The 288,358-nt window shown below is 38.1% G+C and overlaps 1 protein-coding gene and 1 long non-coding RNA gene across 6 annotated transcripts; one reads left to right on the top strand and one right to left on the bottom strand.

Moving 5' to 3' along the window:
- Positions 1 to 126,223: 126,223 nt before the first annotated feature.
- On the bottom strand, positions 126,224 to 255,143 carry GRB14 (growth factor receptor bound protein 14). 5 transcript variants are annotated; one of them, NM_001011681.3, is made up of 14 exons: positions 254,777 to 255,143; positions 253,393 to 253,525; positions 175,276 to 175,432; positions 155,644 to 155,765; positions 153,633 to 153,707; positions 149,780 to 149,917; positions 144,531 to 144,641; positions 144,244 to 144,339; positions 138,029 to 138,109; positions 131,231 to 131,347; positions 131,067 to 131,139; positions 130,835 to 130,922; positions 128,514 to 128,607; positions 126,224 to 127,219 (listed from the first exon to the last, which is right to left on the bottom strand). In NM_001011681.3, exons 1-14 carry the CDS (start codon positions 254,965 to 254,967, stop codon positions 127,073 to 127,075), a joined length of 1,623 nt encoding a protein of 540 aa, NP_001011681.2. In that variant the 5' UTR covers positions 254,968 to 255,143; the 3' UTR covers positions 126,224 to 127,072. The 5 variants fall into 5 exon arrangements, with proteins under 5 accessions (NP_001011681.2, XP_024855272.1, XP_024855266.1 ...); XM_024999504.2 differs by lacking the exon at positions 144,244 to 144,339 and having other exon boundaries at positions 126,859 to 127,219; positions 254,777 to 255,112; XM_024999498.2 differs by lacking the exon at positions 153,633 to 153,707 and having other exon boundaries at positions 126,859 to 127,219; positions 254,777 to 255,112.
- Positions 255,144 to 267,182: 12,039 nt separating this feature from the next.
- On the top strand, positions 267,183 to 285,537 carry LOC104971229 (uncharacterized). Its single transcript, XR_003030708.2, has 3 exons — positions 267,183 to 269,061; positions 270,033 to 270,118; positions 285,050 to 285,537. It is a non-coding gene; the product is annotated as an uncharacterized lncRNA (long non-coding RNA).
- The last annotated feature ends 2,821 nt before the right edge of the window (positions 285,538 to 288,358 follow it).

The raw sequence follows: 288,358 nt of genomic DNA, 5'->3' as shown, positions 1-288,358 counted from the left end.
GGAAATGGCAACCCACTCCAGTGTTCTTGCCTGGAGAATCCCAGAAACAGAGGAGCCTGATGGGCTGCTGTCTATGGGGTCGAACAGAGTCGGACACAACTGAAGCGACTTACCAGCAGCATATAACAAATTTGGAAGTTTTTCTCCTTTTCTGTGATCTGAAACAATTTAAGTAGAACAGGGATTCACTTGTCTTTGAAGGTTTTGCAGATATACAAGCCTGATGTTTTTGTGTGGAGGGTTCATTGATAAACCATCTGTTTCTTTTATGGAAACCGTTTTTTTTAAACTTTCTATCTCTAATGTGTTCCATTTTAGTTAATTATATTTTCCTAGAAAATTAGTCATCTTACCAAGGTTGTCAAATTTGTATACATAGGATAGGACAACATTATCTCCCTTTTAAAATATAACTTTTGTTTTAATGATGCTTTATCATCATTTTTTGTAGTGTAAAATATGTAACATGAGATCTACCCTCTTTACAAATTTTTTAATGTAAAATAAACTAAACTATAGACACAATGTTATACAGATCTCTAGAACTTACTTAATCATCATGCATAACTGAAGCTTCATGCCCACTGAATAGTAAATCCCTATTTCTCCTTGCCCACAGTCCCTGGCAATTATCATTCAACTCTCTACCTCTAAATGTTTTACCAATTTATATATGTAAAACAAATAGCATATGCAATACCTGTTTTTCAGTGACTAGCTTATTTCACTCAGCATGATTTCCTCAAGACTGATTTCCTCAAGTTTTCACATATAGCAAAATTCATTTTTTAAGGCTGAATCATATTCCATTATACGTACATGCTACATTTTCTTTATGCATTCATCCATTGATGGATATTTAGGTTATTTCTTCATCTTGGCTATTATGAATAATGCTGCTATGAACATGGGAGTGCAAAGATCCCTTTGAGATTCTGACTACAATGCTTTTGGTTAAATACTCAGAAATCAAATTACTATCATATGGTCCTATTTTTCACTATATATTTTGAGGAATCTCTATACTATTTCCATAGTGGCTGGATGATTTTTACATCCTCACCAACAGTGGACAAAAATTCCAGCTTCTCCAGATTCTCACCAACACTTATTTCTTGTTTTTGTTTTGATAATGCCCATCCTAACAGTGTGAGATGATATATAATTTGGTTTTGATTTGCATATCCCTGAGGATTAGAGATGTTGAACATCTTTTCACATATATGTTGGCCACATACATGTTAAAAGAAATGCTTATTAAAATTGGGAGACTGGGATTGACATATAAACACTACTATATAATAGAAAAAAAAAAACAAAACTAATGAGAACCTACTGTATAGGACAGGGAAGTCTAGTCAATACTCTGTAATGACCTATGTAGGAAAAGAATCTTTAACAAGTAGATATATGTATATGCATAATATTAATTTTCAGTACTGCAAGAAATAACCCACCATTGTAAATCAACTATATCTCAATAAAAAAAATTTTTTTAAGCAGAATATAATTAAAAATAAATGCTTATTAGAGTCCTTTGCTGCTGCTGCTAAGTCACTTCAGTCGTGTCTGACTCTGTGTGACTCCATAGACGGCAGCCCACCAGGCTCCCCTGTCCCTGGGATTCTCCAGGCAAGAACACGAGTGGGTTGCCATTTCCTTCTCCAATGCATGCAAGTGAAAAGTGAAAGTAAAGTCGCTCAGTCGTGTTCGACTCTTAGCGACCCCATGGACTGCAGCCTACCAGGCTTCTCCATCCACGGGATTTTCCAGGCAAGTGTACTGGAGTGGGGTGCCATCACCTTCTCTGATTAGAGTCCTTTACCCATTTTTAAATAAGGGTATTTATTTATTTATTGCTATGACAGGTTTGCTACATATTTTACATATTTGGAGTCAACTTTCCTGACGGTGTAAAGTCTGTGTGGGAAAAAGCAAGAGAGTTTCAGAAAAACATCTATTTCTTCTCTATTGACTATGCCAAAGCCTTTGACTCTGTGGATCACAATAAACTGTGGAAAATTCTTCAAGAGATGGGAATACCAGACCATCTGACCTGCCTCTTGAAAAACCTATATGCAGGTCAGGAAGCAACAGTTAGAACTGGCCATGGAACAACAGACTGGTTCCAAATAGGAAAAGGAGTATGTCAAGGCTGTATATTATCACCCTGCTTATTTAACTTCTATGCAGAGTACATCATGAGAAACACTGAGCTGGAAGACGCACAAGCTGGAATCAAGATTGCAGGGAGAAATATCAATAACCTCAAATATGCAGATGACACCACCCTTATGTCAGAGTGAAGAGGAACTAAAGGGCCTCTTGATGAAAGTGAAAGAGGAGAGTGAAAAAGCTGGCTTAAAGCTCAAGATTCAGAAAACGAAGATCATGGCATCTGGTCCCATCACTTCATGGGAAATAGATGCGGAAACAGTGGAAACAATGTCAGACTTTATTTTTTTGGGCTCCAAGATCACTGCAGATGATGATTGCAGCCATGAAATTAAAAGACGCTTACTCCTTGGAAGGAAAGTTATGACCAACCTAGATAGCATATTCAAAAGCAGAGATATTACTTTGCCAACAAAGGTCCATCTAGTCAAGGCTATGGTTTTTCCAGTGGTCATGTATGGATGTGAGAGTTGGACTGTGAAGAAAGCTGAGCGCCAAAGAATTGATGCTTTTGAACTGTGATATTGGAGAAGACTCTTGAGAGTCCCTTGGGCTGCAAGAAGGTCCAACCAGTCCATCCTAAAGGAGATCAGTCCTGAGTGTTCATTGGAAGGAATGATGCTGAGGCTGAAACTCCAATACTCTGGCCACCTCATGTGAAGAGTTGACTCATTGGAAAAGACTCTGATGCTGGGAGGGATTGGGGGCGGGGGAGAAGGAGACAACAGAGGATGAAATGGCTTGATGGTATCACCAACTTGATGCATGTGAGTTTGGGTGATCTCCAGGAGTTGGTGATGGACAGGGAGGCCTGGCGTGCTGTGCTTCATGGGGTTGCAAAGAGTCGGACACGACTGAGCGACTGATCTGAACTGAACTATAAGTCTGTGTGTGGGCTTCCCTGGTGCTCAGTAGTAAAGAATCTGCCTGCCAATGCAGGAGATGTGGGTTTGATCCCTGGGTTCGGAAGATCCCCTGGAGAAGGAAATGGCAACCCACTCCAGTATTATTGCCTGGAAAATCCCACAGACAGTGCAACCTGGCAAGCTACAGTCCAGGTGGTTTCAAAAAAGTCAGACATGACTTAGTGACCAAGTAACAACAACAAAGTCTGTGCGTAGATTCAGTTCTTTGCATGTGGATGTCCCAATGTTGCAACACTATTTAATGAAAATATTATCTTTGCCCCATTATGTTGCCTTTGTTCCTTTGTCAAAGATCAATTAGATTCATCTATGTGCATCTATTCTGGGCTTTCTATTCCATCCCATTGATCTACTTTTTCATTCATTCACTGGTACTACACTGACTTAATTATCATAACTTTACAGTAGATCTTGGAAGTGTCAGTCCTCCAACTTTGCTCTTCTTCTGCAAAACTGTATCGGCTGTTCTCTAGTTTTGCCTCTTCACATGAACTTTAGAATAAGTTTGTCTACGTCAGCAAAATAATTTGCTGGGATTTCAATTGGAATTGCATTCAATTATAGACCAAGGTGGGAAGAACTCTTGAAAATACTAAGTCTAACTTTCCATGGGTATGAAATATTATCTCCAATTATTTAGTTTTTCTGTGATTTTATCCATCAGAGTCTTGTACATATTTGTTAGATTTATACCTAAGTACTTCATTTTGTGGGTGCTAATGGTATTGTGTTCTTAATTTCAAATTCCACTTGTGCATTGCTGGTATACAGCATATAGCTGGATTACTGTCTACAATACTTATTAATGTTTTCTAGTTGCTGTCCTTGTTCTCTGTTCCAATTTTTGTCTTCTACCTTTTTATGCCTTTTGTGATGATAATTTAGATTTTTATATTATTTCACTTTCTCTCTTTTCTTAACATGTCATATTTCTTTTTTTGTTTTTTATTTTTTTTACTGGTTTTCCTAGAGTTTACAATACATAAGTTCACTTTCAAATAACACCATAGGTAGTGTGAGTCCCTTATAATACCAAAATAACCCAAATCTCTTCCTCTTGTATCATTGCTGTCCTTCATTTCATTTTACACAAGTATACATAAGCACATATTAAGAATAAGACAAACGAAAGTTTGTATTATACCTTCACTTTTTCCTTCTTCATGCACTTCCTTACTTTACATAGATCCGTTTCTGATCTATGTTATTTTCCTTCTTTCTAAATTAGTTCTTTTTTTTTATTTTATTTATTTATTTTTTAAATTTTATTTTATTTTTAAAATTTACAATATTGTATTGGTTTTGCCATATATCAACATGAATCTGCCACAGGTATACATGTGTTCCCCATCTTGAAGCCTCCTCCCTCCTGCCTCCCCATACCATCCCTCAGGTCGTCCCAGTGCACCAGCCCCATGCATCCAGTATCATGCATCGAACCTGGATTGGCGACTCATTTCATATATGATATTATATATGTTTCAATGCCATTCTCCCAAATAATCCCACCCTCTCTCACAGAGTCCATAAGACTGTTCTATACATCAGTGTCTCTTTTGCTATCTCGTACACAGGGTTATTGTTACCATCTTTCTAAATTCTGTATATATGCATTAGTATACTGTATTGGTGTTTTTCTTTCTGGCTTACTTCACTCTGTACAATAGGCTCCAGTTTCATCCATCTCATTAGAACTGATTCAAATGTATTCTTTTTAATGGCTGAGTAATACTCCATTGTGTATATGTACCACAGCTTTCTTATCCATTCGTCTGCTGATGGACAACTAGGTTGCCTCCGTGTCCTGGCTATTATAAACAGTGCTGCGATGAACATTGGGGTACACGTGTCTCTTTCCCTTCTGGTTTCCTCAGTGTGTATGCCCAGCAGTGGGATTGCTGGATCATAAGGCAGCTGTGTTTCCAGTTTTTTTAAGGAATCTCCACACTGTTCTCCATAGTGGCTGTACTAGTTTGCATTCCCACCAACAGTGTAAGAGGGTTCCCTTTTCTCCACACCCTCTCCAGCATTTATTGCTTGTAGACTTTTGGATCGCAGCCATTCTGACTGGCGTGAAATGGTACCTCATAGTGGTTTTGATTTGCATTTCTCTGATAATGAGTGATGTTGAGCATCTTTTCATGTGTTTGTTAGCCATCTGTATGTCTTTTAACGTTTTTTGCAAGGCAGATCTACTAGCAACAGATTCTCTTAACTTCGTTTGTCTGTGAAAGTTTTTATTTCATCTTCAGTTTTGAAGGATAATTTTGCAAGTACAGAATTCTAGGTTAGTAGGGCATTTTCTCTCAACACTCTTAAATATTTCACTGCACTTTTCTTACTCGTATGGTTTCTGAGAAGAAAGAAGTTGTAATTCTTATCTTTGTTCTTACATAGTTAAGGTATTCTTTTCCTCTGGAGTTTTCCTTTGATTTTTCTGTAGTCAAAAATAATACGATTAGGTTTGGTTTGATTTTTTGTTTGTTTTTGTTTTGACATTTATCCTGCTTGGAGCTCTCTGAGCTTCCTGGACCTGAGGTCTGGTGTCAGATATTAATTTGGGGGAAAGTCTCAGTACTTATTGTCAAATATTTCATCTGTTCCTTTCACTCTTTCTTCTCCTTCTAATATTCCCACTATATGTATGTTATATAACTTTTGCAGAACTTAGACATTCTTTTTTTCAGCTGTTGTTCTTTCTTTTTGGTTTTTGAGGATTCTGTTGATATACTCTCTAGCTCAAAAATTCTTTCCTCAGCCATTTTCAATCTACTAATAAGCCCATCAAAGGCACTTTTCATTTTGTTAGTGTTTTTTTTTTTTTATCTCTAACATTTCTTTTTGGTGCTTACATGCTATCTACTTTATCCATTAGAGTCCTTAGCACATTGTTTTGTTCAGTCGCTAACTGGTGTCCAATTCTTTGTGACCCCGTGGACTACAGCACACCGGGCTTCCCTGTCCTTCACTATCTACCAGAGTTTTGTCAAACTCACGTCCATTGAGCTGGTGATGCTATCCAACCATTCATCCTCTGTTGCCTGCTTCTCCTCCTGCCCTTAATCTTTTAAATTCCAGGTAGGAAAATTCCAGCATACCTGCCATGTCTGGTTCTAACTAGTTCTGATGCTTGCTGTGTCTCTTTAAATTGAGGTTTGTAATTTTTTTTCTTCATAGCCAGATATGATTGATAAAAGGAAGTGGTATAAACAGACCTTTAGTGATGTAGTACTCTGTTATGGGAGGAGAACAATTCTCCAGTCCTAAGATTTGGTCTCAGTCTTTTAGTGAGCCTATGCCTCTGGATAGTGAACTTAAGTGTTGCTCAGTTCCTCTTCCCTCCCTGACTTTAGATGGTACAGGATGGCTAGAGGAGACTAGAGTTGGTTATTTCCCTTCTTCCAGGTCAGTAATGCTCTGCTAACACCCCCAGAGTTTAAACTCTGGTTCACTAGTTCCCCCAGAGGGCAGGTGTTGTTGAGAAGAGAGCACTCTGGTGTATTTTAAAATGGTTTCTTTTTCCTCCCCTTGCCTGAAGCATAAGGGGTTTTCCTCTGATACTTAGTGTAGGAACTTAGTCTAATGGAGGTAAATTTCAGTATAATGCCTTCCTCCACTGCTCTTCCAATGACTGGATCCTTCTGGAGTTTTTACATCTCAGAGTTCTCCACACTGACCCTCCATCAATTTAACAAGTATAGTTCAGGTTTTCCTATCCCAGCCCTGGTTTCTGTGGAAATTTTCACTCGAGAGTCTCTATTGTGGTAATCCATGACTCCCTGTTTTCACCTGTCTGTCTCTTCAATCTTGAGGACAGCAGTTATTCCTGTATCCTTCCCTTCTCTTACAGATCTGAAGAGTTATTGATATTTCAGTCTATTTGGTTTTTTATTTGTTGTGAGGACAGAGAGGCCATTTTCAAGCTTCTTATTGGCAAATAGGAAACCAGAACTCCTTTATTTTCATTTTTATTGGCCTAATTACTGGATTTCTCTAATCATTGTTTTGATGATTCCCAGAGAAACTGTTGTATACTGTTTCTATTACCATCATTTTTGGATGTTTGTGTTTCCCCTTTGACCAAGTATTATTTAACAATGAGCTTTGTAGACTTCTAAAACTTTCATCATTAAATGCCTATGACCATAGGCATTTGACCATAGAATGCTGCTCATATTGTCTTTCTTTCATTCAACCCAAATAGTTGTTGTTTAACTATTGGTGTACAGTTAGACTTAGGATACAATCATGATTATTGTGCACTTGGAAAATGGTGTTTTCTCAACTTTCAGGTCTTCAACTTTAACATTTATTCATAAAATTGAAGATATTAATTTTGTATTTCAAGTCTTCTGTAGGCCTATATATTTTTTACACTTAAATGGACTGTGAATGCAGTATATAAAAGCTGATGTTGTTACAGAGTCTCTCTTTGCATGTTCTGCAGGGGCTGTGCTACTTGGCATATATATATTCGTTATGCTTATATAACATTGTGAATTGTAGTTTTTAGTTCTATCAAAGTCCTTTCATGCATTGTTTAATACTTTGTCTTGAGCTCAAGCTTATCAAATACAAAGGATGTGATCCCTGTTTTGTTTTGGTTTCAATCTGCCTGGTGGTTCAGGCCAAAACATAGCCTTGGGCAAACACTCCCAAAGAGCTAAAGGAAAGGATGTTGTTGTTTAGTCACTAAGTCAACTCTTTTGAGACCCCATGGACGCAAAACCAGGGTCCTCTGTCCGTGGAATTTCCCAGGCAAGAATACTGGAGTGGGTATTTCCTTCTCCAGGGGATCTTCCCAACCCAGGGATGGAACCCCCATCTCCTGTGTTTCCTGTATTGGCAGGGAGATTCTTTACTACTGAGCTATCTGGGAAGCCCAGAAAGCAAGGGATGGAGCAGGTGAAATAAGGAAGGAAATAAAACAAACACAATCAAATTATATTGGCTTATCAAATTGGCTACAGTTACAGATAACCTGGTTCTCATAACCATTCATGTGGGGGATATAAGGGAGAAACCTGTCTATACTTGCCCACTCTCTCCTTTTCAAGGGTGATTTCACAAGTGTTAATTCCTCTACACTTCTGAGTAGTTCATGATTGCTGAGCAGGCTGTCTTAGATGTTTCTCGCCATGACATAATAGAATTCCTTGTGCCTGAAGTGAAGTAGATGGCATATGTTCAGAGTGAGGCATTATCAAGTTTACACAGATGCAAAGCTTATTTGAAACCAATAGCCCCATCTGCTTCTCGAGTTAGAAGAGGACCTAAAAGGATTATAAATGGTGCACAGAAGTACCCAATACACAAGGTAAAGCTTTACTAATATTATTTATTTTTAGTCTTTATGGGTCACTTTGTTTCAGGTATGTAACTTGCACATAACAGAGTTGGGTTTTACTTTGTAAGCCAATCAGAAAAACTTTTTTAATAAGTGACTAATCCCACTTAAATGAATTAATATAGTGGATACATTTAGTCTCAGCTCAATCAGTTAAACAGGAAAGTAGACTTATACAGGTACAATTAACTGCATTATGATATGTTCATTTTGGTTTTCATTGTGCTTTCCATTTTTCTTGCTTATTTTTGCATTGTTCGAAAAAGAAGATTTGCATTTTTTCTAGTGGTTACTTTTATACTAATACTTCTGTATAGTCATCTTAGTCTTCCTTCTCCTTACATAAACTTCTCTTTTTCAGTTTCTTAGCTTGAAATTAAAATTTTGGACCCCAAAATGATAATTACATGACATTTCATGGATTTTTCCTATTTGAGACTTTCTCCCTTCTCCTCTCATTTGCTTTTTATTTGCATTATTTCTACTTTGTCAGCACATACGAAAGTTACATACTATCTTTCATACATATACCTACCTAAATATTTTCAATCCTCATTATCAGTCTATTTGGCAAAAAGTCCCTGGCATTTGAAAACTGGATATAATTTGGTCCATATTAGATTCCTTGAGACAAGCTTGAGGGTATAATATTCCTTGCATTTTTACAGTGTTAAGCTGCTTTGTTTTAACCAAATTCTTAGAAGATATCTTGAATGGATGTAAAATCCTTGTCATTTTGTCTTTGAATTTTTTGAAAACACTATCCCACTGTTGTCTTCATTTATATGTTGCCATTGAGAATTCTGATGCCAAGTTATTTTTCTTTCTTTTGTAAATGGCTTGCTTTTTTGTTTTTTGTTTTCAATCTGAAAGCCTGAAAGAAATTTTTTTATCTTTAAAGTCCAGCATTTTTACTAGAATATATTTCAAAGTAAATTTTTGCCAGCACATGGAAGGCTTTTTCAATATATATAAAACCAAGCCTTTATTTATATCAGGGATGCTTTCTTAGATTGTCATTTTAAATATTAGTCCTGTTTCATTGTTTTGTTTTTGTTCTTCTTGGGCTCCAGTCATATCAACTTATTCTCTTTGATCTTTCTTCATCCTTGTTATTTTTATTCTCTTGGCTTTGTTCATTCTTATTGTCTGTATCTTTTACTATTGTTGAACACATCTACTTTAACTTGTGATTAATTTTTATTACTAATATGACTTTGTCTTTTTCTTCAACCAATTCTTTAGTTCAGTCACCTCTTATATTGCATCATTTTGATATATATCCATTTTGAATTGCATAGTTTTCTTTTATATTTGCAATTAGTCTAATTCATATTAAAGTCATTCCTTGTTTTCATTAGCTCTTTATCTTCAAATGTTTTTTGTTCTTTCATAACCAAGCTTCTAACTGATACATCCCTCTTCTACATGGCTGCCCTAGTTCTTAAATGTAGTATATTCCCATGATTGTAACCTCCTCTGGTCTCATATGCTTTCCAAGTCCCTTGTTTTAATCTAGTCCACCACTTAAGAGAATTCTTCACAGTATTTCTCCACTGAGAGTAGGACACTCTTCTACCAAAGTTAAACTGTACCAGGGTTGATGTGATCTGAATTTTTTCCCCAGTAGGATTCCTCCCCACTCTTTCCTCTTTTCTATCTTTGTTGATTTTTTATTTCTTTAAAAGTTTCAGAACTTACTTTTGTTTATTGTGAATGTCACTCAGTCTGTGCGAATTGTAGTTTGAAGTCATCTCTGTCTCCTAGTTATACTACCCATAAGTTATAGGCAATGTTATTTATTCTCTTGTTTATCTGAATGGATTTGGAGGCTTTATGGAAAGATATGATTTCAAGATGCAACCATTAAATTATAAGAATTATGACATACTAGGTAATATAATATAAATATTGAACAAGATTATGTTAATAAAATCCTTTATTGGGAAAAGAAATATTTGACAATTAATTAATCTATATTCAGACTATAAGAGGGGGTGAAAGATTTAATATTTGAGGGCATGAACCTAGAGCCTGAGCAATGTGGGCAGGGAGGCTACATGCGATGTGAGCAGGGGCAGGCCCAATGTGGCTGAGGCACTGCGAACACACGCCAGTGTTATTTGTTTGCAGCGACCCTCCCTCCCCACAGCGTGACTGAACAAGTGAGCCTAAAAAAAAAAAGTGTCCACCACCGCCCCCTTTGTTTCAGGGCGGAAACCAGACACTGAAGAGACCAGCAAACAGAAGAAGCTATAACAGAGGGAACCGCCTTGGAAGAGACAAGCAATAGATTAAAACCCTGTCGTTAGTACTGACTACATAGGAAGGAGTCTATAGATCTTGAGAAATATAAGCTGGACCAAGGAACTAGCCAAAAATGAACTGACCCCACAATACCCACAACAACACCAGAGAAAGTCCTAGATATATTTTTACTATTTTTATGATCATTCTTTCTTTTTTTTTATTTTTTTGAAAATTTTAAGTCCTCTATTACTGCTTAATTTTCACTTTTATAACCTACTATTACTTTGCAAAAAAAAAAAGACCCTATTTTTTTTAAAAGCAAACTTCATATATATATATTTTATAATTTTTGTGACCTTGTTTTTTCTTTCTCTTTTTCTCTTTCCTTTTTTTCTTCTTCTTTTCTTTAACATTGTATTTTTGAAATTCCAAACTCTACTCTAGATTTTTAATTTTAGCTTTTTGGTATTTGTTATACATTTTGTACCTATATATTTTTTTATAATTTTTGGACTTTTTTTCTTTCTTTCTTTCTTTCTTTCTCTTCTTTTCTTAACATTGTATTTCTGAAATTCCAAACTCTAGATTTTTAACTTTTGCTTTTTGGTATTTGTTATCAATTTTGTACCTATATTTTCTTTATCATTTTTGTGACTTTGTTTTTTTTTCTCTCTTTCTCTTTTCCTTCTTCTTTTCTTTAACATTGTATTTTTGAAATTCCAAACTCTACTCTAGATTTTTAATTTTTGCTTTTAGGTATTTGTTACCAATTTTGTACCTTTAAGAACCCAATCTTCAGTACCCATTTTTTTACTTGGGAGCGAGATTACTGGCTTAACTGCTCTCTCCCCCTTTGGATTCCTTTTTCTCCACCAGGTCACTTGTGTCTCCTCCCTAACCCTTCTCCACTCTACTCAACTCTGTGAATTTCTGTGTGTTCCAGACAGTGGAGAACACCTAGGGAACTGATTACTGGCTGGATCTGTCTCCCTCCTTTTCATTCCCCCCTTTTATCCTCCTGGCCACCTCTGTCTCCTTCCTCCCTCTTCTCTTCTCTGTATAACTCTGTGAACATCTCTGAGTGGTCCAGTTGTGGAGTGCACATAAGGAAGTGATTACTGGCTAGCCCGCTCTCTCCTCTATTGATTCTACCTCATCTCATTAGGGCCACCTCTAACTCCCTCCTCCCTCTTCTCTTCATGTAACACTGAACCTCTCTGGGTGACCCTCACGGTGGAGAAACTTTTCATCTTTAACCTAGATGTTTTATCAATGGTGCTGTATAGAAGGAGAAGTTTTGAGACTACTGTAAAAATAAGACCGATAACTGGAAGCAGGAGGCTTAAGTCCAAACCCTGACTCCAGGGAACTCCTGACTCCAAGGAACATTAACTGACAGGAGCTCATCAAATGCCTCCATACCTACACTGAAACCAAGCACCACACAAGGGCCAACAAGTTCCAGGGCAAGACATACCAAGCAAATTCTCCAGCAATACAGGAACACAGCCCTGAGCTCCAATAAACAGGCTGCCCAAAGTTACTACAAAACCATAGACATCTCATAGCTCATTACTGGACACTCCATTGCACTCCAGAGAGAAGAAATCCAGCCCCACCAACCAGAACACCGACACAAGCTTCCCTAACCAAGAAACTTTGACAAGCCACCTGTACAAACCCACACACAGCGAGGAAATGCCACAATAAAGAGAACTCCACAAACTGCCAGAATATAGAAAGGACACCCCAAAATCAGCAATTTAAACAAGATGAAGAGACAGAGGAATGCCCAGCAGATAAAGGAACAGGATAAATGCCCACCAAACCAAACAAAAGAGGAAGAGATAGGGAATCTACCTGATAAAGAATTCTGAATAATGATAGTGAAATTGATCCAAAATCTTGAAATCAAAATGGAATCACAGATAAATAGCCTGGAGACAAGGATTGAGAAGATGCAAGAAAGGTTTAACAAGGACCTAGAAGAAATAAAAAAGTCAATATACAATGAATAATGTAATAAATGAGATCAAAAACACTCTGGAGGCAACAAATAGTAGAATAACAGAGGCAGAAGATAGGATTAGTGAATTAGAAGATAGAATGATAGAAATAAATGAATCACAGAGGAAAAAAGAAAAACAAATTAAAAGAAATGAGGACAATCTCAGAGACCTCCAGGACAATATTAAACGCTACAACATTCGAATCATAGGAGTCCCAGAAGAAGAATACAAAAAGAAAGACCATGAGAAAATACTTAAGGAGATAATAGTTGAAAATGTCCCTAAAATGGGGAAGGAAATAATCACTCAAGTCCAAGAAACCCAGAGAGTCCCAAACAGGATAAACCCAAGGCGAAACACCCCAAGACACATATTAATCAAATTAACAATGATCAAACACAAAGAACAGATATTAAAAGCAGCAAGGGAAACACAACAAATAACACACAAGGGAATTCCCATAAGGATAACAGCTGATCTTTCAATAGAAACTCTTCAAGCCAGGAGGGAATGGCAAGACATACTTAAAGTGATGAGAGAAAATAACCTACAGCCCAGATTATTGTACCCAGCAAGGATCTCATTCAAATATGAAGGAGAAATCAAAAGCTTCAGAGACAAGCAAAAGCTGAGAGAATTCGCACCACCAAACCAGCTCTCCAACAAATGCTAAAGGATCTTCTCTAGACAGGAAACACAAAAAGGGTGTATAAATTCGAACCCAAAACAATAAAGTAAATGTCAATGGGATCATACTTAGCAATAATTACCTTAAATGTAAATGGGTTGAATGCCCCAACCAAAAGACAAAGACTGGCTGAATGGATACAAAAACAAGACACCTACATATGTTGTCTACGAGAGACCCACCTCAAAACAGGGGACACATACAGACTGAAAGTGAAGGGCTGGAAAAAGATTTTCCATGCAAATAGGGACCAAAAGAAAGCAGGAGTAGCAATAGTCATATCAGATAAAATAGACTTTAAAACAAAGGCTGTGAAAAGAGACAAAGAAGGTCACTACATAATGATCAAAGGATCAATCCAAGAAGAAGATATAACAATTATAAATATATATGCACCCAACATAGGAGCATCACAATATGTAAGACAAATGCTAACAAGTATGAAAAGAGAAATTAACAATAACACAATAATAGTGGGAGACTTTAATACCCCACTCACACCTATGGATAGATCAACTAAACAGAAAATTAACAAGGAAACACAAACTTTAAACAATATAATAGACCAGTTAGACTTAATTGATATCTATAGGACATTTCATCCCAAAACAATGAATTTCACCTTTTTCTCAAGTGCACACGGAACCTTCTCCAGGATAGATCACATCCTGGGCCATAAATCTAGCCTTGGTAAATTCATAAAAATTGAACTAATTCCAAGCATCTTTTCTGACCACAATGCAGTAAGATTAGATCTCAATTACAGGAGAAAAACTATTAAAAATTCCAACATATGGAGGCTGAACAACACGCTGCTGAATAACCAACAAATCACAGAAGAAATCAAAAAAGAAATCAAAATTTGCATAGAAACGAATGAAAATGAAAACACAAGAACCCAAAACCTGTGGAACACTGTAAAAGCAGTCCTAAGGGGAAAGTTCATAGCAATACAGGCATACCTCAAGAAACAAGAAAAAAGTCAAATAAATAACCTAACTCTACACCTAAAGCAACTAGAAAAGGAAGAAATGAAGAACCCCAGGGTTAGTAGAAGGAAAGAAATCTTAAAAATTAGGGCACAAATAAATGCAAAAGAAACAAAGGAGACCATAGCAAAAATCAACAAAGCCAAAAGCTGGTTCTTTGAAAGGATAAATAAAATTGACAAACCATTAGCCAGACTCATCAAGAAACAAAGGGAGAAAACTCAAATCAATAAAATTAGAAATGAAAATGGAGAGATCACAACAGACAACACAGAAATACAAAGGATCATAAGAGACTACTATCAACAATTATATGCCAATAAAATGGACAACATGGAAGAAATGGACAAATTCTTAGAAAAGTACAACTTTCCAAAACTGAACTAGGAAGAAATAGAAAATCTTAACAGACTCATCACAAGCACAGAAATTGAAACTGTAATCAAAAATCTTCCAGCAAACAAAAGCCCAGGTCCAGACGGCTTCACAGCTGAATTCTACCAAAAATTTAGAGAAGAGCTAACACCTATCCTACTCAAACTCTTCCAGAAAATTGCAGAGGAAGGTGAACTTCCAAACTCATTCTATGAGGCCACCATCACCCTAATACTAAAACCTGACAAAGATGCCACAAAAAAAGAAAACTACAGGCCAATATCACTGATTAACATAGATGCAAAAATCCTTAACAAAATTCTAGCAATCAGAATCCAACAACACATTAAAAAGATCATACACCATGACCAAGTGGGCTTTATCCCAGGGATGCAAGGATTCTTCAATATCCGCAAATCAATCAATGTAATACACCACATTAACAAATTGAAAAATAAAAACCATATGATAATCTCAATAGATGCAGTAAAAGCCTTTGACAAAATTCAACATCCATTTATGATAAAAACTCTCCAGAAAGCAGGAATAGAAGGATTGTACCTCAACATAATAAAAGCTATATATGACAAACCCACAGCAAACATTATCCTCAATGGTGAAAAATTGAAAGCATTCCCTCTAAAGTCAGGAACAAGACAAGGGTGCCCACTTTCACCACTACTATTCAACATAGTTTTGGAAGTTTTGGCCACAGCAATCAGAGCGGAAAAAGAAATAAAAGGAATCCAAATTGGAAAAGAAGAAGTAAAACTCTCACTATTTGCAGATGACATGATCCTCTACATAGAAAACCCTAAAGACTCCACCAGAAAATTACTAGAGCTAATCAATGAATATAGTAAAGTTGCAAGATATAAAATCAACATACAGAAATCCCTTGCATTCCTATACACTAATAATGAGAAAATAGAGAGAGAAATTAAGGAAACAATTCCATTCACCATTGCAATGAAAAGAATAAAATACTTAGGAATATATCTACCTAAAGAAACTAAAGACCTATATATAGAAAACTATAAAACACTGGTGAAAGAAATCAAAGAGGACACTAATAGATGGAGAAATATACCATGTTCATGGATCAGAAGAATCAATAGAGTGAAAATGAGTATACTACTCAAAGCAATTTATAGATTCAATGCAATCCCTATCAAGCTACCAATGGTATTCTTCACAGAGCTAGAACAAATAATTTCACAATTTGTATGGAAGTACAAAAAAACCTCAAACAGCCAAAGCAATCTTGAGAAAGAAGAATGGAACTGGAGGAATCAACCTGCCTGACTTCAGGCTCTACTACAAAGCCACAGTCATCAAGAGAGTATGGTACTGGCACAAAGACAGAAATATAGATCAACGGAACAAAAAAGAAAGCCCAGAGATAAATCCATGCACATATGGACACCTTATCTTTGACAAAGGAGGCAAGAATATACAATGGATTAAAGATAATCTCTTTAACAAGTGGTGCTGGGAAAACTGGTCAACCACTTGTAAAAGAATGAAACTAGAACAGTTTCTAACACCTTACACAAAAATAAACTCAAAATGGATTAAAGATCTAAACGTAAGACCAGAAACTATAAAACTCCTAGAGGAAACATAGGCAAAACACTCTCCGACATACATCACAGCAGGATCCTCTATGACCCACCTCCACTGGAAATAAAAGCAAAAATAAACAAATGGGACCTAATTAAACTTAAAAGTTTCTGCACCACAAAGGAAACTATCAGCAAGGTGAAAAGACAATCTTCAGAATGGGAGAAAATAATAGCAAATGAAGCAACTGACAAACAACTAATCTCAAAAATATACAAGCAACTCCTACAGCTCAATTCCAGAAAAATAAATGACCCAATCAAAAAATGGGCCAAAGAACTAAATAGACATTTCTCCAAAGAAGACATACAGATGGCTAACAAACACATGAAAAGATGCTCAACATCACTCATCATCAGAGAAATGCAAATCAAAACCACAATGAGGTACCATTTCACACCAGTCAGAATGGCTGCGATCCAAAAGTCTACAAGCAATAAATGCTGGAGAGGGTGTGGAGAAAAGGGAACCCTCTTACACTGTTGGTGGGAATGCAAACTAGTACAGCCACTATGGAGAACAGTGTGGAGATTCCTTAAAAAAACTGGAAATAGAACTGCCTTATGATCCAGCAATCCCACTGCTGGGCATACACACTGAGGAAACCAGAAGGGAAAGAGACATGTGTACCCCAATGTTCATCACAGCACTGTTTATAATAGCCAGGATATGGAAGCAACCTAGATGTCCATCAGTAGACGAATGGATAAGAAAGCTGTGGTACATATACACAATGGAGTATTACTCAGCCATTAAAAAGAATACATTTGAATCAGTTCTAATGAGGTAGATGAAACTGGAACCTATTATGCAGAGTGAAGTAAGCCAGAAAGAAAAACACCAATACAGTATACTGACACATATATATGGAATTTAGAAAGATGGTAACAATAACCCTGTATACGAGACAACAAAAGAGACACTGATATGACTCTGTGGGAGAGGGAGAGGGTGGGATTATTTGGGAGAATGGCATTGAAACATGTATAATATCATATATGAAACGAGTCGCCAGTCCAGGTTCGATGCACAATACTGAATGCTTGGGGCTGGTACACTGGGACGACCCAGAGGGATGGTATGGGGAGGGAGGAGGGAGGAGGGTTCAGGATGGGGAACACATGTATACCTGTGGTGGATTCATTTCGATATATGGCAAAACCAATACAATATTGTAAAGTTAAAAAATAAAATTAAATTAAATTAAAAAAAATGAAACAGTGCATCATGTTGCTATCATTTAATGGATTATGCAGTTTCTACTGATGGATTTGCACTGAGATATGGTATTAATTTCCCTGAATTCATATATTAAGAAAACAGTTTTCTTTGGCTCATATAAAGTAAACCACAAATTTATGGAAGCAATAGCTGCATAAACAGCAGATTCACCTATAAAAAATTTCTATGTACCACATAGAAAATTGATAATTAATAAATGTATTATCCATTTATTGACTATAAATTACATTTTAGATATCTAAATATAAAATACATAATGTCAAAATGTTATGTGTATATATATAATCTAAATATATAATAGCAATTTCAATGATAAGAAATCTAAATAAAAAATAAATCTAAGATTATATTGAACACAAGTAACACTTTTTTCTTTTCATTTTTTCTAAAATATTGACTAAACAGGACATAGTATTGACAGTTCTTAACGAGTGTCACTAATTTCTAGCCCGATGATTTGTCCCTGTTCCAGTCTCCAACTTTACAATACAATATACCTTAACTATACTCTGCTCTCTCATTTCCAAACCTTTGTACATGCTATTCCTCCTTCCTTAGAATGTAATTTCATTCTTATTTTCCTGATAAGCCTCATTCATTCACGTAATTTTTGTTTAAATTTTTTCTTATATGATGTATTCCATGTCTAATTTCCAAATTCCTAAGGTTTGTTTCCCTGAAATCTAACTGAAGTATTGTAAAATGTTATTGAATGTAATTGTCCACTCACAATATGTACTTTTCTGAGAATTGTTATTTATGCAAAATATTATATGTAAACATAATATATAAAGTACAGTTGATGTAGTTATGCAAAATATGACAATACCAGTACTAGAACCTGTTTAATAATACTCCATAATCTTTTTGTTACATCAAAAGGAAAAACAAAACTAATAGAGAAAAATTAATAATGATATGGTGTTCATGATACTGGGCTTCCCTGGGGCTCAGATGGTAAAGCATATGCCACAGTGCAGGACACCCGGTTTCAATCCCTGGGTCGAGATGATCCCCTGGAGAAGGGAATAGCCATGAGACTCTTAAAATTTTCACAAGTCTAAGTACAGTTGGAGGGAAGTCAAGCAGATGCCATCAGTGATTAACTATGAACTTAAAGGGCACCATGTTCTATAGTAATCAGTACTAATCATTAATGTATCAACTACTTGAAAATATTATATGTACAGTGGAATAGAATATATTCTTCAGTGCTCTGGGAGAGAATTATATTTATTCTTTGAGCCAAGTGTTATTCCCTCCTGCACCTCTCTTTCATTTTCTACAAAAAGCTATAGGAAGCAGTGTAAAGGTTGAGAGGGTTGATCCCAACTTAAGATAATTCTTTTTATGACAGATCATAGAATTAGCATTCTTTCAAAACTCCTCATTCAATATGTGTCTCGTGGTTAGAGATGAAACTGAAAGTCCCTCAGTCATGGCTGACTCTTTGTGACCCCATGGACTATACAGTCCACGGAATTCTCTAGGCCAGAATACTGGAGTGGGTAGCCTTTCCCTTCTCCAGGGGATCTTTACAACCCAGGGATCAAACCCAGGCCTCCCACATTGCAGGCAGATTCTTTACTAGCTGAGCCACAAGGAAAGCCCAAGGATACTGGACTGGGTAGCCTATCCCTTCTCCAGCGGATCTTCCCGACCTAGGAATTGAACCAGGGTCTCCCGCATTGCGGTCAGATTCTTTACCAACTGAGCTATGAGGGAAGCCCTATGTGTCTCATAGCCTCTTCTTTTGTATGCTTTGATTATCATCTCACACTTGATTCCTTTAATGAAGTGGTTCTGACCACATCCCAACAATTTTACATTCAGTTCAGTTTAGTTCAGTCGCTCAGTCGTGTCTGACTCTTTGCGACCCCATGAATCCCAACACGCCAGGCCTCCCTGTCCATCACCAACTCCCGGAGTTCACCCAAATTCATGTGCATCGAGTCGGTGATGCCATCTAGCCATCTCATCCTCTGTCGTCCCCTTCTCCTCATGCCCCCAAATCCCTCCCTGCATCAGGGTCTTTTCCAGTGAGTCAACTCTTCCCATGAGGTGGCCAAAGTATTGGAGTTTCAGCCTCAGCATCAGCCCTTCCAATGAACACCCAGGACTGGTCTCCTTTAGGATGGACTGGTTGGTACAGTAGATGTTATATAAACACACAGTAAAGTATGGTAGAAATCCATAGAGGATAATGGCCAAAGTTTACTAGAAATCTTCTACCAAGAGATTCATAGGCATAATCCTGAGTCTATCTATTGATTTAAATTCCAAATGTTAAGTCACTTTAGTCATGTCCAACTCTTTATGACCCCAAGGACTCTAGTCTGCCAGACTCCTCTGTCCATAGAATTATCCAGGCAACAATACTGGAGTGGGTTGTCCTGTTCTCCTCCAGGGGATCTTCCTGACCCAGGAATCAAACCCTCTTCTCTTGTACCTCCTGCACTGGCAGCTGGGTTCTTTACCACTAGCGCCATTTGAGGAAGCTCCAGACCAAAAAGGAAATCAATGATCAGGGAATCTAAGATCTTAGGACAAGAATGTAGCTCAGGAAAGTTTTCTGCTTTCAAATAATTATTAGTTTTTCCCATCTTATAAATGTGTTCACTGAACCTCTGGCACAACAAATAAAATGCCACAAGTCCCAATTATTATCAGTAGTAAAGAAGAAAAATGGTCCTTTGTCTCCTATGTCCTTTTATGATACTGTGACCCCTCAATCCCAGTGGTCATCTTATTTTTAGAATTACTTTTGCACAAATAATCTTTTAAAAATTATGTAGAGTAGCATTACCTCTGTCTTGTGAGTGATATGAGCAAAATTAAGATTGAGCAAATAAACATCATTTTATCAAAACATACTAAAGATATATAGGGCATAATAATGAAAAATATTAGATAAGAACTGGTTAAATAATAAGCAAAAATATTATGTAAAAATATGACTGTGACGCTTATCAAGGGAAACCTAAGAGTAGACAAAATTCAACAGTATAGGAAAAGAAGCAAATATTTGATGTAAAATATTATTAAGGTATACGGTAACTAACATCTCTAAAGTTACTGTAACTGAGGACTCAGTATTTAAACTCTAAAGCATTTTCACCCATAGTATAAATACCTAAAATATCAGGTTAGGAATTTCTTATTTTGAGGAAGTTAAGAAAATCTTTGAGAAAAGATAGGAAACTAAGAAGGAAGGCTAAAAGGTCTAAAGGCAGTTGGAAGACTAGTTGGTCAAGTTAAAACATGATGAGTATAAATGTAGTTAGAAAAGGATATTTTTACTTATAATGATTTAAAATTTGCAATAGGCAAAAGCCTTCTGTAATTAGCAATAATTCATCTATAAGTTCAATAAAGGAAGGATTGTTACTGCAATAACATTTGTTTTATTGTCTCAGGACTTAATGTTGAATGGCATTATGTTTAAAGAATAAAATATATTTAACTCACAGCTGAATTATACCAATAAATACTGTTGTTTTTGATTATGTTCTTAACATCAAAAACCATCAGCTAGAATTTTTAAGTATTATTTTTAAAAAGTTTTGAAGACTTTGAAATTTTATTTTAGCATCTTTGAATAACATATAATAAAAACATAGTTATATACAATTATATTGCAAGCATAAAATAATCTAAAGACAAGGAAACTCAGAGAGATAAGTCTATTTCATCCCCCATAATGCAACTGCTGCAAAAATAAAAATAATGAATTCTGTCTTGTGACTATTATGCTGCTGCTGCTGCTGCTGCTAAGTTGCTTCAGTCGTGTCCGACTCTGTGCGACCCCTGAGACGGCAGCCCACCAGGCTCTCCCCCATCCCTGGGATTCTCCAGGCAAGAACACTGGAGTGGGTTGCCATTTCCTGTGACTATTATAATCACTTTCAAATAAGTGATTCTTGTAATCAGAATTATTGTTAAAGAATTTATCAAAACAAATGACTCTCTGCTGAATACAGCCATGAAACTATGCACTGTGAAGTGTTTCTTTAATTATTGTTTCTTTTGGGAATACTTAAAAAAGAGAAGAAAAGAGAGTGCTTATAATTTTCATTCTTAATACAATAGGGGAAGCTCAAAATTCAAAGCATAATTAAGTCTACTGTTGACACTATGTGCAATATTGGAATTTCTTCCATTCAGTATGATGTCACCTAGTCAAGCACTACTGATACTTTGTAATAATCTGCAAGAAAATATTCAAGATCTACAGTAATATAAAAGTCCACTATAGAAGTAGGAGAAATGTGTACCAAAATTATATTTCTAAACATAATCCAAAGGGTGTTCAACTATTATAACATTAAATTTAAAGTGATGAGTGCATAAAATCCTGAAAGGATAGTGGTTATGTCATGATTTTTAAATATTTTCTTGAAGCAGTTCAGTATCATAGATATGTATATTTTGTACTTGAGGATGATAGCATTTCCCAGGCTTTGATTGCTACTGCCTCAATGAGATTCCTCCACCCACGTATAAACATTAAACCCTCTGATAGACGTTCCCTGCTCTAGACTTGAATCTACGTCTTCTTGACCTGTTAACACATCCTTTCTTCTCAGTGTTCTTAATTTTATAAGTATTCATTTCTCTTTATAGCACATTTGGCAAATTTGACCATGCTTCTTATTATATTGTACAGTTTTTGAACACAGCGATTGCACTCCATTTTTCTTATGGTAAAGTTCTCAACAAATAAATCCAAACCAAGGTCTGATTTTAGACCTGTGACAGAAGAATATAAAAAGTTATGAATTAATCACTCACTACTTTCTTAATGACTGATTCAGTCAAAATTGTTGCTACAAAGGATTTGAACTTGTTCCTTAGTTCTCCCATAACTGAATTCTAGCCAATGACTGAGCTCTTATCTGATATTTCCAGTTCCCACAAGGAAGAAGTTTCCTGTCTTTGAAGACCAGTTTTATTCTGGAGAAAATCTTATTTCAGACTTTGTTCAGGACTCTTCTTCCAGGTTTCTATTACCTTAGAATTACCAAGGGTAGCAGAGAAGGCAATGGCACCCCACTCCAGTACTCTTGCCTGGAAAATCCCATGGACGGAGGAGCCTGGTAGGCTGCAGTCCATGGGGTCGTGAAGAGTCGGACACCACTGAGCGACTTCACTTTCACTTTCCACTTTCATGCATTGGAGAAGGAAATGGCAACCCACTCCAGTGTTCTTGCCTGGAGAATCCCAGGGATGGGGGAGCCTGGTGGGCTGCCGTCTATGGGGTCGCACAGAGTCAGACACGACTGAAGCGACTTAGCAGCAGCAGCAGCAGTGCTGCTTGGATACTGTTTCTTTTTTATCTGAACCAAAAAGTGATACCAGCAACATATAACTAGATCTAGAGTTAGGCAAGAATTCATGAGACATAATGCCAGAGAGTTGGATATAATATCCTGGGCCTGGAAAATCAGAGTGAATATTGATACTGTATAAATAAACCACTCTGAATTAGTGTGTTTTAGAGTGATTTTTATTTGTAAATGCTAAGCTAAAGATTTTCACTATATTCAAGTGAAAGGTTAACTTTATTTAATAGGTAATCAGGTTTTTTGTTTGTTTGCTTGCCTGTTTGCTTTTTGGCCATTCTGTGAGGCATGTGGGATCTTAGTTCCCCGACCAGGGATCAAACCCACACCCCCTGAAGTGGAAGTGTGGAGTCTCAACCACTAGGCCAGCAAGGAAGTCTTGATAGGTGGTCTACCTACCTAAACTACCCTGAGATTTATGACTTAAAACTGTTGAGGAGTTACTATGATGAATATCAAACTATTAACAAGAGAAAACATGAGACATAAAGGACCTGATAATACTTAGTCTAAAAATGACCAACTAAAAAGACACAAGAATAGCTGCAATAGTGGGGAAGCATATTGTGCAAAGTAGGTAGTGATCAACTCTCTTCAGAATTCCCTGGGAACAGAGTAAGTAGAAATTGTCTTAAACTATATCATGCCAGTTCTACAATTAAGGAAAAGTAGCATATATTTGTATTATCCAATATCGAAGGCAGATCAAATAGAGTTAGAAACCATTTTAGAAGTGTCTAAATTAAGGACATAAATCATATTCCCCAAATATTTGAATACTTCTGAATATCTTGTCTCTGTTACACATTTTATAATTTTGAATGTCCACTGATACATAAAGCCTTATTTGATCTTCATAAAAACCTTGAGAAATAGAAATGCAAATGGATCTTCACTTACCCAGCCTAGCCCCAGTTTTAGGTTTCTACCAAGAAGATACAGCCACTTCATTTTTAGTATTTCCCAAAGTGCTCCAGTTTAAACCAAATTAGATGCATACCATAGGTGTAACATTTCTTCCCTAATTTTATAATTGAGAAAACCAAGACGTTCTGCTGGAATTATGCAACTGATAAATGATAGGACTGATAATTAATGGGAAGCCTGTGATTCTTCAATATTAAAGGCATCTTCTTCCAAAGAACAGAACTAGGTCATTTTCAGGATATATTTTAATTCTTAATAAGAGGGGTTTTCCCTAATAAAATGTCTATTAATTAGCAACTAAGTTTCAATTTTTCCAAACATGTGCTACAAGAAAAATTTACCCAAACCTTGAGAATCACCGTTTATTATAGTTGAAAATATAAGATGTGGCAGATTAGGAATAACTAAAAATTCTTTGAAATTACTTCCAAGGAGAAGGGACTCTATGATCACTGACCTGGAATCTGAGTGAGGTCTGTGACATTTTTGACTAATAGAATATAGTTAATATAAACCCAAGTCAGTATTTCATCCAGAGCTTTAAGAGATTCCATCTTGAACTACTTGGTTCTTAGAACACCTTCTTTGTCTGTGAGCCTTGACTTGGTTTGCAAACCATCCACCTCTTGAAACTGCTATGCCAAAGAAACCAGATATAGATGCTGTTCTCAAAAATCTCAGATGAATTTAGTCATTTGGCCACCCTTGGTTAGTCAGGCACCAGAAATGTGTGTGAAGTCATCCTGACCCTCTAGACTATCCCATTGAGTGGCTGAATACTACCAAGTCGTATCATTGAATATTGTATAGAATAGTAATATGAGCCAGCTGAGCCCTGCCCAAATTATTAAGTCACATAATCATGAGATATAATAACTCATTTCCTGCTTTAAGCTTCCAAGTTTTGAGGTGATTCGTTATGTAGCAATAGATAACAGGGGCAGAATTAAGTAGGTAAGATGTTATGATAACAAAAAATCATAAAAAAAAAGTAGTGTTGGCTGGGACAGGGTCATGGGCAGGAACTGGAAGGAACTACTGGTGAAACTTTAAATGGCCTTAGGAAGACTATTAGGGCTTCAAGGAAAAAGAGCAAAATGCTTTTGGAGGCCAGTGAAAAGGTCAGCTGTGTTATATACAGACAGAACACTTAGCAAAACTGTTGCCTGCAGCAATATGGAAAATAGAAAAGCAACCTAATGATCTCAGATATCTTGCTAAAGAGATTTGCTGGCAAAAGTTTTTCTAGCCATGCATAACAAAATGAAAGCTGAGGGAGACAAACTCAGAAAGAAATCTTTAAGCTTTCTAACACAGAGAACATACTAAAAGCTCAGGACAGTCTTTCAAGCCAAAACCAACCAACAAACAAAAAATACCAAATCAAAAACTGCAAAAAGAAATCGCGTCAGAAAAAAGATTTAATTCAGTTCCCTGTTTAGTAAAGCATAGTCTAAGAGTAAAATTGAAGTCAAGGGTGAAAGTATAAAACTATTTTTAAGATCTCACAGAGACTTAAGATGGTGTTTTGTAGACCCTTTCAGCTAGAAAAAAAGGCCTTTTAAGGAGAAAAGTGTTCTTAGGAAACTCTTACAGACTACCTCTTTTAAAATTTTGGGCTTCTAGAATCTTCAGGGCATTGACTCAAGCAGAGTGTCCAATATACAGAAGAGCTTATTTTGAAGCTATTTATGGCTGTAGTGTTGTCTGTTGAAATGCATAGTAAATTGATACACATAAAGTCTACAGAATTTTTGAAAGAATTATACAACTTAAACTGGAAAAGAGATATTACAGAATTAAAAAGGCATTGAGGCTCCTAATTTCCAGCAGACAAAAAGATGGCTGGGAAAGCTACTCAGCTGGAAACATAGGTTATTTCATATAGGAAGGAAGTGTGAATTTAATGTTGAAACCAACAGCTAAAAGGGAGAAGCCAATAGGCACAGAGAGTATTTCTATGGAGCAGTTTTATATATATATATATTTTAATGACAACACAGGGCTGACTGAATTTCAGAATTGCTATGGACCAGAGATTGCCATATGCCTTCTGTCTGAAGGAGTGCCTTTTTGAAAGGAGTGCCTATTGCCAGTATCTTGTGCCTAACTCATCATTGTGTGTTGGTTATGGGAAATACATAACTCATATCTTATACAAAGGTTAAGATGAAGAGAAACCATGCCCAAAGAACTGCATGTACAAATGATTTTGCAACTGCGTGGACTTGATTTTGAGCATGAGGTCTTGGAATCTGAAATAATATGGCAATAGGACAAGAATTTGTGGGATTTTGAGAGAGTTTATTTTCACTTTTTTTATAAAAACAATGAGTTTATACTTAACAGAAATATAAACAATTTGTGGTTCAGGGCAGACAATGGTGAATTTAAAATGACTGCATATTCTTTGAAATTCTTTTCATTAAGAGTTGGCCTATAATTTTTTTTTCCTAATTAAGTGACTTCTATTAGCACTTCAATTTATATAATTCAGCAGAAGTAACACTATCCCTACTTCAACTCAGTAAATGTCTTCAAATCAATAAAAAAAAAAAAAAACATTTAAAACAGCCTACTGGCCTACAACTAGCATCCAACTTAATGGGAAATGACTAAACATTTTCTAAGATCGGGAACAAATTAACAATGTATTAACACTTCTATTTAAAATTATATTGAAAATTTTAATTATTATATTAAGACAAGAAAAAAGAAACAAAAGGCATATACATTGAAAAGGAATTCAGAATAGTGATAGTGAAGATGGTCAAAAACCTTGAAAATAGAATGGAGAAAGTGCAAGAATCAATTAACAAAGACTTAGAAGAATTCAAGAATAAACATACAGAGACAAACACAATTACTGAAATTAAAAATACTCTAAAAGGAGTCAATAGCATAATTATCTGAAGCAGAAGAATGGATCAGTGAGTTGGAAGATCAAATGATGGAAATAACTGCTCAAGAGTAGAACAAAGTAAAAGAATGAAAAGAATGATGATAGCCTCATAGACCTCTGGGACAATATTAAATGCACCAACATTCAAATTATAGCAGTCCCAGGAGAAGAAGAAAAAAAGAAAGAGCATGAGAAAAATTTGAAGAAATTATAGTTGAAAATTTCCCCAAAATGGAAAAGGAAATAGTTATTTAAGTCCAAGAGGCACAAAGAGTCCTACACAGGATAAACCCAAAGAGAAACACACCAAGACACATACTAATCAAACTAGCAAAGATTAAACACAAAGAAAGTATATTAAAAGCAGCAAGGGAAAAGCAACAAGTAACATACAAGGGAAACCCCATATGTTTAATAGCTGATCTTTTAGCAAAAATGCTTCAGGTAAGAAGGGAATGGCAGTATATATTAAAGTACTGAAAGGGAAAAATCTACAACCAAGATTACCCAGAAAGGACCTCATTCAAAACTGATGGAGAAATCAAAAGCTTTCAGTTCAGTTCAGTTCAGTCACTCAGTCGTGTCTGACTCTTTGCAACCCCATGGACTGTAGCACACCAGGCCTCCCTGTCCATCACCAACTCCTGGAGTCCATCCAAACCCATGTCCATTGAGTCGGTGATGCCACCCAGCCATCTCATCCTCTGTCGTCCCCTTCTCCTCCTGTCTTCAATCTTTCCCAGCATCAGGGTCTTTTCAAATGAGTCAGCTCTTCACATCAAGTGGCCAAAGTATTGGAGTTTCAGCTTCAACATCAGTCCTTCCAATGAACACCCAGGACTGATCTCCTTTATGGTTGATTGGTTGGATCTCCTTGCAGTCCAAGGGACTCTCAAGAGTCTTCTCCAACACCACAGTTCAAAAGCATCAATTCTTCAGCACTCAGCTTTCTTCACAGTCCAACTCTCACATCCATACATGACCACTGGAAAAACCATAGCCTTGACTAGACGGACCTTTGTTGGCAAAGTAATGTCTCTGCTTTTGAATATGCTGTCTAGATTGGTCATAACTTTCCTTCCAAGGAGTAAGCATCTTTTAATTTCATGGCTGCAATCACCATCTACAGTGATTTTGGAGCCCAGACAAGCAAAAGTTAAGAGAATTCAGTACCACCAAACCAGCTCTACAACAAATGTTAAAAGGATTTATATAGTCAGGAAATACAAGAGAAGAAAAAGACCTTAAAAAACAAACCCCAAACAATTAAGAAAATGGCAATAGGAACATATATATCAATAATTACTTTAAATGTGAATGGATTAATTGTTCCAACCAAAAGACACAGACTGGCTTAATGGATACAAATCAAGACCCATATATATGCTGTCTACAAAAAACCCACTTTAGACCTAAAGACACATATAGAATGAAAGTGAGTGGATGGAAACATATATTCCACGCAAATGGAAAGCAGAAGAAAGCTGGAGTAGCAATCCTCATATCAGACAAAATAGACTTTAAAACAAAAAAATATTAAAAGAGATAAGGAAGAATACTACCTAATGACCGAGGGATCAATCCAAGAGGAAGACAACATAGCAATTGTAAATATCTATGCACCCAACATAGGAGCACCTCAATACATAAAACAAAAACTAACGGACATAAAAGGAGAAATTTACAATAATGCAATAATAATAGAATACTAACATCCCACTTACATCAATGGACAGATCATCAAATGAAAATTAATAAGGAAACACAAGTCTTAAATGACACATTAGATGAGATGAATCTCATTGATATCTTCAGGACATTCCATCCAAACGCAGAAGAATATACCTTCTTCTCAAATGCACATGGAATGTTCTCCAGAATAGACCACATCTTGCATCATAAATCAAACAAGTAAATTTAAGAAAATTGAAATCATTCCAAGCATCTTTTCTGACCACAATGCTGTGAGACTAGATATCAATTACAAGAAAAAACTGTAAAAAACACAAACACATGGAGATTAAATAATATGTTTCTAAATAATTAACAGGTTACTGAAGAAATCAAAAGGGAAATCAAATAATTCCTAGAAACAAATGACAATGAAAATATGACAGCTCAAAATCTATGGGATGTAGCAAAAGCAGTTCTAAGAGGAAGTTCATAGCAATACAATCATACCTCAAGAAACAAGAAAAACATCAAATAGACAACCTAAAACACCTAAAACAACTGGAAAAAGAACAAAAACCCCTCAAAATTAGCAGAAGGAAAGAAATCATAAAGATCAGAGCAGAAATAAATGAAAAAGAAATGAAAGAAACAATAGTAAAGATTCGGTTCAGTTCAGTTCAGTCATTCAGTCGTGTCCTACTCCTTGCAACCCCATTGACTGCAGCATGTCAGATTTCCCTGTCCATCCCCAACTCCCGCAGCCTACCCAAACTCATGTCCATTGCGTCAGTGATACAAACCAACCATCTCATCCTCTGTTGTCCCCTTCTCCTCCCACCTTCAATCTTTCCCAGCATCGGGGTCTTTTCAAATGAGTCAATTCTTCACATCAGGTGGCCAAAGTATTGGAGTCTCAGCTTCAACATTAGTCCTTCCAAGAACACCCAGCACCGGTCTCCTTTAGGATGGACTGGTTGGATCTCCTTGCAGTCCAAAAGACTCTCAAGAGTCTTCTCCAACACCACAGTTCAAAAGCATCAGTTCTTTGGTGCTCAGCTTTCTTTATAGTCTGACTCTTACATCCATACATGACTGCTGGAAAAACCATAGCTTGGACTAGATGGACCTTTGTTGGTAAAGTAAGGTCTCTGCTTTTTAATATGCTGCCTATGTTGGTCATAGCTTTTCTTTCAATTAGCAAGCATCTTTTAATTTTATGGCTGCAATCACCATCTGCAGTGATTTTGGAGCCCCCCAAAATAAAGTCTGTCACTGTTTCCATTGTTCCCCATCTATTTTCCATGAAGTGATGGCACTGGATGCCATGATCTTCTAGTCATGTAAATTGATACAGCCATTATAGAAGATGGTATGGAGATTTCTTTAAAAATTAGGCATAAAGCAACCATACGACCCAGCAATCCCACTCCCAGGTATATGCCCTGAGGAAACACAATTTTAAAAAGACCCATGTACCCCCAGTGTTCTTTGCAGCACTGTTTACAATAACTAGAACATGGAAGCAATCTAGATGTCCATTGACAGATGAATGAGTAAGTTGTGATACATATACACAATGGAATATTACTCAGCCATAAAAAGGAATGTGTTTGAGTCAGTTCTAATGAGGTGGATGAACCTAGAGCCTATTATACAGAGTGATGTTAAGTCAGAAAAAGAAAGACAAATATTGTATACTAAAGCATACATATGGAATCTGAAAAGATGGTACCAAAGAATTTATTTGCAGGGCAGCAATGGAGAAACAGACATAGAGAACAGACTCATGGACACAGGGAAAAGTGAGGGGAGGGTTACATGTATGAAAAGAGTAACATGGAAATTTACATTACCATATGTAAAATAGATATCCAATGGGAATTTGCTGTATATCTGAGGGAATTCAAACAGGGGCTCTGTATCAACCCAGAGGGGTAGATGGGGAGGAAGATGGGAGGGATGGTCAAGAGGGAGGGGACATATGTATACTTATAGCTGATTCTTGTTTAGGTTTGATACAAAACAACAAAATTCTATAAAGCAATTATCCTTCAATTAAAAATTAATAGATTTTAAAAAAAGAATTAAATTGATAGCATGACTTATGTAGAAAACCAAAAAAAAAAAAAAAAAACCCTGAAAATAATGATTGCAAGTTCATAGAATATAAGGGCAACACACAGATCAATTATATTCATATATACCAACAAGGAACAAGTGGAATTTGAAGTTATAAAACTATACCATTTACAATAGCCTAAAATAATGCAATGCTGCTGCTGCTAAGTTGCTTCAGTCGTGTCCGACTCTGTGCAACCCCATAGACGGCAGCCCACCAGGCGCCCCTGTCCTTGGGATTCTCCAGGCAAGAACACTGGAGTGGGTTGCCATTTCCTTCTCCAATGCATGAAAGTGAAAAGTGAAAGTAAAGTCGCTTAGTCGTGTCTGACTCTTAGCGACCCCATGGACTGCAGCCCACCAGGCTCCTCCGTCCATGGGATTTTCTAGGCAAGAGTAGGGTGCCATTGCCTTCTCCAAAATAATGCAATACTTAGATATAAATCAAAACACTATGTATAGGGTTTGTATGTTGAAAACAAAAAACATTGATGGAAGAAATGAAAGTTTTTCTTTTTTTAATGGAATGGTGTCCCATGTTTATATATTAGAAGACTCAATATTGTTAAGATGTCAATTATCCCTAACTTGATTTATAAGTTCAATGAAATCTCCATGTAAAGACCAGGAAGCTAAATTATTGATACCAAAGAACAGATTCTAAATTTGATATGGGAAGGCAAAAGACTTGGAATAGTCAATAAAATATTTCTTTAAAAAGCAATAACAGAAATTTATTTGAGGACATCATAAATATAAAGTAACTAATGCAGCATGGTATTGGCAAAAAATAGATATATAGAATAATATATCAGAATACAAGACCTAGAAATAGATCCTCACAAATATAGTTAATTCATTTTTCACAAAGTTTCAAAGGCAATTCAATGAAGAAATGGTAGACTTTTTAACAAATAGTGCTGAATTAATTAGACATTTATATGAAAATAAAATAAAGATTATTTTATAAAAAATATATAATTATACCTTTTACTAAATTAATTTATAACAGACTATAAAGTTAAGTATAATATGAAAAACTAACAATGCAACAACAACAATAAACTACTTGAAGAAAGCATAGCAGAAAATCTATGTGGCCTTGGGTTTGGTGATGAGTTCTTAGATATGACATTATAATTATGATCCATAAAATTAAAAAATGATAAATTAGACATTAAAATTAAGACTTCTGCTCTGAGAAAGACAATGTAGCATACAAGTCACAGACTGGGAGAAAATATCTGCAAAACACATATCTATAAGGGAATTATATCAAATTATTCAAAGAGCTCATAAAATTCAACAATAAAAGAAAAAGCAATGCAATTTAAAAATTAACAAGAGATATTAACTGATACTACACCAAAGATATACCGATGTCAATAAGCATATGCAAAGATGCTCAACATGATTCATCCTTAGGAAAATACAAAACCACTACATGCCTAATAGAATGGATACCAACCGCTGGTTAGGATGCAGACCAATAAGGACACTTATGAATTGCTGATAGAAATATAAAATGGCATGGCCAGATAGGAAGAGTCTTAGTATACAGTCCTGCCAAGGTACTCATAAGAAGAAAACTCTGATAAACTGTCACAGCTAAGAAAAACCTAAGGATACATGATTACTAAATACAGTGTGGTAACCTGAGTGATATCCTATAGAAAGGACAGAAGAAAGACACTAACAAAACTTAGGAAATCTGAATAAAGCATAAACATTATGTTTCAACAGTATCACATGAATTGTGATAAAATTCTATATTAGTATCATATATTAACAATAGAAGAAACTGAGTGTGGAATATATAGGCACTCTATCTTTTCATAATTTGTATAAATTTAAAACTGCTTTAAAATGAAGTTCATCTCAGAAAAGAGCAAGTTTGGAAAACTTCTAATACTCAGATTACTTATAATACTCAGATAAATGTATATATTATTATATACTTTTATAATACTATCAGTTCAGTTCAGTTCAGTTCAGTCGCTCAGTCATGTCCGACTCTTTGTGACCCCATGAATCACAGCACGCCAGGTCTCCCTGTCTATCACCAACTCCTGGAGTTCACTCAGACTCACATCCATCGAGTCAGTGATGCCATCCAGCCATCTCATCCTCTGTCGTCCCCTTCTCCTCCTGCCCCCAATCCCTCCCAGCATCAGAGTCTTTTCCAATGAGTCAACTCTTCGCATGAGGTGGCCAAAGAACTGGAGTTTCAGCTTTAGCATCATTCCTTCCAAAGAAATCCCAGGGTTGATCTCCTTCAGAATGGACTGGTTGGATCTCCTTGCAGTCCAAGGGACTCTCAAGAGTCTTCCCCAACACCACAGTTTAAAGGTATCAATTCTTCGGCACTCAGCTTTCTTCACAGTCCAACTCTCACATCCATACTTGACCACAGGAAAAACCATAGCCTTGACTAGGCGGACCTTTGTTGGCAAAGTAATGTCTCTGCTTTTGAATATGCTATCTAGGTTGGTCATAACTTTTCTTCCAAGGAGTAAGCATCTTTTAATTTCATGGCTGCAGTCACTATCTGCAGTGATTTAAGGTATATTAATAAAGGCAGCATGGTATTAGCATTAAGACAAATAAACAAAACAATGAAACAAAAAAGAGAGTTCACAAATATATTCTCACTAATATGATCAACTGATTTTCAAGAATGATGATAAGGAAATTCAGTGAAAAAAATAGTCTTTCAATAAACAGTGAGGAAAAAAAAAAAAAAACAGTGAGGGAAAAATTGGATATTCATATGCACAAAAATGAACCTTGAACACATTAGTCAAAGAAGAAATCAGGAGAAATTTAAAAATATTTTTAGTTCAATGAAAATGAAAACACAGCTAATCAAAATTAGTGTGATACAATAAAAACAATGTTTAAAGGGAACTTATAGCAGTGAATGCTTTGATTAGAAAAGAAGAAAAACTAATAATCTAAGCTTCCGCTTGAAGAAACTAGAAAAAAGAACAAGAAAGTAAATCCAAAGTAAGCAAAAGAGAAGATATAATAAAAATTAGAGCGGAAATCAATAAAATTGAAAATAGGAAATCAATAGAGGAAACCAATGAAATGAAAAGCTGGTTCTTTGAAAAGGCTAATGAGCTCAATAAGCACCTACCTAAGCTAAGAAAGAAAAGAAGGACACAATTATTAACATCAAAAATGAAAGAGGGTACATCACTGCAGATCTTATAGACACTGAATGGAATACTATGAATATCTCATTGTCCACAAACTTGATAACCAAGATAAAGTGGACCAATTCTTTGAAAGACACACCCTCCAAAATTCACACAAGAAGAAAAACATAATATGAATAAGACTATATATATAAAATACATTGAGTCAATAATTAAAAACTTTTAAAAGAGAAAGCATTGGACCCAGATGGGTTTACTGGTGAATTCTACAAACATTTAAGGAAAAAGTTACACCAAATCTGTACAGCTTCTTTCAGCAGGTAGACGCATAGGGACTACTTCATAACTAAGTCTATGAGGCCAGCATTACCCAGATACCTAAACTAGACAAAGACATTACAAGAAAATAAAACCATATCTCTAATGAGAATTGATGCAAAAAATCCTCAACAAGGTATTAGCAAAGTGAATCTAATAATGTACAAAAGATTACACTACAGCCAAGTGGGATTATTTTAGATATGCAAGACTGGTTCAACATTCAAAAATCAATTGGTATAATACATTACATTAATTAAGACTTCCCTCAAAGCTTAGTTGGTAAAGAATCTGCCTGTAATTCAGAAGATCCTGGTTCAATTCCTGCATCAGGAAGATCCCCTGGAGAAGGGATAGGCTACCCACGCCAGTGCTCCCGTGCTTGATCGTGTCCAGCTCTTTGCGACCCTATGGACTGTAGCCCACCAGGCCTCTCTGTCCATGGATTTCCCAGGCAAGAATATTAGAATGGGTTACCATTTCCTCCTCCAGGGAATCTTCCCAATCCAGGGCTCAAACCCGCATCTCCTGCATCTCATGCATTGTAGGCAGGTTCCTTACTGCTGAGCCATCAGGGAAGCCCCTTATACATACATACATACATACATATATATATACATATACACACACATAAAATATATATCTAAATACAAACTTTACAACTTTCACAAAAATTATTCAGAAATGGATCATGGACCTAAATATGAAACATAAAATTATAAAACTCCTAGAAGAAAAGATATGGGGGAAAATCTAGATAACTTTTGGTTTAGGCATCATTTTTTTAGCCACCATACTTGTATATAAGGTCGTGGTGGGGGGAGCACTTCCCTGGTGGCTCAGTGGTGAAGACTCCATCTGTGATGCAGGAATCCCAGGGTCGATTCATGGAATTCTCTAGGCCAGAATACTGGAGAGGGTAGCCTTTAACTTCTCCAGGGGATCGAACCCAGGTCTCATGCATTGCAGGCAGATTCTTTACCAGCAAAGCCACAAGAGAAGCCCAAAACTACTGTAGTGAGTAGCCTATCCCTTTTCCAAGGGATCTTCCTGACCCAGGGATCTTCTATCTGGAGAAGAAAATGGCAGCCCACTCCAGTATTCTTGCCTGGAGAATCCCGTGGATGGAAGAGCCTGGCAGGCTACAGTCCAGGGGATCACAAAGACAATTGAGTGACTTCACTTTCACTTTTCACTTTTTGGATAGGACACCAAAGGCACAATCCATTAAAGAAGGACATGATAAGCTGGATTTCATTAAAATTTTAAATTTCTGCTGTGAAAAGGACAATGTCAAACGAGTGAAGATACAAACCACAGACTCAGAGAAAATATTTGCAGAAGACACAACTGATAAAAATATGTTATGCTAAATATAAAAAGAACTTATAAAACTTAATGCTAAAAAACAAATAAACCCATTTGAAAATGGGCCAAAGACCTTAACAGATATTTCATCAAAGATATACAGATGGGAAGTAAGAATATGAAAATATGCTCCACATCGTATGTCTCAGGAAAATGCAAATTGAAACAACAATGAGATACCCTTACTCACATAGTAGAATGATTGAAACCCAGAACAATGACAACACCAAATGTTGGGAGGATGTAGAGCAACAGGAATTCTCATGCATTGCTAGCATGAATGCAAAATGATGCAGCCACTTTGGAAGATAATTTGGTAGCTTCTTACAAAACTGAACATATTCTCATCATATGATCCAGCAATCACATTTCTTAGTATTTACCCAAAGGAGTATAAATTTATGTTAACACAGAAACCTGTGCATAGATGTATTTGTTGTTGTTATTTAGTCACTAAGTCATGTCCAACTCTTTTGCCACCCCATGGACTATAATCTACCAGGCTTCTCTGTCCACCAGGATTTCCAAGGAAAAACTACTGGAGTGGGTTGCCTTGCCTTCCTCCAGGGGATCTTCCTGACCCAGGGATTAAACCCACGTCTCCTGCATTGGCAGGCAGATTCTTTACCACCAAGCCACCAGGGAAGCCCCCCACACAGTGATATATAGCAGCTTTATTCATAATTGCCAAAACTTGGAGGGAACCAAGATATCCTTCAGTAGGAAAATGAATACATACTGGTACATCAGGAAAATGGAATTTTATTCAGCTCTAAAAAGAAATGAGCTATCAAGCCACCAAAAAAAAAAAAAAGAGGAATCTTAAGTGCAAATTTCAAGGACAAAAGAGCCAATCTGAAATACTCAATGATTCTGACATTTTGGAAAAGGCAAAAGTATAGAGACAGTATAAAGATCAGCAGTTCCCAGTGTTTAGGGGGGAAGAATGGAAGAAAAGGCACAGGATTTTTAAGGTGAAAATACTCTGTATGATACTATAATGGTGGATACATGTCATTGTGTATTTTAAGGATTTGTCCAAAACCGTAATATATACAACACCAAAAGTAAATCCCAATGTAAACTATAGTCTTTGGAATAATGATATAGCAATGTAGATTCTCAATTGTAACAAATGCATTACTCTGGTGAGGGATGTTGATAATATGGGAGGCTATGCATGCATGGGGACAAGGTATATATGGGAAATCTCTGTACCTACTTCTCAATTTTGCTATCAACCTAAAATAGCTCTTAACAAGTAAAGTCTATTTCTTACAAAACCAAAAACTTAGGAAAAAAAAGAACCCCAACCCTTACTTTACATTTCACACAAGAATTAACTTGAAATCAATCATAGACCTAAATATACAAGATCAAATTATTTCAATTGTAAGATATAACACAGAAAAATGTTTTGCTTGGATATATGTTAAAATATAGATTGATATTGATCTCTCTTTGTAGAGAGAAACAGACTTAGAGAGACAGATCAAATTTGGCAAATTGTTAACAGTTGAAGAATCAAAGAGAAATATATGGATGTTCTTTTCACTTTTCCTAAAAGTTTTCTTTCAGTTTGGAAATTTTAAATTTAAGCTTGCAGGAGAACATAATAAAAGAGTCAAACTGAAACTGAAAAAGAAAAACACTGCATCATACTCTAGGACTGCTCCAAATGTCTCAAAATAATTAAATTTGACTCTATTAAGTATTTCAGCTTTAGAAACAAAAGGCTTTAAAATAGACAAAAGTAATAATCAATGACAAATACACAAGAGGTTAGAGACCAAGAACAAAAATTCATTGAATTTAGCAACATCAAGGACATCGGTGGTTTTGTTGAAAGTAGTTTCCATTGGGTATTGAGAGTGGAAACAAAATGTAAATAGAGAGGGTTGTAAATATGTATTAGAGAAATTAAAACAGCTTTGTAATAAACTGTTTTGTGAAGACAGTGGGAGTTTCTCCTTTTTTAATGAGGAGGAAATTGGCACAGAGGTAAAAAGGATTTTAGATTGTGGTGGGAAAATGATAGAATTTGCATATGTTAATTTCTACTGGGTTTGCCAAACAGTTCATTTGGGGTTTTCTGTAATATCTTATGAAAAACCCTAACGAACTTTTTGGCCAACCCAATACCTTTTAAAGTGAAGAAAGGACAAAGGTTTTAACCTGAAATTTAGTGTTGAGAAATGAGCTGGCTTAAAGAATTTGAAGGTTACTTTTACACATCATAATAGTGTTTCTGGGTTCTAGTGAAAGTCTGTTTAATAATATACTTATATTAATACAATATTCATACCCGTACATAAATTACTACTCATTAAGTAGTAGCACTGTCTTCTCTGTATTTATCCAAGAGAAATGACATTCAGTTCAGTTCATTTCAGTCACTCAGTCATGTCCGACTCTGCGACCCCATGAATTGCAGCACGCCAGGCCTCCCTATCCATCACCAACTCCCAGAGTTCACTCAAACTCATGTCCATTGAGTCGGTGATGCCATCCAGCCATCTCATCCTCTGTCGTCCCCTTCTCATCCTGCCCCCAATCCCTCCCAGCATCAAGGTCTTTTCCAATGAGTCAACTCTTCGCATGAGGTGGCCAAAGTACTGGAGTTTCAGCTTCAGCATCAGTCCTTCCAAAGAAATTCCAGGACTGATCTCCTTCAGGATGGACTGGTTGGATCTCCTTGCAGTCCAAGGGACTCTCAAGAGTCTTTTTCAACACCACAGTTCAAAAGCATCAATTCTTTGGCACTCAGCTTTCTTCACAGTCCAACTCTCACATCCATACATGACTACTGGAAAAACCATAGCCTTGACTAGACAGACTTTTGTTGGCAAAGTAATGTCTCTGCTTTTGAATATGCTATCTAGGTGGGTCATAAGTTTCCTTCCAAGGAGTAAGCGTCTTTTAATTTCATGGCCGCAGTCACCATCTGCAGTGATCTTGGAACACAAAAAAATAAAGTCTGACACTGTTTTCCCATCTATTTCCCATGAAGTGATGGGACCAGATGCCATGATCTTTGTTTTCTGAAGTGAGCTTTAAGCCAACTTTTCCACTCTCCACTTTCACTTTCATCAAGAGGCTTTTGAGTTCCTTTTCATTTTCTGCCATAAGGGTGGTGTCATCTGCATATCTGAGGTTATCGATATTTCTCCTGGCAATCTTGATTCTAGCTTCTGCTTCATCCAGCCCAGCATTTCTCATGATATACTCTGCATATAAGTTAAATAAGCAAGGTGACAATATACAGCCTTGAAGTACTCCTTTCCCAATTTGGAACCAGTCTGTTGTTCCATGGCCTGTTCTAACTGTTGCTTCCTGACCTGCATACAAATTTCTCAAGAGGCAGGTCAAGTGGTCTGGTATTCCCATCTCTTTCAGAATTTTCCACAGTTTATTGTGATCCACACAAAGTCTTTGCCATAGTCAATTAAGAGAAATATATGTTTTTCTGGAACTCTCTTGCTTTTTCCATGATCCAACAGATGTTGGCAATTTGATCTCTGGTTCCTCTGCCTTTTCTTAAACCAGATTTAACATCTGGAAGTTCACGGTTCACATATTGCTGAAGCCTGGCTTGGAGAATTTTAAGCATTACTTTACTACTAGCATGTGAGATGAGTGCAATTGTGTGGTAGTTTGAACATTCCTTGGCATTGCCTTTCTTTGGGATTGGAATGAAAACTGACCTTTTCCAGTCCTGTGGCCACTGCTGAGTTTTCCAAATTTGCTGGCATATTGAGTGCAGCACTTTCACAGCATCATCTTTCAGGATTTGAAATAGCTCAACTGGAATTCCATCACCTCCACTAGCTTTGTTAGTAGTGATGCTTTCTAAGGCCCACTTAACTTCACATTCCAGGATGTCTGGCTCTAGGTCAGTGATCACACCATCGTGATTATCTGGGTCATGAAGATCTTTTTTGTACAGTGCTTCTGTGTATTCTTGCCACCTCTTCTTAATATCTTCTGCTTCTGTTAGGTCCATACCATTTCTGTCCTTTATCGAGCCCATCTTTGCATGAAATGTTCCCTTGGTATCTCTAATTTTCTTGAAGAGATCTCTGGTCTTTCCCATTCAGTTGTTTTTCTCTATTTCTTTGCATTTATCACTGAGGAAGGCTTTCTTATCTCTTCTTGCTCTTCTTTGGAACTCTGCATTCAGGTGCTTATATCTTTCCTTTTCTCCTTTGCTTTTCATTTCTCTTCTTTTCACAGCTATATGTAAGGCCTCCCCAGACAGCCATTTTGCTTTTTTGCATTTCTTTTCCTGGGGAGTGTCTTGATCCCTGTCTCCTGTACAATGTCACGAACCTCATTCCATAGTTCATCAGGCACTCTATCAGATCTAGGCCCTTAAATCTATTTCTCACTTCCACTGTATAATCATAAGGGATTTGATTTAGGTCATACCTGAATGCTCTAGTGGTTTTCCCTACTTTCTTCAATTTAATTCTGAATTTGGCAATAAGGAGTTAATGGTCTGAGCCATAGTCAGCTCCTGGTCTTGTTTTTGCTGACAGTATAGAGCTTCTCCATCTTTGGCTGCAAAGAATATAATCAATCTGATTTCAGTGTTGACCATCTGGTGATGTCCATGTAGAGTCTTCTCTTGTGTTGTTGGAAGAGGGTGTTTGCTATGACCAGTGCATTTTCTTGGCAAAACTCTATTAGCCTTTGCCCTGCTTCATTCCGTATTCCAAGGCCAAATTTGCCTGTTACTCCAGGTGTTTCTTGACTTTCTACTTTTGCATTCCAGTCCCCTATATAGAAAAGGACATCTTTTTTGGGTGTTAGTTCTAAAAGGTCTTGTAGGTCTTCAGGGAACCGTTCAACTTCAGCTTCTTCAGCGTTACTGGTTGGGGCATAGACTTGGATTACTGTGATATTGAATGGTTTTCCTTGGAAATGAACAGAGATCATTCTGTCGTTTTTGAGATTGTATCCAAGTACCGCATTTTGAACTCTTTTGTTGACCATGATGGCTACTCCATTTCTTCTAAGGGATTCCTGCCCACAGTAGTAGATATAATGGTCATCTGAGTTAAATTCACCCATTCCAGTCCATCTTAGTTCGCTGATTCCTAGAATGTCAATGTTCACTCTTGCCATCTCCTGTTTGACCACTTTCAATTTGCCTTGATTCATGGACCTGACATTCCAGGTTCCTATGCAATATTGCTCGTTACAGCATCAGACCTTGCTTATCACCAGTCACATCCACAACTGGATATTGTTTTGCTTTGGCTCCATCCCTTCATTCTTTCTGGAGGTATTTCTCCACTGATCTCCAGTAGCATATTGGGCACCTACTGACCTGGGGAGTTCCTCTTTCAGTATCCTATATATCATTTGCCTTTTCATACTGTTCATGGGGTTCTCATGGCAAGAATACTGGAGTGGTTTTCCATTCCCTTCTCCAGTGGGCCACATTCTGTCAGACCTCTCCACCTTGACCTGCCCATCTTGTGTGGCCCCACAGGGCATGGCTTAATTTCATTGAGTTAGACCAGGCTGTGGTATGTGTGATTAGACTGACTAGTTTTCTGTGATTATGGTTTCAGTTTGTTTGCCCTCTGATGCCCTTTCACAAAACTTACCGTCTTACTTGGGTTTCTCTTACCTTTGACGACTGGTATCTCGTCACCGCCGCCCCTCCTGACCTTGTACGTGGAGTGACTCCTCTCAGCCCTCCTGCACCTGTTCAGCCACTGCTCCTTGGACATGGGGTTGTTCCTCATGTTCACTCAAAAAAACTATGTACTAATTATTATAGCAGCTTTATTTCTGATTATTAAAACTTGGGAAAAACTCAAATGTCCTTCAGCTAATCACTGAATGGGACATCCATACAATGGAATACTGCTGCTGCTGCTGCTGCTGCTGCCAAGTCACTTCAGTCGTGTCCAACTCTCTGCGACCCCGTAGCCGGCAGCCCACCAGGCTCCCCTGTCCCTGGGATTCTCCAGGCAAGAACACTGGAGTGTGTTGCCATTTCCTTCTCCAATATAGTGGAATACTAGTCAACTGAAAAAGGAAACAAACTACTGATACACATAGAAACATGGATGAACCTCAACTGCAATATGGTAAATGGAAAAAGGCAGATTCAAAAGAATGCATACTATCTGATTCCAAGTATGTAATATTCTGGAAAGGCAAAACTATAAGGTATAAAACAGACAAGTTGTGGCTTAGGGTGGGGGTGAAGGAGGAACAGATGAAGTGGTGTTTAAGGGTAATTCTTGGAGTGATAGAATTGTTCTATTATTGATCATAGTGGTAGCTACAGGCTGCAGGTTTGTCAAATGTCATAAATCTGTACAAAAGGGAGAATTTTACATTGTGTGTGTGCATGCTCAGTCGGTCATGTCTGACTCTTTGTGACCCCATGGACCATAGCCCACCAGACTCCTCTGTCCATGGGATTCTCCAGGCAAGAATACTGGAGTGGGTTGCCATTTCCTTCTCCAGGGGATCTTCCCAGCTCTAGGATCGAACCCAAGTTTCCTGCATTAGCAGGCAGATTCTTCAACACTGAGCCACTAGGGAAGTCCCCTACAGAAGTAGACATATGTTGTACACATAAATCTTATATACTGTTACAAAACCAATGTTACCTCAAAAAATTTTTTAAAAGCACCCCAAAGATGTCCGTAGGTATCATAGGAGTGGAGGTAAAAACCACAGTGAAGCAAGTAAGGGAGTTATACCAAGAGTTTCCTTACCTCTTTGGCAAAAATGAATGAAGTGATGGACACATGCTAAAGAGTGAAGTTTTAGAGGCATGAGGAATTTCAGCTTCCATGTACTTCACTAAATAAGTATTTATCATATGTCCTTTTTGTTAATTTTTTTCCTGTGATGGAAAACTAGTGCCTACAAGAAGGATGTCAGGATATGGAGCTCTTCTAATATTTAAAATACAGATTGGCAAGACCATCCTCATTGAGCCCGAATATGAGACCATTATACGTGCTGTACTAGTTTATGGAAACATTCTAATGGAACAGTAGGACGTCATTAAGACAGGAGACTTTGCTCATATTTAAACTTTTCCAATTTAAGTGTACCAGTTAAACAGATTTACAGATTACATTGTCCAGTCTTAATGAAATTTGCCCTCACAAAATGAACAAGAAATTCAAAAAAGTCTCTTGCAAAGGAGTCATCAAAGGCAGTTCTCTTATCACAGGTACAACTGAACAATTAGAAAATGGTAATGCTAAGATTCCTCTTCCCCTTTGGGCATATTTCCTATCAAACATTTATGAGTGAAAAGTCAATGACAATGATAAAATCATCAGATCTAATACAACCATGTCACTATTACTAAAATACTGCTAGTAGTAATATTAACCATTATTACTTAAGTGAGAAAAGTGTTTATCCTAAAAAAATAAAAATAAACAACATCGCATTCAACTTCATTCTGTTTCAGTTCCTATAACTAGCCAAGATTTATAATATATGTATCATATTTGTACTTGATTATATTTGAAGAACATAATTTATGCATAACCACATGTTGGGATACAAATCCACAGAAATATTTTACTGAAAGGTGCACACTATCAAAAGCATTTGAGGGTTTTCCTGGTGGCTCAGTTGTAAAGACAGAGAAGGCAATGGCAACCCTGGAAAATCCCATGGATGGAGGAGCCTCGTAGACTTCAGTCCATGGGGTTGCTAAGAGTCGAACATGACTGAGCGACTTTACTTTCACTTTTCACTTTCATGCATTGGAGAAGGAAATGGCAACCCACTCCAGTGTTCTTGCCTGGAGAATCCCAGGGACAGAGGAGCTTAGTGGGCTGCCATCTACGGGGTCACACAGAGTTGGACACGACTGAAGTGACTTAGCAGCAGCAGCAGTTGTAAAGAATCCACATGCCAATGCAGGAGACTTGCGTTCCATCCCTGGTCTGGAAAGATCCACATACTACAGGACAGCTAAGCCCGTGAGTCACAGCTACTAAACCATAACTCTAGAGCCTGAGAGCCACCACTACTGAGCCCACATGCTGCAACTGAAGCCCATATGCCTAGAACCTGTGCTCCACAACAAGAAAAATGAGAAGCACGATGAGAAGCCTGCATACCACAACTAAAGAAAGCCTGCATGCAGCAAGGAAAACCCAGCATAGCCATAAACAAATAAATACATCTTTTTTTTAAAAAAGTTTCCAAACACTTAAAGAAAAATTTGAAAGAATTGATGGAGAGGATATAAATCCTACAAGTAGATCTATGAGGCTAATATCAATAAACAGGAACTTTTTTTTTAATTTAAAAATCAAATGACTTTTATTCTTTAAAATGAATGCATCAAAAATATAAAATAATTCTTCTTCTTTTCTAGATCTTAGAATCTCACAATAAAATATAGAGCTCTGTTCTTTAATATTTCCCTCATTATAGATACCAAGTTAAAGCAGAATTTCTAGAATCAATGTATTTTGTGAACATTTGAAAAGAAATGTTGATATAATGAAAAGCATATAGTGATCATTAGAAAGCAAGATGACTTTTGTAAAAATAACTTGCACAACTGACTTGATTTGTCTTTTTTAATAATGTCACACTGACATTAAGGGAATGGGGTAATACTACTATCTTAACAAAGCAGTTAAAAAAATCAAGATGTGATTAATAATTTAGTAGAATTTAGCTGACACATACTGTAATACATAACCAGAATAATCTTTCCAGTTCACTTCCGGGCAGTACCACAAGTCTGAAGTCTTTTGATATCCTCAGAATGAGATCTACAGTCATTATTCCCATCACCTTTCACTGACCTTCCACTCTCTGATGCCCTCACTACTCTCGTGTGTGTGTTGCTCACTTATGTCCAGCTATTTGCAATCCCATGGACTGTGGCTCACCAGGCTCCTCTGCCCATGGAATTCTCCAGGCAGGAATACTGGAGTGGGTTGCCTTTCCCTTCTCTAAGGTCTCTTCCCAACCCAGGGATCAAACCTGCATCTCCTGCATTGCAGGGAGATTCTTTACCAGCTGAGCCACCAGGGAAGCCCCACTACTCTCCTCAGCGAGTTTAAATTCCATGATTCAGTCACTGCAACCATTCTCTGTAAAAGCTCTTAGCTCTTGTCTCTCCCTGGCTTTCCTGGATGAACGTACACCTTCTACATTTAAACCTACACATGAATGTAGATGACTACAACTAACTATTCACAGCCATGTTATCTAGACTCACTTGCTCCTCTTCTCCATTTAGGAAAATTTCAAATCTGCTATTTCAGGTGAAAAGTATACAGTATTCCATGACTTTCTATCATATTCTATATCCAATCCTTCAGCTAATCCTACCTTCAAAATTATCCAGAAGAGAACTGATTTTAACCACAGCCACTCCTACAATTATAATCCAAGCCACGAATACCTGCAGTAGCAATCTTCCCTTCCTCAAAACACAACAAAACAAACTAAAACAAAACAAAACAAACAAATAAACAAACAAACAAAAAAAAACCAAGCCTTTCTTTTCCCTTGGCCAGCTCTGGTCTATTTTCAATTCAGCAGCCAAAATAAGCTATTATAATGTAAAAGTCTCTTGTGTCGTTCCTCCACTCAAAATTCAGGGACTTTCCAAACTAAAGCTCAAAATTCCTGCAGTGACTATATAAAGTCAATTTTTCTTTCTGAACTCATCCTAATCTCTTCTTTGCTAATTTCACTTCAGCCACTTGGAAGAAGTGGGAGAAGAAGCCATCCCCTTCTCCAGGAGATCTTCCCAACCCATTGCAGGCAGATTCTTTACCATCTGAACCACCTGAGAAGCCCTCATAGGTATATATATGTCCAAACACAACAAATTGCAAACACTAAATATGTATGATTTTTTATATATCAAATATACTTCAATAAAACTCTTAAGAAAGCCAATTATAGAAATAAAGGAGGGACCTAATTTGGGCTCTCTCTTGCAGTTTCCCACATGTACTATGTAATCTGGACCTCAGTGCCTTTGTATGTGCTTTTGGTTCTACCTTCCATTTCCATCTCTATCACCCATCTCAGTGGCTCAATGAAGACTCATTTGTTATGAGTCTTTAAATCTATTAAAACCTCTTCTAGCTATCTCTGTAGTATGTTCATACTTCTATCATTGCCCCTATTACACCAAGTTGCAATTATTTGTTTTGAGTCTTTCTCCTAAAAAGCTATGAGTTTCTGGATATTAAGATTCATGTCAACAATCTGCTGTATTTGACACCCCCATGTCTATGTTATACAACTGATTTTCAAATGTAATTGAATCTATATTTTAAAAAAAATCTAGAAGGATCTAATTTTCCAAAAGCTTTAGTGTGAGCTAAAATTGTCATTGATATTCGTTATCCAGCTTATGGAAAGTAGATCTCAAATATTGTGCCAAAATAGCCACAGGAGAGTATGAGCCTCCCATTACCGGGGGAATTTGGGCAGAGCCTGGATAATCAAAGCTCAGGGAATCTTAAAAGATCCTTGAACTACATGGGAAATTAGACTAGAAGAACCCTCAAGATCTGAAAAAAAAAATGTATTCACTGATCAGAGAAAATCATTCTCTATTTTTTCTTTTCTTTTTTGCAATTTATGGCAGTTTTTGACTGTATTGTTCTATCTAATTTAGCACGATATGAGTAAAATTTAAGGATTAAATGCAAAGTCAACTATAAATCTGTAGTGAACACATTTGTCTACGTAATCTGAGTGACTTTATAGTCAAAATATATTTTTAATTTAAAGGTCTCAATCTATTTGTATACACTTTTTATATTAACAAGCTGAGCTTTGAAATAACAAAAACATTTAAATTCTAAACTGTTATTACTAGTGATATTTTTCCATTGGCTCTTAACCATTGTTTTATCTCCTCTCCCCCTCCTTTTATCAAATTTTAAATTAAATAACTGCTTTATTCGAATAGTTGTGTAATTTTTATTATTTTAAGATGTTTGGAATTTAGAAGCATATTTTAATACTGAATTTTATTTTTTATAAAATGTGTAATTATTATAGTGTTAATGTTTCAAGAGTAACAGCTTTATTTCAAAATACCTTAGTGATTATAAAAAATACAAAAATTTTGCTTCTACTGATACTGTTACTGTGCAACACATTTTACAAGTAATTACATTGTCTTATTTTATTGTAAAAAAACAATACCAAACCTAGAAAAAAAAAGAATTTTTTCATTCTATAATGAGTGTTCTAGTACAGAAGGTTTCAATGATTTGTAAAAGATTACATAGCAAGTTATGGCAAATTGAGAAGTAAAATTTTCTCCTGATTTTAGCCCAGAGTTCACTACATTTCAAACCTACATATCTAACTTCCAGGGTCTACTAATGGAGAGAAAATTTTTAAGAATTTCCTTTGACTTATTTAAGACATAAATTTGTTTTTGTTTTCCTAAACTAAGCAAAGAAAATATATTTAATATTTCTTGAAATTAAAAATTTTAATTTACTAGTTATCCCCAAAGCCAGAAGAAATCCTTAGGTAAATATAATATTTAGTATTTGAATTTCAGTAACCCACTAACATTTTTTTTCTTTCAAGTTTCTCTCACTTTGACCTTAATCTCTAGAATGCAATCTTAACATGTGAATTGCCATCTGGTAGGAGACCTTCTCTGTTCTTGATTTTAAAGACATATAATATAACTTAAAATCATCCAAATTAAAAACCCACATAGAGTTTATTGGCTAAATTTTTTTCTGCTCTTTGTTATGCAAAAGTTTGCCTTATTTCAATATAAAATAAGCCCAGTTATTCTCTGTGTCAGTCACTATTAGCAAGAAATTAATAAAAATATGCATGACTATAAGTTAAGAGCACAAGTCTTTTCTGAGGCATCAATTTTGAAGTTCAGGAACCTGTAAAAACTAAGAGAATGTTCCTTCAAAGTATTCTTATTATTTCAAATTCCTTTTTCTATGCTTATGATAAATTGATATATTTTCCTACTAAAATATTTGCATGACACTAATCAATAAAAGGCAATGCCAAAGAATGCTCAAACTACTGCACAATTGCACTCATCTCACACGCTAGTAAAGTAAGGCTCAAAATTCTCCAAGCCAGGCTTCAGCAATATGTGAACCATGAACTTCCAGATGTTCAAGCTGGTTTTAGAAAAAGCAGAGGAACCAGAGATCAAATGCCAACATCCACTGGATCATGGAAAAAGCAAGAGAGTTCCAGAAAAACATCTATTTCTGCTTTATTGACTATGCCAAAGCCTTTGACTGTGTGGATCACAATAAACTGTGGGAAATTCTTCAAGAGATGGGAATACCAGACCACCTGATCTTCCTCTTGAGAAATTTGTATGCAGGTCAGGAAGCAACAGTTAGAACTGGCCATGGAACAACAGACTGGTTCCAAATAGGAAAAGGAGTATATTTTTGACAATATACAGTCAAGGCTGTATATTGTCACCCTTTTTGTTAAACTAAATATGCAGAGTACATCATGAGAAACACTGGACTGGAAGAAGCCCAAGCTGGAATCAAGATTGCTGGGAGAAATATCAATAACCTCAGATATGCAGATGACACCAGCCTTATGGCAGAAAGTGAAGAGGAACTAAAAAGCCTCTTGAGGAAAGTGAAAATGTAGAGTGAAAAAGTTGGCTTAAAGCTCAAGATTCAGAAAACAAAGATCATGGCATCTGGTCTCATTACTTCATGGGAAATAGATGGGGAGAATGTGGAAACAGTGTCAGACTTTATTTTTCTGGGCTCCAAAATCACTGCAGATAGTGATTTCAGCCATGAAATTAAAAGACACTTACTCCTTGGAAGGAAAGTTATGACCAACCTACATAGCATATTCAAAAGCAGAGACATTACTTTCCCAACAAAGGTTCGTCTAGTCAAGGCTATGGTTTTTCCTGTGGTCAGGTATGGATGTGAGAGTTGGACTGTGAAGAAGGCTGAGCGCCGAAGAATTGATGCTTTTGAACTGTGGTGTTGGAGAAGACTCTTGAGAGTCCCTTGGACTGCAAGGAGATCCAACCAGTCCATTCTGAAGGAGATCAGCCCTGGGTGTTCTCTGGAAGGAATGATGCTAAAGCTGAAACTCCAGTACTTTGGCCACCTCATGCGAAGGGTTGACTCATTAGAAAAGACTCTGATGCTGGGAGGGATTGGGGGCAGGAGGAGAAGGTGACAACAGAGGATGAGATGGCTGGATGGCATCACTGACTCGATGGACGTGAGTCTGAGTGAACTCCGGGAATTGGTGATGGACAGGGAGGCCTGGCGTGCTGTGATTCATGGGGTCGCAAAGAGTCGGACACGACTGAGCATCTGATCTGATCTGAACAATAGATTTTTCATTAATTTCACAGTAGAAATAAAGTGAAAATGAGGATTTTGAAACTGAAGTCTGTATATATTTTAATTCAAGTAATCAAAATTTTCCAAGATATGCAAACAATTGAGGAAATCAATATAGGAAATTTGAAATAGCCTTAATGGTTTTGCAAGAATATTTAGAAGTGGACTAGAAAATTTATTCTGCTAGAATAGGTAGATAAATAGACAGCTAGACACACAAACACACGTATGTGTACACAATTCTCAACAGTAAAAACTGTGCACTGTTTAGAACATATACATGATTTCTCTGTTTTTCCTTTGTTAATACCCCCAAAAAAGGAAAACTCTAAAGAAGGCATATCATAGTTTCTAAGAAAACAAAAATGATAGATGATAAGATACTTAACCAATTGGTAGGCATCTTAGTACTTGCTATGTTAACCCTCAGCCTCTGAGAGATACAGAAATTCCATCAAAATGTGTGCTCACACTGGACAACTTTCCAATAAGAAATTCACCAGTTGCAGCCAGTGTCCAGCCAGCTTTTTAGGTGAATCAACCATCCATGGGACAAGTCAAGTTACTGCATATTACACAAATTGCCAGGACATTATCCCAACTGTTCAAAGGCTTCCTGACACTAAACCTGAAGCAGACATATCAAGAATAAATCTACCGCTAACCAGCATCTACATGGCTAGAGCTGCTTTAGTGATACAAATTAATGAACATTCTATAGCACCTCCCAAAGATCATTTCAAGGAAATCTTGCCCTTATCCATTCATCCCATGAATGTACAAAAATATATTTGGAATAACATCCAATCTCTTCAGTGAGCAAGTCATGCAAACAAGCCCAGTGCATACAGAAATAAGGGAAAGAAGGTAGATAAAGAAGGAAGGAACAATGGAAGAAAGGAGGAAGGAAATGACTGACGACAATCTTTTCAGCTTCTGGGTGCCTGTCTAGAAAGATCATACAACTGATCAGGATCCGCTTTAGCATTCCTAAACTGAAATACAATTAACAACAAAACAGAAAGCATAATTATCTAAGTAAGGTCTTCATACGGAAAATGCAACTTAAGAAAATTTTCTTCCTATAAGTTTACATATATATAAATATATATTCATCAAAATATCAATCTTAGAAAAACTAAACAATTCTCTCAAAACCTTCTGGAAAATTCAACATGCTTCCATATTTTAAAAATGTAATTAAGAGTTCAAAAGTTTTGGAGCTTCAAAACTTTTTCAAAATTTTCACCGAGTACAGAATGTGGGTGAACCATGTACAAGACTGTCCCTGACTTGAGTTTGTTCAATTTATGATTTTTCAACTTTAGCCATGGCGAGAAAGTGATACACATTCAGCAGAAACTGTAGTTCAGATTTTGAGTTGTGATCCTTTCCCGGGTTAGCCCTATGCGGTACAGTGCTTTCTTTTGATGCTGGGTGGGGTGGCGAGCAACAGCTCCCAGTCAGCAACTCCCACCATGAAGGTAAGCAACTGATACACTTACAAACATTCTGTACCCACACAGCATACAGTTTTTCACTTCCAGTATTACACTCAATAAATCACATGAGATTTTCAACACTATTATAAAATAGGCTTTGTGTTAGATGGTATTTGCCAAACTGTAGACTAATGTTAGTGCTTTCAGTACATTTAAGGTAGGCCAGGCTAAGCAATGATGTTTGGTAGGTTAGGTGTATTAAATTTTCAGCTTATTAATGGCAACCCACTCCAGTACTCTTGCCTGGAAAATCCCATGGATGGAGAAGCCTGGTAGGCTATTGTCCATAGGGTCACAAAGAGTCAGACATGACTGAGAGACTTCACTTTCACTTTTCAGCTTATTAATTTTTCAACTTATGATAGATTCATCATTTTAAGTCTAGGATGATATTAAGTCTAGGATGATGCATGTGCATGCTAAGTCACTTCAGTCATGTCTGACTTGTGACCCTATGGACTGTAGCTCTCCAGACTTCTCTGTCCGTGGGATTCTCCAGGCAAGAATATTGGAGTGGGTTGCCATTGTCTTCTCCAGGGGATCTTCCTCACCCAGGGATCAAACCCCCATCTCTTATGTCTCCTGCATTGCCAGGTGAGTTCTTACTGCTAGCGCCACCCTGGAAGTCCAGGATGATCTGTACTTAATACAAAGTATGCAGAAGTAAGTAAACAGCACTTTCAAATAATTCATAAAACATAATATGTGGATATGTCATACCTTTCAATTTCTCACGTAGCTACAAAAAAGGAATCTGGATTACTAAAGTGACACTTACATGTTGTCTGTGTCTCAATAATGATGCTGGAAGCTATGAAAGAAATGATGCATTCCTTGGATGTTTAAATCAACTGAAACAGTCTATTCTCATGATGCATTGTGGCGTGAGTGAGGATACATCCTCAAGCTCCACATACATTTTGCTAATTTCCCTAGGTTCATTACTTTCTGGGTTTTTCTGACACTTCTTTGCACTCTTGCTCCCTCTCCCTCTCACCCTCTCCCCCTTTCCCTCTCTTCTAATTAGGCCACTTCTTTCTTCCTATCATTCTTGCTCTAAATATACTTGCTAAGTCTATCGCTGCTGTTGCCTCTTCTCCAAGTTATCTTTTTTTAGGCACAATGCCAGTGCCATTTTTCTTATGATTTGTAAAAAGTCTTTCTTTCCTCTGTCCCTGCCCAGGCCTCCTACCCCCTGCCTAAGCTTTTCCTTTTTCCTCTATTATCTACAATGCTCTCTGTTATATTTCTAGCCCTTAAAGTTCACAGGGCTCATGAGAAAAGAAAACCACAGCTGTGGTGAAACAACAGAGGTTTATCCAAAAACTACCCTTGGTTATTTGAATCTAATTTACAGTGTTGCCTCCAAACAATAGCTTAATTGCAGGAATCTCAGAGGGGAAAAAAAAAAGCTGCAAAAATCAAGCAGAAGCCTTGGAAAAAGCATTTGTTATATGTCTATTCTCAAGACTCAGGCCCCTCCAATTTGCCTTATCCTTGCATCAATATGATAAAACAAAATCTATTTACATTTTTCTTTATTTACAGGAGAATTAAATCAAAAAAGCTTCAGTTCATCCAATTAATGAACTAAAGGTGCAATATTAATAAGATACAGAATACATGCCATGTTAATCTTTAAGAGATAAATATAAGATATATTTAATTTGAGTAGGATGTTTGCAGTCTTATTAAGAACACTGGGGAAGGCAATTGGGTAACTGATGTCTGAGTTCTTAGTGACATCCAGAGAATCTTATGGGCTAAAGGAATTCCCAGAGGAGAATTGTGGAATTTAACAGCCAGTTCGGGCTTCTATACTTGATTCACTTCTTTGCTTAGCTATGCAGTGAGTTTTAAAGCCTTTAATTTGAGCCGTGTTGTTATGTATCTTGTTTTTCTATAGCATCCTGTTTTGTTTACTTTTATGGCTAGTTTGGTTGCCTAAAATTATTGCCCTTCCTCTGTAGGCTCAAAATGTTAGGTGAATTTGCCTCAATAGTGATCAGCATTTTTATTTTCATTTCACAAGCAAATACTTTTATACATGCTTTGAATAAAGAATATATTTTAGGTATTAATAAGGAAGTGAATCATTATAAACATAACTGGATCCCTTGCCTTTTTTTTCTTTACACTCCACATGTATCTTCAATAGGTTTACTGAGCTGCTGACCTAACAGAGAAAAAAATCTTTCTGATTATAACTGGGAACATTAAAACAATCCTATATTTGCAAAATCAAAATGACCCAAGATGATAGCACTACAAATACCAAGTTAAGTTCCCTGTAAGCTACCGTCAGAAGTTAATAGTCCAGAGGCAATTAATAAGGGAGTTTACTTTTAAAGAAAAATTCTCTCCCAAAATCACACCTGAGTTAGTCTTTAGGGGAAGATAGGGATTGAAAAATATATGGATTCTACATAAATCATTAGGATATTAAAGGTGAACAGAATAGACAAAAAAAATAAAGAGAAGAAAAGCAAAAAAGTGAGAATGCTGTTTAATTAACACTGATATGTAGCCATGAATACCACATAGATAGAAACTTATACTCCAAGAATCTTTTAAAAAGAAATACTGCTGTGATAAGAGAAAAGGAAGCATTAGCACTGACCAGCTTTTGAGCAGTGATATTTTGGCTTATGAAGTTCTGTGAAAATTGCACTGTACCAGTAATATTTAATTGTAGCATAAAAATTAAACACCATTTACTTGATATAAAATAGGGATAGTATGTAAATTAAGTAAGTTTCAATTCATGTCTTCTTACTCACATCTGTTGGCAGTTTAAATAGTTTTAGTGTCATTAATTGTTAGAAAAGTGCAAGATTTGCTGTATGCTTGCCACTTAGGACCAAAGGCACAAAAGTCTAATTGAACTAAGTAATTAGTAATTTGTCATTTCCTATTGTCAGCAATTACTTTCCATTAGAAATCCTCACTGAAAATTCTAATTTGAAGTGAGGTTTGCATTTTATTGCTGTCCATCCAAATTAGTTTAAAATTGACAGCTACATTTTCATTTAAAATTTTAAAGATATTAAATATGCTTGAGAAAACTGAAGCACACTCAGCTCCGCATAAGCCTCTCTGTGTGTGCATGCATATGCGGACACACACACTTAGAAGAAAAGACAGCCAACACCCAAGAAGGCGCTTTTTATTTTTCCGAAAGGGAGTTGTTGTGCAAACATCACACCATGGTTGCTTCTGTGAAATTTCAGGTTTCTGATTGTTACATTTACACACAGACCCCTGCAGTGATGCTCTCACCTGCACACAGATGGACAAGGAAACAACACACTATTAGACTGCTTTCTAGGGTTCCGAGCTCCCTCTGGGATATGGCTGTTGGATGGTTTTTCATTTGTTCTTTCTTCATGCTCCACTAGCCAATCAACTATTTCCCTTCCCTACGTTCTGAGCATTGTATAAAGCTAAAAGGGAATATAGCCTCAAAAATAATACTGAGGAGTTGACTCATAATTAGCATGGGTCCATTGATGTATTTTAACTAAGGGCAACTGATGAGTCAGGCTCATCCTCAAACTTTGTAAAAGTTTAAGCACCACATATTTCCCAACTGATGGTTTTCCTCTTTTAAAACTTAAGACTGGTTTCCTTGAAATACAGCTGGATATCTTTAACAATTAGACCAGGCTTCCAATTGTTAACTTTAAAGATATGGATGCAAAGGTCACATATTTTTCTCTCTACCCCATGATTAAGATTCTGAAACTGTAAAACAAATCTTTAAAAGACTTGAGTTAATATACCTGTGCACAGAGACCCTGTGTCTTAGATGAAGCTAACAGAACTTGCTCTGGGAAAAGCATATCCACATAGTTATATCATGATAAAGAGGGTAATGTCCATAAAGAACATTTGATTTATTAACCTAGAGATAGAATTACATTAAAGGGAAAATGACAATGAAATTCCATAATTACATGTCTAATAATTCAGTAACTAATAAGGGTGGTGTTGAATGCATCTCTATATTAATTGAAGTGATATGGTTTACTAATTTTTCCTAAGTTATGCAAGTGCTAAAATTGACTTGTAACACTAGAAATTATAATGAATTTCTCTTATTTTTTAAGTGACAATCTAATCATTATTCTAAACTCATATACTTTTATACAACAAATTTTCTACTGTTACCCCTTTGGTAACTAACTAGATATATCATACATCTGTAACACTTAAGTGAACATTAATTAGTGCTAATTTACAATCAAATTCCAGTGGAGAAGCAAATTATGCTTTCTTGAACATCAAAAGTCTTTATTATGACCATTATGATGAAGAATGCCAGAATATCTTAATTATTTCTGCTTATAAATAAAGTTTCCCACAAACCTTCAAAATGCACAAGAATGCTCTGCTGCTGCTGCTAAGTCGCTTCAGTCGTGTCCGATTCTGTGAGACCCCAGAGATGGCAGCCCACCAGGCTCCCCTGTCCCTGGGATTCTCCAGCCAAGAACACTGAACTGGATTGCCATTTCCTTCTCAAATGCATGAAAGTGAAAAGTGAAAGTGAAGTCTCTCAGTCGTGTCTGACTCCTAGCGACCCCATGGACTGCAGCCTACCAGGCTCCTCCGTCCATGGGATTTTCCAGGCAAGAGTACTGGAGTGGGGTGCCATTGCCTTTTCCAAATAATAATGCTAGTCTTACTATAATTTAGTTTTAACTTATTAATAGTGCAGTTCATTTCATTGAATATCTTGCTCTCTTTACTATTTTATAATAGAAAAGAGATTGCCTGAAAACTTAGGAGCAAAGTTTTCCGTTGTGTATTGTTTAACAGCTATTGAAATAGATTTTAAAATTTTGACTATACTGCCACAGGATTTTGCTACATAAATCCAAGTTTGTCCATAATAAATTTATCAGTTTTAGATGAACCCAAAATAATTTAAACTGTAAAATATTTGCCTCCTTGTATGAATCACACAGTTCTAAAGCAAAATGCTTCCCAGAAGAAAAATAAGCAACAGATACCAACAAACTCCTATTCCACTCATTCTAAAATTGTGTATAACTGCCAATAAGGCATTGAAGAAAAGAGAGAAGTAAATTAAAAATTCAATAAACACTGGTCAATATGCTTGTAAATACCAAGTCTATAAAATGATCTTCTCTTTAAATGTATTTAAACCACAGGTATATGTTATATATTTTGGAATCCAGTTAAGTCTAGTTAAATTTGTTTCAAATGGAAATGTGCCAGAAATTTAAGACCACCAGAGAGGATAATAAAAAAGAAGGAAGGCAGGAAAGAATGAAGGAAAGAAAGAAATAGGGAGAGAGAGAGAGAAGGAAGGGATGGAGGGAGGGAGGAAAGAAAGGAGAAAATAGAGAAAAAAGGAAGAAAATAGCAGCTCAGACTGTCAAATTCTCACTGTCCCCTGGTTTAGCACCAGCTCACAATCAGTTGAATAAAGAAGTCATCTCTGTCTAAGATGTAAATAAATCACAAGCCTCAGTTACTTTACCACTAGCTGTTTGTCATTCAGGAAAATAATGGTTAATCAATGTCTAATCAATGAAGATGTGTAACATATTAGTTTGCAGTCCTTCATCATCCTATTTTCTTCAATTGCCTGGGGGTTTGTGTTTAGTACTTACAGAATCGATTACAATTGAGAGTGATCATTCAGCTCATGTTGAGAGCTGTCAGCTGTGCTTTCCACGAGGCAGCTCTACTCTTGTGTTTAATATGAGATGCTAATATTTAGCTGCATCTGACAAACTGGTTCCACCGCGAAACGTTTTTGAGAAGCGCTTAAGTAACTAATTGTATCACTACATGTCACTTGATGAAACTAAACTTTTCCTGACTTCACAATAATCATAAGCATTACTGGTTTGCTGTGGAAAATTAAAGGGAAATAGCTGCCTGCTTGAGTCTGAGCATGCCTTCAGGGAAGGTCTAAGAAAGGCAACTACAGTAACGCCTTTATAAATAACTACCAGGGGGGTGGGGGCAGGGGGAGGAGATAATTCTTCCGTTTTCATATAAAGCAACATTTTTGACATAAGATTTGTGTATTCTCTAGTGCCAGCCTCTTTTGAAAGCCCGCGGTTTCTCACAAACACCAGGAGAAAAGTTAGACCGGCAGCCTCTTGACACATTTCTTTTAAGAAACAATCTTTGGTGGCTATGCATGTTTAAAGTCCAGAGAAAATGTTAATTGCCTGACAAGCCTATTTTTCTTGCCATTTATAAAAATGTATTACCAGCCAAAATACACATCCTGAAGAAAACCTGGAAGAGTATTATTAAAGGTGGGAGAGGATAATCCTGATTTCAACAACAATAAATAATTGCCAAGTTATAGAGAGCTTTGCTTTCTTTACTGCCTTGTAACTTGTTTCGGAAGTTATGCTGATGACATTCACAGAACCCAATGTTAAAGACTAATAATAATATAGTATTTCATGAGAAACATTTTTGGATCTGGGTAGGACTGATTTTGAAAGCACAACTTCAGGTGTGTTAGGTTAGTATCAGCTCCAACAGCACCCTCTAGTGCCCACTGCCCTGAAACACCTCGTGGAAGGCGGAAAAGCCATTTGTATGCATGCAAGCTCATTGACACTTGCTTTATAAAAGTATAGTCATCATCACAAATGACCTAAATGTGTTCTTAAACTTAAAAATGTTTGAATATCATTCTGTGATCAAGCATACCCGAGAAATGTACAATGATCTAAGGTTTTTACAGGTAAAATAGTGCATTAGTGTTATTAGACTGTTGCTTCAGTGATATGTTGTCCAATTTTATAGTATTTCAGGATATGTTTTAATAGTTTAAATTGCTGGGATAGTTGAGAAAAACTTAACTAATGACCACACCTTAAAAAGAAAGGTGGTTTATGCTCAATACCGTAATGTACAATGAAATATTGAACTTACATTGTTCTCACTAACAGTGGGAATTTTGGTGAATCTGACTTGTCTGTAAAAACAACTAATTTTAAAGGTGAGCAATAAAGATCCAATCAAATGAGTAAGTAAGCATTTTTGTTTTCTCTTAGCTTCAACTCCCATTTCACCAATAAATCCCATTATAGTCATGAGTACTTTGGACCAGAATGGGCCTGGTAGAAAAATGAAAGAAATTCTGTAAAATACTGGTTTTACTTATTTTTTGAAATCGAATTTCATGGTCAGAAGGAACGCTACAGAGAAGACAAGTGTATTCAACTTTAGATAATGGATATATCTTTCTGGGTTGATGTGCGGAATGTGTAGCAGAGAAATCAGAAATCATGGATTTATTGTCATATGTTATGCTGGCATAAACTGTATCATATAAAGAAGTCACTTAGCTCACCTGACCTAAAAAACAAACACACAAATATCTCATCCTTTAAGTGAATCAAAACTGTGTATGTGAGTGCACACACGTGTGTGAGCGTGCGTGTGTGTGTGTGTGTCTTGGCAAGTCAGTGGTTAAGACTTGCCCTTCCAATGCAGACGGTGGTCAGGGAGCTAAGATCCCACATGCCTCAGGTCCAACAAACTAAAATATAAAACAGAGGAATATTATAACAAATTCAATAAATACTTGTTTTAAAATGGTTTACTTCAAAAAAATATTAAAAAAAAAAGAAAACCCATACACCCTTAATGTGTGTGTGTGTGTGTGTGTGTGCGCTTGTAGATATGACAAAGAGAGACTAAGGACAAAATTACTAGAAGTATGCAATCCCAGAAAGAGTCCCCACCACAAAAATGCTGTTTTATCAAACACACATGATGGTGTTTTTCTCCTTTACATCAAATTTCTTATTGAGAAACTGTTCATACATTTACATCCTGAGATATCTCAGCAAGCTTTACAAGGCTGTTTCTTATATATATTTTTGTGGCAACTGGAATATTCCAAAAGGGAAAAAACCTAACATTTCTGAAATGCCTAATATATATGTTAGTCTCCAGACTAGGCATAAACATATGTGTTATCCCACAGAGAATCACACCAAGCTCAGCAATAAACTTGGTCAACATTTTCTAGAAGTTATTCTTTTTCCTATCAGATGCATTACTTAAGGGCATGAGAAAACTTATTAGCTGGATGTCTTATAAGCTGGGCTCACATACCTGTGCAAATATTTGTAGTCTTCTTAAATTACATTTTGACCATCAGCAGTTCCTAAATCGACCACATACGCTTTAAAAGGCGAACCAACAAAGAAGTATGTAAAAGATCTTCATCTGGCTCTTTGCACAGCTACCAGGGGAGGTGAGCTAGCCCCATGAATGTCTGCACTTTGATATAAGAGCTGTGATAATGATGAAAAGTTAATGGATTTTTATCTATATCAACCTGATGATCATAGACCTTGTTATTTTTATTATTTTTTAAGAAGGGGATTGGTGCTGCATGAATATGAAGGCATATATTCACAGCATTTCTTAGATTTATAGGTACCGGGGCTACAAAGCCTTCTTTCCTTTCTAGGTAGATAAATTGAGTTCCATGCAGTTTACTATGTAGGGGTCTTTCAAATGAGACCACAAAATCTTAAATCCTACTCCCCTGCGTGGACATTAAAGATCCCATAGCACTTTTCATAAGAGTAGGGGCTTGTCACCATGCCACTAGGCAAATTCCTGCAACTTACCTTAAAGTCCAACAGCCAGCTTCTCTCCACAGGATACTAGTGTATTAGGTACCTTGGAAAAGTTCAGTATATTTATTCAATTTATTAAAAATGTTAACCTAATGGTTCTGAAAATTCCTTTTTTAGTGAAAAGGAACCAAAGGTCTCCTTAGGCAGAGTTACTATAATGTTTGTTGCATGAAATCAAACTTCCTTCCAAAATATTTGATTAGTCTCTTTTGAACATAAATGCCTACAGTATTAATTTTATTTAAAAAACAAAAACAACCAATATATAATAAAAAAATCTTATAATCCATGATCCATGCTTTCTGATACAGGTAATATAAAACAAATGATATAATCTACAAAACCATGACAAATGAAAGACTTGGAAAAGGTTATGGTTTGACAAGGTAACATTTTTGAAATCTGGACACCAATCAAATTGATGTAAGTATTGGTGATGCAACACTCTTTGACACTAAAGTCTTTACCACTGTCTAAAACATAGAGAAGAGCCCATTGTGATTGCTTAATGTCAGCTTTTGTTCATAAGCTCCTTCATAAAACTGAAACGAGGAAAATGATTTAAAGCAGTTCAATTTGTCTATTTACCTTAATCTTTAACTATTCCCATATGTCTGGCTACATGATGTATGACTCTTTGTAAACCAATTTTTCAAAGATATACACGACAGAAAAAAGTCAGGCTCCTAACCTTTTATGCGTTGAACTTTTATAGAGCTCTAGAAAACAAAATGCTTTTAGGTTTCAGAAAAGGAAAATAAAGGGCAAAAGGTTATTTTCTTTCTCTCTCCTCTTAGTAAATATTTGCATCAGTGAAAGTAGAGCAGACACTAATTTCTAGGTACATGAAGAATCATTTGGAAGGTCCTATCTGCAAACATTGATGATAAGGTCTTTGTTTTAAAAAGAGCTATTTAAAAAATGGTGATGCATAAATCAATATCATTAAGCTCTTACAAGTCCAGCAGTTGAGGTAGGAATATTGTGCTAGGTATAATACCATTCAGTGGGGTGAGCAGAAAATAAGAAATGCAGGTTAGAGATTCCTTAGAATAAAGAACCTGAATCATGACCGTAGAAGATTTAGTTTCACTCTTATGGAAATCAGTAATTGGAGAAATTAGTCAGTGTTGAAATAGAATGTTTTAATTATTTTAAAAAATCACAAGATTAGTAAACCAATTTTAATTAATTTATATGACTTTATAAAGATGGAAAATAAAGAAAAATTACAGTGTTTTTGCTCATTCATGTAACTGATATTTATTAAGTACCTACTGTATGCTTGGAACTGGATAAACAGTTGTGAACAGGACACATTCACATCCCTGCCCTCTTGGAACCTATCATTGTGTTTAGAACTAGAAAAAAACAGATTCAGGATCATTATTATCAAGTTATGGTTAGGAGTTAAGGTAAAAGTGAAGATTTTCTGGTACTTTAAGTTCTTAACCCTCCTGCAAATTTTGTACTATAGCCTGTGTAATTTTCAAGGGACATTATAATATCCCAGGTGATTTGTCCAAACTACAAAACCTAGTCTTTTCTCACAAAAAGGCACAAAACATTAGAATTCTTATGATAAATAGGGAAAGAGGGTTAGCATTTGTTACATGTCTAACCATGAGCCTAGCCCAATTCCAGGCACTTTGCATATTTTTTCACATTCACATCTTTCAAAGGCAGATTAAGATCAACTAAATCATTTTATAGACAAGAATAGCCTTTATCTTAAAAGTAGAAAAAAGTCAAATAGAAAAACCAATGAATCATTAAAATTAACTTATTTCAGTGTGTGGAATGATTAACTTTATAATACCACTGTTTCTCCATCAGTAATTGCATAAATAGTACCTTTCTTATGCAGATTTTGTACAGGGGTCTTAATGAACTATATCAATTGGTGAGCTATAAGATCTAATGCAAAAAGTAAATCTGGAAAAAATCAATCTTCAAATTGTGATAACCAAGCTTTGTTGAAATTTAATATATGAAATCTACATGACAAAAATCAGTATGCTGTCTAAAGTGTAATGAGGAATTTTATTTTCATCAACATCACAGGATGATTCTATGATTCATCTGTGCCATTTTGATGTGCCATTTGATCAAATAGCCATAAATGCAAAACTATGATTTTAGTACCAGCTTCCAAATTATATTGAATTTCCATCTCATGTACACAATTATTATCCTCCAGGTAAAATAATGAAGCATATGCTTATTAAACATATATGTATACACAGACACTGCCTTGTCGTGGCAATGGGGCTTGTGCAACTCAGTGAAGCTATGAGCAGGGCCATGAAAGATGGACAGGTCATAGTGGAGTGTTCTGAGCAAACGTGGCCCACTGAAGGAAGGAATGGCAAACCACTCCAATATTTTTGCTACAAGAACCCCATGAACAGTGTAAGAAGGCAAAAAGATATGACACTGAAAGATAAGACACGCCTCCCCCGCCCCCCCAGGTTGGAAGGTATCTAATATGCTACCGGGGAAGAGCAGAGGACAATTACTAAGAGCTCCAGAAAGAATGAAGAGGCTGGGCAAAGCCCAAACGACACCGAGTTGTGGATGTTTGGTGGGGAAAGTAAAGTCCAATGCTGTAAAGAACAATATTGCATAAGAACCTGGAATGTTAGGTGCATGAATCAAGGTAAATGGTCAAGCAGGAGCTGGCAAGAGAAAACATCAACATCTTAGGAATCATTGAATTAAAATTGACGAGAATGGGTGAATTTAATTCAGATGACCATGACATTACATTACATTACTACTGTGGGCAAGAATCCCGAAGAAGAAATGGAGTAGCCCTCATAGTCAACAAAAGAGTCTGAAATGTAGTACTTCGGTGCAATCTCAGAAAGGACAGACATTATATAACTATCAATATCACAAGGTATATATTCATATATGGCTATTGTTTGATAATTAGGAGGCTTTATGAGGATGGAATAGATGAGCATTTAACTATACTCTCACAAATAGAAATATCAGTACATAACTTGAAAATTTTGTTATTTTTAAAACTTTATAATATTATATTATTTTTAAAGAAAATAAAAATTTTAGAAGCATTTAACCTGAAATAAAAATGATTTTTCCGTTTAGCTCATTTGGACAAATACATTTCAAATCAACTATTCACAAAAACCAACTCATTTAAAATAGGTTTTTTGTTTTTTTTTAAGTTCCAGTTTTTTTTTTTTTCAATGGTTCTTTTTTAAAACTACAAGTATGCTTGAGAAACTGACTGTGGATCATGTATACAATGTAGGGTCAATGCTGTATTGAATTTCCAGACCATTTTCAGACTACCTTCTGGCAATGGAAGCATTTTGACCACTGACACTCCCTTTGGGTATATCTGACTATACTGGTACAATGCACCATTCCCCATTATTGAATCTACAACAAACTGCTGTAGGTTATTCATTGATTGAGTGTTTAAGTATATTCTTTAGGAGCAAATAGAGAACTAATCCGTAAGCAATCACATAAAATAAAATTCAGCAGAATTCCTGCTTTAAAGATGCTTTGAGCTTAGGCACTTAATTATGTGCATTCTTTGATTATATTGTGTTACATTCAATAAAGATATATAGGAACTCTGTTTCTTTGTATCTCTGTAGATTCTTCTCAGAGCTTCATTGTACCATGCATAGAAATTAAGAAAGCACCTTCCAAAGCAGTCATACCAAGTTGAAGCGTATCTGCTCCCTTTTTATACCAGTATTTTTTCCCCCTGGGTCAATCACATTATTCACCAGAATGTTTATTTAACCAACAAAGATGCTAGCAGTGATTCTATAGTTTTCTAATATGCATCACCTATATATCAGGTAGACTGTTTTCAGACTCCAGATATACATTTGTCTAGGCATAGGCACCTACATTCATCTTGCTGCTACTGCTAAGACTGTATTTTAACAACAGGCTTGAGGACTCCTTGCTCAGTGTTCTTAAACAATTCAGAAGCTGAGAGCGTGTGCAGTGGCATGTGTGAGAGAGCAGACAGCTCTGTGTCCATTCTCACGGCCCCTCTGTCAGTGCGTATTTAGGACAGCTTTCTAACATGAAATCAGCTCAGCTGCAGAGTCGACTTCAGGGGCTTCTGAGAGAGCGAGAAAGAAAGAAAATACTTCAACTCCTTAAAATGTAGTTGCTGTTTCTGTTCTCTGAAACCCTGAATGTGTTTTCTCATTTCTCAAGGAAACGACTTTTGGAGGATATATCTAATCATATCCAACTTATATTTCTTTTTGTTCAAATCAGCTTGGTAGCTGTTAATAATTTGACAAACATTTAGAAATGTTTAAAAATAGAGTAAGATATTCAAAGATATATATTTTCAGAAAAAAACTTTATAGAAATGTGTACACTTTTTAAAAAAGTGGATTTTTAAAAAGGTGGTGAGAAAATGAAGTGGAAATAATTTTTACAGCCATATAGATGCTGTCTTATTTTATTCTTTTGTAAAATATACTTCTGGTTTGTTAGGTTCTATGTGTTCTGTTCTGTCCTATAGCCAGCAAAGCTTTCATGGCAGCCACTATCTGCATAACAGAGGGAAGACATGTACCAAGTATTGATATCAGTAAATAAAAATAATCACAATTTCATCTAAATTCCTTTTCTAAAATGCAACAGCAGCACTGCTTTGATGCTGATGCTTTTATTTACTGAACTATATTTACTTAAACTCAGCAGAGAAGGCCTGTAGAAGAAATTATCACTTTGCTGCCTACCTAATATAAGAATTCAGTATAATCTCGAGTTTATTCCAGCTAATGCTGAATGTGAAACAGTTTATTTTAATAAAACATTTTAGTAACATTTCTTTCAAGTGGGAAATGACTAGAGACTGTAAAACAATTTTAAAATACAAGCAAGCAAACAACAAAAAAAGAAAATGTCAGTCTCTGTGGCCAATGTCACATTACCAGTCACTTCTCTGTTCAAGTTTATAGAGTTCTTCAAGTGTAACAATTACTGATCCAGGTCAGTTAATCAACGTGATTATGCTGTGGGGACCTGTATGTGTGAGAAGAATGTGGCCCGTTCGCAAAGGACTTTGCACCGTGAGACAAGGGTATAGAAATGGAACTCAGTTGCTTATAAAATAGAGACAAAATGCTGACAATATGAGAGATTTTAAAAGAGATTTCTCTTCTCCAGATGTATTTCCCCTAAATTATGACCGATTTCAAAAAGCTTTTTCTTTAGATGGGGAGGAAATGCAGAGCAAATATTTTTTACCATCTTCTTACAATATCATGCAAAGTTTTATTTTACTTTTTGTAAATTATACTTTGGTGGGTTAGGTTTGGTAATGATAATACTTCCCAACATGAGGTCAAGCTATTACATACATAATACATATATATATATATACACACACACATATATATACACACATATATATACATATATATAATATATATATATAGGTATCTATATATACAATACTTTTACCATATAGAATTTGTCAGCTACATGTTTTATAATCTTGAAAACGCATATCTATTACCAAGATACACACTCAGAGGCATTTGGGGAACTTTTCCATAATTTTTAATATAATCATTTTGATCCTTCCAGGAAAATGTCTTTTTTCAATTTAAGGAAGACTCTGCTAAAAGTTGACCAATGTATAAAAGCCCATTTCAAACAAATAAAAAATATATTCAAGCCACCAATGAATCCCAGCTAACATCATCCTACTAATAATTAACTATACTTATACACTTATCATGTTGAATTATTATCTTTTTCATATGGCTCAGAGGTTAAAGAGTTTGCCTCCAATGCGGGAGACCCGAATTCAATCCCTCGGTAGGGAAGGTCCCCTGGAGAAGGAAATGGTAACCCACTCCAGTATTCTTGCCTGGAGAATCCCATGGACGGAGAAGCCTGGTAGGCTACAGTCCATGGGGTCGCAAAGCGTCAGACACGACTCAGCAACTTCACTTTCACTTTCATAGTTCTTATTAAACTATGAAGTATTTAAAGACTGAACCATATTTCATTCAGAGCCTAATTCATGTAGCAAATTTACAGTCAGTATTTGTGGAAGAAGAGAATGGAAAGAACGAAAGAAAAGGAGAAAAGGAAAAATGGACAGGCTTGAACAAAAAAGCTAAATAAGACAACCCCAAAGAAAAGGAATGTATACAATATGTAACAATATTAAGTTTAGCAGCCTTTGCTATCAGACAAGGAAAAGCATTAATCTCTAAGTCATACAGATGTAAATATGGTTGCTGGACTTATTATTTATCTATGCTTGAGAACTTCAACATGTTTTTCTATTATGTAAGCTCACCTTACTTCATTACCATTCTCCAAGGACACATTTTGTGAAGATGAGTTTATGTTTTGTTTTGTTTTTTCAAATAAAGAGAACACATTCCATCCACCCACTGCTGTCTAGTTTCTGAACCACATTATCAAAACTAAGTTTCCTTCTGTGAAAGCCATACAAGAACACCCAAAGGTGTTCTTATGAACCACCAATAAACAGTCCCCTTAGGAACCTCCAGACAACAGCAGCAGCCATACCTGCGTTCAGAGCCCTGCTACCTAGGAAGACTCCACCGGCAAGTCTTAGACTAATCTCCAGTTGGAGGGGAAGTTGCAAACACGGTCAGTTTCTGGAACAGAGGCTACAGTGCTCATCCCGCGAACAATCTTCAAGGAAAGAATTGCTCTTGGTTGCTTCAGTAAATGCAGTCTTTCTTGTGCATTCATTTTTGACCTACAAAGAATGTCAGGATCTCCCTAAAGTACTATTGAAATTTTTAAAGTCTTAAATTTCATTGTCAGAAACTGAAAGTCTATGTACTGCTCTTTTCTGGTAATAAGCAGTGCATTTCCTTCTCACAAATAATATGGATTTCAATTCTACCAACCATAAGACAAGGTTATATTATAGTCTAAAGCAATCATCTTTCGTCTGGTATAGGGTCTGAATACATCCCTAAAATTGCATGATGTATCTGTCCTGAGTTTTAAAAGCTAATAGAAATGAATTCCAGTGTCCTACTAATTAGTCAATCACTATTATAGTAAAAAAGGGATGATGCTATAAAAATAAAAATATGTTGAAGTTTGGAAAACAATTTTGGAATAATCTTACTAACCCAAGGAATGGGGGAAAAAGATACATAACATGCTTAATGCTATAAAAGAAGAGTGGACTGGAGTTTAACTGTATGTCCGAGACGAGAACAAGGAGCTATTTAATTTCTTTTCAGTTGCTTGGTTATAGTAATTTTTTGACAGATTGGATAATTTGCAAAATGAAATAATTTATTAAATTCTACTCTTGATGAAGGCCAATTATATATGACTTGAGAACTGAGTGTATCTTTCCTTTTTCAGTATCAGGGCCTAATGCTTTGTAGACACTGTATATCTTGTTGAATTTGTTGAGTTTATTTGAACCGAACGGGCCTTTGCATTGCTTTTACTTAGTTCACTGATGCTGATGATGCAAGCTAAAAATAGTGAACAATATTTTGAGAATTTGTTTGTGAAAAGAGAGAGAGAAAGTGAGAGGAAAAAATTAGCTGGATAAGCTTTAAGCTTAAGTGAGAGAACCTCACTAAAAGATTTCATAAAGGCTTATTCAGTATTGACATACACATGTAGTTCCCCTCTCAGCTGGAATGACTCCAAAAGGGCTGTCATGGTTGGTTGAGTAAATAATACATGCTTTAAAAACAATTATAAATCTGTATTCACCTGATGGACTTTGTATTAATTCCAGTCAATTGGGCATATAATACTCGTTTAAAAAATAAGTACATATAATGCATTAAAAACTGTTTAAACGCCCATTTAACCGGAGGGGCCAAAACAGCTCTAAAATGGAGCATGTGATTAACACTAATGGAAGTTATGCATATGTAATACAAAGGCGGACCCCAAACCCTATTTAAAAGGGCCTTGGCAGGAGAATGACAGTTGGGAAACAGTAAGATCTAGGCTTCTATTGCTTTTGAAAGCTGGCTCTGCCCACCAAGCAGCCAATAACTCCCAGGGTGGTGAATCTTGGGGTTCATTGCACTAATATTAAGGTAAAAGAATGCTAAAAGGAATGGTCATAACAGCCTGAAAAGTAATGTAGCACTGTTATTGGGTTGCAAGTCTACTTAAACAGCTATTCACTGATGATGGCTTGTTCTAACTCACTTAAAGATCTTACCCAGGAAAAAAAAAAAAAAAAAAGATCTTACCCAGGACTGCTTCTTTATAATGTCAAACACAAGAAATTTTGTCATGAATGAGCATAATGTGGGAACAATCTCACCGTATTTTGACTCACACTGTTTTTTTATAAAAAGAGTGTAGGACATACGCAACAGTTGACAGAAAAACAGAAATGATTCTAGCTTATTTCTTATTTGATTGGGCTTTTAGAGAGTATTTACCAATTAGCCAGATAGATACGGAGATTTGAGAAACAATCAAAAGTTCCTCTGTTGTCTATTAGCCTTTTAAAAAAAAGTTCTAAAATTATCCACAAAGGTGCTTTGTAGTTGGTGAGTTAAGATGAGGGAAACGCCCTGCTGAAATACAAACAATACCCGGACATCATAAGCATTAATCCATGAGCACACCTCAGCCCGTAAATTAACTTCATAGATAAGTTACCCATTACCTACGGAAATAGAGTGGTTCTATAGGGCGGTAGGATACAGGAGGGAGAAGTGTGATGGGAGAAAATGTATAAGGTATCTTACATATGCTTACAAATGATCAATGAAAGCATGGAACTGTCTCAAAGAACCTTGGAAATGACACAATGTTCTCATCTGCTATTTTTCTGATCACTTTCAAAATGATATCATACTAGTAACTACTTTAATTCTACTCAAGTCTCAGCTTCTCTCCCACTTCCGATAGTTTGAATGTTGCTAGAATATGAGTATCTTGAACACAGGATTGTTTTTGTATATAAGATCTAGGTATACTAGATACTGGTTTTTGGCACACCAGTATCAAGAAGTGTGCCAAAAAGGAGGAAGACACTCAAGTGAATAGCTGTTGAATGAATGAATAAGTAAAAACAATGATGCTTGCAGAGGCACAGAATCAGAAATTAAGTTCAAAGTCAAATGATGAGCTGACTTCCTATTTAGCCGTCTCTTTCAAGGTGTAATGAAGATAATTTCAGCTATTGAATAGATGTTTTGACTAGATTAACACTTTGATATAGATCAAAGGACATTCAGAGTAGAAGATGTATGAAAGAGCTAACAGGAAGAGGAAAAAGAAGCAGACAGACAAAACCAAAACAACCTTGGGGATGCTTCGAGGGTCATTAACAGGAGCACACAAAAATGAAAATACATAAAGTAAAAATCCCTCAGAGATTCTTGAATCTAGTTGCAGTCTCGGCAAAGGGTGGCACGCTATGTTTACTGATCTTTATTCCCATGAGATAAATGCTGCCTTCCTTACTGTCAGGTATAGTCTCACAATAAATCCCTATGACCTGAGCCTGGCAAACTTAAGGTCCCAATCCTCTGGGAGTCACAAAATACTGGGCTCTATGCAAGAGGGCATAAAGGTCTCCTTCCAAACTCTGTGCCCACTTTATCGCCTAAGTACAGTGCAGCCCTAAAGAATCTCTACACTGCTGCCTCTCTCTATAGTTGTAGAAATCCAGTTCCAGGGATGTGAGTTGCCAGCAGGAAGGAAAACTGACTCCATTTTGTTTCCCATCCTCTATCCTTCCTACATAATGCACCGAATCTCTCCTTCACCAGTGAAAAAATAAATCTCCCAAAGGAAAGGAAGCAAACAAACGAAAAATACTAAGGAAGTAAATGGGGATGGGAAGTACAAAGATCTAAAATAAGAATAAAGTGAGGTCACTCAGTAGCGTCTGACTCTTTGCGACCCTGTGGACTGTAGCCTACCAGGCTCCTCCATCCATAGGATTTTCCAGGCAAGAGTATTGGAGTGGGTTGCCATTTCCTTCTCCAGGGGATCTTCCCAACCCAGGAACTGAACCCAAGTCTCCCGCATTGCAGGCAGATGCTTTACCATCTGAGCCCCTAGGGAAGTCCTATAATAAGAATAGCCTGCCAAAGAAGTCCTATTATTCAGTCTTCACCGTCTCCCAATGAAGTTATCCCACCTTTGATATGTGGAAACTGAGGCTAGCCTGAGAGAATAAATAATTTAACCAAGGATGTATTGGATACCTGTGATGCATTAGCACTAGAAGCCCAGGGCTCAACCAGAGGAAATGGCCCTTACCTCCATGGAACATACTTAGTAAAGGAGATAAAAAAGTAAATATGAAATAAAACACAGTGTGATGAGTGTTACAGTAACTAAGCACCTAAGACAGCTTCTAACACAGACCTGAGGAATTAAACATGGTGCTAGATACACTGAAATCTAAAAGATGAATTGGATTCAGCAAAGCAGAGGTAATGGAGACAGACAGTATAGAAAATACATTCAAAAGACCAGAGATAAGATGAACAAAATTGCAAAGGTGTAAAGTTTCAAAAAATGATGCTAAAGACATCAACAGAGACCAGCTCATGTAGGCCCTCGTAGGTCATAGAAAGGAATTCAGACATTATCGTAAGGACAATGGAGAACAGTTGAAGGGGGTTAACAAAGGTGAAATCTCATCAGATTTGTAGTTTTGAAATATTTCTCTTACTAATGTGAAATGTGGATTAGGGCAAAAAGAAAAGTATTTTGGTTGAATTGTGGATATATTAATATTTTTGGTCTAAAAAAGATTCCAATTTCATAGGGTTTGATCTACTGATTAGGCAGCTGCTGCCTGCACTAAAGCCATGATGGGAGAATGGAAATATATAGATGCTTTCTAAATCATCTGTAGCTATTTTTGAGCAGGCATAGATTTGAAGATTGATTGGATATAGCAAAGAGAAAGAAAAGAAGGCACAGAGAGGGACCCTCCTCAAAGTTTCCAAAAATAGCATCTGGGTAGATAGTGAGGGTACCCATCTAAACATGAAAACAAGTGAAAGAAAGAGAAAGAAAGAGACAGAGAAATGGACTGATTGAAGGACTTTACATATTCCCAGAACTCCATATTCCAAGAGTACAGGAAATGGTTTAAATAAAAATAAAAAATGAGCTTAAAGAAAGGATGATATTATGAATAGATCTATCAATTTTCTATATTTTAAAAATAAAATCCTTAAGCTAAATTGTCTACCCTATCTTTCTGTAAAATAGATATTGCTCTTAACCCATTAAAAAAAAATAGGCTCTTATTTTTGCATAGATTGATAATCTGACCTTCTCCAGGTTGCCAAAGCCTAAGAAATAGCTTCAAACTATAGATTAACCTTTATAGGGTGTACTTGACATGAATTTTTAAGAGATATAGTGTCTTCAAATAAATGATCCCAACACAAATTTAAGATTCAATCAGCATTAATGGTGGTATTAGAAATGATAACTTCAATTATAAGCATAATGCATTTTCCTTTGGGAAATTAATTTATGTAGAGTAGGTACTTGGAGTTTGCCCTGGTACAGCCATACTTCAAACCTACTTGTGACCAAGAAAAGGCATGTGTGCTAGTATGATCTTAGATAATAGCAAATAGCCAACGTTTTAAAACATTAATGTTATGTAACTCATTTTCCAAAAGTTCTTTTTTCATTCATCTAAGAAAAGAAGTGTGGGTTGAAATTACAACAAGGCAAGATATGAAATTAGTCAAGGAAATCTACAGTTTTGTCCTTGCGTAAGTGTGCTTGCCTGGAGAATCCCAGGGACGGGGGAGCCTGGTGGGCTGCCGTCTATGGGGTCGCACAGAGTCGGACACGACTGAAGCGACTTAGCAGCAGCAGCAGCAGCAGCAAATGTTATATTCAACCCATGATTTCAAAAGTATAATAGTAACTGTAAAGTATTGTGATGCATAAGAATAAAACAAGCAACTTAATCTCAGCATTTTTCTATCACTTCACTTTTTGACAGAAAAAGGTAGTTATTCAAGGAGATACATAACCTAAAACTATAAAGTAATTTCTAAAGATGTTGACAGCTACTTTTTAAAATGAGGATCAGGAGAGTTCTCTTGAAAATGAAAACAAAACTCTCTATAACATCAAAATTATCTAAATGAAACATTCAAAAGAAGAATTTTTTTCTCTAACTAATTTATTAAAAAAAAACTATTTCTAAAAAAAATTTTGCTGGGAACACTGACAGACTATAAAGAAACACATTTCTTAAAGTATACTATAAAATATATGGATTAGAATCCATATTCACTATCTATAAACAACTGTATTAATAAAATTAAAAATTTTTGTCAAATGTAAAGCCTCAGAGTGTTAATAAGTATAGGTAACATTTACTAACAGCTTTTTAGATGCCACACAAAACATATCAGATGTTTTAGGTACTTTGAGGTAAACACAGTTATTAGTTTCAGTTTACTAATGAATAAACGAAGTGTGGAGCAGCTCATCTGAGTTCTCCAGGCTCAGGAGTGGCAAAGCCAGATCTTTATCTCCAATCTGTGTGTCTTTTGAGCATGAGCTTGACCCCAGAATGCTCTATATATGGCCCCTTCAGCAAAGTAAAACGTGAGCTGATACATTTATATTTACTTTGGATCAGCGTGTCTTTTCATTGGCAATATTTAAATAATGAGAGAGGTGACACTAAGAGGTGGAAACTGGAGGCTTTGAGTGGGAGTATCCAGTTATCCTTCTGGGCCAGTCATTAAGTTTTTAACCAAGTGAGTCATTTATCTATGCAGTTTTTCCACCTGCAAAATGAGAATTAGATTAGATTGCTCTAGTATACCATTTTAAGTGGTATTTCTGATGTTGTAACTGGTTATTTTACAGATTCATCAGATAATTTTAAACATTTAAATAACAAGCCCTTCATAAAAACTCTCTTTAAGATAGTTCAATATAGCTTTCATTTATTCACACGACATATACATGTTACACATTGTAAAGAGCTTGGTGGGTACTTTGAAAAAAAAAATGTCAAACACATTCTATGCTTTCCATGTTATATCAATCTACTTGGAAAAATAAGAAATGCATGTAGCCAACACATAATTTCTAAGCAGTCAATGGCACCCCACTCCAGTACTCTTGCCTGGAAAATCCCATGGATGGAGGAGCCTGGAAGGCTGCAGTCCATGGGGTCACGAAGAGTTGGACACGACTGAGCAACTTCACTTTCACTTTTCACTTTTATGCATTGGAGAAGGAAATGGCAGCCCACTCCAGTGTTCTTGCCTGGAGAATCCCAGGGACGGGGGAGCCTAGTGGGCTGCCATCTATGGGGTTGCACAGAGTCGGACACGACTGAAGCGACTTAGCAGCAGCAGCATAGAGACCAGAGAAAATAATATAGTAAAAGCAATCACCTAAATAATGAAGAGTTATTGAATAAAAGCATAATCAATGCACATAGGTACAGTTAGAAAAGAGAGTTGAAAAGATGGGTTTTGACCCAGAACATCAAGGAAGTGATGAAGACAGACATCCAAAGGGAAAAGGTAGGGAAGCATGAGAATGTATTGTATTGTGCTGTGTTAGTCGCTCAGTTGTGTCCGACTCTTAGTGACCCCATGGACTGTAGCCCACCAGGCTCCTTTGTCCATGAAATTCTCCAGGCAAGAACACTGGAGTGGATTGCCATGTCATTCTGCATGGGATCTTCCCAACCCAGGGATCAAACCTGGGTCTCCCAAATTGCAGGCAAATTCTTTACCACCTGAGCCACCAGGGAAGCCCAAAATGTATATTTGGGCTAATAAAGTTGTAGACGAAATAAGAGTTGGGAACTTGAGACAGGGCAATTGACAGATAACCTCAAAGAGCATACAACACAGATTATATGAATAAACAACTTTATTTTGATTTGCTTCTTCAAGTTGCTTTTGCAATTCAGAAGACAAAATTTCTAATTCTAATGTACTGTTGCCCCAAACTGTCTAAAGTATGTATCAAATCAGCGTTATATAAGTTAGTCTATGCATTACAATATAAACAAATCAAATGAGAGAACCAAATCCAAATATTGCCAATGCAAGCTGAAAGGTGCATTTTTAGCCCAAAGTTTTCTTTTAGAAAAATACATACTTATATACTTTAGATTTTCTTCGACCCTGCTTTAATGTAGTCTTAATGACAATTGTATCTTTTGTTTTCATTTAATCTCATTTGTGTAACTTTGTAATGCTTTCTGCAAAATTCAGCAGTTCCATCTTGAGCTAGAGAAAGAAAACCTTGATGACTCCTAAAGAGTTTAAGATTAATGCAGGAAGAAATTACTTTGGTTAGTCATGCCTGTTCCTATTAACAACTTGAAGTTTGCTTGTGCTGCAAAGAGGTAGGAGCTTGACGTGAGCCAAGACTCAGTGGATCATGTTGAATGGCTTGTTTGAAATCACTGAATTCAAGTGGAAGCTAGAATTGCATTTTGAATGATTATGTGATTGTACATGATATCAAATACTAACCAAATAAGATGGGACATTAATGTGCATGATAAACAGAAATAAGTATCTTCTTTCCTCTCTAGATTTTATCAACAGAGCAACTGAATATTCTATAGTTTGAAAGCAACATAAACACATTTTTAATGGAAGCCCACATATAACTATCATGAATATCTTTCTAAATAAGAATATTGAGGGCAGCTACTCAACTCAAGATATATATTACATTGGGAAATTTGTAATTGTTCTCCCAGAATATGTTATGACACTGCAGTTTTAATCAAATAATCATGCAGTTACTGTTCTTCAAACTGTAAGCTGTGAGTGTATCTGCATAGTGTACATGAACTAAGAATATGAACACAGAAAAAAATGCCTGTTTTTAACCTGCTTTCCCTTGCTCAAAGTAAAAGACAACAGGGCAAGTTACAACTAAACTAAGTATTCACACATGGCCTGAGAGTGAATGCTTTCTCCTTATAACTAGTTTTATTTAATACTGATAAAAATATTGCTCACATTTTTATCAATGAATAAAAATATCTAATGGGATTTCCCCGTTGGCTCAGTGGTAAAGAATCCACCTGCCAATGCAGGAGACATGGGTTCAATCCCTGGGTCAGGAAGATCTCTTGGAGAAGGAAATGGCAACCCACTCTAGTATGCTTGCCTGGGAAATCCCATGGACAGAGGAGCCTGGTGGCCTATAGTCTGTGGGGTCACAAAAGAGGCAGACACAACTTAGCAACTAAACAACAATAGCAAAAATATCTAGTATATTGAACAATAATTACATGTCAGATACTATACAAGTGTTTTGCATGGAACCTCATTATTCTCACTAGTACACTATTGCAGTGTTCTCAGATGGGAACTTTGTGACCCTAATGGGACATTTTGCAATGTCTGGAATCATTTTTGGTTGTCATAACATAGAACAGAGGGATTGTACCATTGGTGTATAAGGGATAGAGGCCAGGGATCCTGCTAAATATCCTTCAATAAATGGCAGCTTCTGCAACAAAAAATTATCCAGTCCAACATGGCAATCATGCAGAGGTTAAAAAGCCTTGCCCTACTTTTATCTTCACTTAACAGATTAGAAAAAAAAATAGGCTGAAAGAGATTAAATAAATACAAGGTATTTTAAATAAATACTAATTAAACAAACACTGTTCAAGATAAGAGAGCTAATAAGCGGCTGAGGTAGACCTCAAACCCTGCATTTTGTGTGCTCCAGATCCCACAGTCTGTCTACCATGTCACATTCTTGCTGCACTACACCTCGTTGGAAAATAATTTGTCTCCCTGAACATGATCTCATAATGCAGCAAACCTAGTGCTTTGAATCAGAGATCCTAGGATTTGGTATAAGTAGGGCTGCTCTCTACCTGTTTGATCTTCAGGAGTCATCCAGTTAATATCAGTAATCTGGGGGCTTCCAGCTAGATCTTTCTTACATGTTTCCTCCAGCTGGCTATGACTCTAGCCCCAAGCTTTCTAGCAAGGTTACCTGATTGCCTCTGCATCCCTCCATGGGGTCTTAGAGTGGACCTCTCTTAGGCTTCAACCTTATTCTGTTCTCTGCTTCCCAGCCAGCACTGGAGGATTCCCTGGAGTTGCCCCCTGATGACTCTGCCACTTTCTCTGTGGAATACAATTCTGCCTTCAGCAATGCTACAGATGACCTTTTTGACCTCTAACTCAGTTCAGTTCAGTTGCTCAGTCATATCTGACTCTTGGGGAACCCATGGACTGCTGGACACAAGGCCTCCCTTTCCATCACCAACACCTGGAGCTTGCCCAAACTCATGTCCATTTAATCAGTGATACCATCCAACCATCTCATCCTCTGTCATCTACTTCTCCTCCCACCTTCAATCTTTCCCAGCATCAGGGTCTTTTCAAATGAGTCAGCTCTTTGCATCAGGTGGCCCAAGTATTGGAGCTTCACCTTCAGCATTGGTGCTTCCAGTGGATATTCAGAACTGATTTCCTTTAGGATGGACTGGTTGGATCTCCTTGCAGTTCAAGAGACTCTCAAGAGTCTTCTCCAACACCACAGTTCAAAAGTATCAATTCTTTGGTGCTCAGCTTTCTTTATAGTCCAACTCTCACATCCATACCTGACTACTGACTAGATGGACCTTTGTTGACAAAGTAATATCTCTGCTTTTTAATATGTTGTCTAGGTTAGTCATAACTTTTCTTCCAAGGAGCAAGCGTCTTTTAATTTCATAGCTACAGTCACCATCTGCAGTGATTTTGGAGCCCCCAAAAATAAATTCAGTCACTGTTTCCATTGTTTCCCCATCTATTTGCCATAAAGTGATGGGAGCAGATGCCACGATCTTAAGTTATCAGAATGCTGAGGGTTAAGCCAACTTTTTCACTCTCTTCTTTCACTTTTATTATTTCTTCTTTGCTTTCGGCCATAAGGATGGTGTCATCTGTGTATCTGAGGTTATTATTATTTCTCCTGGCAATCTTGATTTCAGCTTGTGCTTCATCCAGCCCGGCATTTTGCATTATGTACTCTGCATATAAGTTAAATAAGCAGGGTGACAATATACAGCCTTGACACACTCCTTTCCTGATTTGGAACCAGTCTGTTGTTTCATGTCCAGTTCTACCTGTTGCTTCTTGACCTACATACAGTTTTCTCAGGAGGCAGGTGAGGTGGTCTGGTATCCCCATCTCTTTTAGAATTTTCCACAGTTTGTTGTGATCCACACAAAGGCTTTGGCATAGTCAATAAAGCAGAAGCAGATGTTTTTCTGGAACTCTCACGTTTTCAATGATCCACCTCTAGGGAACAATCCAAATACCACTGGGGAGGTAAGGAGGATTTGGCATTGCCCTTTCCCTCCAGCTGTCTGTGGAGTATCACATATTCCTCAGGGAAACCACGAAGAGTTGATTCTCTTAAGCCAACTCTCTCACTCTCCTCTTTCACTTTCATCAAGAGGCTCTTTAGTTCTTCACTTTCTGCTATAAGGGTAATGTTATCTGCATATCTGAAGTTATTGATATTTCTCCCAGCAATCTTGATTCCAGCTTGTGCTTCATCCAGCCCAGCATTTCTCATGATATACTCTGATTATAAGTTAAATAAGCAGGGTGACAAGATACAGCCTTGATGTACTTCTTTCCCAATTTGGAACCAGTGTCTTGTTCCATGTCCAGTTCTAATTATTGCTTCTTGACTTGCATACAGATTTCTCAAGAGGCAGGTGAGGTGGCCTGGTGTTCCCATCTCTTTCAGAATTTTCCACAGTTTGTTGTGATCCGCACAGTCAAAGGCTTTGGCATAGTTCATTCATAATAATCCATGATTGGATAATAATCTGGGAAAGTAAATAAATGTTTGAAAGTTTAAAAAATATGCCATCCTCATATCCAGTTACACATAGTAATAGTAATCAGGTAGAACACAGAGTAGGCATCATAACTAGATATTGGAATTTACATGAGGACCCGAACTTCAACAGATAGTTTCTTCTTACCTTCCTAAGTCACCTCTTAGATGTGTTAACAAAGGCCAAAATTATCCAGTGTGGACTGTATTTCCTTGTTTGTGGAGGTCAACAAAGAGGACATGACCACAAGTTGATCCCAAAACTGGTCCCCAGCAATTGAAGCTCCTTACTCCCACCCTTAGCCTTGGAATGTACACTCTGCCCACCATTCCTGTACTCAGAGCTACTCTGAGGAGGACACAGCTTTGGGAAACTAAGGTGTTTCTGAGACCACCTGGACCAAGGGAGAGACTGAAGCCCATACAGACCTCTCTATAAATTCCTAGGATTCCAGCAGGTGGATGCAGAGACTACTCATCTCGCAGTCACTCAAGACAAACCTCAGATGTAAGTTTCCTAGCTTACTGAAACTGCTACCCACCAGTCTGGAGTGGTCATTCTTTTTCTTCAGTGTCCTGGGGTCAGTTTCCAATTTTACCTGAGAGTAAGGTTTATACTGAGAGTCAGCATTCTCTTATCGCCACCAGACCAACGTCTCCCTGGCAGTGGTGCTGACGATGATCCAAGTCCAAGTAGTAGAATGAGAGAGAGACAGAAACCCTCCAATATTCAGAAACTTAAAGTTTTCTATGAACAAATACAAAGGAACTACAGCTTAATTATCAGTACACTGAAACCTTACCCATTCCCAGCCCACCTGGCTTGGCAGGGTTTCTGCGTTAATCCTTCTGAGGGAAGCAAGAGACTGCTCCGTGGAAAGGCCAGTGTAATTCATAACACAGGCACATTTCCCACCAGGAAAACAATCAAGATGATAAGAACCTCATCTCTGGCTTTGTTGCTTATGGTACTCATGTTCTTTCAAACCCCCCCACCGTATGTATGGTGGGGGTAGTGCCCAGTGTAGAACCACTTGTTAGATTCAAAGTGATCTTCCCATTATCTGAAAGCTAATCAAATGCCTTAGAAGTAAAGCCCAGTACCTTTCTACTCTGTGAGCTATAGATACTGCAAAAATGGAATCAACTGTGCCTAGTGGAGACCTAGGGTAATTTGATTCTAAATAATTCACTGTTTCTGGTCATCTCATTATGGTGCTCCCACCCTTATCCAATCTTCTACCTAAAAGCATTCTCTGTCTCTCTCTCTGTCTCTCTCTGTCTCTCTCACCCCTTTTCTTTTATTCCATTTATTTCCAAATATTTAAGCAGATGAAAGCGAGCTGGCTGAACCTGGCTAGAGCAGGACAGCTGGAGCTGTCAGGGAGTTATCTTCCCTCGACACAGAAGTCAGCCAAATTGCCATAGTCAAGTAGCAATCATTTGTCTTTTCCCCCATCTCTTCAGAGCAGAAGCTGATGCTCAGGGTGGTTTTAGAATATGGACAGGGGTCTCCACAGCCAGGAAAAGACATCTTATGCCATCTCTTCCCCTCCCCCAAACTGTGCTCAGCAGTTATGGCTCCTCTAAGGCTGGCATGCCAGTCTCCAGAGGTGAAAGGAGCATGAATTTAGCCCACTGTGCTGCCTTGCCCACAGCATAGTATAATATTAATTAGTCACCTTCCTTATTATTCAGTCAAAATATGCCAGACTGAAATAAATTACATTCTTAGCACATATTTCACACCCCTGGATAAAGTCTTGCAAGGGTTTTCTTTTATTATTTATAAGATCATGTGCTGTCTTCCTGTGGAAAATGAGATGGTCTGCATGAGGAAAAAGGTAAAAGAAATGCAGAGAAATGAAACAATCAGATATTCCCTAATGATATTTAAAAATAGAAAATTTGCTACTGTTACATACAGCATGTTCCATCTTTTGAGATTTAATGGCTCTCTTGTGGTTTAATGGAGAATTACTTTCAGTAATTGATTATTAAAATTTAAAATTGCTAACCATCTTCATTATTAGATGAGCGAACATGTTATCCTTGTAATTAAAAAAGCCCGAGACTCACTTTCATCCTGTTGACAGAGCAGGCAGACTGTCTCTGCACTCAGACTTGATGGTTTCAGGCTTCTTGTTTGACAAAAATAACCAGACAGTCATTTGATGATGAAAATGCAGGACATCCACAGAGACTGAGCAGAAAATATAATGAACAAAAAATAAAATAATAAAAAGCCCTACAAGCTAATTAAAGTTTTCAGTCCCGACTCATTAAATGCTTGGCATCACTTCTGTGATATTTCGCCGTGCTGTGCTCAGGTAACACGGACGCTGTCACATTAGTCCAGCCTCCCTCCATGTGCCTTCGGAAAGCATCACAATCTGCACCAGCTCCTGCCCTCTCACATTTCACCTGGAGATGTTACAGTACAAATTGTGGGTTTGGCAACATATTCCACAAAGGGGTGCTGGAAAAATACAGTGTGATTTCCTGCTCTCTGGATGTGTTTACGATGTGTCCAGACTGGCATGGAGAGCATCAAGGTTCAAACGCTCTGCTGAGTCCAGACAGTAGTACCTCAAAATCCCTTGCCAACTCCCCCATTCGGAGAGAAAAGGGGTTACCAGTCATTTATCCACACACTAGGGGTGGGGAATTTGTCTTGATGGGAGCTTGCACTTCCTTAGATGTTTTCATCATATTAGAGCATTCCTTTTGGGAAGATAGTACTCAGTGGTTTTCAAAAGGAAATTTTATAACTGTCAATGAAAAGAGCCTTACCAGAGGAGAAATTTTTCACCACTCAAGTATTAGATAGATGTCAGCCTTTGGGAGAGGAAAATCCAGCAGACTTGAGAAGCACCAATTTTTGTTCGTGAAGGTATATTCTGAAAATCAAGGAAAGCCCCCTGAATATCAGCATTCCTACAGAGTCTCAATTGTTTAACTCATAAAATCCCCACTCAAACATCAATTTTTAAAAATGAATTAATCAATGACTTGCCAATATTCTCTTAAGATTCAGATCCCCAAGGATATCTTCTCTGCTTCCACCCAGACAGCCTCAATTATTCTTTAATGCAAATCACTACCCTCCCCTTTGTCTACACTCAGACTATGAGATCACTGGACCACATTTAGATGGTGCTGTGAAGCTATTCTCATTTACTTGTCCTTGTATTTATCCTCCCAATTAGATTATAGGATCTTCAAGAGTAAGAGAAATGTCTTTTATTTCTTTTGCTATTTTCAGTTACCTACATAGCCTCTTACCTGCTATCAAACTCAGCCAGACATCAGGTCCACCACCCATCTTATTTGCTTTCTGAGTCAGATGTGAAAGTTTGACAAGAAGCTGAGATATTTTGTACTAATTAAATATAACCTTGAATTTAGAACCTGTACAGACTAGCTCAGCCTTCTTCAACCATGCAACAATTGACTTAATACTCCCAAGGAGGCTAGTTGTATGCTAGATGCATATGAGATAAATAAATTCATTACCAGAAATGAACATTAGGTCTTAATATGCAGAACATCTTGAAAAAGTCTGATTTGGACTGTTTTTTCAGATGACCTTTAACAATCTCACAAAGTCATTTACAATTTTTAAAAAAAAATTATTTCCCTCTTCTATGGGCTTTCTGAATCTATTGATGTAACAACTTTCCTCCTGGAATATAAAGTTCTAACCAATTTATAAGGCTATCTCACATGTTATCTCTCATAATCATTCCTGTATACCCAAACACCAGGACACCTTACTTGTGTTACTGACACACATTTCCACCCTCTATCAGGTTAAATAGAAAATTATATGCATTTTGATAGCATAATTCACATTTGAATACCTTTCTACTTCTCTCCAGAGAAGGCAATGGCAACCCACTCCAGTACTCTTGCCTGGAAAATCCCATGGATGGAGGAGCCTGGTAGGCTGCAGTCCATGGGGTCGCTAAGAGTTGGACATGACTGAGCGACTTCACTTTCACTTTTCACTTTCATGCATTGGAGAAGGAAATGGCAACCCACTCCAATATTCTTGCCTGGAGAATCCCAGGATGGGGAAGCCTGGTGGGCTGCCGTCTCTGGGGTCGAGTAGAGTCAGACACGACTGAAGCGACTTAGCAGCAGCAGCAGCAGCTACCTCTCTCAGCACCTAGCGTCTAGCTTTAAATGCGTAAGAGTCTACAGTACATATTAACTGAAAGAATGAATGAATGGATGGATGAAATCAATAGAATGAGCTAGTCCTACATTTTTTTTTCCCTTTTCTCAATCTCCTTTCTTAAATTTAAATAGAAGGAACATTGCTATCCAACACAACTGTACTGATATAGTGTTTACAAAACATTTCTTTGTTGTATGGGGGTCAAAAACTTACACCCACAAGTTCCTGTTCTTCCCATCTCAGTTGATGAAAATTTCATAGTTTCATCATCTCAGGCCATAATATCTGAATCTTCTTGGACGTACCTCTTTTTCTCATACCCCTTGATCCTATCCACCAACAGATTTTTGTCAGCTCTCTGTCAAAATAGATCCAGACCATTTCTCACCACTTCCACTACTACCAGGGTACCATTATCCACTCCCTAAGATCACTCTAACTGGCTCCTAAGATCCCTCTCTGTTTACTGCCAGAAATACCCCATTACTATATCACTTGGTTGAAGTCATTCCTCTGCCCAAATCCTCTAGTACCTCCAATTTCCCCACAATGGCCTATATTTTCCTACAAGATCCACCTACCCCTTCTCGTCTTCCTCATCATCCTCTACTACCCCACCTGTCTCTTACTGTCCCCAGTTATTCTGGCCTTCTTGCACTTCTTCCAACCAGGCACTCACCTGCCTCAAGAGATGCCTTTGGGCCTTGGCACATGTTCTTCCCTCAGCTTGGATTGCTTTTCACCAACATAGATGGGAGGAGAGGTTCAAACATCACCTTTGCTGCTGCTGCTAAGTCACTTCAGTAGTGTCCGAGTCTGCGTGACCCCATAGATGGCCTCCTACCAGGCTCCTCTGTCCCTGGGATTCTCCAGGCAAGAACACTGGAGTGGGTTGCCATTGCCTTCTCCAATGCAATAAGGTGAAAAGTGAAAGTGAAGTCGCTCAGTCGTGCCCGACTCTTCACGACCCCATGGACTGCAGCCCACCAGGCTTCTCCGTCCATGGGATTTTCCAGGAAAGAGTACTGGAGTGGGGTGCCGTTGCCTTCTCCAAACATCACCTTTAGACCTTTATTAAGAACTTTAGAGATGTAGGAATATGTTTATTCTATAACTAATTTAATCCAGTTAATTTAGCAAGACAGTTTTAAAATGGAGAAAACATAAAAGTTGTACATGGCTTACAGAATACAACCACATCCAAGGAAAATCCAAACGTTGACATGGTTTGATGAATAATATGGGCACACAGTGTGGAACAGCTATGGCTTCCTAGTAGGAGGCTGCTGAAAATGAGTTTCTTGTTGTTGCATGCCTTTCACCTTCCACAAGTGGTGAGAATGCCTAAAAAAGAGTTCTCAGAAGGCTTTTGACAACTACCTGAAATGGTTTCTACCACTCCAAATTACCTTTGAACATTGATTTTATTGACTCCATTTTTCCTACCAGGAACAGGCTCTGGAGGGAAGGTTAGAAGGGAAAGGAAAAAATTTAAAGAAAGAAAAAACTTATTTACTACTGTCTTATAATCAGATAAATCAGACTGACAACAAAAATTCACTGAGCAGCAAAAGATTTCCCTCCAAGCTTTTGTTTTTGTTTGTGTTCTTATTTTATACTGGGTCTTCCCACACATTATAATGTCTTGGCAGCAATTCAACTGATAACAGCCTCTTGGCATTAAAACAATTTCTAGAAAACATTGCAGCTTTGTTATATTTTTACAACCTATCATGTTATGGGACCTGGACCAAGGCTAATTTTTTACATAATTTGTAGGGCATTCTCTTGAGGAAAAAGTAAGGTGACAGATTAGAAAATATTTTGAAGATGATAAATTGTAAACTGAAAAATATATGCCAATTTGAAAACTTTGTCAGGTTGAAAGACTTTGTAGTAGCATTTTTTTCCTGATTGACTTCATATATATTTTTTTAAGTTCTTTCAATGATCCGTTAAAATTTGATCTAGATGGAATATTGGTTGATCCACTCCTTCGTTTTAAGGATAAGGATACAAAGACTTAGTCATATTAAATGATTTGCTCAAGGCATAATTTGTTAGCAGAGAGTTGGGAATAACACACAAGCTCTTTGGCATTCACTGTTTTCTAAGCTTCACTGTGTTTGAGCCTTTTTCATTATTGTGCCACTTTGGTACTCACAGCGAAAATTGAACTACATTAGCCCTGCTGCCCAGGAAGTTGCAATCTAAAACTTGAGACCAAATGGATGACATGAAAATCATCATAGTTGTCATTATAATGACATATATTTTTCAGTTTACAATTTATCATCTTTGAAATATTTTCTATCACCTTAGTTTACCCTCAAAAGAATGCTCTACAAATTATGTAATAGAAAATATTGCATGAATATTTAATAGATAACTTTTACATACTCCAGTTTGCTCTCTGGGAGATGGTCAGGAAAGAAAAGTCACTGTGGTTTCTTACATGTGTGAACAGTATGATGCTCTTACTATATATGCTGGATGCCACTAAATTGATTTTATGATCAACCTATAACACGCATATATACACATATGTATATACATATATATTTGTGTACATATATACATGTGGGTATGTGTGTATACATGTATATTTTTTATAAATACACATATAATTTCTGTTCATTTTCCTAGCCACATTTGGAATCCACTAATGCTTTTTGCTATATTCCATGTGTCAGCACAGACAAAAGTCATCTCAGGGCTCTGGAAATGGCAGAGAGTGAATAATTAAGATCGGGCATCAAGACATTGACATGTCATTCACTGGTAACACAGAGGGACAGGATGCCAATAGTACTTTCTAAATATGCCACCAAGGGAGGGATTTTCTAGATCCTTAATAAAATTGGTCCCCATACATAATGGATACTACCAGTCAGTACCTTCTTTCTACTGCACAGCTTATGTCAAAATTATGAAGGAAAAAAAGAAGAAAAGGATACTGCCCATTTGCTTATGGAGTAGACAACTGTCTATTTTGTGAAATTTGAATGGAGTGAGGCAGGGCCTCTGGCCAAAAGTATATCCCTCAATACCTGTCAAACTGCCTGGAAATCCCACCATTATCGACTCAATCCTTTGTGTCTTGAATCTGTTTCAGGCCTTAAGCAAACCTATTAAAATGCATATACTCTCAAAAGTGACACAATCTTCTTGCAGATTAGACCCTTAATTAATGGGACCCAGGATAAACCAGGGATGAGGAGAATGATAGCAGAGTGTGTTTTTAAAATAATAGAACACAAATATACTTCCAGATATGGAAAATATGCCTGGGGCCATTATACATATCAGAATGTGGAGTGGGACTTTTCTATTTGGGCATTAGGATCCACAGTTGAACCTAACAGACCAAAAAAAAAAAAAGTTCTCAAATTATAAAGGGAATCACCAGCAACTGGGGCCAGGCAGCCTGATCCCAGGACTGCAGGAGTGTGGTATATTTAACAAACCACTGGAACCTGCTTTTGGAAAGGGGACCCTGAGCATATCTTTATGCTTAAATAAAAATTTAAGCCTCTTTATAATATTCTCTGGTGGGCACAAGGTCCTGATTTTTTTTTTTTTTTTAATGTCTGAGTCCTTGTCTGACTCATATCTACCTACAAATAGAGCTGGGTACACAGTGACGTTTACTGCTTACTGTGTGCCTCCTAAAACCCAAATGTCATGATAGGCTTGCCACCAAGGAGGACCTCATTTTAACTGATCTAATATCAGTAGTGCTTAGATTTCTAAAATCTGTGAGGTTGAACTTACATGGGATACACTAGATGATAGACAATTAGATCATTTTGCGTGAGATGAAGACGATATGGTAAAAAAGTACTATTAGAACTCCTTGCTGAGGGACTGGCAGCAGTGTGATCATAAGAACATCCCTGACACCAGCCACTCCACACTGCACCGCGTGCCTGGAGCCTGCTGTGCACATCCGGACAAGCGAAGAATGAGTGTCCCTACGTTTATTGCGTCTGTCCATTTGACCGCTGGTAAATGGAGAGAAATAAAGTCATCCAGAGCCTCTGTAGGAAACTCTACTCGTGACTGACAAAAACCTTGACTGAGTTTGAGAATACCTCACAAGAGAAAGAAGGAGAGAGTAAAGAAAACCTAAAATGCAATGGAACCTAATCTGTATTCTAACAAAACCCGCTCAGCCAGAACAAACTATGACGCATCCTGGGAAACAGCAGCTCCGCTCTTTTGAAGAAAAGATATTCTACGACCCCCAAGGGGACAGTCCTGCCAGCCAGGGACAGATTCTACAAACCTAGATGGACAGAGTAGGGAAAGGCTCTATTCACTCACTGGAATTTTGTAGAGCTTCTGTAAGTGTCAATAAACACCCATCTAAGGGTTATATGATGTTCCAATATATTTTGGTGAAATAGTTGTAACCAGGAGAGTCTTAAAATAAAAACACTGGAGGGAAATGTGTGAGTCTGTCGAAGAAGGTGAGGCCATTCTGAAAGCCAGCATCTAACTGCAGAGGGAGGCTTGAATCCCCCGAAACCAATCCAATAATCTGTTTCACTGATACAATTATTAAATCATTGATTAGTGTGCTGAGTCGTCTTTATTACGGGTTAAATGTAGCCACCGCCAGCTGTTTCTGTGGTAAGTTCCTCTGCTAGAGAAAAGCTGGCATTGTGCCCAGATGGAGCCTGGGAGCGCCACAGCTTCAAAGTGTTTTTTCTTTCCTCCAGCGAGTGCTTCCCCCTGTCATTACATGGTTTCCCTGCGCTCTCATCATTCCAACAATAGAATCCATAAAACCAAACACAGAAACAAAGGGATAACTTATTGGCAACTAATGAAACACAGAAAAATTGTTCAAGCAGTGCAAATGCGAAAGGGCTTTGAACTTGTTTAAATAATCTGCCTTTATTCCATCGCCCCACGGTTAACACAGGCGTGAAGGCAAGTGTCTCAGCTTCGTAGAAACTACACATTCTTTGCCTTAAAGGTCTGCTCGCTTTTGCTCCACTTCTCAAACTTTTGGAATGCTGGTTTGCTTTCTGTCCGCTTGTCCAAATTCTTCTACCCATTTAGCAACACTGGCTTATCTCCCAGCTTTTTAAAGAAAACTTCCTTGGACATGCAAATTCTGCTAAAAAGCTTTCTTTTCATTCTTTAGTAATTGAGGTGTTTCTTACTCTTTTGGCCAGCAGGTGCCAGGGCAGAATGGGAAACTTCGAGAAGCCATGCTCCATCACAGTAGACAATAGACCAAGGCACTTCCCTCTGATCTTAGATACACACACACACACTTTCTCAATCAATCCTCCCGGTGGTTCCATCACTTAGTACTGGCAGGTGAAACCTGTTGGCTATGTGCTGAGGAATTAGGACAAGCCTTGGCATCAGACGAACCAGGATTCAAACCCCAGATAAAAATGTTTAGTAGATATGCAACCACGGCTTTTGTGTTTCTTTTCTTAATCCCGAGACTCGGTGTTTTAATCCAAAGAACAGAAATGATATGATCTTTTTTCACAGTGTGCGTTATGCCTGTGCATGCGAGCTAAGTTACTACGGTCATGTTCAAATCTTTGTGACCCCATGGACTGTAGCCTGCCAGGCTGCTCTGTTCATGGGATTCTCCAGGCAAGAATACTGGAGTGGGTTGCCATGCCCTCCTCCAGCGGATCTTCCTGACCAGAGATCAAACCTGCATCTCTTATGTTTCCTTCACTGCAGGGTGTGTTACCACCAGCACCACCTGGGAACCCCATGTTATGCCCAGTACTTGGCATAAGGTGCACCAAGAGCCTAAAGTATGAACATGTCCTCTCCTCCAGTCCCAATCTCCACCCCCCAAGACACTTAGTATCATGCACCACTAATCAGGTCTTCTGTCTCCAAGTAGACTCTAAGTTCCTGGAGGACAGGAACTATGCTAAGGCTAAAACTGTATGCATAGACTATATGCATAGACTCTAAACTTTGGGCCCTTTCCCCTAAACTAGTAGGTAGACTGGAAGAAACGTAGGTAAGTCTATAAATAGAAATAGGAGAATATCTACTAACAGTTTCAGGTAGTTGATTTTTAGCATTATGATCATTCTCTACTGATTCTATGATATGCAAACATGATAAAATAAAATCCTACCCATTTTTGGCCCAGATATATAACAACCTCAGTAATATTCTTGCAGATTCCTGTCTGAGAGTATTCTGATGCTTTATTTTAATGTCTGCACAGGGTCTGCTCAGGTTGGGGGATGAGCTCCCTGATTTGGTCTGGCACAACTCTGACAAATGGTAAGAAAAGAACACATCTACCTATTAGTTTCAGGCATGCTGCCAAATTGTGCTTAAGAACCATTTTGAAAAAGGAGTAGAATTAGCACAGATATTATACTATTCTTGAGAGAAGAACTCAGTTATCATAAATTTGAAATTGCACCTTTAACCAGAACTAGCAGGATTTGAGAGGCTTCCCTGGTGGTGCTAGTGGTAAAGAACCAGCCTGCGAATGCAGGAGACATGAGAGATGCAGGATTGATCCCTGGGTTGGGAAGATCACCTGGAGAAGAGCATGGCAACCCACTCCAGTATTCTTGCCTGGAGAATCCCAAGGACAGAGGAGCCTGGTGAGCTATGGTCTGTAGGGTCACAGAGAGTCGGACATGACTGAAGCGACTTAGCACACACACAGAAGGCTGTTAAGGCTTCCATGCCCTATCCCCACAACCTATCACTGAATAGGCTTACTACAGGTTATGGTACAGTAATGGGTTATTATACATGGTCTAAAGTATATTAGAGACCAATTTCTTTAACTCAAACATCTCCGTTTTTTCTTTCTTTTGAAATACAATTTGTGATGCAAACAAAATTCAAATTTTCCAAGTTAAAAGTCCCCTTTGTTCTTACAAAGAATGCGAAACCTCCAGCCATGGAGAAAAACATTAAGTAATCACAGATTCATAGAATTTTCAGTGCTGGAAGGGACCTTAGAGACCATCTAGTCCAACCCTCTCATTTTAACAGATGAGGAGACTGGTGTCAGTGGAGGATTATAGCCTCCAGGGTAACACAGAGTTCATTAACTCACCTTAGAAAGGATCTGTTTTTGTTGTTAGAATAAATGATTAAATGATTCCAATTTCATGCCATCTCCTTTATTCAGAAAGTTTATCATTCGCCTTCTTCTTTTGTACATGTAACCATGACAATTGCTGGGAATAATATAGCTATCAGTATAAAAATAGCCTCATTAGCATCAACAGGAAGCTCGCCAATCAGCTTGGACCTATTAAAGGGCTGATAACCACCTTCGGTGGCCTTACACTTAGCAACACACACTCTCCTGATTCCTCCCTTAGACTTAGAAGCTCTTTCCTCTTTTGAGACTATCTGTCACAGCTTGACAGCTGGGATTTACAAGGGGAATCCTACCTGAGAAAGCCCTGTTCTCAAGCAGGCTCAGTTGGATCTTGTCCTGTGATTTCTGGTCTGCCTCTGCTTTTGAGAATGTCTAAAGCAAAAGTGAACATTTTCCTTCTCTGTGTATTGCAGAGAATGGGTAAAAATGAGCTATAATCTAGGAATGGACACATTCATTAGCAGGAATCCTTTAGAAAGGGTTTGGTGTTTACTTTAGGTTCTTCATTTGATTCTTCCACTGCCACTTCCCACCCCATCTTGAGCGATTTGATGATTCATGCTAATTTCTATGGGTTTGTATGTAATATAAAACAATTTGTCAAGGTATTTTTATCACACAACCTTCCCCCACCACCACCAAAAGCACAAACAACATGAAAATTAAAATGAAACGAAACTGTTAAAGGATAGAGAGAGGACTTAGATCCATTTTAAATCACTGGCTAAATTCACCTTGGATAAATTTCACTAAAAGAGAAAGTTAAACTGAATTTTCTAGTTGAGCTACAGAGATGGATGAGGAGACTGATGGAATGGAGCTCAGCAAACTGCTTTGAGACTTAAAAGGTTACACAAAATAACACAGCCTTAAAAATAGACAAATGGAGCAAGATGGAGAGTCCAGAAGTAGATCCATACATATATGATCAACTGATTTTTGACAAAGGTACAAAGGCAATCAGGTACAAACAAAATAATTTTCTCAACAAAAGGTACAGTGACAATTGAATATTCATATCCAAAAAGATGAGTATTGATGTCTCAGCAAATGAGCATTTTTATTCAAAATGTATCATACACCTAAATGTAAAACCTAAATGGAAGTGAGAAATAGATTTAAGGGACTAGATCCGATAGACAGAGTGCCTGATGAGCTATGGACGGAGGTTCCTGACATTGTACAGGAGAGAAGGATAAAGACCATCCTCAAGAGAAAGAAATGCAAAAAAGCAAAATGGCTGCTGAGGAGGCCTTACAAATAGCTGTGAAAAGAAGAAAAGCAAAAAGCGAAGGAGAAAAGGAAAGATATACCCTCTTGAATGCAGAGTTTCAAAGAAGAGCAAAGAGAGATAAGAAAGACTTCCTCAGCGATCAATGCAAAGAAATAGAGGAAAACAATAATATAGGAAAGACTAGAGATCTCTTCAAGAATATTAGAGATACCAAGGGAACATTCATGCAAAGATGGGCTCAATAAAGAACAGAAATGGTATGGACCTAATAGAAGCAGAAAATATTAAGAAGAGGTGGCAAGAATACACAGAAGAACTGTACAAAAAGAGATCTTCACGACCCAGATAATCAGGATGGTGTGATCACTCACCTAGAGCCAGACATCCTGGAATGTGAAGTCAAGTGGGCCTTAGGAAGTATCACTACAAACAAAGCTAGTGGAGGTGATGGAATTCCAGTTGAGCTATTTCAAATCCTGAAAGATGATGCTGTGAAAGTGCTGCACTTAATATGCCAGCAAATTTAGAAAACTCAGCAGTGGCCACAGGACTGGGAAAGGTCAGTTTTCATTCCAATCTCAAAGAAAGGCAATGCCAAAGAATGCTCAAACTACCGCACAACTGCATTCAACTCACATGTTAGTAAAGTAATGCTCAAAATTCTCCAAGCCAGGCTTCAGCAATATGTGAACTGTGAAATTCCAGATGTTCAAGCTGGTTTTAGAAAAGGCAGAGGAACCAGAGATCAAATTGCCAACATCCGCTGGATCACTGAAAAAGCAAGAGAGTTCCAGAAAAACATCTATTTCTGCTTTATTGACTATGCCAAAGCCTTTGACTGTGTGGATCACAATAAACTGTGGAAAATTCTGAAAGAGATGGGCGTACCAGACCACCTGACCTGCCTCTTGAGAAATTTGTATGCAGGTCAGGAAGCAACAGTTAGAACTGGACATGGAACAACAGACTGGTTCCAAATAGGAAAAGGAGTACACCAAGGCTGTATATTGTCACCTTGCTTATTTAAATTATATGCAGAGTACATCATGAGAAACACTGGGCTGGATGAAGCACAAGCTGGAATCAAGATTGCTGGGAGAAATATCAATCACCTCAGATATGCAGATGATACCACCCTTATGGCAGAAAGTGAAGAAGAATTAAAGAGCCTCTTGATGAAAGTGAAAGAGGAGAGTGAGAAAGTTGGCTTAAAGCTCAACATTCAGAAAACAAAGATCATGGCATCTGGTCCCATCACTTCATGGGAAATAGATGGGGAAACAGTGGAAGCAGTGGCTGACTTTATTTTTCTGGGTCTCCAAAATCACTGCAGATGGTTATCACAGCCATGAAATTAAAAGATGCTTACTCCTTGGAAGGAAAGTTATGACCAACCTAGACAGCATATTAAAAAGCAGAGACATTACTTTGTCAACAAAGGTCCATCTAGTCAAGGCTATGGTTTTTCCAGTGGTCATGTGTGGATGTGAGTGTTGGACTATAAAGAAAGCTGAGGCGCAGAAGAATTGATGCTTTTGAACCGTGGTGTTGGAGAAGACTCTTGAGAGTCCCTTGGACTGCAAGGAGATCCAAACAGTTCATCCTAAAGGAGATCAGTCCTGGGTGTTCATTGGAAAGACTGATGTTGAAGCTGAAACTCTAATATTTTTGCCACCTGATCCGAAGAGCTGACTCATTTGAAAAGACTCTGATGTTGGGAGAGATTGAAGGCAGAATGAGAAGGGGATGACAGAGAATGAGATGGCTGGATGGCATCACCAACTCGATGGACATAAGTTTGAGTAAACTCCAGGAGTTGGTGATAGACCGGGAGGCCTGGCGTGCTGTTGGTTCATGGGGTCACAAAGAGTTGGACATGACTGAGTGACTGAATTGAACTGAAATCCATAAAACTTCTAGAAGGAAGAACTGAAAAATTTTGTAGCCTTGACTTAAGCAAAGATCCATGACTCATGTGTGATAAATTGATAAATGATAAACTTTATCAAAATTGATTGTCCCTTCAAAGACATCACAAATAGAATGAAAAGGCAGCCACAACAGGAAAAAATATTTGCAAATCACATTTCTGTTACAGGATTTGTATCTAAAATATATAAATAATTGTCAAAATCATTAATAACTCAATTTATGAGTGGAGCAAAATATTTAAATAGTCACTTCACCAAAGAGGATAAAGAGTGTCAAAAAGGCACCTGATGGTCATTAAGTAAATTAAAATCACAATGAGACGTCACTGTATCACTCTTTAAGTGACTAAAATTAAAAAGGCCAAGCTGACTTACTGTTGGTAAAGGAATGGAGCAGCTACAACTCTTACGCTGATAGAGTATGAAATGCTACAACCACTTTGGAAAACAGCATGACAAAAATTTAACGTACACTTACTCTATGATTTAGTCATTTCACTCTTACATATTTCTGCCAGAAAAAGGAAAGCATATGTCCATACAGAGACTTATATTTGATTTCATAGCAAATTTAGTTGTAACAATTGAAACCTGGAAATGATCCAAATGCTTATCAACATTTATTATTGAATGAATACGTAAATTGTGGTATAAATATAGAATAAAATACTACTTGGCAAAAAGAAGGAATAAATTATTAATAGACACAACAACATGAATGCTGTTTGGATAGAAACATGCCTTTGCTTACCTTGAAAATAAAATTCAAAATAATTATGCTAAATGAAAGAAGCCAGATCAAAACACCAAAAAAGAAAGAGCACATGCTATATGATTCCATTTATATAAAATTCTAGAAAATGCAAACTAATCTATAGTGAAAGATAACATATCACTGGCTGTCTGGGGATGGGAAGGGGCTTGGTGCTGGTGAGGATGGGAGGGTAAAAAGAGAGATTGCAGAAATGCACAATTAAACTTTGAAGAGTGATGGATATATTTATTATTTTGATTGTGCTGAAGGTTTCATGGGTGTAAATATAGGTCAAAGTATACTCAACTTCACAGTTTAAAATGAGGAGTAATAAATATACCATGGACTAATTTATTGATACGATTCTTTTTGATAATTATAGAATGCTTCTTTTGAGGACATGGGTCAAGGAAAAATAAAGTATGAGATAAACATGACAAAAGAATATTTAACCAAAGAATCATACAACATAGGGGCTTCCCGGGTGGCTCAGACGGTAAAAAATCTGCCTGCAGTGCAGGAGACCTGGGTTCAATCCCTTGTTCAAGAAGATCCCCTGGAGAAGGAAATGGCAACCCACTACAGTATTCTTGCCTGGACAGTTGGCGGGCCACAGTCCATGGGGTCGCAAAGAGTCAAACACATCTGAGCGACTAACACTTTCATACGACATTGCCAACTTAGATATCTGAGTGCCCTTATTTCAGCTTAATTTGGGGATCATTTTCTAGAGCAGCAATTTTCTAAAAGCAGCAATATTTCCACTTGTTTATTTTTTAAATTCATCCTCAGCACTTCAAACAGTACTCTCTACTGAGCACTTCCTCTGTGCCTAGCATCTTACCAAGCACTTGACTTGTATTTCCTCATTTAATTCTCCCAGTAGATATTATTGTTCCCACTTTACAGATGAGAAAACCAAATCTCCAGGAGTTTAATAGCATGCTCAACATTATACAACCCGTAAATGAACTCAGATTTACAAGCAAATCTGACTTTACAACCCCATGTTCTAAACTATTGCTTACTTATTCAGAAGATAGAAAAAAAAAAAAAAAATGCTGGGTGTGAAAACAACCCAGAGTCCCTTTGACTTAATCTATCCCCTTGAAGGGTTTCCCTGCTCAGGTATAAGATCTCCCTTCATGCAGTTCAACAAAATTCATCCTACTCCATAATCCTGAGCAGATTTTACTCTTCAGGATACAGGAAGACTAGGGAAAAGCCCTGAATGTCCCTGATAATACAAAGACCTGAAATCACAGATAAAGCTAAGTAAACACAAATAAGTAAGATGCAGAGATGAGACATAGAGCCCTAAAGGATGCAATATACATCTGTGTAATTTATTCGCTGTGCAGGTGCTTGGCACTGAAGGGGCAAGTGAAGCTTTGCACCCCAGCTTCATCCACCAAGACTGGGCTTGTGCCCTCACTCAGGGCATCACCGACTAAACAAATGGCACTTTAAAAGAAAAATTTTGCTCAAAGCTAACAGTGGTCTTGATGAACAGATTTCCTTTGTTTGTCTTTTGTTCTTTTACTATCTTCCAAACTCATGGCATTACATTATTGCTCTGGATTTTGCATTATTCATGTCAAATAATCTGCTAAATAATATGTTCTAGAAGGCACAATCTGAGCCAAGGTAACTCACATAAAAAAGAAAAAAAATAGCATAAATGATAAATGAAATAAAGATTTTTAAAGAAATTTTACGGTATTTAATTAATGTACCAGTTTTACTAAGTTGCTTTCAAGTGAAATGGCTCTTTACCAGTGCCTTTTGAAAAGGTTAGAAGTGAATTCCCTGAGCTACAATCATTAGCATATAGATGTCTCTAAGTGTTAATTTCTGTTTTCACTGAATGAATGTAATTTAAAATGAGGCCCTTTCAAATCAGTTAACTTCGGCCATTTGAGGAAGATAAGAAAAATGGACTCAAGCATGAACCCCCAGCAGAACCTGCTTCTTCAGGATAAGTACTATATGCCAGAGCCACGCACTACTTTGGGAAATTACAGGTCTGCTCAGAAAGAGAAAGAGGGTTTGAGGTGAGTAGGTTAAAAGGACCCCAAACATTTGCTTTGGATTTAGCTAATCATGAAAAGGAAATTGAAAATGAATGAAGAAATCAATTTTGAAAAATATGGCCATCATGTCCCTGCAGAAAATTTCAGTAATACTGTTGATGCAGTCCAACAGCACCAACTGGTTACTCCTGCACAGTGCTTGGCACATAGAGGGTACTCAACACACGTCTGCTGAACTGTATTATCATAAATGGAAACACATGTGTTGTAGTAATCTCAAAGATCATTAAGTCATTTATTTTACTCATGCTCCCTTTAAAACCCCTTCTTTTTACAGCAATGATCCTTTGAAAATATAAATCAGATTCTGTCAATCTTGTACTTACAGAACCTCAATGACTTCCCCTTGTTCTTTCTTAGAATCAAATTCTAACTCTTGTGCACAGCCCATACGATCTTACATGTTCTATCTTTGTGACCCTTCTCATTCTCCTCCCCACTAGGCTCAGCTATGCTGGCTTCCCTGTTCTTCACACATAGCCCTGTCCCACCTCAGGGGTCTTACTTCTGCCCCCCTCTGAATGGAAGGCTCTTCCGCTAAGCTCTCCTAGGAGCAGCTCCTGCTCATCCCTCAAGCCTCAGGTCAAACACCACATGTTTAGGGAGGCCTCTCCTTATCAGCCTACCTAAAATGACTAACCCCCGGTTCCCCCAGTGGTTCTGCATCTCATCACTCTCCTCTGTCATTATATTTTTCAAAATCTGACATTATGGTTCTTATTTAGCATCTGTGTTTCGCACACAAATGAAAGGGCATTGTGAGAGCAGGGGGTTAGTCTCTTATTCACAGCAATGTCCCTGGTGCCTAACACACCAGGCACAGTGACTGTTCCTGTGTAGGAGATCAAAGAATGTTTTCTGACTTAATAAGGGAATGACATAGAGATGAGTTTACCAGTCCCACTCAATTTTTGCAATGGTATATAGACTTAAAGATGCAGAAAGCCCGTTGCTTATACAGAACAGTTTAAATTAGAAAGACTATAGACTCACTGCCTTCAAAGTGTTGTTTTAAAAATCCAAGTATTACCTACATTCCCCATAGCACTTAGAACAGAGTAGCACAATTGCACTTAACACATGGTGCTGACCTGTCTGCCCCACTCACACTAGACTCATATATTCAGAGAACATGCCTATACCCTAAATTGTAACATGTGGCAGGATCAGATCACACCTAGCTCAACTTTGCATCCCTCAAAGTGCCATGCACATGACAAATACATTTTAGCCATTCTGCTGCTGCTGCTGCTAAGTCGCTTCAGTCGTGTCCGACTCTGTGCAACCCCATAGATGGCAGCCCACCAGGCTGCCCCATCCTTGGGATTCTCCAGGCAAGACACTGGAGTGGGTTGCCATTTCCTTCTCCAATGCATGAAAGTGAAAAGTGAAAGTGAAGTCGCTCAGTCCTGTCTGACCCTCAGCGACCCCATGGACTGCAGCCTACCAGGCTCCTCCGTCCATGGGATTTTCCAGGCAAGAGTACTGGAGTGGGGTGCCATTGCCTTCTCCGATTAGCCATTCTACTAGTCTCGAATTCGCTAGAATTCAGACATACTGCTACTTGGAGTCCCTCCTCAAAACTGACTTCAGGCACTCACCAGAGCAAAGAGAAAAAGGTGATCATCTAATAGATCTCCACGAGATGAGACTAGAACTAATTATTCACTCATTCTTCAGTCAGTAAATGCTACTGAACACCTACCCACACATTATAGTCTATATAGTAAGCTGTGTTGGCCATACAGTGATAAACAGGCAGATAAAGGTCCCTCTTGGAGCTTATAGTCTAATAGAGAAGAAAAACCATATACAAGTATAGCTTACATGCTAAGCTGCAGTCGTGTCTGACTTTTTGTGACCCTATGGACTATATCTCACCAGGCACCTCCTTCCATGGGATTCTCTAGGCAAGAATACTGGAATGGGTTGCCATGCCCTCCTCCAGAGGATCTTCCCAACCCAGGAATCAAACACACACCTCCTGCAACTCCTGCATTGCAGGTGGATTATTTACCACTGAGCGAACCAGGGAAGCCCACACAAGAATAGACAAACTAACAAAAACCCATAGTTCAAATTATCAATTGTTTTATGAAGATATGAATAGGGCAAATGATACAGAATAGGCTGTAGAAGGGAAAGGTAGTTAGGGAAGACCTCTCTAAGAGGACATTTAAAAGGATTCCTTAAAGAAGGGAGGGAACAGCCCTAATGTGGGAAAAGACTGGGTGCCCTCAGGAAATTTAAGAGGCCCCTGGGTCTGTAGGCATACACAGAGGAGGAGTGAATGACCTTGCAAAGGAAAGCACAGTCTGGATCACGGAGGACCTTGAAGGACATAGCATGACTTTCGAGTGCATCATAGTGCATGAAACAACAAAAAGCCATTGCAGAGGTCCAAACAGAGGCATGATAGGCTATATTCCCATTTTAAAGGGTTATTCTGGGGGATAAGTGGAGAAGGCAGTAGTGCCCTTTAACCGCAGGGGATATATTCCTAACCCCCCAGTGGATGCCTAAAAGCCTGGATAGTACCGAACATATATATACCAGTATACTGGTTTTTTTCTGTGTACATACATACCTATGACAAAGCTTATTTTGTAAACCAGGTGCAGTAAGAGATTAACAATAATAACTAATAAATAACATATAACAATTTTAACAAGAGACTAATGATAGTTGTGTGAATATGACCTCCCTCTCTCTTTCAAAATATCTTACTGTACCAATGTAGCGTCTTTTTCCATCTTAACTAAGCATTCATCACACACAGTGGCTGTAATTTCTGCAGTTTAAAGTGCAACAAGAAAACTAGCACAAATTTCTATTTCCTTCTTTACAATTTCACAGATGGAAGATTCATTCTTACTATAAGTCTCAGCAACCTCAGCATACAATGTTTTTCTTTCCCTATTAAGTCGAGAACTTGCCCATCTCACTTAAAGGAAGCACTTTACAACTTGTCTTTGGCATATCCAAATTGCCAGCGTCACTCCTCTTGTGTCTTGGGGCCATTATTAAGTAAAATAAGACTTATTTGCAACAAGCACTGTGACACTCCCACAGCCGCTCTGATAACCAGCTGAGTTATTTTTTCCAAAGCGATGATTCACATTTGGGGCGGGACCTAGAGGGATCATCACCAGATTTTGGCACAGGAGCTACTCAGAATGTGGCTCCCTTTAAAATTTGCCAATTGCTAATTTCTAGAATTTCTCATTTAATATTTTTGGATCAGGGTTGATCCTGGGTAACTGAAAAACACAGACAGCAAAACCACGGATAACAGGGGACTACTGTACATCAGTTGTGGAGATTTATAAGTGCCACTCCTTCGACAAGCTAACATCATACTTTAATCTGACAGAATCTTTTCCTGACTAATGGAACCTCACTCGATACACTCAGAAAACCCCACTGGAGGTGCCTCAGTTTTCTAGGTGCCTAATCACACCATGGAATTCATCACAACTTCAGAAGTACACTGGGACCCTGATGCCAAGAATGCTGGTGAGTACCTTGCGCTTTGACACTGGATCCATAATGGGTTTTCTCATTAATAGCTTCATTCTTTTAAGAAGAGAGTCGGACACGATTGAGCGCACACGCAAGCATTCCTTTTTGGCTTGCTTTCTCACAAGTTTGTTTATATAAGTTCCAATTTTATCACTAAAAGCCATATTTTTAAAGGCAAAACTTCAGAACTGACTCTTACCTCCCACCGCAGGGCTAAGCTGGCTCCCCCAAACCTTATTTGACAAAGGTGATGTGTGGGCACATCTCAACACATACAGACACACACACAGTCACACTAGGGGCGATGGATGAAGGGAACCAAAAGTTTTGTAGTTTTGTTTTCCTTTTTTCTAGGGCAAAAGTAGAATAATACCTTGAAGGTCATGTAACATCTCAGTGGCTCAGATCGCCCCTCTACAATAGCTCCTTCCCCCTGCTTCAAGGAGCTATTTAAAGGACTCAATTCTCTCCATGTCCAGCCTTCCTTCAGTTCAGAAAACATCAGTGCATTAAAAAAACATATCTATTTCCTGTGACCTAAATAATATCCCAGGTAGCCTGAGTTGATATATCAACTAAGGTGACAAATGCATTGCCAGGAGGACCCTAAGCTGAAGATAACATAGCTAAGGGAGGGATATTCTCTCTATATTGAAGAATAAGGTCCACAGTTCAAGAAACAAGGGTGTCACTAGTCAGTAAATTCAGAATACAATCTGGTTCATCTGTGTCCCTCATAGCCCAATTTATGCAACAAATCTGCATCAACGATTATGATAATAAACTTAGAGGATACAGGAAATAATTATTAACAATCTATGTTAAGCAATGATGTGCTGAATACACTTAATCTTTCTAGTATAATGTTATGATGAAGCAATTATTATTGTCCCCAATTTATAGATGATAAAACCTAGCTCCAGTAGATTAAGGAATTTGCCAAGTTTACATTTTAAGTGACAGACATGGGATCAAATCCAGGTCTGTCTAATCCCAGGTCTAAACTCTTAGTACTATAAAATGCTGTTCATTGTCTTCAAGAAGATCACATAGAGTTAGTGGCTCCATCGTGTCCAACTCTTTGTGATCTCATGGACTGTAGCCTGCCAGGCTTCTCTGTCCATGGAATTCTCCAGGCAAAGATACTGGAGTGGATTGCCATTCTCTTCTCCTGGGGATCATCCTGACCCAAGGATTGAACCCGGGTTTCCTGCATTGCAGACAGATTCTTTACCTTCTGAGCCACCAGGGAAGCCCCCACAGTGGGAGAGCAAAAGTAAAATTTACTTGTATGTACCTTGGAGGTTGCTATGTGTGGTGGTCCCTGTGGGAGCTCGGAAGAGCTATTTCCTGGACAGAAGAGTCTGAAGAGAAGGTAAAGTATGAGCTGAATCTGTGGTGCTGGTGTAACATAGATTATAATTTACTGTCTTGGAGGTATATTGCCTGAGCTTTAATCTGGTAAACTGACTTTGTGTTCTTGCTCAAGTTATTAATATTTAAGTTTTCAGTTTCTCGGTTTCCCCATCTATCAAATGGGGATGATAATTTATATGTTTCAATAGGTCAATATGGGGATTTAATGAGTCAAGTGATGTCATATGCTTGGAAATTTGGCTATAGTAAGCATGTCATATGGAGAAGGAAATGGCAACCCACTCCAGTATTCTTGCCTGGAGAATCCCATGGACGGAGGAGCCTGGTGGGCTACAGTCCACGAGGTCGCAAAGAGTCGGACATGACTGAGCAACTTCACTTTCACTTCACTTTCAAGCATGTCATAAATGTTACTAATTCCTATTTTTATCAAAGTAAAAGTGGGAGGTTATCAACATGTATTAGATGGTAGAGGAAATGGCATTCTAAAGTAAAAGAATATTTGCAAAAGCCTGCAGAGAGAGAGTATGACACAGTCAAACCATTTTTTTTTTCATTTTATTTTAAAAAATTTTTATGGGAATATAGTTTATTTACAATGTTTTGTTGGTTTTAGGTATACAGCAAAGTGAATCAGTTATACATATATCCACTCTTTTTTTTAGATTCTTTTTCCATTTGGTTCATTACAGGATATTGAGTAGAGCACCCTAGGCTATACAGTAGGTCCTTGTTAGTTATCTATTTTATATATAGTAGTATATTTATGTCAATCCCAATCTCCCAATTTATCCCTCTTACTCCCTGGTACCCATAAATTTGTTTTCTACATCTGTGACTCTACTTCTGTTTGGTAAATACAAATAAGTTCATTTGTATCCTCTTTACAGATTCCACATATAAGCTATATAATTCGGTAGGGTGGAGTTTAGGGCTTGCATGTGTACAGAAAGGAGGTCTCACTCATGACAGGAGAGGGAATTGTGCGCCATGGCACTAAAATGATCTTGCCTGTAATTTTTGAATTAAAGAATAACTGGTACTTGGGGTTCTCATGGGTAAACTGGAAGAATTTGACAAAATGATAATGTAACCCCTTGCAGTTCTAGTAATTACCTTAGTCTACAATTCTTAACAATCTCCATTATAAAATTCTTGTGGAATTTATTTCTTGAGTCTTTTTAATCTAGCTAGCCACCTGGCTTTCTTATTACAGAATCCTTAATTACTGATGTAAATTCTTGACTTACATTTAATGTCATCATGTTTAGTAATGACCATATCCCTGTAAATAGACAATCTTAAAATTATGGTAACTTTTATATTTTGGTCGTATTTTTGACAGTTAAGTTTTTCTCACCCAAATATTGTCAATCTTATCAAGGCATCTTTTTTAAACAAGTCTATGAAAAAATATATTCTTCAGATATAATAATAAAGAAAAACACTAGGGACATAAGGTACTGACAGTAGTTAACATCACATGGTAATGTTTATCTAACAAATATGTGCTGTGTGCCTGACTTTTCCCCTGGTACCAATACCAATTTGTTTTATTTAGTTTAGTTTAGTTTTTTTTTTTTTTTACTTACATTAGCACAAGTGCATTTAAATAGTAAATTTTCTCTGGGCCTAAAAATGTTAACATTCATAAAAACATATACATCTTGTTTTAATACCTTGTCAACACATTTAGTAAAGATGGATCCAGAGACCAGAATCCATTCAAAGTCCCACTGTTAGGGAAATCATTTGTTTCCAGCCAGTCCAATCGCTGCAAAAATAGGCATTGCTATTGTGCTGTAGATCACAGCATTGTTATTTATAAAGTACTGCTTTGGAACAGAGAAGTGCCATCCATCAGTATCCAATCAGCAATGAAGCTGGCAGAGGGAAGTGGGGTATACAAGAATGCATTGGCACAGACCATTTAAACTGGCAGATTCTAGAGCTTGAACTTGGCAGTGGTTTTTGAAACTAATTTATTTGTTATTTGCGGGAAATGTTTACCACATTGAAATACATTCGACAAGCTTCCAATTTCAGGACACTGAAGAATCAAATACTGCAACTAGCATTCTTGTGCAACTCCCTCCGTGTATCTTCTTGGCCCCATCCTCATACCTGATAAGATGTCATTTCATTCCCTGCCATGGTTATATTTTTTTGCTCATTTTCTATTTCTGTTTTTAAAATTGGATCCTCTCCAAATTCTTTCCTATTTTAAAAACCACCTGCTCTTCTTTCTAAAGTACTTCCAACACAGGTTCACATCTCTTGAGTTAGATTTGGAAGTGATGTATACATACTATTTGTGTCTTGGCATTAAAGTCTGGAGTACAGCATCAACTCTTCATTTGAACATGTTAGTATTATGTAGACAAAATAAAAAACTTCTTGGGCATTATAAATTCAATGCAATTCCAATCAAAAGCATAATAGGATTTTTCCTATGCCTTAACAAACTGATTCTTAAATCCATATAGAGAAATAAAGCTCTGAGGCTAGCCAAATATATTTGGGGGAAAAAAAATCACGGAACAGAGAGGTCTTTCTCCACCAGAAATAAATGTTTTTATATAAAGCCACGGTAATGAATACAATCTGTTTATAGAGTAGAAAAAGACATTTTAATCAATAGAAATGAATAGGAATCCCAGAAACAGAAGTATAAATATAGATGAACTTGGAAGTTGTAAACAGGGTATTAAAACACATCATCAAAGGACAAACTATTCCAAAATGAGAATTTGGACATTAGCTTCATATATTAAATAATAATAATAAAAATAAAATCAGACTGTTAGCCAAACAATATACAGAGACATAATTCCAAGGATATTAAAACTTACAAATAAAGAATAAAAATAGGAAATATTTGTGGACTTAGGATGGCAAAAAAATAAGAGTTATAAAGGAATAGATGGAGTAATTTGGATCAAAATTTAAATCTCTGTTCATAAGGGATATCAACAACAAAATATAAGGACAAGACACACACTGGAAGAAGACATCTGAAACACGTATCCCAGGAAACAGAATCAAAAAAATTATAGAACTCATATATGATAAAAACGCAATAATATAGTAAAATGTGGAAAGGATTTGAACGAATACCAGAAAAGTAAATTTCCATTGTCAGTTAACACAATCCTGTGGGAAGATATCCACACACATTAATATTTTCAAAATACTATTTCATACCAGACTGGCAAAAAAGTTATAACACCTAGTGTTGATGAGGATTAGGTAGCTTTGGCTCATTACAATAGGGGTATAAAGCATTAGGACCAATTATGAAAGCATTTTCAAAGTATCTTTTAATGTAGGAAAGGTACAAAATCTGAAATCTACCAATTCAATCCCTAGGTATATACTCTAACAAGAACATTAACAACACAAACAAAACTTTTATAAGAACACATAATTTAGAATTTTTTGTAGTTTTATTTGTAATGATGAAAACTTTGAAAAGAATCCCCCAAAATAACATGTACAGAAATTGATAGATTTTGGTGTAACTGTAAAAAGCAGCAAAAGTTAAATGCATACTCAGCTAGACAGAATAATAGAACAATAAGTAAATCAACACAAATAGATCTCAAAATTTAATGTTTATTTACTTTTCAAAAGCAAGTTATAGAACAATATGTATAGGATGATAGCATTATGTAATTTTTCAAACACACGAAAATAAAATGTATCTTGTTAATGGATAGTTACATAGTAGTGAAAGTATAAAAAATACACATAAAATTTGTGAATGTGATTACCTTAGGGGAGAACAAAGGGGAGGCTAAAATGTTTTATTTCTTAAAAAAATAGCATGAAGAAAATATGATCAAATGTTATTTATAATTCCAGGGGTTGGGGGAGTTGTTGTCTGCCATGGAAATTAAAGCTGCAGGGAAGGGGTATGAAATATTTCTACTTCTTACACACTCAAGGAATTATTGTCAGATCTCATTTCCCATAAGCTTTACCTTCCTGAACTTAAGTTATGGTTATTTTTCATGTTAATACTTGAATAAATTTCACTTTAAACAACTTAAAATATCTACCATTTCAGAAGCAGCTGACCCCTGAGCTTACACAGACATAAACTGGTATGGAAGATTCAGGTATCCAGGAAGCACTAGCATTTTTATCAGAACCTGGGCAGAAATAGGGGGGCTTCCCAGGTGGCACAGTGGTAAAGAATCTGCCTGCCAATGCAGGAGATGCAGAAGATGTGGGTTTGATCCCTGGGTTGCAAAGATCTCCTGGAGGAAGGCATGGCAACCCACTCCAATATTCTTGCCTGGAGAATCCTGACAGAGGAGCCTGGCAGGCAACAGTCCTCAGGGTCGCTAGAGAGTTGGACACATCGTCACAACTGAGCATGCACAGAAATAAGGAAAAGCCCTCCCTCCCTTTGAATTGTCCCTTACTACTCAGTCTTATGGAGAAGGCAATGGCAACCCACTCCAGTACTCTTCATGGACGAATGAGCCTGGTAGGCTGCAGTCCATGGGGTCGCTTAGAGTCACACACGACTGAGCCACTTCACTTTCACTTTTCACTTACATGCACTGGAGAAGGAAATGGCAACCCACTCCAGTGTTCTTGCCTGGAGAATCCCAGGGACGGCAGAGCCTGGTGGGCTGCCATCTATGGGGTCGCACAGAGTCAGACACAACTGAAGCGACTTAGCAGCAGCAGCAGCAGCAGCCCTCAGATTCAGATATTTGATTGTCATACAGAAACTAGGAGAAAATAGTTTTAGTCTATGGCTTTTAGCATAGAACTTCGCTGCAGTGGTTACAAGATCTTCTGAATCAGAAACACAGTACAGGCATTTTAAATAATTGTTTTTCAGAGAATTCAAGCCAGGTTTCTTTCATTTTGCTGAGGACTACAATTGGAAAATAGGTGCTGAGGTCTTCCATAATCTAATGTGTTTATGGGAAAACACAAAAATCAAAGAAAGGTCATTCATTCTCATTCTTTCACTTCTATTTATGAGATCTAGTAGAGTAAAATGAAAATCTGTTAAAGTCCCAGAAACACTTTGTGCAGATATTTAAAAAAAAAAAAACCTTTTAAGAGGATTATATATCTTCAATGATGTTAATGTTTGTGCAATTATGCCTAAAATTAATATCATTTGGACCAATTCATTTACTATACAATATCCTCTGCAATATATTTGATTCTCTTCCAGTTGTAGCTAACTTGTAATCACCTATGCTGGCAGGTCTCTATGTGAAGTTTCATACTAGGTATTTTTATATCCAAGACAATTTAATGTCAAAATGTATCCATGTTCTGTAACAAGGGATTCTAAACAAATCTAACAGAGCTTGTCAGCTTCCTTTATCTTTTGTAAAAACTATTGGTAATTGCAAAATAACATAATCTGTTCTGAAGCATAGTATTTAATTATTGGCTCATAATTTTATTAAATTCAATGCAGTAACTATAATGAGTTTGTGTTCAATTCTGCATTCAGAATTAAGATCTAGGGATTAAGTAATCTTCTTATATTCCTATTCATAACAAAAATCCAAAAGCATTATATCAATTTGATAAGATGTAAAACCTCAAGGAAATTGCTGTGGTCAGCTAGATCTGCAGTCTTAATTTTGATAACAGAGATAATATAATAATTTCTTTAGAATTTTTTTTTCTTACAGTTCTTTTAAACCTACTGCATTTCCTTGCAGGCATGTCTCTGACAGCAAGCCCAGAAGATTTTTTTTCCCCTTCGTTTTTCTCTTTTTGACAAAGAAAGAAAACAAAGTAAGGGAGTAATCCTTTTCCTAGAACAAGAACAGCAGAGCCTTTTAAAGGACTTTCATTATTTTATGTGGTAAATGTTCACAGCTCTCAAATTTATTGGCATAGCTGTCAACATGTATATTCAGTTTGATAATAATGTTACAGCCTAACGAGGCCTCTTGGAATTATTTATTATTAAATTTCATTACTTTCTGCAAATGTTCATGCTGATTAAGCCCACCCTTTCAGGCTCTACCACACTTAAACCAGTCACAGTGTGATGTGATGAGATGGTGAAATTCAAGCTAACATGCTTTCCACAGGACCTGTCTTGTCAAATCTTTAAATATAATTTAATGAAATGTCTGTTGACGTAACTATGGAAAGTGGAAAAACTCATTTATAAAATCAACCAACCATACCTGAAGAACATTTGCACTTTCTGACATGACAAGAATTACTTACACATTTTGGACTGCTTTTGTGTGGGAAGAATTGCTACATATGGCATTTGCCAAAGAGTCTGCCTATTATATTCTGTTGTAAACACGGCACATCTTTCCTGAGTAGTGTTACTCTCAAGGCACAGGCCTCCACAGAAATGCCTGGAGAAGTACCAAATGATATAGAAATGCAACATGCTCTTATCCTTTCAGATGTTGACAGTCAGAATAGACCTTGTCTAAATTCTTGATGATTTTATAGTGGAATAAAAGAATAGAAATATATTATATATTATCACTATTGCCATAAGAGAAAATCCATATTATCACTATTGCCATGAGAGTAATTTCATGTATAGCATAGAGAAGGCTTATGAATAGAATAGATAAATAGATAATCTATTTCCAAATGGAATATACAGGTGTCCTGGTTTTATGGAGTCAATTCGGTAGGAAAAAGAACTCATGGTAAGAGAAAGGCTATGGGCCCACTGAATCAAAATTATCACAGGCAAGCTGTGGAATAAGAATATCTCAGAACACGCCTTTGGCAGCCGAAATTAGGTTTAACTTGTCCATTTGGGGTGTTCTCATTATACTTCTGAGTTCTAGCACTGCACCAACCATATTTTTTATGCCACACAAATGCTTTTTATTGAATAAACACAAATTATTTTTTAAATTCTGACTCTCTGTAAAAAAAATATTGAAATATGATTGCTTTATAATGTTGTGTTCAGTTCAGTTCAGTTCAGTCACTCAGTCGTGTCCAACTCTTTGTGATCCCATGAATCACAGCACGCCAGGCTTCCCTGTCCATCACCAACTCCCAGAGTTCACTCAAACTCATGTCCATCGAGTCGGTGATGCCATCCAGCCATCTCATCCTCTGTCGGCCCCTTCTCCTCCTGCCCCCAATCCCTCCCAGCATCAGAGTCTTTTCCAATGGGTCAACTCTTTGCACGAGGTGGCCAAAGTACTGGAGTTTCAGCTTTAGCATCATTCCTTCCAAAGAAATCCCAGGGCTGATCTCCTTTAGAATGGACTGGCTGGATCTCCTTGCAGTTCAAGGGACTCTCAAGAGTCTTCTCCAATACCACAGTTCAAAAGCATCAATTCTTCAGTGCTCAGCTTTCTTCACAGTCCGACTCTTACATCCATACATGACCACAGGAAAAACCATAGCCTTGACTAGACAGACCTTTGTTGGCAAAGTAATGTCTCTGCTTTTGAATATGCTATCTAGGTGGGTCATAACTTTCCTTCCAAGGAGTAAGCATCTTTTAATTTCATGGCTGCAGTCACCATCTGCAGTGATTTTGGAGCCCCAAAAATAAAGTCTGACACTGTTTCCCCATATATTTCCTATGAAGTGATGGGACCAGATGCCATGATCTTAGTTTTCTGAATGTTGAGGTTTAAGCCAACTCTCTCTTCTTTCACTTTCAACAAGAGGCTCTTCAATTCCTCTTCACTTTCTGTCATAAGGGTGGTGTCATTTGTGTATCTGAGGTTATTGATATTTCTCCCAGCAATCTTGATTCCAGCTTGTGCTTCTTCCAGCCCAGCGTTTCTCATGATGTACTCTGTGTATAAGTTAAATAAGCAGGGTGACAATATACAGCCTTGACGTACTCCTCTCCCTATTTGGAACCAGTCTCTTGTCCATGTCCAGTTCTAACTGTTGCTTCCTGACCTGCATATAGGTTTCTCAATAGGCAGATCAGGTGGTCTGGTATTCCCATCTCTTGAAGAATTTCCCACAGTTTATTGTGATCCACACAGTCAAAGGCTTTGGCATAGTCAATAAAGCAGAAATAGATGTTTTTCTGGAACTCTCTTGCTTTTTCCATGATCCAGCAGATGTTGGCAATTTGATCTCTGGTTCCTCTGCCTTTTCTAAAACCAGCTTGAACATCTGGAAGTTCACAGTTCACGTATTGCTGAGGCCTGGCTTGGAGAATTTTGAGCATTACTTTACTAGCGTGTGAGATGAGTGCAAATGTTGTGTTAGTTTCTGCTATACAACCAAGTGAATCAATTATGTGTATACATATAACCCCTCCTTCTTGGACCTCCTTCCCACCCCGCTCTCCTAGCTCATTACAGAGCACCAAGATGATCTCCCACTAGCATCTTCCCACTAGTGTCTATTTTGCATATAATCCTGAATATGTCAATGCTACTCTCTCAATCTGTCCCACTCTCTCCTTCCCCACCGTGTCCACAAGTTTGTTCTCTATATCTGCATTTCTATTCCTGCCCTGCAAATAGGTTCATCAGTACTATTTTTCTAGATTCCATATGTGTGTGTTAATATATATTTGTTTTTCTCTTTCTGACTTACTTCTCTCTGTATGACAGACTCTAGGTTCATCCACATCACTGAAAATGATGCAATTTCATTCTTTTTTGTGCCCAAGGAATAGTATAACCATATTTTAAAAGTAATTATTTATTTTAATCGCAGGATCATTGCTTTACAATGTTGTGTTGGTTTCTGCCACACATCAACATGAATCAGCCATAGGTATATACACATTCCTGCCTTTCTGAACTTGCCTTCCACCTCCCACCCCATCCCAACCCTCTAGGTTGTCACAGAGCACCAGGCTGAGCTCCCTGCACTATATAGCAACTTCCCATTAGCTATCTATTAATATCTTACACATGGTAATGTATATATTTCAATGCTATTCACTCAATTCACTCTGCCCTTTCCTTCCCCCACTGTGTCCATAAGTCCGTTCTTTACGTCTGAGTCTCTATTCCTGCCCTGCAAATAGTTAATAAGTACCGTGTTCTAGATTGTATATTTATATGTTAATATACAATATTCATTTTTCTCTTTCTGACTTCACTCTATATAACAGGCTCTAGTTTCATCCACTTAACTAGAACTGACTCAAACTCATTCTTTTTTTTGGCTGAGTAATATTCCAGTATATATCAGTTCAGTTCAGTCACTCAGACATGTCCAACTCTTTGCCACCCCATGGACTGTAGCACGCCAGGCTTCCCTGTCCATCACCAAGTCCCAGAGCTTACTCACACTCATGTCCATCAAGTGGGTAATACCATCTAGCCATCTCATCCTGTTGCTGCTTTCTCCTATCCCCTTCAGTCTTTCCCAGCATCAGAGTCTTTTCAAATGAGTCAGTTCTTTGCATCAGGTGGCCAAAATACTGGAGTTTCAGCTTCAACATCAGTCATTCCAATGAATATTCAGGACTGATCTCCTTCAGGATGGACTGGTTGGATCTCCTTGCAGTCCAACGGACTCTCAAGAGTCTTTTCCAACACCACAATTTAAAAGCATCAATTCTTCAGTGCTCAGCTTTCTTTATAGTCCAACTCTCACATCCATACATGACTACTGGAAAAAACATTGCTCTGACTAGATGGAACTTTGTTGGGAAAGTAATGTCTGCTTTTTAATATGCTATTTCTAGTTGGTCATAGCTTTTTTTCCAAGGAGCAAGTGTCTTTTAATTTCATGGCTGCAGTCACCATCTGCATTGATTTTGAAGCTCAAAAAAATAGTCTGTCACTGTCTCCACTGTTTCCCCAACTATTTGCCATGAAGTGATGGCAATGGATGCCATGATCTTAGTTTTCTGAATGTTGAGTTTTAAGGCAACTTTTTCACTCTCCTCTTTCAAATTTCATCAAGAAACTCTTTAGTTCCCCTTCACTTTCTGCCATCAGGGTGGTGTCATCTGCATATCTGAGGTTATTAATTTTTCTCCCAGCAGTCTTGATTCCAGTTTGTACTTCATCCAGTCCAGCATTTCGCATGATGTACTCTGCACATAAGCTAAATAAGCAGTGTGACAATATATAGCCTTGACGTACTCCTTTCCTGATTTGGAACCAGTCTCTTGTTCCACGTCCAGTTCTAACTGTTGCTTCTTGACCTGCATACAGATTTCTCAGGAGGCAGGTCAGGTGGTCTGATATTCTGATCTGTTTAAGAATTTTCCACAGTTTATTGTGATCCACACAGTCAAAGGCTTTGGCATAGTCAATAAAGCAGAAGTAGATGTTTTTCTAGAACTCTCTTGCTTTTTCAATGATCCAGAGCATGTTGGCAATTTGATCTCTAGTTCCTCTGCCTTTTCTAAATCCAGCTTGAACATCTGAAATTTCATGGTTCATGTACTGTTGAAGCCTGGCTTGGAGAATTTTGAGCATTACTTTGCTAGCATGGGAGATGAGTGCAATTGTGCGGTCATTTGAATATTCTTTGGCATTGCCTTTCTTTGGGATTGGAATGAAAACTGACCTTTTCCAGGCCTGGGGCCACTGCTGAGTTTTCCAAATTTGCTGGCATATTTAGTGTAGCACGTTCACAGCATCATCTTTTAAGATTTGAAATATATACCACTATTTCTTTCATTCATTCATCTATCGGTAGACATCTAGGTTGCTTCCATGTCCTGGCTATTGTAAATAATGCTGCAGTGAACATTGGGGTACATGTGTGTTTTTCAGTTATCTATTATATAACCATATTTTTGTACTGGGCTTGTCCTGGTAATTTTTCATGAGTTCTTTGAGGACAGGAACCTGTTTTCTTTTTATGTTACATTTCTTTGGCACCGAGAACAGTATCTAAGATATAGGAGATGATTAAAAGTGCTAAGTAGATTAATTGAGAATACATGAAATAATCATAATCAAAAAACAACTTGGATATTTTTCTTATGTGCAGATGGGCTTAAAATTATTTTCCTATTTCTCCAAAGGAGAGGTACTGGTGAAGGTGAATGCAGGCAGAAGAAAATGACCAGTTTTTTTCTAAAATTCTGAAGAAGGATTATTTTATACCCTTTCTTTCTGATATGGTTTGGTTGGAAATGTGTCTGTTATTCAAATCAGCAAATATTTGAGTGCCTTCCTTTGAATGCTTCGGGAGCATCAAGAAAATAGACAGTAATATATGCAATGCTTTCCCTGCTCATGAGGACCATGTAGTCTGTTTCAAACACATGCTGATTTTACAAAGCCCCTTCAACATGTTCTCAGAAATGTAAAATTTTGAGAGAACTGCATGCTGTGTGAATCTAATGTTTTTCTCTTGGAAGAGTTCATCAAAAAGGTACATGTCAAGTTGTGCTTTGAAGTACAACAAGATGGTGAATAAGTGAAGAAGCCTTGGGTGATGAAAAAAAAAAAAAAGTCTACTTTTAGGGGAGTACATATTTGATGGCACGGGAACCTACCAAAAACAAATGAAGTAGTCAGCAAAAGTAGAACCCAGAGAGATTTGGGAGACAACAGGCTCACATCTACAACCATTTGGAAGGTAGGCATGAAAAGATTAGGATAAGGATGGACATTATAATAAGTAGGCTTAAAAGTTATTCATACAGTAGCAGTTATTTATCCTCTCAACCAAAATGTATTAAATAATTATGTTCACATAGAAAAAGGAGAAAGGAAATGATTTGTAAGTTAGCATTTATTGTTATTGTGTTCCGGGCCCTAGTCCTCATGTTTGACATATGTTATGTCTCAGTCTGTATGGTCATTCCTTTTGTATAAGGAATGTGAAGTGCAGAGAAGTTATTTGTGCTAAAATCACAGAGCTATTAAGTAGACTTGAACCCACTGTATTTCTGTAACAAAAGCGCTTTTCCCTCCCATCCCCTGTCTGCCATGTACATACTGCCTCCAGAATGTGCCTTCTAACCAAAACACACAGCGATGGATCTTTTACACAAAGGTCTTGTACTCTGGTTTTAAATAACGAAAGACATATATACATAGTTGGATAGCTAGATAGAGACAGAGATTTGACCATTAAATAGCGGTTGAAAAGCAGCACACATAAGCAATTGCAAAATAGATTAGTGTTATCAAAATCTTGGACAAACAAAAACCCTGACATATGAAGAAATAGAAAACAAATTATACCATCAACATCTTTAAATGCCCATACCTACCCCTACGAGTCCAGAACCTCAGTTTCTTAATCATTTAACCTATTTTAAATCATTTTACAATTGCTATTTTTATTCACCCATAATGTTTATCCACAGATATAATTGTATCGTGCTGAGATTGGGATAAAGTTAGACTACATAGTTAATGATAACCCAGTGAAAACCGGAGTTACAAAAGTAATCGTCAGAAAAATATCTCTATAATAAACCTAAACAAGTAGTGTCCAGGGTCCAACATGAGAAGAACTGGCCAATCCCAGAGTTAAATCCAGATGCATGAGATGGCCTTGAGGCTACTGTTTGTATTCACCATGATTTTTCCATTTGTAAATTAAGACTGAAAATCTCTTCTTCATTTTCCTGCCTTTGACAATAAGGAACTAACCTTACAAACGTTACTATTCTACAGTGACTCTGATTACATAGGCTCCAAAGAGTAAATAACTAGATTCAATCCTATGGAAAGGCATAGACAGAGCCCCATTCAAGGAGCCCTGGAGAGGTTGGCAGATCTTTTCTGTTCAGGAAGGAGCACTGTTCTTTGACATCATTGGCACTCACACTGCTAGCCCCTTCATCAAGCCATGGAACATATTCGGTTCAATACCTGGGCAAAACTTGAGCCTTAGGAAGCTTATCTAATGAAAGGAGTCCTTTGGAAAAAGATCTTAGGCCTTTGAGTTAGACACTCGTGATTTGAAAGCAAGCTACAATGCTTACTTTTCTGTTTTCCCTTCTCTGATATCAGAATAGCACAACTTCCTGTTGGGGCTTTTATCAATGATTAAATGAGGTAAACCATGCAAAGAGCCTGGATAGTGCCTGAAACTTAGCCCTTCAAAATAATAACTACTCCTGATATTGTTTGATTGGCCCTATAATACTGCTAACAAAACAGATACATAAAGAGTTTAAGTTTCTTTTCTGCTATCACACAATGGAAAGACCTGAACTGACACAAAATTTGTGTTCATAGCAGAGAAGAATCCATGACCTGGAGGAAAAAAGCATCTTAAAAACTTATTTGGAGGTCAGAGTTGCTAGGGAAATTTCATAATTTTATAATTAACTAAAAATAGCTTTATTTTAAGCCCAGCGATCTCAACAGCAGTTCCCATTTGATCTGGACATCTATGCTTCACTGCTTATACTTCACAACAAACCTTCAAATTAGAAAATTCACTGGAGTAATTCAGATTTTTAATTGGAAGAAAAAGTATACAATTTGCAAAATGTATTTAATTAGCCCTCAGACCACTCACTGATCCAACACATAATTTCCAAAACAGTTGTACAATTTAATACATCATCTTTGCTAAAAGGAAACCATATTATTAAAACAGCTAGATCTGACTTAAAGGGTAAACATGTCCTGATCAAATTATATTCTTACTTCTTGGCATTTAACCCAATTCCCTTTAATGTCTCACTTCTTTTTTAATGCTTCTAAGCTTGTTTTTCTATTAATTATACAAATCATTAGTATTAAAAGGCGATATAATTGTTTCAAGAAGTGGCTTCACAGACTATCTGCATATTTAATCAACTGCCTCTAAATTTTTAATCATTTGAGTCCAGGTTCTTGTCTTGAAGCTTAACATGATAACAAACCTACCAACTGGTACAACTAATTGGTACAGAATTAGTCAATAATTTATAAGGTAAGAAAAAAAAAATATTGGATGTTGCAAAGGTAAAAGACCGTCAGTCACAGTTATTTCTGAGAGGTACCAGCAAAAATAGCACTTGCTTCTCCAAATACGTGGTGTACTGGTGACACCCACTGGCAGTTCTTTGGCATTGTTCAGATTCTTTGCCTTTTTAGTGTAAGAGTTGTTTAAAAAAAAAAATCAGCAGATCTTACATATTTATGCCTTTCTTTAATGTTAAGGTGAGTTGGATTAACCTGTACACCCATTACACTGAGTGGGACATGTGTCCAATGAAGAGCTTGACATTCAATAATATATGTGAATTATTCTGTGTATTCTGAGTTAGAGAGATTCCAGTGATGCTCCTGGCCATTGTGAGTTTGAGAGAAGACAAACGAAGACACAGTGAGAAGAGAAACATCTTCACTTTTTATACAGTTGGTGAAAATCAATATTGTAGTGTTATGCTAACGGGGATGTGGTGAAATGCCTTGCTGCTGTCATTTTGAAAACAGTGAAGCATTTGGGAAAGACTGGCACTGGGTAGCAATGGTCAAGTGCACTAAGATTAGTAGCTCTCAAAATTTAGTAAACAGCAGAACTATGTGGATTGCTTATTACAGCTACAGATTTTGGGGCTTCATTGCAAAGCTCTATCAGAATCTCTGAGGAAAGTTTCTAATGTAATTGGCTCACAAACCACACTTTGAGGAATAAAATTTCTTATCCTCTGTGCTCCACACATGGAATTAGATACAGAATGTAGAACATACGGTTTTGGATGCCCAACTGGGGGCAACATGAGAGAGAAGTCCAATGTTACCAGTGGAACAACTTATTTAAATGACTTCTTTTGCATTATATCACTTCCAGTGATTTGATCATCCCCTGGAGGAGAAAATGGCAACCCACTCCAGTATTCTTCCTGAAAATGTTCATGGACAGAGGAGCCTGGTGGGCTACAGTCCACGGGGTCGTAAAGAGTTGGGCACGACTGAGACTGAGCACGCCCACACTTCCAGTAATTTGATCATCAGCTCATTCAGAAGTATTTAAAAAAATTTTTTTCAAATCTTCCAGGCAGTACGTATAAGACAGAAATAATTTATGATTGTTTATAAATGGAAATCAGATTCCGAGAAAGGAGTGAAATTAAATAGGTGAAGAGTAATGAGTGTAAAACACTCAAAGGCAATATGTCATTTATTCTCACTATACTTATCAATGTGTTAGCAGTATTGTGTTATTTGTAGGTGGTAAAATCACAAGTAAATTTTTTTTGCTACATATACCTGAGCTTTTTGCAATTAGAATGTGTTTATTTATTTTGTAAGTTTAGCTAAACATACCCACCCTACAGGCTCTGGGGAAACCACGGTTGTTCAGGGATCAATCAACCAGAAGCTTCATGGATGCCTTTAAGAATTGAATCACTGCATAAAGAGCTTGGGTATTTACTCAGAAACTATGATTTCATAATTTAAATTAATAATTGAGACTTGGAGTGAAGAACAAAGTTGAGAAGACCTGACAAGGTAGAGGACATAAAGGAAAGAGAGCACAAGGCCTAAGCTATTTTCTATGAGGAACCAAGTATAAGGTGCTACAGAGATCGGGTTATACAACAGTAAAGGCAGGAGGGACAGCAACTAGGATTTAGAGGGGGTGAAACTATCTTCAATTTTTTGGAGAGATTAAAGATTAAAAATTAACGACATAGATTGCAAGTCCAAGTGGGTTATTTCTTTTAGCTGTAATAAAATGTCACAGTGTTACAAAGTCCAGTAACAAAAAAGCAATGTCCCTTCAGAAAACATGCTCAAACCACCTTCAGGCTCCCAAGGACCTGTGTAGGATTCTTGTGTGTCTGGGATAATGTTGCTAGAAGAGAACTGGGGAGTTTGATGCTGTAGCCACTTTGTAATCTTTACTAGTCTCTCAGGATAAAAGCCAAAAGCTCCCCAGCCTCAGAAGATAAAAACAGGTCTCTTCTAATGAAAATTCTCTAGTTCCTTTGAGTTACAAAACCACAGCCTGGGGAGAGAGCCTAAATTTAGACTTTTCTTCTTTCCTTAAGGAACTGTCAAAGAGCTGCCAAGATGTGTGTTCATTGTCCATTGAGAATTAATGGGAAATAACTAATCCACCTGTTTTGGAGATAGAGTAACATGCTCACATTGAAACAGTAGCTTGGATGGACAAGACACCGAATAATCCAGATGCATATTTTACAAGAATGCTAGTTCACATTAAGAAATAACAGTTGTATTAGAAAAGTAGAGAGTATAAAATCACTTATATAAAAATTTCCCTGTGTTGATTAGTCTCTTTTTCTTGAAAATGAAGAGAGATTTATTTTTCTGAATATAAAAACTACCCATTCATCAAAAGCAATAAAGAAAAATTACAAAGTCAAATAGAAAGTCAGCCAAGAATATCACTAATTTTATATCATAGGGAGAGCTGCTGCTGCTAAGTCACTTCAGTCGTGTCCGACTCTGTGTGACCCCATAGACGGCAGCCCACCAGGCTCCCCCGTCCCTGGGATTCTCAAGGCAAGAACACTGGAGTGTGTTGCCATTTCCTTCTCCAATGTGTGAGAGTGAAAAGTGAAAGTGAAGTTGCTCAGTCGTGTCCGACTCTTATCGACCCCATGGACTGTAGCCCACCTGGCTCCTCCATCCATGGGATTTTCCAGGCAGGAGTACTGGAGTGGGGTGCCATTGCCTTCTCCACAACAAATCTCTACTGAGCCTTAATATCTGCCTTAGATATTTTGCTAAGTTCTGAGGTTACAGCCATGAACAAAGTTCTTTCTTGCCAGGAACTTACACTTATAAGCTTCCCTGGTGGCTCAGATGGTAAAGAACTTGCCTACAATGTGGGAGTCCCAGGTTCAGTCCCTGGGTTGGGAAGATCCCTTAGAGAAGGGAATGGCAACCCACTCTGTTATTCTTGCCTGGAGAATCCCATGGACAGAGGAACTCGGCAGGTTACAGTCCATGGGGTTGCAAAGAGTTGAACATGATTGAGCGACTAACACTTTCACTTTCACTTTAGACTTATAGAGAAAACAAAAATTAATGAGTAATTCAATAGAGTGTGACAAGCATTATAATAGAAAAATAGCAGGAACATATTATTGGCTAACCTACCTAATCTGTAATCAAGAACATTTTCCTGAAGAAATAATATATTACATAAGCCCTAAAGGGGGAAAAGTGTTACCTGGGTTGGAGAAAACAGTAATGTGTTCAAGATAAAGGGAACAGTACGTGCAAGGGCCAAAGCTAAAGAGAACATGTCAGAAAAGAGTCTATTCCAGGGCATTAGCTAGCTGGAAAATAGAACACAAGGGAAAGTGACTAAAGATAATGCTGGAAACACAAAGGTCAAATCATGAAAGCCTCATAGCCCTGTTAAAAAAGCTTTATCCAAAGCCAGTAGGAAGCCATTGAAGTTTTTAAGTAGAGGAGTGGTATGATCAAGTATTTTTGTGAGACCACTCTGAGTATAGAGTATGGAATAAACTTGAGAAGGGAGGGTAAGTATAGAGAAAGATCAGAAAAAGAAAGGCCAGCCAAGAGTCTGCTGTAGTAGTCTAGGAAAGCAAGTGGCCCAGATCTGTGTAATGGCAATGGAAGTGGGGAGAAATACACAGATATAATCAACATTTTACAGCATTTGGTATTTCTAGACTGTTGTTTGGGAAGTTGGTGGTAGCATGTTTACAAAGCTGTGAAGCTCTGGAGGAGATCAGGTCTGGAGGGAAGATAAAGAGATCCATGAAAATGTAGTTTGATGTAACTATAAGATATACAAATGGAGACGTTGAACAAGTGGCCAAATAATCAGATCTGAAGTTCAGAAAGGAGGCGCAAGCTTGAAAGCCACTTAGACTGTATGTGACCGAGAAGGCAATGGTAACCCACTCCAGTAGTCTTGCCTGGAAAATCCCGTGGATGGAGGAGCCTGGAAGGCTGCAGTCCACGGGGTCGCTGAGAGTTGGACACAACTGAGTGACTTCACTTTCACTTTTCACTTTCATGCATTGGAGAAGGAAATGGCAACCCACTCCAGTGTTCTTGCCTGGAGAATCCCAGGGACAGGGGAGCCTGGTGGGCTGCTGTCCATGGGGTCACACAGAGTCGGACACGACTGAAGCGACTTAGCAGCAGCAGACTGTATGTGAAGCCATGAGAATAAAGGGATGGAGTAAAATAAGGAGGGAGGGAAATTTATCTTATGGCCTAGCTAAGCAGAGCAAGATTTAGGGAATGAGCAAAAAGGGAAATGGATTTGTAAAAAAAAAGACCAAGAAGAGGTATCCAGGACTGGAAGAATAAACTTTTGTTGACATGGAAACCAAAAGAAAGGAATGATTCAAGAAAGAGAGACTGGTTAGAAGCACCGAAGTTGTTGAAAGAGCACGTGTGAAAGATCTGAAATGTTTCCTTTCATGTGTGGTCTCACAGTTTCAAGGAGGTGGGGGAATGTCAGCGATTGTGAGTCACAGCAAGTGAAGAAAAGGTGATGTGCAAGAAGGTACTTTATAAAGAAGGAGGCCAGGGAGAGAGTTAGAGCTGTTACTAAGGCAACCAAAGGGTGATGTTTTTTAATGACTACAAAAAGTGAAAATTACATCTTAGCTGAGGGCAGATAACCTTTTTGTTTTTTGCAAAACAAGCTGCATCTCCTTGGAAGGGCAATGACCAACTCAGAATTCCTGACATTAGGCTGACACTTGAATGTTCTGTTTCTTACCTCTGCTGAAGTTTTAGTTGCTTGTGTTCCACCTAAACCTTGACATGGAGTACAGTCTGATCCCTTGACTTTCTACCACAACACTCTTCTAAGTCACTAGTCTACGTGGGGATTTCATGTCAGGTTTGGGAAGATGAAGCGCTGTTGAACTGTAGAAGCACACGGCAAACATCCTAGGAAATACGTCCTCAATGTCCTTATTCTTAAGAATCTTTTACAGCCTGGTCTCCAGAATTTGCCAATAGCCATCTTTCACCTCGGCTTCCAGCCGCCCACTCTCGTTACACCACTTGATTCATTCTCTTGCTGCCTCCCCTGTCTACTTCCATGCCCAAGTTCTTATCTTCCCATGAAAAATGAAGTTCTCTGTACTTAATTTTTTCAGCATCAAGTTTCAGACTCATCTTCCTACATAAAGAGGTGCGAAAAAAAGATAATTATTTTTCTAAGAATTCCAATGGCATCTGTTAAAATTGTAACTTTGTCACCATCATAATTATTACAATCTTCCTAGTTTGGGGACTTCACGGGTAGCTCAAATGGTGAAGAATCTGCCTGTGGTGCAGGAGACCTGGATTCGATTCCTGGATCAGGAAGATTACTTGGAGAAGGACATGGTAATCCACTACAGTATTCTTGCCTAGAGAATTCCATGGACAGAGGAGCCTGGCAGGGTACAGTCCGGGGGTTCACAAAGAGTCAGACACGACTGAGTGACTAACACTAGTTTCTTTGGCCCTAAACCTACTAATTTCCAGCTCCTCCCTTTACCCCTTCATGTCTCTCATCCAATGTCTGGTGATAACACTGATGATTTCTTCCTCCCATAAAATCATTTTTCATGCCCATGACTGGACAGCAGGCTCTCCTGATTATTGCCCAGATTACTGCAATAGCTTCATGATGGGCTATCCTCCTTTGGTTCCCCTCTCCTCCTTAGTCATCTAATACAGAGTTACCCTTCTAATCCAGATATCATCAGAATACTTTTATCCTCTAATTATTATACTCATTGACTCAATAGATATGTCTGAGAATTTCTATTATGCAGAGCATAGATAAAAAGGCAAAGCTCATTTCTGATTTCAACAAGGTAAAGATGAAATGGGGTGGCACACTGAGGTACCTGGCTATGACTGTCCTGAACTAAAATGTAAACCATAAGCTTGGCTTTCCAGTTCTGTTAGCCATGACCTTTCCCTCTGTCACATGTCCTGTACACTTCAGTTACAATGAAGCTATCATTTGCTGGAAGACTCTTAAATTTAACCTGTGCCCTTTCCACACTGGCTGGCACTGCCACTCTCTGTTTGATGACACTCTCGGCTCTCTCTCCAAGGTTTGGCTTTATAAATGTAATCCCCACAGGCCTTCTAGGACCCATCTCAATCTTTCCATCATTCAGCAAGTGTAACCAATGTCTCTCTCCCATTGTATTTATAATCTTATTCATCTTGGCTTCTGGGACACCTTTGTATATCCAATACTGTAATATTGAATTTAGCAGGTCCTTCTGTCTTCTTCCACTCAGTCATGTATTAGCTCAATTCCTGTGTTGTCTAGGTGGAGGGAAGGGTGTCTCTGGATCAGGTTTTCAGTCTTCTACATTTCCCACGTTATCAGTGTTATTTGGGGGAATGGAGATGGAAAGTATGAGCATCTCAATTATCACTTTGTATTAATCAAGTGGAAGGAAGCATGGGAGTCTGCAGGATCTGGTGCAGGTAGGGACAGCTGTCCACATCGTCTCTTCGGGTAGCAGGGGGAGAGCACCCCAAGCTATACTGCAACTGTGGCTTCTTCCATAAAAGCAGTCTTACAGGAAGGACTGAAACCAGGGCTGAGGCACAACTATTGATGTATATTGCGCCATTCTTGGCAGGAAGGGCACACAAGTGATGGCATGGCAGATACCCAGTGGTGGAAAGGGCAATGTTCCAGGGGGGCAGAGTACCTGAATGTACAATCACTAACATGATTATCTAAAAATACATCAGTTAAGATTCCAGATAGTGTGCTAAGCACTTTACGTGAATTTCATTTCACCACCCAACTGAAGAAGTAGCGATGATGCTGATATTGATGATGGTAACCCCCTTCATAGGAAAGAAGAAACTATGACTTGGCCAAGGCTTCATAGCTACTATGCAAAGGCTGGCATCCAAATCTGCAAAGTATGACTTCAGAGCTACAATCTTAACTCAAGTTCCTAATGCCTGGGGTGTCATATGGAGTTGAATTAGGAAGCAGTAAATTTTTTATAATTACAAAGCAAACTAGTGTGGTAAAGGACTAGTCACCTGATACTCTAACTGTAGAAACAAATATTTATGCTGGTTAAAAATTCACTTGGATTCCTTTCTCAAGTTGGGAAAATCTCTGCAATGACGTTTTGGGTTAATATAGTTATGTGCTCAGTCCAAAGGCTAGGCTCTCTCTTGTTCACATCTATAATTTGTGGCCCGAGATATATGCAACTAGAGCCATTATAAGCAGTGCCCTGGTTATGAGCATTCCTAAGTGTTAAGTGGTAAAAGTGTGGGAGTCAGGGCTGGCAGGGAATGACATATCCCACAAGAGGCAGGTATGGTTTGGTTGAGGGTTCAAAAATGTTACTAGAAACCTGCATCTCAGGCAAACTACTCTGTGCCCCACTGGTGTGGTAACACTGACTAAGCATTACCCTTGTATTCCCTAGAGGATGTGACACAGAAAACTGGAGGCTTTATATGAGCAACAGTCAGTGCAGCCAGGAGGCACAGAAGGTCACACTACCTCATGTGTCCAACTGGGGTCCACCTACATATATAATCGCACAGTTACAGTTCTGTTATTACTTTCTTTTGAAATCCTATTTTATTTTATGCATTTAAAGATATTCTGTGAAGGGAGTTCATAAATTTCACCAGAACTGAGAGATGGATCCAAGGCACAGGAAAGTTTAAGAATGCCTGGAAATAGGGAAAAGAGCTCTTAAAATAGTGGAGCCAGCTTGAAACACCGATTTGTAACCATTACCAATGGTAATCTTTCAGAGAAATCATAATTCAGGTGGCAGTCTGATAGCAGTAATGTAACATAGCTACCACATGTAGAGTTAGCACTGTTGGAGATCAGAAGCCAGAGACCACATGGGGCTCTAACTAATTGATGCTCAGTTCAATAGCTCAGTTGTATCTGACTCTTTGCTACCCCCATGGACTGCAGTATGCAGGGTTTCCCTGTCCTTCACCCAACTCCCGGAACTTGTTCAAATTCAGGTCCAGCAGGTCGGTGATGCCATCCAACTTTCTCATACTCTGTTGGTCCATTCTCCCGACTTCAATCTTTCTCAGCATCAGGTCTTTTCCAAAGAGTCAGTTCTTCATATAAGGTGGCCAAATACTGCGGTTTCAGCTTCAGCATCAGTCCTTCCAGTGAAGAATCAAGACTGATTTCCTTTAGGATGGACTACTTGGATCTCCTTGCTGTCCAAGGGACTCTAAAGAGTCTTCTCCAGCACCACAATGCAAAAGCATTGATTCTTTGGTGCTCAGCTTTCTTTATAGTCCAATTCTCACATCCATACATGACTACTGGAAAAACCATAGCTTTGAGTAGATGGATCTTTGTTGGCAAAGTAATGTCTCTGCTTTTTAATATGCTGTGTAGGTTGGTCATATAGCTTTTCTTCCAAGGAGCAAGTGTCTTTTAACTTCATGGCTGCAGTCACCATCTGCAGTGATTTTGGAGCCCAAGAAAATATAGTCTTTCACTGTTTCCATTGTTTCCCCACCTATTTGCCATGAAGTGAAACTATGTCCTTTAATTATAGGGGACTGGAATGCAAAAGTAGGAAGTCAAGAAACACTTGGAGTAACAGGCAAATTTGGCCTGGGAGTATAGAATGAAGCCGGGCAAATACTAATAGAGTTTTGCCAAGAGAACACACTGGTCATAGCAAACACCCTCTTCCAACAACACAAGAGAAGACTTTACACATGGACATCACCAGATGGTCAACACCAAAATCAGATTGATTATATTATTTGCAGCCAAAGATAGAGAAGCTCTATACAGTCAGCAAAAACAAGATCAGAAGCTGACTGTGGCTCAGATTATGAACTCCTTATTGCCAAATTCAGACTTAAATTGAGGAAAGTGGGGAAAACCACTAGACCACTAGATTTGATTTAGGTATGACCTCAATCAAATCCCTTATGATTATACAGTGGAAGTGAGAAATAGATTCAAGGGACTAGATCTGATAGACAGAGTGCCTGATGAACTATGGACAGAGGTTTGTGACATTGTACAGGAGACAGGGATCAAGACCAGTCCCAAGAAAGAGAAATGCAAAAAAGCAAAATGGTTGTCTGAGGAGGCCTTACAAATAGCTGTGAAAAGAAGAGAAGCGAAAAGCAAAGGAGAAAAGGAAAGATACATCCTCTTGAATGCAGAGTTCCAAAGAATAGCAAGGAGAGATAAGAAAGCCTTCCTCAGTGATCAATGCAAAGAAATAGAGGAAAACAATAGAATGGAAAAGACTAGAGATCTCTTCAAGAAAATTAGAGATATCAAGGGAATATTTTCTGCAAAGATGGGCTCAATAAAGGAGAGAAATGGTATGGACCTAACAGAAGCAGAAAATATTAAGAGGCGGCAAGAATACACAGACCTGTACAAAAAAGATCTTTATGACCCAGACAACCATGATGATGTGATCACTCACCTAGAGCCAGACATCCTGGAATGTGAAGTCAAGTGGGCCTTAGGAAGCATCACTACGAACAAAACTCATGGAGGTGATGGAATTCCAGTTGAGTTATTTCAAACCCTGAAAGATGATGCAGTGAATGTGCTGCAACTCAATATGCCAGCAAATTTGGAAAACTCAGCAGTGGGCACAGGACTGGAAAAGGTCAGTTTTCATTCCAATCCCAAAGAAAGGCAATGCCAAAGAATGCTCAAGCTACTGAACAACTGCACTCATCTCACATGCTAGGAAAGTAATGCTCAAAATTCTCCAAGCCAGGCTTCAGCAATATGTGAACTGTGAACTTCCAGATGTTCAAGCTGGTTTTAGAAAAGGCAGAGGAACCAGAGATTAAATTGCCAACATCCACTGGATCATCGAAGAGCAAGAGAGCTCCAGAAAAACATCTATTTCTGCTTTATTGACTACAACAAAGCCTTTAACTGTGTGGATCACAATAAACCGTGGGAAATTTTGAAAGAGATGGGAATACCAGACCACCTGAGAAATCTGTATGCAGGTCGGGAAGCAACAGTTAGAACTGGACATGGAACAGACTGGTTCCAAATAGGAAAAGGAGTACATCAAGGCTGTATATTGTCACCCTGCCTATTTAACTTATATGCAGAGTACATCATGGAAAATGCTGGTCTGGATGAAGCACAAGCTGGAATCAAGATTGCTGGGAGAAATATCAATAATCTCAGATATGCAGATGACACCACCCTTATGGCAGAAAGTGAAGAAGAACTAAAGAGCCTCTTGATGAAAATGAAAGAGGAGCATGAAAAACTTGGCTTAAAACTCAACATTCAGAAAACTAAGATCATGGCATCCGGTCTCATTGCTTCATGGCAAATTCATGGGGAAACAGTGTCAGACTTTATTTTTCTGGGCTCCAAAGTCACTGCAGATGGTGACTGCAGCCATGAAATTAAAAGACACTTACTCCTTGGAAGGACAGTTATGACCAACCTAGACAGCACATTAAAAAGCAGAGACATTACTTTGCCAACAAAGGTCTGTCTAATCAAGGCTATGGTTTTTCCAGTGGTCATGTACGGATGTGAGAGTTGTACTATAAAGAAAGCTGAGAGCCGAAGAATCAATGCTTTGGAACTGTGGTGTTGGAACAGACCCTTGAGAGTCCGTTGGACTGCAAGGAGATCCAACCATCCATCCTAAAGGGAATCAGTCCTGAATATTTGTTGGAAGGACTGATGGCAAAGTTGATACTCCAATGCTTTGGCCACCTGATGCGAAGAGCTGATTCATTTGAAAAGACCTGATGCTGGGAAAGATTGAAGGCAGGAAGAGAAGGGGACGACAGATGATGAAATGGTTGTATGGCATCATCAACTCAGTGGACATGAGTTTAAGCTCCGGGAGATGCTGATGGACAGGGAGGCCTGATGTTCTGCAGTACCTGAGGTCACAGAGAGTTAGACACAACTGAGCGACTGAACTGAACTGATGGGACTCGATGCCATGATCTTAGTTTTCTGAATGTTGAGTTTTAAGCCAACTTTTCCACTCTCCTCTTTCACCTTTACCAAGAGACTCTTTAGTTCCTCTTTGCTTTCTGCCATAAGGGTGGTGTCATCTGCATATCTGAGGTTATTGATATTTCTCCCAGCAATCTTGATTCCAGCTTGTGCTTCATTTAGCCTTGTATTTCACATGATGTACTCTGTGTATAAGTTAAATAAGCAGGGTGACAATATACAGCCTTGACATACTCCTTTCCTGATTTTGAACCAGTCTGCTGTCCCATGTCCAGTTCTATTGCTTCTTGACCTCCATACAATTTTCTCAGGAGGCAGGTAAGGTTGACTGGTATTCCCGTCTCTCTAAGAATTTTCCACAGTTTGTTGTGATCCACACAGTCAAATGCTTTAGCATAGTCAATGAAGCAGATGTTTTTCTGGAATTCTCTTGCTTAACTGATGTTGACCACCCTAAAATAGAGCTAAGACAAAAATCTCCAACTCATATATCAGTCAGATCGTATACCATTATATATGTGAAATAAGTAATTATTCTGAATTACTAAACACTCCTAGTAATTTTTATCTTGTCTGACTAGGTCTCCTGAATGTTTCAAAATAAATAATTCTCCCATACAAGAAAAATGAAACAGAACAATGTGGATGTACCAGATCTGCTTTTTTTTTCTTTCTGTCTAGGACTGTATACTAACTCTAACATATGAAAAGCAAAAAAAGAAGAAAACACAGCTAATCTGTCCTAATCCTAATCCAAAAGTGGCGTGATAGCAGCAAGGAGATCAAATCAGTCAGTCCTAAGAAATCAACCCTCAATAGTCATTGGGAGGACTGATGCTAAAGCTGAAATTCCCATACTTTGGCCACTTGATGTTAAGAACTGACTCTCTGGGAAAGATCCTGATGCTGGGAAAGACTGAAGGCAGGAGGAGAAGGGGACAACAGAGGAAGAGATGGTTGGATGACATCCCTGACTTACTGGACATGAGTTTGAGCCAGCTCCAGGAGATGGTAAAGGACAGGGAAGCCTGGTGTGCTAAAGTCCATGGGGTCACAAAGAGTCAGACATGATTTATCAACTGAACAAGCAGAATTTGGCTAAACCAAAATGAAAAATAATCCAAATGTAATTTGTATTTTTCTTGGAAATTCATTTAAATACTGTACGAATTCTGGATGTATCTGACACTCTCAGATTTAATTTCCTATAAGGTATATATACTAATTAACACCTGTTCAAAATTCTTTATCAGAAAGAACCAGAAAGGATAATGTCAACCTTTCCTCAATAATTTTTCTTGGCTCATGCTTTAAGATCAAAGTGAACAATTCTGTACAAAATCTGGGCTCCACAATAATAAATTTAGATAATGAATGAAGTTAGAGACACAATAGCGAAGACAAGCACATGTTGGTCAATTTATGAGAGTCTAGCATTTAAAACAGGACATTCTGATACTGGTCAATTTGACTCTGCTGCAAAACAAGAAAATGCATATCAAGTCAAAACAAAGCATTTTTATAAATCAGAAATAATCCAAGATATCCTACAAGGTTGAAAGGGTCAAGTGTGTTTACCTCTTGCTCTTCTATTTAGAGATCCTGTGTGTCATCCAAGCCTTTGTAAGACACCAGATCTATCTCTTTTTTTGGTGTTTTTAAGATTTGTATTTATTTATTTTTAATTGAAGAATAATTGCTTTACAGAATTTTATTGGTTTCTGCCAAATATCAACATGAATCAGCCATAGGTATATATATATGGAGAGATCAATCTTTGATAACATCAGATTTGTGTTCTAAGTTTTGGTGTTTTAAGAATTAGGTTTGAACTGGCTAAAAGTAAATTGAGTACACTTAAATTCTGTCAATAATTCTTTTCTAGTAACAGCTGATTTTATTAGCATTTTGTGAATATTTTCAGATGCTCTATTACTAAAAATGTATAGCTTTCATTTAAAACTACAGTATGCATTTTTGAAATATTATTCTTAAAAAAATCTTAACTTTCCCACAAAGTTTTACAAGGATCAGAGCAGATGGGCAACATTGTGTATTATGTTAATGTTTTTTTGCTGTTTAACTTCTCATCGTTTTTTAGAACACTGAATACCCTTCTCACAAAAAGTAGGAAGAACAGAGATAGAATCCGAACAAAAGCTTTCTAGAGGGTCTCAGGGAGGTGATAAGGGAGGCTGGTGTCACAGCTTTCCGAAACCTTTGTCTTCCATAGTGATGTTGCCAAGGTAAGAAACTGAAAAGTGGGTATGAAAAGAGAATAGCATGGATTTACCTTTTTGAATCTTAATAGATTTTTACATCTTAGATTTTAATATTTTGATCAGGTTAATGATCTAGCTGTATAAGGATCTAAAGAACCTTCTGAAAGTTACAGCATGGGGCAAATGGGAAACATTAAGGTGAAAATGTTACACTGTCATAAATTTACATGCCATGAGAAAGCATGTGCAAATTATCTAAATCCCCTCTATATTTTGATGATTTTTTTTTTACATTTTGATCATTTTCTTAAAAATAGGTAGTCACAGTCAATCCTTAAATAAATGAAAAAAATGCAATAAATAATGTCACTGATAGGTACAATACCAGTGTAAATATTATGGTATAATTAATAACTTAATATGTAATAAAAGTCATTCTGAAAAATCAATATATTTCAAAATAATTTTAAGCTGTTATTTCAAAATATGATTTGATCTTAAGGTTATAATAAACTCAGAAAATATACAATTCAAAATACTTTTTAGTTTTATTAACAGGTTGCAGGTAGCTTCTTTTAATTGATAACTCAAATTTTTATCATACTTCTTAAGTTATAAAAACAGTAGTATAATTGAAATTCAGTCCACAAATAATTCATTCTAAGCCTCATATTTTTTTCACATATTGTGGTTGAGAATTCTAATGCTGCTATAGTAAATAAGGACAGAAAGATGTCTAAATTATGTATATTTGAAGAAAATATTATAATAATGTAAAATCACACAAGAACACACCAAATCATTTTTTTCTGAGGTTTAATTTTAACTAATGAATTTTTAAATGATGAAGGTAATGTCAATCCAAATCTTGAATTATTTGTAACGTACAAACTATTTTTTGTAATTGTAGGTGAAATAGATTATTTTCACCATGGCAATGCCTTCACCCTTATTTATGGTCTTTTTCTTGAGTTCTTTTTCCTCAACAGTTTAACAAGTCACTTCTGGTTTGGCTAAAGTGCAATCCTAGCACAATAATGTTTCAGCTTGCAAGGAAGAACACCCTTATTGAGCTGATAGAACTCCACCAACTGGATTAGATCCGTAAATCTTGTATGTCCATCATCTAGGGTGTGGAACATCTCACCATCATCTTCCACCTGAAACAGGAAAAACAACAAACCAGTAAGAAGGGAAATAACTACTCAGAAAGTCAATCATGTTCTATTGCACACTGCATCTTTAAATGCCAAAACTGATACATTTATAATACTAAAGGACAGTGAAGAGAAGATTCTGGCACATCCACTTCTTTTTTGTAACTGTACTTGCATTTAAAGGAAATATCATCTGATCCCAAGGTAAGCAGTGTGGCTCTACTTCCTGTATCTTCAATTCTCTTAACGGTCTATAGTTAGAATAGTAGGACCAGTCTGAATCAATATAGTACACAGTGAGAAATCTGCACTATTTAGTGTAAGAGTCAACAAAAGATTTTAGTATGCCTACCCTCAGAAAATAATTTCCACTTCTAATTGCTGTCTACCTAAAGCCTCACTTTGTATATTTAAAAATGAACATCCACCAGAATTTGTATCAGTAAATTGATTCTGGAGCAGTCAGTCAAACATTATGTTAATGGAATGACAGGTTGATTTGGTTTTTTCTTTTCCCTTTGCATTGAGATCTTCGGGCATTAAGCAATTCATAACTTGCCAGGGATGTCACTTACATAATAAAATGCAGTCAGGAAGAAACTTCATTTGGATTGGATAATTTCAGGAAGAGTTCATTTGAAAAAAGAAAACACTAGCAACTTAGCAATTTCATGTTAATACTTTTTGAAAGTAGACTGGATCTCTGTTCCACACTATCTGGTTCTAATACACAGACCACACGCATACATACATGCACGCTTGCACATACACACACACATATGCAGCAGGAGCAAGAACAACAACAACAAAATCTCAAAGCAAGCTGTGCCACCTGGAAGCAGAATTACATTTTTAAAAGGTGTTCAGAATAGTTTAAATAATGATCTCCAGTGCTACAACACCTGCTTACATATCCATAATGATGATTATAAACAAAACTACAAAAAAACATTTTTGGGACAAGAGAGGAGAACGGGCTTTAAAATAATGGTTTTTAAAGAACCACTAGTAGATTTCAGGAGAAAGAATTTTCAGTGGCCTTTTAATAATAAGTGGCATGGGGTCTATACAGTATTACCAAATCATATTTCATGAGAAAAGGGAAATTTAATTTTTACAATTCCTGTATTTCTTATATTAATTCAGACTCATAAAACCATTTCTGCCATACTTAACTCTAGTCAAAGCACAAGCTCCCATATTATATTTAATAAAAGAACCAAAGAAAACTAAAGTCTCCAAAGCTTGTGCATTAAGATCATCTCTAATACACGAATAAGAAATCACAAATACTTACCGGTATAATTTGAAAGTGCTTTATTTTTTGTCCATGACTCATTGACAGTACAAAAGTTTTGGGGTTACTCTGACTATCCCGTACCAAGAAAACTCTAAAGAGAGAGAAGGAATTTCAATGTTTTTCTATATTTATTCATGGATTTCATAGAAATATAGCCTACACCAAATCCAGGAAGTATATTCCTAAATGTAGCTGGAGTTTTCCTTTTACTGCGTATTCAATGATGGGATTATCCAACATGGTAAACAATATGGTATGATATACTCTAATACTATAAAACTATCATTGGAATTAATTTAATTTTAATAGTTTAAATGACAGTCATTTGTCAGATTTTTTTGCTCACAGTAACCAATATAAAGCTATGCTGGCATCAACAATTATTGCCAAGTCCTTTTTCCATTGGGAAGTTGGGTAATCATATGCAACTTTTTGGTACAGAGAATGAATCATTAGCATATTGTTACTTCTGGATCATGTAAAGTCCTGCAGAAAGAAACTTTTTAGAATTAAAAAATTTTAAACCCACTCTTCTATACTGGATCCTTTTTTTTTTTTTTTTTTTGATTCTGATTCCTACTACTACATACAACTAAAACTGAGAAGTGAATATATTCTAAAAATCAATCCTGAAATCATTTATTAAATGTTTGAACAAAATACTTTTAGTAAGAGAAACATCCAAACAACATTTACTTCAACCTTGAAAAAGGTAGCATAAAGTCTCTATAACAGGCTAGAAAAACAAGACGTGTCCTAATGGCCTAAGAAAAATGTGGCCAGGCATGGATTCTTATTAACTGGCAACTCAGTGCATCACCATCTTTGTATTAATTGCTGGCAAACAGACTGGGCGAACAGTTCCCACTGGTGACTCCGATAACTAATCTCACTGTACCTGAGGCAAGAGACAGCCAAAAGTGAGCCATCACAGACGTCTGATAAGATTATCCATTTCATCTGTGCTGTGTGATTCTGACATTCCATCTCTGGGAGATGGGACAAAAGGGAGTTTCCCTGGTCAGTCAAGCTCTAAGCCTCGCCTGATTCCTGATTCCTGAGTGGATCAACACTACCACCTAGCGGACTGCCCGACAGCATCACATCTTTCCAAAAGGAAGACCAAAAACAAGTTTTTACATTAAAAAACGTAAAACATAAGGATATGTCATTCTTTTGGCAGTTATGTCATTCAATTAAAAAAACTGGGCTCAAAAATAAGGAAAATTATAATCCTCCAAAATATTTTGACAATCCTTTGTGATTTATTTCTTTTATTGGTCTTATCAAATAGTAATTCTGCTGATTGTTCAGATTTAAGCTAAAAAGATCTAGTTCCATGTAGAATATATTGAAATCTTTTCTTATTTAGAGCCTACTGAAATGCTGACTTGCTATTAATAATCTTCTACATGAAAACGCATTTTTGTCTAAATGTCTGTATTAAATCACCTTGAAATCTTGCCATCATTTTAATCCAACCCTTGAAGATATAAGATCCCATTACCACTTGTTTAAATTGATGCTGGTTTTATTTCCCATCCAAACCTCAATACAACCTCCTTAATTTGTACTGCATTTAGGAATAAAATTCAGCTAATATTATATTATAGGAAGTATCTATAATATTGAGTAATTTGAGAAGAATAAAATTCTTTAGAACATAAATCTTGCATAGTAAATTTTCTGCTTCTCCTGTGTCTTCTATGGTATCCCAAACTAAAAGATAACATGAGAAGAGTCAAAAAGTACTATTTTCATAGGTTTATATTACTTGAAACTGTTAAAATTTAGAGGAAAGAAATGGGATGTAAACAGAAAAACATGAAATAGTCTAAGTACATAAGAAACAGCTTTTTGCTTTACTTTTATGTTTTACTTTAACACACCCTCCATCAAACTTAAAAAAATGTGCAACATGTAAAATGTGGTTCATGGTTTTGTAAGATGCGGTTTTGTCATGACACAAACAGTACTTTGCCATTGTACTAATCAATTCAAATCAAAATGTTGACACACCAAAATGTGTTCAGTTTTCCCCCATCAATTAATATCTGAGATGCACAGAATGGGAAAATATTAACTATCACTGTTTAAGACCAGAGAATCCTATTCAGCTATCTTCTTTATGGACAAAGACTATGCAACCACAATATAACAGGTATTGTCTAGGTATTGCTAGGATTCAGTGGCAACCATCCTTACAACACAAAGTCACTTCTGTTTTATTGAGCCGAAATCAAAACTCTCTCTGTTGAATAAGCAATTACTGATTATAAGAGAAATCAAAAATCAGTGCTATTCAAAATCTAACTTACCCATCCACTAGACCTTGCTGAATAATCAATCGCTGAGCTTCCTCTCTAGAAATTTTGTGGTGAAACCATGGTTGGGACCGGTGGATAGCTGAAGAAATAACGTGGGGTAATACAAGATTTGTTTGAAATGATCATAGTCCAGTGACATGTACTTTGACCCTGGCCCCTCAGTGACTACATCTAAATGCAACCTTCCCACCCAGCTGGCCACGGCGACTGTGCGCAGACATACCCATGCTTGTGGCAGAGCTCTGTGAGGATGCAGTGGGGCTACCGTGACTGCCCAGGCGTAAACATCCTTTTTTCTGCATAAGGAAGTGGGAGACAAATTTCAACTTTCGGGGTGAAACAAATTCAAATCATAAATATTTTGAAGAACATGAAGCTAATCTGTACCCTCCAAGCTAGTCCTTCTTCAACTGCAACGGAAAGGGCTTCAGTGGGATTTTCTATAACTCTGGTTTTCTGGCCTGAGAAATCCATTGCTACCAGGGAATTCTCTGATATACTTCTCTGGAAAAAAGCACATTTTTTTTTACCTTGAAAATACCTTTGAAGTTACTTTTCAGTCCTTTGCTGACAATATATCTCCATTTTAGGATATGGTTCCAAAGGTAACTAGCAGGAAATTAAAAAGTTAACAATACATATTGATAGGAAATGATGCTATAAAATAATTTAAGTAAGTTACACAGTTATTTGTTAAGGTCACTGAATTAAGAGAGATTATTAGCTTTCAAGGTAAGTATGTCTTTTTCCTAAAGCAACCCTGTATCTTTTTATTCATTTAAGCAGAAAAATACCAATTCACAAAAAAATAATCCTTCATATGGCTAAAAATATCCATCACTTCCAAATTCATCTCTCTATTATGCTTTGAAATTCATCAATGGTTATTTAAATGTTAAATCTACCTACTTATAAAACAGCTTTTATTAAGATTCAAGATACACTAAAGCTATAGCAGATTCACTTACATTACTTCTTTAGAAAGAAACAGTACTCATATTTTATAATAAACCAACAACATGTATTTTAAAAGTTTATCACATCAACTTTCCTCTAACTTAGAAAATGAAGTTTAATGAAATAATTCATATAACTCCATAATATTAAAATTTCTATGATTTAGTATGTGAATGTTTTTTCATCTTATGGGCATAAACATGGCAAAATAAGAGTTGCAAAACTTAGTCTGAATGATGAAAGAACCAATAGAAAAGGAAGACATCTTTAAACATAATTTTAAACAAGTAAGAAAGTCATCTTTGCCAGTTACTTTTTTCATTCATAGTCTCTGATTGTGAAAATAAAACACCCAAAACATGGATCTTATTTTGTTTTTTCTTTGTTTAGGACTCTAATTCACAACCATCTTTCTTTAAAATGTGTCATCTTAAATAACGTATGCTAAAAAAAAAAAAAAACTCGTCAAACTCTCCGATTACAAGTGTCACTCGGTTTACAGGAATAAAACCTCTCCAAAAGACAAAATATCCAAAACCAGCATGTGTATGCATGCTAAGTCACTTCAGTTTGTGACCCTATAGGTTACAGTCTGTTGGATTATCGAAAAAGTGAGTGAGTTCCAGAAAAACATCTATTTCTGCTTTATTGACTATGCCAAAGCCTTTGACTGTGTGGATCACAACAAACTGTGGAAAATTCTGAAAGAGAAAGGAATACCAGACCACCTGACCTGCCTCCTGAGAAATCTTTATGCCAGTCAAGAAGAAACAGTTAGAACTGGACATGGAACAACAGACTGGTATATAATTAGAAAAGGAGTACATCAAGGCTGTATATTGTCATCCTGCTTTTTTAACGTATATGCAGAGGACATCATGAGAAACGCTGGGCTGGATGAAGCACAAGCTGGAATCAAGATTGCTCAGGGAAATATCAATAACCTCAGATAGGCAGATGACACCACCCTTATGGCAGAAAGCAAAGATGAACTAAAGAACCTCATGATGAAAGTGAAAGAAGAGAGTGAAAAAGTTGGCTTAAAACTCAACATTCAGAAAACTAAGATCATGGCATCTGGTCCCATCACTTCATGGCAAACAGACAGGGAAACAATGGAAACAGTGACAGACTTTATTTGGGGGGGCTCCAAAATCACTGCAGATGTGACTGTAGACATGAAATTAAAATATGCTTGCTCCTTGGAAGAAAAGTTATGATGAACCTAGACAGCATATTAAAAAGCAGAGACATTACTTTTCCAACAAAGGTCTGTCTAGTAAAAGCTTTGGTTTTTCCAGTAGCCACGTATGGATGTGAGAGTTGGACTATAAAGAAAGCTGAGCAGCAAAGAATTGATGCTTTTGAACTGTGGTGTTGGAGGAGACTCTTGAGAGTCCCTTGGACTGCAAGGAGATCCAACCAGTCTCGCCTAAAGGAAATCAGTCTGAATATTCATTGGAAGGACTGATGCTAAAGCTGAAACTCCAGTACTTTGGCTACCTGATGTGAAGAACTGACTCTTTGGAAAAGACCCTGATGCTGGGAAAGACTGAAGGCGGGAGGAGAAGGGGACAACAGAGGATGAGATGGTTGGATGGCATCACCGACTCCACTGACATGAGTTTGAATAAGCTCCGGGAGTTGGTGATGTCCATGGGTCGCAAAGAGTCGGACACGACTGAGTGACTGAACTGAACTGAAGTGACATCATGGTCCGCCAGACTCCTCTGTCCATGGGATTCTCCTGGCAAGTATATTGGAGTGGGTTGCCATTTCCTCCCCCAGAGGATCTTCCCTACCCAGGGATCAAATCTATGTCTCTTAAATCTCCTGCATTGGCAGGTGAGTTCTTTACCATAGTGCCAACTAGGAAGCCCATAAACCAGCATGCTGCTGCTGCTGCTAAGTCGTTTCAGTCGTGTCCGACTCTGTGCGACCCCGTAGACGGCAGCCCACCAGGCTCCCCCGTCCCTGGGATTCTCCAGGCAAGAATACTCAAGTGGATTGCCATTTCCTTCTCCAATGCATGAAAGTGAAAAGTGAAAGTGAAGTCTCTAAGTCGTGTCCGACTCCTAGCGACCCCATGGACTGCAGTCCACCAGGCTCCTCCGTCCATGGGATTTTCCAGGCAAGAGTACTGAAGTGGGGTGCCATTGCCTTCTCTGATAAACCAGCATGGGCAATGTTTAATAAGCTTTCCCCACTGGTCATTAATAGAAGAGCAACACACAAAAAATGGGCTTCCAGATGGAGCCAGCGCTAAAGAATCCGCCTGCCAATCCAGGAGACAAAAGAGATGCAGTTCAATTCTTGGGTCAGGAAGATCCCCCAAAGGAAATGGCAAACCGCGTTGGTATTCCTGCCTGGAAAATTCCATGGACAGAGAAGCCTGACGGGCTACAGTCCATGGGGTTGCAAAGAACTAAACACAACTTGAGTGTGTGCACACACACACACACACAACACAAAAAAAGTTTTCATGGTAAAGGATGAGCCAATATACACCTGGAGACTCCTGGCTTAAGGCCATTTTGCCTCTCTCTCCACATGGTTTCTTCCATATCCTGCTTCGTCTAACAGACTCTAGTCAAATGTCTGCTTGAAACAAAACCTGGTTCATACAAGAATGGGATGGGGGGATCATTTATCTCTGCGTTACACATCCCACTTTGTTAGCATTTATTGTTTCCTCTCGAAACCTTGCTGTAGTGGTCCACAATCTTATTATGGTTCCTCTTTATTTGTGGAGATCTGGCGTGCAATCTTTCATTTGTTACAGGAGTTTTTGCAACTGACAGCTGCTCTTTCCAGACAGATGCTGTCTCTGTAATCTCTATTTGCTGTCACACCTTACTTTGCCCTTCTCACCCCATGATCTTCTCTGCTGGGTCATGGACCAGTCAGATATACTTTTGCTTTGCCAACATTAATGAAAAGCTTCCACCTGCCCAAGCCACAGAGTAACTAATCTCAATCATAATGATAGCTTTATCCTTATAATATCTCTGCCTTCACATGCCAAGATGGCCTCTGTAATCACAAGACTCTGATAACATAAAAATACTGTTAGGAAAGAAAAATAAACATAAGCAGTTGTTCTTAATTCGCTTCTCATTTTTTCCCCTATAGTATGACAGGCTGAAATGTAAAACAAGATCCCATGTTCCATAATTACCTGACCTTAAGTAGGGAGTCTACAATACAAATAAGTATTTTCATTTGCTACGTTAACTATGCTAGGGGAACACACAGAAATAGAGCAAATGTTTTCTACTGAATGGCAGGTGGTAGATGAAAAATTAATAGTTTACCTTTGGTGGACAAAGAAATGGAAGTGAAGCAAAACCTGACTTGAACTAAAAGGTCATTTTCAGCTCAATTTCTTTCACATAGGAAAGCGACATTGTTAACATTCAGAATCAGTGTATTTCTCAACTATTTGTCCCTTTTCCTAGCTCTTCCATGGGGTGGATAAACAGGGCAAGCCCCAAAAATAAAAGTCCATGATTTTAATAGCATGCCTCTCTTTAAGAAAGAAGGAGCCTGAGTACACCCTCCATTATCCAGATCAACCTTGAGATCAGATCCAAACACTTTTGAGTGAGGCTGGGGCATGAAATGTTTTTCAGGCAGCTTAGCTAAGCAGCAACTAGTTAACTACTCAGTCTCTGCCACTCCAGGGCTTTCCTGGTGGCTCAGATGGTAAATAATCTGCCTGCAATGTAGGAGACCCAGGTTCAATCCCTGGGTCAGAAAGATCCCCTGGAGAAGGGAATGGCAACCTACTCCGGTATTCTTGCCTGGAGAATTCAATGGACAGACAAGCCTGGCGCGTTACAGTCCGTGGGATTGCAAAGAGTCAGACACGACTGAGCAAGTGACTTTCACATAAACATGCAGTGCAGGCCATAGTAAGAGGGCACAGAATTTCCTCAGATAGTGTCTGACACTCACCTCTCATCAGTGTCATACAGAGCCACAGGACATCAGAGGTATAATCATTTCTACAGATCACACAACCACCCTCCCTTATTTTATACTGCAGGACAGCAGTGACTCAACCAAAGTCATACTCTTGGTAAAAACAGTGACAGGCCCTATCTAAGGTTCTTTTCTGTACCACGGGATGGGAGGTACAGGGAAGAAAATGCAATTTGGAATGTCTAGCTCAAGGTCAAATATGAGAAACAATACATAAGAACTTCAGTTGATTTGCTTCTCCCATCCCCTCATTCTGGCCAGGGTCTAACTAATAGATGTTCCTTTAAATGAATTCTGTTTTTTGTCCTAAAAATAGGCCAAATATCTGCTTCTTGAAATATCTGCTGATGATTCTCCTTCCAAAGCCTGATGGGGTAGCTACTGTGTGCTGTATATAGTTAAGATATTCATTATGGTATGATAATTTTTTCTCATTTCCCTTCTCAAAATGAATCCCTGGAGAAGAGGACAACATTGTCCCTTAAAACTATAACTAAAGTAGGCAAAGTTTTTCCTGCTGTTCCTTGAACGTGCTGCCTTGATGAAAACCCAGAGGCAGGTGAGGTCACTGACTCTCTCATCTAGAAACTATCCTGGGATTCTGTATACATATCAAAGTAAACACAAATGCCTCCCCAATCTTTTAAGTTTCCTTCCTGAAAATTAAGAAGAGTAGAGGTGCCATTTTGTCTGATGTCAACTGCCATACAGGACTAGGTCCTTGTCCGCATCACAGAGATTCAAACCTCTTGTCCTTGAACTCCTGTTTACAGCCAAATTCAAGACTCAAGGAGTGTCTTTTCTTATACAAGGTGTTGAACAAATACAGCTACATTAACTGAACCGTCATAGATTTACTGATCAACAGTAGGATCAGTTTCAATGGAAAGAAGCAAGAATAATACTATACTTGTATATTAATGACAATGATGAGACTGGAAAGGACTTATTTTATAGCTTTTTTCCCCTATGATTAAGAGGATACTAAATAATAATTGCCTCCAAATCATGGCTGCTATTAACATGCTCATCCTAATAACTTTAGACTCTGAAAGAAATTTAGAAGGATTTAGAAAAGGATTAAGATAATAAAATTCATTATTCATATATACATGAATTAAAAGATTAGGGTAAGCTGACAAATTATAAAAATTCTCACCTTAAAGCTACTGCTTTTATAAAAATTCATTACATTCCTTACTTCCTTATTTTAGAGCTAAAAAGTAATAGATATAAAAATGAAAAGTTACTCTTCCTTAACTTAAAGCACCATAACTACAGAATTGGAATTCTTTTTCCATATTAGTCTATCAGGATACATAATCGACATTATTTCATGCCTCGTTCCTAGAACTGAGTGTTTTATCTGCTATGTTACCATGTGCGAAAATGCACCTCCCTTGGTCACAGCCATGAAAAGCATGTTTTAACCTAAGTGTAAATGCAGCATGTTAGCCGATTGGTCACACAAGCTCATACGTCCAAATTTCCAATATATTCACCAGTAAAGAGCACAAGCAAAAACAGCAGAACATAAACTTTAAGTTCAAAAATAAATTTCTTGTTAATGCACAGGAAATTAAAATTAGGTCCCAAAGACGGGGAAAGATGTATCTGTGTATAAATATCCAAGTGCCATTTAGGATAAACTTGTGAAGCGGTGCTAGTCTTAATGTAATGCACAACCAATATTTTGGCTTGCATCTTTTGGGTTTCCTGGAGAGCGGTATGTTTTTCAAGGACCTGAAACTTTAAAAATATTATTGTTAGAAAATCAGAATGCAAAATAAGTCACAGGCTATGATAATCCCAGAATTAATATTTAAATAAATAAACCTACAATCAAATCAATAATTAAGAAATATCTACACTCTCAAGGACAGTGTTCTATAAAATATCTTTTTAAAATCTAAACTTCAATGTAATGACACACAATGACTCTCATAATTCTTTCAAATATTTAAAATTTTTCTTTAACATAAAACATTATTTTATGTTTTATTATGTTTTATTATGACTACTTAATGTATGCCCCACTATTTGATTTTATCACATAGGTTGCACTCATATAAGATCCAAAAGTAAATAGTTTAATATAACATGGTAAGAAGCTGTCCAAAAGTTACTTTACTTGACCAAAAAAAAAGGAAATGTATTATAAAGTACATTTATAATGTAACGTGATTGCAAATTAATGTAATGTAAATATAAAATAAAATGTAGGTTCAAAAACTTGGTCCTTACCATGGGAGATATACTCTGAGAACTGTAGCCACTTCTGCCTTGATACGGATGCATGTAATTCTGGTACAGCTGCATGCCATACTGCAGAATAAATAAATAAAAACACAGTCCCACCACTTTTACCACATATGTAACTTATGAAAATAAATACTCTCATTCATTATACATCAATATAAAAAATGAAAATTACAAGCTTTCATTAAAATACATAAGTAAAGCAACCAAAATTTTGAAAGATAAAATTTTACGTTCTAAATAGGACAGTTTAAAAGAGTGGTTTTTATTGGGACCCACACTTAAGTTCTAGCTTACAATACAAAGATCTGGAATTGACATTCCTACTCATTATTCTTGTGTCAATAGCACCAAAACTATGTGGAGTGGTATATCACCTAGTGATAAGGTAGCTCACTTGGGAAGTCTTCCTGAGTTTATGGTACCAAGACTCTGAGAATCTGACACACATCCTAAGCAGAACTGGGTAAAACTTACCATAACCCTTCAATGACAAATTTACCATAACTCTTCAATGACTGATTGATGAATTACACTGTCTTTTGTAATCCATAAACTTGATCCTATTTTGAAGATTCCTGGCACTGTACCATCCTCTGGTAACAACACTCTTAGGCCATTGTTTAATTTTTGAGTTTAAATTCTGGGAATCAAAATGGTGGGGCATCAGGCTGATTTCAGACAAAGGGTCATGGCATACAATGTAAAGAGCAGTAGATAACTACACAGTCTTTACTTTCATGAGGTAGCATCATAAGAACCAGACTGCCAGGCTACGATAAGAAAGTGGGTCTGGATTATAATTGGATTATTAGTTTGAGAAACACTAAGAATGTCAACTGCCATGGCCAAACAAACATCTTGCAGGAGCCCCCATCTGAAACTGGAAGATAACCCCCTTAGATTTAAGTTACTCCCTTAAAAAAAAAAAAAAGGAAGGAAGAAACCAATGGAACAGATAGGCTTGTCTTTTTTTCTGCTACCCTCTATAATTCTCTCCATTTCATGGAGCCATTATGAACTTAAAAGTAGGTCCTATATAAAAGACTTTGAAAAGACCATGGAAAACAATATTAGCCTTAAGATGAATTCCATTTAAACATTCCAACAGAGCTATTTCTCTACTAAAAACTGTTTTCTTGAAAGCAATTCCAGCAATGTGGATATATTTGGTAATTAGGCAGAAAGTCAGAGGGGGGCGAGGGAAGTCACTGTTTTCAAGATTTTGCTTTTAATATGACTACAAACCCAGAGTCATTTAAAATTCTCTGTGTTGACTTCTTTATCCAATTATTTCCCAAATTCTAAAAGTTATTTTTTAATTTAAGGTTTGATTGACATTAATAGGATCTAATGAAATTTATTTTAAATCAACTCTAAGCATACAATGACTTTAAGAAGAAAGAGGAGCTTAATTTCTAGTCAAGTTCATTTTGAAGAATATATAATAGACTCCAACCAACACTTTCACAAGTACGTGCTGCCTGGACACCTTTTATTCACCTGAAGTGAAAAGTCTGTCATCTACTAATAAAACTGTTTCCTTCAAAGATGTTCTGTCCCCAATACCCCTGGCTTTAGGAAGTTGCTTCTGTGCTGCTGAAAGTCTTTAGTAGGCAGTTAACTCTGATCAAGGGGTAGGGCATGGATCACCTTAATATTTCCCTGTCCTATGGAGGTTAAGGCACCAAAATATGTTAAAGAGTTCTAACTGAAGGAAAGGGGAAAAAGACACCATGTACTTGGGACAGTCTACATGAACAAATCTCCCCTTTTCTAAGTCTCTGATTTTTTTCTGATTCTATATGGAAATGGAATTTCTTCAAAGAGAATGGAAGTATTTCTGTTTGTTGCTACATGAAGAGTTTACATGTATATATGAAAAAGAAAGGAAAATAAAGCAAGAGGCCAAAATTCTTGGGGGAGACTATATCTAATAAACAGCATATAATGGAAACAAGAAGGGTACTTCTGGTTGAGCCAACATAACATAGACTAGTCTTCCCCTCCTCCTTGCTGTTAACTGTGGAAATAACACAATAGACAACCAAAGGAGATGATCAAAAGCTACCTCTAACCCTAGGTGAGCCCAGCTGCACCAGCCATGGGGATCAATCAAATCAGCACCTCACTGACAACAAGCTGCCAGTCCCCTATTAGACAGTCTCAAATGTGTCTGTACTGGCAGGCCCAGGCTTCCTGTAACTGATTATTTTTCAATGTAAAACAGATCATATCACTTGCCCATTTGATTCCATGGTGGTTTCTCATTGGTTCCATGCTAAAGGATTTCACTGATGCTGCCCTGTATTTCCAGCCTCATCTGGAAAAGCCTTGCCATAATTGAAACAAACAGGGAACATGGATGTGGTAGCAGAATAATGGGCCATATATGTCCACATCCTGGAACCTGTGAATATAATACATCAGGCTAACTGTGTGGGTGTTAAGTCGCTCAGTCGTGTCTGACTCTTTGCGACCCCATGGACTGTACCCCACCAGGCTCTTCTGTCCATGGAATTCTCCAAGCAAGGATACTTGAGTGGGTTGCTAGGCTAGCTGGCAAAGGGGAAATAAGGTTGCAGATACGATTAAGGGTGTTGATCAGCTGACTTTGGAATGACATGATTGCCTTAGATGATCCTGGTAGATACAGTGTAATCACAAGGATCCTTATCCAGAGCCAGAAGAGAGAATCAGAAAAAAGGGAGCATGGAAAGAACTCAGCAGGATATTGCTGCCTTTAAGGATGGAGGAAGGTCTCATGAATAGTCTCTAAAGGCTGGAAAGGGCAAGAAAACAGATCCTCCCTTAAAGCCTCCAAAAGAGAATGGAGGCCTGTTGACACCTTTTTAGGCCAATAGACCCATTTCAGATGTCTGAATGACAGAGGTGAAGGATAATAATTTTGTGTTTTAAGCCACTATGATGGTAGTAATGTGTTACAGCAGCTATAGAAAACTGATACAACACAGCCTCTTTAAACTAGGCATCTGGGACTTGAAAGAGACTGAGAAGAGTCAAACAGTAAGAAGGCACAATCTTCCAGAAACTGAGCATTCTGGATATAAAAAGAACAAAGCTTTCAGTATATTTCACCATTTCTCAGACAGACATCTGTTTTTAGACTAACAATCTGTATTATAACCTATGGCATCTTATATTCACTGTGGACCAAGCAACTTGCCATTGCCTGAAATTGATGGGATTAAAAAGTCATTAGCATCAAACCTTGCAAAGGGATTGCCAGCGGCTAGAAAGAACCTCACAGACCATGGCAGAGCACTCATCTGCCTCCCCAAAGCTCTTGAAGGCACAGAGCTGGATAATCTGTGAAAAATATAAGTATCCATGACTCTGAGATGAAAATGATTCAGAAAAGTCAGATTTAGAATATGAAGAAGTTTCATGAATACCTTAACTAATTTCATATATATATGTGTGTGTGTACATACACAAAATTGATAACTTCAACAAAAATGATGAGAAGCAAGACTACAGGCCTAAATAAATCTAAATACTCAAATGAAAATAAAAATTATAAGTGATGTGAAACCTCACATCATAATTTTATTGCCATAATTCTTATCTTTCTAGTTATATAAAAATAATGGAGCATCCTAATAAAATCAATGGCATGTTAGAGTCACTGAAGGACTTTTAAAGGAAGTGGGTTTACCACCTGCTTCTGTGTTGGGTATTTGAATTTGAGCCCATGAGAAGGGAGAAAGTCTTGCTATACAATGTTGGCAGGTATCTCCTCAATCAGCCTAGCTAGACTTCCAGAGTTCTGATGGAAGGGGAGAGAAAACCAGACACCTTAAGATATTTTCTCTACCATAACTGTGATGGAATAAAGTCTTCCAAATAGTGCCAGCTTCTTTATCTATGAAAGGAGGGGACTGGATGAAGTCAGTGGTTCTTAATCAGGCAGACACTTGGAACTCAATCACTAACTCAGGATCCCCGAGGATGCAGCTGGGCACATGGAGCCTCAGAAAGCACCTCCTGTGATTCCAATGCATGTCTCTGGTTACCAAGTTACTACTGCCTTGACTGGTTGGTTTCCAAGACACTCTAAAGTACTTCTCTCTTTTTCATTTTGTTTGTTTGTTTTACATTTTATGACAATGAGAGCAACATAGAAGTGATTAGTGACTACTTATCATGAGGGTTTCAAAGAATTAATAATTATAAGATTTGCTGAAATAAAAATCATGACAGCCATGTTGACAATAGACTATTTGAGAAACAAACAAATTTCTAATAAAAAGGTAACCATAGTTACCTTTCTGCCATAATACAAAAGGAAGAAAATTTCACAGTTAATCCAAAAGCTTTACATTACTTTTAAACATTTGCTTCCTACCACTTCACACCCACTAGGATGATTATTTTTAAAAAAAATAATGGAAAATAATATGTGTTCATGAGGTATGGAGAAGTTGGAATTCTTATACATTCCTGGTGGGAATATAAAGTGGTTTAGCCTCTGAGGAAAACATCTTGGCAATTAATCAAAAAGTTAAACATAGAATTACCATGTGCCCAGCAAATCCACTTTTAGGTATATATATAAAAATAAAAACTGTTACTCAAATAAATATGTGTATAGACATGTTCCAAACAGCACTATTCACAACAGTAAAAGGTAGAAACAATCCAAATACCCATGAATGGATAAATAAACAAATTGTTTACTTAACATATATGTGTGTTAAACAATACACATACAATGGAATATTACTCAGCCATAAAAAAAACAAAGTACAGATATAAGCTGCTACAACATGGATGAAACACAAATTATGCTAAGTGAAGAAGCCAGATCCAAAATGTCACATATTGTATGGTTTTGTTTGTATGGTGGTTTAGTTGCTAAGTCATGTCCAGTTCTTTGTGATTCCATGGACTGTAGCCCCCCAGGCTCCTCTGTACCTGGGATTCTTCAGGCAAGAATATTGGAGTGGGTTGCCATTTCCTTCTCCAGGGATCTTCCCGACCCAGGGATCAAACCCAGGTCTCCTGCACTGCAGGCAGATTCTATGCTGACTGAGCTACTGGGGATGCACAGAACATGTGCCACCCAACGTGGGGCCTGAACCCATGACCTGAGATTAAGAGTCGCATGCTCTACTGACTGAGATAGCCGGGCACTTCTATTTCTGTGAAATATCCAAATTGGTAAATCCATAGAGGCAAAACATGGTTGCCAGAGGCTGAGAGTAACTGCTTACTGGGCACAGAGTTGCATTTTGAGTGAAGAAAATGTTTAGGAACTAGACAGAGGTGGCAGTTGCACCATATTTTGAATGTACTCAAGGCCCCTAATTTGTTCATATTAAAAAGAGTTAATTTGGTTAATTTTATGTTACAAGTATTTTACCTCAATTAAAAAAAAAAAAGGAAAAGGACAGAACATAAGATTTTGCTCCAAGCCTGGTATGACAACTACTAATTCTGATCCTGATTATTCTGCCCTTCTTAAAATGAAATGGGTAATGTTTATAATTATAAATTTAAAATTGTGCTAAATTTACTAGCATACAAGTTTTGAAAATACATGTGCTTTCTATATATCCAGGAAGGTATCATCTGTGTCTCTCTTCCCTACCTAATTTCAGAACATTCTTACTCCTTGTCAAAATTTTTGCCAAAAAATTTTGCTTATGGAAGCTAGAATTCTTACTTAGCACAAAGGTGAATATTTGAATAATACAGCTATAGTAAAATTTTTAAAATAATTTTCATTAAACTAAAAAGCAATTCACACAATACTTAAATAAAACATAAAACAACACATTAAACATATCCAGGTGGGCACATTTTAAAATACACTTTACTTAGAATTGATGACAATGTTTCTAAAATGCAGACTAAGTAAGGGACGGGAAATTTCAGTCAGTTTTACTGACTATATATGTAACAGTCTTACCAAAAAACAAAAATCAGAACATTTCTAAAAATGGAAGACTCCACACACACAAGATAAATGCATTAGGTTATTCCACTCTACTCTGGAAATGTTTATCTTTTAAATAAAAAATAAAATACATAAATATGGTAGTGGTTATTTTTCTTTTTCCTCACAAAACCACACGAATTCAGAGTGAGTCTTCTGAGTTTTGATATACAGCCATTTTCAAACTTTGATGGTACTCCCAGCATTTAATAGAAATTCACGCCTGCATCGAGATTACCTTAAGCAATCTAATCGCGGTCACCCAGCACGTCCTACTCTGCTCTTCTTCTGCACAGAGCATTTTCAGGTCTCGGGGCCCTCCCGCTTTGTTAGGCTAGAAGGCCACAGCACATTGTTTATCGTTAATGCATATCTTGAAGGTAACACCTGTTGAAATAAAAGCCACTAAAATTCTCCTATATATAAGAGAAAGCTGTCTCTTTTTAAAAGAAATTAAAAGAAACTCAAGCTTACCTAAAAGGCTGAGGCTTGCTTTATTCATCTAGCAAAATATTAAGCCTGTACCTTAAAGCAGAATCCATAGTTAGTCGGTGCTCCGTGTTTTTTTTTGCCTGCCAGTGACACATAAATATCACTATTGCCAAATTCGCTGAAAAACTGCAAATGCCGTGGTTCCTTAAAAAAATATACATGTGTGTGTTGAAATGGGTACATATATTTTACACTACCTTTTGTATTTCTATTATATTATGTAATTTATACCTTGGTAAACATTATCTCAAATAATACCATAGAAACAAAAGGAGAGGAAAACTAAGTCACCATATCCTTAGATAACCAGGAGCTGGATATGAGATTATTTAATTTAAGAAGAGGTGACCTGTTTACAATTTAACTTCCAATATACCAAAAAATATATCTCCATATTTATTTATTTTTTTAAATTTTATTTTATTTTTAAACTTTACACTATTGTATTGGTTTTGCCAAATATCGAAATGAATCCGCCACAGGCAAAATGACTCGCTTTAACCATCACTTCAAGGAATCTGAGGGAAAGAAGAAAGAGAGCAAAGAACAGCTTTTGAAAATGTTTTCTTTAGCTGGGTTTCAAACAATGGTAGTTCCTCAAAGGGAAGAAGGGTGGTTTAAGCTTCTGCAGCAGTAAAAGAAAAGAAAGAAAAAAGAAACAGATGAAGCTCCCTGCTGCATTGAGAAGCGATCACTCCTCATGTTTGTGTACTGCCTCAAACACCACAGCAAGCAATGAGGGAGGCAGCACAACCCCCTTCTTTTATAAAAGCAAGGGAGCCTGTACAGATAAATGCAGGGAGATTACCTGGCGATGGAATTGTATGATTTTCAAGGCAAAATGGAATCGTGAAGGGCTATTTTTTCTCTGGGAAAGCCATGAGATTTAGAGTTGGTCATGGGAAATCTGGGTCATACTCTTCTGTGATAGGTTAATAACTTGGAGAAATGCTTAATTCTGGGGTTGAATGTATAATCAAAACTGAGCAAAATGCACTTGTTCTTTAAAATCTTGCTACTAGCAGTCTCAGACCAGCAGTATCATCAGCATCTGGGAATTTATTAAAAATGGAAAATCTCAGGGCCCACCCCAGATCTGCTGATTCAAAACCAAAATCTATAGTTTAACAAGAACTCAAGTGATTGTATGCACTGAAAGACAAAGCAGAACATTCAGCAATTTGAGCAACCCATTCAAATCCAAATCCAAAAAAATTCAGTCATTGGACAGTAGGCTGGCTATCCCATCAAGAGTTTCTGTTGTATGCAACTGTTTCTCTATGTGTCACTGTTCTTTAGGCACTTTAACCCAATGAATGAATATAGTTCCCAACTCCATGGAAGAATGCAGCAGAAAAGAAAATTGTTAGAGACCCAATCTAGGGTCCTGGGAGAAGGGAGGAGGAGGAGGGAGAAAGGTACTCTCACTGGCATGGCCTTTAAAACTTTATTCCTTGATAGAAACTTTGCTCATAAAAATGTCTGATTTCTATCAAGATGGAATAAAACCATTCCTGCCCACTGATACTGTAGAAGTCAATGTAGCTGAGTCCTTTGGATGCGAGAAAAAGGCAACTCAAGAAATACTGGAAGGCCATAAGAGGCATGATCAGCTTCTTCTCTTGAGTTTTTTCCCACTAGTTTGGATGGTATCACTGACTCAATGGACATGAGTATGAGTAAACTTCAGGAGTTGGTGATGGACAGGGAGGCCTGACATGCTGCAGTCCATGGGGTAGCAAAGAGTTGGACATGACTGAGCGACTGAACTGAACTGAAGTGCAGACATATCAAGGTTTACAACACTATTAGACTGCAGGCTGAGCTGGCATGGTTAGCAAAGCTATGCATGCACACGTGTACATAAGGGGGGAGGTGGACAGCAGGGTACTTAGATATTTCTCTGTAAATGTAAGTCACAGCCATTCCTCCAAGGCTTGCAAAAGTGTTTATGCAACTCCTGTGCAGCCTACATCTTCACAAAGTAAAATAAACAAGACCCTTCTCATAGAAAAAGGGAAGGAAATGGTCACTTTGCCAGGCAGGTATGCCATATTAGACTTTAGACAACCTACATGATTTGTATCAAAGTCATAATCCTTGGGGTTATCTAATATATGGAATTCCTTTTCTGAGGGAGAAGGTAAAATCATTTTCATGTATAAACTACAGAACACATGCTTATTAAGCACAGGCTAGAGAGAAGACCGGGCTTCCCTGGTGGTTCAGAGGTAAACAGTCTACTGCAATGCAGGACATGCAGGTTCAATCCCTGGGTTGGGAAGATCCCCTGGAGGAGGAAATGGCAACCCACTTCAGTATTCTTGCCTGGGAAATCCCATAGTCAGAGGAGCCTGGCGGGCTACAGTCCATGGGGTCTCAAAGAGTTGGACGTGCGTGCTGCATGTTAAGTTACTTCAGTTGTGTCCAACTCTTTGCGACCCCATGGACTACAGCCCCCCACAACCCCCAGGCCCCTCTGTCCATTCTCCAGGCAAGAATACTGGAGTGGGTTGCCATTTCCTTGTTTAAGAGTTGGACACGACTTAGCTAATAAACAACAGAAAGAAGGCTGTTATGTATGATGCCCAGCAAAGTCAGATACCATGCTGAGGAGAGCTAAAGTATGACCTGAGGATAGAGGTTTGATACTTGTAATGCCACCCAGCCAAGGGGGAACCATGGCAAGGATAAGAGCATGGCTCCAACAGATGGAATAAGAGCTGTCTTATTATGCAATCAGTAGGAAAAGAAAGGAGCCAGGTGAAAGAAAAAGATAATGGGCAGTGGATGTTCATGAGAAACCAATTAAAGAATTCAGGAACTGAGGAGATACTATCATATCTTCCAGTGAAGAATCACTGGAAAGACAGTGAAAGAAACACGGTCCCTGGATTTAGAATCTATTTTTCTCCCATGTTAAAAGTAAAAAGGTGACCCAACACACATTTGTTTAAAACTAACTTCATATATTACTTCATACATTAGGAACACTGGGAAAAGAGAACGTTCATTACAAAGGTTAAGGAAAAATCTAAAATCTTAATTAAAAAAATGGGTAATTATTCATCCTAACATTATCTACAATATAAAAATTTGAGAACTCGGTTTAAATCCTCAAGAAAAGTTAAATGCATCTATAAGATAGAATGGGGCTTCCCTGGTGGCTCAGAATACTAGAAGTCAAACTATATATACTTATAAACAAACATAAAAGATTTCTGTGAAGGAATGGGTTACTAAGTGGAGCTCTATTCCATGAAATATTCTACCACTTAAATCTTAAAGAAACACACACACACACACACAAACACCTGCAAATCTTCATGCACAAGCGTGTGAGTAGCAACAAAGGAAAACTGTGTTTCAGGGAAGCCAGGAAACCATGCAAGAAAAATGGGGGAAAACATGGTATCATTACTTCTTTGCAACTCTGTAACTCCTGTTAGGACCACTGCCCAAATATCTAGTCTCCATCATTAGCTGTGTTCTGGGCATTTCCATTTGATGCTTCATCATCGATGCAATATATCTTGAACTAAGATCATTGTCTTTCTTCTAAGATGGTGACCTTGAAACAAATCTCCTATTCCTGTTTATTTCATCATTTTCTATTTATTTTCCTTTCGTGTCCTCTAAGAACATTAAGTGCTTCCTCTTCTTTCATATCAACTGTCAACAAAGCTTGGCCATTTGCCATTTGATCTTACATCCACCCCTTTCTTCTCTCTCCACTGTTCATCCTAGGTTAGATCTCATCACCTCCATCCTTGATTAATGAAATGATCATCTAATTAGCACTAATCAGCATCTGTACCTCAACTCAATCAATCATTCTTTCTCCCTTCCCTGCTAACTACCCACCCCCATCTCCCCTGCTCCCTTCCCCTCTTCATTTTTCTGTCTCTCTAGTTGATTTTTTAAGCTTCCTATGGCCATACTAATCTTCTTACAACCTGATCATTTCAGTCTTCACCCAAAATTAAAAGATCTGTCCGTGTCCTAACCTGAAGAAACTGTGAATGTGACCTCCTTTTTTTTTTGCAAAGGGGTCTTTGCAGATGTAATTAAGTTAAGGATCTAAAGATGAGATCTTCCTAGATTATCTGGGTGGGCTCTAAATCCATGACAAGTGTCCTTATCAGAGACACACAGAGAAAGGAGAAGATGGTATGAAGAGAGAGGCAGAGACTGGAGGCAGCCACAAACAAAGGGAAACCTAGAGCCAGGACTAGCCAAGACAGAAAACAGTACTACAATGTAAAGGATCAAATATTGAAAATGAGAAATAAATAATGAACATCTTCAGCATATAAGAAAAACAAGAATTTGCAGACTGAGTGTGTATGTTGAGAATCAAGCCAGGTTTAGCAGAATATATTTGAACATACCAAGAAATATGCCAGGAAATGACTAAATACCGAAGATGATAATAAAATTTGAAAACGAGCCAGAGAAAAATGACAGATTACCCATCAAAAAGCAACAATGTTGTCAGTGACAAAACAGAGGCATGAACATAGAATTAAACTCTCATGAAAACTCTCAAAAGTAGTTTTACTTAAAAGGAATCTATGCATTGCATAAAATATCAAGACACAGAATGCAGGCATATGGTGTAGTCGGCAACTACTAGGCTCCATAGAAACAGTCTACCTAGTGCTAGCACTAAGGCAATTATACGCATATGTGATTCTGTGTGTGTGTAGGAACATCAGCACAGCCATGTCTGTGTAACTGTATACATAGATAGGTATGCATACACAAACACACAAACACATACATCCACCTGATCATAACACAACTTCCTCTAGGAATTTACAGTCTAGGTGAGGAGGCAAAACTGACACACACAAAGCAATTAATAAGCAGTTACAGACTCAGCTAAGTGTTATTAACTGCTCAACATCAACAGGTCAGTAATATGAACCTGGGTAAAAAGAAAAGATGTGAACTCTGATGGGCTTCAAAACCCCAGCCTTGATAAGAAAAACGAGGGCGGATTCAGAGTGGGGGAAAAATGAGCAAGGAATGTGATACTGAAACAAGAGCATCCAAATTCCATCAAAGGATGTATATTGAAACTAGTGGAAAATAAAGCTGAATAATTAGTTTTTAAACAGGTTATGGCAAATGTTTGGAATCTTAAAAAAAAAACCAAATATCAATACCATGTAATAAAATAATAAATAAAACAAAGTAAAGTCCATTTTAACTTACAACTTCCATATAATTCATAATATATCATTGATCATATATCATAATATATCATTACAATTTACCTTTGATGTCCCTTTAGTAGAAAAATATAAACCGGATCTTCTTAAAAGGAAATAAATCTTTTTCCAGGACTTCTTTCCCTGTTCTTTTGCATGTAAGAAGCCATGGATTTCAGGATATGTGCTTGAACTTAGAAACATCTGGAAGAAAAATTAGACACTCTGATATAGTTTCTGAATCAATGATACTGTAGCTTTATACTTCAAATAGAAATGTGCACCTTCAAACAGGACTTACACCACTTATACACCACTATGGAAATGGGGATATATATACACAGAAAATAAATCAGTCTTCTGAAACCCTCAGGCAAGTTCCAAATGGAAATATGCTCACAAAATATATATTCTGAGTGATCAGTACTTAGTCAAACACCAAAATTATAAGCTATTTCAATGTCCATTTGAAAAGTTCAACTTCATCTTGATACTTTTCATCTCATTCTTTAATAAAAGGTGAAAGATTTATAAGATCTGGAGAGAAACCAGAGTATCTTTTCATCCCTTTCGGTGATTTCCCTCGAGATTATAGATTGACCTATCAACTTCAACTTCATTACAGTCTAAGTAAGACCACGATCCAGACTTCCATTATTCAGTGAATAAAGAAATTGAGCCAAATTCATCTCCTCAATGAAGGTAAAGCAAATAATCTCTTCTTCGTCCTCTATGGTTCTCAGTTGTGGGTGGGTATGGCAGGTTGTGTTTTCCAAAGAGAACTGCAACAGTAGCTCTTCTGCAAGTGTTACCCTGCTACTGAACCAAGAAATGAAGTTTCTCCACCCCCTTGAATCTGGGCAACGCTTGTGGCTGCTCTGATCAAAAGGATGTGGTGGGAGAGGCACACTGCTGATTCTAACTCTCTGTCCCTTAACTAGCCTGATGGCTTTCACTCATTAACTCTTGGACGCTAGCTGTCATGTAAGAAACTGGACTACCCTGAGATGGCTGTATAGTGAGAAGCACAACGCAACTGGAAAAGCTCTAGAGGATGAGACATCATGTAGGGCTGGGGAGAGGTGAGAAAGAGAGAGGGAGAGGTGCCAAGCAATACCAGGCACATACAGTGAAAAGCCACTTTAGAAGTGGATCCATAACCCCTTTGGGAGTCAATCTGCCTCAGAAAACCATCCAGCTAAGCCCTTTCCAAATCCTGACCTACAAAACTTTTGATAAAACGTGAGTGGATACTTAAGCCATTACAGTTTGGCCTAGTTTACTACCCAGTGAAAAGTAGCTGAGACAGAGGGCATGTGTCAGTCAGGAAATGGAGAATGAAAAGGACTAGCTCTGAGTAGCTGTGCTCAGCATCCTTAGTTAAGACAGTGGAAATGCATTAGTGTCTCATTAAAAGAAGAAAATAGAAACCTCTATGAATAAACTAATGCAAAATAGAAAAACTAAAACTAAAAGAAAGCATTATCTAAAACAACGTGACATATTTTTAAAAGGCTATTCAGGGAAATACCGAGAGTAGATAATGTTTTTTAAGTAAATTAAAAAAAAGTTTTAATTTAATGAGCCACAGATATTAATTAATTGACATGCAAAACAGGGAAGTAGGTTTTTTAGTTTGAGTGCTTTCCAAGTTATTAAACCAAACCAATTAAATTTTAAAAAGGGAGTCACAGAGGTCACACTAGAAAAAGGAGGAACGTTTTAAAAAGTGGAAATATTGCCTCAGTGGAGAGAAGAGGTCAGGGGCACATACAGGACTATCTGATTCCAAAGTTCTGATTTTTCTTGTTTTTTAATCTAACATTAAAGCAGTATAACTAAATTATAGGAGAATTTGGGAAAGGAGGCAGAAGAACTCCAACCCACCACTCTCTCATAATCCAAATGCAAAGTATTAAAAGAGGCATGAGAGTGGGGGTCCTGGGGCACTACCTCCGCTGCAATTCACCCTAATTCCATGGGGTGTCTGTGAAAACCCACTAGCTTTTGGAGAAATCTTGACACCAATCATATGTCCAAAATATTTTGAAGCAAAAAATGAAATACAACCTATTAAAAATAAAAAGCCCACAGAAAAGAAATCTGTGATCCTCAGTGTATTTACCAATATATTCAAATATCAATATATTCAAAGTAATATCTATGCTGGAACTATTAAAAGTTTTCCTCATTAAAGATGAGAGAATATTGAGTGGATTCGAGGATGCCTGCTGTTTAAATCAAACAGCGACCATTATAAAGACACTGCTTACCATTAACCTGTTAACAAGTATAGTATCAAACATAAAATATCTGAAACCTTTTATTGTAATGCAAATGTCTTGGGAAAATGGTCACGTAAAGCCATAGCCAGTTTGGAAGAAATGCCCAACAGATGCAAAACTAAGGAAATGTTAAATACTTAGTATTCTTAACTCAGCCATTTCATATTTCAATCAGGTATTTCCATCATAGATAGTATTTCATTGAATTGCTAAATATTTTATCACAAACAGGATTAAAGGCATTTATTATAAAGTTAATAACAAATATCTGTTTGTAAAGGGTCTACAATTTACTGGAAATTTTGACTTTTTCAAACACTAACATATTCTTTAAATATGTCACAGAGCAAAACTCTGCAAATTTCCTTTTGTGATACACTTAAAATCCTTTGACAATTGTCCAAAACTGGAAAGAATAATATAGTGATGGGGTCTTTATTGACTTAGGGAACTCTTTATCTAGATTTTGTTTTTTCCTAATCTTTTCCAACTTTATCTCCATCAAAAATTAGTAATTTAAGACATAACATCCAAAATCTGGACATGTATAAATATGGATCTGACTGAATAGCCATTTCTCCAAAGAAGATATACAGATGGCACATGAAAAGGTACTCAGCATTGCTTATTATTAGAGAAATGTAAATCAAATCTACAATGAGGTATCACCTCACACTGGTCAGAATGGCCATCATTAAAAAGTATACAAATAATAAATGCTGGAGAGTATGTGGAGAAAAGGGGACCCTCCTACACTGTTAGTAGGAATGCAAATTGGTACAGCCATTATGGAGAACAGTATGAAGATTCCTTAAAAAAACTAAAAATAGATCTAAAAATATGATCTTGTAAGCCCATTCTTAGGCATATATCCAGAGAAAACCATAATTGGCAAAGATACATGCCTCCCAATGTTCATGGATGCGCTATTTACAATAGCCAAGACATGGAAGCAACCTAAATGTCCATTGACAGATGAATGAATAAAGATGTGATATATTTACATAATGAATATGGAATATTATTCAGCCATAAAAAGAATGAAATAATGCCATTTTAAGCAACATGAATGGACCTAGAGATTTTCATACTAAAAAGTGAAGTAAGCCAGAGAAAGATGAATAACATATAATATTGCTTATATGTATAATCCTAAAAAAAAATTATATAAATGAACTTATATACAAAACAGAAACAGATCCACAGACATAGAAAACAAACTTATGGTTACCAAAGGGGAAAGCAGAGGATAAATTAAGAGTTTGGAAACAACATATACATACTACTATATATAAAATAGGTAACTAATAAAGACCTACAAGGACCTATACTCAATATTTTGTAATAGCCTATAAAAGAATCTGAAAAAATAGATATATACGTATGTATAACTGAATCACTTTGCTGTACACATGAAACTAACAGAACACTGTAAATCAACTATACTTCAATAAAAACAGAGAATTTTTAGTCTCATAAAGTAAAAAAAAAGGGGGGCATTGAAATGCAAGATGCAATTGCATAAAAATGCAATTTTATATCTACTTATAAAATTCGATAAATAAATAAATATGGACCTTACAGTTTCCCTTTATTATTTATTACTTACATACTTTATTGAAAATATATTTTACCTGCAAAATCTGTGTGGGGGATATTTCACCATTGGTTTCAGTTGCAAAAGACACCATATGCTCTGGAAAAAAATACTAACGAAAAAATACATGTTACATTCTCCCAAAAGCCATGCCAGAAAAGACGGAACTATGACCAACAGAGTAATCTAAAGCAAAAGCTCTTAAATCAGTGTTTTGAAAATTCACCCAAAGCACTTTTTAAAATGCCAGTCCCTGAATCTAACCAATACACAGGTACCTTACATGAGGCAGACACTCTCAGGGAGTGCCGACACATGAAGACCCGTGTACCTCCAGTTACAAAACACTGCCCTCAGGCTGCTCGTGTGTGAGCTCCCATGCCTTGTCCCAGAGTCCTGCAACCACTCTAGCAGGTACTGAAGGACTCTTTTATAAACTCAAGGCTCACAGAAGTAGAGTATCTACCCAAGGTCACAGCCACATTATAAAGGAGCCAGGACTTGACTAGAGGATCAGGTTGCTAAAAGGACAGTTTTTTCTACCTACTGTTTTCCCAAACCTGTTTAATCATAAAATTCACCCAGAAAAGCTGTTTAAAATAGGAATTCCCAGGCCTCAATCCTGGAGCGTCTGATCAGTAGGTCAGGGTAGATCTGGTCCTGTTTTTTTAATAAGCACTATCCCCTCCCCCAAGAAACTTTTATGATCAGGCAAGTTTGGAAAATTACATGCCACTATACTTCCTTTCATTTCCTGGAGAAGGAAATGGCAACCCACTCCAGTGTTCTTGCCTGGAGAATCTCAGGGGTGGGGGAGCCTCATGGGCTGCCGTCTATGGGATCGCACAGAGTCGGGGACACGACTGAAGAGACTTAGCAGCAGCATACTTCCTCTAGGACAGGGTTTTTGAATAGTAGCTCTATTAACATTGTTTAATAACACTGTACTGGGGGGACTGTTCTGTGCATTGCAGAATGCTTAGAGCATCCCTGGCCTCCCACTAGCAGCCCCCCTTCCCCTCAGTATGACAACCAAAAAGGTCTTCAGACATCATTATCAATCACTCTCAGCTGAGAACCACTACTCTAAGTCTACAAAATAAATCTATAGCCTTATTTAAATTAAAAAAAATTAGATAAACCAAAAATGAGCACTAAATCATATGTCTTTAATGATGACTTTTAAATTTCTTGCTTTTAATAAAGATTCACAACAAGAAAACAGTTTCCTTTTAAATTCTATTTAGTTTTTATTAGGACTCTAATTTTATTCGTCAAAGATCATCCCATTATGTTTCTATTAATAGGTTCAAATAAAGAGAACGTAAGAGGCCTTTCTGGGTTTGAAAATATTCTATTATGGTGTGTATCATATATTTTTCATTAAGTATATCATTTCAATCCAATTATCCAAAACTTAGTGTAAAAATATGCTACAGCTGCAGAGACAAAAACAATTTAAAATAATGAGCCCAGAGGCTATTCTGACTTCTCTAGATCACTAGTCTTCATTAGTATGTGACATACATTTATTTTCTTTTAAAAAGAACTATAATGAAAGTAGTATTTACTAGATAATGGACTGGTATTTATCTCATTTCTTCTTAGCTCACTAATTATTGCACTGAAAACAAAATAATTTGGAACAGCAAGATGCTTGTCAATCTAAACTTCTGGTTAAGTTTCAACACTCCTAACAAACATAAATCTGTTTTTCCTTTAGAATTTTTCTTAATTTCCTAAGTTCTGCAAAAGACTTAAACCATAGTATCTTGGAACCTGCTTGGGAGATATCTAATAATTCATTTCCCAAATCAAATGTAGTTTTTTTTTCTTAAAAGGCAATAAAAGAAAGCAACAGTTCCCCAAAACTCTGTATATGAACTTCTGTGAGCATGTCGACTGTAAGTTTAAAGGACTAGAATTCTTACCTACAATTTACCAAGTACAGAATTGTACTTTATCTATAGTGTACTTTTTCCTCACATAAAATAAAATTCAACTAAACTCATTTATTTTCCATAACTATTAATTGGGATTTCACTTACCATTGGGTTTTTAAAGAATTCATATTTGGCATAATTTTTTCTAAAGTATAGCTTATTTTCTTCTTCCATTCCCCAGTTAGATAGCACTTCAATCACCAGCTCGTGGTCTTCTATTGTTCTTTCTGTAAAGAATGTTCCAGTGAGCATGTCAACAGATAGATGGGTGGATGGATGGATGAATAGACAGGAAGATGGACAGTAGGTAAACAAATATATATATGGACATATATATCCATACAAATATATAAAATATATTATGTATGTATCTTTATTAAACATAGCCAATTTAAACTCAATTCTGAAATAGCCAGAATGATAAAATTTTCATCAACTTTGAATTTGCAATGTCGATTTCACACCAAAGCAGTTTGTAACCCAAAGAGAAAAATGACATAAAATATCACAATGCACTTTTCACTAATTCTCAATCTCCTTTTACAGCTACGTAAATTATAAGTTTGTAACAAACCTGCATTAAGAATATGAGAGCTATTATTTTTCTCTAACTCATCATGGTGCCAAAAATTAAAATATTTGCCTCAAGGTTGAACAATTCATCCCATTAAGAGATGAAAAATTTTGACAGGTACAGCATGCATTTAAGACTCATAATCTGGATAGTTGAGAAAAATTAAAATAAATGCTTTAAAAAAGAAACTTTTAATGCAAGGACATACACTTTTTAAGAAACTTAATTTCATGTGGTACTTTTTATTTTCAAAACTAATGTTCAGGCACTTTGTATTAACAAAGAAGATAATTAGGCAGGGTGGGAAGGCACTTAGGAGAAAAGGAACTTAAATGAAAAAAGCAATGGCATCTTTAAAGGGTGAACATAACATGCAAAATTCCTGTTTTAAAAAGAACCTGTGATGTTCACAGTGGTACTATTCATAATAGCCCCAAACTGGAAGCTATCTAAATGCCTATCAATGTGAGAATGAATAAGTAAATTGTGTAAAGGACACAGTGGAATATACACTACACAACACACAATTGCATGGATGAATTCCACAAACATAATAGTAATGAAAGAAGTCAGACACAAAGAATAACATTCTATTTTTATAAGTTCAAAACAAATACAACAGATCTACGGTGTCAGAAATCAAGATAACGGGTACAGTGGGTGAGTGTGCAGGGGTGTGAGGGAACCACCGGGTAAAGGAGATATTCTGTTTCTTAATCTGGATGTTAGATACTCAGGTACATATAATACAACATCTGAGAATCCATCAAGTTGTCTACATTTGTTCTCTTAGGGTAAGGTATGTCACACTTCAATAAAAGGGTAAAGAAAAGTGACTATGAAATTATTAATGCAAAACGGAGAAGAGTCAGATAAGAAATACAGAAATCCTCTGCTTTTTTTAGGTGCTTCATGAACCTTTTTGGAAAGAATCTGTCTCAGAAATTCAACACTCAGTAATAATTTATGACCTACAACACCCAAACCCTTGAAAGTAATGTCATACTTAAACAGAAGCTTATGCATCTGAAAGGAAGTTCTTGTAAGAGCTCTCAGTGAATGTGGATGAGTTGGAACTAAGTGTGTATCAGTACTCTGGATTCTGTTCCTAACTCCGATCGTTCTTTTTCTGTCTCATTGACTAGCTCTGGTAGCTCCTGCTCTCCTAAGATGCAGTCCTTGGCTTGACTCTTTTCTTTCCCTTCTCTCAACTAATTCACTCTCCCTCCTCTTCAGCTATTAAGGCTGTCTGTCAAGTTCCTTGAATTGAAATCTCCAGCTGCAGTTGCTTTCACTGGCACTTCAATCCTAACTGCTAGACTTTCCACCACTGCAAACATAGTCTGTCTAAAACCAAAGTTCCGAAGGGTGGTTCCTCAAAATATTACACAATCCCAGCAATTCCACTTCTGAGTACATAACCAAAAGAAGTGAAAACAAGGACTGAAACTGGTACTTGTACATCAGTGTTCATTGTAACATCATTCACAGTAGCCAGGAAGTAAAAACATCCTCACGCCCATCAACAAACGAAGGGGATAAACAAAGCGTAGTAAAGACATACAGTGGAATATTTAGCCATAAAAAGAATGAAATCCTTACACATGGTACAACATGGATGAACCTTAAAGACATTATCCTATATAAAATAAAACAGACACAAAAGAATAGATACCATATGATTCCATTTACATGCAGTACCTAGAACCGACAAATTTAGAGAGACAGAAAGTAGAATGGTGGTTGCCAAGGACCAGGGTGGGGGAGGAATGAGGAGAATGAGGAGTTATTGTTTAATGGGTTCAGGGTTTCATTATGGGAAGACAAAAATGTTCTAGAGATAGACAGGGATGATGGCTGCACAACAATATAAATGTATATAATTCCAGTGAACAGTAAAATGGATAAAATGATAAATTTTATGTTACACACGTTTTCTCAAAAGTTGCTGAAAAAATTAAAAACTAAAAGTATCTCCCTTTTTCTCTCTCAAAGTGCTTTTTTTTTAAAATTCTGCTACGTCTCTTACAACTCCATGTCCTCTCCAATGCCCTCCACTGTTGTTACCCCAGACATTAGACTCTTCCTCCGAGTTTCTCACACAACCAACAACTCCTCACCCCCATTATTACCATTCCAATTTAGACCTTTGCCTTTTCCTAACTAATCTCCAAACCACTGTTTTCTCATTCTTCCAATACAACCTGGACCTTTATATCATAGGAAACCTCATAATACATTTGCATCAACGTGACCACTGCTCAAAAACTCATCTACTTCCTACTTGTTATGAGATAAATCCATGTAGTCTGGCAGTTTTCGCTTGTTCATTCATCTATCCATTCAACAAATATTTATTGAAGGCCTACCATGTGTCAGACATTCATCTTGGAGCTTGAAATTTTGTAGTCAACAAGACAGTAAGTAAGAAATCATTGCCTTGTGGGGCTCCTATTCTAATGTGAAGACATGAAAAAAAAATCTAATGTAAATCTTAAATGGTGGCAATAAACACTATAGAGAAAAACGGATTGCAGAAGAGGGAGAGAGGAGGGAACAGGGGAAAGAAATTCATTTTCTAAAGCTTGTCAAGGGACTTCCCTGGTGGTACAGTGGTTAAGAATCCACCTGCCAATGCAGTGCACATGGGTTTGATTCCTGATCCAGCAAGATTCTACATGCCACTGAGCAGCTAAGCCAGTGCACCTCAACTACCGAGCCTATGCGCCTAGAGCCCGGGCTTCTCAACAATAAAAGCCACTGCAATGAGAAGCCTGTGCACTGCAACTAGGGAGTAGCCTCCACTCGCTGCAATTAGAGAAAGTCCACGCAGCAACAAAGACCCAGCACAGCCAAAAATAAATAACTAAAAAAAATTTTTTAATAATAAAGATTACCAAGGAAGGCCTTGTTGAGAAGGTAATGCTTAAACAAAAATCCAAAGGAAAAGAAGGCATGAGCCAAGCAGCTATTGAAAGTAAGAACTAGAAGAGACTCCCTGAAGCAAACAAAGGCTGGCATGTTTGAAGCAGGGCAAGGAGGCTAAGGTAGCTAAAGCTGAGTGAGCAGAAGGGGAGGGAAGTACCAGGACGAGAGGTCAGGGAAGTAAAGGTGATGAGCTGGGGCAAATGGATAAAGCCATGCAGGTCAGAATAAAGATCTGGCTTTTCCTCTGAGTTAGATGAGAAGTCATTTTGAACAGGACTACTACAAGCTGACCCCTGTTTTCACTGGATGACCCTAGATGCTGAGTGGAGAACTGATTTCACAAGGCTTAAGGGTAGAAACAGGAAGCCCACCTAGTAGAATACTGCAATTAACAAGGGGAAAGATGACATGGCTTGGATGAGAGTGGCAGCAGAAAGACATATAAGAAGCAAGCAGGATCTGGATGTGTTCTGAAGGCAAAGCCAATAGGATCTGCTGACAAATTGGATGTGGAGTGAAAGAGAGGGGTTAGTTAAGGAAGACACGAAGATTCTTCACTTAAGCATTTGGAAGGACTGCCTCCATTAAAGAGCTGCTGCTGCTGCTGCTAAGTCACTTCAGTCGTGTCCGACTCTGTGCGACCCCATAGACGGCAGCCCACCAGGCTCCCCCGTCCCTGGGATTCTCCAGGCAAGAGTACTGGAGTGGGGTGCCATTGCCTTCTCTGATTAAAGAGCTAGGAAGACTGTAAGAGAAGCAGTTTGAGGGCAGATCCAGTAGTCACTCAGATATCAAGTGAGAAGTTGCACCTCTAATAATCTTTATTAGCCTTACGTGTGTCTACTTCTCACACAACCCCAGCTGATATTTTCAATCTTATGAAGCACAGGTTCACATTATTAAACATACTATGTGCTAAGCGCTGTATCTGTATTCACTGCAACTACAGTGGGAGAAAATTGCAAGGTATTAAGCAAGAGGTCTGCCTATTTATTAACCTGAGTTTAATTGTACTCATCACCTATCCCTGCTGCTGCTACTGCCGCTAAGTCGCTTCAGTCGTGTCTGACTGTGTGTGACCCCATAGAGGGCAGCCCACCAGGCTCCCCCGTCCTTGGGATTCTCCAGGCAAGAACCCTACCATTAAGAAAACAGCACATGATCTGCCCTGAAGATAAACTATGCAGAGAGGAAAAATGACAAAGATGCACTTTCTTTACTTTTTGCCTTCAAATTAGACTTTATCAATCTTTGACAAATATGATCACTTAGGGAGAATAATGGGCTTCCTTGATAGCTCAGTTGATTAAGAATTTGCCTGCAATGTCGGAGACCCCAGTTTGACTCCTGGGTCGGGAAGATCCCCTGGAGAAGGAATAGGCTACCCACTCCAGTATTCTGAGGCTTTCCTTAGAGTTCAGCTGGTAAAGAATCTGCCCACAATGTGGGAGACCTGGGTTCGATCCCTGGGTTGGGAAGATCTCCTGAAGAAGGGAAAGGCTACCCACTTCAGTATTCTGGCCTGGAGAATTCCATGGACTGTATAATTCATGGAGTCACAAAGAGTTGGACCTGACTGAGTGACTTTTATTTCCACTTTCAGGGAGAATAATGGCCAGCCGATCCTCCACTGCCCCATGCAGGGATGCACCCTCTGTCATCTGGGAAGTTATCTTGGATTAACGGGTTAGTGGAGGAAAGGGTAGAGTGGAGACTGAGAGGGAGATGGAGAGTAAGCGGATGGCTTAGGTCCCAGCGACCCCATACTCTGCCCTTCCTAGAACTAGGACCCTTTCAGGGTGAGGAGTGGACGGTGATAAAACCCCATATAAGTTTACTGGTGGTGTGTGGTTCAAACCAGAGAGAGCCTCGGGAGACTTAGAGCCTCAAGTAGAAGTCCTGCATCTAACATGGCAGAAAAGCAATTAGCTAAGTGCAACCTTGAGGAAGATGAGTCCATAACATTCAAGAATGAGAAAAGAACACTGCAGAATCAAGTCCCCCAAAAGGAGTGGGGAAGACCATGAACTTAGTGGGCTTTATGGTATAGGCAATAAGCTTGAGAGTAACAAGAGTTTCTAGAACATGAAGAGAAAAGTTGGATAGCAGTTAGACAAATACCCTTCCTGGGACTTAAATGCCCCACCAGAGTATCTGAAGAGTGAAAGTAGGTCTTTCGACTAAGAGGATCTTAAACTTGTATGTAACTTATGTATATAACCTGAACTGATTATTTACCACAAAAAGACTAAGAATAATCCATAAAGCAAACCAATAACAAAAGATTAAACTGTCATTAAGAGGTCAAGAAACTCACTCAGAAATTAATTCAAGCTATAGAAATAAAGCAAGTTACATCTCTTCATGTATAAACCTGAGAAAACATAGCTGTATTTAATTATTATATAATTATTCTGCAGTAAGTTGAATAAAGACTTCAGGTCCTGATCTCTGGAACCTATAAACATTACCTTATATGGCAAAGGATTTGCAGATGTCATTAACTGAAAGATCCCGAGAAGAGATTATCCAAGACTATACAAAGTGAACTCGCTCAGTCATGTCTGACTCTTTGCAACCCCTGTGGACTGTAGCCCGCCAGGCTCCTCTGTCCATGGGATTCTCCAGGCAAGAATACTGGAGTGGGTTGCCATTTCCTTCTCCAGGAGACTATACAGGTGGGCCTTAAATCCAAACACAAGTATCCTTTTAAGAGAGAGACAGAAGGAGAACTGACAGAGAAAGAAGAGGAAAGGACAACGTGACTCCAGAGGCACAGACTTAAGTGATGTGATGTGACCACAAGCCAAGGAATCATGGTAGCTACCAGAAGCTGAAAGAGGCAAGGAAGAGCCTCCTCATAAAGCCTCTGGGAAGTGTGTGGCCCTGCCAACACCTTGATTTCAGCCTAGCGAAATTAATTTAAGACTTCTCACCTCTAGAACCTTTAAAGATTACATTTGTTTTAGTTTAAGCCACCATCAAAGACAGAGGATGAGACAGCTGAATGGCATCACTGACTCAATAGACATGAATTTAGCAAGCTCCGGGAGATGGTGAAGAACAGGGAAGCCTGGAATGCTGTACTCCATGGGGTCGCAAAGCGTTGGACACAACTGAGCGACTGAACAACAACAAAGCCACCATGAATTTGTTACAGCAGCCTTAGGAAACTAAGAGGATAATCTATAAGGCAAACTCTATTTCCATTTTACAGATAAAGAGTCTCCCGTTTAGAATAACAAATGTCTCAGGATTTGAATGGCAGCCACATATCTGACCTCGAGTCTCTCCTCCTTCCACTGCACAGCACTGCCTTGGCCTTCACTACAGTTCCCACTGGAACGGCATCCCCTGTTCATAGCCTACTTGTTCTTTCTGTATCAGCTCAAATCTCTCTTATGTTCTGGCAGTTCTCAAGACTCCATTGCCTCAAATTCTTTTATTTTGATATGTGTTCTATAACTATTTACTAATTAACTGAAAATAAACAACCACAGTTTGGGTCTAAGGGAAATAATTTAATAGGCAATATATCAAATTATCAATCTTAACTTCACATAAAAGTAAATTATTTGAATTTGGATTCTCTTCCAAAAAGAAAATAAAACAAAAAAGAGTGGAAAAACCAAGCTGCATTTGAACAGCTATGACAAACATGTCACACGCACACAAAAACAGGTGTAATATGGGTAGTCACCAAAAGAGCAACAGTCTAGCTGGGGTTTTGTTGATTACACACATATGAAGCCCAATATACCAATTCAGAATGGAAAATTAAGGGATATACTATTTGCAGAAAAGTTCATAGAATGATAATACCAAATGCCAATTACTAGCATCAGGAAAATAGCCTGGTAACCTTAGGCAGAAAAAATGTCTTCAAATCAAGTGGGCAAAAAACTAGAGTATGTGGGAAAACAAAAACATACTTCTGGTACTATTCTATGGAAAATTCAGAAAACATATAAAAAGCAAACAAAGGCCAGAGTATCAAATGTAGCCACAGGTTTTTACCTCTTATACTCTTCTGGTAATGGAGACAAAACTTACTTATTATAGAATCTTTTAAAAATGATATTAAATAATTTGCTTACATTTATACATCACAGTCCCCATTTAGATGTGCCACTATATATACCATCTCCCAACCAATGCTCATTACGTTAAAGGATGAATGCTATAATAACCCAAAGAACCCTAAAAGGTCTAAGTGATTATCAGCTAGTCACATCTTACAGAAAATTTGTGTTTTTTAAAAATGCAGAAATCAAACGAATTACAGATCTTAATAGGGAGAAGTTCGAGAGGATACAAGATGCCTAGATGGATTACTTTGAGAGGAAAAGAAAAACACTTAAAGGGGAGGTGAAAAGTGGCCAAGCTTTGTTTTGCCAAGGCCTATTCATAAAGTAAGACATCAGCACCAACACCCAAGAAAGGGAAAACAAAACAAAAGACTGGTCTAGATGGCTTCCAATAAACTTTCTGTTGACTCTTCTTCTGTAGTCTCATTATAAAGCCAAGCAGACTTTAACCAACTAAGCAATCCTTGCAAATAACTTATACTGTTTAAATAGCAAAAGAAGTGTATTAATTCTATATTTAGAGGCTTTTTGCTGTAAATGTTTGAAAACACAATATTACGAACTATCATCCAGGATGAACTCAGATACTTGTTGAGTTAACATTTGAGAAATGACTCCAGGTAAAATCCACATAAATTTAATGTGATTTTTAAAAAAACCTTACTTTTAAAATGTCATAAATTCATCAAAAATATTATATTAAGATATATTATTAAAACTTCACAGGGACTTCCCTGGTAGTCCAGTGTTAGGACTCCATGCTTCCACTGCAGAGGCCATGGGTTCCATCCCTGGTCAGGAACCAGGAGGCTGCAACCGGTGCTGCATGGCAGAAAAAAAAAAGCCACAAAACCTTCACAGACACAAGTCGATTTAAAACACTTTCTGAAGAATTTTTCAGACATTGTAACATGAATTTGTTATAATGATAAAATTCCATTCTAGGTAGAAAAATAGGAGAGAAGCCATCTTAAGTCACTTCAAAACAGCAATCAAAAGGAGAAAAAAAAGCCTCCAGAAAGAATGAAAAAAAAAAGCTATCTTAAAAAGAAAAGCTTCATATCACTAAGTTTTATTTTTGCTTCTGATAAATCAGTGAAGTCTTATGGTAATAGACTGAAATATTACTGAAAAGTGATAACTACACATAATTCTGTTTTCTATTTAATTTTCAGAAAAATTTTCTTTAAAAAAAAAACGAAGAAGTTTCTTCTGAAACTGTTTATTTAACTTCAAAGTCTTTTTAAAAAACCTTAGTCCTCCCAGAATGGAAAGTGTTCACCTGTGACCTTCTGCCTGGACTTCTTCGCTGAGTCTATGGAAAGTACAGCATGGGGATCAAATAGAAACCGAAGTCCCTACTCTTCTCATCACTAGATAAGAGAAGAAACAAAAGTGGCTTTTAGCTCTAATTCACCCAGAAAACAATTCTTTGTATACCTCTGTTACAGGAAACTCCAGGAGACAAAGGTCCTTGTACTTCTCTGTGCTAGCTAGAAACTACATACATTTTGTCAATCTTATTTTCAGATAAAAATGAACAGCATCTGAGCAAGCAAAACAGTAACTGGAGAAGCAAACAATAAAGCAAGGCTCAATTTCTAAAAGGTTCCTTAACCTAAGAAAACTACCTAATACCAATAAGATCCCCAGAAAATTGTCACTGCCAGATTCAGCTTCCCAAGAGCAATAATGGGAACATCTTGATGCTTAAGTAGTGGGTATAAGGGTCTTGCGGATCATTCCTCAACAAAGCATAACAGTCCTCGTATTAACTCAGATTCAATGATCACAACTTGTAGTATTCATAGAAAGCCTTATTTTTTCCCCAAAAGTCTGCATATATATTATCTCAAGCTGACTGCAAATACTTGAAGAGTTTAGAAACAACTTCCACAAATTCTAAGTTATCCAAAGCATCCTTTAAGGACACAGAGTAAATTTCCACCCGGGCATGGCATGGCATGGCATGTGATTCCTCTAGCTCCTTTTTCAAATCTCTTCCTTCTGTGCACTTTGTAATCTATCCTTTGAACTGCTTGTTTAGTACAGCTTAGCTCAGAAGCCATTTATTTGTTTTAGACTCTAGGTTACAAAGATGCACATATGCACAGTTCCAAAATTGATGGAATTACAGATTAGATTTAATAATACAATCCCTATTAAGACAGTTGCAGAAAATGTTATAGCAGCATAGAGGATTGGTACTTGATCCAACTTGAACCTTCAGGAAGTTGTCTGAATCAAGGCTTTAAAAAAATCTCTGAACAAGTTTTAAAAATTGTGTTTATTTTTTTTTTCCAGATTACTAAAATAATATATTTCCATTACAGAAAATTTGAAAACAGACAACTCACAATCACAATCTATCTTTAAAACTGTCAATTAGGAATAAGAAATTAACATTACATTATATTCCCTTCTTGTCTTTTTCTTTGGGACAATGTGAGTTTACATGTATAGATTTTTCACATTTAGAAAACAATGTATACATAGATGTATAAACATATATACAACATTTCCTAAATGCCGTGAAAAGTGTACACTTCATTTAAATCACTGTTACAGTCCCACATTTGTCCCTACTAGTCTTCAATTGAAAAGCTGCAAAAACATGATTAAAAGCTGTATAACATCATATTATATAAATGTACTATAATTTATAACATTTCTCTATTATTATAGCATTAGGCTTCTTTTTTTCATTAATTGATACTGTAAATAATCCTGCTTGAAACAGCCTTAAATCTGTTTCTTATCCAAATTTGCTTGTCCCCTGCACCCACCTATCTGGTACTTGTGGGAGAGTTGCCTGCCAGAACACAATTCACCTCTATCACTCCCAATCAGTTTTCATTCCAATCCCAAAGAAAGGCAATGCCAAAGAATATTCAAACTACCACACAACTGCACTCATCTCACACGCTAGCAAAGTAACGATCAAAATTCTCCAAGCCAGGCTTCAACAGTATGTGAATTATGAACTTCCACATGTTCAAGCTGGATTTAGAAAAGGCAGAGAAATCAGAGATCAAATTGCCAACACCTGCTGGATCATTGAAAAAGCAAGAGAGTTCCAGAAAAATATCTACTTTTGCTTTATTGACTACACCAAAGCCTTGCTTGTGTGTATCATAAGCAAACTGTGGAAAATTCTTAAAGAGATGGGAATACCAGACCACCTGACCTGCCTCCTGAGAAATCTGTATGCAGGTCAAGAAGCAACAGTTAGAACTGGACATGGAACAACAGACTGGTTCCAAATCAGGAAAGGAGTACATCAAGGCTTTATACTGTCATCCTGCTTATTTAACTTACATGCAGAATATATCATAAAAATGCCAGGCTAGATGAAGCACAAACTGGAATCAAGATTGCCTGGAGAAATAACAATAACCTCAGATACACAGATGACATCACCCTTATGGCAGAAAGCGAAGAAGAATTAACGAAAGTGAAAGAAGAGAGTGAAAAAATTGGCTTAATACTCAACATTCAGAAAACTAAAATCATGGCATCTGGTCCCATCACTTCATGGCAAACAAATGGGGAAACAATGCAAACAGTGACAGACTTTATTTTCTAGGGCTCCAAAATCACTGCAGATGGTGACTGCAGATATGACTTGCTCCTTGGAAGAAAAACTATGACCAACCTAGACAGCATATTAAAAAGCAGAGACATTACTTTACCAACAAAGGTTCATCTAGTCAAAGCTACGGTTTTTCCAGTAGTCATGCATGAATGTGAAAGTTGGATTATAAAGAAAGCTGAGCATCGAAGAATTGATGCTTTTGAACTGTGGTGTTGGAGAAGACTCTTAAGAGTCCCTTGGACTGCAAGGAGATCCAACCAGTCCATCCTAAAGGAATCAGTCCTGAATATTCATTGGAAGGACTGATGCTGAAGCTGAAACTCCAATACTCTGGCCACCTGATGTGAAGATTCATTGGAAAAGACCCTGGTGTTGGGAAAGATTGAAGGCGGGATGAGAAGGGGACATGAGAGGGATGAGACAGTTGGATGGCATCACCGATGTGATGGACATGAGTTTGAGTAAGCTCCAGGAGTTGGTGATGGACAGGGAGGCCTGGCGTGCTGCAGTCCATGGGGTCGCAAAGAGTCGAACACAACTGAACGACTGAACTGACTGACTCCTAGTGCTTCCTGCATCACTCTGTTTTGGGGGCTGCAGGAGGTCTGTAATTTCTTAAAAGATGTATGAGAAAAACTGGTGCCAGCAAGTATGCTGATTGTCTCAAAAGACAACTAGCTTCTGAGTAGCCAAAGTCTGCACCTAGGCATATGGGAGAGGCAGGTGTGTGTCCCTACCTGCTCTCAAATGGAAAGGGCGGCTCCACTTTATAAGGCAGAGTGTGGGATGCCTTCAACTGCTTTCCCATCTTTCCTCTCCCTGGACTATGGCACCAGGTTAGCTGTCAGTCAGCCTGGACAGCTGACTGACATCTTTGTTTTTATAGGAATTTTTAGGAAACGGCTAGCAGTTACTATTTGAAAGTGCCACGCAGTCGTCTCTTTGCAACCCCATGGACTGTAGCCTGCCAGGTTCCTCTGTCCTTGGGATTTCCCAGGCAAGAATACTGGAGTGAGTGGCAATTTTCTTCTCCCGGGGATCTTACTAACCCAGGGATGGAACCCCCATTTCTTACCTCTCCTGCACTGGCAAGTGGGTTCTTTACCACTAGCACTATGGGAGAGTTATTATACAGTTATATTTTATTTTCCATTTTAACTATAATTCCAAGTAAGCCTTGGAAGATGCATAGCAGTTAGCCAGGTAGAGATGGGTGAGAAAGGACTTCCTGAGAATCTTAACAGCATGAGTAAGGAGACCGAGGAGTAGAAACGCAGGCGACTACAGGCAGTGGTCTAGTGTATAGACTCAGAGGAGAGGAGAAGGACACAAGGCTGGAGACAGGAAGGGTCGTCGAGTCGCACATACTAAAAGCCCTGCAAAGGACCTTGGACCCAAACACAAGGTGAGTCATGCCTGCGCTCAGATGGATAACTCTAGTATGAGCAGAGGCAAGAGGAAGGACCAGCTGTGAGAAGAAAGGAATTCCTGAGAAGAGAGGTGATGAGACTTGAACCCAGGCTATTAGAACACTGAAAAGGAAAACTCAGCTGGACCATGAGATGCAGATTTGACCATGAGCACTCTCTGCTGCTTTAACATTCCATTTCCTGTCTTAGTGTGCTACCAGAACCGTGCTGCCTTAATCCTCGGGTCAGGGTCTTAGGAGAGACGCATGCACACGTGTCCTAAAAGCTTCACAATTATTTCTGCTGGTGATGAGGGTGGTCACAACTCTGATGGCTGATGGGTTTCAAACAGCACAGAAGGTACAAATACACATTAGTATCAGTGTCAAACATCCACACGTGTGCCTTCTTTTGCACACACACACACAAAAAAGTGGAGTAGCTTCAAAGCAGGCTGTTGGGAAGGGTTCCCTCCCCACTGCTGTGTACTGCTTCAGTCTTAAACAGACCGCGTGGGTAGAGCTGCACATATAAAAGTGGTTTCATTAAAAGTCTCCAGTCATTCATTTTGCTTATTAAAGCCACTCTGCAGTGATATTCAGAATAGAAATCTCAGCTGTCCCCAGCAATGACTCTAAAATACAATTAATTCCACTTCCCGAGGAGTCGATAGCTATGCGCTTGAGGTATTGTGTTAATTGCTGCTGCTTCATACCAGGAATCAAAATGGGAGCAAAGCAAACATGGATCCTATTAAGTTCCAGAAGACTTAAAACTGAAGTTTCTTTTTCCCCCACCCTCCTCTTACACAATGATTCTAAAAGCAGGGGACTCCATCTGGGGAACTGCAGTGACATCCAGTGGCTGTGAAGTGAAAGACACCAGTTACAAAACTTTGTTTTATAATTAGAGAAGGGGGGATATTTGTTGATTTACTGATATTTGAAATCCAATGTCAATAAAGCTGTGTGTACATCTAGAAACTCATAATAACATAACCCCAAATCAGGCAAATCAGGCATCTGTAACAAAAGCAGGATGTTGGGCTGCCCTCCATGATTTACTCTGCCTGGGAAAATTCTCGGCAGTATATATTAATAATTATGGACAGAGGTAATGAAATAATGATACTGCAGTCAAAGCTCCAAATATCCTATTACCATTCAAGATGTGTATAAATTCAAGAACAAGTCATTTCCAAAATGATCCCCTTGCTCAGCCAAAATAAATAACTGGCTCTGCAATAAAGTGGACCAGGCTGGATCAGTTAGATTCCAGTAATTTCAGTGCTACCTGGCTGAAGGGTTATATGAAAATGTTCTTGAGGTTTCAACATTTCAATCTGTATTTATAGCATGTATGAGAGACAGAGATGGAGAGTGAGACAGACAAACCAACTACAGACTCCCCCCCAAATTTGCCTGATCTAATGGGGTGAAGAAAAAAACAAACTTGCTTCCATGGAAAACATGTACACTTGAGAATCTGACAGGTATATAGATTTGTGCAAGGTGTAACTCTGGGTCAGGTATTCTATCACCGATTCTTTGTATTCGTATATGTAAAATGGAGATGAAATTAATGTACCTTGCAGGGTTACTATGAAGCTAAATACTGAGTGTCTATCAAGATGAAAGTGAAGCCTCTAAGTAGGGGCCCTGCACACACGAGATACACATTAATAGTAGCTATCACACATATACATTCATATTAAAATAAAAAGAAGTTTTCTTTGCCACACCACCTGTCACTCTCAAAATAGACTTTGGATTCAATGCATGCATGTGTGCTCAGTCACTCCAGTCATCTCCAACTTTTTGTGATCCTCTGGACTATTGCCCGCTAGGCTCCTCTGTCCATAGGATTTCCCAGGCAAGAATACTGAAGTAGGTTGCCATGCCCTTCTCAGGGGATCTTCCCAACCCAGGGACTGAACCCACATCTCCTGTATCTCCAGCACTGCAGGCAGATTATTTACTGCTGAGCCACCAGGGAAGTCCTTTGGATTCGATAACCCTACCATATTTTTAATGTCACGTGCTCCTCCTCCTGACCTCAGTAATCTGCAGTGTGCTTAAATGGATCAGAAACAATAATAGTAGCACATCTAATAACAAAATAGCATGTCTCTGAAACTTTCCTAAGCTTATCTGGGACATTGAAGTCAAATGAAGTGCAGAAAACTCCCAGCTGTCATGATTTCATAAGTCAAAATGTTCTTGCCTACAAGGTTTCAGGATCTCACAAACACTAAGCCTCATATGTGTGCAGACCATGACGTGAAGATGGTACAATGTGACACGCCATCACTAGCAGAAATGAGAGATGGGCAAGGACCACGCCAGCAAACTACAGATAATTTGATGTAAACGCAAAATGAATTTGCTTAGCCTCCAAATGGTTAAAACTTGCATTTGGGTCTTCTCAGTAGTAGACTTTAAGTCAGATTCTACCACTTTCTGATGCAAAAACCTCCAGTTACCTTTTGCCTTACTCATTGTAAAAGTTCAGTCCCCTCCATAGCCTGAGGGCCCCATAGAAGCTCCATGCAGTCCCTTTCCACTACTCTCCTGACTCCCTAAGTGCCCACCTCTCGGCTGCTTCCTGAACACAAGCAGGTTGCCAAGTCCAGGCCTCCCCCCTTTATGTTCCCTTCTTCCTGAACAATCTTCTTCCATTTAAGTGAGAGAGCTGCTCCTATCTGCTTCGATCTCCACCCAAACATCACACTGTCAGGGACACCTTCCCTGATTTCCCTGCCAGCCCTAGACTCCCTACCCCATTCTCTGCCTTCATTTTCTCCCCAGTGCTAACCATTACTTAAGAGATTACCCATTTTAATCACATGTCTCTTGTCTTTCTCTTCCCATCAGAATGCAAGTTCATCAGGGCATTGCTTTTTGTCTATTGTGTTCCTACTGTACCCCAGGATCCATATACAAAACAGGCTTGTGCAAAACAGTCAATCGACATTTGTTAACCTATTGGAAGAAAGCAATTGGGAAACGCAGAGGGGGCAGAGGGAGTTCCTAGTTTTTGTGGAAAAAAAAAAAAAAACTGAAAATACTCAGGATTTTTTTTTTAATGTACACATACATATAGAAAGGTAGTTTACACAAGTGAACACACAGGTGAGAGATGTCAAAATAGAGAAACTAAAGAAACATTTCAGTGCTGTTAAATTGTGGATAGCATGCATGCGTGCAAGCATTGGAGAAGGAAATGGCAACCCACTCCAGTATTCTTGCCTGGAGAATCCCAGGGACAGAGGAGCCTGGTGGGCTTTCGTTTACGGGGTCGCACAGAGTCGGACATGACTGATGCGACTTAGCAGTAGCATTGTTTACTTCCTGACATCTTTATTTCTAAGTTATTGGCAGTGAGCCTAATTATTTTTGTACTAAAAATATTTTTAAAAAATAACAGACTATCCCTTCACCTTTAGAATTCTGTGCATTGAAAATCCAGTATTTCTATCAGAGAGAGAGGTCAACAATGTCCCCTGAACAACATGCAGAGCTCACTAGCTGGTCACCAAAGGCTTGGCAAATGGTTTGTCCTTTGGTTCTTTAAGTCAACAAGACGCAAAGAAGATTTACAGTTCAATATGTGAGGGCCTCACTCTATTGACAAAGGACATTGTCATCTGCACAGCATATTTAAGGGGGAAACACTCCATCCTACTTGTTTTCATTTCAACATGCAAATAGCAAAAATGTTGCTTAATATCACTCTTAGGCTGAAAAGATATTGCAAGAGTATTTATAAGCTACATACTCACAAATACAATTCAAAAACACACTGGTTTTACTCTTCATGCTGAGAAAGACCACAGCACCATAAAAGTTGTTTTTGTCACACTGTTAAAGAAGTGGAAGAAATAAAGAGGAAAAAACTGTTCCTCAAGAGTTTATTTGGATAGTCATTAACTATTATCATCTGACATCTCAATGTATCCTTACAGAAATAAAGCAGTAGATTTTTTTAAAAAAAGGAAGGGAAGGTGGTAAATCTAATACACATTAGTAATTCAATAGCATTAATGTCTGCAATTTTTCTACTGTATAAAGATATTATCTGAGTAAAAACAAAGAGAAAAAAAAAGAACACAATAAAGCTTTGGGACTCAATTTCTTTCTCATAAGCTTTGGCCTAATGCTTGGTTAATGAAACCATGAAACAATATTCTCACATCTTTGATTTTATTTCAGCAGTTTCCAGAAAATACAGTAATGGAGAAATATATTTCTATTCAGTGCCTAAAAGTTTAAATTTAGTATGTAGCTCAAATTAATTCTCAATGTTCCATTTTAAGCTTCTACATTAAAAGACTTGCACAAATCTTTTTATTCCTCATATAACCTGCAGTGGTCTCCATGAACACTGCTGCTTGATTTACAGAGTAGATTTTATTACTGAACTTCAAGCTCTTTGTTAGGGATAAATCATAGTGACTGCAACTGTAAAAGATGTTTAATGATTTTTAAAGTCTCTCAAAGAGAAAAAGTTAAGAGTATAAAATACTTTTATTAGATATTATGTTAGTTAAGAGCTATATTGCTAAAAGCCATAAGTAAACAAAATAGTTTGGAATTATGGCACGTGCCTTTTGAGAGTTACCACCACACTTCTAAGAGGTTAATGATCATAAATAGAAGTTAAATTAGTTACAAATGGCAAGGAAGAAAATATACATTGGGTTTTTTCTGGCCTATGAAGGTTAGACAGCAAGTCACACAGACCAGTATAGCATACCTGCAAGATTCGAGTTTTCCTGGCAGGTATAGGCTCAGTTGGAAAAGACTCTGATGCTGGGAGGGATTGGGGGCAGGAGAAGGGGATGACAGAGGATGAGATGGCTGGATGGCATCACTGACTCGATGGACGTGAGTCTGGGTGAACTCCGGGAGTTGGTGATGGACAGGGAGGCCTGGCGTGCTGCGATTCATGGGGTCGCAAAGAGTCAGACACGACTGAGCAACTGAACTGAACTGAATAGGCTCAGCTGTGAAGATCAGCTGACATGTTATGGCCCATTAACTCTCAAACAGAGTGTGGGAGGGTGGGCTCGGGTTCAGAATCCCTGTGGGGACTATCCAAGCTTCTTTTCTGCAGATTGCCCTCTGTCCTCTCCCAAGGTCTTGACACATCTTAGGACAGCAATCTTCAAACAGCGAGTACTACAGACACTTTCTGAACTGTTTAGGGAATGCAAGGGACTTTAAATGAACCAATCACTTTCCAGAATTTTTTGAAGATGGATCCTCCTAAGAACAGGGACTTCCCTGGTGGCTCAGACAGTAAAAGCATCTGCCTACAATGCAGGAGACCTGGATTCGATCCCTGGGTCATGAAGATCCCCTGGAGAAGGAAATGGCAACCCATTCCAGTATTCTTGCCTGTAAAATCCCATGGACGGAGGAGCATGTCAGGCTACAGTCCATGGGGTCGCAAAGAGACACGACTGAGCGACTTCACTTCACTTCACTTCCTCCTAAGAACATAACTTTTCTGCCAACATCATCTCCACTGTACTTCATAAGACAAAGGCAAACTTCTCATTCAAACTGAACCTTGCTTTGGTACACTGCTCTTGGGCAGAAACATGTTTCCTTTGTTCTATGTATCAAACAAAGGAAAATGTTTATAATACTAGTAGCTAGCTATGCAAGAAAGTGAACGACACTCATAGCTAGGTATAAAATTCTCAGTTCTTTAAACAAATGGAAGGAACAAACTGTGCTGTCACTGACAGATTATTTAAAATAATTTTGATGATTTACTACTAAGTTGTTTGATATATAATGCAAAGGAGTTGGTGGTAGGCTAAGTGATAGATACCCATATCTTAATCCCTGAAAACCTGTGAATGTTACCTTACATGATAAAAAACAAAGCTTTGCATATATAATTGATTTAAGGATCTTGAAGTAAAGAGATTACCCTGGGTTATGCTGCATAAAGCCTAAGTGCTACTGTTAAAAGACAGTGGCAATGGGAGATTGCACATGGACAGAAGAGAGCACGGTGTGACCATGGAGGTAGAGAGTAGAGTGATGCAGCCACAAGCCAAGGCATGCCAGCAGCCACGAGAAGCTAGAAGAGATGAGAAACGAATTCTCTTCGTGAACCTCCAGAAGAAGTTCATCCCTGAAGATACCTTGAATTTAACCCACTGATACTGATTTCAGACTTCTGGCCTCCAGAATGGTAAGGGAATAAACTTCGGTTGTTTTAAGCCACCAAGTTTATGCTAATTTGTCACAGTGGCCAAGGGAAACTAATATAAAACTCTAAGAATCAAATGGCACTGTCCTAACAAACTCCTTCCTTTCTCATCTACCTATATGTTTTTTAACAGCAATATCTGTAAAAATAAGAAAAGGGAGACAAAATTGTTGTTAAATTCTGTCCCATTCTAGCAGGAGAAGGGAAATAGTTTATAAGTTTTTAAAAGGTATGAGAGGAAAAGCCTCTACAAGTTCACAATACAGAGATGCGTTTCCAACTGAAAATAAGACTATTTTCTATGTTTATGACTTTCAAATGTGAAGGAATTATTTATTTAAGAAAAATTTAGGGTATACACTCACATAAAGTGAAACACCACTGTGGTTATTTCCCATGGCTGTACTATAATTAATGCAAAATGTAGCTCACATTACAGCATATTTTAGTAACCTCTCAAAATTTTTCTTTGTGCTGCTGCTGCTACTGCTAAGTCGCTTCAGTCATGTCCAACTCTGTGTGACCCCATAGACGGCAGCCCACCAGGCTCCCCTATCCCTGGGATTCTCCACGCAAGAAAACTAAAAATTATTATGCAATGTATCTTTCCATCAACTTAGACTCTATGGTTTAGCTCCCAAATTTCCATAGATCATTATGGAAACAATGAGAGGTGGTAAATTTGTAATACTTCTATCTTTATTTCTATTCTTATTTTTTATTCTTATTCTTATTATTTCTATTCTAGTGCTACTTCATTTTTCTCTCAATCATCACCAACAAAAATTAAACACAAAGAAAAGGATGATTCATAACTGTCCTCTGTCTTTCCATAAGTGAAGCAAACCTTTGCCATATGATCAAAATTATAAAGGACAGAAAAGCAATGATATGGCCATGATTTTGTGTTCTTACCTAGACCTACATGAGGCAGGTGCTCAAAAAGGGTCCAGCTGTGGTCATCAATGTAATGATTCTTCAGGATCAACAGCTGGCAAACATCTCGGGCAGTTATGTCACTGGGTACCTCTAAAGCTCTGCTGGTTTCATCTTCACTGTATACTTTAATTACCTATGTAGAAATAAAAAAAAGAGAGAGAGCTGGAATAGTCTGTTTAAAATATCATTCTAACAAGTCATTGAACTTATTGGTTGAGCTAATTACAAATTCCTCATACAGTCTATTTTACATCTAATTTTCTTATACATGGAGCAAATGGTGCCCATCCAAGACTTGTTTATAACACGTCAAAGTCACTCTGTCCAACCACTTCCAATCTGTTAAGTGTGTAAACGTCAGGCTATTCAATGACCATTCAATATCATTTTCCACTACTCTGATCTACTAAAAAGCTATTCATCTCTTATCAACATTTAAAATTGTCCATTCCACATTTTAATCTGTAAATAATCCAAGTAACACAGGTGATTTATTCTCAGATATACACAAGTTGTAATAGCAGCAAAGATTTCTCTATTTCAGCTTATAGGAACTTTGGCAAAGACTGGCTAGATGCTCACAAAATCCTTTTTTCTTTTCTGCCTTGCATGTAGTTGTGTCCACAGGATTGAGATTTGGTCAACAGGATGTAAGTACATGCAATGTGACGCTTCCAGGCCTAGTCCCTACAGCTCTCCCACATACTGTCCTCCATTCTCTTCCACCACCTGCTCACTGAATAGTGAAAGTGAAGTCGCTCAGTCATGTCCGACTCTTTGCGACCCCATGGCCTGTAGCCTATCAGGCTCCTCCGTCCATGGGATTTTCCAGGCAAGAGTGCTGGAGTGGATTGCCATTTGACAAAGACCTAAAGAGGAGAGCAGAGTATGGGACAGAAGGAGGCTTTGTCTCTGAATGACGACATAAAAGGTGTTCAACTAGGAATGCCTGCAAGGAATTTTGACAAGAGCAAGAAATTAACTTTTACTGCTAACTTATTGTGATTTTGTATTTATCTATTACAGCAGCTTATGTCACCCCCAAAATAAACAGAATCAGAGAAAGTTTCATGTACAGCACTCCCTTCAACATTTACCAAGTTGTGCTACATGCTAGAATTTCCACTATTAACTATAGTATGTCAAATATAAATTAAATTATTTATGAAATTACCTATGAAAATAGTATAGTAAGATCAACACACACAAATGTCCGGACGTTATAAGAAAACTCAATATAAGAAATATTCTCGCTATAAAAATGTTGACATTTAAACATTTTTAGCAATTCAAATAAATGAAAATTAAAATGATATATCAATTCTCTCCTATTGATTATTTTTCTAATTACATAAAATGACTGGAATGAAACAGTTACTCTCTTACAATGACAGAGTGTTATAAATTGGTAAAACTATTTTTTACATCTATTGGAAAGTATCAAAAGCATTAGAGAGGCTATTTCTTCAACTTAGTAATTTCATTGAGGCAAACTATCTCAGTAAATCTGTCCTAAATGTGGAGAAAATAGCTTTAGGCATAGACATGTCCTGCAAAGCATTATGTATGTTCTATCAACCTAAATATTCCACAATAAAAGAGTGGTAAACCATAGTACTTTCATAAAATGGAGTATTATAAGGTGCTTAAAAATGTTATTCAAGAAAATGACATAAGAACTTTAAAAAAAATTCTTAAAATAAGGACACCAAAGTATAAGTTATGCACAGTCTTACTGGCTGGATTGGCCACCAGGCACTGACTCATTGAACTGGCATTTTGATTGGCTTTTAGAGAACCACTGCCTAGGAAGGCAGTGCCATCAGTCTCTGTGATGCTGGCAGCTCTGCCTTCAGCTCAGCGACAGAGTAGTGGAGCTGCTGGAAACTGCTCGTCACAGCTGACTGTTAAACATTCAGGAACTCGGCCAGCCAGGCATCCTGAAATCAGCCATGGTGGGAGAATGTATACTCAAGAATATGGCAAATGCTACAAATAGGTCTTTTTTAAAGAAAAAATTTTTAGAGCCAGTTTACCCCTGCATGATTGCCTCAGCTCCACAGAGAATATATTATCTAGATGGATCAATCAATGCCCAGAGTTTCCCTGGCAACAATGACTATTTCAGAGATGGGGACATGACCTAATCAGAGCTGATCAGGGCCAATCTGGACTCATAAAGTGGGTCTTCTTTTCCACTGGGCAGGGATAGGTGTGGCTGCTACTGTTCACAAAGAGAAAGACTGTGGAAAAATAGGGTCCCACATGGAATAAATCACACCAAGAGATGAAAGAGTCCTGAGAATAACCCTGAACCCTTGGACCAAGTAATTTTGAAGTCTTTGTGTTTTAATCATATGTGTGCTATGAGGCTGTACACTTTTAGTGGTAATATCCACCTACTTATCTCCCTTGTTCTTGCCATAGACCTTCTCTAACTCCTCCATACTGCTAGAGGAATAAACTTTCTAATAGCTGATCATATCAGGTCACTCTTCTAAAATTCTTCAGGGGCTCTTCATTGTCCTAACCCAAGCAGCTCATTGTGCAAAGTCCCCATGCAAAGTGCAAATCCTCTGCTAAGTGTTTTAATATAAGGCTGGCTTCCTAGGTGGTTCAGTGGTAAAGGATCCACCTGTCAATGCAGAATACATAGGAAATGTGGGCTCAATTCCTGGGTCAGGAAGATCTCCTGGAGAAGGAAATGGCAACCCACTCCAATATTCTCGCTTGGAAAATCCCACGGACAGAGGAGCCTAGCAGGCTACAGTCCACGGGGGCGCAAAGAGATGGACACGACTGAGTGACTGAGCATGCACATGTACGTCAGCGAAAGAGTTGGCTGTTGCCCTCAGAGAGCTGAAGCACAGTGGGGAAAGCAGTATTCAAAACAAAAGAATAATTAGAAAGTAGGACATAAAAATGCAGTATGTTACTCAGTCATCAAATGGGTATTAGGAGAAGCCCAAAAGACATCCCTGGGAAAGTGATATTCAGGCTAAGACCTGAAGGAGGAGTGGGCAGTAGCTAGGCAAAAAGAGTAAGAGCATTTCAGGATAAGAGAAGTGAAGTCATACAAAGTCCCTGGGGCAAGCAAAAACTTGGCAGGTTCTAATGATTAAGAGAATCAGGGGTGGCAGGAGCAGCAAACAGAGAGCATGGTCCTAAGGAAGCAAGTCGTAAACACAGTGGTCATAAGAGGGGTGTTAAGACCCTAAGCTCAGAACTGACTTAAGAATCACTGAGATTATAGGTGGTAAACAAACTTGTGGACATGGATATATCAGCCAAGGGAAAAAAGGAAGAAGCATGAGGGGAAAAAAGAATCTAGGAAATTCCAGTATTTAATGGTGAGTTAGAGTCAAGAAGTCTGAAAGATGAAGTGAAATAGAGAACCAGGGAAGTGGGGCCCCAGGAAACAAAGCCCAAAGAAGTCCCTGAGAAATTCCAGTATTTAATGGTGAGTTAGAGTCAAGAAAAGTCTGAAAGATGAAGTGAAATACAGAACCAGGGAAGTGGGGCCCCAGGGAACAAAGCTCAAACTCTAGCACACACCCAGCTGCATGTGTGTGCTCGGTTATTCAGTCGAGTCTGACTCTTTGCAACCCCGTAGACTGCAGCCCGCCCGGCTCCTCTGTCCATGGAATTCTCCAGGAAAGAATACTAGAGTGGGTTGCCATTTCCTTCTCCAGAGGATCTTTCCGACCCAGGGATCAAACCCACATCTCCTGCACTGGCAGACAGATTCTTTACCACTGAGCCACCTGGGAAGCCCCTCACAGCATGCGTACCCCCAGCAAGTCAGCCTATGGAACAGGTCACTCTGACCTTAGACAAATATGATATATATTTGCTACTTCTTCTATTCGCTCATGAGGTATCCTCTACTTGAAATCTTTGCTCCAAACACCAACAACATGATTTATTTGGCAAATTCCTACTTATCATTTGGCTCCAATTTCCATAGCACTTCCTCTAGAAAGTCTTCCTTGACTGCCCCTGGCTTTGTAATGTGCCCATTTCAGTACTCTTATTTTATAATTTTCTATTTGAATATCTTTCTCTTCAACTGTATTAGTAAGCTCCTTTAAGGAAAATTTATTTACTCACCATTTGACATGATATCCCAGGGACTGAGCGCAAGTAAATGTATGGCTTAATAAAGATCTTTGGAACAAATGAATTTTGTACCCGTGCAAAATGTTTTGCACATAATACTCAATGCATATTTTTAAATTTTAATTTAGAAAAAATTTTCTGTTACAAAAGTATAAATTGATCAAATTTTAATGCTTGGGAAATTAAAATTCTTCTATTTTTCTTATAAATAATCCTAGGTAAGAACTGACAATATTGCCATCAGCTGACAGTTCTGAGTTTTGAAGTCACTGAGGCAGCTATAAGGTCATTTTATATCAGAAAAACTAAGAAATAAAAATCTGGAGACACTGCCAAAATCAGATGCAAGTGGCTGAGCCCTCAATTCAATTCCTTTACTTTAGGGTTAATATGTGTGGCTCACTAAGATCCCAAGATCTATTTGGAATCTCAGTGTTTCCTGTGATTGCAACTGGGTAGGCTGTTGTTCTTATGTCTGTGTCTTCAATGCCTTCAGACAAATCTCAGCATCACACAATTGATGAGGTGCTAAGAGATGCCGTCCACTATGCTGCTGTGGCCAAGCAGTGGTGGGAGCATTTGCCAAAAGCAACATGAAGATGACCAATCCTGAGAGGACAAGAAGATCTGACTTGGCGCTGCTCCTTCATGTGAAACAATGATAAGGCGCCATTTCAGTACCCTCAGAGGCCACTGCCCACTCCATGCCAGGGAACGAGGGATTGGGAATGAGCTGGTGGCCATTGGACAGGTTCCCTGGACTTCCTGACTACCCCCCTGCTTTCTTACAGTAAACTCCCATCACGTAGGATAACAAAGCATGCCTCTTATTTTTCATGCTCTGTTGTTTATATCAGAGGAACTACGAAATGAAAATCTGGAGATATTCTGAAGTCTAAGCCAAATTTAAGAAGAGAACAAGAACAGAGCAAGAGGTAAATGTTGGGGAAAATGAAAACAACATCTAACCAACCAGGAAATGCCATTAATCTCTTCAGTTGACGTTGCTACAAATTTTTAAAAAAAATAAAGTTGCCAAGAATTGAGACACATAAATTTAGAAGGACAAGGCCAATTTAAATTTCTGGAATAAGTGCATGTACTCATTTTTTAAGTAAATAACACTTGTTAGAAGAAAAACTCAATATTTTTGCTTGAACTTCATTTCAAATCCTTCTTTTAAAAAAATAGTTCCATTTAATGCTGACATTTGTCCAAAATACACATTTATCTATGAAGGATAAAATTACATTTTTGGTTGATATTCCACAGTCCCTGTCATCTCTCAGATCTATTCAGTATGTATGAAAAACTCCTTACACTACCAATGGAGAGGCTTTGTTAAAATGTCTCATTTTTGTTTCTACTTATTTCTCCTTGAAATATATGAAAAGGGGAAAGATAATCTAACCCTTAACTCTTTAGTAGGTTGAATATGCCCCTTGTCAATATTATTATTACACTAAACTTTCCTATTTAAGAAAAATATCAAGTCATAAGTGAAACTACATGACTACTACAGATTTAAACTAAGGTACAAACTTTTGTGATCATACAAAAACCAAATAGCAGAGTTGCTCTTAAGAATCATTAGAGCTAAACAGTGGTATCCTATTTCCTCCACATACTGAAAGATAAAAACAGAGAGATATGGAGATCATATAATCATGCTATTTAATAAAGGGATATTGTACATTTCTAATTGAGTGAGTGAGTGAAAGTCACTCAGTCGTGTCGGACTCTTTGCGACCCCGTAGACTATACAGTCCACGGAATTCTCCAGGCCAGAATACTGGAGTGGGTAGCCTTTCCCTTCTCCAGGGGATCTTCCCAACCCAGGGATCGAACCCAGGTCTCCCGCATTGCAAGCAGATTCTTTACCAGCTGAGCTATCAGGGAAGTCCTTGTAGTGGCCCAAATCCTCAACTTTCTATATAAAGTAAAAAAAAATAGGATAAAAAGAAGTCATATCAATTGATCCATGAGATCATTTGCAATTGTATATTAGCAAGAAGAAATCCTCCTGGAACCCTAAAGAAGAACAGGAACTGTCTTTGTCTCATCAATGAGCAAACGCTTGATTAGCAAGAAGACAAGCATTGATAAGATCTGTCTATAACATCCTGCCAGGATGAACAGAGAGAGCTCCGGAGGACAGCCAACAATGTACACACAGGCTGTGTTGAGGAAGCCCTCAAGTATCACTATAATCCTGACAGAGCAGCCTTGGCCTTTAGAGTGGTTTACAGTTTAAACTGCTCTGGGAGCATGTGGCATCCAGCAATGAAAACGTAATATAAAGACCCAGTGGCCCCTGCAAGAGGACATGCCGGCATGTGGATGGAGCAGCTCTCTGTTTTGGCTGACATCCTTATCAAGGCAGTTTATATACTTTACACCCCAACTGCCCTAGACTGGCCCTTCATAAATAAATAAGTGGAGGCAAGAGATTAAAAAATTAACATAACTCATTTTGACATCAGGAGACACAACAATGTTCAAATATATAAAAACAGCAAGAAATGGTTAACTTCAGAAAAGATCTGAAAGCCTAGGGACTAAAAGAGATGAATGACTTAAAACATAAGACGAAGACTATCAGCAAAAAGTAGAGACTGAAGTTGAAAGTCAATTTGATATATATTGCTTTGCCCTCAAAGCACACACAGTGGTCATCTGTTATTTTCTCTGGAAATTCTGATTCTTAGAACAGATTATGTGGGAAGCCTCAGGAAAGCCCTGGGAAGGGGCTAAGCAGTCAGCCTTTCTCCTCCTTCCTGAAGACTCAAGAAAGTGATGGAACAGGATGGCTAGTTCCTTTCCAAACTGGATTCATCCTAGAATAAGGGGAAAAACTCAGGATTGTCATCTGGTCATTTGGCAATACCACAAAGCAGAAAGAGGCACTGGGCCCATTGGCAAGTAACTAGCTACTTGATAACCTTCCCCCATTTATTGCTTTTTTCTTCAGAGAAAAGAGGAAAAGGTGATAATCATTCAGCAGGTAAAAAACAAGCACAGACTAAGCATAACTACATGAGCAAGAATCTACAGGATGAAGCAAGAGACCTTTTGTAAAAAAAAAGAAGAAAGAATGAGCAAAAGAGAAGGAAAAAGACCACTGGATATGGCCGTTTTCTGTGTCAAAGTTTCTATTTTGGGAAAAATTAAATTTTATTTTTAGATTAAGTACCCTTAAATTGGAGAAGGAAATGGCAACCCACTCCAGTACTCTTGCCTGGAAAATCCCACGGATTGAGGAGCCTGGTAGAGTCCATGGGGTCGCAAAGAGTCAGACATGACTGAGCGACTTCACTTCACCCGTAAATACCACATTTAATATTTAATTAAATATGTTAAACACTATCATTTCAATACCAAGATCTTACTAGAATGAAAATTACCTAACTTTTCAAAAGAAAGATAAATGCATTTATTGTACCTATTAATTATATATGATGTTTATATAATTAATAGAAAATAAGGAACAAGGTAAAGTCCATAGAAATCTGATTTCAACTAGGTCCCAAAGTAAAGCTTATTTCTAATGCTCTTTAAAACGTTATCATCCAAGTAAAGCCAGATTATAAAGATATCTTTTAACGCTTCAGATTTTTTTTCTCCATTATTTTTAACTGATAGGCAATGTACCTAAAACAGTGAAATATTTTTATATAGAGGTCAGAGTAGCCCTGGATTTTTACATTCTTCTAAATAAGGAACGCAACGTCCTAAGATAAGAAGAGAAAGATATTTTGAATTAAGCAGCTCAGTGTGTTCCCTTGAAGGAAATGGCAAATAATATATTCATTCTTGCTTTTTCCAAACCTCTAGCAAAATGTTATATTTAAAAACAAAGACTGTTCCAAAAGATCCTAACAGTTCAAGAAAAGCTGTTGCTTCCTTATTGCTACCCTTCACATTTTGCTAGCTGTCAAATATTTATTAAGAGCAAAACAGTACATAGTTTGGAGAAATCAGATAGTAGGGACTTAAATTCTTGTCATTAGATGAGACATTCAACAACATATTTTATTTGAGCATGAGCATTACATGTTCAATTAGCTATCAGATATTAACTCAAAATAGATACTGTCACCAATATCAGAATTACAAGTGACTGACATAAATGGGTCCATTTCATACTCCGGTGGCCCCTTTCAATTTTATTCCCTATGATCCTTCCCTTATTCTCTAACTCTGATCATATTTTTCTCAGTTTCTTTAAACAGCCATGCCCCTTCCTGACATGGGGTCTTTGAACCTTTTACTACCACTGCCTAAAACACTGTCCCTCCACCTTCTGCTTCTCCTCCCTCAGATAAACCATCCGTTCTGTGGGAAAGTTTTCAATGCTCCTCCCAGTGTAGGTCCCAGCCCTTTGTTTCATGTGTGCATACGTGCAACCATGTGATTACTATCCATCAGCTTCCACTACTCAGCATGCTGCGTGACACCAGGGATGACGTCAGTATGTGACTCCCAAGATGTTCCTCCAGCAGTCAGCACAGTGCCTAGCACAGCGTAAACACTCCTTCAGTGATGACTGATGCCATCACGAACAGCTCTGTAGGAGACAATATTAGGGATTCCAAAACAGTAGCTTGGAAACCTCACAGGGTTTAAAAACTTCTAGGGGAGGAAGGGCACACATGAGACCAAAGAGAAAACACAGGCAAAGTTTTCAAGAAATCGGCAGACTCAACAAAAGTAGATGAGATGACATCTCTAGGACTTTGTGAGAATTTGAAAAAAATAAAGACCATATGGGTGGAACAAATATCATAAGCAAAGACACTTGGACTGAAAAGGCAAAAACTATGCATGAAACAGAAGATGGAAGACTCAGTTGAGATGAGAGAGACCGAATTCCCAAGACCAGGGAAGGAAGCATGGGCCCTGGGAGGCCTATGGAAGAAGTATCTTGGCCCAGCACTGCTGGACACTGGTTTCCATCAGTGCAAACTAGCGAGGAGGGCACCCCAAGAGTGGATCCCTTTTAATATACACAGATGACAAACTACCTTTTTTTCAATGGCTGGAAATAGATAATTAAGTTTTAAAAAGACAGTTTTACTAGAATAAGATTATCAAGTGGTAAGAGAATGATAAATAACCATATGGCAATCTAATCATTTGGGAACAAGTTCAGTTACAAGTAACAGAAAAATCTATTTGACAATGGCTTATTAACCAAATTAAAATTTTGATTTTTTTTCTTTTTCTCACATTTGAAACCAGAGGTGGACAGCTCAGGGTCTGATGAGGCCGTTCCATCAAGTAACTATGGATCTAGGCTCTTTAAATGTCAGCTCACAATCCCTCAAGGTCACAAGGTAGGTCATCCCCACACCACCTCTGTAAAAATCCTCAACTTGGTTACATCTGGAGGTTATTACATTTTAGCAGGAACATTAGAGTGCGTGCTGGGATAAAGAGATGAACTAACTCAGAGTCAAAGCATCTGTGTGGCTGGGGATCCATACAGATCTTCTGGGAGTTCCGTATGAATTCAGAAAGCCAGGATGACGCTTTTTGCTGTATGAATTCATTTCCCGTCTAGCATCAGGGCCTGAGGCCCAGTGTGGCCTCACTACTGGAAATGCCCCAAGCCTGGCATGGCAGGAGATTTAGCACTGCCCCACCTGACAATCTGGATCGGTGACACTGGAGAATCATGCCCTGTCTAGGCTTCCAACCAAGAGAAGAAAGTGTGTCTGCAGGCAAAGAAGGGCCCAGAAACTCTCCTTCAAGCCCCTTTGCTCCTCTCTGTTCTTGATCCTTTCTGCTCTCCTTCTCAGGCCAAGAGCCAGGCAGACTGCTCATTCCTCGGACTTTCTTTCTCCCTCAAGGATAGCAAGAAAGACCCTAGCTCAAGCGGGGGTCCAATTTTATAAAGCAAGATATCAGAAGCCCTTTCAGTGCGCTCTGTTACGTGGTAGGAAAAAGGGCAAAAGAAACAGCTCCAATTTCATTATAAAAGAAAGTAAACACTAAAATTAAGTCTAAAAATATCCCAAACCGTGGACACACACATATGCATATGAATATATTCATGTTATTTTAGGACCTAAATCCAACACAAATAATAAAGAGGGTCAAAGCACAAATCCCACTCTAATGTTCCCAGTAACTTCATCAAAGGAGTGTTCTCTGAAGCCTCAGTGTTTTTAAAACTCATGTAATTCCTGTGAAGATGCCAGTGCTGACTAATTCATCTTTGAAGTAAAAAAAAAAAACCTTCACAAGTGCTAATGCTTATTCATATTTAAAGCAGAAAACCACTGGTCATGCTTGTGTTGGACACAATGTTATTCCAGTATCTCATTTCAGTTTTTCAGCAGTCGTTTGTTCCCAGAATAACCATAAGACATGCCTAAGCGAAAAAGTTAATAACTGTCTCACACAGTGAGGAAGGACAAGTAGGGGAAGGGCAAGTGGAGAAGAGTTTAGAAAAGAGGAGAAAACACGAGGAAAGGAAAGAGAATATTTATCAGAGCCCAGGACCCATAAGACTTTTTGCTGTAAATTCTTGAGCCGCCTGGCATCAACCAAAGCACTTTTAGAACCTTCCTGTTTCAGTGATTTTCAAAAGCATATCTTCTCATATTTAACTTCTCTGAACCTTAGATGTAACTTACCATCAATGGTTATGGCATAGTTTAATTGGAAGCATATAAGATAATGATACTTTTTGTGATGTAGGGTGCCAGAGAATCAATGAAATACGTGATATTCAGTCTTCTGATACACCTGCGGGTATTATTTCATGAACTTTTAACAGCATGCAAACTATCACTTTCTAGACCTAACATTCCCATATTGAGATAGCACTAGGGAAAACTGATTTATATCCATTTTTTATAATTTTACCTTTTCTCACTTTTCTAAATATTTCTTTTCTATCAGTGCAAAGCATGTGTATCAGTATAAAACATATATAGTTCCATAAAATGGAGTAGGAAATGGCAACCCACTCCAGTGTTCCTGCCTGGAGAATCCCATGCACAGAGGAACCTGGGGTGGCTATAGTCCATGTGGTTGCAAAGAGTCGAACACAACTGAGTGACTAAGTACAAGCACATTCCTATAAAAAAAATGGCAGCAGTACTGTTAGAATTATAAAATACTTAAGGCTGCCAGGACTCTTAGAAACACCCACTGAAATCTTCTCATTTTACACGTGAAGAAGCTGAGACTGAAGAGGGCCTTGACTTGCCAGGGGATCCATCTGCTCACTGGCAGAACCTACCAGGGAATCCGTCTCTGGGTTCCTACCTGGTCTCTCCAATCTGCTTACCCAACTTTACGATGCTGTTTTGACAAGACATCTTGTATAAACACATTAGATAATTGAAAACCCAAATATGCAACCATATGCAAATACGGCTCAAAGCACCCAGCTTTTTGAATGTCAAAAAAGTTATTCTTTGTGTTTCACTTTTTTTAGCACAACTTGCCAGAAGAAAAAAAAAAAAAGGCATATTCAGAAACAGCCAGGAGAGGGAGTCTTTATTTCTCGGTGCAAATAAAGAAAGAAAACAGGATGCTTTGAAAGTTGTTTTAATTTTGTTAGCCCTTTAATATTTAATATTGCTTTATTATTATTGGGCTTCCCTGGTAGCTCAGTTGGTAAAGAATCTGCCTGCAATGTGGGAGATCTGGGTTCAACCCCTGGGTTGGGAAGATCCCCTGGAGAAGGAAAAGGCTACCCATTCCAGTTTTCTAGTCTGGAGAATTCCATGGACTGTATAGTCCATGGGGTCACCAAGAACTGGACACGACTGAGTAACTTTTACTTTTTTCACTTTTACTATTATTAACCCTACTGTGGTCACGTATGGATGTGAGAGCTGAGCGCCGAAGAATTGATGCTTTTGAACTGTGGTGTTGGAGGAGACTCTTGAGAGTCCCTTGGACTGCAAGGAGATCCAACCAGTCCATTCTGAAGGAGATCAGCCCTGGGATTTCTTTGGAAGGAATGATGCTAAAGCTGAAACTCCAGTACTTTGGCCACCTCACGCGAAGAGTTGACTTATTGGAAAAGACTCTGATGCTGGGAGTGATTGGGGGCAGGAGAAGGGGACGACAGAGGATGAGATGGCTGGATGGCATCACTGACTCGATGGCCGTGAGTCTGAGTGAACTCCGGGAGTTGGTGATGGACAGGGAGGCCTGGCGTGCTGCGATTCATGGGGTCGCAAACAGTAGGACACAACTGAGCGACTGAACTGAACTGACTGATAGAGGTCCTGTTTAAAATAGTTGTAAGCTTCTAACAAATTTAAATCTATTTTTAAACATTCTAAACTATTTGAATTTTTAAGATAAATCATGTCTAAATCTTTAATAAGAAGGGTTAGGGATGGGGTATAGGGTGGTATGTATATATTTTATACGTATATATATATATATATATATATACACACACACACATATGTATATGTATATGTCACTTCTGGTGGTATATAATATAAAGTCCCCTTTCCTGGAACTCAAGCTGAGATCCTCCTTGGCATTTGGAATATCATGGCAAAATTTTTCTTCAAATCCTGATAAAACTACCCCAACTAATTTGACTTTTGAAACTATAAAATAAAACTCCTGGTATCTTCACAGACACAACTGAATGTGTGTATCCAAATGTGAAGTCCAATTAGGAAGCTATAAACAACACAGGACAATGCTGTTTTGCCAAAATGGTTTTTTAATCCCTCTTTTGAAACTGTCTTAAGAGCAAGCATTTTTAATATCCTTTGGGAGTAGAAAATCTTTATCCTTTCAGAGAGCTTAATAACTGAAATAACCAAAAGTCTTACTTCTTGTTTTCTGCCAAAAAGAGATTCTTATTTTTCTAGATTTGGCTTAGGGTGCTGAGGCATGGCCAGGAGAGTCAGCCCTAAGACCGGCCCCGAGCAAGAGTCTTAGACTGTTAATCAGCCCAGCTATTTTTAATCTGCTTTCATTGCCAAAAGTGGACCAGACATTGTAGTTTGCAAACTAATACGAAGTATGGCCCTCATTCGTGCAGAGGTTCAGACTATGGCTTGAGGCCATAGTAGACTCCCAAAATCTGCTCTGTGATCAGATCCTAGACCACCAGCTTATCAACTATGAGTCTTAGATTCCTCATCCTGTAAAATGAGCAAAGTGACAGCAAACTCATAGCACTCCATTCATAATATTGACTACTACGATACATTTTTGAAAGCAAAATAAGTTCCAAGAGATTTCTACTGAGGTCCAATGAACTCTCTCATATGGTTTGATCACTATATCTTTGAAGCAAGATTGAGTGCACATCAAGGAAAAAATAACTAGGAAGGCAAAAGACAGAGCGAGTAAAGAAAAAAAAGGTGAGATTTGTCCAAAGAGTAAACTACAGGTGGGCTTCCGTGGCAGCTATGCTGGTAAAGAATCCACCTGTGATCAGGAGACCCCAGTTCAATTCCTGGGTTGGGAAGATCCTGGGAAAAGGGATAGGCTACCCACTCCAGTATTCCTGGACTTCCTTGGTGGCTCAGATGGCAAAGAATCCACCTCTCAGACAGCAAAAAATCTGCTTGCAATGCGGGAGACCGGGGTTCAAGCCCTGGGTTGGGAAAATTCCAGGAGGAGGGCATGGCAACCCACTCCAGTATTCTTGCCTGGAGAATCCCCATGGACAGAACAACCTGGCGGGCTACAGTCCATGGGGTTGCAAAGAGGTGGACACGACTGAGCAACTAAGCACAGTACAGCACAGACTACAGGTGAGAAGCAAGGGCTTGGCAGCTGCGGGGTGGAGCCCGCTCTGCAGCCTGCATGCGCCAATCAATTCTGACAGGCAGTCCCTGTGCAGGCAGGGCTTACCTGGGCTCAGTCCTGCCTCATCATTCATTAGCAATGTGCTTTGGGTAACTTCTCCAAGCCTCACTTTTCTCATCCCAGACTGCGTTTGCCCACCAATCCTTTAGGGTTGTTAACAGGATTAAAGAGACCGTGAAATTAGTGCTGAACACTGTATAGCTGCTTTTATTTCTATTGGTGTATGTGGATGGCAGGGAGTGCTCAAAACTGCCCAGGGCAACAAGCTGGGGGGTGGGCGCTGGGGTGAAACAGAGCTCATGAAAAAGCAGGGTGGACCAGCTAAAATGGGCCCTGAGTGCATGACTTCTCACCACAAGGTATGGAACATAGGGAAAAGGAAAGGAGTGCTACAGAAAGATAAAGAACGAAATCCTAGTAACAGGTCAGTATCAAAAAAGCCCAATTTACTTTTTTAAAAAATGTGTTTATTCAATGAATAGGAATTATATCTCAGCTTTGTACATTCCCTGTGCTGGGCACTTGAGTGTAGAGATGATCAAAACTGACACAGCCCCTATCAGCATATAGCTCACAGTCCAGTAATGTCCCTCTGTCTACTGAGACAATGTCTGAACACTAGGTACAACTTACCTCTTTCAGGAAGTCCCTGATGGATAATCCCTAGGAGAGTGAAAGGAGAAGTTATCTAAATACCTATCTTATTATATTTAAATCTATATTCCCAGATTTTTAAAAAAATATTCATCAGCATATAATAGTTGGATTAATTTTTTTAATTCAAATTAGAGTCTTCATTTCAGAAAGTAACCAGAGGGAACAAGAATTTGAGAGACATATTGTCTTTTGTTCCCTGGCTGCACTGTATCAAGGACAACTACTTTTTGGTTGATTCATTGGTTATAAAAAAATTTTTGGATACCTACTTAACAGGATAGAGCCCCCACCACCACCATTTTTAATAGGCAGATTTTAAACTGTTTATGAAACTAGTAACACATGCCAGATGAGGGGGGAAAAAAAACAAATTCACATTTGTTGAGCTTCTACTACATGTCAAGTACTTCTAAATATTTATCCTATTTAATCCTCACAACTGCTCTGTGAGGAAGCACCATCATTCCCAAGACAGAGAAACTGACTGTTAGAAAGGTTTAAAAAGAAGACACCTCAAGTCACAACACTGATCAGTGACAGAGCTGAGTTCAAACTCAGGATTTCCTGACTAAAATAGAATCTCCACTCTATCACACTTCCTAAAAGCACACTTTTAGGGAAAAGAAACATTCTGTGAAAACACAAAATCCATTCATCTATGTGGTACCCTTCCTGCATGAATATGCAACTCTGTTACCCTGTATAAAAATTAAAAGGACAGAAGAAAGATTAAGGTTTAGCAGGAATGAGAACTCCAGGCAAATAAGCAAAAACAGTACTCACTACCACTTCAAGACCACCTTTCAAGCAAGGCACCCACCTAAAGTCAAGTTACCATCTATGATCTCCACTAGCCTCCCCTTCTCAGGAAATCTGCTCTCTCCCCACTTACTAAATTTTTACTGTCTCCAATCAAGCAATAAAATATATTTGTTCAAAAAGCATAACCATATCTTATAGCTCGCATGACAATAATCAAAATCTAAGGGATAAACATTTTCTGCATGCCTTATATGTAGGAGGCACTTGACAGCTAGTTGCCCACAAAGAACCATCCTCCCTATCTCCTGATTCTGATGAGAAGGGCAGCGTGTGGAGTTCAAGGCCTATATTGCCAGGCTTCCCTTGGATCCAGACCACATGACACGATCCTGGCCAGTAAGTGGTGAGCAGAAGCTCCTGGTTATTCCCTGGTGGCCCGTTAATAACTGACAGAAGTAGCCTGTATACCCTTGGTTCCTCCCATTTTGTATGCTAGGAATGTGAGCCGGATGACTAGCAATTTGCAATTGTCTTTCCATAAAAGGAAAAGGCACCCACACTAAGGATGGTACAATAGAAAGCAAGGGGCTTGGTTGCCTGAGGACATTGCAGGAAGGCTAAGTTAGCTTTGGACCAATTCTTGTAAAGAGAAAGAAAAATAAATCTCTCCCCTGTTTAATACACTGTCATTTGAGTTTTCCGGTTACATGAAATTAAATTCAGCCTGCAACTGACAAAGCACTTTATTTAAAGAGTCTTTTCCTTCAAAGCGTAAAATCTAGTTATAAAACAAAATACACCAAATTTTGAAAACCAAACAGAGCAAGATATATAAAAGATATACGAGGTCCACAAAGAAAACTAAAAGTCAAATATGAAAAGTCAGAAAGTTTAAGATACCTAAGGATAAGATAATAAGACTTAAATATCATAAAAGGTAATAACGAAACTAATGTCACCGAGCAGGCATTACTGAATTGAGGAATGAGTAATAAAGGTACAGCCACTGACATCTGAGCCAAGACATCATCAAGACAGATGTGATGAGAATGAGTCTTAGAAGGCTTCAGGATGGTACTACAGCCTGAGCTGGGACACAGCCAATAGCCTTTGGGAAAACAAACAGGATCCTGGAGTTGTCTATAGGCCATGGAGCATAAGTCAGGGTGCAGAAGTACAGAGGGACAACCAGCACACGCTGTTTGGAGCACAAGGAGAAAACCCACGTGCTGCATGGAAGTTTCATAGGAAGCTGGGGAGACGCTTGTGGATCCAGGTCCTGAAGCACAGTGAGTGCTACGTACGCCTGGACTGACTTCACACGTATTTACAAGTTTCTGGGCAAAATAGTGACATGAAGATCTACATTCTTTCGTTCTTTATAAAATTGTTTTTAGAAATTCAGAGCAATAATTCTAATTGTTTGAGGAGAGAAATGAGTATAACAAACTATTGTCTTGTACAATGGGGGAACTGGATCGTTTAGTAAATGGCCTTGCTCCATATTATATTCATCAATTTTGGATTTTCAAAATGATTTGAATCTTATGAAAAATATATTCTAAAAAGTATCTCTTATTTCTCTGAGATTTTGGAAGACATGTTAGAATTTTGTGTGCTTTTGAAAGTCTCTTGTAATTGTAGTATGGATAAAGAATGTAGAAATGCTTGGAAACATAGTTTGCAAAATGATTTTAATCTGAAAGAGGTAGAACCCTTTCTACCCACAGAATCAAAATATGGACATCTGGCCTTCTGACCTTGCAGTCTTTCTATAAAAAGAATGCGAATTTTATATTGCACTTAGTGTAAGCCTTATAATGCTTCAGTCTTTTGTTAACTCTCTGGGACCTTAAAATAGTTTCTTGATGTAATGAACCCAATTAGAGCACTGGGTACAATTGCCTTTCCATCTCTCTCTCTCTCTCTCTCTCATTCTCTCCATTCTCCTCTCCCCCGCTCTTTCTTTCACACACACACACAAACACACACACACATGCACACACACACACACACACTCATTTTATTGCTCACAGTTGCTTTCTGAATAAAATGTTTTCTACACTAGAGCATATGGGAGTTGGTGGAGGTGCAGAGGAAGATGAAAGGATTTGTCTGAGCTAATTTCAGACTAGAAGCTGAATGGCAATTAAACACACCATAAGGCAATTTCATTAACATATTAATTCAGGAGGTAACATGTATCTAATAAGAGAAGCACACTGGAAGTCACAAGACCTAGATTCTATTTCTAGCTTTGCCATTGACCTTCTGAGTGACCTTGCCTGATAAGTCACTCAACACCCAAGAGACTCAGTCTTCTCATCGGAACAAAAAAGGCATAACCTAGTAGTGATCTGAGAAAAATGCTGTGAGGTAAAGAACTCACTCAACACACTTGATGAGGATGTGATCATTTCTGAGAGAGACGATGAAACTTTCTTCACTGGAACCTTGATTAAGTACTAACTAGAATCAAGGAAATCAGATCCAAATAGAATTTGAGAAAGTAAAATGCTCTTGCCAATTTACTTCATAGAGAGTCCACACAAATACCCTATTCCTCAAAGATCAAAACACCTTTGATCTGCTACAAAAAAGACCCATACCATACTATGAGCCATGTTAAAGTTCAAGTTCTCAATCCATCTCAGGAGATCTTATACCCAGTTAAATCATATGCACTTGCTGATAAGAAACTGACTCCTTAGCACTATTAGGCATTTTCAGAAATGTCCTCAGCCTTTGAAATCATTATGGTTCCAGTTGGCAAATTATTTTGCAAGCACCACTCATTCAGGATGAGCAAATTCTATGCCAAACCTGTGGAAAAAATACCTACGTTCTTTGGAAAAGGAAGAGCTGCCCCCCAAATACTTTGAGAAATGCTTGTATTAATTTGTATCATCCTAAATTATGGTGCATATAGAAATGACAAGTTAATTACAAGTACGGAGTAATTTCCTATCTTAGCGGAAAAAAAGGCATGGTGTGACCAGAACAGATGGATATTTTTTAGTCAGAAAAACACACAGTTCCTAAAATAAGATCAACACTAAGATTTTGAGAACAATCTTACAGACAATGGGTCCTCTAGGGATTAAAATGTTGGGAGAAAGAAATAGTATTACATATTTTCAGCAAATGATGTGCTAAATTATATGAACATCTAATATGTGTTCTCACAGGAAAGGAATAACATGGACTTGGGCAAAGGGAATTTTGACTTATTTAATTATTATAATAGAAACCTGACTACAAGCTTATTATAAAAGACCAAGAGAAATCACAATGATATATCTATTGGCAGCTCAGACTCAATATTAATTATAATCACAGTAATCTTGTTTTGCTACTTACCAATCAGAGCTGGATGTTATTTACTCACACCAATTTCCCCTAGACTAACTGCTCCAAATACTTGAAGATGACAGCATCTTTTTCTAATATTTTATACACTAAGAAAATAAGAAATGGTTTAAATATTTTATTATAGTTATAAAAATCCAAATACTTGATTCACAAAATTATAGACACAAATAAGACTGAAGAGAGCACTTAATGAAAATCTCTCAACAATTATATTATAGGTGACGAGGTAATGATGCCAAGTTTAAGTGACTTGCCCAAGGTCATACAGCTAGGAAATGGAGAATCCAGGTGGCATGCTTTCCACCACACCAACATGTCATGCAAAAAATACCATACGATGAAAGTTTCTTGGTTAATCCAAACTGAAAAATTAACTGGATAAAGAAGAACCCAAACATAAGGACATAGATATGATATATGCTATTATATCTTTTCGCATCCCTGGTGACTCAGAAATCTATATAGTCATTATTAATACACTACTAAGTCTAAGTCAAAATAAAAGTTCCAGCTCAAAGCAAAATATTTTTAATTAAATTTGCTCAAGATGAGAGAAAGACATCAAGAAAGATAAGAACAAATGTTGGCAAAATTATCATATACTATTTCACTGCCAAGTAAAATGTCCCTGGTGAATAAGTAGTCAATTGGATAAGAAAATAAATTAAGAACAATAAAAAGAGACACTTCTTGGGAAAAAAAAAAACTCTAATTGTAAGATTTGTCATTTTCAAATAAATTAAACCATGACATCTGACTTAATGAAATACACTGATAGTTAACCATTAAAAGTTAGGTATGGAAATAACATTACAGTTTCTAGAGTCACCAAAATCATTCAAAAATTACAGTGCCAAAATGTTTTTTGGTGCTTTCTTTTTTTATACAACAGATTTGATACTTTAAGGATTTCAATACATGCTTCTTATTTGGTGCATTTCCAAGAGAAGTTTAGTATATTCAGCTTTACTTAAATGCTACATTATGTGTTGTGTTTATTACCTTATGAAGTACAATGCAGCGAGTGAGACATAGGAATAAACTTTACAAAAAAACTAATAGACAAAATATTTGCACACAAAGGATCGATTGCATTAATAATTAACAGAAAGCCTTTTCACAGGGTAATTAAATGGAAAGTTTTTCTTAAGCAAGAAAGCAGAAACTCAATAGAAATGGGTAGAAAAGTGGAGGCGAATTAACTGGTGCCATATGTTTAAATAGTAAAACAATTACACAGTCCATTCAACAATGAAGATGGATATATTATGAATTATAGTGAAACAAAGAAACTGCTCCTTAGTAAACAAATATGAAACATAATAGCTGGCAGATTGCCTATTGAACTAAAAGCAAAGAGGCCTGAAGTTACAGTAGAAGGGGAAAAAAAGAAAGAAAAAGCTTCAATACAGTCTCTAAATCACAATGCCCTGAAATTGAGACCAAACTGCTTTCACAGGAGCTTTTTTACAACAGAGATGTGCTGGCCCTGCTTTTTTTTCCCCCTTAGTCTAATTTCAATAATCTGTCCTTTAATCACCTACAGCCTCAATGAATTCTAGCCCCTCTCAGGATAGGTAACGAAAGTGACCAACACGCTAATAAACACAGTTACAGGAAGGAAAAAAAAAAAAAGCAAGAAGAAGAAAAGAAAAAAGCAGAAGTCACATACCCTTTTCTGGAGAACTATGGGCGTTATTGCGGGCAGAGTGACCCTTCTTGCACTCAGACTCATGCCTGTTCTTCTCAGAGGGATCCCCTCCCGTAGATCATGGACGAAATGAAAGAAATCTTTTATAGTTTCTCCTTGGGAATCTCGGGGCTCAGTGCAAAGAAACAACTAGGAAAGTAATAAATGTCACTCTGCTTATGTGATTCCAATCTACCCAAAGCCAATTAAGGATGGCTGTGGGACAGGACAAGGCAGCGACCAATCAAAGCCCAGAAAACTCAGCCTTTGTCCTTGGAAACACATTCTGATACTTTTGTTTATGATATTTAAAGAACCAGATTAACAGCCATCTAGTTCACTTAACTTTTTTTTCCAAAACAGTGCAATTCAATGCCATTCTTTGTTGACTAGGCAGTTATGTCTTTACTAAAACATTTCAACATATGGCAGATAAGAAACTGTTTACATTGGTCTATTTAAAGTGTATAAATATGCAGATGCACTAAATTTACTTATGCTACTCATAAAAGTGATAAATGGGTCGATTGAAACATGTTATAAGAGGCATAAAAAAAATAATGCTGAAGTTAGAATCGGTCCAAAAGTGTTCATTTACAAGTTATAATAAAAGGATTTTTATATATATTTAGGCATTTCATCTTCTAAGCAGCTAAAATTTTTTGTTATGAACCTTTCAGCTACCCTTGAAGTTACACACTTAAATATTCCTGTTAAATACAACCTTAAGAATCAACCTAAATAATAATGTTAAATATAAATGGGGCATTAAGCTACAACATATGAATTGGAAATGCTAATGTTTTTTAAAAGCACAGATCTGTGTAACTGAGCATATTTCACTTAATTCAAAGCATTTAAACAATAATCATGCTTAAAGCATTCTCAAAATTTTAACAAGCATTTTGACTTTTGTCTTATAATAACTAAAAATTGTATTTCAGTATTTTTGAGGGTTGGAGAATGGTCCATTTCTGGTTAATGAGAAAACTGTCAATGAAGTCTAAATGAAGAGTAAGAGAAACACTCAAAAATGACAAAAAAAGTATTACAATATTAAAACTAATCTAGTTTTTATAATTATAAAATCTCTTCTGGACTGACTCCTTAACAAGCACCTGCTCAATGCCCTTCACGCAGGACACGAGGTATGATGCACGGTCTTTAGCGTGAGGGGAGCTCCTCATCACTCGATCACAAGGTGGTTGCTGTAGAAACAAGGCAAAATGGAAGATTCTCAGCAACTCAGGCACAGACTTTCCATCTCATTGTCTAGCTGCTACTGGGCAGGGTTCACATGGGTGTGTTTTATATGCATGGTGATCTCATACTCCTCAAAAGACACTACAAACTCTAGGGTTCCCTACTTTGAATTTCAAATCCTACACAGATGGCTCACAATGGTAGTTAGGGGTAGGGGGAGTTCACTTAATAAAAAAGTCACAGTCATCTAATTTGGGGGCATGCATTTGATTCCTATCCTATTAGGGTTATCATGGTCTTTTATTTTCTTTAATTTAAAAAATAAATTTTTACAAAGTTGAGTTGGTTTCTGCCACACAACAATGCAAATTGGCCATAATTACACATATATCCCCTCCCTCCTAAGACTCCCTCCTCTCCCCAAATCCCATCCCTCCAGATCATCAGCAAGAGCCAGACTGGGCTCTCTGTGCCACACAGCAACTTCTCACCATCCATCCACTCGACACCCAACAGTGTATGCATGCTGATGCTACTCTCTCCATTTGCCCCACTCGCTCCCTCTCCCACTGTGTCCAAAGTCCATTCTCTACATCTGTGTCTCCTTTCCTTCCCTTTAAATAGGTTCATCAATATCGTGGTCTTTTAAAATAAAAACTACCAACAAAAATTCTCCTAGTATTGAGAGGGAAGTCACCATTTGTGAAGGAAAAGATTTTGGTTTAACCTTGACTCACTTTTTTGGCAGGCGCACAATAACAAAGCCCTCTGTAACTACATAGTTTCAAGATTACTATCTATAATTTTTCTTTCTTCTTTTCTTAATTTAGTCTTTGGATATTACAAAGAAGCGTTATCTCTGGTCTCAAAAATGTTTCGACCATAATCCAAGTAATTCATTCCACTAAATCTTGAGGCAAAGTGCCTACTATGTGCTAGGCAGTGAGTTAGGTGGTAGGCACACCCTGATAAATAAGGTATGGTCACCGCTTCGTAGTGGAATAGACACTCATTTTTTAAATGAAAAATCACATATGTAACTTTGTTCTGTATTTTCCAAGTCTCTGTAAATGTGTCATCATATTTTCATAATTTAAAAATAAAAACACAATTTAAAAAAATTTTCTAAATTTTTAAAAAGAGGTGAACAAAAAAAAAAAATTACATTCAGTAATGGACTGAGTCTCACTGTGATTAAATGCCAAGTACCAGGGGTGCACCATCGTGACAGGCTTCAAGGAGGAAATGACATTTGCTCTGAAAAGTGATGAGCAGACAAGAATATACAGAACTTGATAACTGATGGAGACACAGAGGGAGCTTCTCAAAGCTGACTGCAAGTTTTGAAGTCTTGGCGAACGGAGAGTTAGAGATGCTGTTTTACATCACACAAACTTTTTAAACACTAAAATGAATCCTTCAAGTCAAAACATCATCCGGGCTCTATATTCATTGCAGTGCAACATACCTGTTCTTAAAAAACATTCAAGAGACAACAAACTGCTGAGGTACAATAGGAACTGTTCAAAATTAAAGTTTACAAATTTTCAGTGAAAACCATGAGGGGTGAAATGTGGTGTTTTGTGACTCTTTGTTCCCAAAAAGATCTTTAGAAAAAAAAAACTTACATATATTTTTCACAGTCAACAAGCTGAAAAGACTAATGAGACAACACTTGCACTTAATAACATCAGAGGAGTCCACTTTTCAGCAATCCTTTCCAAGTGTTCCTAGTGACTGTCCTTTATCTTACGTCCTAATTATTAATTTAACTTTCAGATCAGATCAGTAGCTCAGTCGTGTCCGACTCTTTGCGACCCCATGAATCTCAGCACGCCAGGCCTCCCTGTCCATCACCAACTCCCGGAGTTCACTCAGACACACATCCATCGAGTCAGTGATGCCATCCAGCCATCTCATCCTCTGTCGTCCCCTTCTCCTCTTGCCCCCAATCCCTCCCAGCATCAGAGTCTTTTCCAATGAGTCAACTCTTCGCATGAGGTGGCCAAAGTACTGGAGTTTCAGCCTCAGCATCAATTCTTCAGAATGGACTGGTTGGATCTCCTTGCAGTCCAAGGGACTCTCAAGAGTCTTCTCCAACACCACAGTTCAAAAGCATCAATTCTTCGGTGCTCAGCTTTCTTCACAGTCCAACTCTCACATCCATACATGACCACAGGAAAAACCATAGCCTTGACTAGGTAAACCTTTGTTGGCAAAGTAATGTCTCTGCTTTTGAATATGCTATCTAGGTTGGTCATAACTTTCCTTCCAAGGAGTGAGCGCCTTTTAATTTCATGGCTGCAGTTACCATCTGTAATGATTCTGGAGCCCAGAAAAATAAAGTCTGACACTGTTTCCACTGTTTCCCCATCTATTTCCCATGAAGTGATGGCACCGGATGCCATGATCTTCGTTTTCTGAATGTTGAGCTTTAAGCCAACTTTTTCACTCTCCACTTTCACTTTCATCAAGAGGCTTTTGAGTTCCTCTTCACTTTCTGCCATAAGGGTGGTGTCATCTGCATAACTAAGGTTATTGATACTTCTTCCAGCAATCTTGATTCCAGCTTGTGCTTCTTGCAGCCCAGAATTTCTCATGATGTACTCTGTATAGAAGTTAAATAAGCAGGGTGACAATATACAGCCTTGACGTACTCCTTTTCCTATTTGGAAACAGTCTGTTGTTCCATGTCCAGTTCTAACTGTTGCTTCCTGACCTGCATACAAATTTCTCAAGAGGCAGATCAGGTGGTCTGGTATTCCCATCTCTTTCAGAATTTCCCACAGTTTATTGTGATCCACACAGTCAAAGGCTTTGGCATAGTCAATAAAGTAGAAATAGATGTTTTTCTGGAACTCTCTCGCTTTTTCCATGATCCAGCGGATGTTGGCAATTTGATCTCTGGTTCCTCTGCCCTTTCTAAAACCAGCTTGAACATCAGGAAGTTCACGGTTCACATATTGCTGAAGCCTGGCTTGAAGAATTTTGAGCATTACTTTACTAGCATGTGAGATGGTGCAATTGTGTGGTAGTTTGAGCATTCTTTGGCATTGCCTTTCTTTGGGATTGGAATGAAAACTGACTTTTTCCAGTCCTGTGGCCACTGCTGAGTTTTCCAAATTTGCTGGCATATTGAGTGCAGCACTTTCACAGCATCATCTTTCAGGATTTGGAATAACTCAACTGGAATTCTATCACCTCCACTAGCTTTGTTTGTAGTGATGCTTTCTAAGGCCCACTTGACTTCACATTCCAGGATGTCTGGCTCTAGGTCAGTGATCACACCATCGTGATTATCTGGGTCGTGAAGATCTTTTTTGTACAGTTCTTCTGTGTATTCTTGCCATCTCTTCTTAGTATCTTCTGCTTCTGTTAGGTCCATACAATTTCTGTCCTTTATTGAGTCCATCTTTGCATGAAATGTTCCTTTGGCATCTCTGATTTTCTTGAAGAGATCTCTAGTCTTTCCCATTCTGTTGTTTTCCTCTATTTGTTTGCATTGATTGCTGAAGAAGGCTTTCTTATCTCTTCTTGCTATTCTTTGGAACTCTGCATTCAGATGTTTATGTCTTTCCTTTTCTCCTCTGCTTTTCCCTTCTCTTCTTTTCACAGCTATTTGTAAGGCCTCCCCAGACAGCCATTTTGCTGTTTTGCATTTCTTTTCCATGGGGATGGTCTTGATCCCTGTCTCCTGTACAATGTCATGAACCTCATTCCATAGTTCATCAGGCACTCTATCTATCAGATCTAGGCCCTTAAATCTATTTCTCACTTCCACTGTATAATCATAAGGGAGTTGGTTTAGGTCATACCTGAATGGTCTAGTGGTTTTCCCTACTTTCTTCAACTTAAGTCTGAATTGGGCAATAAGGAGTTCATGGTCTGAGCCACAGTCAGCTCCTGGTCTTGTTTTTGCTGACTGTATAGAGCTTCTCCATCTTTGGCTGCAAAGAATATAATCAATCTGATTTCGGTGTTGACCATCTGGTGATGTCCATGTATAGAGTCTTCTCTTGTGTTGTTGGAAGAGGGTGTTTGTTATGACCAGTGCATTTTCTTGGCAAAACTCTATTAGTCTTTGCCCTGCTTCATTCCATATTCCAAGGCCAAATTTGCCTGTTACTCCAGGTGTTTCTTGACTTCCTACTTTTGCATTCCAGTTCCCTATCATGAAAAGGATATCTTTTTTGGGTGTTAGTTCTAAAAGGTCTTGTAGGTCTTTGTAGAACCATTCAACTTCAGCTTCTTCAGCGTTACTGGTTGGGGCATAGACTTGGATTACTGTGATATTGAATGGTTTGCCTTGGAAACGAACAGAGATCATTCTGTCATTTTTGAGATTGCATCCAAGTACTGCATTTCAGACTCTTTTGTTGACCATGATGGCTACTCCATTTCTTCTGAGGGATTCCTGCCCGCAGTAGTAGATATAATGGTCATCTGAGTTAAATTCACCCATTCCAGTCCATTTCAGTTTGCTGATTCCTAGAATGTCGACATTCCCTCTTGCCATCTCTTGTTTGACCACTTCCAATTTGCCTTGATTCATGGATCTGACATTCCAGGTTCCTATGCAATATTGCTCTTTGCAGCATCGGACCTTGCTTCTATCACCAGTCACACCCACAGCTGGGTATTCTTTTTGCTTTGGCTCCATCCCTTCATTCTTTCTGCAGTTATTTCTCCACTGATCTCCAGTAGCATATTGGGCACCTATTTAACTTCAGTCTATGCTTTTTACCACTATTATGAATGGTTTGCATACTCACTAACCTTGTCACGTGAGCCTTAATTTCTTCAGCTGCTGCTAAATGGGAATATAAAGCTATGGCCAACAATTTGGGGATTGCTATGAGGGTCAAGGATATCAATTCTGTGTAGGATCTGGAAGAGTCCAAGGCAGGTGCTGCAAAATATTCCCTGAACTGCTCCTGCAAAGGACTGGGCCAAAGATACTTTCTTCTTAGACTGTGTCACAGATTATGGTTTCCAAAATTCAATTTTGACATAACAGGGTTGCAAACAATATCGTATGGTATACAATGAAATATTATAGGATAGCACTGTATATTATTTTGTTCTTTGCACAGTACTTTGTTAGAACAAGAGTGAATTCTGTCACTCAAAATATGTATATCAAAGTTTCAATGTGAATTAAGACTAAAAAAAAATGATATATAATAATAAACATTATGATGATAATAATATATAAGGGAGCACCCAATATGAGCCAGGCATTTAGCTAGTTTTCATTGAATTCTCACAACTTTATAAGGTGCATGTGTGTGCTTAGTCACACAGCTGTGTCAGACTCTGCAACCCCCTGGACTGTAGCCTACCAGGTTCCTTTGTCCATAGAATTCTCTAGGCAAGAATATTGGAGTGGGTTGCCATGACTTCCTCCAGGGGATCTTCTTGACGCAGAGATCAAACCCTGGTCTCCTGCATTGCAGGCAGATTTTCTACTGTCTGAGTCACCAGGGAAGCCCACTCTATGAAGTAGGCACTAGCTGTTCAGTAAATGAAGAAACTAAGGACAGAAGAGCAGATGGCTAAAAATGGTCTCAGAATTAAATACATATTGCAAAAACTTACCCAAATTCACAAAGTATGTAAGTCCATCAGTCAAGGCGAAAATTACATCTGGCCCTCTCCAAGACACTACTATTCTACTCTACAATTTTCTCTCCCACATTGTACTATATAATTTGATGTATAATTAGCATAAAATGTCATCTTCATACCACTCTTTTTCTAATGTACGTAAGCATTCATTTTACTAACTCACTTAATAAATACACATGGGGGTGGGCTTTAGTATGCATAAAGTATGATGCTATTTGCTATCGGGAGCTCAGAGTTGATAATCCCTGATACCTGTGTAGCAGAGGAGCTGACACATGGCAACATGTAAACACTTGGTCAAAGTAAGATACAAGGTTGGATCCAGGCAGAAGGGATACGGCGTAAGCACCAATCACCCTCTAAGTTCCAAGGCTGCCTTTTAAGCCTCTCCTTTCACTCAACATCAATGAAAGCTTCTTGGAACTTACTTAAGCATGTTCAAATTCTACCTCTTTATATCATAATGTTCTCTCTCTAAGACCCACAAGGCCTCTCTAAAACCTTTCAAGGCCTCAAACCAGTCCCACCTCTTCTGAAAGTTTCACTGGTGATGCTTCATTCAAGCATCTCTCTCTCTCTTTTTTTTTTTTTGCACAAGTTACCTTAGAATTGAGGGGTAGAGAATGTTCTATAAAGTAGGCATTATTTATTCCCATTTTACAGATTCAAACCATATCCATCTTTTCCAGACTCTTTACCCTAGTTTAGTCAAGCTTTAGCTACTGTTTCCTAACATTCTATGTTATTTAGAATGTATGGCACCCCACTCCAGTACTCTTGCCTGGAAAATCCCATGGACGGAGGAGCCTGGAAGGCTGCAGTCCGTGGGATCGCTGAGGGTCAGACACAACTGAGCGACTTCACTTTCACTTTTCACTTTCATGCACTGGAGAAGGAAATGGCAACCCACTCCAGTGTTCTTGCCTGGAGAATCCCAGGGACTGGGGAGCCTGGTGGGCTGCCGTCTGTGGGGCCACACGGAGTCGGACATGACTGAAGCGACTTAGCAGCAGCAGCAACAGGCTCCTTGAAAGTAGGGACTTGTCTTTGTTGTTGTTGTTTAGCAGCTAAGACATGCCTAACTCTTTGCGGCCCGATGGACTATAGCCCGCCAGGCTCATCTGTCCCTGGGATTCTCCAGGCAAGAATAGTGGAGTGGTTTGCCATTTTCTTCTCCAGGGGATCTTCCCAACCCAGGTATCAAACTCACATCTCCTGAGGCTCCTGCATTGGCCGACAGATTCTTTATCATCAAGCCACGAGTGAAACCCAGGGACATGTCTAACTTCCCTTTGACCAGCACTCTGTCTACTTGAGTGGCTTTATACATGGGGGAAAATGCTGTAATAAATGCTTCCTGTTTACTAAATCCTACAAATACTTCTTTAGGGGACTCATTGACCAATCTCCTGTCTCACACAAAACAAAACTTGTTTCCCTCCTTCACCTTCACTGTGTCCCTGAATATCGTGCCATTATGCTACCCAGTGGGGTAGCTAATTGCCCCTCCATATTCATTAACTCTTTTGGGGGCTCCAAAATCACTGCAGATGGTGACTGCAGCCATGAAATTAAAAGGCGCTCACTCCTTGGAAGGAAAGTTATGACCAACCTAGATAGCATATTCAAAAGCAGAGACATTACTTTGCCAACAAAGGTTCATCTAGTCAAGGCTATGGTTTTTCCAGTGGTCATGTATGGATGTGAGGATTGGACTGTGAAGAAAGCTGAGCAACGAAGAATTGATGCTTTTGAACTGTGGTGTTGGAGAAGACTCTTGAGAGTCCCTTGGACTGCAAGGAGATCCAACCAGTCCATCCTAAAGGAGATCAGCCCTGGGTGTTCTTTGGAAGGAATGATGCTAAAGCTGAAATTCCAGTACTTTGGCCACCTCATGTGGAGAGTTGACTCGTTGGAAAAGACTCTGATGCCGGGAGGGATTGAGGGCAGGAGGAGAAGGGGATGACAGAGGATGAGATGGCTGGATGGCGTCATTGACTCGATGGACGTGAGTCTGAGTGAACTCCGGGAGTTGGTGATGGACAGGGAGGCCTGGCATGCTGCGATTCATGGGGTCGCAAAGAGTCGGACATGACTAAGCAACTGAACTGAACTGATTCATTAACTCCCTCAAAGATGCAGATCAAAACTGGCCCCTCCAAGAAGTCATTCTCTGCATCTAAATTATATCATTTCTTGTTCTATACTTTTTTTAGGGCTTAAACTTTTCCATTTCTCATGCCTTTTTCTGTACATACTAATAATTGCTTTGATAACTAATAAATCCTTTTGTAGGCCTTTAGTTATTTGCCCAAGGAAAATATAATCCTTAAGGGTGAGACCCAGGATTTCCTTTCCTGTGCTGCTCCCAGAATACCCAGCAGAGTGCTCTCTGTGCATAGTAGGCATTATGTTACAGTCAATGTGGAATGACGACTCACTCTGGTCACATGGTGGACAAGCTTCCTTTCTCATCTTAACAATTGCTAGCCTTATGATTTATTCTGAACAAAAGCACACAATCTTCTTCACAGGACCATTTGAATATTCTTTTGCTAACTGACAAAGTTCTGGGCTTCCCAAGTGGCTCGTGGTAAAGAATCTGCCTGCCAATGCAGGAGACGCAAGAGAGAAGTGAGTTCGATTCCTGGATTGGAAAGATCCCTTGGAGGAGGAAATCCCCTGAAGGAGGCAACCCATCCCAGTATTGTCTGGAAAATTCCACGGACAGAGCAGCCTGACAGGCTACAGTCCATGGGGTCACAAAGAGCTGGACATGACTGAGCAACTGAGCACGCACAGTCCTGTCAGTGGTCAGCAGTGTTGTCACTATATTCAACTGTTGTCCTAAGAACACTGGATTCAGAAAAATCTTAAAATATTTAGTTATAGCAGTTAATTGCAATAAGTAGTCTGGATCTTTAGATACAAACTCAGCACTTCTAATCCTATCAGTTTATCTTACTCAAATACCTTTTGCTTCCCTAGGTATATGACACAGCATTATTCTTTATACTTGGTGGATCTGATAGGATCTTCCTCTATCTTACTTTTCCTCCTCCACCTTGACAGCTCTTTCCTTCCATCAAAAATGTCTGGACTTTCTTACTGATTAAAACTCTGATAGAAAGTTTCTTCTTTTAAAGAAATTACTGAATGACTTATGAGACTAGTGATGATAAATATTACTAATCTACAGGTCATTCAAGTATTTTTAAAAGTGCCTACGTATTCTTTCTCCAGATGACACAGTTTTCTAGGAGCATTATGGCTGCCGACCAAGGAGGCATGATGTATTGTGCTATCTACAGAAAGGTAGATGGACACATAAAAATAGTTATAACAATATGTTAAGTTCTTTAACCAAGTATACATAAAGTTCTGGAACCATAAAAGAGAAAGACATTAATTTCACCATGAGCAAGCAGACAAGTTCCTCAAGTAGACAAAATATTCAAGAATGAAAGTAATTCCAGATAATGGAAACATATACAAAGATGAATCTGGAAAAGCATGGGCCAGCCAACAATGGTCATTCTATGTCACACTGAGAAGTTTGACTTTCATCCTCAAAGGTAGCAGTATTTGATAAGATGTGGCCTTTATCTTAGTGTGAAAGATAAACTGTGGAATGGTGACTAGAAGGAAGAAAAAGAGAAAGAGAGAAATTAGTCCTAAATGAGTCCCAGAGAGAAATGGAAATTATCAAGATAGAAACCAAGATTTCAAAGATGACAAGGAGGAGAAATACAGGATCAAATAGTAAAAACATTAACAAATATAAATAAAACTATATTTTCCCTGTATATGAGCTTTCAACATAAATTATAATTTAAAAAAGTATAAAATATAAAAAGCTAAATGTCTTATCTACATTATTCTAATTTCATATACTTTAAGGTTCTCGTAAGAAAAATGGATCAGGAAAGTAGACAGAAAACAAACACTAACTTTCTTCATGCCTCTAAAACCTTAAAATAACAAGAAGAAGGAAGAAGAGAAGAAAAACGAGAGAGAATTTCCTTGCTAAAAGAAAATAAGTCATTTCTCTCTCTTTTTTTTTTTTACCATGCTGGGATACAAGAAAGGTACCTTCAGCATACCATAAATTAAAACAATTTCTGAAAGCTAGAAGTCATTGAGATTAGACTGATAAGAACACAAGAAATTACAGCCAGAATTTGTGTATAAGGGAAAAGATGGTGAAGGCAGATCCAGAGAACTTAGGTTTACAGTATATTTAGAGAAAGTAAGAGAAAAGGAATGCAGAAGATGAGGCAACTAGAACTCTCAAACATTATTATAACAAAAAAAGCTAAAAACTAGAAAACAATATAGGAGATAAAGTTGAGAAAGTGTCTTCTATAATGTGAAGGAAAAAGTCAAAGAAATGAAAAGAAAATCATGGAGGAACAATCTAAAAAGATCAACACACACAGAATATGTTACAGAAGGAGTTTTAAAAAAAGAAAGTACAAGGAATAAGAAGGAAAAGGCAGAAGAGAAGTTCCCTTAGCTGAATAAAGTTACAAGTTTTAAACTAAAAGTGCCCCAGATGGCTAACATGAACAAAAAAGGAATCATGCTCAACAAACGGTGGGAAATGCGACAACTTCAAAGAGAAAAAAAATTCCTAACACTTTCCAAGAGAAATTTTTGTTTACCTGCAATGTAGGAAAATCGGACAGTCATCACACTACTATCCAGTTTCTCATCAATGTCCCCCCTGAACACAGGCACAAAAATCCCTTTAAAAAGTAACAGAAACCAAAGGAAGTAAGAAATCAATTTTTGCAGGAACACCATACCTCTGTAGCAGTGGGAAGTCATTATATTAAGAAAAACTTCACGTATTCCCAAATCCCTTCGCTTAGAAGAATTAAAGACTGAAAAAAACATTCAATCACAGAAAAGGGAAAGTCTTTTTAACTTAGTACTTAAACTGTGGCTGTCTTCCTCATGAACCTCCCAAAAATATGTTCCAACAAAAACCCACAGCTTGTAGATGAATATTAAAACAGACCCTTCCTCAAATCTGTATAAACATATTATGAATGGGAAGAAAGAAGAAAAGGCACAAGAAAAACAAATGGCAGATGAGGACTACTTGCAAGAAAAGTACTGGCGAAGAGCAGATAAAATTTAAGATCACACATTAAACCAAAAATTAAAAAATAATTAATGAAGCAAAATCATACCTGTTTGCACACAAAGTAGACAATTAAAAGTATAAGGAAGAAATACCAAGACAATAAGAGGAGATGAATCGTCAGCTGACAGAGCTCAAAAGATTTAATTGCTATGTATTGAAATCTATAGGGAAATCAAAGTCAGGATAAATAGATGACAAATACAAAAACTGCAACCAAAGAGAGAAAAAAAACTGCTTTAAATTTAAGAAGCACTAGAGGCTAAGACAGTAAAGAATGCTCCTGCAATGTGGGAGACATGCATTGGATCCCTGGGTTGGGAAGATACCCTGGAGGAGGGTGCAGCAACCCACTCCACTTTTCTTGCCTGGAGAATCCCCATTGACAGAGGAGCCTGGCAGGCTATAGTCCATGGGGTCACAAAGTCCATGTTTCAAAGAGTCAAACATGACTAAAGTGACTAAGCACAGCACAGCATAGAAACAGAGAACTAAAGACAAGAAAATCTACACAATCTTCCCAGAAGAAAATCAAAATATTGGAAATAAATAAATATATAAAAATAAAATATAAGAAACATTTTATAATAAAATACATACTGAAATCTGAAAGATATATAGATATACATATTTGTATGTATTTATGTATAGCTGAATCAGTTTGCTGTATACCTGACACTAACACAATATCATAAATCAACTGTATTTCAATTTTTAAAAAGAGATTTATTAAAGGGGCACATCAGAAACTCATTCTACACAAAGTTTACTTCTAAAAGAATTTAAGTATTTTCCTCTCAGTAGGCCTGATGGCCATATACTATTTTGCTCTGAAATGAGAGTTCAACATTCCAATAAAGGCTTGTTCCATATCTGTTGAGAGAGGGACATCTTCATACTTTCTAAATGCTAGCTTCTGCTTAGATATGATTGCAACATAAAGTATCTTAGTATACTTCAAGGAAAAGCAATGTAAGAGCTCTACTGTCTGAAAATAAGAAAAGAATTGTCCAGTGGATTGGTCTATTCTCTCCACACGGAAAATGAAGCTACTTGTGGAATGTTCATTGATCATTTGTCTATAGTTTAATAGGTATTTAGCAATACAGTTGGAATAATAGTGAATATATGTGATATTTTGTAAAAATTCATTAATGTATTTCCTAGCTATAAAATGCAGGATGTAGAAGTCTGTATTGAGAGGTGTGCAAGCTTTAGTTGCAGTGTAACAGCAGAGAAATATCAAATAAGACTAGGAAAAGGATGACAATTTTCGCTTCATTCCTTGTATTTTTGAAGGATATGTATTTTATTATACTCAATGCTTCTTGGCATTCTCTCCTGCAAATCTTTCTTTCCCCTAGATAAGAATGAGTAAGTTACCAAAAGGTAACAATGAGTTAGAAAAAAAAAGGTAAATTTAGCTCAAACACTCAGCTCCATCTCGCCTGCCACTCTGACCAATAAGTGGACATTGAACTCTTTACCCTTACATGACAAATGTAGTTGTAATTGAACCTAGGTTATACCACTCAAGACAAGACTGAAATGTTAATTCCAACTTATAGTAATCTTATTTTCAGACCTGACGAGGTTTGCGGCTGGCCACTGGTTGCCCCATCGCTCATCAAAAGATTCTGCAGACCCGTTTCACTTAGATGTGGGAGTCCAGGTTTATTTTGTATGAAAAGTGAGTGGGTAGCTGGGAAACGAATAGAAAGTTCTAGTTTTGCTTATGGTCTAAACTGATTTCTCTATTCCAAATTTATATTAATAAAGCTGAAATGCTATTTTAATGCTTCAAAAATAAAATACCTACCAAAGGGCACATATCCGCAAAGAAAGTTATTTTAATAGCCAACAGTAAAATATTGTACTTTACTGACTTGAAATTTAAAGAATGCTTCGGACATCAAGGCAAAAAAGCCCTAGTGGCTCATAAGGGGAAAATCTATCGGTCGCAGTATTTCTCCTCGATAACATTCAACAAGTTTCACTGGACCTCAGTGCCTTCTAGTTACTCCAATGGATGAAGTGAAGCCCATGAAATACTTGCAGAAAGAAAAACAGAAAGGAGATTTTTAAATCTAGTGAAACTCATTGATTATAAAGACAACAGACAACATTCAAAAGTTCTGAACATATGAAAGCACATAAAATCTTGTTCCCATGGAACCTTCTTGAAGAATTTACTAGGAGATAAATTGCAATCATCCGAGAGACAGCTGGAAAATTCAGAGAAAAAGGACTATCATAAATACCAAAACTAATTATGGAACTAAATCCCTATGTAATTATGCTGCTATAATAAAACTAATATAAACCTTAAAAAATGCAGAAATGATAAAACAAACATGGAAAGATAAAAGCTGAAGGAGGAAAAACATGGAAATGTTACTGAGATCAAAAGCTATTATTTAAGACTTAAATCACAGGATAATTTAAATTGCTTTATAATGCTAAAGCCAGCGGGTAGAAAAGGGAGGAGGAAAAAGAAAAATATTAATTTTATTATTGCTCCTTAGAGGGGATTAACAGATAATGCTTAAAGAAATAAGAGGTTTAAGGGTTTCCATATATAGTCATAATGATAACAGAGATGTAAACCTTTCTAATTAAAAGAAGGCAATGCTAACAAGGCAGAATACACAGTAAATTTTCTTCAAAACCTGTAAGTTTTAAAACATAATAAATAGTACAACAGGAGTAACACCAAAATTTTATGTTATCTCAATAAATGTCAGAGAGCCAAATTCACCTACTGAAAGGGAACAAACTTTCAAAATCTGCTTTAAAGCAGATTCCACTCTATTCTGTGGGAAAGAGACTTCCATAACCACGTGACTGAGAAAGTTTGAAGACAATGTGGGAGAGTGGCACGGGGGTGAGAAAGGGAAAAAAGGAGGGAAGTGGGGCTAGGGAAAGAACAGAGGTGGGGGGTGGGGAAAGAACGCAGTGAGCAACATCATGCAAGACTGAATCCAGGACAGAAAAGCTCTAGACAAGCAATGAAGACAACTTTAATGTTAAAGATGCGATTCACAATAAAAAACATATACTGATCATGAATGTCTAGGTGTCATATAATACACATCCATATAGGAGATATAAGGAACATCAGAAACACTCTATCAATAGACTATTATCCAACCCTCTCAAACCATGATGAACAGGTGTATTAAAAAGTAGACATAAATATGAAAACTATAAATAGTTTGATGTAAGTAATAAAATGGGTTTAACTGCTACATATTGAATTCTAAGGTTAAATTGAGAATATAACTTCTCTTTTAAGAAAATGGTTAAAAAAATACTCGGTCACATTTTAGAATCACAGATAAAACCCCAATAAATTCTAATAGTGGAAGGATGACAAACAACAGTTTCTGATCACAATATAATAAAATGAAAAATTATAAATAAAATATGGGGTTAGGAAAAATTTTAAGACTCTTCATGTAACCCTCCAAAGACAAAATTGAAATTGAAGAATATCCATATAGTAATACTACTACTATTAATAACGAAATTAACGAAAACACTATACGTCACATCTTATACTGCCAGCATAATTCTCATACTATGCTTCATAGCCTTAAATATATATTAACAAACAAGACTGAAAATAAATTCACTAGCATCCAAAATTTAGAAAACATTATTAAGCTAAATCTCAGCAAAATAGAAAGAAAAAACACTTAATAAAAATAAAAGTAGAAATTAAAACTTGGGGATAAAAAAGAAAAATGATAAAACTGAATAATGTGCCCCCATTAAAAAAAAAAAAAAAAGTCCATGTCCTAATTCCTGGAATCTGTAGCTGTGAATATATTAGCTTAGATGGTAAAAAGGGCTTTGCAGATGTGATTAATTTAAAGATCTTGATAAGAGGAGATTATACTGAAATATATAGGTGGTCTCAAAGTATTCACAAGGGTCCTTTATGATGAAGGCAGGAATGAAGTCAGAGTCAAAGAAAATGATGTGCTAATGGAAGCAGAGAAAGAAAGATGTAAAAACAGAAGCAGGGGTCACAGAGAGGTGGGATCAAGAGCCAGAGGCTAGTAAAGGCAAGTCAATGGAGTCTCCAGAAGGGAAAAGGCTGTTACCTTGATTTTAGCTCAATGAGTTGGTTTCAGATTTCTGAAACTGTAAGGTAATAAATGTGAGTTGTTGTAGTTTGTTAGCGTAACAATAAGAAACTAATACATCCGCCTTTCTCTCTAGTTTCTTAGGAGTCTTACTCTTTTCTCTCTCCTGGACATTTAACCTTTTCTCAACCAGATTTCTCTTAGGCTTTTAAACATATTACTGAAGCCTCTAGATTTAAAACAAAAGATACTACAATTTCTCTCCAGCTAAAATATTTTTTTTCTTTTACTAACAAACTTTCTCCAAACACAATCTAAGACTTCCACTCTGAAAGGGACTTAATTCAGTCCTTTTATCAATGATCTCCTTGAAGCTAAGTAAAATGAACATTTTTCATCCTCCTTTCTATTTGCCCTTCATTATGTGAACATTCTTGGCTAGCATCTCTCTGTTGACTCTCATTTGGCCAGCTCACTCAGTCCAAAACTTCAATTACCACCATATAAGCAGATGCTCACAAACTCACATCTCTTGCTCAGATATCTCTGTGCAGCAAAAGACTCATGTAATTATTGGCTATTTGATATCTCCATTTGGAGGCCTCAAATGCATCCCAAACTCAAAAATTCTGAATCAAACTCTTTAATGTCACTATCCAACATGCAAATCTGGTCCTCTTCCAGTGTTTCTAGCTCAGTGAATGGCATCATCCATCCATTCAGCAGCCAGAAATTTGGGGATGATTCTGGATATGCCTCATATCCACACCTCATATCCATTCTACCACCAACTTTGCTACTCGTACTTCACAAACGTCTCCAAAATCAATCCACTTATCTTCACCACTTATAGTAAAACACTGGAAACCTACAAGCTTATAGAGTGAAATAGCTGAATAATTTTCAAAGCATTTAAATTCATTAGTCCAAAAGAAGGCAGAAAACAAAAAAATAAGAAATATAAAATGGGTGGAACAAATAGTAAAAGGGTAAACAATCAATGGTCTGAAGCTGTAAGGTACTCATTTTTACATTAAAATGGACATAATTTCTTAGTAGATTTTCTAGCTGTAAACATTCTAGGTAAGTTCAACAAAGTGAACTTTTCTTACTTGAGGACATTTTCTTCTTTACTGAAAATCATACTTGTTTTGTTTCCCTGTGAATATACAGGATTAGCTGACCTCATATGCATTTACATATTATCATCAATTCTATATCAGTACCCAGAGTCTAAAATGAATTACACTGAATTCAACTTATAAACTATGAAAGGTTAAACCCAATTTCAATTTCCATCATATTTTTATTTTAAATAAGAAATTTTTAGTCAGCCTAGTAATAAAAGTGAAAGTGTTAGTCACTCAGTGGTGTCTGACTCTTTGTGACTCCAGGGACTGTAACCTCTGTCAACAGAATTCTCCAGGCAAGAATACTGGAGTAGGTTGCCATTCTCTTCTCCAGGGGATCTTCCCAACACAGGGATTGAACCCAGGTCTCCTGCATTGCAGGCAGATTCTTTTTTTCTGTCTATAAATTGTGACAGGTATGCTCTGTAATGAGATGAACTGACATTTACAAAACTATTGCTAATATTAATGTTGTGATGTTAGGTTTAAGATTAATCCTTATTTTCTTAGAGCACTTAAATTCACTCAAGAGTTTCATTTAAAAAGTGAAACCACAGATAACCACATTTCTAGGTTATACTGAGAGATTCAAAAGAAGGCAGCCTACTTTTGAACCCCAACTCTACCACTTCATAGTGTGATCCTGAGCAAGCTACTTAATTTTTCAATGCTTCAGTTCCCTTATAGTGAGAGTATATGAAAATATTTGCATTATACATATTAGCTGTTATTATTACTGTTGTTTTGCTGTTAATCTTGTTAGCCTTAATTTAGAAGACTTGATCATTTTGGTCCCAGGTCCTCTACCAACTCTGAGCATCTATCCTTCTCTGCAAAATGAAGTATTGGTAAAAAAACAGTCTTTAAATATTTTTTTCATTTTTAAGGGGAAAAATACTAATATAAACTTGAAAACATACTCATGTCATGAAAGAAAAAAAAAAAATCTGTATATTTACCAGGGAGATGATCAGAAGTAAGTCCCTACAATTTAAAAGTTCTTTTCAGAAGACTTAAGTAAGGATTTTTCTCTTAAGTACTGTCATCATTGCAAAACTGCACAGGAATATGTTGACTTGCCACAAATCAATGCCACTCTGCTGACTGAAGACACAAAATTATAGCTACTCTTTCCCCAAATATTATAAGTCACACATAACAAATTGCCACATAATGTCTTGCCTTACTCCTCTTCTTTGTATCCATCAAGAAACTTCTAGTGCATTTATAAAAGTCATGCACTTAGTTACAGAAATGCTGCAACTTAAAGAAGACATTTCATATCTTCAGTTTTATCAGTGGAAAAGAAGTTAGAAGACAGAATGCATTTTGAAACAGAACTCAACTCTCAGCAGATCTGTCACAGTAAATCCCAAGTAACAAGTATGTTCACAGGTAAAACAAATTAGATGGTATAAGAAATTTCATTAAAATGCACAATATTTTTCAGTCATAAACAATATTATATCTGATTTTCATTTTTCTTCATAAAGACTTTTAAAAGGAGAAGAATTGAAAGCTGAGTAACTACATCCCCAAATTTGACACATCCTATGTCATGCGAAAGTGCTTATAGCTTTCATAAAAATCAAGAAGCGATCATATAAATGATATTTTAAAAAACCTCTGATCAAAATAGTCAAAAAGGCAAAATTTTGGTTGCCAGTCAGTTTCATCAAAAACAAAACAACCTCCAAGTCTATTTTCCTCTATGTAAAACATTACAATGCAGCATGACTGCAATGCATTCACTCATTTAAGCATTCAATTATCAAGCACAGGTTACAAAACAGGCATTGGTAGACCTCAGTAAATTACAGATGAAGATAAAGCTTCTACCTTAGGTCATTTCAGTGCAGTATGTTAGGTGCTATAAGAGATGTACAAATCCTGTGCTTCGGGGCCGTATAGAGAAACAGTTGCAGAGACTGCCGGAGGCTTTGTAAAGGGAGAAGCTCTGGGGGTGAAACTTAAAAGCAAAGGATTTCACTAGAAAAAATAGAAGGCAGGGAGAACTGCAGGCAAAGGGAACAGCATGGGATAGATTTGGGAAACAGAATAATATATTTTAATTAGAATGAATGAATATGTAGAGAACAGTAGGATATAAGATTGGAAAGTTTAACTGGAGCCAGTGTTTTGGACAACTTGAAAATTAAGTTCAAGAATCTGATGTTACCTCTGTAAGGAAATGGAGATTCAACAAAGATTTTTAAAGAGTGGTGACATGACTGGAGCTCTTCTTCTGGGAAGATTAATCCAGCAGCTATTCATCAGCTGAATCTATATGGAAATGTTGTAGATCCCACAGCTTTCTTGTATAGACTTCTACCTTGTAACAAACTGGGTCACCTTGTTGTTTAACACTCTCCCATTTCCACATTTACTTTGACTCTTCTTTTCCTCTGTGCTGAGCACTGTAGTTGACATATAACACAGCTATAGTATCCAAAGAAGTCTTCGGAAATGAGCCAGTGCTACCTTGAGGAAGACCAGAGTCATGTCCAATAACCTTCATGCTAAAAACAGCCCAGACATCGCTTTAAGAGCCAGAAATCTATATTTAGTTTGAAGTGCCTTGATCAAAACGATAAGCTTACAGGAGCAAGGCATATCTGAAGGAGAAAGAATAATTACCATTTTGGATACTGGCCTCCTGGGGATTATTATTTCCACTTTATAATAATGCAATTGATGATCAAAGATGTTAGAGGTTAACTAGCTGAAAACCACAAAGCTGACATAATGCTTGGCAAAATTTGGGCCCAGAAGGGAAAAACAGAAGAGAGAAAATAATGAAACACACAATGTTCTCTTAGCTAAAGAAAAGACTGTGAGCTTGAGATTAAATGAGCCTATCAAGTACACAGCAGGAATAGTAGGGTTTTTAAGACAATTGTTAAACATATTTTAGTGAAATATCATAACCCCAACAATAAGAGAAAAACTGCAAAGCTTCCAGAAAGAAGAATAAAAACCAATAAACAAATCAAAACAAAAACTCTTACAAAATAAACAGGACTCAGGCTAGCAATACACTTTTTATCTTCCAAACTGAATAATCAGAGACAAAGGATTGAGTCAAAGTTTTGAGAGTAAAATAATTTTGAACCTAGAATTCTAAACCTAGCCAAATTAATAAACAAGAATGAGGGTCAAGTGAAGACATCCTTAAAAACAGAGCTTTATTCGCTTTTAATTACAGATGATTAATTAATAGCTCTATTAATTCACCTGAGATAATGGATGCCTAGCACCATACCCGCCCTTTCTGCTTCAGATGCGGTACTAGGCATTCATTAGCTCAGGTGAATTACTTTGTCCAAGACAGTTCTTCTACCTAAAAGGGTTTTCTTACAGTTAATAAAAAAAAATTCAGTTTACTGGAACACTGTATTCCCCAAACTGGCTTAATTCTAATATTTCTATAAATGAGGTATTTTTTTAGTACTGGGATTGACATATAATGTAATATTGTTTACATCTACCAACTCTCATACCAGAGACTGACAAATAATCACTGACAATAAAGAAAAGGAAGAAGGGAGTCATTCAGGCAGTCAGTAAGTTGAAATTCCAACGAATAATTCAAGGCAAATCTTTACTCATTTTTATCTTCTCCAGTTTAGAGTCTGCTAATCTTACTGAACAAGAACTACTAAACTGCTCAGCCACTAATCTTAATGAACAGAGACTACTACTCTTACCTAACAGATACTTAGGATTATCTTCCAAAGCAAACTTTCGTTCTAGACAATAGGGCCAAATGTGAAGAAAACCATACCTGATATAAAGGATGGTATGGGGAGGGAGGAGGGAGGAGGGTTCAGGATGGGGAACACGTGTATGCCTGTGGCGGATTCATTTCTATATATGGCAGAACCAATCAATATTGTAAAGTTTAAAAATAAAATAAAATTAAAAAAAAAAGCTTTTCTCGTACAAGATGGGGGCACCATGGATTCACCACAGGCAACGCTGGAGGGAGGTGAGCTCACAAAGGATCTTTCCAGAGATGGTGTTTGTCATGGCAACTTCTGATATAAACAACCAGGTCCAAAAATAGTGTGTGCATGTTTCGGGCTTCACTTTTAGTCACTGCAGTCCTTCTGCATTAGAGCTACTGCTGCTGCTGCTACTAACTCACTTCAGTCGTGTCCGACGCTGTGCGACCCCATGGGCTGCAGCCCACCAGGCTCCCCCGTCCCTGGGATTCTCCAGGCAAGAACACTGGAGTGGGTTGCCATTTCCTTCTCCAATGCAGGAAAGTGAAACGTGAAAGGGAAGTCGCTCAGTCATGTCCGACTCTTTGCAACCCCATGGCTGCGGCCTACCAGGCTCCTCCGTCCATGGGATTTTCCAGGCGAGAGTACTGGAGTTGGGGTGCCATTGCCTTCTCCCTGTTAGAACTACAGTGGTCACCAAAAGATTTCTGAAGCCAAAGGAAATGGTCAACCTCTCATCAACTTTTAACAGATAAATCCATTTCCAGTCCTCACAAACTTTCTATATGTAACAGGATTTAAACATAGAGCCATCTTTTAAAATATTATGTCACGTGTAAAAATGATTTTATTGTTTAAATGATTCATTTAATGGTTTTATAAAGATAAGAGAACAACAATGCCCAGCCAAGGGTAGGCAAGAAATGCAGAAATGGTGCCAATGTACCCCATCTTAACAGCAGCATCCTTCTGTTCTCTCATTAGACTCTCCTGAGCAGATTGAGTAGAACTACCGAGTTAAATAAAGGCCAAAGAATTTCTCTACTCAAATCAACAGACCATCTGCTCTGCTCTGCTGTTTCTGCCAGTGGTCACAGCAGAAACTTTGAGAAAGCAAATGTGGACATCATTATAGAGTTGTATGTAGGTGGAGAGAGAAGAGTATTCTTAACTTTTAAGTAACTGTGGGAGAATATGCAGTTTCTTGATTGCAAGTTCAAATATTTATGAGGTGTGACTACGTGATATTATCCTGATTTAACAAATATACCAGAACATAAAGATGCAGCAAATGAGTGAACTCCTTCAAGAGCGACTGTCTCAGGAGTTCTTCAGGTAGATCTCATCATTTGGAGCTGCATTTCAAAATAAACCTGTATTTTTATTTTCAGCCACCTTTATCCATGTGACAGTCTATTGAGAAGATACCATTATTTCCTGGAATAAATGGGGAGGAGCTGTAAGCTCCTCCTTAAGTAACATGGATCTAAAGTTAATGCAGTAGTTTTGAATGTTCCGTTTACTGCAGGGAAAGCTATTTTGAGAAAAAAATGGTTTCCATTGAAACCTCTTAGACATACTTATTAAAATTCCCAATTCAGATAAACCATTCCCAAAATTTCTTCTGAATAGCCCCAGTAGCTCAGCTGGTAAAGAATCCACCTGCAATGCAGGAGACCCCAGTTCAATTCCCAGTTTGGGAAGATCCCCTAGAGTAGGGATAGGCTACCCACTCCGTATTCTTGGGCTTCCCTGGTGGCTCAGATGGTAAAGAATCTGCCCACAATGTGGAAGACCTGGGTTTGATCCCTGGGTTGGGAAGATCCCCTGGAGGAGGGCATGGCAACCCACTCCAGTGTTCTTGCTTGGAGAATCCCAGGGAAGGGGGAGCCTGGTGGGTGCCGTCTATGGGGTCACACAGAGTCGGACACGACTGAAGTGACTTAGCAGCAGCAGCTGCACAACAGATGAGGTACAATTATACTTTCGGTATGTTGAATGTACACATTATAGCACACAGAGGTCTTCCCTGGAGCCTGTGTACATTTATAGACATTTTATAGTCACTGCAATATAAGACTATATCCCCCTGTTACTTAAGAGTGATTTATGGTTATTACGTTTTTGCTTTCACAATACTGTCCTTCTAGGATGTATTTAGCTCAAATTACAACTATAATAATACCCTGCCTTTGGAAAAAAATGCTATCCTAGTTAAAATATTCTAATTTGCAGCTCGAAAGAAAATGTCACAGAAAAAGTTTTAGATATCCTATATCCTTATTCTAACAATGTTCTTTTCCACAAGCAATTTCCATATACTTCCTAAGGAATATCAAGGTGTCTGAGGCAAGCAAGAAATGCAGAGCCTTCTTCCTAAATGTCCTGGATCGAGCATTCCCATCATTCTCCAGAAGTGGCTCAAAATAACTTTTTGCTAACTCTCAAAATGAGACTGCTTCAAGGAATTAAGATCAGTCATCAATGAGAATGGTTAAAAGATTGTTATCAATCTCTAAAAACAACTCAGTTGTTACAAACTTTTGAGCAGTAACATCATCACTGGAATCAGTGTCATCTCCTAGTGTTTATCCTGAACGAGAGTATATTTATTCAGATGTATCAATTTTAGAATAAAATAAATTGCATGACTTTAACACATATCCAAATGAAGATGAATCCAGCTTGGAAGGAGAAAAAAAAAACAAAACTATTAGTTAGATTATAATCTAGTGCAAACTGACATTTAATTTATGCTCTCTATATAGTACATTGGAGAAGGAAATAGCAACTCACTCCAGTATTCTTACCTATAGAATCCTGTGGACAGAGGAGCCTGGTGGGCTGCTGTCCATGGGGTCGCACACAGTCAGACACGACTGAAGTGACTTAGCATGCATGCATGCATTGGAGAAGGAAATGGCAACCCACTCCAGTGTTCTTGCCTAGAGAATCCCAGGGACAGAGGAGCCTGGTGGGCTGCCATCTATGGGGTTACACAGAGTCGGACACGACTGAAGCGACTTAGCAGCAGCAGCATATAGTACATAGCACCCTGGCATTGGATGAAATCTACAAGGCTACACGTCTTTTCAGGAGTATCATTTTATCTGAACCTATGGCTGAAACTACTTTTATAGTGATTTTCAAAAGTAGTTTCACTTTTTTTAAACAAACAAGATACAACCATATTCTTTATTCTATGAAAAGAAAATATCAACTCCATTGTTTTGGTATTACAAGTGCTCTAAATATACAACTTCACTGGTTATATTATAATCCGTATTTGTAAAACTGCCACTTGATTTATTTTGTAAAAGCTACAACACATATGTAATAACAACCCAACAGGACAAATACTTGGCTATAATCATATATCACTTATGAGTTTGTTAACCCAGTAAAATTATTTGACCTAATGAATTTGTCTCAGCCCTAGGAAATTGCTTTCAGTTCTAATATTAAGCTGAGGAGAAATCATACACAGAAATTTCTGTGTATTTAATTGAGAGTTCCTCTAAAACTCAGCAACTGCTGCAATAAATTGGCACTTAAAAATACTCTTCCACATCAGTCTTCCACACAGAATGTAGACTTTCCAAGACTAAGGATGGAAAAAGATCATACCAGCATCCACCTCATTTGTGAGTATTTCACTAAGGTGCCTTCCATCCCAGACCAGTAAGTAAGCAGTTTTGATCAAAACACTGCATTTAAAGTGTCTACTGACAAAAGTCTTAGAATGTTTCAAGAGTTAAAGCAAAATCTTTTCCTCCCTTCCTTCCCTTTTCCTTCCCACTCTCTCCCCCATCAATAGGCTTGAGTTCACCACAGGCTTGAGTCCTCAGTGCCTCAACTGTACTTACATTCTTCAATAAAAGAGAGAAAAATAAAAGGTTATTCTGCCCAAGTCCAGCTAAATCCTGAAATATCAGGCTGTTGTTTTGCTAATTTTCAGAGAACCAGAGGTCAGATATGGGAAGGCCTGGTTACCTCCAATCCTCTGGACTGCTGGTCTGGAAACCAGAAGTTTCCAAAGGCCTCAGGGCAGGTTACTTCCCTATCATTCCCCACGAATCCTCAGAACCTATTTCCTGTTCCCACTACCTTCTCCAAAGCAGTACCTATTGTTCTGGGCAGCTGAGCAGACACATTTGGTGCGCCTGACTCAGAGACTGTGCTTCATAGGCTACTGATCTTAGCAAGGCCTTTGGGACCCAACCCTGAACAGGCCAGTTCTGACTTGGAGGCCCTGACTCTTGGGCACCACCAGGCTGGGATCCAAGCAGGTGGCTGGCATCAGCCACTAGGCACACCGTGGGCAAGCCGCATCCGTCTTCACAGTCTGGCATTGGTATGCATGGCAGCCTGCTAACAATCTGAAAAATCAGAGTGTGACTCGCATTCAGTGACACTGCAGCAAGATCATCAGAAAACCTGAGGTTTCCTCTTGCCACCACTTCACTTGATAAATGGTCACGCCCAAGTACTAGAAAGTAATTTAATTCACTTGGGTCAGTCTCTAGATTTGTAAAACAAGAAAAAAATCATTAATAGAACCCTTCCTGGTAAAAGCTTATGACTCTAGATCAATATACAGTATTTGATTGAAAAACTATATGTTTAGATGCATTAAAGGGGTAGAGAAAGATAAAAAGTCCAAAATTTTAGCAGGAGTTATTTCTAAGCAATGGGATAGTACTTTTATTTTTGTTCAGCGGTCTTAATTTTATCTTTTGTTTGTATAGTGTTTATAGTTTTCCACAATATTTAATAACTTAAATTAATTAAATTTAAATATTTATTTTAAATTTAAAGTACAAAATAAAACTATATAACTTCTCACGAAAAGACTGATGGTTAAGATCAGTCAAGCAGGATTTTTCCAATTCACTAAATGTTTTCTGTGTTGTTTTTTGTGTAGACTAGGAAGCTATTTTAGTAGAGCTTTCTCATTTACACATACATAAAGCATGATGGACGGAGAAGGCAATGGCACCCCACTCCAGTACTCTTGCCTGGAGAATCCCATGGGCGGAGGAGCCTGGTGGGCTGCAGTCCATGGGGTCGCTAGGAGTCAGACACGACTGAGCGACTTCACTTTCACTTTTCACTTTCATGCATTGGAGAAGGAAATGGCAACCCACTCCAGTGTTCTTGCCTGGAGAATCCCAGGGACGGGGGAGCCTGGTGGGCTGCCGTCTATGGGGTCACACAGAGTCAGACATGACTGAAGTGACTTAGCAAAGCATGATGGAACTATGCATATAGCATTACTAACTGAATTACAACCAACAAAGTCTTTGAGTAATTGTTTTTGTATAATGTTGATATAGGGCTTCCCAGATGGCTCAGTGGTAAAGAATCCACTGCCAGTGCAGGAGACAACAGGAGACATGGGTTCAATCTCTGGGTCAGGAAGATCCCCCGGAGGAGGAGGAAATGGCAACCCATTCCAGTATTCTTGCCTGGAAAATCCCAACAACAGAGGAGCCTGGAGGACTACAATTCATGGGGTCATTTTGTGACTAAGTTGCTAAGGACATGACTTGGCAACTGAGCACAATGTTGATATCGATGCTCAGAAAATAAGTTCCTTGAAAGCACCATCTTCATATTGAATCACTGAATGTGTATGTGTTGCTGAATATACATGTATAAGCCAGAAATTATTTAATGGTCTCAAGTCTATCAAAATTTTTCAAGATGTGCACAGATGCATGTTCTCTTTTAGAAGTGGCAACTTTCTGATGCAAGCTTTGCTATTTACTAGATATTTGGGGAAGCATATGGTGACACACACCATATGCTTACTTTGTATGTGTTTTGTGTGTAGTTGAACACTATACTAGCTATACTATTTTTTCCATGTGTGGAAATACTCCTCAGTTTATGAAAGTCAGCCTAAATACCCACCTCCATTTTTTTAATTTCCTTTCAACACTGAGCTTTTCTCACTGCATCTGAACTCTGCCTCCATGCCCCACAGCCTCTTTTGTCTTTTATACCTCAATGTTCTGCAGAATCCCCAAGATAATCCTTGAGTTTCATAAAAATGTGATTGAAAGTGTATAAGAACTAATTCTAAACTCTAAATTAATACAAATCACTTTATAATATATAGGGGTTTATACCACTTAAAATGTTTTCAAGTAAAGATATCAAGAGAAAGTGTTAAGCCAAAAAGCAAAGTAAACAGGGTATGCCTAAAAATAAATATATATTTATAGCTATAAATATTTACATAAGTAAGAAAGGGATGCATTGTTGTTGTTCAGTCACTCAGTCATGTCCGATGAACTGCAGCACACCAGGCTTCCCTGTCTTTCACTATCGCCTGGAGTTTGTTCAAACTCATGTGCATTGAGTCAATGATGCCATCCAACCATCTCATCCTCTGCTGCCCCCTTCTTTTGTCTTCAATCTTTCCCAGCATCAGGGTCTTTTCCAATGAGTTGGTTCTTCACATCAGGTGGCCAAAGTATTGGAGCTTCAGCCTCAGCATCAGTCCTTCCAACGAATATTCAGGTTGATTCCCTTAGGACTGACTGGTTTGATCTTCTTGTTGTCCAAGGGACTCTCAAGAGTCTTCTCCAGCACCACAACTGAAAAGCACCAGTTCTCTGGCACTTAGCCTTCTTTATCATCCAACTCTCACATCCATATATGACCACTGGAAAAACCATAGTTTTGACTATACAGACCTTTGTTGGCAAAGTGATGTCTCTGCTTTTTAATATGCTGTCTAGGTTTACCATAGCTTTTCTTACAAGGAGCAAGCATCTTTTAATTTTGTGGCTGTAGTCACCATCTACAGTGATTTGGGACATATCAAAGACATTAATAAAAGTGAATCCCTACAGGATGTGGAGGAGATGTCCTAAACCAATGGATTTGAAACTGAGAGCAAGACTTCTTGATGAATAATTTTCATATATTTTATATTGCAAACTATATGTATGTTATAGCTACTCAAGAGAATAAAATTAAAAATGAAATGAATAAATGCATGAATGCATTTTCAATAAAATTAAAGTTTCAAGACTGTAGGGTAATACATTTTTCCTCCTTTTCAAATGCCCCCAAACAAGAACAATAAACAAAAATATTCATTTCAGCTACAAAGAGATCAAGGAGCAGATTTAACTACGAACTTTAATATATGAAAACAAAATAGCTAGAATAGTAGATGACTTAGGAGAATGGAGGGAGGTCAAACCTAAGAGCAGAAGCAATGAGAAGCAGTCCATTATGTCCTGCAAAGCCCTGGTATGTTCAGAAACTAGAAATATAAGGTATGTACAGAAGAGGTGCTCTTCAGTTCAGTTCAGTTCAGTCGCTCAGTCATGTCTGACTCTTTGCGACCCCATGGACAGAAGCATGCCCTTACTAGATATTTCAAAAAAAAAAAAGGTTATGACCTGAAATTTTGAATAAAAGAGTCTCTACACCCTTCCTTCACCCTTCCTCTCCACCCTGCAGTCAGGCCACTACTTCTACCAAGTCTCAGGGGAGATAGAGTCTTAAGAGAAATGAAGTTGGAGAGGCTTTAGGGTCAGAGGAGGCTAAGGGTGAAAATCTATATCCCAAATAATCAGACACCCACTCTCCAAGCCCTCTGTTCTTGCCCAGCTCCTACACACTGGCTTCCAGGTTTATATCCTCAAGCAAAACATTGGCGAATCCCTGTCTAGATGAACTAAATGGCCTCAGATGTAAGACCTGTTTAGACATGTGTGTTTCCCAATAAGCTTGATTAAGACTGCTTTACCATGAAAACTGCCAGCCAACAAACACAGTTTCCAACAATCATTTTCTGACCTCATTTCTAAATATGAATGGGCAGCCAAACTTCAACAGGCACTGGGTGAGTATCTACAGCACAGGAGAAAGAAGCACAACAAATAAACAGAGGAAAAGAATCAGACACAGTGACTGAGACAGAGTTAACTTCAAAGAGGCTACAAGTAATATCCAGAGAGAGATGGCATCAATTGCATCAAGATACTATAAAAATTAAAAAGGAAAACTTAGAATAAGAAAAGGGTTCTTAGACATGAAAGATATAATCACTGAAAAAAAAAAAGGTTGTTTCAAAATGGAAACATAAGAAGAGAAAAATCACCCAGGAAGTAGAACAAAAAGTCCAAAAGAAGGATGAAAAGGAAGAAAGGATTTAAAAATTAGATCAGCAGGCTCAACATCTGACTTGTGTAACTCTAAAATAGAGAAAACAGGGAGGAAACCAGTTCCTCCACAGAAAGATTATAGAAAAAAATGCAAAAGAGGACTAATCTCCAAATTACAAACTGCCTTACACAATAATTAAAAAAAGAATCCCACATCATGGCATTTCATCATGAAATTCTAGAACATCTCTGACAAAGAGACCATCCTAAAAGTCTCTAGAAAAGAACAAACAATTCACAAAAGACTGAAATTTTGAATGAACTGGGCCTCTCAACAACAATCTCCACCAGTGGAGAGTTATTCAAGGATTAACAGAGAAGAAAATCATGTTCAGATTTAGGTTCTTAGAAGAAGTACTCAAGTACAACACCCAAAGAGAGAAAGGTATGGTCTGAGAGACCACTGGATGGCATCTGGAGATTACTGCAATGATGTAGAATAGGGTCACACATCATATTAAAATATGCTCAGGGAAAAACTAGGAAAAAGCTGAATTCTATACTTGGTACCTACATATAAACTTCCAACTTAGGCACTAGTACTTGGGAATTAGTACCTGGGAATAGTACTGTAGGTATTCCACTCCATGTATAATTAATGTACACAAATTAATTAAAATAAATTTCCCAAACATAAGTAAATCAGCAGTGTTGTAAGGGACATAAGAATTTTCATAAAATCTGTAACAATATCAAGTCAAGTTTTAATCAAGCAAATAGAGCTAAGTTTCTCTTTTGAAATGCTGAGTGTCTAAAGAATTTGTGCTCTAATAGATGTTTAAAGAATCCTGAACCCTAACATAAAAAGTAGAAATTAATACCACTCAAGTTATTAAAATGCTAGTTTTCTTTAAAAAAAAAAAAGGACTAAGAATTAACCAAGGTCTTTAATAAAAAGTTTCCTTGCATATCATTCTAAGTTTCTCTTAAAATTACTATTTAGGATTCTCTCATAGTTGTGTTTTCAATTACTTGAAGAATTATTTAAAGGACATTTGGTCTAAGAAGATAAAAAAAAGCAAACAGTTTAGAATGGCTAGGGCAAAAAGCTGATAAATATATGAAAGATAACATTTTGTAGAATAGTATGTTCTTCAATTTGAGACTTCCTGGCATCTTGTTTTGGCACTTCAAATCAGGCTCCGGGGAACATAAAACACAAAACTACCTTGAACTTTTCTGCACAATTTTTTTCTTATCCTTGAGGAAAAGAGAACTGTCACAATGCAAAGTACTCTGAATAAAGAGCTATAGTTCACTTGTCATCAAAAAACGAGTGGGGGGAGAAAAAGTTTCCTAGTTGTAATCTTTAATCCTTGAAGTAACTCGCAAAACCTTCGTTTATTTACTTACTCTAAGGAATAGAAGTATTTAATGTAGATACTGCCCTTATTATTAGTGAATTAGCCACACGTTTATGACTTTACACAGTTTCACTGTTTGATGGTATCGTAACAAGAAAGTTAAGCAGTAATAAAGGGAAAACCAAAGGGAAAATTTGACTTTAAATTTTCACATACACTTGCACTAAATATACAGGCTAGGAATGTGGGCAATACCACCAGCACTCACAGGATTTTAAAACAATTGTCAGGGCATTTCACCCTCTTTCATTGCACAGATATATAACTATAGAGGTCATAATTGTGATCTGCACAATAAATATTGCTAAGTATTTCAAAATTATATGAAAGGGATTACAGAGAAAAATTAGATGTAGTCTCTCCTATCAAGGGCTTATAATTGAGTAAAACACCTATAATTTGTCTTAGTTATATAAGCAGTAAAGGTGCCACTCACCATCTCTAAATCTAAAAATAAACTGAAGGATTTAATTAACTATAGCAGATACCAGGGAAGCCTCGCATGTTGTAGTACATGGGATCACAAAGAGCTGGACACAACTGAGCAACTGAACAACAATAATCAGATAACAATTCCCAAGGCATAAAAGAAATTAGATTGATTTTAATAGAAATAAGGGAAAGGGAGGAAGGAAAGAGGGAAAGAAGGGAGGAGAGAGAGGAAGAGAAGGATAGAAAAGAAAATCTCTCTTCTATTTTGAGAAATAGAAAAATATAGAAAAATGAAAAGACTTCATCCCATCTCTAGTGAGTTTAAGAATGGCTACCTTAAATGGGGGACGCTATTGGGAAGGATGAAAAGGAAAGAAAATAAACAAATCTCTAGGATTCTTAGAAGAAAGAGGGGACAGAAACCACCAGGAGTTGATTTGAACTGAGAAATTTAATCAGCAAGAGGTCCTGAACCTTGCCATTGCTCCCTTTCTGCTTCCAATTGCACAGAGCCCCCAGAACCTGCTCTCCTTCATCCCTAGGCATAAGAAGTCTGTCCCCAGCTGATGCTAAGAGCGAGGTAAGGTGCTCACTCCCACTGTTCATGAAAGAACAGAACCCAGTTCCTCTGCTACAGTCAAATAAAGGGAGAAGCTGGACTGACAGGTTCACAGATACCAAGCTGGAATTTGGAAAGCATCATCCTATAGAAAATTAACAAATATGGTGATTATTTAAAGTACTATATATTCAGCATATTATGCATTAAATTGAAATGTGCTTATCACTGTTTACATAGGGAAATTCATTACAAGTTACCAAATTCATCAAGGAAGTTCTGGAATACAGGGCTTCCCTGGTGGCTCAGACAGTAAAGAATCCACCTGTAATGCAGAAGACCCAAGTTTGATCCTGGCAACCCACTCCAGTATTCTTGCCTGGAGAATTCCATGGACAGAGGGGCCTGGTGGGCTACCATCCATGGGGTTGCAGAGTCGGACACACCTGAGCAACTAACACTTTACTTCCTGGAATACAGTTGCATATGTGTTGAGATGACCCATATAGGAAATAAGCATTCATTATTTGTGTGTATGCTGATTTTTCTAACATTACTTACCATATTTGAATATTAAGTGAAACATCCATTTACACTGGAATGTAACTTTTTTAATGATAGTTAAATCATACAAAATGGCTGGGTTGGGTAATCCTGGGACAAACACTGTTTGGGGGTCCTTTCTGAGGTTGTATAAAAGTTCTTTCAGTCATGTTACTATTCCCTTGGTGTCTCTATGCTATATCTGCATGTCTTGGCTTTACCAAGTATAAAGTGAAAATTAATGATCTAGGGTATTCCAGCAGCAAATGCAGCATTCAGACTAGAGTTTGACTGCGACCATGACTGTCAGGATGACTTGAAAGGAACATGTCACTTCATTTCTCTGGAATGCAGCTTTTCCCTATAAAAGGGAGTGGTTAAGTAAGATGTTCCCCAGAGTTCCTTCCTGTTAGCACCATCTATTCTCTCAGGAACTCTGCTTGTGTTCTGTTTATCCTATCGCTGCATAACAAACTGCCCCAAAACACGGTGACTTAAAACATGAATGCTTTTATCGTATCACAGGATTTTGTGGATCACGATAGGACTTGGCTAAGCACTTCTTCAGTTCTGCATGATGTCAACTGGCTAAGCACTTCTTTTGGTTTGGTGTGATGTCAATAGAAGTCATAGGTATTCAGCCAAAGGATGGGCGGGTCTGGAGGATTCAAGATTGCGTCACTCTGGTGTCCAGCACCTTGGCAGGGATGCCTAAAAAGCGGGGCTTAGCTGAGACTATCCATCAGAGAGCCTAAATATGGCCTCTCCAACATGGTGATCCTAATAGTCAGATTGGAGTCAGACAAGAAAGCTGGGGGCTTCCAAAGAAAGGATTCTAAGAAACAGTAAATGGAAACACCAGTCTTTCAAAGCCTTGGACCAGACAGAATCACTCCCACTGTGTTATACTGGTCAAGTAATCAGACACATCAAAGATTCTAGAATACCAAGATATAGATGCCACCTCTCGCTGGGGGCTGGTGGTGGTGGGTGTGGGGAGGGGTTGCAGGAAGGGGCTGTAGAAAGAATCAACAGGCATTTTTAATCCAGCATATAGCCTGTATCTAAGAATTGACACCTGCAGTGACACTCGTTATCTGTCCAATATTTCACAGTAGAAAATAAAAAGATAAAAAAGGACAAACAGTCCCTGGCTTCAGAAAAGTTCTCAACACAACAAAAAGAATGGCAAAGGAAGCATTCTTTTTCTACTTAGTAACCTAACTCAAGCTGATTTATTCTCTTGTTACTAATAGGACATTAATTAATAAGTGATAAAAACATGTATGGGGAAATGCCACATTAAAAAAAAAAAAAAACACCAAATTATAAACAGAGTCTACCTATAAACTAGGTCTAGAAGGAAAGAAAAAAGTTTTAGGATATGGAATTCATTTCCAATTTCTTAGTGATATAATTTAGTCTAAATGATATGTATCTTCAATTCCTAGGCAAAACACTGTAAAACTTTACTCAACAAATAGTCTGCAGGAAGTATCTGTCAATTCTAGTTTTATAATCAACTAACCATTTAGCTTATCAGACTCTTAATTCTTACAACTGAAAAAAAAAAAAAAACCCTAACTGGAAGAGATGCTAGCTACAACCAGTGTTTGTAACATAATGTGAAAATGTGGAAAGAAACCAGAATTATTTAAATACATAATTAAAATATTTTTCCTCAAATAATTAACTGATTAAAACTTCTGATCACGTGGTCCTTCCTTAAATAGACCATTTGTTTCAACAAATGATACTTTCCTAATGGTCAAATTGAAATGAATTAAGGATGCAATCTAGAATAATTCATATTAAAACAATTAGGTCACAGGTTCTCTGGGTCATTTAAAGCACGCTCCCTCTGCTGTCTGTTTTCCGAACTAGCTACAGACAAAACCATATCCCAACAGCGCCCTCCTGTGTGATCTACATCAGCAACCACTTGAGCAGTCACACAGCTGTGCCAATTCTCATTGCCACAGAAGTTCTTTATTAAGCAACAAATAGGCTTTATTTTTAAAGGCAATGCAATTTCAAATCAGCCTGGAAAGAAAGTAAAAATATTTAGACAAGCGCTATTATTCAGAAAATACAGAACCACAAATGGATGTAAAGCATGTGGATGTACATGTGGAGTAACACTTCCACAATAATGGTGGTCGCCTAATTCTTTCTCTGCAAGGGAAATGCTGTTTTTCCAACCCCTGACTCAATCAGAATGATCCCAAGGTGTCCTCAAAAGTGGTCTATAGACAACCTGCACCAGAGTCATAAGAATCACCTGTAAAGCATTTGTTACAAACGTTCTAATACCTCGACCCCACTCCAGACCTATGGAAACAGACTCCCCAGGAATAGGACCCAGGAATCAGCACTGATATCAAACATTCTACGTATGTGACACATGCCCAATGAGGCTTCAGAACTGCCACCCTAACGCATTACAAATATAATGGGATTGGAAGGTAATCATTAATAAATGAAGGATCACACATGCATATGTATGGCTGAGTCCCTTCGATGTTACCTGAAACACCACAATATTGTTATAATTGGCTATGCTGCTGCTGCTGCTAAATCACTTCAGTCGTGTCCGACTCTTTGTGACCCCACAGACAGCAGCCCACCAGGCTCCCCCGTCCCTGGGATTCTCCAGGCAAGAACACTGGAGTGGGTTGCCATTTCCTTCTCCAATGCATGAAAGTGAAAAGTGAAAGTGAAGTCGCTCAGTCATGTCCGACTCCTAGTGACCCCATGGACTGCAGCCTTCCAGGCTCCTCCATCCATGGGATTTTCCAGGCAGGAGTACTGGAGTGGGATGCCATTGCCTTCTCCGATAATTGGCTATACCTCAACACAAAATGTTTTTGGTATTAAAAATTTTTTTAATTTAAAAAAATGAAGGATTACTAACTTTTGTTAAAAGTGTTAATCACTCAGTTGTGTCTGACTCTTTGCAATCCCATGAACTGTAGCTCACCAGGCTCCACTGTTCATGAAATTCTCCAGGCAAGAAAACAGGAATTTGTTGCAATTTTCTCTCCAGGTGATCTTCCCAACCCAGGTATAGAACCTGGGTTTCCTGCATTGCAGAGAGATTCCTTACTGTCTGAGCCACCAAGGAAACCCACTAACCGTTTTTAATGGAATTTAATTTGATCTCTGAACACTTGAATCATTTTGATTCCATGTTTCAAAGACCAGAATTCTCTGCGCTGATATTTACAGCCTTACATTTAGTCCAACAATGGGTATCTGACTTGCTACAGGTAACAGTGCAATGGCAGTACAGATTCACTACCAAATCTTTACTCTCCATAGATGACCTGGGTTCTATCCAACACAACAGAAAGGTTGAGAAAACACACTGCTCTCCACTTCATCTACTTTGTCCAGTTTTTCTCTAGGTCACAGGGCAGGATTTTCACTAACTTAAATCTCAACTAAATCCCAGGCAGTGGTCTGTCAATGAAAAATTAATTTAACACCCCAAAGCACAGCTAAGCTCTTTCAGTCAGAATACATCCTGACTTGAGAAGGATCCAATTTCCTGGGTAGTTTCCAAAAATCATTCGAAATCCTATAAATTAAAAAATAATAAAGATCTCTGACACTTTCTGAAACTATAACAAAAAGGTTTTCTTTAATATATTTCCTGAAAAAAATACCATTGGAAAAACACTGGAGGTAGAGGGAGATCAGAATACAGTAAGGTTGGGTTTCATGTGCAGTTCAAAGGACAACTCTTTATTACTGTCACAATTTATGTTCTATGACATGAAAATCAGTGATATTGAAAGCAAAAAGGAGGAATTCTGCATGTAGTTTTTAAGTAGAATGCCACCTATCAATTTGGTGTTAGGCGCTCAGGGCTGAAATTGAAATCTGAAAATCTTGGATCAAGTTTTGGCTATGCAAGCCTCTACGATTTAACCCTTGATCTTTGACTCAGCTTCTTTCCATATGTAAAACTGAGATAACACTAACTCTTCTACCGACTACATTCAGATATTAAAAGGATAACAGCGATAACCTATTTGAAAGTACCTTGCAAGCTGTACCATCACTAACACAGGCAGGAAGCTCCATGTACCCGCAGAAACTGGCATAAGAGAAGTCATACTGCTCTGAACAGCCTGGACCTCCACAATCTAGGAGCCAGTCTTACTGGTTTTGAAAAGCCATTCTTGTCAAAGAAGTAAAAAAGAATTTTTATACTTAAATTCTGTGCAATTACTAAATTTTATATATCCAGAGATGAACTAATCAACTTCAAGCTAATGTTGTGTGAAAAGAACCTCTGGGTAAATCTCACACTGGCTCTGTTCCATCAGGCACACTGGTCACAGCATGTATGAGAAATGTCTCAGAAATGCCTACCTCTAGAATTCTACCATGCAAAACAATTCATAGTTGGGGCCTGGTATATTAATAAAAACAATCGTTTTTTGTTTTCAAAAAAAATGTAAGGGTTGTGGGGGGAGAATAGAGGAAGGGAAGAAGAAGGGAAGGGTCATCAGGAGTGTGCAAATGTCACTACCACAAGGGGGCCTGAATGTGGATCCTGCCCCTGTGACTTCTCGTCTGTGTAAAACTGATCAAAGAACATCATGTTTCTTAAACCGGAACATCTTCCTCTATAAGATGGATATGATGATCGCATCTACTTCACTGAGGTATTGGGAAAAGTATATATTATAAAACTCATCTCAGCACAACATCTGATGCATTGTAAGGACTGAATAAATATTACTGATAATAGTCATAACTACTAACTTATTACCTTTACATAAGCCTCTAGACTGATGGGTCAAAGGAATATCCAGGACTAAAATATCTTAATTTCTAAAGAATAACTGAGAAAAATAACAGACAAAAAAACTGGACAGACAAAATGAAAATAAGACCAAAATGATGACGCAAGTATACATATACCAAACACAATGACAGGTACAAAGTAGACACTCAATAAATATTGGCTGAACAGTCTGGCAGCAGGTTGAGGAAAAAATAAAAGTGTTTACAATCCATTAGCAAACCTTTGAAGCAGGCTAGACTAGCAAGCTTCATTTTTCACTCTTGACTGAAGACACTAATGTCATTTATATTTGTGTGCATATGAAGCAAAACTGAGAGGGACAATTACTGTAATGAAAGAATACAATTCAATAATATACTGACATGCTGGAAGAACAGATCAAAATTTAGACTTAAATAGGGAAAGGTCTAATTATTATACACAATCTTGGTTTTTATGCAATTCATAAGAAAGTATTGGTACCAGGGTTTTTTGGTCACAGGAAAATTAAACTCATCATTGAAAATGCTTAAGGAGACTATATGGCTCATCTATCAGATATTTTTCAGAGACAAATCCTACTTTAGGTAAAAACAAAAACAAAAAACTGTTATCTGAACCATCTGTTCAATTCAGCAAGTATTCATAGAGGGTCTACAAGATGCCAGGCAAAAGGCTGGGGTCTGGAACTGCTCTGACGTCTGAGGCAAACTTGGTTCCTGCTGCCCACAGAGAACTTCCTGGATAGTGGAACAATGATATGTTAACAGACTGATGATGCAACTTACTGAGCAAATAAGAGAGCACTGACCACAGAGCTGCGAGAGAAGAGAAGACTCTCTCAGCCTAGTGTTCAAAGAGAGGTATTGGAAGCTAGCTTTGTACTTGGGCTTCCCTGGTGGCTCAGATGGCAAAGGATCCACCTGGCATGTGGGAGACCTGGGTTCGATTCTAGGGTCAGGAAGATCCCCTGGAGGAGGGCATGGCAACCCACTCCAGTATTCTTGCCTGGAGAATCCTATGGACATAGGAACCCGGTGGGCTACATTCCATGGGGTCGCAAAGAGTCGGACATGACTGAGCAACGAAGCACAAGGAGAAAAGAGATGCAGGAAGTCAAATGTCTTATGTAAAGACCTGATCCTCACTGGTCAGATAAGCATAAAAATGATGTACTAGAAAACTGAAAGGAGTTAAGTGTAACTAAAGAACAGAGTATACAGGAGGAAAGTGCTGGTGACAGGGTTAGAAAGGTGGTTCAGCTACGCAGTACCCCAAGAGCCCTAGTAAAATCAATATTCAAAGAATGATGGGGATCTGTGGAATGGTTTAAGAATGGAATAATCTGATTGGCCCTTTAAAACTATTCAGTTCAGTTCAGTCACTCAGTCGTGTCCGACTCTTTGCGACCCCGTGAATCGCAGCACACCAGGCCTCCCTGTCCATCACCAACTCCCGGAGTTCACTCAGACTCATGGCCATCGAGTCAGTGATGCCATCCAGCCATCTCATCCTGTTGCCCCTTCTCCTCCTGCACCCAATCCCTCCCAGCATCAGAGTTTTTTCCAATGAGTCAACTCTTCTCATGAGATGGCCAAAGTACTGGAGTTTCAGCTTTAGCATAATTCCCTCCAAAGAAATCCCAGGGCTGATCTCCTTCAGAAGGGACTGGTTGGATGTCCTTGCAGTCTAAGGGACTCTCAAGAGTCTTCTCCAACACCACAGTTCAAAAGCATCAATTCTTCGGTGCTCAGCTTTCTTCACAGTCCAACTCTCACATCCATACGTGACCACTGGAAAAACCATAGCCTTGACTAGACTATTAATTTTCTATAAAAAAGAGAACTTGCTACATGATCAAAGCATGCTAAAATGCTTTGAGAAAGAAGAGGTGGTTAATAAATGATACTTGTATGAGTAGATATTCATTTGGAAAAAAAATTAGAATCCTATCATGTATAAAAATAAGTCATGCTATATTAAAGACCCAAGTATGAGAAGCAAAATGTTGAAATGACTAGATGAAAATATATTCATAAAATAGGAGGGAAAAATTTATTAAGATGTACAATAATTTGAAACTAGATTTAACTAAACTAAAACAAAATATTCTGTATCATGACACTATTAAAAAAAGTTGGCTTAAAGCTCAACATTCAGAAAACGAAGATCATGGCATCTAGTCCCATCACTTCAAGGCAAATAGATGGGGCAACAGTGGAAACAGTGTCAGACTTTATTTTTGGGGGGCTCCAAAATCACTGCAGATGGTGATTGCAGCCATGAAATTAAAAGACGCTTACTCCTTGGAAGGAAAGTTATGACCAACCTAGACAGCATATTCAAAAGCAGAGACATTACTTTGCCAACAAAGGTCCATCTAGTCAGGGCTATGGTTTTTCCAGTAGTCATGTATGGATGTGAGCGTTGGACTGTGAAGAAAGCTGAGCACTGAAGAACTGATGCTTTTGAACTGTGGTGTTGGAGAAGACTCTTGAGAGTCCCTTGGACAGCAAGGAGATCCAACCAGTCCATCCTAAAGGAGACCAGTCCTGGGTGTTCATTGGAAGGACTGATGCTGAGGCTGAAACTCCAATACTTTGAGCACCCCATGCGAAGAGTTGACTCATTGGAAAAGACCCCGATGCTGGGATGGATTGGGGGCAGGAGGAGAAGGGGCGACAGAGGATGAGATGGCTGGATGGCATCACCGATTCAATGCACATGAGTTTGGGTGAACTCCGGGAGTTGGTGATGGACAGGGAGGCCTGGCATGCTGCGATTCATGGGGTTGCAAAGAGTCAGACATGACTGAGCAACTAAAATGAACTAAACTGAACTGATGACAAGCCATAAGTATTGAGAAAACATCACAGCAATGTTTACAATTATAAAAAGAATAGTATTCATACTAATTATAAAGGACTCTTACAAATCAATAAAAAACACAATAGAAAAATACAGATAATTCACAAATAAGAAATATGAATGGTCAGAAGCAAATGAAAAGATGTGCAACCTTATAAGTAGTCAATCTAAAGCAAATCAATGCCATAATTAATTTCATTACACTCATTATACTGGCAGAAACTTTAAATTCTGAAAATACCAGCTGTTGATGAGAAAATGTGGAAATGGAGACACAGTACTGGTGGGTACAACCACTTTGGAGAAACAATTTGGCAGTATCTAGTGAAACTGATTATGTACCTGCTCTGCAGCCAAACAATCCCAGTTGTGAATACATACAGCAGAGAACGCCTTCACATGGGCATAATAATGTGTACTTCAGTGTGTTTTTTAATGATAGAAATTAAGATTCTCAATTTTCTTCAATGGAGAAAGGATAAATAAATTTTAATATATACATACAATGAAATAAAATTAAAATAAACTAGATCTACATTTACTGACATGGAATAATCAAAAATGCTGAATGAAACTGTAAGTTGCAGAGATATTCATACAATATATATTTTTACATAAATCACTAAAACAAAGTACAGTGCTATATTTTGCAAAGGTATAAAATTATGAAAGGAAGGATGTTCACCCACCTCAGGACAGTGGTTCCCTCACAGTAGGAAGAAAGGAGAGACAGAACAGGATGGAGAAAAAAAGAACAAAGAAGGGAGCTACCACGAACGAACAACATCCTGTCTCCTCAAAAGAAAAAATAAGTACTTCTCCACATGTTTGGAATTATTTCATGGTTAAAAGCATATTATTACATGTTACAAAGCGGATGAACTTTGAAAACTTGCTAAGTGAAAGAAACCAGACACAGAGGTCATACATTATATGATTTCATTTATATGAAATATCTAAAGTGAGCTAAATGCATAGAGACAGGAAGCAAATTACTGGTTGCCAGGGGTTGGGGGAAGGCATGGGTTGGGGAGTGACTTAATGGATACAGGGTTTCCATTTGGGGTGATGGAATTAAACAGAGGTAATTATTGCACAACACTGTAAATGTACCAAATGCCACTGAATTATATGCTTGAAAATGCTTAATTTTATGTTATATGAATTTTAGCTCTTCAATTTAAAAAAAATTGTTTTAAGCACATTACACTTTAGGAGTAGAATAAGACTAAAAATAGAATAATCAGCGAGGAGACTCTCTAAGTAATTATGAGATGATTTGGCCTGAACTACAACAATGGCAGAGAGCACATTAAAAAAAATGGATAAATTCAACAGTTGTTTTTCCCAAGAGAAGTTTGTAACCAGCTGAATGAGGAAACAGAAGAATCCTGAGGAGTCAAAAGAGAAGGAAGATTTCTGATCTTCTAGTATAAGCAGAGAGCATGCTATTCCCTAGGAAGGGCAACCCAGGAGAAGAAGCAAGTTTAACAGGATAAGTATTAATTTGGTTTGGAATATGCTGACTGTGCAAAGCCTACGGTTTCCACAAATGAAGATATTCAGCAAGCAGCCCAGGCAAACCGAGTCTAGACTTATATATAGAGGCCACGGGAGTAGATGAGATTGCCCCAGCAATAAAACGAAAATAAAATGAAAACAAAAAGCTATAGTATAAAACCCTAAGGAATGCCAACATCAAGATCCTTCAACAGAGACCTATAAGAGGTAGAAGCCAAGAAAACGTTTCACAAAGGAAAGGGTAGTCAAAAAAGCCCCAAACTGCTGAGGTATCAAAATAAGCACTGAAGTAGGTCTTCAGGAATATGGTGGTCTTTAGAGATTTTAGTGAGAGCAATTTCCTGACATGCTGCAGAAAAGTCAAGTAGAAAAAAACACTTCAAATGTTTAACAACCCAATACCCTCAAGATTAACGATATAGGTACCAATAAAATCAGAGACATTTCAGCGAGAACTTTAGCTAGAAAAGAATCAAGAAGGAAAAGAGAGATGACAGCTGATCCTCTTGAGGATTATAAAAAGCCACTTTCCACAGACCTGAAAACTACACTAGGTTTCTCAAATTTTCTACCAGAAAATTCTTTTCTATCAAGAATACAAAAGAAGGTCATTACACAGCACTTGCCTTCTCAGGGTAGGCAAGAAGTCTAAGGTATACAATTTGTTCTTAAAAATCCATGTAAATTGTGCATTTGACTCATAAAAACAGGAGTGTTTATTCTAACATAAAAGTGTTTCCTCTCATTTTCAATTAAAATTATTGTTCCAGAAAGGTGTTCCATGTTTATCGTGCAACTTCCCATATGGCCCTCCCACCATTCTCATATACACCATATGCATATACACACTATATCCTCCCACTTTGAGAAACATGGAGGGCATGCTTCATTTCCTCTGGAAATTTCTGCAGAAGGATCTGCTGGAGCACAAGGTTCATGAACTACTACATGACCTATAAACATTTCTTCCTTTCCCTTAAAACTATCTTCAACCTTCAAAGTATGTTTCATGGAACTGAATGGCTACATCCATGTGGAAAGGACTTTAATCATACCACTTCCTCATCTTTCTTGACAGAAGATTCCTAATTTATCAAATATTCTTTACATGGAGGTTGATCCAATGCTTTCAAATCACTTTTTTCTAAACCTTTCCCATTTATTTACCAAGGCATAGGCATGGTTTGGTAAAGAAGTCCTTATGCCTTCAGGACAAAGACAGGTTCAGCCTAAATGAGGTCATTAAAACAAAACATCAAGTTCCCAGTGCCCTAAGATTCTAAGCCAATGACCTACAGAATGTTCCAGGTGATCTTAATTTCCCTGGCACAGCACAGTAAGAGTACTGTAATATAATGCAAAATGTCTCCAAAGAGAAACTAGATACTGGCCTGAGTCTTGCCAATACACAGTTAAATAATACCAAAGTACGCCTTTCATCTGAATACTGGGCTTCGTCACCCTTCCGAAGAATGAAAGTAATCTTCTACTGTGAATGTGGGTTGACTGAAAAGCTTTTACTGGACTTAGTCCCATAAAGCATACATGCTTTTTAACTGGCACACATGGGCTGGTAAGACTGAAAATGCTTACAAGGAGACCAAAGAGACAAGAACAGCACATATTCTGAGCAACAGTAATCCGGATTTAGAATGTGCTAATAGTGGTAAATCAATACTCAAAAGTTTATTCTGATGAGGATCTCTTTTAACATCTAACAATATCAGAACCTCCCCAGTAACTAAACTAAATCTTACTTTCCTAAGTTTTCTTCCAAACTCTTTACCATTTATATTAAACTATCAGTGCGTTCTTAAACATACCCTCATTCCTTCTATTAATAATACCTACTTCCTCTGCCCCTTTCCCATGCATTCATTCATTCATTTATTCTTTCATTCAGCAAAATTTATTGTTGTTGTTTAGTCACTCGGTTGTGTCCAGCTCTTTTGACCCTGTGGACTGCAGCTCGCCAGGCTTCCCTATCCTCCACCATCTCCCAGAGCTTGCTCAAACTCATGTCCATTGAGTCAGTGATGCCATCCAAGCATCTCGTCCTCTGTCATCCCCTTCTCCTCCTGCCTTCAAACCTTCCTAGCATCAGGGTGAGGGTCTATTAAATGCCAGACACTGCTCTATCTACTGGAATCTGAATAGCATATAAAACAAAGTCCCTGCCCTCACAGGGATTATATGCTAGTGGAAAAAGGTACTGGGAGAATAAACAGATACATGTATGAACATACAATATGCCAGCTGACAGTAAGTGCTAGAGAATAATTAAGCTGAATAAGGGAGAAAAGAGTGCAGATGTGACAGAAAGCAACATCAATCTCTGAATTTCATCTGAGCTAAAATTCATTTTTAATGATCAATCATCCAATAAATCAATTAGGGCCTCTTGGTGACTCAGAGGTTAAAGTGTCTGCCTGCAAGGCGGGAGACCCAGGTTCAATCCCTGGGTCGGGAAGATCCCCTGGAGAAGGGAATGGCAACCCACTCCAGTATTCTTGCCTGGAGAACCCCATGGATGGAGGAGCCTGGTAGGTTATAGTCCATGGGGTCACAAAGAGTCAGACACGACTGAGCGACTTCACTCACTTTATAATGTAACCAAAAATTGAGTTGTAAACCACCCAACTATTTGCTACCCAATCAGATTAATTCATTGTCTCAATTTCTGGACAGCTTATCAAAAAGGCCAACACTCTTTCACTTACTTTGTTCAAAGTAAAACGCTCAGAAAAATATGGGAGAAAAGTATTAAATTTATTACACCTTGGCCAAACCAACATGCTGATGAGGTTTTTGCATGACTTCTTTCCAATTTTTTTTAATACAATGCTTTTGTTTTATCATGTACTTTATACGTTCATCAAAAGTTTAGGGATATATACTGTTTACAGTAGGCAAGACATGGAAGCAACCGACAGATGAGTGGACAAAGAAGATGTGATACACACACACACACACACACACACACACAATGGGATATTACTCAGACATAAAAAAGAATGACATAAAAATAAATAAATAAAAAAAGAATGAAATAATGCCATTTGCAGCAACATGGCCTAGAGATTATTATACTAAGTAAGCAAGATAGACAAAGACAAGTATTATATATCACTTATATGTGGAATCTAAACTATAATACAAACTATGAACTTTTTTATAAAACGTAAACAGATTCACAGACATAGAAACAAACTTACAGTTACCAAAAGGGAAATGGAATAGGAGAGGGATAAATTAGCAGTTTGCAATAAGCAGACACAAACTACTATATATAAAAAAAACAACAAAAGTCCTACTGTATAGCACAGGGAACTATATTCAATACTGTGTAATAAACCATATGAAAAAGAATATATATATATTATATATATAACTGACTCACTTTGCTGTATACCAGAAATTAACCAACACTGTAAATCAACCATAAATCAATTCTGAAAATTTTAATCCTTCTAAATTAAATAATAAAAAAGGTTTAGGACTGTAAATTTAGTGCATTTAATTTAAGAAAAATGTCAACCATATAACTGGAAAAGTTAGTCCTCACTCTCAAATCAATCAGACAAATCAGACTAATGTTCTATCAAATAAAGTCCAGCTTTACTTTTCAATTCAAATGGAGGGATCAATATGCATTCTGAGAAAAAAAAATATTTTAAAAACCAGTAAAAATTAATTATCAAACATATTTTCTAAAGAAATAGCTGAAAGCACTCAAAATTAAAATAATACAGAATTTAGAGTTCTGAGTAGTATGACAAAGTGCTAGGAAGGCCATGGAATTCCTTTGATAATTGTGTGAATGTACATTTACACCTTGATTTTCAGCTTTTGGATGTAATTTTTAACAGTTAAGTATAAAATTAGAAATGGTTTCATTAATTATAGTATTCGTCATGATAAAGTTTTCTTATGGTTTTAATGAAAGCAACTTGTATATACTTCTAAAAATTAGTCTACTGTATTTTATTGATGATGTTGTCATTGTTTAGCCACCCAAGTTGAATCCAACTCTTTTGGACCTCATGGACTGTAGCCCACCAGGCTCTTCTGTCCATGAGATTTCCCAGGCAAGAATACTGGAGTGGGTTGCCATTTCCTTCTCCTGGGGATCTTCCCAACCCAAGCACTGAACCCAAATCTCCTGGATTATCAGGAGGATTCTTTACCACTGAGCCACCTTGGGAGCCCATTTGATTAATAGAAAGTGGAAAATACTAATGTATTTTATGATTAAATAGGTTGGGAATTGACTGGAATGAATAGTTCATTACATAATTTGATAAAATACCACAGTACTAAATAAGACAAATAAAAGCTGAAAAAAATTATGTATAAATTATATCCTTGAGATGTTGCAGCATACAATCCAAGACTGCCCTTTTCAGGACTCAAGGACTAATTCTCCCAGCTATTACAGTGTCAGCCACTAAGACCTGGCTAAGGGTTGGGGGCGGGGCATGCAAAATATCAGACTGAGTGACTGAGGACAAGGGCTTCCCAGATGGCTAAGTGGTAAAGAATCCACCTGCCAGTGCAGGAGCTGAGAAGGTCCCCTGAAGGAGGAAATGGCAACCCACTCTAGTATTCTTGCCTGAGAAATCCCATGGACAGTGGAGCTTGCGGGCTACAGTCCATCAGGTTGCAAGAGTCAGACATGACTGAGCAACTAAGCACACACATGCATGCAAGTGTTCCCCACCTGTCACTGCTCTCAGCTGAGGAGAGTCACCATGTCCAAGCTCAGGTCCTGCTGAGCAGCCTCTGTGCCCTAATGCTGAACAATTCTATAGGGCCTTTGCAGCTCTAGCTCCTATGAGATCAGCTGATGCTTCTGCTGTGGCTGCACTGCAGCCCAACTTGTCCTGTGCTCGTCCCACAGACAGTGTTTCCAAGTGCCCTGAGCCCCAGCATACTTCCTGCAGGCAAATCTAGGCTCCAAGTCGGCTCCCGGGGGAACTTCCCTCACCCACAGAACTCACTTAGTAATATATATAACATCAGGTGTTTGTAGGTGCATTTTCTTTCAGCTGTGGATATGTCTCAAGTATTGAGAACAGTGGAAAATACATATAAATTACATTTAAATACATCCCAAAAGGCCATTTTCAGCATTCAGTATTTCCCACTGATGCGCTCGCTATTTGCTTTGTTCTTAGGAAATTCTCCCTCAAAAGTTATATATTCTTTGACAACAGTCAGTAGAGGGAAGAACTAAGTCAATAAATGTAAATTGAAAAACAGAAAAAGTGAAAATTGTCATTACTCCAATCATATATCTGAATTCAGAATGTTTCAACACCAGCCAAAGTCCTTATTTCTAACCATGTTGCCCCTTAACAAAAATATAAGGCATAAAAAGACAAGAACCCCTTCTGATTTGTTGCACTCTGATTAATCATTAAAGGACACTTTCCCTGTGTGTGATGCCCTGGAGGTTTTCATGCCCCAGGGTGATGCACCTAGTGAGACACTTACTGTGAACACAGGTAGCTGTTAGGAAGAAGTACACGCGGAGGATGAGGATCTGGGAACTAGTTATCCTAAATCTCTGAGTTTGTAAATCTCTTGGAAAGTGTATATCCACAGAGTATATGTCTCCCCATTTCTACATCATAGCACTGGCCTAAATCATTCATCGATGACATTAATAGGTAATAATTTAAAACACTTGCTATAATAATAGGGCTTCCCAAGTAGTACTACTGGCAAAGAACCAGCTTGCCAACACAAGAGACATAAAAGACATGGGTTCGATCCCTCGGTCGGGAAGATTCCCTTGGAGGAGGAAATGGCACCCCATCCCAGGATTCTTGCCTAGAGAATCCCATGGACCGAGGAGTCTGATGGGCTACAGTCCATACGGTCACACAGATTCGGACACAAGTGAAGTAACTTAGCACGCATACGCTGATGGTTCAGATGGTAATGAATCTGCCTTCAATGCGGGAGACCTGAGTTCAAGCCTTGGGTCGGGAAAATCCCCTGGAGGAAAGCATGGCTACCCACTTCAGTATGCTTGCCTGAAGAACCCCATGAACAGTGGAGCCTGGCAGGCTACAGTCCATGGGATCACAAAAAGTCAGACATGACTGCAGTGACTTAGCACGCATGCATGCACACTATAATAACATCTACCCCTTGCTCTGAGAGACTCCTATTAAAAACCCAACTCATATTTACACTTAATTTTTTTTCTAAATGCGTAGATTTTAAACACACAATAAACTGGAAGTATAACAATCCACCATGTACTTATCACTTATAATTCCATTAAATGAGAATAATGATTAAAATCAGAAATATATCCACTAATTTCACTACACATGATCAAAATTTCCTATGTGCATAATGAAAGAAAAAGATATGTACTGCTAAAATCCCACAGGTCTACAAACCTAGTATATTCATTTTTTTGTAAATAGAATCTGTTAATAAAATTAGAAATATGTTTTAATGTTTTAAAATTTGATGAAGAGGAAAAAGATGACTGACAATGATTAGAATAAATATGCCAAATATAGTTTGTTTAATTGGTTTTAACTATTTATCTTCAATAATCCATTTACTCATTAATTCTTTCCTTAAAAGAATCCAAGAACAATAAAACCACAGCATTTTATTTGGAGAGAAAAACAATAACTAGAGCAAATAAATAAATGAGACCGTTCAGATTATGGTAACTATGACCAAGGAAATGTGATAGGATGGGGAAAGAAAGTGTGGAGGGATACTTTAGGTTGACTTGTCAAAAAAGACCTGCTTGATGAGATGATCTTACGCTAGGATCTAAAGAATAAAGAGCAGTCAGCTTTGTAAATAACCAGGACAAAAAGGTTCCAGATGGAGAAAACAGCCAAGCCCAAGACTCTGAGGTAGGAAAAAAAAAGCCTGCCAAGTTCACATTCAGGCAGGACTGTCCCTCTCCAGTGGTTAGAACATGAAGAGTAGAATGCAGGTGAGGTTCAAGACATGGACAGAAAGCAAACTGCTTAGGAACCTGAAGTCCAAGGCGGAATTTTAAATTTTCTCATAAGCTATCAAAACGTTTTCAACCAGGGAGTGACATAATGGGATCTACATTTTTAAAAGTTCATTTCTTGCAAGTATATGGAAAATGGGCCACAACAGCCTAAAGGAGAAGCGAAAGGAGGCCATTTAAAACGTTCCTAGATGTCAGAAGACAGAGGCTCCAGTTGGGATGGTAGCAGCAGAGATGGAGAGGATGTTATGGATTCAAGTTTATTGGGATGAAAGATGCAGCAGTACTTGAAAGAAGGCCAGAAAGAGGACTCCTTGGTTTTTGACTTGAGTGATCAAACAGATGACTTGAGCAAGCAGAGTTTAGAAAAGGACACAGAAGATATAAGCCCCTCAAACCCTTTAAGCCAAGCATAGCCAAGAGCATACTGAACCTAGGCCAGTCTCCACTGTTCATATATAATCTTATAGCCTTATTTCTAAGTTTAAATACAATTTTAACACACAAACTGACCCCTTCCGGATATGATACCTTTCTGACTTTCTCTTATTTGAATCTAGACACATTGATGCACAATGTCAAGTTTAAAAGCCCCTTCTTGTCCCCATCATCTCTGTAAAGTTGGCTCCTGTGCACCTTGCCCCACAGCACCCAAATGTTTTCTTCGTCAAAGGAGGTGTGGTAACCACGTGAGAAGATCTAAGACTGAAAGGGAAATGCTTGGGCCAATGGGATCAAAAAAGCCTCCTAAGACACCTGTCTACTATGCAATCATTAGTATTAATATTCCAAGAGCCATCAGAATCACTTGCTCTAGGAACAGATAAAAATTGTAGCACTCAGGGGCCCAGAAAGTGGGCAATAGGCTAATATCACATCACTCAGCAGCAGGACCCTATTAAAAACTAGGTTTGTGGATTCCCAGTCCAGTATCTTTCAATTACATCATATGGCCCTACATCCTTCTATGGAAACGGTATTAAAAGCTGGTGCAGAGGATGGTGTAAATCTACCATTTGGAAGCGCAATTGTGGGTTAAAAAAGTAACTGGCTCCCCTAATAACCTAATAATCATATCTAGCATTGTATGTGCTCAGTCAAATCCAACTCTTTGCATCCCCATGGACTGTATGTAGCCTGTCAGTCACTTCTGTCCATGGAATTTTTCAGGCAAGAATACTGGAGCAGGTTCCCATTTCCTCCTCCAGAGGATCTTCCCAACACACGGGTTGAAGAAGTCTCCTGAGTCTCTCTCACTGGCAGACAGTTCTTTACCTCTGCACCACCTGGGAAACCCCATCTAACATTACATCTATGGAAAAAATACAAGTGAATAAATAGCCAACTTATAAACGATCTTTCAGAATAGATGGAAACATCTGTAAACTACCAATAGTTAAAAATGGTAATCCTGCTATTTGTGTTTATTCTCTCTGTGGCTTTGAAAACTACTCAATAAGTGGAACCAAAGGGAAGGACAAGAAGTAAAAGATACTTTTCCTATGTCAGCTCTCCCATTAGACTTCTAAACTGATTCTGAAAGTTTCCCTTCTGCTCCCTTTCTTTGGCAAAGGCTTGTGGCCATTTCCTAAGTTCTGCATTGAGCTAGCCCTTACCGAGAGTGCCGAAAGGACAATTCCCAAGTCCGCTTATCCTTGTTCAGATACTTATACGATGGAGTTTATTACTATTCCGTATAAGCTGACATGTTTCAAACCAACTCCATAAGACTTCAGAAAGCTTTTCTATATTAAGATCCACATTTATATTGAACCATGAATGACTCCAGTTTTCCTTCTCTTGAAGAACTTAATATACGCCCCTAAGGAAAAACAAACTAGAAGCTGAGCTTTCAAAGAAGTAAAAAATAAAAGTCATGTTGCAGATAAAGGTTGGACTGCAAATGTATCCTGCAAATTAACTAAAAATTAGAGGCAAACTTCAAACTGGAAATAAAACCTTGACAAGCAGCTCTGCTAGGGGATTTAAGTTTTAAAATAGGAAGAGACAGCTGTTTTCTGTTACAGTCGAAGGTATCTAGCATGAAGTAGGGAGGATCCTGAGTTGATAGCTCCTGTCCTCAGAAGCCAAGGGACCTCAGTAACATGCAGGCTTGGAACAAAGAACAAGGAACAAGGAAGATGACCATCACTGAAGGGTGTCATCAACTGAAAGCACTGTCAAGTAAACTCCCTTCAAGTGAACTAAATGATTTGAGGTAAAGGAGTTGGATCCTGTGAACTGTGCAGATTATGTCAGACCAATTAATCGGTGGGTTACCATATATCATTCATATATTATAAGAATTTGTGTGTCCAGTGTTCTTTGTTTGAGCTTTTTTTCCCTAGGACACTAGTTGTTCATTATTTCCTCCCCATCTCCTTACATTATACCTACTGAACTTGCACTTCCTACTCACAGAATTTGTTCCATAACCTTTGCTGAGTGAGCAGCGGTCCAGGTCCCTTGTGTCACCTTGGCCACAGCTGACTGAATAAGAGCTGGACATACTGGGTTAACAGCTCTCTCCAAATATGGACTCACGTGCTAAACCAGCTAAACCAGGAAGAGTTATTCCAATAAGGGTAGCCACTTGGGGCCACATGCAGTGACATCAATCAAGACAAGCAAGACCATTGAGAAATATCAGAGGATGATATGGATTTAGAAAAAGAAGCAGAGACTATGTGCTATGTTTATGGGAAAATAAAGAGGGAGAACGGAGAAAGTGGCTGCCTTGATTTTTGCTGGCTCTCTGATTCCCAATTCCAGTCTCTCATGAGATCAATGAACTTTTGGCCTTCAGGTACTATAATATAACCTTTCAAACTAGTTAACATGAGTCTCTATTCACCCCAAACAATCAATACCTGGATAAAATACCAACTAAAGTCCTTTTGTAATATTTCTACCTTTTCTCAACTAAATAAAATTGTCTTCAATCTTGAAAGGTCAAATTGCTCCAGAGCCTGAAAGCAGCAGAGAATAAGAGTACCCCTAATTTTGTATATATGTTAAAGAAAAAAAAGAAGTCAAATCCCATGCCCTTCACCAGGATATTATTATTCAGTGGATTTTACAAGAAGCCCCAGTATCTATATTTTTAATAAGCATCCCTGCTGATTCTGAGGAAGGTAGTCCAGTGAGAAGTACGGCTTTAGAACCGTGCTTCAATACTGCTACAAAGATCTGGGCACTTTTGAATTTCTCCCAAGGAAAATCATATTCATCAAGTGCCAACATTCAAAAGTAGCACTCTGCTGCTGGAAACACATATTTGTTTGAAACCCCAATAGGAGCAAGTATTGTTTCTGTATATTTTCTGCAAATATATGAAATTTGCATTTCATTTTACATAATATAGGATTTTGTAAAACAGCCTGGTGGGCCTAAACACAATGTATAATGCTGTTTCCGTGGATTCAAACAGCCAAAGACCTAATTTAAAGATTCTGAGGTATAACCAGTTTGTAATTTGAGGATTTCATGTATCATTCCAACTTAGAAATTTGACTATGAAGGATATTAAGTGATACCAAGATATTTTTCACATGCAGCTCAGCTGGTAAAGAATCCACCTGCAATGCAGGAGACCCCGGTTTGATTCCTGGATCGGGAAGATCCCCTGGAGAAGGGATAGGCTACCCACTCTAGTATTCTTGGACTTCCCTAGTGCCTCCGCTGGTAAAGAATCTGCCTGCAATGTGGGAGACCTGCATTCGATCCCTGGGTTGGGAAGATCCCCTGAAGAAGGGAACAGCTACCCACTCCAGTATTCTGGCCTGGAGAATTTCATGGACTGTATAGTCCATGGGGTCACAAAGAGTCGGACACGACTGAATGACTTTCACTTTTCAAGGAATTTTTATTTTTGTTAGGGAATAATAGCCTGCTAGTTAAATAAGAAAATGTAGTTTCCAGCAGTGCATACAAAACTAGGTAGGGATGCAATGACAGAATGTCCAGAATTTACTTTTTTAAAAAATAATTTATTGTGCTTCAACAAATACAATAAAAATTTCAAAAAGGAATAGATGAAATAAATGAGACAAAATCTTGATAACTGCTATATCTGGAAAATGAGAATGGGGAGTAGAGTTCTTTGCTTTCTTCTTCTATGTATATTGGAGAAATGCGTATGTAAATTTGGATAATGCAGCAGCCACATAAGAACCACACATACAGGGTTAGCACTGCACAAATTAAAGTCACTACTGACATCATGAAGGAATGATATCAGAGACCCTTTCATCGGGGACAGAGATGAACTTACTGTTTGATAGTCCTGGACATATGAGAAGAAAACAAAAATCAAAGGCAGAGCATATGGAAAAGAATTTCTTTAATTATTTGGAAGAAAGTTTTTATTTTACTGAGATATGCAAAAAGGTTTAATTCAATATAAAATAGACCAGAAATAGTGTGGTGAGGGACAAAGACATACAGAAATGACACTTTTCGATTTTCCTTTATCTAAACTGTGGAAGCATGGACAAATCACTTCTGAGTTTTGTACTTTAAAAAAAAAAAACTTATGATGTGGATAACAGACACACTTCCTGGCCTCGGTGTGTCTGTGGACTGTAAACTACACACGAAATCCATTTATTAATAACACTGATAAAACTTACTTGATGCAGACCAATGATTTGATAGATTTTTCATATCAGTTTTAGGGAGAAGACAGAGAAGAAAGCTAGAGGGGGAAGAAAACACAAAAAGACTGCTATAGTCGAGGAAGGAAAAAGAAAAAGGAATCCAGATCCTTAGGTGGAGATCATCAAATGGCTTTTGCTGCCTCACCTTTTATATTATGGGGAGAGTTATAACTAACAACAACTGATACAGGTTTATCACTCTGCTATTCTTAGAGTTCTCGGTTTCTGCGGATATTGTACCTTCCTTAAAAGGGGGCTGTCTATGCTTCAAGAAATCCAATTTTCAGGTTCTAGCCGTGATAACATCAGCCACAAAACATTTCTTTGCCTCAACTTACTCATCTCTAGAAGACTGTTTCACCAGCTTATCTCAAAGATCTCTTCCAGCTTGAAACTTCCATGACACTGTTTCTCACAAGTGATTTTTTATCTTTAAAATCTTCAGTGGCTTTATTTTGAATTAGTTATCCTACACAGTCCTGGAAAGCAATGAGCCAGAGCAACTACAGAAACTGAGTCCAAGTACAAAAATAACCCGGGGGTAGGCAAACTCGAGAAAAGAACTGATTCTTTTGCAAAGGCTAAAGATATTCTTTCCCTTTCTTCGAATAATAAGTGCTCAGGTACGATTTTCTGGTAAATTTTAATCAGAAATAGGAAAAAAGATAGCTAAAGTCATAAGTTACTTTTCATATAAAATGTAAATTGCAAGTAACTTTTCTGGATCATGTATATGGAGGGCACACTTCAAATCTGCTTTATTGGCAAACACAAAAAAATTATGCTGAAGAAATATACCCAGTTAGTATTATTTTTAAAAAGGTGGGGGGAGAATAAAGAATCCAGATTCTATCCCAATCCAGCTCTTATTTTAAAATAAAAATACTGAAAGCATATAGTAATATATACTTTGAGACATTTTATTTGCACAAAGAGATAAAGCATATTCTATTTGTGGCATCAATTCATTTTACCACTCATGCATTATGTAGACATTGCAAATTGTAAAAAACAAAAAAAGTATCTATGGCCTGTAAAGTGGTTTTGACTATGGTTTTGAAAGGCCACATGAGATTTAACATTGCCAGTCTGGATTCTTTCAAACTTTTTGGTCATTTATTTCTAAGTAACAAGTGCAATTCTTCACTTTTTCTATGGGGGGAAAAGAATTGCTAAAATGACTGGAATGGTTAAACAAAACAAATCAAAGAGAGACTATCAAGAAATGAGACATCGTCTCCTAAGATGTTTCAGCCATAAATAATAGTCAATAGAAACCTAGTACATCATCTCAACCAAAGGTCAGAGATAATTGGGCCTGAAATATCATCTTGTAAAGGGTTAATCTGTGTCACAAAGACACTGAGCTTGGGGGAATTACCGACATAGAGTCCATCTGTACCCAAAACCTCCCTCATTCCAAAGAACTAAGCATATAGAAAGTAATAAAAACAAAGGATCAGTTCTAAAAGCAAAGTCTAGGTGCAGAAAAGAGAACAAAAAGAATACAAGAGATTTCCCTGGCAGTCCGTGTGTTCAGTCATTTCAGTCGTGTCCAGCTCTTTGTGACCCAGTGGACAGGAGCCCACCAGGCTCCTCTGTGCATGGGATTCTCCAGGCATGAATATTGGAGTGAGCTGCCATGTCCTCCTCCAGGGGATCTTCCCAACCCAGGAATCGAACCCACATCTCTTATGGCTCCTGCACTGGCAGGCACGTTCTTTACCACTAGTGCCACCTGGAAGCCCTGCCCTAGTGGTCCAGTAGTTAAGATCCACTTTGAATGCAGGTGATGTATGTTTGATCCCTGGTCAGGGAACTAAGATCCCACAACTAGAGAGCCCACAAGCCACAACTTCTGAACCTGAGCACTCTAAAGCCTGTGCCCCACACCTCAAGGAGAAGTCCCTCTGCTGCAACAAGAGAAGCCCCTGTGTGCTGCAACTAGAGAAAACCCGTGCTTCTCAACAAAGATCCCACAGGCTGCAACGAAGACCCGGCACAGTCAAAATAAATTAGTGCACAAAGGAGACTTCTTGCCCAGCTCTAGGACACCCTTCTCTTTACAGAAATTCCAACCCTTGCACCAAGGAAGAGATGAGCAAGGAGGGCGCTTCTCTGATGGGAGTACCCTTGGGACTGGTCCCTAGGATTCAGGCCAGAATTCTGCTCAGGCCACAGCACAGCTGTCTGTGTGGGTGCAGGGCTCTTGCCGAAGGTCACTGGGACAGGACATAAAGGCCCAAGTAGGGAACTGGTTGGAGTAAAGCACAGCATAGCACCCTTCTCCCACTTTGCCAATCTGCTGAACCGGATCTGAAGAAACATTGTCATTCAGAATCAGATGTCCTACTCAAGATGGTGACTACCCACACCTGGGCCACACTCTGACTTGACCCTGACACGTACACCCACTCTCTTTCTCTTTTTTCTTCCTCTATTAACATAATCATAAGATGTTTATTCTCTCTTTATTCAAAAGAAACCCTGCCCCTTCAGCTCATCTGGTAGACACAGGCTTTCTCCCAGTGCTCATTCACAAATTTAAAGCTGGAGTAAACCCAGGCCTTTCTCTGTCTTCTTCCCTTCCTCTGTTCAGCTCCTAATGCTTAACCTAGCCCTACCTTTTGATAAACACCCTTTTTAATTTAATTATTTTTTTCTCTTACTTTGTGGCTGTACTACACAGTATGTGGGATCTTAGTTCCCCAGTCAGATAGAACTCATGTCCCCTGCATTGGAAAAATGGAGTTTTAACCACTGGACCACCAGGGAAGTCCCGATAAACACCCTTTGGATGGCATTTTTGCTTAGCTCTGTGCTTCAGAGCCTAGGATGATGCAAGAAACGTAGCAGGCCATCCATAAATAGGGAAACAATGCATTAAATTCCCCAAAGGACTATTATGCCATCATCAGACATTTCCTTTCCCCATCCTGGATCACAGGGATAGTTCAAAATCAATTTTTCCATCACCATGATGCACAAAATAATCTATCATCCATATTCCCATCTTACATCTTAACCCAAACACACATTATTGAACCCATCACAGATAGTAAAAGTGCAGAAAAAAGGAAAGAACAATAGCTGGGGGAAAATAATCAACCATCTTCTCTCTTTTCATTAACCCCTCCTTATGGCAAGCATCTGACTGTTTAAATTTGTTGCTTCTACCCTTGGAAGAAAAGCTATGACAGACCTAGATAGCATATTAAAAAGCAGAGACATCACTTTGCTGACACAGGTCTGTATAGTCAAAGCTATGGGTTTTCCAGTAATCATGTCAGGATATGAGAGTTGGACCATAAAGAAGGCTAGACGCCGAAGAATTGATATTTTCAAACTGTGGTGCTGGAGAAGACTCTTGAGAGTCCCTTGAATGGCAAGGAGATCAAACTAGTCGATCCTAAGAGAAATCAACCCTGAATATTCATTGGAAGGACTGATGCTGAAGCTGAAGCTCCAATACTTTGGCCATCTGATGCAAAGAACAGACTCACTGGAAAAGACCCTGATGCTGGGAAAGATTGAAGGCAAAAGAAGGGGGCATCAGAGGATGAGATGGTTGGATGGCATCATCAATTCAACGGACATGTATGTGTATGTATGTCAAAGTCACTCAGTTGTGTCCGAGTCTTTATGACCCCATGAACTATACAGTCCATGGAATTCTCCAGGCCAGAATACTGGAGCGCCTAGCTGTTTCCTTCTCCAGGGAATCTTCCCAACCCAGGGATCAAATCCAGGTCTCCCACATTGCAGGCGGGTTCTTTACCAGCTGAGCCACAGGGAAGCCCAAGAATACTGGAGTAGGTAGCCTACCCCTTCTCCAGGGGATCTTCCCAACCCAGGAACTGAACTGGGGTCTCTTGCATTGCAGGTGGATTCTTTACCAACTGAGCTACTAGGGAAGCCCCCAGTGGTCATGAGTTTGAGCAAATTCTGGGAAATAGTAAAAGACAGGGTATCCTTGTGTGCTGTTTGTAGTACATGGGGTCACAAAGAGTCGGACACGACTTAGCGACTACAAACAACAACCCATGCAAGAACAAGGTACACAGTGAAGCTTCTCTTTGTTTGCTGATCCAAGACTGGAATGAAGTATATTCAGAAGAGATGGGATTAACCTAGGAAACACTTTTTTTTTTTATAATTGTGATACATCTCCCCACCACTGCTTGGTTCTTGAAGTTTAATTTGCTCAAGTCAGCTCCACACTAGAAACTTGAAAGAAAATCATAAAAATTAAGTCCATAAGCTAATCATCACTTACAAGTCATCTGCCTTCTGCAGTCAGAAGCTTCCAAACTGAGAATTTGCTGAAATGAAAGAAAACCTGTGGGGTCCAAAACTCCATTTACCTTTCACCACAGATTCACCATTATCAATTTTCTTTAGTAAATAAGGTTGGCTTGGGTTGAAAATATGAAAGATTAAAGAAGGTATTAAAGGAACCAGTCAATTCCCTTCTCACTCTAAATCACTACCAGCTCTTCCAATTTCTGAGTTAAAATTGCTCAGTTGTTATCATATATAACTCTCCACTTACAATGTGAATAATAATAGCTCCTAGGCTCTGTACTTCACATATATTCTTTCATTTAATCCATTCCAAAAGCCTGATGGGTATGGTTTAACATACCCATTATACAGATGTAAAAAGTGAGACCCTAAAGGAAACTAATGGCAAAGAACTATGTCAGTTAATAGAGTATTTAAAATAGGCCATGCTAATCTTTTGCTAATATTGTAAGTTACTATCTTAAAGATTATATGGATATAGAACTTCTAAGATTTTTTAATTAGAACATTTTAAAATGCATACCTGTTTTTTCCTTGAATTTGCTTTGGGAAACAGGCCTGCTGACAACACAGATGTAAATGGAGAGCAGCATAGCTCAGGAAAAGGGTTTGGAATAGATGGCATTTCCAGAACATCAAGATCTTTCTTTTTTCTCCTACACCGAGAGAACATAGGATGTAATTTACATAAAACAGAATGTAAAATATAATTGCTGTCAGGATTAAAAAGTTGAGGCCAGAATGCCCCATTCTGTGACAATACTAATGTAAAGTATACAGGAAAGGTCTGTGGTGTACTTTCTGTGGGTCAGAATAAAACATGTCAATTGATATAAATCAATCTCCTTTTGCATTCCTTTCTTTCTTTTCTTTTGGCCTTAAAAAAAAAAAAAATCACCAGGCCTGGAAGCCCCATTTCCAGCACTTCTGATAATTTTCCTGAAACTGACATACAGACTACAGAATTACTGAAGTAAAAATCATTCTGAGGAGTTAGACATTGTTTTGCATCCACTAAATTGACAGTCTATAAACATTTAGTGAACTCATCCCTATTCTATTCTACTAATCACTTTTGAAAGTTATGGTTTATTAATTATAGTTGTGGTTCATCTCACTTCAAATTTCATTCACAATGTGGCCCACACACAGTTTGCTGATTTTTCAAGTGCTTATAGATACTAAACTGCAAGGCAGTGTTTTTGAGGAGGTAAGTGAATAGAACTTGCTAGTATTAATGTACTTTGGTCCACTGCAGAGTAATTTTAACTTCAGTGAAGTTGAAGCACTTTGAAAATCTGAAGGAAAAAAAAAAAGATACCATTTAAATGTATGAATATAAAGGACTATAGATTTTTGTATTGTTGCAGCCTTTTTCTTTCCTAAAGTATGTGTGAAATTGTGAATTCTACAGGCACTTAGGGCTGAATGCTATGGAGATTGGGAAACACTTTAAAGCCTCTATTCTTTCCTGCTGAACAGCTAGACTGCTCAAATGTCAATCCGTACTTTGCCTCTCCAGAGTCGCTCTAAGACTCCATGTGGGAGGCGAACTGATTTATTCTGATTTTTTATAATACATAAAAGGGATTTTTTTGTTTTTTAACGCAGTAAAGAAGGAAGGAGGGTGGTCAGCCTGGAGCTTGGCCTCCTAGTTCACATCGATGGGCAGAGGCGAGAGCGACCCGGAGCTCTCAGTGAATCGGTGATGCTATTTATAAGGCGCTGGGAGATCGCAATGTCCAGCCCATCCGGTAGGTCCTGCCAGCTCAAAGGGAATTGTCTTCTGAGACTTTCTCAAACTTGGCCCAGCTCTGGGCACATGGCTCACCCCCTAGGACCGCCTCCTCACCCCTCGCCGGCTGCCAACCCAGGACACTCCCCCGCGCCCTCCGAGGGCTGCCTACCTGTCTGCCGCACAGCCGCGGGTCGCGTCCGGAGGGGGCAGGAGCGCCCGCGCGTGCAGCCAGGGGGCCGGCGCCAGGTCGCGGGCGTCGCCCCTCCCCTGGGCAGCGCCGCACACCTGGGCGGCCAGCGGCGAGTCCCGGGCAGCCGCCCGACCCGCGGCGCTCTGCCCATCTTGCAGGGAAGTGGTCATTGTCGCAGGCCGGGGGACTCGGGCGTCATGAGAGACCCGGCGCGGGGGGAGAAGGAGATCGGGCGGCGGGAGGCGAGGTGCCTGTTCGGCAGCCCGAGCGCGCTGCAGGTGCGGTGGCCTCGCCGCCTGCGCTCTGGACCCGGGCGGCTCACACGCTCGGCCGAGCGGTAGGCGAGGCGGCGGGGGAGGGGAGGGGGCGGAGGAGGAGGGTGGGGAGAGGGGAGGAGCGGCGGGTGGGTGGGGGCCGCGGGCGGCCGGGCGAGGCGCGGAGGGGGCGGGGAGGGCGCTGGGCGGGCACCGCTCGCGGCCCGTGGCTCTGGTGGGCGCTGGCTGGGGGCCCGCGCCCCTGACTGCCGGCTCCCGAGGCTCGGGCCGCCGGCTCCCCAGGTGGGCGCCGGAGCGCGAGGCTGAGCTCGAGGTCGGGGCGGATCCGCGTCGCGGGAGGCGGGATCCATGTGATCGGGCGCTCCCTCGGGGCTAGCCTGGCAGAGCGCAGGCGGGGCAGGGGTCTGTGCAGCCCTGACCCCCGAGACCTTTTCATTCTTCTTGCTGTGCTGTCGGAGAGCTGTCGCTGGGCCGCCATGACAGGCCCACCGTGCCAGGAGAGCGGGGGACCAGGTCTGTCCCAGTCTTTCCCCCACGTGCCTCTTGCTTCCACTCCGCAGCTGAGGACGCCGGCGAGGGAGAAGGGGTGGACGGGGAACAGGCAGTACAATCGGTGCCGAAAACTCCTGAGATGTTTGAGAATTCTGAGTAAGGTATGCGTAAACCTGACGTCTTAGGAAAATTGTTCATTTTCTTCTGATAAGAGCAGCTCTCATCTAATGGGTCCCCACTCTACCTAGTCCTGTTCTATCTCACAACGGCCTCATAAATTAGATGTTTACCCCGTTTTACAGATAAGGGAATTGAGGCTCAAAGTCATGGAGTACCTGGGACAATACAGGGCTAGTGAACTAGTGCAGTGAAGCTTCCGACCCAAAAGATTCCATGCCCCAAATCCAGACTGTTTGAAGTGGTAATTACATTATGCTCACCTGAGATGCAGTCGCCCTACTCTGAATTCTGGGTGGTAAATCTGTTTCTGCCCTTCCAGTAAGTGCCCCATCCCAGTGCACTGTTCGGGATTTCCAAATGTTTTATACACTCTTTGTTCTTTGACCAAATTAGGTAACATCTGTCCCTGGCTTCTGTTAACCAGGTTTTCTTAACCTTCACAACCTCTGCCCAGGGAAAGGCAAACACTGCCTTCTAAAGAAACTGGCAACCCCCCCTGCTCCATATCTGTGTGTCCCCCACCATCCCAGCACCCCCCCACACACACACCATGGCACCAACCACTGCCGACACCCAGGGTTTGCTAATTCCCCAGCCTGTGAGAAATCTGTAGTACTTCACAGAGGCACAAAATTTTGAGTCAAAGAGCTTACAGAATCCAAGTTTTGCTCACGTCAAAATTAAAACCCAATAAATAGCAGTGTTGACCTGGATTACACATCAAGAGTGGTCTCCAGGACACTTTATGCAATGCAATGGCTAAGCCCAGACCAAGTGGTAGGTCCCCTGAGGGATAAAATTAGTAATACTAATCATGATGATAGCTAACATATTGGTGCTGTGTGCCAGGCAAAGCCCTCATTCACATCCTATTCCCTGAAGGATGGTCTGGATTCTATGTGGATTTCAAGAGAGTTTAATGTAAAAACGTACAGATATGTTGAAGTCTTTCCAGCAAAATAAAAAAGAAGCATGTATTTGCAGATAACTTGAGCTAAAAACATAAAGAAAGAAATATATTTTCTTCATCATCATCATCAATCATTCCTATTTTCATCCAAAAGTCCTGAAGGCAGTCATTGCTCCTTTCTAAAAATGATATAGTTTGAACATTCTAACAGGAGAGTGAATCAGTGGCTGAGGTTTGTCCCCTCCCTACTCAACAACTCTCTCTTTGTCTTTCTGTCTCATACAGAGAAAGAGAGAGCAGGCTGTCTTTTTTTGCCAGAGGAAAGAGTAGGTAGAAACTATATCTTTGGAATCACTGGAAATACTATTTCCCAGTAGTGTATACTGCTCCACTTACCAGCATAAAATTTTAACCTCAGGAAAGAATATTCAGTGGTTGGAATGAGATCTCAATTGTGTCTCCCCTCTCTGGGCATTTTCTCATTTAGTGGGAATCCAGGGAGTATCCATTTGCAGGCTTTATACTCCTCCTCTAACCCCCATGAGTAAAACTTGTTATACCTGTAGTAATGGCGGGGGGTGGGGGAGGGGGCAAAAAGGAAAAGAACAAATCTCTGAGGAATGAGAACTTAAATAGTATTGTCTTGTAGATTGACATTAAATATTGAATTTACTCCCAGACACCTTGAGGATCTATATCAAGAATGATACAGTTCCCTCATTCACATTTTTGAAGCAAGCCAACAAAAGAACTAGCTTTTGTATCCAAGAGATTAAAAAAAAAAAAAAAGATTCTGAATAAAGAACTATGCAATATAAAAGGTGCAGAGTACTATGAGACCTAGTACAGCCTAAGAGAATACAGAGGCATTTTTCTGTGAAAAGGGAAGTTCAAAAGAGATTTTCCTTCCCATAACTAATGAAGATATCTGAAACAGTAAAGCAGGTACCTTGTCACCACAGAGCCAGTCCTCCCCTAGCGGCTGTTCATTTTTGACTTGAGCCTGTAAAATGGTAAAGGATAAGCAGTTTGTCTCCTGGCCCCTCCCCTACTGTAAGCCTTTTCTGCCCCTTGGTCTCTCTCTAGGAATCCTAGCCTTCCTTCCCCTAAGGAAAATGTGACCTCTTTGCTTTGTTCTCTCCCTTTCTCAACCAATCAAATTGCTTAACCCTTTATATTGGGAAAGATAGCCCATGTACAGAAAAGAAGGTCACAAACAGAACTGTGTGATGATTTATCATAAGGCAAACACTCATGTCAGATGATGAAATGCATTATTGTCAGTCATCCCAAAGCCCCGCCCTCCAATCCAGATTTTTCCAAGTAATCATAGTAAACTCATAGTTTAACCATAAGTATCCATCCCTACTCACAATAGAGTAGGTTGTCTGGTTTGGACCTTTATGTAGATAGAATCATGCTGTAGGACCCTTTTGTGCTTGACTTGGTGGTTCCCTTCACCCATTGTTTACTATATGCTTCCATACTTTTGTTTATTTTGTTTATTCTTCCATGCTTTTACAAGTTTCTCTAGTTTTTCTAACTCTTCAATTGTATGTAAATACCACAATTTATATATACATTCTACTACTGATAAGCATCTGGGTTATTTCCAGCTTTAGACTGTTTCGGATGGAGGAGCCTGGTAGGCTGCAGTCCATGGGGTCGCTAAGAGTCCGACGCGACTGAGCGACTTCACTTTCACTTTTCTCTTTCATGCATTGGAGAAGGAAATGGCAACCCACTCCAGTGTTCTTGCCTGGAGAATCCCAGGGACGGGGGAGCCTGGTGGGCTGCCGTCTATGGGGTCGCACTGAGTCGGACACGACTGAAGCGACTTAGCAGCAGCAACAGCAGTACTGTTGCAGTGAACATTTTACACCCTTCTCTTGGTGGTGTGCATGCATTTCTGCGGAGCATGTATACAGAACTGGCATTGTGAGGTCATGCTGTGTCTATGCTCCTCTCCTGTTAGATACTGACAGTTTCTCAAATTAACTGTAGCAATTTTCAGCACACCAGCAATGCATGTTTCCCCAGTTATTCACATCCTTGAATTTGTACAATAGACATTCTGGTGTATGTACAGAAATACCTCATGGTGGAATTTGACTTTTCTTGATGACTGATGAGGTTGAGCACTTGTTCACGTGATTATTTGCCATTTGGACTTCTCTTTTGCTAAGTACCAGTTCTCCTGCCTGTTTTATGATTAGTTGTCTGTCTTTTTCTTATTCTAGTTATATTCTTGTTATGGGCTTTTTTTTTAATGTCTTGTAAATCTGTTCTCCCATTCTGTCTTATATCTCAGACATCACTGATATTTTTTGAGAAACTGTTCTTAATAATTACAGGACTACTCAAGTATTCTTAATCTAATATTCTTATTTATTCTAATGTCAATTTTGACAAGCAGCATTTTATAAGAATTTTTCTCTTTCATCTAAATTTTTAAATGTTTTACATGTTCAGTTGCTTAGTCGTGTCTGATTCTTTGTGACCCCATGCTCCAGGGTCCTGTGTTCATGGGATTTTCCAGGTAAGAATACTGGAGTTGGTTGCCATTTCCTCTTCCAGGGGATCTTCCTGACCCAAGGGTCAAACCCACGTCTCCTGCTTCTGCTTCATTGCAGGTGAATTCTTTATTGCTTGAGCCATCAGGGAAATATTTTAGCAGAAAATTATTCATACTTTCTTCTTAACTGTTTAATACCTAAAGGATGTATTGTATTGGCCTATTCCTTAGTCCTAAATTAGCTATTTGTGCTTTCTCTCTTTTCTTTTTGATGATATTCACCAGAATTTATGAATTTTAAAGCTTTTCAGGAATGACTTTGTTGTCTGTTTGTGTGCTGTCTTATTTCTATTCTAATCTTTTCTTTTTCCCCTCTTCTACTTTCTTTGGGTTTATTTGCCATCCTTTGTTTTCCCTAAATTTTTTATGTGGATGCTTATAGCTCATTGATATTTAGCTTTTCATATTTTCTGATATTCACATTTAAAAACATATGTTTCCTCTCAAGTATGACCATAGCTGTATCTTTCAAGTTTCAGTGAGTTATATTTTGATTATTATTCATTTCAATGTATTTTACATTGTGATAGAGTTTTTTCTAGCTGTCTTTTTCTTTTGTTCTTTTTTTTAATATAATTTAATTTATTTGTTGTCATGGATAATACTCTATGTGATTTCAGTCCTTTGAAAGTTGCTTTTTGGCCAAGCATGTGGTCAACATTTATAATAGTATGCGTATGGTTGAAAAGAAGGTGTTTTCATTTCAGTGTGCCAACCATGTTGTTTAAATTCTCTGTATTCATAGTGACTTTTTATTTATTTATTCTACTGTATTCTGAGAGATATATATTAAAATCTCCCACTATGTGGATTTTTTAAACTCTTATTTTGCTTTATATGTTTTAAGGCTAAATTTTTAGAAGTTAGTTTTAGTATATAATTTTACAAATTTAGAACTAGTAGGTCTTTTTGGTAAATTGAAACATTGAACATTTGAGCTGTTCTCCTTTACCTCTATTAACTTTTCTGCCTTAAAGTTTTCCTTTGATATTCATACAGTTTGGCTGATGTTTTATAGTACATCTGTTTTCCATACTTTGTGTCAGCATTTTTTATCTCCGTTTTATGTGTCTTTTATGACATATGATTAGGTCTCTTAGCCAATTTTTTTTTTATCCAAGTAGATGATCATTGCTTTTAATTGAAGAATATTTTGTGTTAAATGTCTATCCTAATAAGTGCTGTCTTCTTATCTAACCATTTCTGTGTTTCTTTTCCCCTTCTTTCATCTCTTGAATTATTTTGTATTACTTCATGTTTTTCCTTCTGCTTATCCATTTTTTGTACCTGATTGATTCATTTTCCATCTTTCCCCACCCTGCCCTGGGTCCCAAGGAAGGTCACGTTTATGGATGACATCAAAGGGCTTCCTTGCTTTCTGACTTCTGGTTGGTTTTGTTCAATGGAAGAAACCGGTAAGAAACTGAACAGTGGGAAGAATATGAAATTGGGATGTTTATTCCCTTTCTCTCCTGTCAGGTGGCATGGTTCCTCTCTTGCAATGCAATCCACTGCATGTGTAAGTGTTACCTGACCTCTTTATGTAATCCTATGGGAATTTCAAGCTCAGAAAATTGCACAAATGCTGATACTTTGGCTACTGCTATTGCTGTGAGTGACAAACTGTCCTTTGTCTCTGACCCAGGAGTTTTGTGTCTTCTGCCAGGATCCTTGAAACTAGCAGGATAATTTGTCAGCTTGCAAGCTGAGTAAAAACTCGGTTAGATCTTCACACAATGGAGTTCTCCACTAGCTCCTTTTGTTATATTTTGTTTTGTCTTGTTTAAACTTAGTCACATCTTAATAAGGAGCTCCTTTATTAAACTCTCTTCAAACTACCCAGCTTGAATGTGCCATCTGTTTTCTGCTTTATTAACTTGAGAATAATACACATTTTTAGTATTCTTTTAGTGATTGTATCAGAGATTACAGCATAAATAAATAATTTAATTTTAACCATCTTTCCAAACAATGCAAGGATATCAAACACTTTTATATGAAATGTCCAGAATAAGCAAATCTGTAGAGATAGACAGTAGATTAGTGGTTACATAGGACCACTTGGCTTGGGGTAAAATGGAAAATAATTGCTAATGGGCGTGAGATTCTTCAGGGTGTGATAAAAATGTTCTAGAATTAATTGTAATGTTGGTTGTACAGATCTGTGCATATATTAATAGCTGTTGAACTGTACATTTTAAGTGGTGAATTGTGTGATATGTGACCTGTATCTCAACATAGTTGGACACTCCCTGGTGGTCTAGTGGCCAGGATTCAGCAGTCCCAACACAGTTGTTGTATATGGTCTTTTATGACTGGCTTCATTCACTTAGCATACATTTTCAAGGTTCATACATGTTGTAGCATTTATATGTACAGTTTATCCGTTCATCACTTGATGGATATTTGGATTTTTTTCCACTTTTTGGCTATTGCATATAGTGCCACAGTGAACATTTGCCTACAAGTTTTTGTGTGGACATATGTTTTCAATTCTCTTTGAAATTGCAAAGTTATTTGGTAAATATGTTTAATCATTTAAGGAACTGCCAGAATATTTTCCAAAGTGTCTACACCAGCAGTATACAAAGTTTCCAGTTTCTCCTCATTTTGACTAACACTTGTGATTTTCTGTCTTTTGAGTATAGACATTCCAGTGGGTGCCATGTGGTATCTCATTATGGTTTCAATTTGCACTGCCCAAATGGCTAACAGTGTTGAACGTCTTTTCATGCACCAACTGACCATTTATATATCTTCTTTGGAGATATGTCTATTCAGATCCCCTCCCCATTTTTCACTTGGTTCATTTGTCTTCTTTTTTTTTTTCAGTTGGTTCATTTGTCCCATTGTGGGTTTTCTTTTCACTTCTGATGATATTTTAAATCACAATGTAAGCTTAGGTAAAGTCCAATTTTTTTGACACATGCTATTGGTATCATATCTAAGACAGCTGATGTCACAAATATATACTCCTATGTTTTCTTCTCAGTTTTAGAGTTTTAGCTCTTATTAACGTTTAAGTCATAACACATTTTTATATATCATGTGAAAAGAGTCCAACTTCATTTTTTTACATATATATATTCAATTGTCCTAGCATTATTTATTGAAAAGACTTTTGTTTCCATAGCATTATTTTGGCATCATTGTGAAAAATCAGTTGACCACTAATTTACTTCTTGACTTCCAATTCTGTTCCATTGAGCTCTATTTTTCGTATGCCTGTTCTCTTTTTATTATTGTAAATTTTTAGTTAGTTTTGAAATTGGGAATTGTGAGTCCTCCAGCTTTGTCCTTTCTTTAAAGTTTGTTTAAGCTATTCTGTATCCCCTTAATTTCCTCTTGAATTTTAAGATCAGTTTGTCAGTTTCTGCAAAGGAGCCAACTGAGATTTTGATAGGGATTTCACTTAAGCTTCGGTTCAGTTAAGAGGAGAATATTGTCCTTTTAAAAATATTAAATCTTCCAATCTATGAACATGGGATATCTTTCCCTTTATTTAGGACTTCTTTAGTTTCTTTCATCAGTGTTTTGTGGTTTTCAGATTATAAATGTTGTACTACTTTTTAAAAATGTATTACTAAGTACTTTATCTTTTTTGATGCTAATGCAAATGGAATTATTTTCTTAAATTCATTTTTGAATTATTCATTTTTAGTGTATATAAATTGATTTTTTGTATATTGATTCTGTATCCTGCAACCTTGCCGAACTGAATTGTTAGTTCTAATAGATTTGAGGATGCATTTTTTTCCCCTCTCAGGATTTTTCATATGCAAGATCAGGTCATTTGCAAATAGAGACAATTTTAGTTCTTAATTTCTAATCTGGATACCTTTTAGTTTATTTTGCCTTCTTTATTCTTTTTTTTCTTTTTGTCTAATTGCCCTGACTAGAGCCTATAGTATAGTATTGAATAAAAGTGGTGAGAACAGATATCCTTGTCTGGATTCTAATCATGGGGGGACAATTCAATCTTTCAGCCTTAAGTATGCTGTTAGCTATGTGTTTTCATAGATGACTTTTATCAAGTTAAAAAAGTAAACTTCTATTCCTAGTTTTGAATGTTTTACTATGAAGAAGTATAGGATTTTGTTAAATGATCTTTTCTGCTCAGCTTCCTATTTGAAGGATTTTTTGCTGCATAGAGAATTCCTACTTGGCACTACTTTCTTTCAACACTTTGAATATATTCTTCCATTGCTCTGACGAAACCAACTCAGTCTAATTGTCATTTATTTTGAAAGTAATTTGAACCCTATTTACCCCCCTTATTCTTAAGGTTTCCATTTCCTTTAATATTCTGCAATTTTATTATGTTGCACCTAGGTGAGAACTTCTTTTTATTCTTCTTGCAGTTTGTAAGTGCTCTTGAATCTGCTACATAATATTTTTTGTCATCTTAGAAATGTTTTTAGCCATTATCTCTTCAAACAGTGCTCCTTCCCCTTTCTCTCCTTTCTTGGATTCTAATTATGTATATCTTAGACCTTATCACTGTGCCCTCCTTGCCTATTGACATTTTTCATGTATTACCAAATTTTTATTTTTTCATACTTTCTGCTAGGTATTTTTTTCCTGACATATCTTTCTTAAGCTGAGTCCAAGATATTAATAAATCCATTCATTCATACATAAATTCATGTGAAATTATCCTATTTTTGGTATCTAAATACCTGTTAAAATTCAGTCTTCTTGCTTATCTCCTTGAAAGTAATAGGTGTTATTTAAATGTGTCTGATAATGCCAGTCTTTGAACCCCTCATGTGTCTATTTGCATTCTTATTACATTTGATTCCCGTCTTTTTGTCTCTTTAAACTCTTGGTTATTTATTTTTGTTTACCTGACATTGATTTGCAAAATAACTTTTAGAAATAAGCGGAGGCCCAGGATGACACTAGATTCCTGCCCAGAGGGTTGTAATTGCTTTTTCCTGCTTCTGGAAGCACTAGCACTCTGAAATTATCTCATCTGGTGATGACTCAAAGCTGAGCTCCAGGTCATTTAAAGATTTACTACTTCTGATTTGCCATTACTGCTAGAGTACATCCTTTTGGTGACCCATCCCAAATCAAGGGGTGTTTCCAGGATTCCTTTTTCTACTTTAATAGTGCTCTATTATCATAACCCTCACAAGACTGCCTTTCAGCCATCCTCTATACTGACAAATGAAATTTCATCATCAAATCTTAACCTATGTTATATCTTATTCCTTTAAAACAGGACTATTGTAGACCACCCCCACCCTTCACCCCCACTTATAGCCAGCTGTGCTAACAAAGCAGTTAATAATTGTGGGAAAAGCTTAAGCATCTTCTCTGTGATCTAGGAGACATACATTTATCCCGTGACTTTTAGAAAATAAAGTCTACCCCTGAATAACAGAAAGTATAGAAGAATAATAGTAACGATTTAAGGTCTTCTAAGATAGAAGGGTGGTGCCATGACCAGCCAGTGTAGACACCTGTTTTCCAGGAGCACATCTATTGGAGATCCCGTTATCTTCTGTTATGTGGCCCTCTCGCATGAGTGTGCTGTGCTTAGTGGTTCAGTCGTGTCCAACTCTTTGCAACCCCATGGACTATAGCCCTCCAGGCTCTTCTGTCCATAGGGATTCTCCAAGCAAGAATACTGGAGTGGGTTGCCATGCTCTCCTCCAAGGGATCTTCTCAACCCTGGGATCAAACCCAGGTCTCCTGCATTGCAGTCAAATTCTTTACCATCTGAGCCAACAGGGAAGTCCAAGAATACTGGAGTGGGCAACCTGTCCCTTCTCCAGGGGATCTTCCTGACCCAGGAATCCAACTCGGGTCTCTTGCATTGCTTTCTTTACTAGCTGAGCTACCAGGGAAACCCCTGCCATGAATAACCATTTTAAATAATCTTTGTGCCTTATTAAAAATGAAATTTCCAGGAGCCATAAGTGACTTGCCAAACTACGTGCACTTCTTGTGAATTTATTCATTTATCTCCTACCACTGCCTTTCAGATGCAACAACAACCTGATTTATGTAAAAATTTTGATGTGCTTATAAGTTCCTGCTGCTGCTGCTGCTAAGTCACTTCAGTCGTATCTGACTCTGTGTGACCCCAGAGATGGCAGCCCAGCAGGCTCCCCTGTCCCTGGGATTCTCCAGGCAAGAACACTGGAGTGGGTTGCTATTTCCTTCTCCAATGCATGAAAGTGAAAAGTGAAAGTGAAGCCGCTCAGTCGTGTCTGACTCCTAGTGACTCCATGGACTGCAGCCTACCAGGCTCCTCCATCCATGGGATTTGCCAGGCAAGAGTACTGGAGTAGGTTGCCATTGCCTTCTCCTATCAGTTCAGTTCAGTTGCTCAGTCGTGTCTGACTCTTTGAGACCCCATGAATCATCATCCCCTTCTCCTCCTGCCCCCAATCCCTCCCAGCATCAGAGTCTTTTCCAATGAATCAACTCTTCGCATGAGGTGGCCAAAGTACTGGAGTTTCAGCTTTAGCATCATTCCTTCCAAAGAACACCCAGGGCTGATCTCCTTCAGAATGGACTGGTTGGATGTCCTTGCAGTCCAAGGGACTCTCAAGAGTCTTCTCCAATACCACAGTTCAAAAGCATCAATTCTTCAGTGCTCAGCTTTCTTCAAGGTCCAGGCTTTCTCACAGTGGTCATCCATACATGACCACTAGAAAAACCATAGCTTTGACTAGACAGACCTTTGTTGGCAAAGTAATGTCTCTGCTTTTCAATATGCTATCTAGGTTGGTCATAACTTTCCTTCCAAGGAGTAAGCATCTTTTAATTTCATGGCTGCAGTCACCATCTGCAGTGATTTTGGAGCCCCAAAAAAAGAAAGTCTGACACTGTTTCCACTGTTTCCCCATCTATTTCCCATGAAGTGATGGGACCAGATGCCATGATCTTCATTTTCTGAATGTTGAGCTTTAAGCCAACTTTTGCACTCTCCTCTTTCACTTTCATCAAGAGGCTTTTTAGTTCCTCTTCACTTTCTGCCATAAGGGTGGTGTCATCTGCATATCTGAGGTTATTGATATTTCTCCCAGCAATCTTGATTCCCACTTGCGCTTTCTCCTTCCCACTTGCGCTTTCTCCAGCCCAGCATTTCTCATGATGTACTCTGCATACAAGTTAAATAAGCAGGGTGACAATATACAGCCTTGACGTACTCCTTTTCCTATTTGGAACCCATCTGTTGTTCCATGTCCAGTTCTAACTGTTGCTTCCTGACCTACATATAGGTTTCTCAAGAGGCAGGTCAGGTGATCTGGTATTCCCATCTCTTTCAGAATTTTCCACAGTTTATTGTGATCCACACAGTCAAAGGCTTTGGCATGCTGTGAAAATGCTGCACTCAATATGCCAGCAAATTTGGAAAACTCAGCAGTGGCCACAGGACTGAAAAAGGTCAGTTTTCATTCCAATCCCAAAGAAAGGCAATGCCAAAGAATGCTCAAACTACCGCACAATTGCACTCATCTCACATGCTAGTAAAGTAATGCTCAAAATTCTCTAAGCCAGGCTTGAATAATATGTGAACCGTGAACTTCCAGATGTTCAAGCTGGTTTTAGAAAAGGCAGAGGAACCAGAGATCAAATTGCCAACATCCGCTGGATCATCGAAAAAGCAAGAGAGTTCCGGAAAAACATCTATTTATGCTTTATTGACTATGCCAAAGCCTTTGACTGTGTGGATCACAATAAACTGTGGAAAATTCTCCTATAATGCCCCAAGTAAGTCCCATTACTAAAAATGTTTCGCACATTTGTAATATCCCTGCCTCTGTTGCTGTTGCTTTGCAGGAAGAAAAATGGGGCTGCAGAACTACCAGTCTGATACTTTTATGAACTACATTCTATATGGTATCATTTTTTAAGTGAAAAAGAAAACCACTACAATATTCCAGGAAGCACACTTTATTCTCCAGTCCTAGAAGCATGACGTTTAGTGAGTACCTACCAGTGCAGTTGTGTGTGCCTGCCTTCATTAGCTCGAAAATATGCATGCTCTCAAACTCCTGAACTCCAGATGGTTCACAGAGATTCTACCACCAACTTTTTCTATGGAAGTTGTATAAAACATTTTATATTTCAAGTTTTATTACTTTCAGTGGTTTGGTATGGTTTCCTTCTTGTTAATTTTTTAAAAAATATAAACAAATTAGTGTGTGTGTGTTAGTCGCTCAGTCACGTCCAACTCTTTGTGACCCCATGGACTGTAGCCCACCAGGCTCCTCTGTCCATGAAATTCTCCAGGCAAGAATACTAGAGTGGGTTGCCATGCCCTTCTCCAGGGGAGCTTCCCAACCCAGGGATTGTACCCAGCTCTTGTGCATTGCAGGTAGATTCTTTACCATCTGAGCCACTTGTAAGCACATTGGGTATGTCCTGTTTAAATAACAATACCAGAAAAGCCAAAGACTATCCTTTGAATAACTGTCTTAAGTGAGCATCAAGATTAGATTGTTAAAGGAAGGAAGGAAGGTAGAAGGGAGAGAGGGAAAGAAGGAAAAAAGGGCAAAAAAGATTGAGATAGTGTAAAGATAAATTAAAAATGAAAATTCACTTAAGGAGCATTCTAGAGAAATTGAAATCTCAGGTAGCAGTTTTTAAACCAGCAAAGTACTGTGGGCTTAGGCCTAAGGAAATCTGACAGTATACCCTAAAGAAAGGCTTCTTTCCCTAAAGATGCTTTTTAAGAAACTTAAAATTTCCCAAGAAAATCAGGCTCTACCTGTAAAGTTCAAATGCATTGTAATAAAGGTCAGTGTCACTCTTATCCGTTTATAGCAAGTATACAGATTCCAAAAGTCTGCATTCTCTATATGAATACTACCCATGGTTGGAGCTTAATTCCTTTTCCTTATGTTCAGCATTGACTTTGACTTCCTTCTGTATATTTTGGTTTTTGCTGTTCTTTTTATTGTTATCTTTCTGTGTGTGTTCTGGCCACCTCATACAGTTTTTGGAATGAACCTAGTGATGAGTAGATTAATAATAATAATTAACAGTTTATCATGGTTACTATGCACTCCACAGTGTTGTGAGGGGCCAAAAGGCCTGTAGAGTGCATATGGACAAAGCTCAGAGAAGTGTTCTTTGTTAAAGCTGTTTTGACTAATTTTCCATTTTATTGGGCTTCCCTGGTGACTCAGACAGTAAAGAATCTGCCTGCAATGAAGGAGACCCTGGTTTGATTCTTGGGTCAGGAAGATCCCCTGGTATTGGCTACCCACTCCAGTATTCTTGCCTGGAAAATCCCATGGACAGAGGCGCCTGGCAGTTTACTGTCCACCCAGCCAATATGTCTTGGGGAATCTCTCTTTTAATGGACACTTGAATATCAAAGGAATAGGGGGAGGTTAGGGATAAGATTTAAACTTCCCTGCTGGTGCCAGCCTCATACTACTTAAGTCTCATGCCACCTAAAGCCTACTTCAGTGTCCTCTTCCAGTCACCAAAGATGTCTCTCATAAGCAGTTTACCCGATGTGTAGATAAAGATGGGTCATTTATTCCTTTCTTAAATATTGATGCAAAGCATATTATTTATTGGGTATGGTATTCTAATAGAAAGCCAAACCAGGCCTGGTATCAGCCTTCGAGAACTTTAGATAATATATTGAGGTGGTTTAGTTGCTAAGTGGTGTCCAACTTTTTGCAGCCCCATGGTTTGCAGCCTGTGAGGCTCCTCTGTCCATGAGATTTTCCAGGCAAGAATACTGGAGTGAGTTGCCATTTCCTTCTCCAGGGGATCTTCTTGACCCAGGGATCAAACACCCATCTCCTGCATTGGCAGGTAGATTCTTGGCTGCTGAGCCACCAGTGAAGCCCAGGTAATATATTACCAGACACATAATTTTATAAGACTACCATAATGATTTTCTCTTGGCTTAAATCTCATCTTTGACTCTGAGCTGCTGTTTTGCCTAATATCATATACTCAGTTGAGTTCATCATTTTTTAATTGAGTGATTTATCTTTGCCTTGTGAGGATTCATAAGTTCTGCTCAGAATTTGGTTGAGAGTTCTATCCACTTCTCTCAACATAGCCTCCAGCCCCATCATAAGATAATCCTTAATTGCAGAGATCTGTGGCAGGCTTTTCCATCCCTAACTTTAAGATCCGTAAGAATATTCGTGAACCTCTTCTGCAAATTCTTTAGAAATTGAGGAAGGTAGGAGAGGTGTATCATTCTGTAGCTTCTCTTGGATTTGAGGTATCATCTCTTGTGGGGTTTTTGTTGTTGTTGTTTCTCTTTTTTGGCTGCTGTGGGACGGGATCTTAGTTCCCTGATCAGGGACCCAAGCTTTGCCCCCATGCAGTGGATGTGCAGAGTCCTAACCACTAGACCACCATCTCCCAATACACACCTGTATTAAGAAAGGAAGTCTCTCTTCCCATTTTAGAGATTGGCCCACCTGGCTGTGAGAACCCAAGTTTGTCAAATATCTGAATCTTCCCCTTCTCATTCTGATTCCATACAGCTACCTGGTTAGATCATGATGAGGGGTCAGTTTGTTTGACAGTTAAGACTTTCAGCATAAATAAATTGTTTATTCTGGTTTTATACATCTGTGTTAAGGGTGCTGTTAGCAAGTATAATATGCATTAACCTAATCAATTCCCCAGGTCATTTCTGAGTCTTTAAAGTAAAGGACATACTCTGGGCTGAGGTGAATTCAGATTGTTGGCTCCGTGAAAGCAGGGACTGTGTTTATCTGGCTAATCACCCTGTAATTTAAAGTGCCTAGTCCTCCATTGGTGTTTGATATATGTTAATAAATAAAAATTTTACCTTCTCAGGTTTATTGAGAAGCTTCTAGCTACTGAATTGGACTCTCTCCTGGTGGCATCAATTATACCACACAAGATTTATTTTGAACTTCTTGGTAAGCTGTATTATTCTCATTTTATATATTTAAAAACCATGACTTTCCTATTGTCACAAAACTAACAGAATGACTTTGGAACCTAGATGTAAAGAATTCCAAAGCACGTACCCTTCCCCTTGCATCACAGTGGCTTTAGGAATAAATCAATGGGAGATCTCAGCTAGCTAGAGTTATCAGGTAAGGCATCTTGGAAAAGGTTTAATTTGAACTAGGCTTTCATGATATCAGCAACATGGTATCAGCCAAGGTGAAGTCAGATGTATAGAACAGTCTTTTGGACTCTGTGGGAGAGGGAGAGGGTGGGATGATTTGGGAGAATGGCATTGAAACATGTATAATATCATATATGAAATGAGTCACCAGTCCAGGTTCGATGCACAATACTGGATGCTTGGGGCTGGTGCACTGGGACAACCCAGAGGGATGGCATGGGGAGGGAAGAGGGAGGAGGGTTCAGGATGGGGAACACATGTATGCCTGTGGCGGATTCATTTCAATATATGGCAGAACCAATACAATATTGTAAAGTTTAAAAATAAAATAAAAAAAAAGAAACTGCATGTTACATTTAGGAAATATTAGGTAATAAAATTCAGATTCAGTGTATAAGAAATAAATTATAGGATGATAGACAGTGAGTCAAGAAAAGTATGATGGATAATTAAATTCTTGAATAGCAGACTGAGGAATTTGAACATTTTTTATAAATATTCTTAGACTTCCCTGATAGCTCTGTTGGTAAAGAATCTGCCTACAATGCAGGAGACCTGGGTTTGATTCCTGGTCAGGGAGATCCCCTGGAGAAGGGAATAGCAACCCACTCCAGTATTCCTGCTTGGAGAATCCCATGGACAGAGGAGCCTGATGGGCTACAGTTCATGGGTTCACAAAGAGTCGGACACAACTAAGCAACTAACACAACACTGTAATTTTCTTGCCTGGGAAATCCCATGGACAGAGGAGCCTGACAGGCTACAGTCCATGGGGTCACAAAGAGTTGGACACAATTGAGTACAACAAAAAGACTAAAAAAGATAGCAGTAAATTTTTATTGGGCTTCCTTGGTGCCTCAGGTAGTAGAGAATCTGTCTGAAATGCAGGAGCCACTTGCCAATGCAGGGGACCCAGGTTTGATCCTTGGTTGGGAAGATCCCTGGAGAAGGAATGGCAGCCTACTCCTATATTCTTGCCTGGAGAATCCCATGCATAGAGAAGCCTGGTGGGCTCTATAGCCCATGGAGTCGCAAAGAATTGGACAAGACTGAGCGGCCAACTAAATAAATTGGAAGCAAATGAAGATTTTTAAAGATGATATGAAACATGATTAAAGCCATGCTTTAGAATGCTGATTCAACTTGACATGTTCCTCAGTTGGAAGCAAGGAGACTAGTTAAGATGTTACTGAAAGTAGTGCAAATAATAATAGGAGAGGTGGAACAGTAAGCAAGGAAGCATATAATCCAAAGAGCTCTGAGCCTCAAGGCAACATAGATAGGAGAAGAAGTACTAACAGAAAAGAGGAATTATTTTAGCCAAATGTAGAAGACTAGTGCTTCTTTTGAACTGTGGTGTTGGAGAGGACTCTTGAGAGTCCCTTGGACTGCAGGGAGATCCAACAGTCCATTCTAAAGGAGATCAGTCCTGGGTATTCTTTGGAAGGAATGATGCAAAAGCTGCAACTCCAATACTTTGGCCACCTCATGCGAAGAGTTGACTCATTGGAAAAGACTCTGATGCTGGGAGGGATTGGGGTCAGGAGGAGAAGGGGACGACAGAGGATGAGATGGCTGGATGGCATCACTGACTTGATGGATGTCAGTTTGAGTGAACTCCGGGAGATGGTGATGGACAGGGAGACCTGGTGTGCTGCAATTCATGGCGTCGCAAAGAGTTGGACATGACTGAACAACTTAACTGAACTGAACTGAGTGCTTCCCAGGTGGCTCAGTGTAAAGAACCTGCCTGCCAGTTGAGGAGACAGGGGTTCGATGCCTGGCCCAGGAAAATCCCCTGGAGAAGGAAATGGCAACCCATTCCAGTATTCTTGTCTGGAAAATCCCATGGACAGAGGAGCCTGGTGGGCTACAGTCCATGGAGTCACAAAGAGTTGGATGCAACTGATCACAGAGTGTAGCAAAGAAGACCAGCAGGAGGTTGGAATGTGAGACTATAGCCTGAGAAATTTCTGCTAGACTCATCTATTTGGGATTCTTCTGTAGGAAGGCAACATTGAAATCATAGGGTAAATGAGATTATCAGAGGCAAGAGTCTGAAGAGCAGAAAGTAAAAACTTGAACAAATCTCAGGCAGGAACATTTAGAGGACAGAAGGAGGAAGAAGAAGCCTCAAAGTAGACACAGAAGGCGCGGTCAAAGAGGTAGGTAGTTATTACTTCCCTCAGGGGGTTATTTCTGCTAGTTTCAAGACTGAGAACTACTGTCTTAGTTTAATGATAGAAAATGATGGAAATAGCTAGGAGGAAGTAAGTTGGTAAATATGGATTAGGCCAAGGCAAATTTGATGAGCTGAATAGAATTTTTTTTTGGTAGCCATTTACTTTTAAAACATTTTTTTTTACAATGCTACTTCGAAACTGGCTTATTTTCCCAAGCATTCCCCACCCTATTTTGAACAAAAGTAATAGGCAGTAATGCATAAAGGATTCTTGGTAAATTCTTAAAACATTCAGGAATATGACTTGAAGCTGCATTTTAGACTTGATTCAAATATGAATTGAATTACTAGCGACTGATGTTATAAATTGACTTTGAATTGAAAATAGTCTATTAATTGAATGACTTTATCTTAGCTATTATTGTACTCTTTTCTTTTTCTATATTTTGTCTCTGAAATACTAATCCCTCTTTGCCCTCTGGTTTCCAATCTTTGGTAAGTTAGATACTGTCATTTTACTTTTTAAAAATTCAAATTTGACATAAGTAACATTTGTTTCTCTGACCTTTAATAATGCTAAAGTCACAGAAATGCTATTCTATATTTGGATTTTTGGTGGGGGTTGATAAACACACAGTATATTTCGATTATATGATTATGTGATACTTTTATAGAACACAAAAAAAAGGTGAAAAACTAATTATTGCTCAACATCAAAACTTGTTTGCTTAGTCTTTTTTTTGCTTTTGAAGTATACTTGATTTACAGTATTATACTAGTTTCATAGGTACAACATATGACTCTGTATTTTTATAGATTATATGTAGTTTTTATAAAATATTGACTATATTCTCTGTGTTCACTCTTAATAAAAATATGCATATTTCATAGCCTGAATATTTTTTGCTAATGTAGATTTGTTCTTTTTGAATAATGAATGGAGTCTTTGGAAAATTGCTTTTTAATTGCAGAAAGGAGTTTTTTCTTCAACTGATCTCTATGATTAATTTCAACTGATATTAGAAACCCCAAAAAGTATCTTAACAAATGGCACAGACTGTTTAGAAAGTGTCAGTAATCTCTATACTTATTTGTTATGGTTATTTTTAAAAGAACATTTTGATTGGCTAAAATTTTAAAAAGGAATTGATGTCATAGTAAATATATTAGGAGAAGATAGCTAGAATTTAAGAAAATTTTAAAGATGAGAAACACTCAATGGGAATTTAACAGAATGTTCTCTAAAGGTAAATAATCCACTTTAGTGCAAGGCAAAAACATTAAGTCTCCTATTTATATTCATTTCTTGCCTAAAAAATAGAAGAGAAGTTCAGTTGTACTGATCGTTAATGTAGATATTTGCACTGACACCTCACTCGCTGTGTATGTCAGGAGGTCGTGCATCGTACGATGAGTGAGAGGCGCACCAAGGGCACACTGTGGCACCCGGCGCTGCCCCATCACTCTTGGGTTTCCTTTCAGCCTTTTGCCACGTGTTGCAATTTCCTTGTCCCATTAAGTGAATTTTTAAATTTATTATTTTCAGTATTATAACCATTAAATAGTTTGTAATGAGAAAGACAATATCTAAAAACTTTTGACTTACAAAGTCATTCACTAGTTATTTCACTGAAGTACTTAAAGTGATCGTTGAAATAAAAATTGAGTTATACATTTTTATTTTATATATTAAATAAGGGCTTCACATTTGCTGGACTTTTCTGCACTGGTAGGTGGGTCTCAGCACAATGTTGCCTGGTAGATATTTTTTGAAAAAAGACATGTTTTCATCCAGCCCATCGAGGTAACAATGAGTGATTAAGCAACAATGGTTGCTTAACAATGAGTGATTCACAAATTGTTTTTGCAACTAATTAATTAGAGAAGGCATTTTTGAAAATATATGATTTTTCTGCATTTTAATAACAGATGTAAATATGACATCTATAAATGTCCGTTCCTTTTTTTAAAACATAAACTAACGTGATTTAATCTGTTTTAAAGTCTTCTAACTGAAAATTTAAGTGGATCTTGAACTCATTGCTAAAAGTATAACAATGCAACAACTTCTGATTAGGTGTCAAAATCTAGAAAATGCCAAGTTGCTGAATTTCAAAAAATATCTGGTAATTGGTAGATGGATTTGAAAAATGAGTAGTAGTATGATTTCCTAAGTATTTCCCTTGATATACTCATTTCATTGGAATGTAACATTTTTTTGTAAAGTATCTTCTTCAGATATGTTAGCCATTAAAACCAAGTTTAAAAAGTTGAACTTTTAACTTGACTTTCAGATCACTAAATGTTAAAACTTTCATAGAAATTCAGCATGTGAGGTTATATTGTTTTCTCTAAAAATAATTATCAATAACTTTAACAGCAAAGATTTTATCATTAATAACTTAAGAATTATTTAAACATTATTTCATCTTTAATCTAGACTTTAAAGTCTTCCATTTATATACTTGTAACTATGTATGTATTTCATACACTATCATAGAACAGTGGTAGATATATATATTATAAATATTTATTTATTTATAGCTTCCAGGATACACACAGGCTTCCCAGGTAGCGCTAGTGATGAAGAGCCTGCCTGCCAGTGCAGGAGACGCAAGAGATGTGGGTTCGATCCCTGGGTCAGGAATTTGCCTAGAGGAGAGCATGGAAACCCACTCCAGTATTCTTGCCTGGAGAATCCCATGGACAGAGGAGCCTGGTGGGCTATGGTCCATGGAGTCACAAAGAGTTGGACTTGACTGAAGTGACTTAGCACCCATGCATGCACACACACACACATTCAAATAGTCTAGAGTCTATTCAATCATTAAACTAGAGTGAACACAATAACGTGTTTCTGTGAGAATAATAATTGTACTGAAGAGTACACAGCCCCTTAGTGTCTGTTATCATGTAAACACATGCTGCTTTTATTATGACTTTGAAGGACCCTAGACACAGCCTTCATGGGCCTTTTCCTTCATAAAACTATATTAAGTTATATTTTATAATTGCATTGGCTGAAAATAAATATATCAATAATACTTGTATTCTCTAACCTAAAAGTTCATTTTTTTCTTCTGATTTTTAAAATAAATCAAAATATCTGCATATTTTAAATATTGTGGGCCATAGCACATGGACAAGTTGACCCTGGCACCAGCACCATAAGAGATGAAAAATACAGCTTCTCACATTCAGATTTCAGCGCCATAACTAGTACACCATTTGTTACAAAATAACCACACATGAGGACCAAGTATTCTTTGTAAGGAAGGACTAATGCAAAACACAAGGTATATGTTTTCTCTAAATAATCCGGCAAAGACACGAAGTCCTTCTGTCTTTTTTGAAAGATAAGGGGGTCCCTTCTGTTTGAAAGATAAGGGGGTCCCAGAACAGCAGTGAGCACAGGAGAGAGGAGCGAACATGGATCTGAAACTACAGCCGAGGAGCAGGCAGACGATGTGCGGATGCTCCCGGCATCAGCGCAGTGAGGGCCCAGTCTTCAGTGAAACTGGAGCCCAGCTCCTCCCCTGGGCCCGTGCCTCTGACCCGCCCTCTTAATTCCAGTGTCTTTCATCAGGTCCCCATCACAATGGCCTGCCCACCATTCCTCACAAATGTGTTGAGCTCCCTGCAGCTTAAAGGCCTTTGCTGGGTCACTCTCCCTGCGTTGGGACAGCACTGCTCCCATGTGTCATTTTGGCCTCTGCTTACGTGTCATCTCCCCAGACAGTCTTTCCTGGCCACCCTGTCCCTCACTACTCTGTTAGAACACCCTGATTTCTTTTCCTTATAGCACTGATCGCTGTCTGAATCTTGATCATTAATTCATTGATCGATTGTCTAGCTCACCAAATGGAACACAAGCATCATGGTTACAGAGGATGTCTGGCTTGTTTATGTGTAGCTCCTCAAAGTCTGTAGCAGTGCCTGGTATTCAAGTGATAGATGAAAAAACTGAGCTCAAGGCAACCGCGACCTCAGTCTTTCCTTCCTCTGCTTCTTTCGAAGTCCACGGCTCTGTCTACCCTGTGATCTTTCCTTTTAGGAATGTCAAATGTAGTTCAACACCTAGTTTAATGTACTGTATCTGAAAAGTGCTTTAGTATCCTTTTAGTAAAAGGATACAGGGTGGTGCAGTACAGCTAGACAGCTGAGAAAAACCTACCCAAACACCTTAAATGTCTGTTAGTATTTACTGGTGACTGAAGCCATGAAATTAAAAGACGCTTACTCCTTGAAAGGAAACTTACGACCAACCTAGATAGCATATTCAAAAGCAGAGACATTATTTTGCCAACAAAGGTCCGTCTAGTCAAGGCTATGGTTTTTCCAGTGGTCATGTATGGATGTGAAAGTTGGACTGTGAAGAAAGCTGAGCACTGAAGAATAGATGCTTTTGAACTGTGGTGTTGGAGAAGACTCTTGAGAGTCCCTTGGATTGCAGGGAGATCCAACCGTCCATTCTAAAGGACATCAGTCCTGGGTGTTCTTTGAAAGGACTGATGCTAAAGCTGAAACTCCAATACTTTGGCCACCTCATGCGAAGAGTTGACTCATTGGAAAAGACTCTGATGCTGGGAGGGATTGGGGGCAGGAGGAGAAGGGGATGACAGAAGATGAGATGGCTAGATGGCATCACCAACTCGAGGGACAAGAGTTTGGGTGAACTCTGGGAGTTGGTGATGGACAGGGAGGCCTGGTGTGCTGCGATTCATGGGGTTGCAAAGAGTCGGACACGACTGAGCAACTGAACTGGTGTTAATACACTTCACATGAGTATGTATCACATCATTAACTACCTGGCACTCTGTTGTTACATAAAACATCTTTGTGCTGCATCTATAACATAGATAACAGTTTGGGTAAAATGACATGGCATTTGCAATATACCTATTGATCATGTATCTGCCTCACAGAAGTGAAGATGATAGCAGAGAATGCAATGTCTAATATTTAAAATGTCAACAGTGTTTTCAGGGCCTCATTTCTCTAGCCACCAGATCTATTCCCAAGCAGGAAAGTTTTTGAAATGCTTTATCGCCCGCTTTCATTTTCTGTGAGGCAGTCATACTACTGCCTACTGTCCAATGCTCACTAATTGTCAATACACAGCTCTAAAAACTGCAGAGGGTGATGTTTAAGGGCCCCTCACACCCCCAGACACTGGTTTTGACTTCAATCACAAGTTCTTCTGCTGGAACACCTTCAATGTTCTGTTCTTCTTCCTCATACTCTATTATGCAGCCATCCCCACAGGCACTCACAAAGCAATCAACCCAAAAGTATTTGCTTACTGCTGATGGTGTGCTCAGGACTGTGCCAGAGCTTTGAGGAGATGGAGGTGAGTTGTAAAAAGCATTCCTGTTCTTGAGAACTTATAGACCAAATTAGAGACAAAGTTGTTTAGTCACTAAATCGTGTCCAACTCTTTTGCAATCCCGTGGACTGTAGCCCTACCAGGCTCCTGTATCCATGAGATTCTCCAGGCAAGAATACTGGAGTGGATTGCCATTTCCTACTCCAGGGGATCTTCCCAACCCAGGAATCAAACTCACGTCTCCTTCATTGGCAGGCAGATTCTTTTACACTGAGCCACTTGGGAAGCCAGAAACAAAATTACTAGGAATAAAAAAGTATCAATGAATATTAACTAAACTTATTGTTGTGATCATTTTGAAATAAACATATATTGCATTCCTGAGACTAATGTTATATTTCAATTATATCTCAGTTTTTTAAACATTAAAAGCAAATCAATTATTTTTTTTTAAAAAAGCAGTGAATTTTTGAATAAAAAATACAGTTACAGGATGCAGACCAAGAGTCCATTCTCCAAGTAAGCGAGAAGGCATTTCAGGCAAATGGATAAAGGCATAAAGAAATGGCTTATTTGTGGACTTTGAGGAGACTTGATTAAAATGGTGTCTATGTTAGAAAAAAAAAAGTGGGAAATGCGGTTAGTTAGCAAATGAGAACATATCATCAAGACGTTGAATGTTAGGCAGAAGCGTTTAGATTTGTTTGAGCGGAAAACTTAGAATTATATTTGCTCTCATTTTTCTCTCCATGTCCCAAATTTGTGGAGAAAATAAAAGACTTCTTTTTGTTGAATAATTCCTTCCTGGAAGTCTTCAATTTGTAGTAATGACAGTCAAAACTCTCTGAAGGTATGTTAAGAATAGTTGCTGAAACCTCAAGCTGGGATTTTTAGCATTTGTATGTTTTTTCATAAGCTTCTTTTTGTTATTTTTAACCCTAAATAATTTGGTTTGGAAGAATGAAAGAAATAATCCTTTATGAGAGGTGACTTTTTTCCTGACAGCAAATAGATTTTTCATTTCAGCTGGTCTTAGGACACGGTGACTCTCTCAACTATCTTAAGCTGCTTTTGGTTTGTCTCAGAATCTGGAATAAGAATATATTATATCCAAGCAGGCAATACATGACCTAATTTTAATTTTTTTTTTAAATTTAAACCTTATTTCTATCATCTCGTCCACTAAATTATTGTCAAAGGAAAGAAGAAAACTTGTGGAGCATGTATTATGGATCATTGTATTAGTCAGGATAGAGTAAGATGCAGGACAGCTAAAAGAACCAGATCTGGTGGGCGCTAGCAAGATCTGTCAAGGCCATGCCTCCGGCCAACGTGCTTCGTAAGTTTTACTGAATCTTTACAAGAGCTTTAAGGAGTAGTAGTATCCTCAATTTTGCAAATGCAAAAAGCAAAGTGGTACGGTACTGTAGAAAGAGATTTGGATCGAAGGTCTTGGATTGGGATCTCAGTTCTGTTATATATTTAGCTGTAAGACAGTTCAGCTGATATGTCACTTCTGTAGAATTACATTACGCACATCACAGTAGAATGATTTTCCTGATCTCTTGATCATATTAAGTGCCTCCTCTGTCTTCCCGTAGCCATCTGTACTACTTTTCCCTCATTGCCATTATTGTAGGATAACTACTGTGATGATGATAAATTTCTTAAGAAAATGGTTATTCATAGTTGCATCCATTGTATCCAGTTCAGTTTCTGGTACCTGGTATTTAATATTAATATTTATTGAGGGAATAAATTCAAAACCTTAACTTTCTAGTCATCTGTTTGCTGACACAGGTCCATACAGCCAAAGCTATGTTTTTCCAGTAGTCATGCACGGATGTCAGAGTTGGACCGTGAAGAAGGCTGAGCACTGAGAATTGATGCTTTTGAACTGCGGTGCTGGAGAAAACTCTTGAGAGTACATAGGTCAGCAAGTCCCTTGATCAAACCAGGCAATCCTAAAGGAAATCAACCCTGAATATTTACTGGAAGGACTGATGCTAAAGCTGTGGCCACCTAATGCGAAGAACTGACTCATTGGAAAAGACTCTGATGCTGGGAAAGATTGAGAGCAAGAAGAGAAGAGGGCAGCAGAGGATGAGATGGTTGGATGGCATCATCGACTCAATGGACATGAGTTTGAGCAAACTCTGGGAGATAGTGAAGGACAGGGAAACCTGGCATGCTGCAGTCCATGCGGTCGCAAAGAATCAGACATGACTGAACTACTTAAAAACAACAATTTAGCTGAAATATTAGATGAAAATGGAGATGTAGTTAATGGTATGAAGTAACTTGCCGTATTCCAGAAAAGCATAGCCCAAAATATCTATTTTTACAAATTCCTAGGGTTTTTATCTAAAAAATAAAACAAAATTACTTAATATTACAGACTGGCAAACCATATATGAAACTGACAGGTGAATTTTTTCTTTACCATTGTATTGGTTTCCTAGGGCTGTAGTAATAGAGCAACACAAATTATGTGGCTTAAAACAAGAGAATTTTACTGTCTCATAGTTCTGGAGTCTAGAAGTCAACACAGTCAGTTCCTTCTGAGGGCTGTGAGGGAAAATCTGTCCCATGCCTCCCTTCCTGGCTTCTGGTAACAGCCAGCAATCCTTTTTGTAGAGGTATCATTACAACATCTGCCTTCCTCGCATGACCTTTTCCTTGTGCGTTTCTTCTCCCTTCTTTTCTTATAAGGACACCAGTCATGTCAAATTAGATTCCACCCTAGTGACCTCTTGAGAAATTTGTATGCAGGTCAGGAAGCAACAGTTAGAACTGGACATGGAACAACAGACTGGTTCCAAATAGGAAAAGGAGTACGTCAAGGCTGTACATTGTCACCCTGCTTATTTAACTTATATGCAGAGTACATCATGAGAAATGCTGGGCTGGAAGAAGCACAAGCTGGAATCAAGATTGCCGGGGGAAATCTCAATAACCTCAGATATGCAGATGACACCACCCTTATGGCAGAAAGTGAAGAGGAACTAAAAAGCCTCTTGATGAAAGTGAAAGAGGAAAGTGAAAAAGTTGGCTTAAAGCTCAACATTCAGAAAACGAAGATCATGGCATCTGGTCCCATCACTTCATGGGAAATAGATGGGGAAACAGTGGAAACAGTGTCAGACTTCATTTTTTTTAGGCTCCAAAATCACTGCAGATGGTGATTGCAGCCATGAAATTAAAAGACACTTACTCCTTGGAAGAAAAGTTATGACCAACCTAGATAGCATATTGAAAAGCAGAGACATTACTTTGCTAACAAAGGTCCGTCTAGTCAAGGCTATGGTTTTTCCTGTGGTCATGTATGGATGTGAGAGTTGGACTGTGAATAAGGCTGAGCGCCGAAGAATTGATGCTTTTGAACTGTGGTGTTGGAGAAGACTCTTGAGAGTCCCTTGGACTGCAAGGAGATCCAACCAGTCCGTTCTGGAGGAGATCAGCCCTGGGATTTCTTTGGAAGGAATAATGCTAAAGCTGAAACTCCAGTACTTTGGCCACTGCTGGGAGGGATTGGGGGCAGGAGGAGAAGGGGATGACAGAGGATGAGATGGCTGGATGACATCACCGACTTGATGGACGTGAGTCTGAGTGAACTCCGGGAGTTGGTGATGGACAGGGAGGCCTGGCGTGCTACAATTCATAGGGTCGCAAAGGGTCAGACACAACTGAGTGACTGAACTGAACTGAACTGAACTAGTGAACTCATCTTTACTTGATTACATTTACAAAGACCCTATTTTGAAATAAGGTCCTGGACTTCCCTGGTGGCCCAGTGGTAAAGAATTTGCCTTGCAATGTAAGGGACACGAGTTCTTTCCTTGGTCGGGGAACTAAGATTAAGCCCAGGCGCCACAACTAGAGAGTCTATGTGATGCACTGAAAAGATCCCAAATGTCGTGCCAAAGATCCCGAGTGCTGCAACTCAGAACCTACACAGCCAAGTAAAATTATAACAAGTTAAATAAGGTCACATCCACAGGCACTAAAGTGTAGACTTCAACACATCTTTTTAGAGGCCAGATCAAACTGCAACAACTATGAATAGCATTGTTTTAAATATGTGAGTCAACAGTAAGATCATTAGACCTCAAATAAAAGTCTAGATCTCTAATTCTGTTGAAAACTCAAAAGATCTTGAAAGAGAGAACTGGGTTTTCAAGATTGTGCACACAATATCAGCAAAGGTAAAGGGGCAAGATGTATGATATATTGGAGAAATATTAAGTAATAAAGTCCAACTTTAGTGTATAAACTTTAAGATATAGAACTACCAAAATGAATTTATTCAGGACAAGTTATTTCAGAATGAATGACTAATTTTAAAAGCCTGGAATATAATCAGGTAGAGCCCATGAGAAATGGGCCCATGAGAAGGTAGTGTCAAAGGAGAAAATGTCAATAATCACTTTTTCACAAAAACAGCTGAAACAGTGCAGCAATAGTTAAGAGGAAGAGACACGGGAAAATGAATTGTATCATATGACCCACCCATGGGCAAGATAAGGGCTTCTCTGATGTCTTAGATGGTAGAGTCTGCCTGCAATGCAGGAGACCTAGGTTCGATCACTGAATTGGGAAAATCCCCTGGAGAAGGAAATGGCAACCCACTCCAGTATTCTTGCCTGGGAAATCCCATGGACAGAGGAGCTTGGTGGGCTGCAGTCCATGGGATTGTATAGAGTCGGACATGACTGAGCGACTAAGCATGCATGGGCAAGATAAAAAGATGTATTCAGAAAAAAAATTAACACTATTTAAAATCATAATAGTCAAATTTTAAGGATACACAAAAAGAATTTATAACTAAGAAAAGAAAATTCCTAAAGGGACTCATGAGATGAGGGTAAAATGTTAATTGTCTCTTAAAGTTGTTTTATGGATTGCTAAATAGAGAGTGGGCTTCCCTGGCCCAAACGGCAAAGAATCTGCATGCAGTGTAGGAGACCTGTTTCAGTCCCCGGTTTGGGAAGATCCCCTGGAGAAGTGAATGGCTACCCACTCAAGTATTCTTGCCTAGAGAATTTCATGGACAGGGGAGCCTGGCGAGCTACAGTCCATGGGGTCACCAAGAGTCGGACACGACTAAGCAATTAACACTTTCTTTCAAATAGGAAAAATAACTCTATGCAGCGTTCAAGGGCAGTGGATTTAACAAAAGTGAACAGCAATAGATCTTTAGACCTAAACAGACATGAACTGCCATCCTTCAGTCATTACATTTTCGATGTCAAAACTCATTTTATGCTCATTTTTCACTTCCCCCACCTGATCCAAGCGTGCCTCTCTGCTGAATTCCCTGAGTTAAACACTAACCCTGTTTTCCAGTCGTCTGAGATGCAAGCGTCCCAGCCTCACCCTTTACTCTGAATCACATTCAATCATAGATCTTGTCTTGTTTTTTTACCTCATAAATATATAGGGAGACATCTATTTCCTTTTCATCCTCACTATCCCCATCTTCATGAGGCCCCCTCCACCATACCCACTCTGCAAAATGGAGCTACAAATAATCAGATGAATGCATCAAAGCAGGTCCTCATCATCCCTCCTGTGGACTATTGCACTTCCTGGAAATTGGTGTCCCTGTCACTTGCCTCCTCCAATTTTCTTTTATTTTACACCCGGACTATGGCCATTTGCACATCCTGTGTCCTATATAAAATACTCCCTCAACTCAAATGCATATGCATGTGTGCTCAGTCACTTCAGTCCTGTCCAACTCTTTGTGAGCCTATGGACTGTAGCCCAGGAGACTGTCCTCTGTCCATGAGATTTTCCCAGCAAGAGGACTGGAGTGGGTTGCTATGTCCTCCTCCAGGGGATCTTCCTGACCCAGGATTGAACCTGCATCTCCTGGGTCTCCTGCATTGCAAGCAGATTCTTTACTGCTGAGCCACCAGGGAAGCCCACTCAAATGCATATAATACCTACCTTCACCTTCTATTGCTTATCCCTCAACTCCATCTCCCTCTGTGGAGCCTTCCATGTTGAGTTAGTTTCCTTCCTTCTGTGCTCTTTTAGCATCACTCTGTTTATAGCTCAATGAACTTGCTCCTAAATTTTGGTCCATTGGTCCACAGTCTTCACAGCCTGGGAACTTGTGAAAAATGTAGAATCTCAGGTTCTTCCCCAGACTTACTGAATCACAATCTGCATTCTAAGGAAATCTGCAGGTGATTCTTACACACACAAATGTTTGGGATGTGTGAATAGAAATGTTATTATCAGAGATTTGGATCTCTATCTTTTACCCTGAACTCCGAGCTCCTCTAAATAAGAGCCACATATTTTATTTCTGAATGCCTAACAAAGTGTCAGTGTATGCTGAGCATTTACAGTATGTAAATGAGTGAAAGAGAAATAGAAAACAGACGGTTCAGTGGTCACCCGAGTGTTAGTGGCAAAACCAGGACTCCTCAGGCACGTACATATCAGAGCCTTTCTACACCCATGCTGTGCCACTTACAAAATGTCTTTCTTTTACATTTCCAAGACTTAGAGATGTTGAATGATGCACTTATAGTCACAAGGCTATTTTAAGTGGCAAAGAGAACCCTAGAATACAAGTTTTTATCTTGACACTTAGTTGAGGATCTTTCCACTGTGTCATTTGGCCTCTATCTGTCAGAAGAACAAGTGAAAAACACATTAATTGAACTTCTGTTCTCACAATTCAAGTTTCAAAGAGCATCTGCCATGATGAATAAAAATATATTTGTATTCCCCCAGTGTGCTTCAATGCAGTCAGGCCTGGGTTACAGTCCAGTAAGCTAAGCTCCATGAACATGTTTATTTCAAAGTTAAAGGGAAAGCCTGAAATTAAACAAAAAGAAATAATTATAAATAGAAACATAATTACTCACTCAGTTTGCCAGTTTGATTTTTTTTCTATGTGGTTCAATAATTTCCAGCTTGTAACATTAAGTATATTTTTATAGTACATTTATAAAATGTTTGATATATAATGGTTACAAACTTTCATTTAAGACATATTTATATTCCAGATGATACATTTACTTATGTATTTCCAGCATGCTTAAATATTTGGGGAGGGAACAAATAGGACATTTATATAATTGCCACCAATAAGCTTTGTTTTGTTTCACTTTTGAAATAATAATCATATTATGCCATCCTGTTCATTCATGAAGACAGCAAATATTTATTATATGTGCACTATGTTTCAGGCACTGTCGTAGGCTCTGGCCTCAGAAAATTCTGCCTCCAAGAGTCTTATTATGGATTAATGGGGGAGAGAGCCAAAGAAGCAAGCAGTTTCATGAAGGCAGGTGAAGACACAGGTCCTACAGGGCATCCAGGCAGAAAGAGCACCTGGTCCTGCAATGGGAGACCAGAAAAGTCTTTGCAAAGAGGCGGATGAAACTGGAGCCTATTATACAGAGTGAAGTAAGTCAGAAAGAAAAACACCAATACAGTATACTAACGCATATATATGGAATTTAAAAAGATGGTAACAATGACCCTATGTGCAAGACAGCAAAAGAGACACAGATGTAAAGAATAGTCTTTTGGACTCTGTGGGAGACTGTGAGGGTGGGTTGATTTGATAGAATAGCGTTAAAACATGTATATTATCAGATATGAAATAGATCGCCAGTCCAGGTTTGATGCATGAGACAGGGTGCTCAAGGCTTGTGCACTGGGATGACCCAGAGGGATGGGATGGGGAGGGAGGTATGAGGGGGGTTCAGGATGGGGAACACATGTACACCCATGGCTGATTCATGTCAATGTATGGCAAAAACCACTACAATATTGTAAAGCAATTAGCCTCCAATTTAAATAAATAAATTAATTTTTTAAAAAAGATGTCCATGAAGCCATGTCCTAAAAAAGAATAGAATCTAATTAGGCAAATTATGTGAAGTGGGACTTGCCAGATATAACAGCTACACATGCAAGAGAAAGAATGTGTGTGCTCAGTCGCTTCAGTCCTATCCCACTCTTTGCAACCCTATGAACTTTAGTCCTCCAGGCTCCTCTGTCCATGGGATTCTCCAGGCAAGGATACTGGAGTCAGTGGCCATGCCCTCCTCCAGGGGATCTTCCCAACACAGGGAATGAACCCACATCTCCTGTGTCTCCTGCACTGCAGGCACGTTCTTTACTGCTAAGCCACCATGGAGGTCCAAGTGAAGGAATGGAAGGTTCGAAATAGATGCAAGTAGTTCAGTATAGCGAGAGCAGAGCTTTGCTGGTGTGAAGGAGGGAAAGATAACAGAGAGTGAAAAGGCTAATGCCAGACAGGAAAGTAATGGCAACATCATGAGGGGTGCTGGATGCCCTACAAAGCACTTTGGATGTCATGCGAAAAAGTAAGAGTGACGAGTAATGCACTTCTAGTGCTTATTATGGGCTCCACATTGTTCCAAATGTATCTCATTTTGTCTTCATAACTGGTATATGCTCTAGGTACTGTTATTACGCCTACTTTTATAGATAATGAAACTGAGGCAAAGAGAGTTAAAAGTCCTTTAGCAAAGTTGTTCATCTGGGTGTTAATGGTGCTAGGCTTTTAAAGGTGATGGGAAGGGGGATGATTAATTTTTGTTTTGTAAAGATCATTCTGACTCAAGAGTGAAGAGCGACTTTAAGAAGACATTTCAGTAATCTAGGTGAAATAAGCCAAAGAGTTGAACTAAACTGAGGCAACCAGGAGGAAAGAAGTAGGGGCCTCAAGAGATGTTCAGGGGGGCTAGGCCAGACATAGTGATGGGTCAGTAAGGTGTGAGGCCAGCTATGTGACCAGATGCACTCCTCCAAATAGGCCTAAGTACCAGATTTTAGGGAATAAACAATCAAATATGCATTTTCCATGACCACATTTTTCATTAGGACGACTAAATAAATATCAGCTAATCTCTAATTGATGACACATAATTTGAATAGTGACATAATTTAAATGAAAAATTGGAAGACCTAGTTTCATTTTATAATAAATAATGTAATCTGACTATGGTGTCACTTCATTCTTATGTTGTTTATAGTACAGCTCTTGCTCATTCTCTTTTTTTCCTGCCAGTTTTAATTTCTCAGCAGAAGAGCCTCATCTGTGACTATTCTCCCACTGCTGGCAGGAACTCAAAATTCAGGTTGTTCCCTGCAAGTTTTGAACTATGCTTGGTAGATGACCCAGATTCCAGGTTGTGAATATCTTTCTTGATCCCATTCATCTTTCTACCTTGTCTCTAGTTACCCTATTTTTATATGCCAGTTTCTATGCTTGGGCTTTTCACCATGCAGTGCCTGCCATTCACATACACTTGAACCCTGGCCTCTCTAGTTCAGACCCCATATTACCAGTTGCCAAACCAGTATCTCAGCTCATCAGTTCATACACAGTGATCTTTTCTCTTCTCCTCTGAGGTTTTTTTTTTGTGTGTGTAATATTGATAATGTTATGATAAAAGTAATTTTTTCAGACACTGTGTTGTTTATTAATCTTATTCATAATCTGTATTAAAATGCCAGCTAATTAGTATTCTTTAGTTTTGACCAATGACCTAGTCCATTTCTAAAAAGACAGTTTTGAACTTTTAGGACTTTTGTCACTTATTCTCGTAATGTGACTATCCTTTTTTTTTTAATTGGATGTAGGGCCAGGCCTTGAACTCCCTTTAATATCACATCTTCACTTCCTTATCATTAAAGCATTATCCTGTGTGTTTCTATTTCAGGTCTTCACCCAACTTTTAATCTTGCCTGTACTTGGTTCTTCTCTTCCATATTCTTACCAGTTCCACAAGGACCAAAGTTCAGTCCCAATGTTATTAATAGCTATTAATCCCCATTTTAGATTACATCATTATTAGAATAGCCAAAAATCATAGTACATCACCATATTTTAAAAATAATCTAACATAAAGAGAAAGGTGAGAGAAGAGAATTTTATATTATTAAGAAGACAGAGGAATACTTACTACATTTATGAAAACCTAAAAACATAAAATGACAACCATTTATCAGAGCAAGGATAAAGAAGCCTATATTTTCTTTGTTATCAATTGTCTCAGTTTTTATCAATTATTGTAAATAATAACAATAGAGAAAATCAGTGCACATTTTGAAGAACACAGGATCAAGGGTAAAATGGTTGATGGACAGTAAAAAAAGAAAAAAAGATTTGGAAAACATTGCAAATTTGGAAGAGGTAACAAAAGAAAATTCCCAGCAGAGATTAAAAGCAAAAGCAGATATACTAATTAAAATGCCACTATCTCTACATCTTTATCATTGACATTTAAAAAATCAGTTCATTGGCAGATTTTTGTTATTTTCATCTACACCTGACTTCACTGGTTTTTGCAGGGTTAGTAAACTACAGCCGGAGGACCCACTAGCTCAGAATGATTTGCACATTTTTAAATGGTTGAACAAAAATTTTATTTTTAAATGGTTGAACAAAATCAAAGAATAATATTTTGTGATACATAAAAATTAAATTCAAAACTCAGTGTCCACAAAGTTTTATGGGA

This window comes from Bos taurus, chromosome 2, assembly GCF_002263795.3.
Source record: "Bos taurus isolate L1 Dominette 01449 registration number 42190680 breed Hereford chromosome 2, ARS-UCD2.0, whole genome shotgun sequence".
In the NCBI taxonomy this organism is placed as follows: Eukaryota; Metazoa; Chordata; class Mammalia; order Artiodactyla; family Bovidae; genus Bos; species Bos taurus.
Note: the sequence above shows the minus strand (reverse complement) of the source record. Positions and strands in the feature narration are given on the sequence as shown.

Coding starts and splice junctions, on each gene's coding strand:
- GRB14 (NM_001011681.3), bottom strand. CDS start 254,967: ATGACCACTTCCCTGCAAGATGGGCAGAGCGCCGCGGGTCGGGCGGCT. Junction 128,608..130,834: donor CAGCAAGGTCTAGTGGATGG/GTAAGTTAGATT, acceptor CTCTCTCTTTAG/AGTTTTCTTGGTACGGGATA. Junction 127,220..128,513: donor AGCACTTTCAAATTATACCG/GTAAGTATTTGT, acceptor TTCCTGTTTCAG/GTGGAAGATGATGGTGAGAT.